Source organism: Urocitellus parryii, chromosome 7 (genome assembly GCF_045843805.1).
Source record: "Urocitellus parryii isolate mUroPar1 chromosome 7, mUroPar1.hap1, whole genome shotgun sequence".
NCBI classification, from domain to species: Eukaryota; Metazoa; Chordata; class Mammalia; order Rodentia; family Sciuridae; genus Urocitellus; species Urocitellus parryii.
In genome coordinates, this window is record NC_135537.1 from 18,088,003 (window position 1) to 18,376,360 (window position 288,358).

A 288,358-nucleotide genomic window follows, 5' to 3' on the forward strand; every position below is an offset into this window, starting at 1 on the left:
AATCTCAAGATGCATATATGATTATCCTGTTTACACAGGGTCAAAACCATCCATACTTAAATAATTTATTAAGTAGAAATACACACGTAGGTGGAAAAACTATTGAGAAAAGCAAGGAAATTCAGGGTTTGTGTTACTTATTGCAGGGACAGAAAGAAATGGGTAAGGATAGGTGGATGGATACAAAACTGTTAGTTCACTATTGGCAGCCCAGGTGTTTGTTTTATTATTATTTAAAGCATTGAAATGTGCCCTATATATTACTTAATTCAGATATCTTAATTTTAATGTCAGACATATTTTCAAAAGTCAGTAAAGTGGAGAAGATAAAGAATAACACAAGTTAGGAGTTAGGAGAAACAAGATAAACCAACCAAACCCAAACCATACAGGTCTTGAGGACTCAGATATGGCTGTGTCTATTCCTCTGGTAGTTGGTCTTTCTCATGGAGGTCCATCCATTTTAGTGTCAAAGGTAACTATGACAAAGACTCAGACTCTCCACTTTTGTTGCTAACCAAGTTCACTGGTTAGAATAGTTGCTTTTTATGCTCGGTGTACTGTTCAGGAACAATTCTGGCTAAAACTCCTTTCTAAAAGAGATGTGGAGACCATAATTAATTTTGCCTCCTCTGATGATCCAAATTTTTATTATACTTGTTGGAAAGATGAGTTTGAATCTGTATCCAAAGCTAATAATAAACTGCATTATATTGAGTAGCTGTTTAACTTACATGGACTAGATTTCTTACTTCTTAGTGGGAATAATAATTCTAAATGCACAGTGCTGTTGTCAAAAAGAACACAAAAGCACAATGTGTGTGTGTGTGTGTGTGTGTGTGTGTGTGACTCATATGAGTGATTTTTTACTTTAGACTTACTATCACATTTTGGAAGGAGACTTCCAGTTTGCTATATGGTTTACCTAAATGTATGTGTGTATGTGTGTGTATGTGTGCTTTTGTGTAAAAGGTATATGTAGTCACAAAAAAGTATAACCAATATAGAGTAACAATTTCAAATTTATCAACAGTAAGAGTTGAAACCCTGTCAATTTCTTCTACTTTGCACATTCTGTTCCATTTCTTTATGTCTCAATGTTTTTGCATCAACCTAGCTGTTTTCAGGCATCTCTGTGCTAGTAAGGACTGTAGAGCATGCTGAATCTCTTAGTTTAAAATTGCTCAGAGCTTAGTCCTCATTCTCTGTCTGTAATTCCTCTGGAGTCTATGTTTACAGTTCACGAAATTTAAGAAGTTCTTTCTGTCTTGGAAACACTCAACAGCATGGCTGCTGCCAATTACTTATCACTGGGGAGTTTGCTGATTTGCATCCTGCTGCATGGCTCTGCTCTCTGTCCTTCTGCATTGCATTTTCATCTGTTAACAATGACCTCTGTATTCTACTTTTGAGCCAAGATGACCAGTTGAAGGTTATATCCATTTCCTTTGGCAAGATGAAAATCTAAGATATATGACTATTGCAGAGCTTCCTGGATACAATCTGAACGCCTGTTAAAACCTGAGGATTTTACTCATAAACATTTTGTATTAATGCTAATGAAATAAGAAGCAAGTACAATTTATACAGGACCAAGGATCCATTTTTTTTTAAATAAAGAAAAGACAAGTTTCGATCCAAGTCTATGAGTTATTCATCACCACTTATCCTGCATATGCACAGGGTTTGGTTGGTACATAGTCTTTTGTAAGGCAGCTAGGTATTCAGTGATCTTGCCTTGAATGGATTAATATATTAACAAATGAATAAACAGACAATATATCAATGACAAAGGTAACATTTTATTCGTCTTTATATGACTCTGAAAACCCAATTATTAATCAAAAACATATGAGTTTCTAGGAATTCTTGTGAAGATAATCTTTAAAATAAACTTTTTATTTTGGAATAGTTTTTGATTTACAGAAAAGTTGCAAAGGTAGTCTAGCTAGTTCCTGTAAACTCTGCACCAGGGTCTCACTTTTGTTACCATCTTACTTTTATTCTCCAACCTTTGTGAAAACAAATGAACCAATATTGTTACTAACTAAAATTTACATCTAATTTGGATTCCCTTTGTTGGAGCTCACGTGGTCCAAGATCCTGCCAAATGGTTCCTCTTCCCAGGTGACATAGATAACTCAGTTTCCAGCCATTGCCATACCAAGCTCTGCTTTGTACTCTACTACAAGAAGATAAGAAAAGTTCTGCAAAGTATGTTGAATGACAAGTACAAAGATTAACAGTCATTTCAGTATCAACTTCATCTTTATGCTTCACATTTATTCAAAATGTTTATTAACTCTATTGAATGTCAGTGGTAATAGTAGCAGAGAATTTGGAAACTGAGGAACCTAAGGTTAAAATCGTTTGTGTGTTTTATCATAACTAGAAAAGAGCCAACTAAAATCCAAATCTAAAACTTTTGACAATACGCTGATACATAGAAAGCACAGATATCTCCTGTCTTTACTTACTGCTTTTCATTTACATTGACCCAAACAGAGGAGATCAAAGGTTTGCAGGTACCAACAACCTTTTCTGTAAATAGTTTTATGTATAATAAGAATTGTAATGCATTCTGCTGTTGCGTATTTAAAAAAATAAAATAAATTAAAAAGAAAAAGAGTTTTGTAGGAAGTTTTTGAGGCTGTGCATGTTACATGTTTAGGGTCAAGACTACTCAATTCTGTCATTGTAGAGCAAAAGCAGCCATAGTGAATACATAAATAAATGTGTACGGCTGTATTTCTATAAAGCTTTATTAATAAAAGCAGGGGTGGGCTGAATTTGAAGCCAGGGCCACATTTTGCCAACTGCAGCTCTAAAAACTGAAAAAAAAAAAACCTATACAATAGCCTGTGACATATTAATAGATGCAGTTGGTGACATGGCCAACTCAAAATCTATTGATTTGTTCATCCCATTTTTATTTGAAACTCACCTTTTTTTTTCTCTTTTAATCCTTACTTCATCATAAAAATAATTGCCTGGCTTTTTAAATCTCCTAACAATATTCTACATCTCATTGTAGCTTATAGTTACTTCTGACCTACCAGGATTGTTCACCTTACTCTAAAAATAAAAAGAAAAGAAGAAAAGTATGCAGATCAAGGTAGTTTGATGCTATACTTAAGGACACAGGAAATTGAACTAAGACAAATATATGACCAGTGAGGCAGTGCTAGTTAAAGTTCTAAAGAGTTAATAGAACACATGTTGAATATTTAAAAAAAAAAAAAAAACAGTGGAGACTGGAGATGTAACTCAGGGTAGGGTGCTTGCTAAGTAAGTGCGAGGCCCTGGGCAATGGGGGTCATTAATCTTAATGTCTTCCCATACTGATCTGTAATGATTTTACCTACCAACACCCTTCATGCCTTTGCTAGTCTATGCCATAATTTAAAAATCACAGTAAATAACACTTTGAAAAAAGTGTTCAAACTTCCCTTTTATTTTTATGTGATTTTTAAAAGTATGTAGATAAAAATCCTGTGTGGTCCTTGTCACACACACCGTATCAACAAAGGATGGAAGAAGCCAAAACTATGTGCTATAAGGGATTTTGGAAAGGCTTTCAGGGCTATATTTGTAAAACTTGCTTCCCTCTCTTATATAATCACAATAAAGAAGTTGGATTAAAATCTTACCTATTTTCACTATTGAACCATACTTAATTTAGATTGTTTGCAAGAATCAGCATATTTACATGTAAATAACATGTGTGTTCAAGTATTTCTATGTCTCTGCACAAACACATAAATGTACAAAAGGACTTTAAAAGGGAGCCAACAATGTGCAGTGCTCCTAACAAGCAAAATAGTCTCATAATGGTTAAGGAACTAGTCAATATTTTCTTTTAAAAGTTTCTTTGGATAATTCACGGGTGTATATAAACTCCTCTATGTATTCCAGTACTTGTTCAAACAACTGAATGGAACTTCTTTAAGACTCTGTCCCAAATTCAGCTCTAAGGGTTTGAATTAAAATTGACCTTAAGTTCTTTTAGCCCTTTCTATCAGAAAGTCTATTTCCCTAACCCTCAACTTAATGCTAGGCTTATGATACACTTGGACGAAGTGACTTTGTACCTCTGAGGAGGGCCTCAGAGGCCCTGTAGCTTCTGCATGTGAATTCTTGGAACACTGAAGCCATGTGGACAGTGGCCAGATGAGAGGCAGCGCCAATCACCAGACATGTGAGTGAAGCCTTCTTGGATCACTGGGCTCCAGTTACACATCCAGGTGATGGCAGCCACATATATGACCCCAAGGGGACCACAGAACAACTACCCAGCTGTGCTCAGCTTACTGAATGTGGGACAGGATCTTAAACATCCTATTTTAAGCCAAACATCTTGAATGGTTTGTTTGCAGCAAATGGTAACTGATAAATGGAGTTAATAGAAATTCACAAAAATAATGTCCATGGAAAATACCTTAATGCTCACAGTTTAGCTACAAACTGATTATGGCAACTCAGCCAATTTTTTTGTTGAACTTTCTTGAGAAAAATACTAAGGACTACAAAGGGGTTGATTATTAAGTAAAAAGTATATATAATAAAACTAAAGAGCACAGTATATTGCTAGACTTTGAGACAAAAAACTGATAACTGAATATTTCTCTTGAGCCCCAGATAGTTCTTTTTCCTTTTCTTCTTTCTAAAATTATTTTCTCACGTTCCCTGCTATCTATCTATCTCTTTATCATCTATTTTTCTATCTTACCTGTTTATGTCTATCTCTAGCTCCATCTAGCTTCCTCTCTCCCTTTATAAAATTCTTTCCCAACTTGATTAACTTAGAGTTCTTAGGGCTAAAAATGGCATCACGTAGTTTACAAATTCACATCTGTCTGTGTCCTTTGTCCCACTCAGCTCTCATTAAGAATTTATGGGCTCCATGATCATGATGTTAAGCGAAATAAGTCAAATGTGGAAAGACTAGTATCACATGTTTTCCTTTCATATGTGGAACCTAGAGCAAGGGAAAAATTCAAGAATATCACAAATGTAGAAAGGAGACTTGGTGTAGAGAAAATGGATTGGGTGGGGGAAAGAGAGGGGGAAAAAGGGGAATGGAATTGATCAACTTATGTTAAATGCATGTACAAATATGATACAATGAAACCCACTACACTAAAATGTGTATTGTTGCTAAACTTTGTAGAATTGATATGCACCTAAAAAGAAGGGAATTCATAGGCTTCATTACAAATTTCTGGGAGAGGGAATGTGACTGCTTCTTTTGTTCTAATGTAATGGAACCAGAGAAGGAAATATGTAGTATAGGCATAGTTGCTCATCCCCTTCCCCTATCCCACATGAACATCCTATGTTGAATGGACACCCTTCTCATAGAAAGTAACAATGTTTTATAGGCTGAGCACATAATGCACATTTGTATCTCCTCAGTCTACCATGTTAGTTATCATATTTTTTCTCATGGTCAATTTCAACCTTGAGGCTTGTCTCTCCCTCCATGAGTGTTAAACTGCTCAGCTGCATAATGGGGAGTGATTCTTGATTTCTCACTGATTGCTACTTCCTCTAGCTAATACACCCCTGGTGAATCCTCTCATGGTCTGGGAGATGTGACAGGACTATTTACTCTCTCACAATACTCCAGAAGCTTTATGCAAGGGAATGATGAAGACAAGAAAAAGTACTATTTTAAAAAAAATAAGCATTCAATTTGGTGAACTTAATCCATTTCCCTGAATATATACACTCCCCGGAATATATAACTGTATTTTTGTGTCTCAGCTTAGATATTTGAGAAATTTTCTTCAAAGAAATATAAAGTGATTATGTATTTAGAATAGGAAAATAAGCTAGACATTTTACTTGAAGGTTGAATATTAAGGACTCACTGTTTTAAAAGATCTCCTTGGACAATTTACAGAAATGCTTACATAAAGATGTTTCTTGATTGCAGTCTGGCTGTCTCTCACTGCCCCTAAAACACTCTTCAACCCCCAGAAGTTCTCTATAAGGGAAGAGCCTTGAAGATTAAACTTCAGTTTTAATGGGATATATAATCCTCACTGTTTCCTAGCCATACCTCTTAAACTATCTGTTAATTCACCTATTAATCAAATACACATGTATTGAAAATTTATTGTGTACCAAGATCACAAGACACAATGGTAAGTAAAGCTACAATGGTAATCAAAATAGACATAATTCCTCTCGTGGCGGACTTACCTTCTAATGAAAGGGAGCATCTTCCCTTTTCTTCCAAAACACTAGTCTCTGCAGTCATGGGTGGGTGTCATACCCACAGATCTTCTTATCAGTGGTCCTTGATGAGTGATCCTCCTGAAATACTTATTTAAATCACTCCAAATATTCCTTAAGACCTCCTCTGACTCCCATTCTTGGGTGTAAAAGAATATGATAGTTTCAGAAAACCCTAAACATAGGCAGTCTCTGAATTAATGATATGTGAATGGGGTGACCTTCTGTTTGTGAATTTGTGTATGTTCACAGGTATGGGTGTTTGTGTGTAGGCACACTGTAAATAATACTGGGAGTTGCAAAACTGATGTTTGTTAAATGCCCAATGTATGTGAAGCAAAGTACTATATGTTTATTTAAACTACACCTAATATGGCTATTCTGATTATGTTATCAAGGTTAACCAAAGAGTAAGTAAATTTCCCTCTTTCACTTTGGCACATGAACAATGCAATTTCTATGTCGAACAGAGAAGATAACATTACAGAAATTCTTGAAGGAAAATATCTTAATAAAAAAAAATTAATTTAAAAGCTCTTCATTGTGAAGCAAATACAATGAAATAATTTAAACCTTAGTTACATTAAAGAGAAATACTTGCAAAAAGTATATCTTAAAAATCTGATGTCTTAAATTATTGTCAACTGTTTTTCTAGAATAATAGGTGAAATTAAAACACCCAATCAAGTGGAAAAATACAAAAAAAAATAGTATCTATGGAAGAATACACATTCAAAAGAAAAACTCTTGAAGGAAAAATTTGACTTTGTGTATTTATTGACCAGAACTAAATTGTTCATGGTCTTGCACAATCCTCTCTCCTTATCTGTAGGAGGAAACTGTTATTGGCTTCTTATCAATACAATATGGTGATTTGGATAGAATGCCATGCCCTAGATTACACTATGATATATAGCACTCCAACTTGCTAGCCAATAGGCTTTAGAGGCTTTTCTGGCTTCACACAATTAAAGGACCATTATGGAAAAGCCCACATGCCCAGGGACTGTGAGCAACTGCAAGGAACTAAGAACAGCCCCCACCGACAACCAGCAAGAAGCTAGGGCCATCAACCCACAGCAACAACAAAACAGATGTCACCAACAATCTGTGTAAACTTGGAAATGGTTCTCCCCAAATGGAAACACACCCAGCTGACACCTGGATCACATCCTTGCTGTGAACCCAGATAAACTATGTCCAGACTCATGAAACAGGAACATTGTTGGGTAGTAAATATGTGTTGTTTTAATGCCTATGTTTTTGGTAATTTGTTATGAACCAATAAATAAGTAACACAATTATTTACTGAGAAATTGAACAGATTTCTCTGTGAGGGAAGGGCAAGTCTCCTAAAATAAAATAGGTTTTCCTAGATGATTATTATTTTTTTCAATTTACACTTTCCAGCTTCATCTTTAATGGCCTGTGTAACTTGCCTGTCTTTTGACTTCCATATGGTTTGGCAACTTAGATCCCATTTATAGATATATCCTTCAGCAACAGATTTGAGTGTCTTTGTTTTCAAAGCCAAAACTCCTGAGATCTTGAGTAACATTTGTAGGAGTATGGCTTATCTGTCAACCAAAATGTCTTTTCTCTGTTGCCATAGATCTGTGCCAAGAAGGTGAAGTTCCCCAAACCTCTCAGGGCTTTGATTGATTTTAATTACAGTGAAATCTATTGATATAAAGCTAAATATTATTTCCAACAGTAACAGTCTTGCCAAGTATGTACAGAAATCTCTAAGAATCTAGGGAAATGTCTTCCCAAAACAAAGCCTTTTGAGTGGACTTATTAAAAAATCATATTTGAGAAGCATACTTCTATTCTCCAGCCCTGTTCATTAGTTTCTCTGAGTGGCACCTCATTCACCTTCTGATATTTTTTTCCTAGTTATGAAGTTCTTCTGTGCTTTTGAGAAGATTAAAAAAAACTCAACAGCAACACCATTATCATTTGATACTAAAACTGCATCAGAAAGATGAAAAAATAAAAATATGTTGGAGGAAATAAAACAAAACAAAAGAAAAAACAATGGTCAGAGGCTATCTTTTCAGTCTCCTTTAGTCATTACAACACCCCCTTGGCCATGACCATGCACCAAATATCTGTCTCCCTTGTTGAAATCACAATAACTAGTAGTCAGTCTAAAGTTTCTTCAATTCTGGTCACGCAATGGAAAATCTTGCAGATGAGGGTTATAGTCTGCTCCAATATGCTATGAGTATTTTGTATTTTCCAGGTACAGCCATAGGAGTTGAAGATAGTTTCATGAAAGATATAACTTCCAAACTCGATTTCAAGTAATGAGTAGGACTAGAGAGAGAAAAGTCTGGGGAGACTACGTGAAGTGAGAATAAGTATTCCTAAAACAATGGAAGGAGAAGGGTATAGTCAAGAAGCTTAGGGTAAGATTGAGGGTTGATTGTCCAAGAACAGACAACCCTGCCCTATACCAATGCAACACTGCAACTGCAAATATTGGAAATAAAGTGAGATCATAGTTGCTTAGAGGGAACTTCCATATGAAGTAAATCTGTCTTTAAATTTACCTTTTCTAGGATGCATTTCATAACATTCCTGAATGATTTAAGAGTCACTCCTCCATCCTCCCGTTATTACATTTTCCATAAGCTGATACAAATGCCAATTTACTTGCCATTCTCCCTTACTGGAGACAGAGATAAGATTTTTTTTTTTAATTATAAAAAGGGCGTGGCTGGGGTTGTAGCTAAGTGGTAGAGCACTTGCCTCGCACACGTGAGGCCCTGAGTTTGATCCTCAGCACCACATAAAAATAAATAAAAAGAAAGATAATTAACAAGGGGGTGGGGAGGGTAGATCCAGGCAGAGAGATAACAGGAAAAGAGGAAGAAAAGAATAATTCCAAATCTATAGTTCAGCTCCTGATTTACTATGGATTGCCAGGCTTTTAAGAAAGCCAATAAAGTATTCTCATCTAAAGAAAACTAGAATTGTAACAGCTATCATTCTCAAAATATAGCTGTGAATACCACAAGAAACATTGAATATGTGAGCGCTTTGTAAAATGTAAAGCTGTCCAAAAGAGACTTGCTATTTCTAGGCTCTTCAGAAAAGTGAGACAATTATAAACAGAATGTTTTTAGAAAACTACATTCTGTGGGAAATATAAGTAGCTCTAGTTCTATGAATAATCATGAAAATGCTATTTGTAAGTTAAAATAATCTGGATAATGAAAACTAGAGTTGCTAAAATAAATGTTCATTTAGCGATATACAAAACTACTGCATAGCCAAATAACAAAGTAGAAAGTCTTCAAATTGTGAAGAAAACTGGTAATATTATATGAACAGATTGCAAAAGACTAGTTTTGAGTGTCCACATAAATTCATGTGCACATCCACGTGTGAACTCACACTTGTGTGTATATATGCAAAAACATATAAACAAATGTAACAAGATAGTAATACTACAGATTACTTCCTTTATTCTCTCATTTACCTTCTCTCTCTCTGTTTTTCTTTTTCTTTTTTTTCTTTCTTTTTTTCTTGGTACCATGGATTGAACACAGGTGTTCTTACCCATTCATCCACATCCTCAGCCCTTTTAAATATTTATTTAGAGACAGGGTGCCCCTGAGTTGCTTAGGGTCTCACTAAGTAGCTGAGGCTGGCTTTGAACTTGCGATCCTCCTGCCTCAGCCTACTGAGCCCCTGGGATTACAGGCATGCGCCACTATGCCCTACTCACTTATCTTATTTTTAATGAACAACTTGTAAATGTCTAGTGAATGCACACATCCTCTCATGCACCATCAGCATCCGTCCATTCAAAACCCACGTTCTTGCTTCAGGAGAGGCTGGGGAAGAAAAACATCTGTGATTTGCTGCTTCTATAGGGAAAGGAAACATTTTCAGAAAACAAGAGGAAGAGGATAGCCATTATGTAAATAATTAATATTCTGTGCCATAAAATATAATAATTGTCCACTAACCATTTTAAGAAAAGAAAATACATCTAGGAGAACATACCCTGGTGGGAGAGAGATGAGAACAGGGTAGCATAGTCTCCATTTCTACTTTGGATTGGCTGCCTGTGATCTCAAATTGACACTCTAGTGTAATGAAGCAGAGGAAAGAGTGTGAAAGAAGTTTTCAGACCTGACTTTCAGCGAACTCTCAGCCCTCAGAGATTGTATGCCTAAAGTGTAGTGCTTATAGTGATTTACTTCTTAGTCGATGCAGAATGAGACCACTTCTGCCTCGGCTATGCTATACTTCCATGAGTGCGGAGCCATATCACCCTGCCCACAGACAGTCAGATATGCTTTCCACATTCATCTCTTCTTGCAAAGTCAATGCCAAGTAAATGCACACATCCACTCGTGCCATCACCTGCCATTGATTCCAAACCCATGGAACTAACAGAGTGTTAACCCCTTTCAAAAACTATCTGGGACAGTTTGAAAGCAAGCAGAACTATAATGTGTTGAGTTATGTGCTATGATTTATTAACTAGTTTATACATCACCACAGCCTAGTGAGGCTGAAAAATTATAATTCCTATTGTATAGATGAGCAAAGCAGACCCAGAAAAGTCAAATAATAAGGAAATGGTTTAGAAGCATTTATACCTGGACACATCTTACTCCAAAGCCAATGCTTTCACCTCTCGCCATGCTGTTCTGTTTCTGAGACCGTTTTAAATGATAAATGATAATTCTCAGTTCATAAGGCTAGGTCTTGTATGCCTTCATGCCTAAATACTGGGATGTAACAAATTAGTACTTGTTTATAGAAAGAAAGAAGAAAGAAAGAAAGAAAGAAAGAAAGAAAGAAAGAAAGAAAGAAAGAAAGAAAGAAAGAAAGAAAGATTGATTCCAAAGTTTTCTGAATAATGTAAATACCCCTCCTCTTAGGAAAAAAAAGACAAAGAGAGAAAGAGAAAGGGGTGAGATAAGGAAAGAGAAAGGGGGAGACCGAGAAAAGTGAGGGAGGGAGGTAGAAAAGAAGAGAAGAAGAACTGCAGAGGATATTTTAGGAGAATAACGATTCAAATATTCAGTAGAAATGGCTGGACGAGTTGAGGCTGCATTATGCTCACTGCTCAACCTTTTCACACATAGATTTGATGGTGGATTCTTCCCATTTTTTAATGGGGTAGACAGTGGGAGGCTGAGGGGGAGGCTGGTGATTGTATTTAATTGTGTTCAAAGAAAGTTACGGAATACTCAGCAGATGTTGGGCTTGCAGCTGGAATCCCATACGAAATGACACTCCACTATCTTGCCTTCCACACCGTGGTGCAAAACAGTGCCCAGTGAATGTCCAGCAGACACTTTGGCAGTGGCTGAGTGAGAAAAGATAACAAATCTTAAGGAAACATGTTGCCTATTATCCCTCATAATGAGAACTGCCAGGGTGTACACTGAGCAGGCCTCTGGCTGCTGGGGGGACACAGTAGATCTTAATGTACCACACAAGGATGTCATTTGCTATCTGGAGCAACAAAAGAGAGGGAGGTCTTGGAATGAGGAAGACCTCCTTCCTTGATACTATAGGTTCCAGAAAGGACAAGTTACAAGGCTGTTTGCTCCCCCAAGCCCTGCAGGCATTCAAAGGAAGTCTGTCCCTGCAATCAGGATGCCTAGCTTTAAAAAGTCAACCCTCTCAGCAGACAGCAGGACTCCATGATGCGTGATGTGATTTGGGCATGTTTCAGATTTACCACGCACGCAGATTCACCTAAGGAGATGACAAGGAAGAAAATCCTAATGACTTAAAATTCACAGCCTCTTCCAGGGGGTCTTCAGTGGTGCCTCCCAAGCAGAATAGCCTGTTTCATATTTTGTAAGGAGAAAAATGATCCCAATCCTATCAAATTGGCCCATCTCAGAGGTTGCCTGGATGTGGTTCTAAACAGGTCACATTTGCTTCATCTCTCCATCTGAAGGCTTTCTTAGAGGAGAGTGCCCTTTGTATAGATCAAGTCAAAATTTCCAGAGAGTCAGTGCCCCAAAGCGACTCTCAGAGGACGAAGAACAGAGTGCATGCACGAATACCTTAGCTTCTCCGTTCTTGGTCGGACAGTGGGATGGAACGTTCTGCATCTCCCAGTGAATCACATGCAAAATTAAACTCCAAACCTTGAAGTGGTCACACGTGTATTTGACATCTATCCGTGGCTTCCCTCCTTTCTCTATCTCCCTTCTTCATTCCTTCACCTTGATTTCTGAAATGACGTCCCAAACAAATTACTTAAATCAAAACCCTCCTCTCGGGATCCTCTTTGTAGAAACCAAGTTCAGGAAGACAGACAGAAGATTTCAGAAATTCTTTCAGTGTTCCCACTTGCACACCTTTGAAGTTCCCTACTTCCCCTTTTCCTTCAATGGAATAAGCAGACAAATCTCAGGGTAATATCTGTGATTCTTCTCTTCATGGTCTTCAGCCAGCTACCAACTGCTGCATGATCTTCATTCTACACAGCTAACCAACTCCAGAGCATTCTTTATCAGTTCACTTACTAAGCCTTACAGTAGAGATTTTCTTCAACCTGAATTCCTTGCTTATTAAGCAGTATATTTCTCACAGACCTTCCTTATGTGACTTTTGACTCCAGAAGGCTCTTCATCTCACTCAGTACTAGAGTGAGAGTCTCTCTCTCTAAGTCTCTACAACTTTTTTTGAGTATCTCTATTTTAAGCTTATGCAGTTTTTACTACTAGACTGTGAATAACTTCTGAGTTAGCACAGTCTTATCTTTATGCTATTTCTATCCCAGATACTTAAGAGATATCCAATCAAACTGTGGCTTAAACAAACAAATGAATAAAGGAATGAAATATCTCAACTTCATTTTCAAAGACAGATATTTCAGAATTTATGCTACTTCCTTCTCCAAAGTCAGTTAAAGTGAAACAGCAGACATTTCCTTTCCACATTATCTGGAAAACCAACATTTTTTTTTTCTTGTGAATAGGTGAAAAACAAAATATTACTATTTACCAGGTGGGATGCTTTGTTGAGAATTTGGCTTATGTCAGTCTTATTTTTCCAATTATTTATTTATTCTGATTTGTTGTACATGAAAGGAGAAAGCATTTTGATTCATAGTACACAAATGGAGCATAATTTTTCATTTCTCTGGTTGTACAAGAAGTAGAGTCACATCAATTCGTGTCTTCATACATGTACTTAGGTCTTTATATGGTTCACGTTTCAAGAGTAACCAACCCTAATTAACACAAAAAAAGGGGTGATATGGAGGTTGAGGTTGGTAAATGGGATCTGGTGAAATAGCACGAAAATTTGGAATCACAGGAACTAAATTTAGTTCCTAATTTTGCCAGAGGTCTCAGTTAAGCCTTAATGTGGTTGACATGTGTGGTGTCCCCCAAAAGCCCATATATGAGACAATGCAAGAGTTTTCAGAAGGGAAGTGATTAACTATGAGAGGCATAACCTAATCAGTGGGTTAATTCTTTGATGAGGATTAACTGGATGGTAACCCTAGGCAGGTCGTATGTGCCTGGTCTGGAGGAGATGGGTTGATGGGGGCCTGCTTTCGGAGTGTAAATGCAGTTGAGATATTTCATTCCTTTATTCGTTTATTTGTTTAAGCCACCGAGTTTGATTGGATATCTCTTAAGTATCTGGGATAGAAATAGCAGAAAGATAAGACGGGGCCAACTCAGAAGTTACTCACAGTCTAGTAGGAATATACACTGGAGAGCAGAACTTTCTCTCTGCTTCCTGACTATCATGGACTGATATCATTCCTCTTCCATGACCTTCCACCATGATGTTCTGCCTCATCTTGGGCTCAGAGCAATAAAATCAGCTGTCTATGGAGTGAACCTCTGAAACTGTGAGCTAAAATAAATGTTTCCTCTTTTAAATTGTTTTGTTGGGTCCTCTGGTCACAGTGATGAAAAAGCTTACTAAAACAAGCCTCCTGATATTTTGGCTTCTGTATCTACAGAAATGAGCATATTATTTAATTTGCAGGTATATTTTGAGGCTCTCTGTGAAACATTAAAGGCAAAATGCACTTTGTAAAATGTTATATTGCTATACATGTGTCTCTCTCCATATGATTATTTACTTATCTATAATTCTTATAATTTTAATGTTCAATAGTACAAGTAACATGGGCCTTCAGAAACACAAACATCACAAAATACAACCTAGAGATAGATACAGGGATTTTTATGAAGCCAAAAATTAGAGAAGGATTTTGCATTTGTGTTAAAGTTCAAATAAATATGTTAATTTAAAAAATTCCCTGGAGATGTGACACTTCCATTACTTGGATGCCTTCACAATTCTGATAGGGAAATTTAGAAAGTGTGTACCTAAATATGTAAAGCCATATGAGAGTATACATTTTTTTCTTCAAAATACGCAAGAAGAAATTGCTTTGATGACGACAGCACAAATGAGTTTTTTTTTTTTTTTTGTTCCAACAAAAGTTGATTCCAGGATTGATACTTGATATCTTCCTTACTCTCACAGAATGATTCAAGTGGTTTCCCAGGGTGTTGCAAAATGCAATGCTTCTGGTTGTGATTATTTCCAGGAAGGGGGAACTGTTCCCCAAGAGAATGTGCCAGTAGTACTCTATGGCATGTGGGATTATGCAACCCCATACACTGACCAGAATGGAATATTTGTCTGCATATTCAGCAGTCATGATTTATGGAGTGCTGTGTGTCATTTGTCTGCTTGAGGTTTAGTGATGCAATGGGATGCAGGCAAACAGAAAGGCTCTCAGGAAGATGCACGTAGGAAAGAGAGAAGCAACAGTATTAGGACATGACCCCAAATGCAAAGGTTTAATGATAAAACAGAACTCAGAAAGCATTCACTATGAGATAAAGGTTGGCGGAAGTGCACACAGACTTACTAAGAGGGTGAGAATCCAGAGCAAGTGATAGGAGTCCAGACTGCTGGTAGGTATCAGGGAATATAGGAGTGGGTAAGACTGTTTCTGGCATTAGACAGAACCAGGGCCACATCTTTAGTACATGCTAACTGGCTTGAAAATAACAAAGCTAGATCTTGGTTTTAGAAAAATGGGACCACAAACAAATTCACCAAAGAAAAATACTGTACAAGGAACAAAACAGGGATCTGACTCTCAAATGTCAGTTACAAATGTAGATCACATCAGAAATAGGGTAAACCTGAGTACACAAAGATTGTATTAATTAGATCATTTCTACCTAAAGCTAGAAAAATCTCTAAGGATGAGAAGTTGGTCAAATATGTAAGTTAAGTGAATGTGGTTCTGATTTGGGAAAGCAATGGTATACTAAAATCTAGGAGAACACATTGTGTTTTATTGCAGTATGATACTAACTGGTCTATCAAATTCTAGAGAATCATCACAACATAAGGCATTTTTCTGTGTCTTCAGAATCATTTTCTCTGAGAAACCTAGTCTTCAGTGTACTGCAAACTTCTAAAATAAAAGGAGAACCTTTAATTTTTTTTGGTAGAGTTTTGGGATTAACACTCTATCAGTGATTTTGCCGTGAAGGCTAAAGTGATGACTTGTTCAAGTTTCACGGTGGAAATTGTACTTTCCCAAATCCATCTACATTTCAGCTGGAAAATAGCTCTGGCTGTCTCAAAACCCAAACATCTGGAAGAAGGTTTGATTTGGCCATCTCCCTGCCTCTTAGGTCTGGACCCTTTCTTAGATAGTAGATTAAAAAAGATGTTTTTGGCTGTCCAAGTTTAATATACTATTTTAACCATCAAAGCTCTGGATAAAATAGACCAAATAAGGTATAAAGACACAAAAATCATTTTTGCTTATTTTATTTAAGCATTCTATATTCACTGCAATGGTAAGACCAATGGAATTGAGAAATTCAGTTAATAAACTGCACGATTTGTTCCTACAAATATCAATCTGACAATTCCTTTATTTGCAACCAAATGTCAGTTGGACGTAATTCGATGACTAATTTGTTCCATGATTGGTCTAAATGGATCTCTTACCTAGATATCATGTAGACATAGGAGATGGAAAGAAGAACTGAGCTTAACATGTTTGCATCTAATCTTGAATTTCATTCTTTTGGGTTTATTTCCAGGGTTTTGTAGAAGGTACTGCTGGGAGAACACTCTCAGTTTGATTCTCTAGTGTCTAACTGTTTACTTACTCAAAACACAATCTCCTTATATGTTCTGGTCCTTGGTTTGTTTCTTCACCTGTTGAATGTAGACGGTAATAACTAGTTGTAGGTTTGCTTTAATGATTACAATCTATATTTATATGAAGACAGGTAAAACAGTAGGTACTCATTATATGGCCGTTATTATTTTATATTACCTACTATAAAGTAGAGATCAGATTGGCACCAAGCAAGAGAACCATTGCCTTAAATGACATGGATTTACAATGCTTAGTCTTTGAAAATCAGTGAAAGGTCTAGGGGACAGTTGACATCAGTAAGAGGAAAATATATTCCACTGGGTACATCTGGAACTCTGTTGTGGGAAAAGCCCATTCCCTTTCTTCCTTGTAAGGACCCCACATAAATGTCAGGCAAATATTATCCCACTGTCCTTTTCCTCAGCTCACATGACAGAAAATCCTTGCTAGAGGTTTCCTGATGGAGTTCCCAAATCTGTGTTTGCCTGTTATCTGCTGGGAAGGAGGTTTAGTAACATCCTCATTGCCTTTGTTCCAGCCACCCTAGAGTTGGTGCTCAAAAGACTAGAATATTGATGTCTATCTCATTCCATCATCTTTTCTATCTCCATTCCCTTCCCTTACCCTCCCACCCCTTTTCCCTATCTAGAGTTCATATAATCCTCCCATAATTCCCCTCCCAATCCCTCTATGAATCAGCCTCCTTATATCAGAGAACACATTTGGCATTTGTTTTTTGGGGAATGGCTAACTTCACTTAGCATTATATTCTCCAACTCCATCCATCCACCTGCAAATGCCATAATTTTATTCTCTTTTATTGCTGAGCAATATTCCATTGCGTATATATACAGTTTCTTTATCTATTCATCCACTGAAGGGCATCTAATTTGGTTGTACAGTTTAGTTATTGTGAAATGTGCTGGTATAAAAATTGATGTGGCTGTGTCCCTGTAGTATGCTGTTTTTAAGTCCTTTGGGTATAGACTGAGGAGTGGGATAGCTGGGTCAAATGGTGTTTCCATTAAAAAAAAAAAAGACTAGAATATTAATGATAGTTTACTATCTCTCATATTCTTTACCTGCAATCAAATTTAACGATCCATCCAGTAGGATAATTTTCCCAAAATCATAGTTACTCATAATGTAAATTATATTTCTAAACAATGATGTACATATTTTAGCTAATAAGAATATTAAATACTAATATAACAATGTATTACATATTTTTATTCTATTATCATATTTTAAATTAATTAATAGGATATTCTTTCTTCTTTATAAATTATCTGAAACTCTAAATTCATGAACTCATTCAAAAGTTATTCTTGAATAACAAATACCCTGTAGGCACTGTGTTGTTATTATTGTTTTCTTTTCTGAGAAACAATAAAGAATAAGACAAATCCTGTCTTCATGGTGCTTAAAATCTACCAAAGGAAATAGAAACTAAACAATGTATCAACCTAATACTGAGTAAAAAATGTTTTTGATTAAATGCAGGAAGTCAGAGGAAAGGAATGTTTTTCTGGTGGAGAGTATATTTGTTTATAGAAATATCTTGGTGACTTCTCTTCGTATGAACAGGCACACCCTCAGTGAGCCATGGTTGAATGACTCTTGAGCCTGGTTGCATATTAGAATAACATAGGTAAATTCTTAAGAAAACAACACCCAAAACACTAAAACTGATGCCTGAGCCACAACCCAGAACTTCTGATTTTATTGCATTGGGACTATTTTAGGCTTACTGGGTGTTTCTAATGATTAGCGAAAAGGAAGAAATTCTTGGCAAAAACATAACAAGAGAAGGAAGCAGAAGAGACAAAAAGAGGTAGAAGACCATGTCAACAGGAAGAAGAGGGAGAGAGTGGGTTGATGCTTAGAGACATCCAGGACTAAGGAGTCCATGTGCTAAGACAGGAAACACCTCCAACTACGCCAACATCACTGCCCCCAATTCAGTAAAGTCTGTACTGCACCAACATGCATTCAGAGTTCATATTCTAAGAGCATCAAGAAGAGCAAAACTGGGTCAGGTAGCAAGATGTAATAAAATAACTTGTAAGCAACCATGGTGGAGATGTGAATACAGGAGTGATCAAGAAAAAATATTTTCTATTAATTGATAAAAACATTTACAATATTATGGATCTCCATGTATGAAGTGAAAATTCAACATATTCATATTTAAATATTATAGAAAATCATGATCCAATCATTCAAAAGGATATGGTCAGGGCCAATTATATGACATTGTAATGTGTGCAGAGGAAAGAAAAATGCTGAGTTCATGTAGCAGGGTGAGCTCAGGAACAGCTTCCTGGGGAAATAATCTGAGACTGGGCAAAAGACTTGCAGTGTGTGTGTGTGTGTGTGTGTGTGTGTGTTTAACAAGGAACTAAGTAAACCCAAAGATGGTGAAACAGAGGAGGACCCACAGAGAGATGAGACAGGAGAATTAGGTAAGTCAGATAATTTGTTAGGTAGAATATATGATGGAAGTTTGGGCCTTGGGAATGCTGAATTTTAACCAGAAAAAGAGGACAATAACAAATAACAGGCAGGGCAAAGCTAGGAGAATATAATATGAAGATTATAAGGAGGTGTCCATGGTTTAGGTATGTACAAACCATGCCTGTGAAAGGAGGCCATAATCTTACACCACACTATTTCCCCCCTATGACTAAACAGACTGGACTAGATTCTTCATGAAAATTCACCTACAGGAAGTGGGTTGAGCATTGGTTAGTTGAAAGGATCAACTCTGGCATGTGACTGGCAGGTACAAGGAACAGGCTAGGGACTGTGAGTCACTTTTCCTATCTTTTTCTTGATCTCTCCAACTGTAAAAGAACAATAATATAACACCTCCAAAGACTTGCAGAAAATAATTGAAGTAATATGTATATTAACTGATCATTCTAGGCCTTATAATAAAGATTATATTAGTACACAATGATATCATGTATCATAATGCAAATTTTTTATTGGTGCCTGAGGAATGTTTAAGTGTTCTGTATAAAGTGAAGCGTGTTGCTTAAGAAACATTGTTATGATGATGCCCAGGATCTCCTGGTTATGGAATATGGGCAGATAGAAATTAGCACAATTTTTTCCTTAAGTATTCTCATTTATTTTTTATTGACTTACTTATTAAGACATTTATTGAACTTATCTTTGGGAGACATAGTCCTATATTGTTGAAGGGACTACTATGATGAATTATAAATTGCTACTTCTCTGAAGGCATTTGTAAACTAAAATACAAAGTATAAAAATATAAAAATCACCAAATGATGAAGTAAAACATTGTTAAATGCCTTAAGAAATCTAACAAGAAACAAAGCTAGATTTTACAGTAAGATAAAGAAGGTGTTTTTCAATTCTGGTAAACTAATGTTCTCTGAAAAATTTACTTCTCAGAAGGTTTTTTCCATTTTGTATACAGCTCCAATGATGGTTCCTCCAATGAGTAAATGATTGAAACAAAATTTGCCTTTGAGACCTAACCAGTAATCCAACTTGTTTTTCTAGAGCAACAATGTGACAAGTTAGTAATGTCATAAGAGGGGTAAGCATAAAATAAGTGGAGGACAGAAAATGCTGTGGAAACTCATACACACTGTAGAAGCAGAGGTGGATCCTTAGCCTTTGTTTAAACTTTGAGTTGTTCTGATCCAAGTCTAGAAATGCGAATGGTTTACCATAGTGTCATCAATCTGAGGTAAGTCTTCTTAGTATAGTTGCTCCCATTGGCAAAGGCATTGTTTTTGGAGTCGCACATTTGACATATGAATCATCAGACTCCCTACATCTGATTCCATGTCTGTGAAGCAAACTTCTGATTAAGATTTGGCTTCCCATGCATATCTGTCTACAGGGACTCAAGGGGCTGATTTTATAGACTTTGAGTATATCCAGTTTTCCTAAAACCATGCAGTAGCTTCTGATTATAATTTGGCATTCTGTTTGTCTTGACTTCATGAAGAAAATAAGTTGGTTACATGAACAACTTAAATGTCTCTGGTTGTGCGATAATGATTTCTCATTGCAAATTCAAAATGTGATATTTCTAAACATCAGCTTCCTATTCTTGGTCCATTTTAATTTGTCATGAGATGGTTCTGTTCTGGTATGATGACAAAATTAGATATATGAGCTGCATCACTGAAAACCCCTCAACACATAGCTCTTTCTTACAGGAATGATAAGCCATCATTCTGCAACTGTAACAAAACCATGATGTTGTCTATGAGAATTTCCTTTCATCTCTAACTTTAGTTTAGTTCTGTCTGGTTCAAGAACTTTTTTAGTCATCCCCAAAATACTAAGAAAAAGCCATTCCATGGGTTGCATATCTGTTAGAGCACAATTCATCATCCTGTAATAAATCAACTTCTAACTACAGTGGTTTAAATAAGACTAAAATAATTATTTCCCTCAGATATCATAGATATCAGATCGGCCATATTACAATGGCAGATCAAGGATGAGGAAGCTGTTTACATTCCACGAGGCCATGCAGGTATCCAGGCCTCTACAGTACTTCTGCTGTCTTCAAAGTGTGACTACATTTCTGAATTCGTGGGGATGTTTCTGCTGTTGCCAGAAAGTGAGAAAAGAGGAAAGAGGAAATTCTGGAAGGAACCAAAGAGTTGCGTGTCATTAAGCTAAAGATTTTGTTCCTACTTAGGACATTAAAAAGAAGTATACTTATAGCATAAGATTTATGTGAAGATTAAATGAGCTCATACATGCACTCATTTTAGCAAAAGGACCTATCTAGTAAGTAATACGTGATTTATTGTTATTATTAAACTTTAGTGAGTTTTAAATTAGGATAATGATAACAGTTATCTTGCTAAGGTGAGAGTCTTAAAAATGAAAATAAATATTAGGTTGTGAAGATTTATTAAGACAGTGCATAATGACATTTATCACAATATTTGGTTATAGGAAGTAAATAAATAACCAAAAAATAATGCTAAAATTAAATAATTTCTTTTTTCTTTTTTTAATGTAAATTGAACTCATTTTCCCCCATAGTTTCATCAGTTGCTTCTTAATTCTATCTTTCAAGATGCATAAACCAAACTCATTCCATCTCCATGTGCCTACAATAAACTGTACATAGAAGAGTCAATAAATATTTAACAGGTCACCTAAAAATAAAATAATAACTATTAATAATCATATTTTGTTTTAGTCTTCGTTTTACATTATCTGATATATGATAGTCTAGTAAAGTTGTTTTTATTATTTATTTGCTAGTTTGTTTTGGTGGGGTTCTGGAAATAAAACCCAAGGCCCTGTGTATACCGAACTACATCCTCAACCTCCTTGTTTTTGTTTTTTAATAGTTTATTTTTAGAGAAGCTTTTGGTTCACAGCAAGATTGAAAAGAAGATACAGAGAGTTCCCACATATCTTCTATTCTAGACATGCCTAGGTGCCCCCATTTCTAACACTTACTGTAGAACACTACATTTATTACATCTATGAACTTTTATTGACAAATCATTATATCCTGAATCTATGGTTTGCAGTAGAGTTCACTATTGCTGTTGTATTATGGGTTTGGACAAATGTATAATGACCTTGTCTCCACCATTATAGCATCACAAAATAGTTTCACTCCCCTAAAAATCCTCTGTGCTCCATCTATTAAACCCTCTTTCTCTCCCAGTCCTTGGCAATTACCAATCTACTTATGATTTCCATAGTTATGCCTTTTTTTTCAGAATCCCCAATAGTTGAAATTATATAGTATGCACACTTTTAGATTATGTTTTTTTTTACTTGGTTGTATACATAGACATTTTCTCCATCTATTTTTTATGGTTTGAGAGCTCCTTTCATTTTAGCACTGAATAATAATCTGTTGTGTGCCTATATCACAAATTATTTAGCCCTTTACCTACTAAATGATGCCTTGGACCCTTCCACATCTTGGCAATTATAAATAAAGCTTCTATAAATATTTGTGTCCAACTTTTTGTGTGAACATGAGTTTTCAACTCCTTTGGGAATGTGCTGAGGAAGGTGATTAATGGGCTGTACATTGAGAGTATGTTTAATATAGTAAGAAGTTGCCAAATTATCTTTCCAAAGAGGCTGCAACCATTTTGCAAGCCTACCAGCAATGAAAAGATTTCTTCTTCCTTCATACCCTTGAAAACATTTGGTGTTGTCAGTGTTCTGGATTTTGGCCACTCTAATAGGTTTCTATAAGAACATATCACAATTGTTTTAATTTGCTTTTCCATGATAACATATGAGGCTGAGGATCTCTTCAAGTCATTTTCTTCTTCATGTATCTATTGAAATTTTTGCTCCATTTTAAAATTGAGCTATTTGGCTTCTTATTGAGTTTTACAAGGTCTTTGTATATTTTGGGTGACAATTCTTTGTCAGAAATGCACGTCTTTTGAAATAGTTTCTCCCATTCTATGCTGACTTTTCATTCCTTAAACAGTGTCCTTTCCAGAACAGGAATTTTTAATTTCAATGAAATCCAACTTATCAGTTCTTTCTTTCATAGATAAGGCTTGTATTTTCATGACCAAACCTAAGATCATCCTGTGATTCTTTTTCCTATATTATATTCTGGCAGTTTTACAGTTTGAAATAGCATACATAGGTCTATTATCTGTTTTGAGTTAACATTTATGAATGGTGTAATGGCTTTATCTAAATTCTTTTTTTATGTGAATGTTCAGTTACTCTATCACTATTTGTTGAAAATGTTACCTTTTCTCCAGTGTATTTTCTTTGCTTCTTTGTTAAAGATCTGTTGATTATGTTTAAGTAGATCTATTTATTGGCTCTCTGTTCTGTTACATTATTCCAACTGTTTATTTTTGAAACAATATTAGACTGTCACTTACTTTAGCTTTATAGTCAATCATGAAGTGAGACAGTGTCAGTTTTCTCAATTTATTTTCCCGTAACATTTTTTGACTATTCCAATCATTTACTTCTTCATATAATCTTTGGAATTAATGTTCTAATATCTGAAAAATAACTTTTTGGGATTTTGATTTGGATTGCATTAAATGTAAAGATAAAGTGAGAAGAACTGACTATGGAGTACTGTTTATCCATGAACATTGGCTATCTCTCCATTTATTTGGCTTTTATATGATTTCTTTCATTAGAGTTTGACAGTTTTTTTTTTTTTTACAGATCTTGTGTCTATTTTTATTTATCATTTGAGGATACTTTATTTTCAGTATCATTATAATGAGAGATTGAACCAAGATAGGAAACCAGGACTACTTGAATATTTCCTTCCAATAGACTTTTCTACAGACCAGGTTAATTTCTTCTCTGTTTCAGGTAACATAATGAAAAGGCACGAGGAACTTCAAATATTTACCTCCAATCTTTTTTCAGCAGTAAATTCTGAGTAGAATAAAACAACAACAACAAAAAAACATAAAAATCATACAAATGGATTAAGGTTATAATTTTAAGTACCAATGAGGATCAATGGAAGATATATTATTTTACATGAAATGATCTCTAGAATCTTTTAGTTCATATAAAAAAATACTGATATTTCTACAGAAACATTAGAGGTTGGATGTTGCAATACAGTTTCATTCAAAGCATTTTCAGATGCAATTTTTTCCAAGTTATAAGATATTAAGAGTTATAAGATATTATGAGTATAGTGGGTCAGAGTTTCAGGCTTGAAAAATTTTTACACAAGGAAATATATTACCTGGAAGTATGATGGCTTAAAAACAAAAAGCAAAATATTTTGCTATTTTAGCAAATGTAAACAAGAACATCATATACTTCAATTTTTCCTGGAATAGAATGAACACAAATCTTGTTGTTCTCCTTCTCCATGGCAAAAACAGTTGCTGATTACCTTTGGAGGATAAAAAGCAGAAATTCACCAAACAGGCAGATCTGCTGAAAGCTCTGGATGAGAGCATCACTCTGGGCATGAAACACACACAGGGGAATACTCTGGCACCATGACCACATGTGGTCACAATAACTACTGTGGGTGAAATCCAAACAATGAAAAAAAAGTTTTTTCAAGATGTAAAATAAAATTCTGCACTGAAATATTGTCTGGCTTCCATAAACAAATTTATTATTTGAAAAATAGCAGAGCTGCATTCCCCTGAATTATGTGAAAATTTGGCCTGGTCTCTCCTTTTCTTTGAATAATTCTTAGTCTTTCCTTTATATTTAATTATTCAGTAAATTGAAGAAAACAAAAAAAATTAGTTTGCAACACTAAGAATATCAATATTATATAATGTATATCATTGTATATCCTCATTTTTTACAAAAAATACAAACAGACTTACAATTCTCTCCAGTCAACTCTGAAACAACCAGAATGGCCAGATTCAATGTAGTAAAATGACAACCAAAAAATAATGTTTTTTAGTAGAAGGTATATTCTAGACATTAATAATAAAGTAAACAACAAAATACAGAAAGATAATTTCAAAGTATTTTAAGCTATGTTGAAAAGAAAATAATGGAATGTAAATAATAAGAGTTACTCTAATTGTATTCATTTTCTATTTTTGCCAAAATAACACCAGAAATATAGTAATCTAAAGCAGCATAAATTTATTGCCTATGCAATCAACCTACTTCTTGCTTGCTGTCTGTGTGTTCTATTCTTCAATTCTTTGCTGAACGGATGCAATGAACCCTGTAGCCTTAGAAGGTAACAGTTACTGATGGGTGGGAATCTCAGCCCTTTGAGGTGACCTCCAGGTCATGCCCTATGACTCCCTTCAGAGACTCTCAAAAAATGACTATTGGCTTTTTCCACATAAATAAAATCTGTTTTGAAGGACTCAGGATCTTGAGCCATTGATCAGGTCAGGACCATCCAGTATAATTGTCCTTTGGATTAAGTTATAGGCAACTGATTAAGGACTTTAACTATATTGACAAACCTCTTGGGCCATATAACATGATTTGTTTTCATGGCAGTAATTTCCCATCATATTTAATGATACCATCCACATTCAGAGGGAAGGTATGAGACTGTGTCATTGTGGGTAATCTGGGAATTCTGACTACCGCAGTGAGGAAAGGGGACATTCACTGGTATGGTTGAAGAAGACTTCCCAGAGAAGTACTATTTTAGTTGAAACTGGATATCTAAAGAACAGCCATTCATATTGCAATTATGGGGAAAAAAATTTAGCAAAAAAAGAAAATGACAGGAAAAGGCTTCTCGCTGTGGGAACGAAGTATGTACTACACAAGTGCAAAGGGTGAAGGGTGCCATGAGGTGGGTATGCAAGAGTTGGATCATGGTGGATCTCATTGGCCATGCAGACTTCAATTTTTAAAATAAATATTAAAGGTGCATTACATGATTCATGATAAATTCAAATTAAAAATTCAGTAGGATACATTAGAAGGGTTAAGCAGTTAAGTGTCATGATCAGATATATATCTTTATAAACATTGGAAACATTTTAAGTTGTTTTTCATAATTCTTTTATATTTGGTTATTAAAATTTTTCACAAAAAAAGAAAATAACATGAAATATAAATTTTGGCTCTTTCAGCAAAATACTTTCCTATCATTCTTGATTTCTACCATAGACTACCCTATTTTTCTCTAGGAAAATAAAGATAGAGAAGAAATACCTGAACATTTAAATTTCAATTTCAGATTAAACTGTTCCCGTGGTGGTTTTTTTTTTCAGATTTTTAAATAGTTTTTCCAGGATGGTTGAACTTTCTAAAAAAAGAGAGAAATCATAAAACATATTGCTTTATTACAAAGTAAGCTCTTATTATGTGCCTTCCAATTGGTTCTACTCATTTACACTGTTTCATCTAATTTTTAAAAATTGGAAAGTAGATATTAAACCTCCATTAGGACCAATAAAACATTTTATCTTGCTGACTAACTTTTCAAAGTAAGAAAATGACAGCCCTGGAACTAACAAACAGATATAATTTGTTAATTTACTTTCTATCAAAAGGAGTAAAAGGAACAGGATTTGCCCTAATTCCAGGGGAAAACAAAAACAGAAAATTGGTTAAAATAAGTGAAACTACAGTATATTGAATGACGTATAATCAAAGACAATGATAACTGAAAATGGAAGACTCAGTGGTGAACCTTATGGTTGCTTCAGATTGTTGATCAGAGAGGTTCCAGGATGTAATGGGGGAGGAGGGAGCCCACTGGAGCTTTGTTGTGTCCCTGAGTTGTGGAGATAAAGTAGGAAGTTCAGGAAAAACAGAAAAGCTATAGTTCACTAAGCAGAATCCCAGACTGGTAACCCAAAGGGAATGTTAGAGATCTTTAAAGGGTCTCTGAGTCCCCAGCTGAATATCCGCCTATGCACATGAGAAAAGAACCCAAGGTTGAGAACCACTGAAAGAATTAGATAAAGACTTTTCCATGGAGAAAAGTCAATCAATTGAAATTGATACAGAATGGACATGGCATAAGTAGATGATGACACTAAAATACATACTATAGCTGGGCGTGGTGATGCACACCTGTAATCCCAGTGCCTTGGGAGGCTGAGGAAGGAGGATTGCAGGCTCAAAGCCAGCCTCAGCCAAGGCGAGGAGCTAAGCAACTCAGTGAGATCCTGTCTCTAAATAAAATACAAAATAGGGCTGGGGATGTGGCTCAAGTGGTCAAGTGCCCTTGAGTTCAATCCCTGGTACCCAGAAATAATTTAAAAAATACATATTTTAACTGTATTCTATATATTCAAGAAGCCAGAGGACATATTGAAAATATTCATAGAGACACATAGTAGACAAAAATTTCATCAAATTGAACTGTTACAGATGAAAACAATAATGTTAATCAAAGAAAATACACTGGATGGGATTAATGGCATATTAGACCTTGCAGAAGAGATTAGTGAATTTGAAGGCACCAACAAAAGGATAAAACTCTAAAAAGTAAAAGATCCATTAATAAAATGTATGTTCTTTTGTTACAATAGAATTAATTTCAAATGCATAAAAATACTGTAAAAATAGATACTGTAAAAATCCCTAAATAATGGAAACACTTCCTTCTAAATGATAATCTATAGGTTGAAAAGAGTTGAAAGGGGGAATTTTGAAATTCAGTATTTTGAATTGAATGTAAATGAAAACACTGATAAATCTCTGGCCAGACTGAAAGCATATAAGAGAGAAAAAAATTAACATTATGATGACAGGAGTGATATCAACACAGATTCCATGACTATAAGGGAATATTATATACAAATTAATGCAAAGGAAATTGACTTCTTAGATGAATTGGAAAATCCTTGAAATACAACAAATACCAAGACTTGTGAAAAGAAAACATAAAACCCTAGATAGCACTATATTTTTAAATTGAAGCTCTTATTTATTTATTTATTTCCACATCTTCATACATGTATTTTGTTCACTCAATGGTGAACTTCCCAGAATGAAAATTCACTACAATATTGAATTATACCAAATATTTAAAGAAACAATACCATTCTCCAAAAATTTCTCCAAAAATTCTCCCCAAATCATTTTATAAAGCTTGTACTTTTTGATATCAAAATCAGAGTAATAAATCAAAAGAAGATTATAAACAATATCCTTAATTAATATATATCTCAAAATTTTTAACAAAACTTTGCTTGTGCAAAGCAAATATATATTTAAATAGACACAAACCAAAATTAAATGGTGTTATCTCAAGAATGTAAGATCAGCTTAATACGTTGACACTCAAGTTCACCAATTTAATTAACTACACAAATAAGTTTATAGATGTGATCATCTCAGTGGGTGCAAGAAAAAAGTGATTTGTTAAAATCCAACATCTATTCTGAAAAAAATTCATCAATCAAGAAATATAAGGCAAACCCCTTAATCTAATTAATGCCTGTGTAGAAATCATGCAGTTAACATTTCAGTTAATGGTATAGATAGATAGATAGATATAGATAGATAGATAGATAGATAGATAGATAGATAGATGATAGATAGATAAAGCAAATAAGTATTTTCCCTTGCAAGTCAGGAATAAGATAGATATCCAGTTGTATCCCTACTATGCAATATGGAGAATAGGTTTCTGCCAGTGCTATAGATACAGTAAAGATAGTGTGTGGACTGTCTGTACATGCAGAGTAAAGAAGTTCAAGTCTTTCCTTCCTGAAGATCCCAGCATACATGGAAATGTGTTCACAACCTTCATCCCCTTTGGAATTTGGAAACCCTGACCTCATCCTAGTCAGTTTTCGTGTGAATAGCCAAGGTCACCATGGAGGAGGAGGCAGGGGTCAGGGTGTACACTAGATGGGACCATGCCAGTAACAAAGCACATGCACTTTCCTGTTTCTAGCAGCATGGTAGCTGCACATCACTTAGTATTTCAAGGATAATTTATCAATTTTCTCTGGTTTTTAAAAAAAGTATCGAGGAATCAGAACAAACGCCTTCAGAAAAAAGAAGCATTTATTAAATTTATTATCTATTGCAAACATCAGTAGATAGATGTTATTCATAAAAGCTTCAGTTGTGTTTCTTCATATCTACCATGTGATACAGGCATTACAATCCGCATTATTTTTTTTTAGCCCCAATATTACAGACAACTTAAGTGGCACAGACAGGATTTGATTCTGGTCCTTTTCAATTTGATCCCCTACCTGCTCATACATAACCATCTCACTTCCATGTCAGTGTTTGCAATCAGCTCTCCCCAGCTAACTTTTAAAATATGTGTTATTACTGCTTCTAATGTAACTGTACCAAAACAGTTTTGAAGCTGAATGAATTAGATAATATATATTAAATCACATATGTTTGGGTTTTGTAATATCCTTTCATTTTTAGCCTGAAACAGAATCCTTGAAGTATAGTATTATTATATTCCCTTGCTATTACAGTACTAAAATTTCTATAAATATCCTTGGTCTGAGCTCTACCTTTAATAATGTAGGAATATGATACAGGGGATATAAATTATAGATTGGGCATAATAACATCATAGAGCACCTCAGGTGGTCTGGTGGATCAAATACAAGATTCAGTGTCAAGAAACCGGAGTCCAACCTTTCTGGAAATGTGATGCTCATTCTCCTCTGTTTTGTTTCTTTTTCTTTTCTTCTTTTCTAACAGTATAAGCCATCTCTTCTGATGACATCCATCTCGACCCTATTGGCTATTTCCTTCACTGCCTCCCCACAAAGTCTACCAGTCAAAACACTGTGAGCTCCTTGTCTGATTTTGCTGCTCATTTCAATTGTCTAGAACATTTGCATTCCCATCTTGGGCCTGTCATTCAGAAAACCTTTAATTGAAAAAAATAAAATGAAAAGGCAACATATATTAGTACATGTTTCTGGGAAGATGCTAAATAAGTTAAGTAAATATTAGTTCTGCTCCCATTCCTTCTGCCTTGAAAAATTTGTTCCATAATCACTCTTGTTACTATTGTGAGATGATGGAGAAAAGAAAGGGAGAGACAACAGAAATCTGCTGTTCATAGACCTGAGTGTTAGTCAGTTTTTCACCAATGTTTTATATATATATATAATATATTTAAAGTTGACTTATATATTATATATATAAATCAACTTCAAATATATAATATATAAGTATATATATATAAATTTATATATATGTATATATATATAAATCAACTTCAAAGAAGGAAAGATTTATTTTATTTTGACTTATGGCTTCAGAGGTTTCAGTCTGAGTCCACCTGGCCTCCCTGCTTGGGGTCTGTGGAAGCACAGTATACACAGTATATCATAGCAGGAGCGCACTGTGAGTAGAGATGCTCGCTTCATGGTGGGCAGGGAGTGAGGAGGGAGGATGGAGATGTGGTTCCACTAGGCCTTTCAAGGGCAAATCTGCATGGTGTCATTCCTTCCACAAGACCTCACCATCTAATGCTTCCATCACCTACCAATAACACAGCAGCCAGTTGACAAAGCCTTTAGCACATGAGACTTTGGGAGACACTGCTGACCCAGATGACAACCAGAATCAGAAATCCAGCTAAGAGAACTGAAAGATACACAGTGGATTTATTAATATGTTATTTGTGTATTAATAAATTTGCAAGCACTTTATCTCTTGTAGAACTTAAAAGGCATCCTGTAAGTTTCTATTATTTAAATTTAACAGGCAAAAGATAAAAGAACTGAAGGCCAAAAAAAAAAAAATTGCTCACATGAATGAAAGACAATGCTGAAATTTGAATTCAAACCTCACTGACTCCAAAAACTCTACTTTATTAATAACAGGACCTTACGCATGTTGCTCTGATCCTCAAATTTCTCTACTGTAAAAGGGAGATGAGTGATGTTCAATCATCACATTTTCAAATGCTTTTCAAGCTGTTATATAGGCTAGACACACGTTACCGATGCAATAGTAAATTAACTGCAGAAACGATGTCTAGCCTAATAGGGTGACAAATATCAAAGTAATTGTACTAAAAGCGACTAACCAGTTCCTACTAAAAACTGATTTGAAATACTTTGGAAAATAAAACTTGATTCGAAGATTATATGTAAGAAGGTGGGGAGGAAGAAGTGGTTGGGGAAAATGCCTCTGAAAAGTGTGCTTTGAGCACACAAGTGAAGGTAGGATGAAGGCTTTTGAAGGACCTAAGTACTGCTAGTGGAGGTGCAGGTGGGTGGGAGGAGGCAATTCTTGGGACAAACTCTTTCTGCCCCACATGGTTGCTCTGTAGTTTAAAGGGAAGTAGAGGCACAGCTGATGGAAGGGCTTCCTAACGGAAAAGCTCAGTGCTCCTGGGAGGGTTAGTGGGAGCTTTGCTGGTTTCTTGTTTTAAAAGACTGTAGCATTTCCCCCAAATGCTTCTTCAAGTTTTAGCATAAAGTGGAATCTTTTCACAGTGTGAAACTATTGGGTTTTAGACTAACTTCTGTTTCAACACGTGCAGGGCTGGAGACAATTCTGTGCAGAGCTTTGCTTAACTCTGGGATGGACACGTGCTTCAAAGCCTTACGTAGGCAGTGTCTTGGCTCTTTCTAAAGGAACTACCCTCAGACTGACACCATGCATCCATTGGATCAGGTTTGGATTTCCATTTGTGCATCTTGACTCAAGAGGGGAGAGCCAGAGAAGCGAAGGCTGTCTCACAGGCTGGAGAACAGCAGAGAATCTGACCCCTGGATGAGGAGGAGGAAGAGAAGGGGAATGTTGTCTGTGAGTGGTGGTGGGGTGGGTAGTGTCAATGCTCCTGCAGTAAAACAAATCCTGCAGCAAAACAAATCTGGGATGAGGGTTTGGGAAGTGACAATAAAAATAGACTAAGGCAAAATTTACACCTGGGTTCTAGACCTCTGATAGACGTGCTCTCTAATAACTGATCCTTGACTTTTCTGACATTGGATTTCCTTGCTTGAGAAATACTGAACTCCCATAGGGACAATGTAAAGATACTAATCAAGGTATGTTTCTGCAACATCAGAGATTTTAAAAAAAAACCAAAAAACTGCTGTAGTCCTAATTTCTTCCCACAACACTTTTCTAATGAGAATGAGAAAACCCACATGGAGAAAGATAAGCATTTCCCTTGGATAACAAAGTTCCATAGTCCCGATGTGACAGAAGCACACCCTAACCCAGGGTCCAGTGCCACAGCCTGAGAGTGGAAAGTGACATAAAAAAGAACTCTTACTATGGAACAAGAATATTTTCAATATGTCCATTAGGACTAAAGATGGAGACACAAGGCAGGAGCTCAGTGGAGCTTGCAAATTCTGTGATCCACCCCTCTACCTTTGATTCTCCTCCTCTCCTAGCTTCTCTATCCCCCAAGCTGACTCCCTCTTCCACCTCCCTACCTGGGCCCATGACTCTCCTCATCTTCTACCCTCACCACATTCCTCTCCTTACTGGCCTATCTTACTGAAATTCCAAAGCCCCTTATTAGAAGGAAGTAGTTGGGGAAAGGCATGTAGTTATTATCAGAGCCTTTGCTTAGTCCAAAAGCCAGCAATCCTACTCAGTGCAGATCTGCATGGAGAAATGTCTAAAGATAAAAAGACCATTATCAAGATCATAGATGCTAGAATTAAGCTTCTGGAATTAAGGGTCATGTGATACAATTGTGCAACTTTCTCATATCACAAAGTCTTTGAAAAGACATGGTACAAATGGGGAACAGGAACTATAGCATTGTACCTAGCAAGCTGGTGAATTTGCATTTCTGCTCTTCGACAGAGTAGGTAATCTTCTTTCAATCACTCATTTATTTACTGATATCTTTCATTCAACAGATCCTAAGGATTATGTGCAATATGGCAAGTAATGTACTGGGAGCTTAAAAATCAAAGACCCTATAAGGGTAGTGCAGACACACTCAGTGACACATGTGCCTCTATCCCCTTATCTCATACTTGTGGCAGACCTCATGCATTGCTGCAGAGATCATCTCAGCATAGAGTAACCAATTCCATTTTTTAGAATTGACGTGATTAGTAAACACTTTTGTCTAAGGTCACTGCAGAAATATGCTGTGCTTCTACCCTGAATGTGGCATTCACAGGATGCCCAATTTCTACTACATGAATGTGAGTATCTAGAAAGGATAACTTCTGCTATAAATCTTATTTATATTCAGTGTCCATAGTGGATTTTTGCCTTTAGTACCCTGTTGCTCACAGTTCCAGTGCTCTTCAAATTGGGAAGTATGTAAATGATTATGAGAAAAGCTGCATAATTATTAAAGATTAGCTTTTTACTCCTCATGGGAAAATTGCGATCTCTTTTCACGGCCAAATTTCTTCAGTGTTAATTTATGGAGCCCACTCTGTGTCAACCATGCCATCAAATACTACAAATATGAAGAAAAGTAGAAAACATTTTTTGCCTTGGTCTATTGGAAGAAACATATATGAAATAAATCCCAATTTCAATAAAGCAATGATAAAAGAATGTTACAAAGAATCTTACAAAGTTCCAGGAGAATCCAGGAGAAAAATGATGCCTTAGGGCATCATAAAATATGTCTGAAAGAGGGTCAGGGGCATGGGAGCTGTATCTGAAAGGTTAAGTGGAGTATACAGAGGCTGAGAAGATAAAATTGAGCTAATAAAAGGAAAAAAAAAACAGGAAAGCTATATGCACTGAGATTTGAAAAGGCAAAAGAAGGTTGATAAATTAGGTTGGACCCAGGATATGAAGAAACTCAAATGTCAGGTTCATGATTCTCTGAATGAAAGAAGAAATATTCTCACTGACTTGCTTATTAACATTATTTCCAGATTGTGGGTTTTCTAGGCTAACTAAATATTTACAGACCTAGGAGCTATTTGATCCTGCCACTAAATGAGGCAATTCATCAACATGGGGAATCTGTCATGACATTCCAGAAGGAAAGGTAAGGGAAGGTAGGAATGGTAAAGGAGAAGGGATGAAGATAGAGAAAAGCCATAGTTAAAAGTAAAGTGGAAAATATAAAGTAAGAAATCTTTTGGGTCCACTGCCAACAAGAGTTAGGAAAGCTGATTTCTTAAGATAAACTGAAGTAAAACAAAATATACTCCATATGTTGAAACTGTATACTTACTTTGAGATAAACAAAAACATGTTTGTTGAATTGCTGCCATAATTAAAAAGAAATTAAAATAAAAAAAGACAAACCATCTGGGGATAGATACACATTTAAACACACATGTGTGTACATGCATACACACACACATGCATGCTCATGCAAATAAAGCAATTCCCAAATTTGAAGATTTTTGAATTAAGTAAACTCACTTATTGCAAAAGTAACATTGTGATTCTTTCCCCTAAAGACCCCATGCTCTAGGTCCATGATGAAGTTATACAGGGTTATTCAGCATTACTCAAATACAAGAAGAACTTTCCAAATCCTGTTCTTTGCTCTGTCTTCTCTGCTTTTTCCCCCTGGATGACACCACTCTTCTACCCACCCTTTAATACCCAGCTCAAATATCACTTGCTCTCAGAGGTATGGCTGGACTCCCTTGGTAGTTAATAGTGGCTTCTGAACTTTATCAATTTCTTAGGGATGCCTAAGCAAGTACCACAGACTATATGGCTTAAAACAATGGTTCAAACTGTTTTGGAGGCTAGAATACTAAAATAAAGGTGTGAGCAGGTTGGTTATTTCTGGGGCCTCTGTTCCATGCTGCTCTCATAGCTTCTGGTGATGGATGGCAATTCTTGGCATTCCTTGAAATAGAGATACATCCCTGCCTCCAACTGCAATTGGTCTTTTCCTTGCCTCTGTATCTTTATATGCCCATCTTCTTATAAGGAAACCAGTCATGTTGGATTAGAGGAATGCGCTAATCCAGCATAAATTTATTTTAACATAGTATATCACATCTGCAATGACCCTGTTTCCAAATTAATGTGCATTCTGACATAATTTGGATAAAGACTTGAAGAGCACAATTGAATCAATAGCAACATGCCTGTAACATAGCTTCTGTTTTAGCAAAGAATTGTCAGATGATTGCCAATCTGTGTGCTTCATTCTGAAAGAAATCACTGAGACATGACATATTACTGGGCTGGCACATACTAGGTGTTGATAATTCAATTTAGAAAATATTAACTATAAGCTTACAAAATTTACTCAGTCTTGGAGACATATGAATATATTGTCTCTAAGACTGAAAAGAGTATATTTTGCAAGTTTCTAGTTAATGTTTTCTCATTTGAATTGAAGATAGCCCAGAGAAAATATGGAAAAAGTATTTCTGACTTAAGCTAAAAGGAGAAGGTTAGGAAACACTTACATCTACTCTTAAGAGAAAATTGGGGCACAGGGTCACCCTAGTATTATTACTCATTTGCCAGATAGAGATTTCTTCCTTTGCGATGGGCAATGAGATAGGAGAGAATTCTTGCCTGCAATACCCTTAGAGGAAAGGAAGCACATGTGAGAAAAGGAGACCCATGTTTGTATGAAATTCTGTCTGAATGGCTAGGTCCTGCTGATACTGTCACTTCTCCTCTGTCCACCTCAATTTATCCTCCAGCAATGAGAATCAGACAAGATGGAGTGATTTTAAAACTTAATGAAACATAAAAATTCTCTCTTCCAAGAGAAATCTTGCCAATCTATATAACAGATCCATGCAAGGCTGCCAGAGATCAGGTGAAGGAAGTGAGCCTGGAGTTCCAGAGGCCACTCCTGAAGAGTTTCCACAGTCTAGGTCTAGGGGAATCTGGAGCACAGATTTAAAATCACTTGGCTATACAAAAGTCTCCACTTGGTATGCAGTCACACAGAGGATCATTGTTATAATTTAGATATGAGGTGTCCCTCAAGAACTCATATGTGAGACAATGCAAGAAGATTCAGAGGAAGAATTATTGGGCTGTGAGAGTCTTAATCCCATCAGTGAATTGGCCCATGAAGGGATTAACTGGGGCAGCTGGAGGCAGGTGGGTGTGGCTGCAGGAAGTGGTTAATTGGGGATGTGGCTGAGGTATATATTTTGTACTGGAGAGTGGATCCTCTCACTCTGTTTCCTGATCCTGCTGTGAGCTGGCTCCCTCTGTCACACTCTTCTGCCATGGTATTCTGCCTCACCTGAGCCCTGAACATTGGAGCTAGCTGTCCATGGATTAAAACCTCTGAAACAGTGAGCTTTCAAATAAACTTTTCCTCCTCTACAATTGTGCTAGTTTGGCTTTTAATTCACAGCAGGAAGAAAGCTGACTAAAATAATTATATGCAAAGATTAAAAAATGAGAAGAGATGAAACAGTTTTTACAAAATAAGGAAATAAGAAAGACGCTGGTGCGGGAAATGGTAAGGCAGAGAAAAATGGTCTCTGAGCTACTCTTTATGGTACACATTCCATTATAAATTAAGGATGTCCATATTTGGGGGCAGGATATTACTATTTTTAACCATACCATAACTACGTAACCACAAAGGTAACTGTCATGAGCAGGGGCAGAGAATGTGGATGATACCATGTAGATTCTAGCTCATGGCCTACAAGGAAAGTGATCTGTCCTACTCGAGTTAGTAATGTCCGAAAACAGCTTTATCACTGTGCTTCTTTGCAAGTTTTGTCGGTTCCATCTTTGATTGATCGTATTTCCCAGGTCACAACAATTTCTTGCAGACTTCTTTACTTTGATGCTTGTAGATCCTTCACTGACAGATCTTACACGGCCTTCAATCCCTATTTGTTTTTTTCTTTCCTTTTTGGTACTAGAAATTGAACTCAGGGGCATTCAACCACTGAGCCACATCCCCAGACCTATTTTGTATTTTCTTTAAAGACAGGGTCTCACTGAATTGAGTTGCTTAGTGCCTCACTTTTTGCTGAGGTTGACTTTGAACTCACGATCCTCCTGCCTCAACCTCCCAAGCTGCTGAGATTACAGGCATGTGGCACTGCGCCCAGCTCAACCCCTGTTCTTCTTTTCAAATAGAAGCTTATCATTCTCCAGGAAACCTCTGAGCACCCAGTCCTATAAGCTTCACCCTCTTCCATATGCCTTTGTGGATCCTCTGCACCTTGGATAAATATGTGTAATTGTACCATCACACTGAATTACAAGCTGTTTCCTCAATTGATGCTTATTTTCAAACTAGTGAATTTTGGGGAATGATCTTATTTGCTTTACTCTCCAGTCCTCATCATTGTGACTGGCATATCATACTTTTTGATAAATGCTTCCAGAATGAATTAGCATATTCATTTCAGTCTATTTCAAACTGTTCTTCAATTTGCATGTAATCTTCAGTATGTATCAAGATGAGAATAGGGATGATTTGAGTAGAATAGAATACTATAGTTAAATCTCTAGAGACTTTATATTCCTGATCCAACATAGTATGAAGGCACAATACAGACAATGGACACTTTTTCACACTTGTCTTGGAAATTAGCCCAAGAGCCAAATGTTTTATTTTAATGGTATGGCTCTTCTCCCATTCCACAATTAGTAAACATTTCAGGTCACACATATACACAATGTTTATTTATATTTACTATGATTCCCTATGAAACTACAGATGTTTGGACCATTTAGGCATTTAAGTAATGTTTGATGAAGTAAAGAAGAAATAAGGAAACACTTGAATAAGATGAGCTAAGATTCTGACATCCATTAGCAAGCTCTCACCGGTTTTCATCTGTCTAATTTAAAATGCAGGCAGGCCCACTTGGAGAGAGGGAATGGAAACATGTGATAAAATACTTGATCTTTCCAATGACTTTGAATTAATCCTTAAAATATAATCACCTATAAGACATTTGCTACTCTGAAGTGGAATGCTGGATTCCTGCTCCAGTTCTGTCCCCATAGTGCTGTCTGAAATTAATTTTTTGGCTTGGTCTTACCTCCATTAATGTATTTATTTGACTGTAAAAAACACAGACTAATTTTTGTGTGGGTTTAATATAGTCCAAACTGATTCTGATATGATTACACACAAAGCTGGATTAGAGTTTGTGTGCATCCCAGACAGGCTTTTAGCTCAGTTTTCTGGCAGACAGGGATTATCTCAGAGTCTCAAATTAAAAAAAAAAAAAAAATCTCTGATAAACTTCCAGAAAAATTGTTGGGGAAAACTCTTCCCTATGCTTAAAGCAATGAACCTTTGAGTCTACATGTATATCCTAACTAAGTAGACACCCACTTTTTGGAAAACAGTTTCATTGAGAATTCTTTGAAAGCGGAGCATATCTTTCAGGGTAGGAGTGGTGTGGGGGTCTGACTCACTACCTCAAATAGTGTATTAAGTATTTCTCCCAATTACCTATTATACTAGCAAATTAAGCTTTCTCCAAATCCTTTCAATCCTCACTCCCTTTGTTTTTATTTCTAGGCCAATGTCAGGGTGACATGCCATGTCTCATCATGCATTTAATTCAGCAGCTTAAAAATCAATCTCTTGCCATTTTCACCATTTTGGCCTCTTACCTGTTAGAGGGGCAGGCCAGGTAGATTTCTATTCACTTTGCAGATAAGGAAATGGAGACTCAGAACTTTTAGTAAAGTCTTGATAATGAAAATAGATCGAATATTATTTTGAACATTAGTGCTTGATTTCTAGTTCAAGGCTAATTGATTCTATAAGTATTTAATGGACATTGAAGAAACAGCTTTGCATAGAGGCATTACAATACCTGAATCCAAACTATATTACTAAGGCATAGTAACAAAAACAGCATGCTACTCAAATAAAAACAGACATGTAGACCAACAAAACAGAATAGAAGAAAAAGAGAAAAACCCACATAGCTGTAGTCATCTGATTCTTGAAAAAGGTGCCAAAAATATACGGTGAAGTAAAGACAGCTTCTTAAATAATGGTGCTGGGAAATCTGGGTATTCATAAGTAGAAGAATGAAACAAGATCTCTACCTCTCATCTTGTACAAAAGTCAGACCAAAATGAATCATTTATATAGGTACAAGACCAGAAGTTTTACAACTGTTAGAAGAAAACATAAGGGAAATATTTTAATATATAGATTCAGGAAACAACTTCCTGAATAAGATTCTAACAGCAAATAATAGCAAGAATCAACAAGTATGATGGCATTAAATCAAAAGTTGCTGTACAACAATGTAAATAATAAACAGTATGAAGAAAGAGCCTATAGAATGAAAGGCAATCTTTGTCAGCAATTCTTTCAACAGAGGATTTATACCCAGAATATATACAGAACAATAACAACAACAAAAACCCCCTCAACACCAAAAGAAAAATTATGGTCAATAAATGGGCAAATGAACTGAATAGACACTTCTCAAAAGAAGAAGTACAAATGGCTAACAATTTTATGAAAAAATGTACATCTTTAGCCATCTGGGAAATGGAATGAAAGCTAGCCTCATTACACTCTAGATGGCAAGCATTGAGAATACAAATAATAATAAATGCTGGTAATGATGTGGGGGAAAAGGAACTCTTACACACCCTTGGTGGGGATGTGAATTAGTACAGCCACTATGGAAATGAGGGTAATGCTTCCTCAAAAAAACTAAAAAGTAGAACTGCCTTGTGACCCAGCATCACCAGTCCTTGGCATTTATCCAAAAGAACTGAAATCAGTATAGTTTAGAGATATATGCATATTCATGTTCACTGAAGTGCAATTCACAATAGCCAGGTTACAGAATCAGGCATCAAGCTAGATGTCCACCAACAGATAAATGGATAAAGGAAATGTAGTATATATATTATACACAATGGAGTTTTATTCAATCATAGGTAAAAATGAAATTGTCATTTGTATGAAAATGGATAGAACTAGAGAACCTCATGCTCAGAAAGAGAACTATCATAAGTGGTCTCTCATATGTGGAAACTCATGAGGGAAAAGAAAATGTATTTCATGAGAGTAGAAGGGAGACCCATAGGACAGAAGAAGAGGAGCAAGGGAGGGAGGAGGGGAAAGCAAGGGAAGTACTTGGGAGTAAGTCGGTCAAATTGTGTTAGATGCTTGCACCAACATGCCACAATGAAACCTATCATTCTGTATAATTAATATGCACCAATGAAAAAGAAACAGATGTGCATGTGTTGGTGAATTTCAATATTTACCGAGGTTTTATTTGCAGATATTGTGCCTGGTATTGGTGTTATGGTCAAAACTAAGACATAACCTCTTCCCTAATGATTTTATAATGGCAATGTTTACTAACTCACTTTAAAAAGCAAACTATCACAACTACCCAATGCCCTTGTACCGTGGACAAATCCTTAGTCTGAGCCTTGTGGGGATAGTGAGCCAGGAACACCCCATTCTCGCAGAAATCTGGGAAAGCCAAGCAGCAGCATCCCTCCACTGAGAACATACCATACACCTAGCATGAGAAGAAACAAAGAGCTGAACCTACCTTGCTGTTCAAGAAAACATTCATACTTTCATCATTTATCATGCCACCTCAGTGAAAACATTCCACTTCAAGAGACCACTTTGACATTTAATTGGTCTTATCAAAAACTGTTTTTTCTCTTCTCTGTTGTTTGTCAGATTCTTCTTGCATTACTCTCCAATGCGCGGTAGCTATTCCCTCTCAGTACTCAGATGGGGGAGAGAAAATATCATTCTTATAGCATATCTATATTTTTTAGCAGTTCTTTATTTTTAGAGCAGTTTTAGATCCACAATAAAATTTTTAGAAAGTTCTAGTTCCCATTTCCACATACCTCACACAGTAGCCCCCACCATCAACACCAGGTAAAAGGTGGTATATGTGATAACCATCAACGGAGCTACATATATATCGCCGGAATCTATGGTTTACGTTAAGGTTCACTCTTGGTGTTATACATTCTATAGGTGTTGACAGATGTATGATGCAATGTATCCACCACTATAATATCACAAAATAGTTCACTGATCTACACATCCCATGGTCTTCCCATCTATACCTGCTTTCCCTCTAATACATGGCAATCCTTAATCTTTTTGCTGTCTCTGTAGTTCTGCTTTTACCAGAATGTCATGTAGTTAAAATCATACAGTCCACAGGATTTACACATTGTTTTCTTCCTTTAGTAATATGCATTTATTTTTCCTCCATGTTTTCTCATGGCTTGGTAGTTCATTCATTTTTAGCACTTACTATTCTAGGGTATGGATGTATCACATTTTGTCTATTCACTGAGATGAATGAGTTCCTCTTACTACTCACGAGAATTTTGTGTCACCAGTGTTTTGGATTTTTGCCATTTTAATAGGCACATGTTGCTATACCATTGCTTTAATTTTTAATTATATAATGGCATATAATGTTAAGCATTTTTTTTTCATTTGTTATCTGTATTTTCAGGGGTGAGGTATCTGTGCAAATATTTTTCTCATTTATTAATTATAGTTTTCATTTTTTATTGCTAAGAGTTACTTATATATTTTGAGCTAAAGTCCTTTATCAGATATATCTTGTAAATATCTTCTCCTACTCTGTGCTTTGTCTTTTCATTCTCTTGAATTCTGGTTTATTTTTATATGTTTTTCTGCATATAGAAAAAAAAGTTTGTTTTAGAAACTTTAGGTAATATAAATAATTTAGAAGTGGGTAATGATGCCTAAAATATCTTTTTAGTGACTATTTTTATTTCTAGTCTGTGACTAATGTAATTCTGGCCTTAAAAGAAACTAAAAATCCTATGCTTCCAGCAGGCCAAGAACATTGGCAGGATAGGGGATCTCCAGCTAAAAAAAAAGATATTATTGTAGTCATAAGTAGGGCCAGGTTAACCCCAGGGAAGTAAACTGGATAATTAGTTATTGGTTCATGTGTCTACAGGTAAGCTGGTAAAGACAATTAGATATTTCTGGCAATGAAAGCCAAAATATTATCCACAAAATATATACAAAGTCTTCAGGTGAAGATTCTATATCCTAATCTTAGAATAATTCCAAGTCTTAGAGTGCCTTCATTAACCACACACTAAGAAGTTCTTTGTGTATTAATCAGCAGCAATTATTGGGTTCATGTAAACAAAGCAAGACAAATAAATCACCAAATAAATCCTACTGATCAGAAAATTGTTAAATTAATTAATGTCAAATGTTTGCCTTAGGGACAAAAACTAAACACAAGCAGAACTAATACCTACCTGGTCCTGTTCTCCTCAGACTCAAAGCATGTGGGCACCTCACATTTCACATCCTAGGTCAGAGAAAGAGACAGGGGGATAGTTACACCCTAAAACAAAACCAAGACAAAGAAAATAAAGGAACAAAAAGTATCATTCTGTTCAATCACTGGACTCCAAAAGAAATACAATGTTGAACCTTTTCTGGTTAATTTCTGTCTCCCTAATGAAAATAGCATTATACTTGTAGATATAATATTTTTAAAATATTTTCTTTTAATTTATTGGAAGAAAATCTTTGTAAAACTTACTAACTTTTCTTCATCTTGTTTGTATTAAAAGTACCTGGCATGGCAGCTCAAATCATGTACTCACAGATATTTATTAAGTATCTTCTCCATACCACACACTGAGTACGAATCTGTGAGAATACACTGTAGCCAAAACATGAGTCATTCTAAATAGACAAAGATGAAAGGTGGTGGCAATCACATCACATGATCAAGGAGCCTCTGTCAGATGAAGCGAAATCTGAGCAGAGATGGAAATAAAATGAGAAAAGGAGACAAGCACAACCTGGAGAGATGCACAGCACAGTGAAGTGAACAGCCAAGTCCCTGAGGAGAGAGCGGGTTTGCCATGTTCAAGGAACAGGCTGGTGGCCAGTGAGGCCAGACCAGAGTGAGGGCAGAGGACAGTAGCAGGAGATGAGGCCAGAGAAGCAGACCATGGCAGATCACAGGGAGCTCTGTAGGTCATGGCCAAGATTTGAGATGTTCTTCAACTGTAATAGGAAGCTGTTGGTATTCAGCAAATATTAGTAATTCATGAAAGCAACCATCTTAGACACATTTTTAAAACTGTTAGTGTTGATAAATATTTTCAGGAATCTAGAATTTCTTAACTCTTGTGCTATTGACATTTTGACCTGGAAAGTCTATTATGGGGATTGTCCTATGCTTTGTAAAATGTTTAACAGCTTCTCTAGCCTCTATCCACTCAGTACCAGTAGCAAACTTTCCCCCATGGCAGTAACCAAAGTGTCTCAGACAATTACAAACTCCTAATTGCCCCATTTGAGAACCATTAATCTAACCCAAACTATTTTATGTATTGCACAACTCAATTTAGTGAAGTTAGTTAAGCCAACAAAGCTATTTTGTTGTTGTTGTTGTTGTTTGGTATTAGAGATTGAACTCAGGGACATTTGACCACTGAGCCACATCCCCAGCCCTATTTTGTATTTTATTTAGAGGACAGGGTCTCACTGAGTTGCTTAGTGCCTCTCTTTTGCTGAGGCTGGCTTTGAACTCACAATCCTCCTGTCTCAGCCTCTCAAGCCACTGGGATTTCAGGTGTGTGCCACCATGCTTGGCAAAGCTGGTTCTGATAATAGAGGTAACTAACATATATTTATGAATAATAATACAAAATATGTTACATAATGCATGTTTTAGGTATTTTATTTGTGCATATCTTATGTACCCATATTTTATATGTGATATAAACAATATCTATATTATAAAAATATGCATTTTATAACATATACACTTCCATTATATATTATTATATATACATATTATAAAATACAAAATATTGAATATATTTTACATTATATTGTGTATCATAGTTTATTCATATTATATCATATATTTTATATGTGATATAATGAAATATACCTTTGTATATTATTATAATTTTATAATACAATATATTATATATAACATATTTTTACACACAGAAAAACAATCTAGTGTTTCCTTTTGATATAGTTACCTTTATTCCCATTTATAGGTAAAGAATTAACTCAGAAAGTTGAAGTGATTTGAAGTCAACTATTGGCCTTGGGTCTCCAAATCACATCTATTCCAGTAATAATTTGTCAGCTTGGGATACGTTTGAGATAACAGTAACTTCAACAGACTGTGAAACAAAAACTTCCATAAACTTTCTATCAAAATGTTATTCAGCACCATTTTAAGGCATACTGAAGAGACTGGGACCGTTGGTCTGCCAACTCCACTTTCATTAGAAAATGAAAAAAGAGTTTAAAGCTAAAGGAATTCTCATTTCTACTTTTCGTTTCTGAAAAAAAAAATATCTTACTCTTTGATATAGTTTGGATCTGAATATCCTCATTTAGACTCATCTGTTAAAGGCTTGGTCCCCAGCCTGTGACACTTAGAATGCAGTGGAACCTGATTGGAGGAAATTAGGGCATAGGAGGTGTGCCCTAGAAGGGGATAATGAGGCCCTGCACCCCTCCTCTCTCTTTCCTTACTGGCTACAATTATAAGAATGGGCCTTTTCTATTATGTACTTTTGCCATGATCTGTTGTGCTATCACAGACACAAAGCAACAAAGCCAAGAAACCATGAACTTAGACATCTTAAAATAAACAAAATGAATCTTCCCTCCTTTCAAGTTGATTATCTCAGGTATTTTGTTATAGTAACAGAAAACTGTCTTTAACTACGACACAAAGCCAGGGTTCTAGGTTTCAACCAGAGGTTGTTTCAAAAATGATGCTCACACACATACACACACACACACACACACACACACATATACACACACACAGACACACACACACAAATTAAAATTTAAAACAAAGAGGAAACTCAAAAAACTCCATTGAAAGAAAGTTCTCAAATTCTCAGTCTCTGAGGTCTTTTTTAGAAGGGCACTGTTTTCTCTTTGTTTTAAATTCACTAGCTACCTTCTTCCTCCCAAACTCACTAGATCTTTGAATTGTTTCAAAAGAGATGATGTATACAAACAAGGCAAAGTGACAGGTAGGGTTAGGATAGAATATTAATAGCATAACCCCAACATATTTTCTCTTCTAGTGTCACTCCAGAGAAACACTTGTTCCTTCATCAAATTATTATTCCTGACACTAGTCACATTTTTAACACTGTCTGGTCTAAAGTTTATGGGTGATTTGGAAGTTTCTCTTGATTGATAACCCATCACAAAAAATAAAATTGAATGCTATGTATAAGCACAAATAGGAACTGAGGAAGAAAAAGGATCATTGTTGAGGATCAACATGAATATTTCAGTTTTTCCTTTGGAGGTCGAGTTCAGAAGGAGCTAAGAGCAATCAACAGATTCAGGATTAGGGCTTTGTTTCTACTGCCTCATTGTGAAATTGTAAGTTGTTTGGAAAAAAAAAAGTATAATGCTTTATGAGACCTTATTTGGGGAAAATTTAAAACAAATGCTATAAAAAGGCAAAATTTTTTCTTACATCAGTAATTTGCATGAAATAGTAGTAGCAGGATTTCCTCAATAGTAATGTGTCTTCTTAGTCATCTGATAATCTGTTAATCCTTGAGTCCTGCTGTTGTGAACATCCTGATGAGTTTAGCTAATTTTGTGTATAGGACATGAGAAAAAGGTAACTTGTTCTTACTTTTGAAATAAATAAGATGATATCGGAGAGAAAAAGGTAGTGAAAGATTCAGAGCTGATGCTGGCCATTCAGGTAGCAGACAGCTCCAGTGACTGACAGGGGCTGGAGAGAACAGAAAGGCCATGTCTTGAACATTCCACCCTTTAATATAATACCCTCCCTTTAATTTCCATAGGGTCTTGTACATTTTTCTCTTTTGAAATTTTTGAAAGCCTGACTGTGATTTTTCGAATGAATGAGAACAGTATGGATAGAAGCCAGATTAAGAAAGGAAGAGGATATGAAATTACAATATACCTTGACATTTAAAGGATTGTGGTTAAAATATTGATTTCTTTCAGTCACGTTAGTATGGCACAGAGGCACCAGTTGATATCTGAGCTCCAACCAATTTATGTGGTACATTTTTATTTATACTATTTATACATTCACTATTACTTATATAGATTATTTTTATTAAATGATTATTTATTTGTGTATTAATTAAGTGCTTACACAAACTATTCTAAGAACTTCACAAATTACTGCTTTTAAATCTTACCTTAACCATCTACACTAAATCCAATTATTATACATTTTTTAGAATTGAGAAAATAGATAACAAAGTTCAATTTCTCAGAGTCTTATATAGATATGAACAGGAGTAAATGTTTGAACACAGAGGTTCATTCATACATTCAGTAAGTACTTATTCAGGTGAGTTAATGTCAGGCAATTGTTGTTCTTGGGCTAAGGATACATTAAGAGAACATTACCAACAAAGATGCTTCCACCATGAAACTGTTATTCTTGAAAGAGACAATAAGCTAATAAATATATGGCATGTCGAATAATGATAGACGTGTGAAGAAAAATAATGAATAGAATAGTGTTAGGGTGTTTAAAGAACAAATAGCCATTTACAGTTCGGTTGATCAGGAAGTTTGCTTAATAAATAACATTTGATCATTGATATATAATATATGTGGAAATACAGTCCAAGAGGACAACTGAGTACAAAGGACCTAAGACATATTTGCAAAACAACAAGGAGACCAGTATAGAGTGAAAAATGGAGATGTGGAGAGAGCAGATACAGGAGGTGAGAGCAGGGATGTAACCAGAGCTGGACTATGGGCCTCTCGTAGATCATTGTAAGGATGCTGAATTTTATCTTGAGATAAGAAGTCATTGTATAGTGTTTATCAAAGTAGTAGCCTCATTCATTATACTTCATCAACTTCACTGCTTTGCAGAAGATGTTGGAATCCTCATAGTTTAGTGGTTCAAGTCACAGTGTCATAGAAGATGCAACAAGAACTGGTTGGATGCTGGTTATATCTTATTGATAGAGATGTCAGGATACATTGATGGATTGGATGTGAACTTTACACATACACACATAAAAGTGGAATTAAATGTAGACCTGAGCTTCTCATAGCACTGAGGTTCCAAATACAGAGTTGAAGACAGCTATATTTGATCTGGGGAGATCAAGAAACTTTGTCTGGAAATGTTGATTTTGAGATCATTATTAGGCATGCCTTCATTTATACTGAGTAGGCAGTTTTATATGTTATGTGCATCAAGAGATCAGCAAAGGGGTTGAGGCATCAGGTATCAATTTGGAGTTGTCAACGTTAGAGATAATAGAAAAGCCATGAGTGTTGTCCCCAAAGAAAGTTTAAATAGAGAAGAAAATCAAAGGTCAAGCCCTGGAAAAATCCAAAGATTAAATATGAGGAGGAACAGTAAAAACAAGCAAAAATAAAAATAAAAATAGATGAAGCATATAATGTAGGACAATGGCAATAATATTGTATCTCTGTAACCAATTATATCTTTGTACCCAAGAGGAGAAAAAATTTAAGGTTATTCCTCCTTCACCCCCGCTAAGATTGAAGGCTATATATGGATAGACACTTCTGTCCCTTTCACGGTGGTATATCTAGAATCTGGCATACGATGGCTACTCCAAACTGATCACTGATTTGACTCCCAAATTCTAGAATTTTTCATAGTATTAGCAAGTGAGCATCATGGCAGGTGACACTAAGGCATTAGCATAATACATCATTCTATTGACTAAATTAAGTACTAACAAAATCTTCTAAAACTAGCTCTCTGGTTTAAAACTAACATTCACACACAATCCTATAACTTGCAATGATAAATAAGGAAAAAAATGAAGCAATGAATCTTGGAAATCAGGCATCTCCATGGTCTGCAGTGTGGGTGGATAGGTGAAAATTTTATAAGCCCAACTATTTGGATAATGACTAATGCAAATCTGAATTTTCTAGCCTGATTTGCTGTTATGGTGCACCCTCTATTAAAGTGATCATGTACAAGTAGTAAGTATGAATTCTCCGAGAGCAATTTGAGTGGAACAACAAATAATTCAGTGAAAATTTGAATGTTGTAACGGAGCATGGATGGGTGTGTTCTTTGTCTCAAGAATTTGAAGAAGGAAACCCATTACTCAAGGGTGAGACCAAAGCAACAAGATTTATAGAATAACAGACAGAAAGCAGAGTTCCTGAAGATGGTGGGGTCCCAAGAGAGGGATGTCAATGGGTGCCTATCTTTTAGGAATTTTTAAAGGCATATCTGACAGGTGATGGTGAGGATTATGTTAGAGAGGGATGCTAGCGTAGACCAATCAAGCTCTTTAAACTTTGATTGTAATAAGCCAATCAAAAGTGCATAACTTCAATCCCTTATCTATATAATTAAGAGAACAGGTCCAACCTTGTGGTTTGGAATGTCTGTTGTAGAGAGGAAGCTCTTTAGGTAAGGGTAAATCTGATGCTTTTGGCTGTTGCTAGGGGTAGATGTAGGGTTAGCTAAGGATGGGCTGCTGTGGTTGAAGCTTCTAGGAATAGTAACAGGTGTTCTAGCTAAGAAGGAGCCATTTCAGTTGAAGCTGTCAGGAGCAGCAAGTAGCAGGAAGTTCTCCAGACCTTATGTCTCCTTCTAAGGTGGCATGAGGTTCTCTTCCCTTTCTTTCCTTCTCTGTCTGCCTATGAGAGGTCTACCTTCCTGGCTCATTTCCTCAATGTGGCTTCTGCTACATGTGCACACAAGCCAAACTTCTCTCTAATTCATCTTGCACAGAAAAAGTGAGTGTGGCTAAACCGGGGCAAGACAGGATCAAGTAGTATTGAATTGAAGGGAAAATTTGAATCCAATGCAAGAGAAAGCCATGGGAAGGAAAGCAGGAAACAAAATTCAAACACGTGGATTTACATAGGGCAGAGAGATGGAGCAATGTTCCCCTGTGTTCCCAATGTCATGGTGTGACCGTGACCTGTTTAGCTTAGGCTGCTAACCCATCCTCTCTATTCCTGTGAGAGTCCTGGAACAGAGGAACCAATGGGTCAGCTCTCTCATTTCCTGAATGGTGGGTGCAGTGCTCTCCAATGATTATTCAATCAGAGCTCCTCTCTGGGCTGGACCAAGCAAGAGCTAGCTAGGGCAGAAGAAAAGGTGAAGAAGAAATAATATGACTAGAGTTTGTTTCCTGCCGCACTGAGTTATTATTCCTGCTAAACAAACAAACAAAAAAACAGGTGAACTAGGCATGGTGGCTCATGCCTGCAATCCCAGAGGCTCAGGAGACTGAGGCAGGAGGACGGAGAGTTCAAAGCCAGACTCAGCAAAAGTGGGGTGCTAAGCAACTCAGTGAGACTCTGTATCTAAATAAAATACAAAATAGAGCTGGGAATGTGACTCAGTGGTTGGGTGTTCCTGAATTCAATCCCTAGTACCCCCCATAAAAGAAAAGAAACAGGTGTTACTTATGCTAAAAGAAGAATTCAACATACAACTCTCTAAGCATTCCAAGCACTTGAGAATGATTTGTTTTATAAAATGACTCATAGCAGGTTCCCATTAAATAACCAGTGGGGAAATAGCCAAAGAAGTTTATTAGATGCTCATAGTAAGCATTTCCCTACATATAAGAAATGAAAGTAAAAATACAATAGTATTAGATGATATTGGCATACAGAATAACCTACTTAATATTCAACTTAACAAAAAAACTACATTTCTGCAATTCAGTCTTTCTCAGCATGGAGTTTTATGGAGAATCAAAAAGAAATTTTGCATGAATAAGAAAATCTGGAAAAAGAATCAGTAGAGCCTGGTGTTTGTGGTTCTGTTTAATTTAAAGCAGTCATTCAAAATAGCACTTTTAGGTTTTTCTTTTTTTCTTTTCTTTTCTTTTCTTTTTCCTGTCCTCGTGTCTGATTTATCCATTAAGGGAACTGCTAATCTAGTCATTTCAAACCCCACCTCTCCATTTCTGAAATAGTATTTCTGAGCTGTTCCTCAACAATGACATGTATGATGGATGTTGATCACATGCCATGCACTGTCTAGCTCCAACATGCCATCTCCCACAGGGGGAGGTCTCTGACTCCCTGCCCTGTTAAAGGAACAACCTTCAATCTGTTCTCATTTAGCCTTAACACCCAGTTTATCCTAATGGGACATTGCATCTGCAAGCAAAGTACCCATATTTTGGCACACAGCAGAATAGCGGCCAAAATGTGTGAGCTCGTGTTCTGCCTGGAATTCTTCACCAAGGTACGATGTATATTCATTTTCTCTTCTTAAAAATGTTGCTTCAATGTTACTGTAACAGTGAAGCTCTTTCCAACTACACCACTTAAAATAACAAATTTCTCTAGAGCTTCCCATCTTACAGTGTTCCTCTTCATCTCTCAACATACTGTGCTTTAGTTAAGTATTATGTTTATCTTTTCTTTTTAAACCCCCATGAAAAGGAAAGTTCCACAAGTGCAGAAACTCTGCTCTGGTTTTCTCTTCATTGTTATTTCTCTGTTCTCTTCATCCATATTTTTCTAGCATCAGACCAGTAGGGAGCACACAATAGGCAGTCCATACACACACAGTGTAAGTGAATAAATGAAAAAATGTCATATTTCTTTTTTATACTCGGAAAAAATAACCGTGCATTTTGGAAAGGGAACACAACCTGTCAGGTGGCCCATGACTAGGTAAGACCTAGTGCAGGACTGGAGCCCCGCCCCTCTGACTCCAAGCACTGTCCTGTCCTTCCTCCTTGGGCCTCCATGCTCTAGGAACACAATTCCTGCGGTGATCATTCTGCTGACTTCCTGGTCCTCTCATCCATTTTCAGAGAACGTCCATTCTTTGAGCTTTGGGTTCTTCATCTCTTCTTTCTTTGTCACCAAATTGGCAAAGCCATCCGTATACTAGTTCATGTATTGTTGGAAACTGCTTTGTTTTTTGTTTTCGTTGATGTTGGTTTGCTTTAATGTTAGGTTTATGAAGTGCAAAACAAGTCAGCCAAATCTATTTTGCATTATTATGGAAATCTCGGCATATTCCTCAGGGAAACAAGATATAAATGCTCTGGTTGTTTTACATGGGGTTTTAATAACCATATGATGACTGGAGTGTCTGCAGGAATTTTCAAAAATAAGCAATGGGGAGTTGGGCTGAGTTAAGAGAGAAGCCATTGAAGCCCCTCTCCCACAATCTTCAATCACAACAAGCTGTGTAATAAACCTAGTATAAACAATTCCAAAATATGATAATTTGTCTTATAAATCTCATAAAAATCAATAAGTTTTAAAATAAAAAAAATTCTTAAGTTTCTAAATCTGTGATGCAAACCACAATTTCTTTTAACCCCGTGGGGTACCAGTTTTGCTTGAAGGATCGTTATCAGCTAAAATAAAACCACATCTTCCTACTCATATCTGTGAAGCTTCTCATGAACTAGTCTAAACCTGGATTGATAAAATGTCAACTGCTTACGAATGAAGTTTCTTTCTCTACCATTAGTGTCTCCTTTTCTGGTGTTAATGATCCTATCTCCCACAGGTAATTTGAAACCACGATTCATTTCCTGCCCTGGGCAACAAAAAGTCCCATGAAGATGCAGACATCTTTGTTTGTTTTGTCTTAAAGGATAAAGTACATTGTGAGACTGACGTTATTGCTCCTGAAAATGTATCTTTAAATGTTCAGTATCACATAGTGTCTGAAAGGATATTTATTAGCTTGAATATTTAAATTAAAGAATTAAGATTGGAATGTATACTTTTACTCATGGTAAACTTATCCGAGTTTTTTCAAAGACTTTTGTAGATGGAGATTTGTCAATCAACACATGACATACAAACTTTTGAATACTACCTCATAACCACTTTCTCCAAGAAACTAAAATAATATTTGCTTGTAGTATGTATGCATGTGGTTTGAAAGTTTGAAAAGTCCAATATCTTGATATATGAGCAGCTTATATAGCTTAGCTTTTGTCATGATATAATTGGTAGCGTGGAAAGCATGGAATTATAAAACAGACATGTGTTTCAATTCCAGCATTAAACTCTTAAACTTTAAGTGGAGATTAGTAATGGTTACTCTAAACTTCTTGCAACTGTGAATAATTACAGAGAGATGATTTTTTCCTAAAGTATAGAGAATAAAACAATTTGGTATGTTTTAAAGCACAAGAGTTTAAATGAAGAGGTTTAGGAGGTAGAATGATTCTGTAGCTTTTTTTTTTTTCTAAAAAGGGAAATATATTTAAATATGTAGCCATGGTTAATGTGAAGCCTATTAGAGAAATCACTTATGTTGCCTATAGTCTGTGTTGAAAACATGTAGTATTGCTAAATACTCATATTGCAGATAAATTACCTAGTGCATTTTAATTTTATGATTTGGCATTGTCTTACCAAAATAGTTTATATTTTTGCCATTTTATATTTATATTTGCTTTTACTATTTATGAAAGATGCTTTCTTCACAAATAAAGCAGTCATAGTTTGTGAGAATGAAACAAGAAAGAGGATCACCCTTGGCCTATGTAAGCTACAAATTATAATGTTAGCCTCTGATAATAGAAAGTAGTTCTAACCAAGTGTTGCAATAATCTGGGGTATGATTTCAAATATAACAATCTAAAAGTTGGCCTCAACTAAAACAGCATACTCTCCAGGCTTATAATAAAAACTAAGATTTGTAGCACGTTAGTCCATTTTAGAGCAAGAAAGCTAACAGTGAATTAGACTGTATAGATGCCAATTAAGATCTATGTGTGCACTGATTGGCTGATTGACTCAGACACCTAAATTTATTGCTTAGCACTCTGACCACAAGTTCATTTTGGTCAATGAGCATTCACTACATATGGCACTGGCTATATATTTGTGGTAGAATTCTAAAGCTAATGGTATCCCAGATGAGTTTACTAAATTGTAGGAGAGATTTTCCAACAAAGAAATAATGTAAACTAGCCTGAGAAATGTACTTTCATAAAGGGTTAACAAGAACATGGTGCAAAAAAAAAACATGATATGTGATTAACTCTCAAAAAGTCAGGGAAAACTTTCTGGAAGAGTCAGATATAATTTAATATATCTATAAGTAAATATACATAGATGCCATATATCTAGCATTTTATGTACATATTTGTACAACATATATTTAAAACACATATTCATACACACAAAAATACTTTGTCTCCCTTGTTTATAAGAGGTAAGTTATAAGAACTCCAGTGAGTTCCTGAATGTATGATGAGTTTGCAACCCTGGAGATTCAATGGTAAAGTTTAATTTATATTTATATTAGACAAAGCAGAAGATTAACAACAGCAACTAATAACAAAACAATTAAACAATGTACTATAAGTAGCAATTGTGTGAATGAGGCCTTTCTTTTAAAATATCTTAACTCCTCTCTATACTGTAGTAATAGTTGGGAACTATTGTTGGCCATGAGTAACTGAAACCCTGGAAATCAAGGTTATGAATATGGATGGGGCTGCTGTGTTTGTGCATACATATCTATAACCTATAAAATCATCTCTGTGAAAAGGCAAAAGGCAGTTTAAAATTTTCCCCCACTGATAAAAATGACAGAAATAGCCATATCTTCTTCTACTGCTCTGTATGAAATTGTTATTGAGCACCCATGAAGTAGAATTAAAGTGATCAGTGCTTTGTGAGGTTTCAGGTAAACTTAAAGGTTAAGAGTGGAGCTAATTTGTCATGCATTCAATGCTTGAAAATTTTAATATTTTAAACATGATTAAGAATAGAAAAAGAAACACTGAAATCAGATTTTTTTCCATGGTTGAGGTTCTTTATAAATTCAGTACCAGCACATTACTATGAGCTTCCTCTGACTTACTTAACTCTGAATAACCTTTATAGTTAAATTTCACAGACTGACAAAATTTAGGCAACTTAGATACACAATCCAGCTCTCCTAGCCTTAACTTAAATTTAAATCTGTTCCCCTTTTCAAAGTCACTCATGAGGAGATGGACAAGAGCTAGACATCTCAAATTCCTGGTGTTTACTTATAAATACAGGAAGTTCATACCTCTTGGAATTAAACCTGACACCTGTCTTCTGTGAGTAAATTCCACAAGTTCACAAAGAACCCAAGCGAAAATACATGAAGGAACATGTACATTGATATGTATCTTACCCAGGAAGGTCCTATGCATTAGAATCTAGAGCTGCTCAGACGTTATGTGAAAAATATCTCTTATTTTTTATTTTTAAAAGATTTTTTTAGTTGTAGATGGACACAAAATATTTATTTTATTTATTTATTTTTATGTGGTGCTGAAGATAGAACCCCATGCCTGATGTGTGCAAGGCAAGTGCTCTTCCACTGAGTTACAACCCCAGCCTGAAATATTTCTTTTTATTGGTTTGTAAAGAAAGGTCTATTAAGCAAATTAATAGTGCAAGGAAGAGTTCTGGAGAGACAAAGAAAGTGACCCTATTCGGGATCAGTGTTGAAGTCCCTTGCTAGGCTAGGATCTATGTTGTTTATTAAATCATTGTTTCTTTTAGACAACTGTCATCATATATTATGTGGCTGTTATCTACAAGGAATGTGAATGCATCAAAGACAAAGTAGTGCCAATATTTATTATCCATACCTACACTCTAAGTTACCTCTACAGCACCATTCATCAAAACCGGCAAGTGAAAGAAAGATTGAGGGGCCTGCTGGTAGGGCAGTTGCTGGGTCGATCCTCCCTCTAACTACCATGAGCCTGAAAGTAAAGCTCTGTGATTGTTCATCTTCTATCTGGATTTCTGTAGCTCAAAATGAGGGTGAGCTGATAAAAGCCTTTTCTGAAAAAGAAACAGGCAGGAATGTAATTGCTGCTTGAGTGCTTTCATATGTTGTTTTATTTATAATTTTTCAACAAACCCAAGAGCTATGTTTGTTTATTTTCATTACATGTATTAATAAATCAGGGCTCAAACAGGTTAAGCAAATAACTCATGACTGAACAGCTAGTTAGAGGAGAAACCTGTCTGTGAATAACCTCTTCGGTCTTTGACATTCCATCATGTTGCTTCAGAGATGCCATCATTAACCAATTAAGGAAGACTGAGAAGGGAGGGCCCTGCACACAGGCCTCCAGCTTAACACTTTGCATATTTTTATCTTATTACAGTGATGTACATATCTGCAAAAAGCTACCTTCCCTATGGGCAGAGGACCTTGCCTTGGTCAAGTTGGTAACCAGGGTGAGCCTGATCTAAATGCAAGAGCCACTGTAAAAGCAGACAGAGTTTTTCCTGGCCAGTAGTTGAAAGAAGTCAGAGTCAGAGCTTGAGGACTTGATTCATTGTTGAGTTGAGGCTGTTAGCAGACAGCCAGTGAGAAGACAGGGACATAACCTAGTGCACTGAACCATACTCCATGCAATAATATTAGCCTCTGATAATAGAAAGTAGCTCTAACCAAGTGTTGCAATAATCTGCAGCATGATCTCAAATATAACAGTCTAAAGGTCAGCCTCAACTAAGACAGCATACTCTCCAGGCTTATAATAAAACTAAGATTTGCAGTACTTTAGTCCATTTAAGAGCAAGAAAGTTAACAGTATGGTTCAACACCTTTTGATTAAATGGACATATTCAGAATTAGAACAATTAACCCAGTAACCTATTTGCAGTTTTCTGGAGGTGATATGTACAGGAAAAGTGATTATATTAACAAACCATATTTAAGTAAAAGAGGAAATACTGCAGATATTATGTAAATTAAACAGAAGATGTCCTCTGAGTGCCATTTAGTCTGTGGGAGTGTGTTAAGTCAGTCTCATATCACTGTGACCCAAAGAGCAATTTAGAGGAGGAAACTTTTATTTTGGCTCACAGTTTCAGAGGTTCAGTCCTCAGTATGCTAATTCCATGGCTCTGAGCCTGAGGTGAGGCAGAACATTACGGCAGAAAGGTATGGGAGAGAAAGAATCTTGAGATGTGACAGCCAGAAAGGAGAGAGAGAGAGAGAGAGAGAGAGAGAGAGAGAGAGAGAGAGAGAGAGAGAGAGAGAGAGGTGGGGGAGAGAGGGAGGAAAAGAATTTGCCAGGGAAAAAATATAAACCTCAAAGATATGTCCCCAGTCACCTACTTATTGCAGTCACACCTTACCTGCTCACAGTTAAAACCCAGTTATTTCATTCAAGTGGATTAATCCACTGATTAGGTTACAGCTCTCATAATCTAATTGAAAGTAGCTTTAAGTGTTGCAATAATCTGGGGCATGATCTCAAAAATAATAGTCAAGACCTCTGAACATTATTGTATTGACTCACACATGAGATTGGGAGGACAACACATATTCAAAACACAACAGGTAGACTGAATCTACAAATGGCTTCCAAGATTGAGCACTCTAATCCCTGTAACCAGTAAATATCATGCAGTGTCTTCTGGTTGTGATGTTATGTGGCATCACTGACCTTCAGATGGGGAGAAGATCTGGGTGGTCCTGATCTAATTGCAAGAGCCACTGTAAAAGCAGAGTTTTCCTTGGCCAGTAGTAGAAAGAAGAAGTCAGAGTCAAAGCTTGAGGACTGGATTCATTGTTGAGTTGAGGCTATTAGCAGACAGCTGGTGAGAAGACAAGGACATAAGTCTCAGGGCTGCAAAGAAATGAGTTCTACCAACAACAGGAATGTGCTTGGAAGAGGACCCCAAACTCCAGATGGAGATGCAGTAAGGGGACACCTGGGCTTCAGACTGTGAGGCCCTGAACAAAGAACCTAGTCACTTATCAGAACTGTGAGCTGATAAATGAGTGTCTGATCATTTGCTTCACAGCAATAGAAAACTGACATGCAGGGCAATAAACTTTGTAAAGTCTGATTCTAAAATAAATAATATTCACTATCCCTTTAATGAAACTATAATGAAACCTTTAAAAAGAAATGTTTGGAGAACAGCCCCATCTGTTTCAAGGGGTTCAGCAGGAAAGAGCTTCATTATCCAATTACATGTTGGCATTATGGAGTCCTGGTTGTTCCACCACAGGATGGTGGATGTGTGCTCTAAGCATCTAATGTATTCAGTGGTCTTTCATCCATAAAGAGGCAAATGCTTTTATTTGAGGGTAGAGAGGATATTTTAATGATCTTTGGAAGATGCCAAGGCCTTTTTTGTGGCCTTATTCAACTTCCCCCAAAACTTGACTCAGACCCTGTCACATTGAGAAAATATATGTGACTTTCTTTTATTCTTTCATGTGTTTTGAGTTTAATAACATATGCTGTTTATATTCGGTTTCTATAGAGTTCTTTTTTGTCTTGTAAACAGTTGCAAAGATTTACCTAGAGCTGTGTGGGTTTTCTCTTTTCTTCTTTATCCACCCACCACCTCCCCCTGCGGAAAGTCTGAATAGCTCTAAGGATTAGCAACAGCTTAACTTCAGTCATGTTTTGTAATAGATAAATGCTGTTATTGTTCCATTTGGCTCTTCGGGATGATATGAAATTAACCAGTTGTCTTATTTTTTCTGTAGTCAGCTCACAGGCCACATCACCCACGGGCTCACAGTCTCCCCTGCTAGTGCTACGCTGAATTCTCAAAACATCCCTAGAAATGAATCCTCAATATGTAATGAGGCCCAAAGGTCAAGAGATTCTTCTTCCAAATGATTGAGATATTTCTGGAAAGGATAATTGACTCCTCTTTCTTAAGGACTTAATATATGACAGATATCTGACTACTCAAATAACATATGATCTTTTGTGGTTATTAATATTCTCATTTTTCAGGTAAGGGTCTGACAGTCAAAGAAGACATAAAAATGTATAGCTACTAACCAGGGAATTAGTACAAAACTTGATCCAAGATAATTGGATTGATTCCACATTGCTGGCACTTAGAGAAGTGTTAAGTCTCATAAATTGCCATACATTTTGTATCCTAGGAAATATTCTGCCCTTGACTTTGACATTTTGAAATCTATTAGATCATGAGAACTTCCTTGATTTTCACATCAAATATATTAACAATACATCTACAGATTCATCTGAAACCTTTTAGACTTCTAACTTGAACCTCCTTCTAGAGACAATAATATTAGAACTAACATTCCTTCATGTTATAGATGAGTGAAGTTCAATGACCTGTTTATGCTTTAAATTAAATAAATTATAAACTTCAGATGCTCATCATACTGGCCACTTTTCAAGGGTTTAGGTGCCACCTGTGATTGGTATACCACATTGGACAGAGTTGACTTGTAAAACACTTCCATGATCATAATGCATTGTTGGACAATATTTCCATAGAGCCACAGATCCACTAGCCAAGCCCTCAGCTATGCATTAGTTATTCAATAGAAATTTTAAAAGAATTAAAATAATGTCATATGAAACCTAATGCCTAGAGAGTCTCAAAGTTCATAGTTTCTTTATGTTACTAAAATCATGTGCTTTTTTTTTTCTTTTGAAATACTGGGAATTGAACTCAGGGGGCACTTGGGCACTGAGCCACATCCCCAGCCCTATTTTGAATTTTATTTAGAGACAGGATCTCACTGAGTTGTTTAGTGTCTCACTTTTGCTGAGGCTGGCTTTGAACTCCTGCTTCAGCCTCTGGAGTTGCTGGGATTACAGGTGTGTGCCACTGTGCCCAGCTAAAATCCTGTTCTAAAAAGTGGTGTTTTCAGAATTTCTTGTAACAGGCCCTAGCCAGGTCTAAAAAGGATACAGTAAAGAAGTCCTCATTAACCTCATTAACACGCTTACCCTTCTTACAGATTTTAATCATTACCCCTTAACTTCAGTAGTGGTAGTCCTTATCATTGCAAATTTTCTTCTTAAGTTCATTAAGTTTTTGTTACAAACTTGAAGTGCATCAGGTACTAAACTAGGAATGCTTGAAATATCAAGATTAATTTGGGCTGAAAGTGGTGGTGCACACATAGAGTCCCAGCAGCTCAGGAGGCTGAGGCAGGAGGATCCCTAGTTCAAAGTCAACCTCAGCTACTTAGTGTGGCCCTAAGCAATTCAGTGAGACCCTGTCTATAAATAAAATACAAAAAAGGGCTGGAGGTGTGGCTCAGTGGACAAGTGCACCTAAGTTCAATCCCTGGTACTACCCACCCCCACCCCCAATTAATAGATTAATTTGGGAATATCATCAAACTAGTCTTTACCTATGCTCTAAATTAATATCTATCTATCTCTTGGGTCTCAGTGCAAATGTTTAAGACCTCTCTGGGTCTCTAGAAACAAGGTTAGTGCTCTGCTTTGTGTACCCTCTCTAACTCACATGTATCCCACTATCACTATCAACCCACTCTACAGACTCATCCATTATCACTTTTAACATGCTCAATTGCCTTTGCTCACCTTTTCAACAATGAAGGACCTTGTGCCTTGACCATCCTTGGATATGCAGCACTTAGAAGAGTCCCTGACATTTGGTAGTAATTTTTTACATTTATTTTGTTCTTAAATAGTTTGTTTTGAGATTGTATAGCAAAAAGTCAGGTTGTTTTGTTTGTTTTGTTTTGTTTCACATTGTATTAGATAGCACATCTACCTCTCAAAATACTATTTCTAACAATAGTTTCAAAGAACATTATGGTTACTATGTGATAAGTACTATTAAAACATATTTTTGTATATTTATATGTTGTACATTGGAATGCAAAAAGTACAATACTGAGATTTTTTTCAGAATATTTTATTCTGCCTGAATTATTGTGCTAAAAATGTGGGCTTTAGAAGCAGAAAACCCAATTTAGTACCTTCTCTGCTTCCAAGTTTCGGTGCGGCATTCATCACATCATTATATCTTCATTCTCTAGGGTCTTCATTTATAAAATGAGTATGAAAATGTCTATCTCACAGGATTTCCAAAATAACAAATCAATGCATGATGAATGTCAAACAGGCAGTAGAAAGCTGAACATGTGTACCAATGTCTTATCTTTTTCCTACATTTAGTAATTATCTTGTAAACAATGTTTGAGAGTTTGCTTTGTTTTTCTTCTTCTTTGGATTCTTTGGTGATCCCTTGGTTTTAATTGATCTCCCCTTTTTTTGGTTAGTATTTTCAGATCTGATCTTTCTTTCCCCTTCACCTTCTCCACCTCATAGCATCCTGGTTGATGACATCCAGAGCAAATTATGCTCTGACCTCTGGCACAAATATGCATCTGTCTTGCACATGTATGACATACTGTTGCCTGTAATTCTTCCTAGTTCATAAGTCTAAATTACTTTTGAAATATATGTGTAATTTTAGATTTTTAGGTTAAAACTGTAAAATTATTTTGGCAGATAATGTGTTTTCAAAAGATCTCTTCTTTGTGAGTATATTAAATAGTTTCATCATATAGTGGATGGATGTTTTGTGTGTCCTTGACCACATAACAAATTAGAAACTGTCACTTCATTGGTGAAAGTTCATCTACTTTCTGGGAAAATGCTTAAAATTCTACATTTTGTTTGTATAGTGTTCATATTGTATTGGTTATAAAGATATTATGATGCCTTGACTTTTGTTTTTACTTTTTTCTTTCTTTAATGAGAAAAGACAGTAAATGTTCATGGGAACTGCTTTCACACCTGTTGCTGTCTCAAAGGTTATGTGTTATATTGATGTACGTGGTGGTCTGAATAGTAGACTCCCATAGATGGTGACACTCTAATCTCTGAAGTCTGTGAGTATGTAACATGACCAAGAGGACTTTGTTTTATTTAAGAATCTTGAAATGTGGAGATTATTTTAGGTTATCTAGGGGACACAGGGGATTATGAGGGTATTGGTAGGAGGAAGGCAGGAGGGAATTCAAGGTGGAGATAACAGGATGGAAGAAAAGGATGGTGGGAGGCAAGTGGCTCTAGAGCTGAAAAAGGCAAACCTTGTCTACTGGAGCCTCCAAAAGAAACAACCTTCCAACACATTGATTTTAGCTTGTGAAACTAATTTGAGATTTCTGACTTTCAGAACTGTGAAATAAACTTGAACTGGTAATTGAGTCATTTAAAGCATTAAGTTTTTGACTATTTATTAGGACTGTGATAAGAAGCTAGCATGATATATTAAAAAGAGGGCTTTAAAAATCATTTCCAAAGTCCAAAACCAGATGAAAACCCCCAAATCATGTTCCTTTAACACCAAGATGAGCTTCTCATAACTTTTGCCAGTTTGCCCAGCTAGACAAATCACTGCACCTGGGCATTTTAACTGGAAAAATTCTTTTCCACAGAGGAAGTAGATACTGGAGACCATTCTGGAATCCAAGTGCTAAACACAATTGCATAATCTCTCTGAGAATTAATATACCAAGAATATATATGTATATATTTATTTTTTAATTGATCATGAACTAACATACAAAGCTTTCCTTTATACCTACATGAAGAATCATTTAAGGAAAACTTCAAAGAAAGTTACTTTGAAAGAATTAATTGTAGACTAATAGACCAAAGAATTGGTCAAACAATTAATTGTAGATTAATAGAGTTGGAAGCATTTACTAAAAGAGGTTGAATGAAATCAGTTTTGAGGGCTGCTGATGGGGGATAAGAAAGACTATTTTATATTTTGAAAATACTCAAAGTGCTCTAGATAATCTTTAAGGCCTATTTTGGGGGTAAGAATTATTTCCTCATAAGTTTTACTGACTTTTCATAAAAGTGTTAGATAAATTTAAATGAAACCAAAATACATTATAAAGAGCTGGCCAGGACTGCCCAGGGTTGAAAATGTGTTTGAAACCTTACATATCGTGTAATGGTTCAATTTGTCTTGGCCTTTTTCACTGACTCTCTTGAGCTTACAAATTAAACTTCCCCACATCTGGGCACAATGCATGATTTCCCAGATTCCTTCCCATTCTAAACTAAACACTGACCAATGCTAAGATGTCATGCGAATTTACATTATATCACACAAAGAAAAAAGAGAGATTAATAACTTGCTAATACACAGTCTTCCAAGGAAACTCCCTCACATCTCTGAGCTAAGGTAGGCAATCCCGTTTGTATTCCATTAAGAACCTCAGCAAGTTGCTACTATCCATCCCTGTGTGCCTATTTAATTCAGAATATCTCTATGGACCTGTCTTTCCCTGAAAGTAAGCTTCTGGTGGCAAAGGCCAAGTCCAAATTATTTTTGTGATGGGCTCTCAGTACCACACAGGAGGCTCTAATATACCTACCATGCCCCCTCCCTGAGCACTCCTGCAAGGTGCTCTAATGATTTCAGGTGGGAATAGGAACATCTCTTCACAAGGATATCAGATGTCTTCTCTAAGTCAAGCAAAACATCCACATCTTAATCTTTAACTTAATCTCGGTACCTCTGCACCAGTGAAGGAATTCTAATGCCAAATTTCCTGCTTTTTTAATTTCAAGTCCATCGAAACCCCCTTATAGGATGTTATGCACCCTTTCCATATGCATAAACGCATATGAAAAGCACATGCTTCCTATCATTGTCTAAGTCTATGGTAGGTTTTCACATTATTATTTAAATTATATTAGACTTGATGTTATATATTATTCAGATTATTATTACTTTCTCAACAAAAATTTTGAATTTCACTTAAGCATCAAGTGTCACCAGTAAAAAGATGGCCATTGCTTTCATGATCACTAAAATAGCATAAGAACATGATTCTGATGTTTTTATAGTATGTGAGACTGCATCTTTGATTTTGCTTGTGGACTCTACCTTTCATAACTAAGCAAGAGGCAAAGAAGGTTTGAAATAAGGGGGAGAGAAAAAAGCAATCATATGTGCTTAGCGTGACTGCCTTTGGAGTCTAGATTTTTCTTAATGGCTGAATCCCAAATAATCATGTATTTGATGAGTTGCCATTTTGGTTCTCTTAGATGTGCCCAAAATATGCCTTTTAAAATGTGATCCAAAGTTTTATGTCTGGGTATTTGACAGTGTTTTTCCTCAACCTACTTTACTTAGTCATTGGATATTATAACAGCCTAATTTCTCTTTGTCAATCCATCCTGTAGCCACCGTAATATGGGAATTTAGGATGTAATGAAAAATTAGCCAGAAGTGTCACTTTGGCTTAGATAGAGAAGCTTGAACATTCCAGTGATATAAACTAGAATCAGAAAACTTAACCTTGGCCTGGGCTGAGCACCAGAATCAACATGCTATTTTAAATGACTCATTTTCAGAGACTCAATTTTTTCATCTTTTGAAGTTAGTGAAAAATGTTCCCAATTCAATCTCTATAACTTGGGATGATGTGAGCTTCTAATATTTTGAAAATAGTCAGTGATTACTCCTCTCCACGATTTGCATGTATTTAGTTATTTGGTCCCATGTGGTTAGGAACAAATATAATCGTACTGACAATGTAGTAAGACCAAATTAAGAAGCACATCCTGATTCCTTTCTCAGGAAGAGCAGAGAAATGATTCTGAAATGATTTTTTCTGAAATGATTCCCTGCATGGCAGGACTGGTGAACCCAGGACCCAGTTCCTTTGTGGCCCATGACATTTTTTGCCCCCAGTGCTGTCTTTCCTCAACCCCAGGTATTCCTCAAAGCCCAGAGGTCTTCTCTGTATGCCAATTTAAAGAAGTCATACTGTCACTCTGGATCACATCACTTTATAAGCTCCTCATAGAATGCATCATTGTGTGAGATCAATTCATTTGTCGTTTTAGTCTTCCTTTAAAATAGAAGTTCAGTAACTATCATTGAATCATTGGTTCCTAGAATAATGTCTGTCATTTAATAGACATTTTTAAAAAGATGGTGAATTTTACTCATTCATTAAGAAGATACTATAACTAAAGTCTAACCACCACATACAAATGACGTCATCTTGAATTACTAGAATATGACAGAGACAACTCCTCCCAAACAGTTTGCTTTAGCTCCTGGCTTTTCTCAGCACAGAGGAATAGGAACACCTTAGTACTTCAGCTACAGCCCACATCCATTGTCTATGACCTAAGCCTTACTCTGAATTTCTCTACATTTACAATCTCAAATGCCTAGATGGCTTTTCCTACCTATTCATCTTTTCCATTTTCTTTTTCTGTTTTCTTTCAACCACTTTCCCTCCGAGTACTCCTGTTCTTCCTTCCCATCAATAGACCTGCCTTTGCTTCTCATCCCATGACCCATGACTTCAACAGTGCTCTTCCCCTGGTCTTCTGATCTTCCTACTCTTCATATCATTTCTAAATAAATTAATCACATATCTTTCAAATATTACCTTAAAATAGTGAACCTCAAATTTATATGACCAATGTCAATCTCTTTCTGGAGTATTTCCAATTAGTTTTAAGACATTCATGCCTAAAGCTAAAACAGGAATATTTTAAGAAATAGCTTATATTTAATTTTCCATTTATTTGGAGTTTGATAGAAAGAGTAAATAATATTTCTATTCCCTATCCATTCAAAAACACTGTAAGGCATAGGAATCAAGTATATAATATATTGTAAAAATACTTTGAATAATATTAAAAAACAAAATTCAGGCATATGCTCACCCACACTAACACAAGACTTTATTCCACAGAGTTTTATTTTCATAGAATGTGTGGCTTGGTGGATTGGGGCTTTGAGAAGGGAAGGGAAGGAGAAGGGAGGTTTGGGGAGGGGAGGGGAAAAGAGAGAGAAGAGAAGAGAAGAGAAGAGAAGAGAAGAGAAGAGGCATTTGTCATACATATGCTGTTTCTTTACAAACTTCCCTAATCAAATAAGTCAAATCCTCTCCAGTAAAAAGGAGTAAATGAGGAGACCAGGCCATTATAGTAGTAGAAATTCCCTTACACTGAAAATGTATTACAAGGGAGAAGAATTTTTCACCAAAATTCACTCTTCTAAAAATGTAATTTGATCAACCCTTTACTTTAAGAAGTATTGACATATCACATACAACTTAGAACAAAAAAAGATTGAAAATGTTAAAATTGATGAAGGAATAATAAAGAATATCAATAATAAACTTCTCACTTGTACATAGTTGCTAACAATCCTTAACATAATAATGAAAATAATTTTAATACCAAAATTTAATCAGAAAAAAAGAAATATCTTAAGGATTTTTATTGTATGTCTTCTCTCAAGTAATGTTATGTAGCACAAGGTTATCATTAGCTCATTGATACTGTAAAACAGACATTTAAAAGCAATGAATATGAATAGCCCTGTTAATATTATACCCATAATGATAATGCACTTCAAATCTAGGACACAGCAATAAGGACGATTCCTCTCCATCATCACTTCATTATTCCCCTGCTTATATTTCTATCTTCCATTTAAAAACTCGATTGCCTGTCATTTACTGGCTGTCTTTTCTCAGCTCCATTCTCCTCCAACCTCCTTTCTCCTGGCTTCCTGTCATATTCCTGCAGCCACTGCAGAGCACATTTGCCACCTCACTTCTTGGAAGTTCTGTGCCCAAATTACACATGGCCTAGCGTTATGATGCTCTTCCTTGAACTTAACCACACTGCCAAGAAAAGCCTTCATGACCTCTATCAACTCTTTTAAATAGTACTCAAAACTATGTCTACTCAGAAAGTGTTGAATCCACTGTTAAATCCACTTAGACTCTCGTATTACAGGAACCACTTGTACAGCTCTATATAAATACTATATGTGGCCTATGGATCCTATTGCTGTTTCCTTGTCAAACAAAATTATGTTTTTTTTCTTCCTCCCTGTCCTTTAGCATATATAATACAGTCTTATTCTTAGTTGCAATGGCTCAGAGTCTGAGCCAGGCTGGTTTTTAATCTTTCCCTTTCTTCTACCTTTGTTCAGCCAGGACAGCTTGAATACCCATTTCTGGAGAAGAATCATGATATAGTCATGTTCTTCCAAAATAAACACCAAGTTCTATGATGGTCTGGGTTATGCCCATTTTATTTCTCGCCACATAACTTGTCAAATCTTGCTCTACACATAAATGCTCAACCAATACTTGCTAAATGGGTATATGAATGTCCTCAGGGTTCAACATCAAATAATTTTTATTGAGAAAATACAGAGATCTGGGTGGTTACAATGGGACTCCCATTGTACCTGTTTGTTCCTAAATTCCTTTACATCATCTGCTCTTTAATCTCAAACATTTTATAACCAAAGACCTGCTCAACTGTCTACTTCTGTGATTCTGCCATGGCAGCCTGACCAGAAGCTTGAACCACTACATGGATTTGGTTCTGCCTTAAGCCTCAGAGAAATGACTGACCATGTTCTACTCTGACTTAATGGTCAGGTTGATAACTATTTACCATACTCAGTATTTATTACTTCATCCACATTCCCCAATGCAGTGATCATTCTGTGGGTGCTATCCATTTACTTATCAAACATATTTCAAATAGATTTTGTACATGAATAAATTGCCAGATAATGCATTAAGAGCCAAGGGATAAAGAGTAAACAAAATAAACATAGCCCTGCTCTCAAGAAGTGGGCATTCATATGAAAAGCAAATAAAAACAAAAATGTAGTTAAATAAACATGCAAGTTTCTGCTCCAGAAAAAAAAAATTCCAAAGTAAAATCAGCTCAGATGAACATCTGACCTCTAGTCCCCATCTCTGGAAGTTGAAGGTGAAGGGATCACACCCATGGAGCACTAAAAGCCAAGGGAGTGAACCCCCAAGCCCACACAAGCATTAAAGAAGTCTGTGGCCTCTACTGATAAAAATATTGTGTGGATTTGCAAAAAAAAAAAAAAAATCAGAGAATACTCCACTAATGTACTTAAATGAGGGGTATGAAGTAAGCCAGGAAAGATGGACTCTAGAAATGTATACTGTAAGTGCTGCAAAAGAATTCTCAAAAATACTTATGTAGGATTTGACTGCAAATATCTGGGCACTAGGAATCATAGCAAACCTGATTATAGTTAATGGGGGAAAAAAGAGAGAAAATCATTCTAAAGGAAGAGGGTAGGACATTGGAGATACTTAATAGCTAAAGATTTTATTCTGTTGAGATAAAGCAGTAGGCGAATATGGTGTCATCATGGGAGGGTGGAGTAGCAATATAGAGTGGTATTATTGAACAGATTTTAGGTGCAGATCATTTAGGTACATGAACTTGGGTAAGTAAACCAGACCTTCTGCTGCTCAGCCACTTCATCTGCAAAATGACCTGAATGTCCACCCCTTAAGTTGTTTTGAGAATTGAAGTATATTGTGTTTGCTTTTATCTAATTTTAGTATAAAAATGATGAATAAGGATTTCATTCTCAGTACTATGAAAAGAACTGTACTAATCAATTGCAAAAAAATAGAGAAAGCCAAGTTAACATGGATTTAAGGAAAGAGACAATGAAAAAGAGACACTGAATAGTACAGTGGTCAAATTAGTAAAGTTGGGCTCCTAGAATCTGCCTAGCATGTGCCAGTGTTGAACCCAGTTCCTGGGTTGAATTCCCAGGACTGAAAAAACAAACAAATAAAAAAGTTAAAGAAAAGAAAAAAGAGACAAAGAAACATTTATATAAGCATACAGTAAAATGGAAAGAGTAAAATAAAGTCAACATAAATATTACAAAACAAACATTTTCATTATTAAAGAATGTCAGATTGAATTAAGGCAAAGCACACCATATATTATTTTAAATAAAAATATAAAGTAAAAAAAAATTAAAGTAATATAATGGAGAAAAAATACTAGGCTAACCAAATAAAGGAAGGATAATAATGTCAGTATTAACCAGAGACAAAATAGAATTCGTGTCCAAAACAGAACAGAATAGATATTAATGATAATTATCCAGGCATATGTAAGATAAGGAAACTGTATGCAACGAACAATATAATAGAACAATAATCAGAACAAAACCTATTTGGAATTTGAAGTATAGTTGATAACAACATAAGAATAGTGTGAGACTCCAAATACACATCAACTACCTGGATATTAAGCGTCACATTCCTGAATAATTCCTTGATCAAAATAAATATAACTGAAATAATAAAAACATCTAGAAAACAATGAAATGCCTCCATTCCAAAACCAGGGGAAGAACACAAGCTGTCCTCAGAAGAAAGCCTGCAGCAACATTGATTAGCATCACTAATCAAATGCTAGAATTTATATTCTAACTTCAGATATTTTCCCTCTCCTTTAAATTTTTCCCTGAATTGTCAAACTTTTTCTTTGTGTTCTTGGTATGGAAAGTAATCTTCATGACTATTTACTATAATCTATATTTGTCTTCAACTTTAACCTTACTCTTTGATTTAGGATTGAACCCAGGAACTGGCACATGACTCTGTTGAGCTATAATGTATATTTTGCTCAACCCTCGCTTTTGTGGTGTGGGTTGCCAGTCAGATACCGCCTTTACTAAAGGCATCATCTTTTGGATAATGTGCACTTTACAGCCTTTCTCAAGGCACCTGAATCTAAGGAGCACCTTTCCTTTCCTCCCTTGTCTCTCTCTCTCTCTTTCTCTCTCTCTTTAATAAAAATAAATTCATTATGTTTATTTATGCTGATAATTTATTTATGTTGATATATTTGTCAAAATAAATACTATCTTAGCCTTCTTTTTTTCTTGTGGTGCTGGGGATTGGACCCAAGGCCTTGGGTATTCCGAAAGGGAAGCACTCTACCATCTGAGCTATATCCGAAGCCCATATCTTTACCCTTTTAAGGTCTGTAGTACTGTCTCCACTTTCTTCCATAATACTACCCACCTGTGTATTCTCTCTTTATTCCTTCATTATTCAACCTAGAAATCTCCCAGTTTTATGGATCTCGCCAGCGACCTGTGCTGATGAGATGAGCTGGGTTCAAAAGAACTAGCTGCAACATGAAACTAAGAAAACACACCACATGGGCAAGAGTTTCTCAGATCCAGGGTGGGACTGCACTGGGACATCAAGGGTCGTTTTCCATGCTGGAAGGCAAGAGAGAGCCAGTGCACCCAGAATCCTTTTATTTATAGGGAGAAGACATTCGATAGAATGTTCTACCCAAATAAAGAGGGGGTTAATGTTTCAAAGGGAGGTTGCCCAATCCCACTGGGAAACGCTCAAGTTCAGAGCTGAAGCTTTTGTGGCATGTGATGCCAATCGGATACCACCTTTACTCATGACTGAGAGGGGATGATGCTTGGCTCCTGGGCAGAACGGCCCCCTACATATGGGGATTTTTAAAAAATGGATTTTTATATTTTGAAGATTATTGATTTTTCTCTCCAATTTTTCTGTATTCAATTTCACTTACATTTTCTCTAATCTTTGTAATTTTCTTTTTTTTCTTAACTTTGGTTTAATTGGCTCTCCTTTTCCTAGTTTTTTTAGACAGAGCTTTAATTACTGATTGAGATCTTTCTTTTTTTTCCTAATGTAAGAATTTTTCAATGTAAATTTCTTTTTATGCATTATAAGAAAATAGCAGAAACTTAGTGTATGTTTTATCTCATTTCATTAAAAATAATTTCTGATTTTCCTTGATCCATGGAATGTTTAGAAATTAGTAATTTAATTTCCAAAGATGTAGCACTTTCCAGTATAAATTTCTGGTATTAATTTTTAATTTACTTACTTTTTGATGAAATTTATGCATTTTAATAATCTTGATAATTCAAAATCTTAGGGGGCATGTTTTATGGCTAAACATATGGTCTGTCTTGGTGAAACTCAGATGAATACTTGAATACTGTTTTAGGAACAGTCTTACATAAATATGTTTATTTTATTGATAGCATTGTTTATATCTTCTTTATATCTGAATTTATCTTTCTCCCATATGATCTGTCAGTTCTTGCTCAGTGTATTTTGAGGCTCTACTACTAGCTGCACTGCCTTTATAATTATCTATCTGACAAAATGATTCTTTTAAATATATTATTTTTTTTTTTTATTTCCTAAGAGACAAGCCGTTCTTAAAGGCTGTGTGTTACTAATATAGTCATTCCAGCCCTCTGGTATTTTGTTTGCATAGTATATATTTCATTAATGTTTTATCTTCCTGGCTGATTATATTTCTATATTTGCAGTGACATTTTTTAGAGTGTTGTTATGGACTGAATGTTTGTTTCTCCCTAAAGTTCACATGCAGAAATCCTAACCCCCTCATTAATGGGAGTAGTCTCATTATTAAGAGGAGGAGCTTGTTCAATTTCTCTCCTCTCTGCCACTTGAGTATGTGATGAGAAGACAGATACCTGCAAAACAGAAAGCAGTCCCTCACTAGACACTGAATCTGCTAGCATCTTGATTGAGGAATTTCAGCTTTCACAAATGTGAGGAATAAATGTTGTTATTAGAGCCACTCACACTGGAAATTTGTTATCGCAGCCTGAACTGATGAGACAGGTGGACATGGTTTTGTCTTCCATCTTTTTTTTTTTTTAACATTTATTCTGACATCCTGGTGTGTGTGTGTGTGTGTGTGTGTGTGTGTGTGTGTGTGTGTGTGTGAGAGAGAGAGAGAGAGAGAGAGAGAGAGAGAGAGAGAGAGAGAGAATATCCAGGCCTATGCATGAGAGGCAAGCACTCTACCAACTGAGCTAAGCTATATCCCCAACCCTAGGCAGCCTCTACTTTTTGGTTGAAATGCTTAGTCTCCTTAAATTAAAAGTGATAAGTAAAACTGGCAGATTTAGACCTATCATTTGCTATATCTTTCTTATTCATCCCATAAGCTTCTTCCCTTCACTTTCCATTTATTCCCTGCTTCATGATGAACATACCTCTGTAGTTTATTTTACTTGTTCTATTGCTTTTTAGCCATTCCTTTGAATTATTTTTAGAAGTTGACTTAGGAATTATCACAATCCTCTCTAAGTTATCTATTATCTATTAGTTATCTATCTGTTATCTATCTAGATTTAATATTAAATTACTACAGGTATTAATATAGAAACTCTGAAAATATAGTTCCATTTACTCCACTATGTTTTTTGCTACCATATGCCATATATTATTTAAAACAAATTAAAGTATTTCATGTTATAATTTTTACTTTACACAATTAAAGTTAAAAGAAGAAACCAATTCATGACTATATTTATACATAAATATAGAAGTCTATGTTTATATAGAGGTTATAAGAATCAACACTGGATATATAATTCTGAGTTGATGGTATTTTTCAGCAACATTTATATTTCATTAAAATTTTTGCCATTGATCTTTTTTCTGAATTATAATTATTCTGTATCTTTCTCTTGCCTTTTCAAGATTGTTTCTATATATTCTATTTTCACAAAGCAAATTATAAGCAAAATTCTGTAGCATTAAATATATATATATATGTATTTTTATTTCTTTCCTCATTAAAAGCCAAGATTTGTCTTTTTCTTTCAGAGCCAAAGATACTTTCATAAGTATAGTATAGTATTGCCATTCATGGACATTTCTGTACAATTGTACAATTTTTGAGTAATCTACATTTCTTAGAGAAAATATAGAGATGTAGTACTTATAGGTTGGAAGTTGGAGTCAGGATTTTTAAAGAACGAAATGAGTGGTAGGTGTTGAAAATAGTGTGGAATCATTAAAGAATTCTTGTGAGAAAAATCTACCATGGATCACCAATGGTGTGCTGATGAAGCTTTGAAAACCAGTTTTTCACAAAACAACAACAAAAGAAAAAAGGAAAAAAGAAAACAAACTTGATTTGTCTCATTGGCTGATTTCAGCAACGTAAATAGTCTCACCATGATTGACACCAACCTACATTGCTGAACATGGAGTTGGAAGAGACCACAGCAGCACCGTGTTAAAGCTTTCCATCATATTCATATAGTCATTATAAGTAGACTCAAGAGCAGAAATGACACTAAGTGATAGTACCAAAAGTGATGAGTTTTGATTATTTACTACTATCATTTCTAATATAACTTATTTTATTGTAAGCATATACCTAGTATTATGTATAATTTTTAATACTTCCTATGTTTAACAATTAGCTCGTAACATTTATAAAAAAAGATAATTCAATGGCAAAATGACTTCTTTTCCTTGCACGATGAAACTATTTGTGCTTCTGTCCCAGCAGGTAAAAGATTTCTGTTAAGGAAACATCCATATGCTAGCTGTCTTCCTGGGATTCTTTGGTTGGATTCTGGAGCTCTGCTGCCACAATCCGCACCCCAGCTGAGAACCTGCACCATTCCCTGAGAGGACTGATGCTGTTTCAGGCTGTTTTGTCTTGCTTATTTGTTTTCAATTTTGCCTCAGTCTCCAGGGCAATGGCACAAGTTGTATAGACCATTACTGAAAGAGATACTCTGACCAGGGAAGGGCCCTTTGGTCAAACTACTTTAAAAATGACTCAAACTCAATGACTCTGATACAAGAAAAATGGTACCCTTTTATACAACTTCAAACCCTCCATGTGGAGGCTGCTGCTAAAAATGTCTTCCTGTTACTCTCTGATTGTGACCTGGAATAGAACTTTCTTACCCAGTTTCCAATATCCAGACAAGGGGTGAAAAGCCAGTTTTCCCTCTTTCTAACAGTCTTTACTCTCTGAGTCCTTCTGATTCCGCTTTGCTTCTTAATGGTGAAATAATGCCTATCTATTTTATTCTTCCTCCCAAAGAAAGGAGAGCATCAGTGCACAGCATTCTCTACTAGTCTAAAAAATATTACTCAGAAATACTTGCTCATAAATTTCCACAATGAACTGCCAGGCTGGACTTTGATATGAGTAGGGGTAGTGATAAGGAGTGTGTTTAAGAAACTCTTTGGGCTGCTTGTATGCTTTAGAGATTCTCTTTAGAATGCAAGTGACTTTAGTACCAGTTGTTTTCATCTTTGGGACCTCAGTCAAAATTTCAGATAACAGGGAAAGGTTTGTTTCATTTCTCTGCTCCTGTATTTTGTGTTTTTGTTTATTTATTTTTTAATGAACCTTTTTAGAATATAGTAAGTGGATGGAAAAGGTTGCTTTAAATAGTCACAGTACTAAAAACCTAGTTATTAATAGTGTTATTTGGATTTGCTGGAAGAAATTTTTAAATTAATTACATAATAAATCATATGGATTTAATAACACTAATGGTAAACATTTATTGAGTGTTTATTATATGCCAGGCACTTTTCTAAGCAGTTTAAATGAATAAACTTATTTAATTGAGAGCAAACATTATTGAGCCAGAAGTATTAGATGAAATGAGGCATCTGTCATTGTTCTATGTAGGAATAAATGTTCCCAAAGGCACTTGAAGAGCCTCCTAGAAATTGGTAAAAGGTAACTGCAGGGAAGACCTCTTGATTACCAACCCTTCTCCTAACAGATCAGATCAGGACTTCTGTACCTTTGGTTAGGTTTTACCCAAGAATTTTGTCTGTGTAAAACGGTTTCAATGGACAGACATTCCTAGATGGACAGACATTTCCCTAGAAATAATACCAGTAGTTTATTTTGTTTTAGTTTTTCTTGTAGGGTCTCTATTCCTGGCTTGGGCCGTTTGTTTCAAGAAGACATCATACCCCCCTTATTCATAATGTTTGTCACCCAAATTAGACTGGATCAGTTTGAGTGCCCTATCTGTTAGAATAAAGGGCATGTGACTGAGCTGGAGAACTGAGTTTAAACTCTTAAGTCCTCTACTGAAATCACTGAGAAATGACATCCCTCTTTCTTCTGTTGACCCAGTTGAGCTGTTGGAAGTTGCCAGGATAACTTATGCTAGCCATCTCATCAAAACAAAAACAGTCTGCCTAAAGTGAAGAGCAAAATGAAAAAAAAAAAATTAAAGAGCTGAGACATAGAGATCAAGCATAGAGATCAAATCTTCGTGATAGTGGTAGATCATTTGGTCCTAGCCATATTCAGACCCAGATTGACCATTTGATTTTCTTTTTCATTTTTGTGAACAATTAAATTCCTCTTTAGCACAAACCACTTTTAAGCAAGGTTGCGTCACTTGCCATTGTAAAAGTGTTGAAGTTTCTGCTGACAGTTTTTTCCTTTCAAACTGCCATTATAGCAGGCACAATTAGCTCTTTGTCTTTCTTCAGGTCATCCACCCTACATCATTGCTTGTACATATTTGACTAGATGTTACATAAATGATTGTTAAAGAAAACCCTGTGCTCTTCATCTTCTCCATGAATTAAATTTCTTGGAACACTTGAGGTAATGTGCACAGAAGGCGAGTCAGAGCTTCTAAACTGTTTTTGGTCCTATATATCATTTTTGTCTTTGCATGCATATCTATTTGGACAGCACATCATTTCATAATTAAAAGTATATCTGAATGTGTCTGTACAACATTAAACATTTGGATGGATACTAAGAGACTGCACATCTGGTTGGAAAGTAAAAGGCAAACCGGAACGTCTGGATAACACCAAATACCCAGATGTTTGACCATTATTTTTTTTTTAAATTTACTCTTGATTTAAACCATCTCCACTGAACTGAATGGAACCAATCAAGTCATTAAAATGTGCCAGGTACCAAGTGAGGGACTCTCCTGTGTATTATTCTTGGAACTCCTATAATAATCCTGCCAAAATGACAGTTACTATTTCTAGTTTTACCATGAAAGAGGTGGAAAGTTAAGTTTATCAAAGATTTATAACTAATAACTGGCAGATCTGAGATCTGAACTCATGTCACCCTCTGGCATGTTGCTGTTCTCAGCACAGCCTCCACGTATAGCCAAGTGCACCATGTCATCTTTAGATATATACATTTTTTTTTTTTAATTTGTAGCACTGGGGGTTGAAACCAGGGCGTCTTTAGCACTTTTTCTTTTATGGAGAGATGGGGTCTCACTAAGTTGCCCAGGCTGGCCTCAAACTCGCAATCCTCTTACCTCAGCCTCTCAAGCAGCAGGGATTCAGATTTTCAGGCTCATCAATCTACCCATCAGGCCTCCCTGATGCAGTGTGACTACATGTTGTTGGTGGTGTGAATTGTTTTTCACTTGTGACCACATAATTTTTGAGTTGTTCATCTGTATGGAGGGTCTTTCTCATCCTTTAGTACTTCCTTCCTTCTAATTTACATGACCTTAGAACCAATATGGTTTTAATTTATTGGATTTCTGTTTTTAGTGTTTGTGGAAAATACATTTGATGCTATTTGATTTGCTTCCACTCACCTATTCCATCATCAGAATAAAGAACAGATACATAAAGCAAAGCAGGCTTTGCCCTAGAACATGACATTGGCACAGGCCTGGTATTTTTCCTAGAATATCTGGGTATTTATGTATGATAGGTATTATTATGCTCTATAATTCTCAGATCATTATTCTTTTTTAATTTTCTGCACTTTTTCCTTGGTGCATTAAAGTTGTACATAATAAAGAGATTTGTTGTTACCTCTTCATGTGTGCACACAATATAACAATTAATTTGCCCAATATCACCCCTCCAGCACTTTCTCCCTCTTTCCCAGCTTTCTACCCTTTGGTCCCTTTGCTCTTCTCATCTCCCTTTGATTCCATTAGATCCTCCATGACTTTCTTCTATTCTGTACTACTGGTCTACGTGTCTGCTTTTATGAGAGTTCCACACAGTTTTTGTTACTACACTGTTGATGGACACCTAGGTTGGTTCCATAGTTTGGCTGTTGTGAATTGCACTGCTATAAACATGGTTACACATCTATCACTGTATTTAATGACTTTAATTCTTCAGGATAAATATCCAGGAGTGGTATAGGTGGGTCATATGATGGTTCCATGCCTAGTCTTTTGAGGAACCTCCATACTGATTTCCATAACTATTCTAATTTTCAATCCAACTAACTGTGTAAAAGTGTTCCTTTTTCTCCACAACCCTCTGCATTTATTATTATTTGTATTTTTGATGACTGCCGTCATGACTGGTGAGATGAAATCTCTGTAGTTTTCATTTGCAGTTTCCTAATTACTAATGATGCTGAATATTTTTCATATATTTGTTGGTCATTTGTATTTCTTTTTCTTTTTTTCTTCTTTTATGCAAGGGTTTCATTATTGTCTTTTCTTCTTTTTTGGAACTGGGGATCAATGTCTTTCTTCTTTGGAGAAGTCTCTATTTTATTTGCTCATTTATTAAGTGGGTTATTTGCTTTTTTTTTTTTTTTGGTTTAAAGAGTTTTGAGTTCTTTATACATTCTAGATATTAATCCTCTGACAGAAGAATACCTAGCAAATATTTTCTCCCATTCTATGGGTTCCTTCTTTAAAATCTTAATTGTTCCCTTGCTGTGCAGAAGTTGTTTTTTTTAATTTGATGCCATTTCATTTGTTAACTTATGACATTATTTCCTGAAATTTCCTATTGAGAAATTTGTTACCTGAGCCTATGTTTTCTTCTTGAGTTGCAAAGTTTCTGGTTTGATTCCTAGGTCTTTGATCCATTTTGAATTGATTTTGTGCAGAGTGAGAGATAAGGGTCTATGTTCATTCTTCTACATATGGATAACCAGTTTTCCCAGTATGTTTATTAAAAGGGCTGTCTTTTCTCCAATGTGTTTTGGGGACAGGAGCAGATAGATGTAGACGTGTGGGTTTTTCTCTGTGTCTTCTATTATGTACTACTGGTTTACATGTCTGCTTGTATGACAGTTCCACACAGTTTTTGTTACTACACTTCTGTAGTATAATTTGAAGTAAGGAATTGTGATGCCTTCAGCATTCCTTCTTTGGGGTTCAATTGCTTTGGCTATTCTATGTCTTTTTTAGGCTTGTTTTTTTTTATTATTTTTTTGGTTCTGAGAAGAATGCATTGGGATTTTGATGGGGATTGTTGCAGTGAATATGTACAATGCTTTTGATAGTATGTTCAATTTAATAATACTAATTCTGCCTTCCATCAACATAGGAGATCGTTCCATCTTTGGAGGTCTTCTTTAATTTCTTTCTTAAGTGTTCTATAGTTTTCATTGTAGTGGTCTTTTACCTCCTTGGTTAACTTTATTTCTATTTTTTTAAAAAAGAATTTATTCCTATATTTTGTGAATGGAATTTTTTTCTTGATTTCTTTTTCAGTAGCTTTATTGTTGGCATATAGTAAAGCTATTAATTTTTGTATATTGATTTTGTAATCTGCTACTTTACCAAATTTATTTATTAGTTTTAACAGTCTTTTGGTGAAGTTTTTTGGAACTTCTGGGAACAGGATCATATCATGTGCAGAGAGATAATGATAATTTGACTTCTTCCTTTCCTAATTTTATCTCTTTTATTTCCTTCTCTTCCCTAATTACTCTGGCTAGAATTTACAGCACTATTTTAAATAAGTGTGGTGAGAGTGAACTTCCTTGAATTTTCCCAGATTTTGAAGGAAATACTTTCAATTTTTCCTCACTTACTTTGAGGATTGGCTTTAGGTTTTTCACATATGGATACATGTTGAGATAGGTTCTTTCTATTTCTGGTTTCTTCAGTGTTTTTTATCATGAATGGGTGCTGAAATTTGTTGAAGGATGCCTCTGCTTCTATTGAGATGACTAAGTGGTTCTTGTCCTTAATTCTATTCATGTGATGAATTCCATTTATTGATTTGCATACATTAAACCATCCTTTTATCTCTGCAATAAAGCTAACTTGGTTATGGTGTACAATCTTCTTAATATGTTGTTGAATAAAATTTACTAATATTTTATTAAGTATTTTCTGCATCTAAGTTCCTCAGGGATATTTCTAATAGTTTTCTTTCCATAATGTGTCCTTATCTACCTTTGATATGTATATAATACTGGTTTCATAGGATGAATTTGTAAGTGTTCCATCCCATTCTATTTCATGGAATAATTTGAGAGGTGTTGCACTAGTTTCTCTTTAAAGTTTGGTAAAATACAGCTGCAAATCCACCTTGACCTAGGCCTTTTTTTTGTTGGAAGACTTATTACTGCTTCTATTTTACTTCAAGTTATTGTTCTTCTTAGTTTTCTATGTCCTCTTGGTTCAGTTTTGGCATATTTGTCCGGAAATGTATCTATTTCTTCTAGGTTTTCCAATTTATTGGATTGTTTTATGGATTTTCAAAATATTCCCTAATGATCCCCTGCATTTCTGAGTTATCTGTGGTGATTTCTGTTTTTTCATCATTAGAGATGATTCTAATGATGATTCTAATGATATGATTTTCATATCTAATGATGAAATTCATCTCTAATGATGAAAAAATAGTACTGGTAAAAGTGCTAGTTCAGCACAGAGGGAGGAAGTACACAGAAAGAAAGACAGATTTGGCATAGAAAAATCCCAAATCAGAAAAGCAGCCTGAATTTAGCTGCTTTTTTGGTTTTCTTTCTTTTTCTTTTGTTTTTTCTCTCTCTGCTAGTTTTGATTTTCTCTCTTTTTCTTTTGGCTAGAATGGCTAAGAGTTCATCAATCTTGTTTATAATTTCCAAGAATCAACTCTTTATTTCATTGACCCTTATATTATTTTTTCTCAAGTTCATTTATTATGGCTCTGATCTTAACTATTTTCTTCCTTCTGCTGATTTTGGAATGGGTTTGTTTTTTTAAAAAAGGTTCATGACATCCATAATTATGTTTTTTGTTTGGGGTCTTTCTGATTTTCTTATGTAGGCAATCACAGCTACAGATTTTCTTCATGAATAGCCTTCATAGTGTCCCAGATGTTTTGAGATGTTATCACTATTCTATTTGAGTCTAAGAATTTTAAAATTTCTTCTTTGATTTCTTCTATTACCCACGCATCATTTGGAAGTGTATTGTTTGATCTCCATGTGTTTATATAGTTTTTGTAGAGTTTATTCATGTTGATTTTGAACTTCATTCCATTATGATATGATAAGATGAAAACTATTATATAAATTTTTTTTGTATTTACTAAGAGTTCTTTACAGCCTAAAGTATTGTATATTTTGGAGAAGGTTCTGTGAGCCACTGAAAAGAATGTGTATTAAGCGGTTGTTGAATGAAATAGTCTATATATGTCTGTTAGGTCCTTTTGATTTATATTAGTTTTTATGTCCAAAGATTCTTAACCAAATTTGTGTCTGGATGATCTATCTAATAGAGAGATTTATTGAAATCACTCAATATTATTGTACTGGGGTCTATCTGTGGCTTTAATGTGAGTAGTGTTCCTTTTATGTACTTAGTTTTACTCATGTTTAGGGCATAAATATTTATTATTGATAAATCTTCTTGTTGGATTTTTCCCTTTACCAAATGAAGTCTTTGTCTCTTTTCATTAATTTTGGCACAAAATATGATTTGACTGTTATGAGACTAGCTACTTCTGCTTGTTTGGGGGCACCATTCACTGAATTTGTAGTCTCACTTGTAGGTTCCTAGGGTTCCTAGTACTTCACAGAATAGTGGAAACAAACAATAGCAATAATCAATGCAGACAATGTACAACATGAAAATAAATACTATGGTATCTACAATGTCAATTTCCACAGAAAACAGAAATAGTCCCTAATCATCCTCTGGATTTCTGAGTTATCTGTGGTGATTTTTGTTTTTTCATCTCTAATCTTATTAGTTTTGGTTTTCTCTCTTTTTCTTTTGGTTAGAGTGACTAAGAGTTTATCAATCTTGTTTATCATTTCAAAGAATCAACTCTTTGTTTCATTGACCCATGGTTGGGCCAACAATTGCCAACAGCAAAAACAATCAATAACCATAAACTATATATGGCATTAAAGCAAACAGCAGGTGTGACAATGTCATCCACAACAGTTATAATTGCAACAGCATAAATGGTAGGGGCAGGAGTTATATAAAGCAACTAGATCTAAACAATGGTACACTTAATTAAGAGAAGTAAAGTCAGACATGATGACACATGCTTGTAATCCCATTGACTAGGAAGATTGAGGCAGAAATATTGCCCAGCTTCAGAAAATTAGTGAGGCCCTAAGTAACTTAGCAAGATCCCGTCAAGAAAGAAAGAAAGAAAGAAAGAAAGAAAGAAAGAAAGAAAGAAAGAAAGAAAGAAAGGAAGGAAGAAAGGAAGGAAGGAAGAAAGAAAAGGGATGGGCTTAGGACTTAGCATCTCCTAGGTTTAATTCCTGATACAAAAAATAAAAAATAAAAAATAAACAGAAAAACAATGCAATAGGAAGGTAGAAAAGAGCTTTCAATTTTGAAAAGTGAACAGAGAGAATTCAGAAAAGATATAGAAGGTGGTGGTTATAAAGAAGGAGGAGAAAAATAGATGTAACAAAGTAAGGGATGAGAAAAAGGTAAAACAATAGAACTTGGCTGCTAGCTGGAGAAGAAAAGAGAGAAAGAGAAATGAGAGAAAGAATCAAATGAAAACAACACAAATAAAACCAATGTACAAATAAAAAACCTTAACAGTCAAAAAAGATAAGAAAATAATTACATTAAAAATGAGAAAAAAAAGAAATATGTAAGATGTGTGTGTGTTCATATACAAATACACACACAAAAAAAAAAGAAAAGAAAGAAAAAGAAAAAGAAACTTTTTTTTTTTTTGTACTAGAGATTGACCTCTGGGGTACTTTACCACTGAGCTACCTCCCCAGACCTTTTTAGTTTTTCTTTTGAGACAAGGTCTCCCTAAATTTCTAAGGGCCTCCCTCAAGGTCTTGAATGTGTGCTCCTACTGTCTCAGCCTCCCAAGTTGCTGGGATTACAGCATGGGTGACACCTAGCTGAAAAAGAAGATTCTTAATGAAAAATGTAGGGATTGTTTCCACTGAGGTGATCAAAACTTGTTCGTGAGAATGGAGTGTTACTGTGTACGCCCGACTCTCCTTTCCATTTCTTCTTGAGTTAGGTACTGAGAACAAGGGCAAGGGCTGTGTGTAACTCCTTCCTTTTTTTGCTTTGCTGTGGAGCTCACGTTGGCAGTGGCCTAAGATTGAAGCTTGTTGAAATCAATCTCATCTCTCCCTCTCACCAGGGTGAGGTAGGATGGGATAGGAATACTGTCAGCTGGAGTTTTGTCATACTCCCCAGGTGGGGCTGTGGCAGAGTTCTATGAGTGGAGTTCCAGCAGGTGGGGTTTAGGTCTCATCAGCCTCAGGTTTTCTTGGGTGTTGTCTGCTCTGCAGAGATTAGATCAATATACCCCTAGGGCCTGGCAGTTGTAGATCTTTGTTGGGGGTCTGGATCTCAGGAGTCTCCCAAGAATTCTACTTGTGGGGCAGGGGAACCAATCCTCCACAGCTCTGCTGCCCAGAAATGCAGCCTTCCCAGGCTTAGTCCCTGAGAGCATTCACACCCAGCTGTTCAGATACCCAACCCACGTCAGTTGGTCCTGTGATTCGCCAGACTCAAAGGAAAAGCCAGTTTCTCTCCCCTTCAGTTTTACAAACTTCTCTGTGTCTGTTTTGCTCCCATTTTACTAGGTACACTCCAGGCCACATGGCAGGCTCTTGCTGGTACAGTGTGGCAGTGTTTGCTATGACCCTTTGGTTTGACAGCAGTAGCTGCAGCATGGCTGCCTCAAGGTGGCTTTGCCTCAGCTCTCTGAGGCCAATTGAGCAACTGTGATTTTCAAACTCTGTGCCCAGTGCAGCCTCTGGGTCAGCTAAATTCAGGCTGCTTTTCTGATTTGGGGTTTTTCTGTGCCAAATCTATCTTTCTTTCTATCTTCTTCCTCCCTCTGTGCTGAACCAGTACTTTTACCAGTGCTGCTGCGACTATCAAAAATGGCTTGATTCCAATGCTGTCTTTCAGCTTTGTTTACTGTACCCACATTTCTGAGTCTCTAAGATACTCAGACTGGCAATATTGAGTTTTTGTGAAATCCCTCTTTCACACACCTTGCTGACCACCACTCCCGCTGCTTGAATCCAGAGCCACCAAGCAACTAGGAATTCAGCCTTCTTCTAGTACATCATCTTGGATTCCCTTGGATTATGTTTTTAAAATCAAGTTAATTTGCTTTATCAAAATAAATCTTTCTCATGAGTGTCAGGAAATTGTGTTTTATTCACACTTTAGGGACCCAAACTTACTGAATTATTCACAGAAGGACACGGTAATATGGAGTTTATGCAATGCAGAAATTTTTGCTAAAAAAGGCCTGTGGTTTTATATCCAGTCTGGTGACATAGAAAAGCATGGTTTTATATCCAGCTAATGACAGAAAATGGTGTTTGGGGAAGAAAAAAAGAAGAAGAAAGAGAATAAGCGGTTTTTGTACTTCCTGTGGTCAGCTGGAGGATTGGTGCTTCACTTTTATGCTGCCCATGAAAACCACTTTCTCCTGACACTTGGACACCACAACCTAAAACTCCCAATGTAAATGTCCATTCCCCAGCTACCCCTGTGCATTGTGAACTTAAATTAATGTCACCTGTGTGGTGATGAATCCAGAGAGGTGTCACTTCTAGCTTCTCTAGTTAAGTAACCAACTTGTATCCATGGACCAGACATTCTCCTCTCAGATAATGTGGCTCATAATTTCTAAGGGCTTCAGTGTTCACATACTGTACACCGATCTCTTACTGCTCTGGGTAAAGAGATCTCACATTGCAGAGCACAAGTTTTACTGTTTTTCTGGGGAGCATGGAATAAGCTATTAAAACTTTGGCAATGATGATGAAAGGGGAAATATATTTCTTTATAAATGACACTCCTGCATTTGTAAACTTTTAGGGTTGAAAAAATTAAAACATTTGTATTTATGATATGTTAATGATAAGAGTCAACATTTATTAACACTTAGTGTTAAGTATCCGGGTAAAATCTTCACCTGTAGTGCTTGGTTGTACAACCAGATTGAGAAAAAAAATATTGTATACAATTTTCTTTTCACAGATGATGAAAGTAAGGCTGGGATAGGTTTGGTAGTTGTTTTAGTCAGCTTTTTTTCTGTTGTTCTTGCTGTGACCAAAAGACCTGACAAGAACAATTTTAAGGAGGAAAAGTTTATTTGAGGTCTCATGTTTTCAGAGGTCTTGGTTCATTGATGGACAACTCTGTTCTTCTGGGCTAAGGTGAAGCAAAACATCATGGTGGAAGTATCTGGCAGAGAAAAGCAGTTCAGAGTGTGAACAATCGAGAGAGAGAGAGAGAGAGAGAGAGAGAGAGAGAGAGATCCCTTCACATAATATAAACCCAAGGTCACACCCTCATCAACCCACCTCCTCCAGCTCTATGTGAAGCAAACTTCCATCTATACCCAAGCTCCTGTGCACAATCCAGTTCACTAACTATAATCAGTCCTTTCCTTCAAAAAATTATCAGACTATTAATAAAAGAGGTTATGAACTTTCATTAAAAATTTAGCTATGACAGTGTTTTAAAGGTTGTCTTTAACAAATTACTTGAAGTGCTTCCCACAAACGTGTTAATACATTGAGATTGGGAAAATATGGACTAGTCCAACACCCAGTTTTTAAGGTGAGGAAACTAAGATGGAGAAAATTCCAGTGACTTACATAAATTTACTTAGCTACATGGTGTCATACTCATAGAAATCTAAAATATAAGTAAATTCTGATTTTGTCTACCACATGGTCCATGGTAGATGTCAATATACATTGAATGTCATTTAATTTATGTGGCTGTATTTTTACTGACAGTTCATGTAATATTTTAGTGAAAGGAATAGTAATCAATATGTGGATACTCTTGGGCCCACATCAGTGAGCTGTGAGATGTAATTATTGATGGTTAGGCAGAAAAAAATGTTTACCTCACATGAGTTTTGAAACTGGATTCAGTGAATGTGATTTGCATTCGGGGCTGGGCTTTACAGTGATTTACCTCTTCTCAGGTGGATTCTGATTGAAGAAAGATTTCAGATTCCTTATGGTTGAAAATGACAATGCAACTTGATTACCTTGGGAGAAACTCAGAGTAGAATAAAATTCAAATTACTATTATAGAAACCATGAATAAGGGTGTTTAGTCAGTTTGGGCTGCCATAATAAAATACCATAGCCTGAATGGTTTAACAGCATGAATTTACTTATCATTCTCTTGGAGGCTGGAAAATAGAAAATTAAGGAGCTGGTAGATTTGGTTTTCAGTAAAATCCTACTTCTTGGCTTGAAGACTTTGAGTTTTCTGTGTCCTTACATGGCAGAGAGAGGAAAGAAGCAAGGTCATTGATGTATCTTCTGATAAGGGCACTAATCCCACTAAGGCATCCCCAATCACATGCTCTCATCTAAACTAGTTACTTCCCAGAGGTCTCATCTCTAAATACTACCACATTGGAGATTGGGACTCAACATCTGAACATGGCAGGCAGAAGGATGAGGAGAGACACAATTAATTCTATAGCCTAAAGGATGATTGCAGAATATATGCATGGCATCCCAGAAAACTACAGGTGACAGATAAAATGTAAGGAAAGTGTGGAGTTACATTTTCCAACTAAAAGAAGATATTGTAGAAATAGGAAGAAATGAAAAATAATGACACATTAAAATGTAAGTAAATTTGATTAACATAGCATTATTTAACAAGAATTGTCATCTACTAAATGCTTATTATACATCATTTTTTTCACAGATTATTTTATTTAAAGCACAGTAGATACTAGTTAAATTTATTGTCATTTTACAAATGAAGAAATTAGCTCCAAATAATGCAACAACATCTTCCAGGACAGTGTAATGCTAAAACCTATTCTATCACTTCTTTCCATGCCATAAATTCACAGTATTCTAAAAAACAGCTTCTTCTTTTTGCTCACATCTCTTCTGCCTATTGATTACCCACACAGAGGGGCTAAGTAAATGTTTATTGAATCCAAGTGTAAAACACCTGCAATATATTCCATTTGTAAGATTGCGAAGAGTGTTAGATGTCATTCGGAGGTATATAACACAAGAAATACAGGAAAAATCTGAGTCTGTCTCAGAGAGACGATAAACCGAATGTATGAATACAAATGAAAAGAACTCAATTTCACTTATCTTTGTGCTGACAATGCTTTCCACTTGACCAGATGGTTAATCAGAAATTTAGTGAATTGTCACTGAATGGGTTAGATTTAACAATATGAAAAGGCTTTCATATAATAAAGTATAGACAAGAGGGAATAAGGATGATACATCTTTTTATAACTTAGCTCTAGTCTCATACATAAGGAGTACTCAAGAAATGTCCAAATGATTAAATAATTTTATTATCTGTCATAAATGAAGATAGAGAAGAACTGAGCAAAATTAAGTGTACTTACTTTGGGTCATGATGAATTGCAATATGAAGAATGAGAGTTCTATATGAAGCCCCATGAGAAATAAGATAGTCTGCAGTCTGTCTCTCTTACATGCTTGCATTCCTAGAGCCCTGATGGATTATTCTACCTCCTCACCCGTGTCCTATGGCCTCAGGTCTTTATACCATCTCCCAGGGATTTTGGATATTTTCACTCACTCCATAGACCCAAGCTAATGCCAGCATTTCCCCCCATGTCTTGCCAACAGGTCCCTATATGATTTGCAGTGTCTTCTGTGTTCATTTAATACATTGTGAGATTCCTCACCAAAATTTCCCTGACACTCTACTTTGTTAATTTAAAATGTGTATGAAACACCTTTCTATGTTCTGCCAAAAAAATGTGAACTTTATAACCAAGAAGTCAGAGATCAGATCATGGTTCCAGCTTTTGTTTTAAATGGTATTCCCCATAAATCCAGCTCTGTGGAAATAAAAAATGACTTAACACTTTGTCTTAGCCCATGTTATTTTCTGAGTATCCAATTACATGGATATTATAACAAGTCAAAGCTTCCTACAATAAGATGGACTTAAAAATAAATTGAAGCATGTGATCTAGGATTTGTTCAGATGTCTCTGAAATATCAATAATACATTGTGAAATGTACTCAATTTCAAACTTCATTTTTAAAAGTTATTTTCACATAAAGAGTACTTCAAATCCAAGGCCCTTTGTGATGTACAAAGCTTTTCCACACATGTTCTTATTAAGTCATCCCACCCACCTTATTAGATAAACAATGCATGTGTTAGAATGCCTTTCTTTTGTTTCTTTGTAGATAAGGATAAGTGAAGCTGAGGTTCAGAGAGGTAGAGGTTTGTCAATGTCCCACAGCTCATAAACAACAGAACTGTTACTCTACCTAGGGCTTTCTGGCTCCAAGTCACACATTCTTTTCCATTATGCCACATATGTCACTGATCCTGTCTGTCTGGTTTGGGGAGGCAGGAACTCAGGAGACCAATTAAAGCCCAATCGGTTTTATCAGTGCACACAATCCAGGAAAGGTGGCAAGGTCTGAAAGTTCCTCTCTTAGGGTACTAAACAGAACTCATGTTTATATGAGCAACAGGGAAAGCTGAGTTCTAAGGTGAGTTGCTCAGCATGATTTACTGAGCCTTGGGATTTCCTAAAAAGCAACTTGCCCAAATCAATCTAACATAAAAATGAAAATGTATTAAAAACCTAACTTCATGCAGACAAGCTTTGACAAATATCACAGCAATGGGTTTTGGGATGTGAAGGGCATAGGCATTTCATCACTTACCCAGTCAGACCTTCTCCTGGCTCCTTAAAACAAAGCTGTGTGAATCATCTGTAAGTACAGTTTGTCCTGGTAGCCTCCGGAATTAGCTCACACATGAGAGCTTTCTTTAGAATGTGAGTTCAGTTCTTCAGTGTTCTTGGCATTCGCCTTTCTACCCTCATAAGACAGCACTTCAATTCTCCTCCTTTTGGCACCATCCTTCTTATTTCTCTTGCATATCATTATGTCCTCAAATGTATGTACACAATATGATTCCAATTTTGTTTTGTTTGTTGGGCCAGTGAACCTGGGTAACCCAAGGCACATGGCCAAGCATCTGGTAACAATAGAATTGACATTACCACAGAAGAACATTGGGAGTCCTGCAGCCATAAGGTAACACGAGGTACATGTAAGCAGTCCTGAGAAATAGATAACTGTGTTTTCTCCTCTGACAGTTGTGTTCCCTGAGTTGACAGGACTAGGTCAAAGATCCCTGATAGCACCCTTTCAATACATTAGGACAAGAGAAGACAGCACTTATTCCTTGCATCTGGTCTGGATTTCAACTTCAATTTATCATTTTTTTCTGAGATTCGTAGAATCACAGACCCCTACAAATTACAAGTACGGTATATCCACTGGGTCACAAGTTTAAAAGCAAAGGGTAGATAACCCATGTATGATGCATCCTCTTGGGCTTCTCAAATTTGCCTTCTCTGTTGGGGTTCTGCGTAGACTGTGGAAGAGTCTCTGAAAGAATATTTTTCCCCTAGATATTCATTCTGCAGGCTCCTTTCCTTCATTTGGGTACCACTGTTCTGTCATTAGGTACTAGTGCAGTTTCAGGGTCCTACTTGGTGCCAAAATATATTTGGTGAATACATGAATGAATAAGATGCTCTCAGTTTTCTCTTGTACCCTGTTCTAAGCCACATTTCATTTCTTGATGTTTGCACTGGCACCTCATTTATAAATTTTGTGCTGCGCAGGCCAATTGCTTAAACTCTCACTATTTCAGTCCTTATATATCAAGTTAGAAGAAGCAGCTCATTTGTCTTTCCTAAGTTATTTAAATGAATTCCTAATTTGATTGACTATTAAATTTTCTCTACAGCTTAGCTTAATTATTTCAGAACTCAAGGTTCACATAAGGCTTTTTTTTTTTTTTGCACTTTTAGTTCTATATGAATTCTTTTGTTTTCAGCAAGTGCTTATGATGAGTGCCTGTTTGATAATATGGGAAGAATATATTTTCCATTTGGAAACTTGTAAACTAAAGCTGACAATTTTGGGGTTTGCTATTCTCAAATGTTCCTTAAGAAAGTTAATTCGGGACTGGGGATGTAACTCAGTGGTAAGGTGCTTTCCTAGCACATACGAGGCCTTGGTTCTCAGCACTGGAGTTAAAAATGATAAAAAGGGAAGAAAGAAAGACAATTCATTTTTTCTCTTTTACATTAAGATGATAATAAGCATCAGCAAGGCCTCAGAGAAAAACACTTAACTGTCTTTAATTGTATCATCTATAGGAAAAAAAAAAAACACTTATTGATCTTAGTATCTTTACAATCTCTTCTTGCCATTCCACTGACAAGTCTACCTTCCAAAAAAAAAAATGTTTTGGATTGAATTTCCTGGCCCAAACATTGTCTCCACTGCTGCCCCCTCCATTGCTCATGGCCACACACCTGGCCTCCCTGAACTTGCCTGAACAGCACGACTGCTCTGGAGGAAGCTCAGCTCACTTCGTAATTATCACACCCTGCACATGGAAGAACCGGGCTTGTTCTCAATTCTTGGGGAAGAAATGAAAATTTATGTCCTTTTCGATGAATTCTCACTATGTGAATCTGTTTACATCAATAGCAGCTGCCTCACAGTTGCTTATATTTCTGTTATAAACAAGTAAAGTGATTTTTTTTTTTTGGCAAAATATTTAAGACCTAAAAGAACATATCCTTCTCGCACTTATCATTCTTTCTTAGAGTCTCTGGTCAGTTCTTGGAGAGTTTGGTAATCAGCATGACTAGAGTGTGTGGGGGGTTGTCCTTTGATAATTTTCCTCTTTGATAATGAATCCTCTCAGGGAATCTGTGGCTGATGCTTTTCAGAATTAGGTATGTCTCAGACCACTGAGTAAACCAGAATGAGCTTTTCTAGCATTTATGCAAAATACTAAATGAAGCTGTATTTTACCACAAATTTCTTTTTCTTTTTTGATTTGATCTTTTCAGAACATACGCCTTATTGAAAGACACGTATTTCTGACTATACAAGTTTTGGCATCATCTATCACATCTACAAAAGCCCAGGGCATTTGACAAGTGTCTTTCTATGTATGATGTGGACACTCTTGATCAGAGTAATAGGAACAATAACAGCCTTCTTAGAGGGATCTGGTATGTGAGAGACATGGTTTTGATAGGATGTGCTATGGATATCCATAGACCTATATTTAGAAACAAGGTGACATATCCTTTCATATCTAAATCTTAATAAATCCAAACTCTATCCTTCCTACTAAGTTCCTATCCTATGGCAATGTCAGATATTTCCCCTCAAAAAAAGTATGTATGCACTGCACAAATTTATTCTATCTTCCATTTGTCTCTAGTTGGTCATTTTTCTTTGAGATAATTCTCTGCATATTACATAAAAAGGATACCCTTTGGTTTATAACCATTAGTTCAAGGCTACAGTGTTTCATTATTTCTTAGGGCAATCTTTTAAAAGTGTAAGTAAATATGTAACTAAGCATATGCATAGTATATTTTATATAAAAAACAAATAGACTAATTAATGAATTAAATAGTAAGCTACTAGGAATGGATATTCCTAAAAATCAGAGACTGAGTCTACCCTCAAAGTGACTTCTAGTCTTCTGATCTTCTGGGATCTGAAGGCAAGCTAACTCCCATTAATTATGACCTTCATCTCTATTCCTTGAGGTCCAAATCGAGTGTCTTCCTACTATAGAGACAGAAGAACATTCTTCCACAGACTGAGGACACAACTCAGTTCTGCGTCCTGGTGAGGCTCCCTCATATCATAACAATGTTGTCCACTTTTTCCAGTGGCAATGTAGTTACAAACAGCATCATGAAGCCAGGAAAAAGAGAGTGCATGTTTCTATGGGTCTTACAATCTACAGGGGAACCATTATCACACATTTCCAAGCCTGAAAACACTATATCTTAACTACTTGTAGGGCACCACATCTTGGCCGTATAGCATCCTAACTTCCTTTTTCATATACTCTGCTCTGAGGATAATCTCCCTCTCAAACTGTCAGAGATCCTTCTTTATCAGGCCATGCTGATTTGCCCTACTCCTAGCCTTCCTAGGAGTAGCCTAGAGGTGAACATACCTGGACTTGAGTGTCCATCACACCTGGGCTTAAGCACATACCTTCCACAACAACCCGTCTCAACTTCAACAGAAACACACATCACCCAGCGACAAGTTCCTCTCTATAAAGTGCCTCCTTGACACCGATCACATCAAAAGTGCATGGAAATCTGTCATTCTGGTACTTTTCAGATGTTTGAAACAAAGCTTAACCAGAAAAGAATCCAAATGATAAAACCTTTGTCAATCAGACAAATAAAAGGTGGAAAACAAATAGGTAAAAATATGCTACTTCCTCTTAGTTTCTGATTTGGAAGGCTTTGTATAAATAAAAAAAGAAAAATCAGTACAATTTGGGAAAATACAAATGATTCAGGAAAACTGCAAAATATTTAGTGGCTGACTGAACTTAACACTCTTTAGAATGGCTTTTACGTGTAGAGAAAACCTCTGTTAAAATTTGAAACAGGACAAATATATTTTTCTATTATCTTAATACAATAATCAAAGATAATATTAATAACTTCAGGTGTGCTAAAAACAGTCCAGAAAATATTTTTATCTAATATAATGCCTAAAAATTATGCAGAGGATTATTGATATTTATCCTGTTTGGGTGGAGGCATGCCCCTGATAAACCAAAATAAATGGGTTTCCTTTCACATTCAGCATACCTACTGAAAGATGTGCTATTGAAACTGAAATTTTTGTTACTAAATATTTTAATATGATTCAAAGTTTTAAAGTATTCCAATAAAACAGACTTCTCAGCAACTTAGTGAGGCCCTATGCAACTTAGTGAGAACTGGTCTCAACATAAAAAGGGGCTAGGAAGAGACAGAAAGATGGCTGAATAGAGAATCACTTCCCTGGTGGCTCTGTGGTGTGAAACCAAGAAAAGGAGACCGGCAGCTTTTCAGCAAGGTGGGTGAGTGAGCAAAAATTATGGGGCACTTTACTGGAATTTAACATTGGATACTTCAAAACGGATCGGGGACTCAGGAGATCAAAATGATAAAAATCAGGAAGAAATCACCGTGCCACAGCCACGGCAGCGGATGGAGGCACAAACCAGAATGGTCCATCCATGAACACAGTAAAGCAATAAGGAAATCAGAGGAACTTCCATCCTCAGGAGGACTGAGACATGTCAGGGTACAGAGTTTAGAGGTCAGAGTCACTGCCCAACTAAAACAGTAAGATTCACTGCACAATATCCTTGTATGGGAAAGAAACTACCAATCTGTCCCAGGAGAGTGCGGTGGACAGTAGAAGGAATCATTTTACAGCCACAGTGTAGAGGCCAGTACCTGGGGGAGCCAATTCCTTCAAAAAACTGAGTTTGGCTCAAAACATGAGATGGGCAAACCAAAGCAATGCAACAGAGAGTGCCTGAGTGACCAGGAGAAAATTGGGCATGGAGAGAGGTTTACACAGGAGAATACAATCCAGCTGTTTGCAGGACAAGCTGGGAGTGGCATGTCTGACTGGGAATTCAAAAGGCACAGGGGTGGGAGAAACTGAGTTTGAAGACTGAATCAGAGACTAGGAATTATAGAGTCCATAAGTGACACAGGGGGCTTCTATACCAAAGGAGTAGAACCCAAAAGAGATCCCTGGGGTGTAGTCTTCCAGCATTGATCAGCAATTGCTGAGCCCTGGAAGTAGACTGATTTAACATCTACAGACCAACTGGCATTCAGCAAAGAGATTGGAACATACCTAAGCCTAAACCCCACCAGGATTAACCCTCTCACATAAGTAACTGCACCCTGAGGATAGAGCAAAATCATACTCCTGACAGCCCACCTCAGTACTGGGAAGAGAGACTGAGAATACTTGAATTGCAATTGAAACAATTGTTCAACTTTTCATTGAGATCTTTTTTCTCTCACATTTGTACCATTTTTGAAACCAATTACTTTTCATGCATCAATTTATTGAGAACTAGGATGACTGATTAGTATATTTCAGTTTTGTTTTGTATTCTTTTTTTACTTTTTTCTATTTTTGAAAAATTTTATGATATATATAGTAATATATATGTAATATATATCTTATATATATGTATATATAATTATATATAAAATATGTATATTATATATATATATATTACACAGGGGAATACTGGTCACAGAAATTGCTCTTGCAAACTGGTCCTGTTTCCAACAATTCTATTTTTCTCTTTTTTCCTACTAACAGCCAACCTCTATTATTCTCTGTTTCACTGTTCCTTTAATTGTTTACTTCTGTCTTCTTCTCCCAATGTCATACCCTAAACCACTTTTCTTCTCTCTTTGTCCACCATTTGAAATTGTAAACCCTTCTACAAACCTACTGATTTTATTGCAGGTAATTAACTGAACATATCGTTTCTGTTTATTGTGACAAAACTGTAGATGTCTTGGTAGGAGCTAATTAGTTTAAGGTTGTATATTGTTTGCATTGTTTGCTGTTATTATTTGTCTTCCCCTTAATAGTGTGGTACTGGAAACCTTCAGAGGCACTATAAGTCTGTGAGATAGAAACCCTACTGCTTCAGATCCACACTGTTAGATAGGTAGACACACAAACAACCTGAAAAAACAAGGAACATATCACCCTGAACAAATCAAGATGCTCCAATAATAGAATCCATTGACACCACAGTGGAAGAAATGTCAGAGAAAGAGTTTAGAATGTGCATAGCTAAACTGATCTATGAGGTAAAGGATGATGTAAGGAGTGAAATCGGAGAAAAAAATTCAGGAGGTGAAGATCACTTCAATAAAGACACAGAGATTTTGGAAAGAAATCAAGCAGAAATCCTTGAAATGGAGAATCAATAAACCAAGTTAAAAATTTAATGGAAAGTGTGACCAACAGACTAGACCACTTGGAACACAGAGGTTCAGGCAATGAAATCAAAATATAAAATATTAAAAATAAAGTTGACCATTGAGAAAAGATGTTAACACAACTTCCAAGAAATATGGAATAATATGAAAAGACTAAATTAAATATTTATTGGAATAGATGAAGATGTGGAAACATAAAACCAAAGAAATACACAATCTTTTCAATGAAATAATATCAGAAAATTTCCTAAACCTAAAGAATGAAGTGAAAAATCGAATACAGGATGTTTACATGTAGTCTGTTTGGGTACAGAATAGAAGATACAGACATAAACCCACTTAAATACAGTTATCACATACTAGACATGATATGAATACAAGAATTGGTAAGACTTTGCGATTTTACTGCTAGGAAGGAAAATGGCCTGAAACTGAGAACCAGAGTTGACTCTAATAATTTCTGCTAGACCCTGTGTTACCTACGGCTTTGCAGGTACACATTCCAAAAAGAAATTAAGTCATTTGGTTTGCAATTTCTGTTTATGAAATCTAAAGCATACTTATTTATAGATGATGTAAGCCAATTGTTCTATTAATGTTGATTTATTTCCTGTTCAAATACCAGGACAAAGGAATTGGAGAGGAATGTCTGATGTTGGCCTTGCCTTTTCACAAGGCAACTCCCTTGCAGGTAGATAGGTAGGTCAGGTAAGAACCAGCGGGTACACCAGCAGATCTCCACTGAGGTATGTAAAATTTTCCCAGACCTCCCTCTCTTTGAAAAGGTGAACATATAATCTTCTGCTATCAAAAAAAAAAAATCACAGAAGGAGTTCTCTGTCCAAGGGGAAAAATACATAAGATTAGTAGATAGGTTTTGCTTTTCTGCTCTGCTTCGATGTCCCTAAATCAAACAGTCATTGGAATGGAGGTCAGCATTTGTGGGACAGGATAATGGGAAATTGGGTTATGGATAAATTTAGTTTCATTTTAATTAAATAGGATCATGTGAGTTTTTAAGCATTACTTATAGGCATAGTTCCTACGAGGTGTCTCATCTGGGATGGGATCTTCATGATGAAGATGTGCAGAGCTAGAAGCTCTACTGCATCATGAACCTGCCCATGATACCAAGCACCAGAGGCAGTTGGGTAATAGGAGCAGAAACCAGTTTTGAGGTGTCCTGATAAAGAAGCTGTCTGTGGTACGTTTCTCAACTCCTCAGATTTGTGAAATTTAGAGAATTTAGCTAATGAAAACATAAGTTCTCCACTCTCAGTTTTTTGTTTTTTATTATAATGCTCATTATTATGAGTTTTTCTTAAAAACCTTGTGAAGTATCTTGTGTAATATAAAATCAGAATACATTTTGTGAGAGTTTGCATATTCTATGCATTCTAATTATACGTTAAAAATTCAATCTCTCATTCAAGAGGCACCCTGATTTTTTTGTTTTCCTTTTTGCTACACAATTTTCTCTTCATAGATATTAAACAGTTATTGAGTTGTGACAGTGTAAAAACATGCATCCAAAATGTAGACAAAATGATCAGAGAGGCAGATTAACCAATTAGTTGATAAAAATTATTGTTCCTTTTCTGGATTTGGTGATGTTCTTGCATTTGTTAGCTCGAAAAAATTTTAATTGATATTTTTCCCTTAGGATAAATACATGTTTGCATTTACATCTAACTTTCTAATTGAAATTGTTTTTCTCAAATGAATGAATAATGGATTTTAAAAAAATCTCAATTTCCTGGGGAAGGATGTAAAAACTCATATAAACAATTATGCTTAAGAAGAATTCTGAAGAATAAGTAGAGAATCTTGGGGTCCAACAGATAAGAACATTAGACTGTAGGTCAAAAGTCATTGAAGGGCCTTTGCTGAACACCCCTTCCCAAAATCCACCACACACCACCTTGCCTTGTTTCTCTCTACTCTGTTGCTATAACCAAATCCTTCTTATGTTTCTATTTTCACTACAGCATAAGCTTCTTGGGGACATGGGTTTGTGCCACCTTGTATCTCAGTAACCCTCGAGCCTGGAACTGTGCAGGCCAGAGAGCGTATAATAAAATTGCTGCTATATAAATACTGAATAAACCAACAGACAAGTACTCCAAAGTGGAGTTTCTTTACATCAATCATTCAGTGAAAGAGAACAGTCATTAAGATATTTGAACACCTCCAAATCTCTAGCTAAGTTTTATTTCTGTATACTGCACTTTCAGAATCCTTTGGCAATGTAGTTTTATTTTCGGTTGTTAAACTCACACACAAAGAAGATTGGTAGAATCTAGAAAGTTAAAAACCCAGATTTTTCATATGTATAAATTACTTTCTCTGCAATCATATTTAGAAAGGCAGAAAAAAAAGTGAGTCCAATGAGACTGAAAAGATACATCTGGCCACCATACTTAAAAGGCATCATCTTGAAAACTGTTAATTTAATTGAAAATTGTGCAGGAATCTTCTTGCAGAGCTCATAAATCCTGGCAGTAATGTTGGTAATCTTTCCAGGAACTTTGAGACAATCTTGGTACTTTTGTGTGTGTGTGTGTGTGTTACTTCTTTTAATCACAATTTTGGGGGGTGAAAATTATGTTTTGTAATCATGAATGAAAGGACCCACAGGGATCTTCTCAGTTTCAGGCAACCCTCCAAGTGTTTCTAAGAGCAGAACAAAGATTTCCCAATTTCAGCTTGGCTGTGCCACTAAACCCTATCTGTCAACATTTTCTCCATCAATTTTTAAGTTGAAAAGGACCTGAGTAGTTCTTGGGTTAGAAATTGATGCATGCTAATTAGTTAATCCCAATGTCCTCCTTGCTAACAGAAGTTCTTTTTGTTCAAGTTAAAATTGTGTTCAGAACTATATTTGTTTTCACATTAACCCTTGCAGCTTGATATCACCTTGTGACATATTCTGGTCAATGATATTTCAAACAAAATCTACTTTTTAAAAACAATTATGTATTACTGATAGAAGAACTAGCACAGCAAACAAAACCACTTTTTTTTTTCTTAATAATGCTGCCCTGAGAATGGGAACAATGTTTGGAGCTGTGACTGCCTTTTTTTGACCATGAGGTGACAATCCAATGATTAGGAATACTGAATGTTCCAGGGTCACTGGCTCTGTGATGGACTGATCATCTCCTGATTTTATAAAAATAAATAAATTTTGTATTTGTTTATTTTACTACCAGTTAGATGTCTGCTATCTGCATCAAAAAGCATTCTAGTTGCAGTTATTAATTCTAATATATTTATTTTCTAAAAGAGAGAGAAATCTGAGACTCAGTGAGAAGAAGAAAAGAATACAGAGCCATAGATACTTTGGGTGAGAAACCCATTACAAGAGTTCCCACCTTTTCCAGATACTCACAAATACTTACTGCAGCCATCAATTTAAATTACTGCAGCCATCAAGTAGGATTATGGGTCTACTTACCTATCTCTCTAAGAGACCCTGCAGGTGGAAAGGCTGACAATTCTACAGGAGTGTCAGAGAGCAACAGCCTGCAATATCTGTTGTGTATAATGACAGTCATTTTTTATATTACATATTTAAGGTAAATTACTATCATTTGCAATAAAATAGTTGCTCATTATTAGGTCAAAGCAATGAATGACGAGTGTCAAATTCTACCATTCATCAAAGCTGTTCCTTGTCCTCAGTTCTCATTGTCCACTCTGTTGGTGCCCCAGCCTCATGTAGTTTTCATGAGATTAAGTGTTGAGCAATGTGGTTGGAGTAATTTGAGTCCTTCCATCTTGATCTCTTACTTTTTTCCTCTTAATATAAGGATCCCAGAGGACTCCAGATTGACTGTGCATCATCTGCGCCTTGTTCTTCTCATCAGTTATTAATTTATGCTAAACTCAGTGAAGTTTACAACTTCTTATATAACTTCTTAGAAAGAAAGAAAGCTTTTCTCTCACTTACTAGTGCTGAAGCCCAGTTCCAGCATTGTGCTCTCTGTCACATTTCCACACATATTACTCACAAACAAATAAATCCTCTTAGTAAAGCATTTGGCATCTTTATCTTCCTTTATGAAAAACGCAACTCTGAGATTTCCAATTACACATATGGAGCAGATGTTCAACATGGCCTAAGTAAGCGGGGAATTCAATACGGTTTTGCAATCATGGGACATACACTGTATCCCTTTTATGATAATGTTTCCTTACAATTCCCTGTTGCAGGACAGCTGTAGCAAGTGCCAGAGTGGCTCTCTTGGCATGTTCTCTCTCTCTTTCTCCTCTCTCTCTCTCTTTCACTTTTCCCACTTTCTCCAGTGCAAGAAAAAAATCTAAAAATGGACATAGGGTGGAAATAAGGCTTTCTGCCTCGTGCCTGAAATGTTAATGCCAATCTGTGACACGTGTCACCATAGAGGGCAGGGAAGTTCAATTATGGCCCACTTTCTGACTCTAAATTTGACTTTAAATACTCCACAGGTTCTCAATAACGTACTTGTTGTCAAGATAGCTTTTTAAAATTAAAATTTAATTTACATTATTGGCACTCATGTCCCCACCTGCAGATGTTCCTTTGGAATAAAAATATTAAGTAATGTATGTGACAAAAAGAAAAAATAAACTCTTTGGTGTGTCTGAGTGAGAGAGAGAGAAAGAGATTTCCAACTGGATGGGATAGTGATATCAATGGGAGAAAACAAATTGGAAATTATATCTCAAATGCATCCACTGGTTTCATTTAATTTTCATAAGCAAAGCTACCATGACAATCTCACATCAACTTCCTATGTCCCCTTGTCCCTCTGTCCATTGTCTCATGCAGCAGCCAGAGAAGCTTTAAATATTGATAATCTTCTGGTTCTTCCCACTCTTAAAATTATTTGGCAAATAGCATTGCATATTTAAAAAAAAGTCAAAATCTTTCACATAATCTGCAGGATTTGATCCTGCCTTCATTTTTATGCCCTCTTTAAGTACAGTCTGTAACACTCAGCCTTTTCCTTTCAATGACACGTTTTCCTCTGCCTCTCTGAGTCCCCACTTCTTTCTCATAAGGACCTTGAGACAACAATGGCCTCATGTGAATAATCCAGGAAAATCTATCTCAAACCTCTAATTTGATCACACCTACAAAGTCCCTTTAACCATTGCAGATCCACATTCACAGGCACTGGACATGAACATATTGGTGGTGTGGGTGTGGCAATTAGTTTACCTATCACATCAAATGCCAAGATACAGGCCACCAGAAGGATTAGAGCATAGAGATCTCATTAATATCCAACCCTGAGAGGCAAGGATAAGCAGGTAGGGCTTTTATACTTAGGCATATTATTTCAGGGAACTTCAAGTAGCCACCAGTAAATATGATAGAATCACAAGGAGAGGGAAAAAGCAGATTTGAGAATCATGTATAAAAATGAACATCAAGGCTAGATGCTATGGTGCATGCCTGTAATCCTAGCAGCTCCGGAGACTGAGGCAGGAGGATCGAGAGTTCAAAGCCAGCTTCCACAAAAGTGAGGCACTAAGCAACTCTGTGAGACCCAGGCTCTAAATAAAATACAAAATAGGCTGGGGATGTGGCTCAGTGGTGAAGTGCCCCCTAGTTCAATCCCTGGTACCAAAAACACAAAACAAAACAAAAGGGATGGGAATGTTGCTCAGTGGTTAAGCACCTCTGTGTTCAATCCCTTGTACCCCCACCCCTATCAAAAGAATGGACATCAATATTATTCAGTTTATGAATTCTGGAAACAGAAGAGAACCTAATAAACTTCCATGGGAATTGTATTGCTACTGAAAAATGAGCAGAGAGTACAAAAAGCCTTGGTCTGTTCAGGGCTTAAAACACCTTTCAAGCTTCACTCTTTCCCTAGTTGGAAGTGGACTTTGGAATTGATATCACCATCAACTAGGGCATGGCCTCAACATCCTGATTGGTCAGAATGGTTTTCTGGAGGATCCTCTGGTCTTCCATAGCACACCCAGTGGAACCTGCCCACCTGTGTGAAACTTTCAATGCTTTCGTTTCCAACATCTGCCACAGCAATTATGGTTATGGTTCTTGCCCTCCTTCTGCAAATTACCTTCTTGGCATGCTGGCACCATCCTCTGGTGTTCTTGCTAGGGGGCTAAATCTGATGTATCAGGAGAATGTTCCCACAGTGGAAAAACTCTCCCTTATTGAACCATAAGTTGCAGCTTCCTTCATCAAAACTCCCTTGGGATCTACTCCCAGCCTCTGCCAGGCCATGCTGGCTGGGTCCTCCAGCTCCTTAGGAAGAGTCTTTTTCTCCCCTAGCAGGCCCAACACTTCTCCTGCAGCCTCATCATGTGAGCTAACCATAGTTACCTGTTGAGGGTGCACATATATTTTCAAGTATATGATTCCGTCTAGATTTCCTTATTTGGAAAGAATACTAAAGATTGGTATGTTGTAGGAGAAATCAGTCCATACCTAGCAGATATAGAGATGTGTACCAACAGAGAGAGAGAGAGAGAGAGAGAGAGAGAGAGAGAGAGAGAGAGAGAGAGAGAGAAAGGGAGGAAAGACAGATGGACAGAAAGAAAAACAGAGAAAGTATGTTCAGCAACTGACAACTCACCTGAAATGATTATATCACATTTTAGGGGACTGGTGTCCTGTGTAAACTAGTGAAGGAAAGAAATCAATGAAATATTATTATTATTATCAATATTATTGCAAAGACTTGATTGGGCATCCAAAAACTAGGAATTGATACCCAATAATTTTAATATATTCTACTCTTGGTAATTTTTTAAAATACTAACACAACACATTCACATTGTTGTTTGTGATCCTTTTTTTTCTCCCATAGACTCAGATAGTTAAATAGATACTTCATCATCAATATTATTTTTCATTTAGAATTTTAATATTTCAGCGTTCTTAAAAATATTAGTAAAATACCACTAATATTTCTGCAAACATTTACAGTGAAATAGGAAGCTACACAAAAATAACTTTTGAATAAATATGACCAGAGATAAAAGTCCTAGGGTCTGATTCCAAGAGTCAAGTAGACCACACAGTAAGCCACAACACAATAGGCATCTGATATGCCAGTGCCTTGGAGGATAAGTCACCTAAGCTTCAATATGACTGGAAATAAGGACACTCTCTTCAGAAAGAAAATTCTCATGTTTCTAAAACTTACTGTTTTTTTTCCCTAAATGAAAGCATATATTCTTTGTTTTTCTTTATATATTTTCTTTTATATTCCTTTAACATACAATCCCCTTTGTGAGTTTGCCTATTATTTCTTAACTCCAAAACTGAATAGAATCTGAGCAATTACAGACCGCCCCCCACCAATCAAACCCTCATATGTTGCAAATTCGAGTTTCAATGAACATGTACTTGGGAAATGAAAGACAGATGGTCTTCTAGTCAGTATCTCCTTTATCTCCTTTCCCAGTCCAGAATCAACTTCACATGTCTTCTCTGTTTTATTCATATCAATAAGCTTGCATCTGTTTCATAAATTTTTTTTCACTTGACTCTTTTTACCAATTCTAATTCTCCAAATGTCTTCTCCATTGAAATCCTTCCTTACTGTTTCCCCCTAAGGACTGTAACACATTTCTCAATTGCTTTCTCACACATTTGTTTCTCCAGACTTTTGTTTAGAATAAAAAGCCTTCTTAACTAGGTCTTTTATTGTAATAAAATAATTCTAACCAACTATTGCACTTTCACATTTCACTGACATCTGGGTTTGGAGCATCTGCCACACAGAAGGTATTGAACAGTCAAGGGAGAAAAAGATGAACCAGCCCCTCCCATCTATCCTCACTTTTTCAAACCTGGGAAATCCAGAAGCATCTCTGGGATTGAAGGGGGAGAGGGAGGGAAAAGGGAGTAGGAAGATGTCCCCTGCTATGGAAACCAAGGACAGATATGACCCTGGAGAGGGAGAAGTTTTACATTTGCAAGTTTTGTCTGAAAATGAAAATGAGACTGACCAGCAGTGGCCAGAAGAGCTAAGATTCATGTGACCCTGTCAATGTCTGAGAAGGGCAAATGGAGAGCGGGTCTGAGAGTTGACTAATTTAGAAAAAAATCAATTTCTTATCTGCACTTAACTCAATATGGTGCTTTTTGATACATAAATTTTATATGAATAAATTTCATAACATTTGAGAAACCAAAAGGGGTCAAAATGCAAAGATCTCAGATGTGTTACATTTAGTGGTGTGACATTAGGCAAATAAAATATTAGAAAAAATTTTTGCTTAAAGAATAAGAATAGTAGATTCTCACTGCTTTCTTGTGAGATTTAAGTGAAAAATAATGCATCAGTCACAACACCTGGTTCACCGAAAGCCCTCCGTCCATCCTGTTTCCCTTGGGACTTCTCATCATTGTGTTTTTTGAGGAGTTCTTGTATACCCAGGAGTTATGCCAGAACAGTGTGAAATTATTTTCTTTCTATGTATGTTGTAAGTCTTTAGGGACATGAGGATGATGCAAATGAGCAAAATAAACAAAAACAATTATGGAACACTAAAATGTGTGGTTTAAACTATAGTCTAGCTGTTTGGGAAATTCAGAGAAAATGAAGCGAAGTGTGAACTAACCCAGTGTATTTCCTAGAAAACAACCCAAAGTTCAAGTCAGCATGAAAGCTTGTTTTTCTTCCTTCTGGCTCTTTTCAATTTGAAACACATCCAAAGCCCTTTTTGAAAAGTAGGAGGCTTACAAAGCAAAGGAGCCAACAGTAGATGTCATTGTATTAGTTTGTTATCCAAGACTCAGGTCCATATTATCCAGAGTCCTACAGAACACCCCTCACTGGTACCCCATTTCAACATTTGCAATGGATTATTTGGAAAACATTGTTGGGGGTAAAGCCACATCTAACAACTCCCATTCCTACAGCATCAGATTTTGCTTTTAATAAAAACAAGATTCAAAGCTTTTGGAGAACAACTTATGGGAATGGGAGTTGTAAATAAAGTATAAGACCTAGTTACAATGAGTTTATAAAGGCAAAACCGCCATGAAATCAACGGTTTGCTTAAGGAATTTAGGTTCAGTTTACCTTGAATTCACAAAATGTTTCATCCTGTTGCATGTGACAGCTGTAAATACATGTGCATATGAAGAAAGAAAATAACAACAGCGGAGTGTTTACAAAGTTTGTGACCCCTGCAGCCCTCCAAAGACAGTCCCTCCTACTCTCTGCCTACAGCACCCACTTCTCTCAACCCAGAAGATTCAATCTTGGGTTAGATTAGTTCTTACTCTTACATGATGCATGCAGAGTCAGAGTAAAAATAGAGAGAGTTGGAGAAAGAGGATGAGGTGGTCTGTGGAAGATCAATTCAGTCTGTGTAAAAATGTAAGAAAGAAAAGAAACAGAGTTGGGGGGTATAGAATAGAAGCTGCTTTGAGTAGAAGAAGAAATGTTGAGTGTAAATGTTGCAAGGAGGGTCAGAAGTGAGAGCATGTCTTGATTGTTGTATATGAGAATGTGGGGAGAAAAGAAAACGAGATATGAGATTGTTATCAAAGTTATGAGTTGCACATGCTTTAATGTCTTACAAGGAACATATGTGATGCTTGGAATTTCTATGGTCCAGTTTTGTGTGTCCTGAAAGTACAATGTTATGGTTTAGAAAAAAGGCATCCCCCCAAAGCTCATGAATGATACAACTGAAGCCTGTGCAAAGAGGAAATGATTTTAGATTAAGAAACTTGTGAACTAATCAATTGATGAATCCACTGATGGATTAACTGAGTGGTTACTGTAGGCAGGTATGATGTAGCTGGAGGAAGTCACCTCATTGGGGGTATGACTTTGGGGTTTATATTTGGTGAGTTCTCTCTCTCTCTCTCTCTCTCTCTCTCTCTCTCTCTCTCTCTCTCTCTCTCCTCTCCCTCTCCCTCTCCCTCTCCCTCTCCCTCTCCCTCTCCCTCTTCCTCTCCCCCCACCAGGTGCCATGTCCTTAGCTTCCTTCCTTGTCCACACACTTTTTCCATCATGTTCCACTTCCACCTTGGTCCCAAAGCTGTGGAGTCAGTTCAACATGCACTGAATCTCTGAAACTGTGAGCCAACATAAACTCTTTTCCTTATCCTTGTTCTGAACATGTCTTTTATTCACAGCAACACAAAAGCATACAATCATACACACAGAGAACATTTGAATCTCTGGGTCATGAGGTATATATGCATGCCGCAATTGCTAGAAAATTATTTTAATATTTTTCCCATAGATAGAAAGTCACATATGTACTTATGAAATCTATAATGGTTAAATCATTTTAGTAAGAGATTGAGTTATAATAATGGGCACTAGATAAACATGGGATCTGGGCATGTAAATGAGGAAAATAAAATCATAAAATTAGGAAGAGAAGGAGAAGGGACAGGAAGTAGTAGAGAGCATGAGATCAGGATTTGGTAAATGAAAAATTGGAATTTTCAGGCAATTTTCAAGGTTCAGAAGAACTTGGAACCAGGAGAAGCAATAGTTTCTCAAACACACAAGGCTTTTAAAACATGAAAATCAATTTGAAAAGAGACTTTGGGGTACCCAATCAGTTCTCCCCTTCTCAGTGACTAAGATTTGTTACGTGGTTGACTCGTCTATAAGCTCCAACCAGGAGCTGAGTTCCATCTAGACACCTTATGCATCAGAACTTGCCGCAGAGATCATATATAATAAATATTGGATGAATAAATGAATCAGCTCCCCTGAAAACCATTGCATCCTTGCCTGGTGGTGACTGTAATAAAGTTGTTTAAGCAACTGGTTCCCTAATCAAGTTTAAGCTGCTGTGCTGATAGACAGTAGCTTGTTCGTGTTTGGAGTCCCACCTGGTACAACAGGTGCTAAATCAATGCATATTGAACTGAGTTGAAAAAAAGAAATATACAGAAGAAAAGCTCTAGCATGGACAGGAAGGGTAAGGCTAAGTGTAGACCAGCTTCGAGGTCAGGCAAGAAAGGAATTGTGAACAGATTCAGGTGCATCTCAGGCTTGCCATGGAAGACCTTGTGAAACAGATACAAAACTCCTACATTTTCTGCCACCAATACCTAAGCTATTGGTCTTTATCTCATACTTTGATCCACAACTTTTAGAGGTTTTATCAGAAGACGGTATCAAGTGCTATAGGAAAAGTACCTGCAGATTCCCTTATTTTAAACTGAAGTTACTTAAATAAGTGTTAATTTGTTGCATAGGAACATCTGGACTCTCAACTTCTTCAACAGGCTGAATGCTTATTCTAATAACACAATCATCTTTGGGAAACTGCCTTCAAAATCTTTGGAAAAGCGTTTTCTTTGTGGGTATGTATTATTTCAAGACAGGCAAAAGTTAACCCTCATCTATAAAAAAAAAAAAAAGTTAACCCTTGCTAATAAATTTGAGTTACTAAGCAAACTAAGGCAGTGTTTTAGAAATAAAATAACAAGTTCTAACGAAATGACTGAAATTTTGGAGCTATTTGTAAGATGGGCCCTGAAATCAATGCCATTAGAAGTCACAAAGATATTTTATCAAGGGAATATTGTGAAACTAAGTACAATGTTTTCCAAGAAGTTGGCACTGGAAATCTACACCACTGTGAATGAGTAGGTCCTGGCATGCTTGTTCAGATAAAAGTCACAGAACTTCAAGAGAATTCTTCTTAACTTTGAAAAATGTCTGAATCATGTGTATTTTTCATTTACCTCTATGTGTTTTCCTCAGGAATGCCAAGAGCCAAGCAAGAGGGAGGGAAACAGGAAAAAGAAATAGACATGGAGAAACTCTCTCAATAGAGAACATAACTCAGGCTTAGGTCAAACAGTTTACGGAGTTTAGTCAATAAAATAACAAATGCAATAATTTTTAGTGGGAGAAAAGTGAACATGAGGAAACCTATCAATTTCCTGTGTGGAGTGCTAGCCTGCTGGGGTCTGTCAGCACTACCAGCATAGCACATCTGTGAAATAAATAGGCATTCATCAAGAGTCTAGACCAGAGAGGGAAAGAAATACAGCTCCGACCCTACCTCCTCTCCCTGGACCTATTAGCTAAGTTGTTTGGACCAACAGTGGAACAGAATCCTATGCTTATGAGAAATCTTATTAGCTCTCCATTTCTTACGTGTGGGTATGAACAGATCCCAAATTATACGCCCTCTGGTACCATTAAGCTCTGCCTAGGTACAGGGAAGATCTCCGCCCTCTCCTGAGCCAGAAAATGTTCCTTCTTTCTAAGTTTATGGGAACCATAAACCAATGTATCAATTACAAAGTGGCAGTATATGGCTGCTTCTTCTATTCTTGAATCATGTTTTATTCATTTAGTCCATTATCAAAACTACATATAAGGACTGCTATGGCACAGGAACTATTTCTTTGCACTGATAATACAAAACAGTAGAGTGGCATGGTCCCTGCCTTCCAGACCAGTATGTGCATCACAGTGGTGATTCGGCACATGTGACATGTGGGCATTTAAAGGGTGGCTCTTCCAAATAAAAATGTGCCAAAAGATTTCTGAAAATTAGTACCAAAAAAGAAACTAAAGTATCTCATTAATGATATATGTTGCTGTCATTTTAAAATAATATATTGGATATGTTGTGTCCAAATATATTATTCAAACTGATTTATCTAAATTATTTTACTTTTATAATATGGCTATTAAGAAAATATACTATTTAATATAATGACCTAAATATGTGGCTCCCATATTTTAATTCCACAGAGTTGCCTTTGAATCCCTAAATCAAGAGAGTAATATAGACACATAATTGTTGATATTTACATCAACATGGCAAGTGTAATGCAAGGATAATAACAAATAGAATATGTTAATTATGATAATAGCAAATGCCTATATTTTTTATTATATGCCAGGTAGATCTAAGATACATAAAACCCTTTGTAACTATTGTGTTATCGTGGTCATTAACGTTCATTCATGTTTTTCAGATAAGCAGACTGAGGCACAGTTGAACATATTCACCAAAGGGGAAAATTTGAACCCACAGAGTGGGTTCTTGCTACTATGCTCTTTACTGTTAAACCATACTTCCTCTTTACTTCTTCACCTGGATGAGGGGCCCTGAGTTGAAATGAAAGTTTGAAAATGAGCTTTTATTATAGCTAATACCTGAGCGGAGATATTAACCACCAATAGACACTAAGCAGATCCATTTCTCTTGTATGTGAAATAAATCAATAGGAATGGGAGGGAGTTTTAGGTATGTTTAGTGTTCTGAGAGAAATGCAGTATTAGAAGAAGAGAAGGGTGAGAAAGGTGAGAAAGAGAAGGGAGAAAAGATGAGAAGATGAAGAAGGAAAAGAAGGGAAAGGGGGAGAAGAGGAGGAGGGAAGAGGGGGAAGAAAAGCCACTCACAGTAGATTTCAATTTGACTGAAAGGGGTAAATTTTTAAGCTTTCTACAGATCTACCCCTTTTTGAATTTAAGACTCAATGAGTATATTATTTTTGTAAGTCCCCCAATTGGTTTTTCCTTCCACGTATAAGGAAATTAATTAGCCTCATCCTGCTTCTATTATTCATAAGAGGATTGTCTATGGAAAATAAAAAGACTTGTACATTGACAAACTGAGCTAAAAACCAGGGCAATAGGATACTTGTCTTCTCAATATATAATATACCCTTATATTTCAGGATTTGGGAAATATTCTGCTAGAGAAACAACTGCTAGTAATACAGAGACAGAATTCTGAATGTTAAAAAAAAAAGGAGAAAGATTAAAAGAGAAAAAAGGCTAAAACATCTATAAAAATGGAGATAAAAATGGGGAGCTAGTTTTCAACTGTGTAATAATTCCCTGATTTCAAGGTAGACATTAGGGTTCAGGTAGGAGGTGGGGTGCATGAGGGGGGAAGGCAAGCGCTTCACCGTGAGCTCCCGGGGTTTGAGGATGCGTGGGGAATCCCTCTGCTTATGGCTCCAGAGATCTGCAGTACCTACGTGAGACAGGTGGCCCCAGATCATCAGCAGGAAAGGGAAAGTCAGACAAGTGGCCAGAAATGATTCTGCAGAAGCCCAGATGAGAGAGCGGAGGGGGAAAGACAGGAACAGAGGCTGTTAGGGTGATGAAATAAGAGGGATGCTGGAGATGCCATGTGCACATGACTCCCCCAGGGAAGGCTTCCAGGAAGGGAGGAGACTGAGTGAGATGTAAAGAATGAGTAGATCCCGGCCTGGCAACGAATCGATATCAAAAGATTTCCAGGCAGTGGGAAACACAGAACAAATGACTCACGGGTAGAATCACACAGCGTGCAGCTGAGGGCTTCAGTGTGACTCAAGTGCAGTCTGGGAGGAGGGGGAGACAGATAAGTGATGAGGTAGGGCAGCTGGATTCCTGGACAGCCTCGTGGGCCTTTTACACATCTTGGATTATATCCTTTGGGTTTGGGTGCTGGAAATCTCTGAAGAGCGTCAGTGAGAGTGTGAACCAGTCTGGTTCATATAAATAAAAAAACATTAATGTTTACCTCATTTATTTGCTTCCAGTTCTTCTTTTCCACTCCATCCAGACCTTCCTATTGGTTATGCATGTTCCTTTGGTACACTCAAAGGACCTTCTGTTTGCAAAACTTGTTAGGACACTTTGGTGTTTACTAGTCCCCCAAATCAAGCTTTTCTATCAACTAAAGCTATTTTATTCGTCACTCAATATAACCCTTATGAAAATCTTCAAATACTTTGGAATATATTTGGTAAAATACTTTCCTCTCTTCTTGGGTAAAATCTAGCAAGTGGTAAGTAAGATAGAAGCCAAGGTTCTTTCTCCATAGTTTCTTAGGACATGAGTCTCCTTTTGCCCCCAAGAGAGAAGAGACCAGGAAAGTGTCTTCAGAGCAGGGGATATGCCTGGTGTCTGTTCCATGTTAATCACGAAGCATTAGTGCAGTGTGTATCAAAAGCTAAGAACAGTAATCAGATTCAGGGAAATGAAGCTGAAGTTCAAATGTTGCCAATGGTTATCCATGTGTCTTTTAGGCAAGACCATTTCCTGCGGCTTTCATTTTTTAGACATAATAATAGAATAATAATACAAGCCAGCATTTATTGCATACTCGTGTGCCAGCAACTATCCTAATTTTAGTGCTTTACACTTTTTATAGTACTTAATCCTTATGGGGAGTCAATATTACCTTCATTTCTAATTTAAATATAAGGACAATGTGACACAGACCGTGAGACTTTCACCCAAAGTCATAGGAAAGCAGTGACATTAGGATTTGAATTCACCAACTCTAATCCAGAATCCACACTTTCAATCACTCTGTACCTATAGAACAGATTATTAGGACTACACTGACGAATAAACAAACTATCTTTGTTGTTTGAATTCAGCGAGGATCTTTGTGCCATTGTTTCTGAGACAAAACCTGCTAAAGGGTGTGTTCTAACATGCAGAGATTCTGGAGTAAAAGTGAGTTCTCATTATTCTTCCATAAAACCAGCTGCTTCTCTTGTCTCTGTAACCACCATTTGGGAAAGACTTCAATATAGCCCTACATTCCTTTTCCCATAGCCCTCAATGTTAAAGAGTTAAAAAGAAATGCAAAGCAGCACCAGCTCTTCTATAGCTGTCTTGGTTTGAGAGCACCTTGGCTTAGGTGTATCACTGGTACTTTGGTGGGTGTGTCTTCTCTCTGTTTTCGAGCATTCCATCTGAAACTGCCTGAGGAGTGAGCTGGGACAAGCATCAAAGTGAATCTCCCGGCCTCAGTTTTCATCTGTTTAACTTCCCCTCTCAAAAATGTATTGACATTTTGGTTGGTTTCTATGCTTTCTATAATGTTCTTCTATTAAGTACATGTTTCTGATATTTTGAAATCTGAAGCCTTTGCTGATCTTGAAGGGAACATCTTTTTCTGGTCCAGCCAGTTCCTAGAGATAGAAAGACAACTTCCTGGAAGAGGGCCTTCATATGAAACTGATCAATCAACTCCTACCACCTCCTTAATTAGGCTCCTATACTTTGGGTCACTTCCCTCTCCCTAACCACCATCTCCAGGAACCAGAAAACCAGAAATAATTTCTATACCCAAGAGCCCACTGAAATTATCCACACTAGTCAATCCTATGTCTGTTTATCTTGTCTTGCCCATTGCTTCCTGTGGAAAACAAAATAAAGACTATTGCTCATAAAAAAAAAAAAAAAGATTCACAGGAACTGTGTGTTCTTGCATATGCGGTCAGACAGATGGGGGGCAGACAATGCGATACAGCCACACCCTCCCAAAGTCCTGAAATAAGCACAACACCTGACCCTTCTTTCCTAACCTTAGGAGAATGTTTAAGTCAAAAAGCATCCCAACCTGTTGTGATGGTGCACACCTGTAATCCCAGCAGCTTGGGAGCCTGAGATGGGAGGATTGTGAGTTCAAAGCCAGCCTCAAGTAATGGCGAGGCACTTAGCAACTCAATGAGACTCTGTCTCCAAATAAAAATACAAAATAGAACTGGGGTGTGGCTCAGAGGTTAAGTGCCCCTGAGTTCAATCCCTGGTACCAAAAAAAAAAAAAATTAAAAAGAATCCCAAATATTTATATCCTTCATATATAATCCTCAAAGGAATTGTCATGTGTCTCCCTTGTATAAGATGGTGTAGGTACAATCAACCCAGTGTGGGTTCAGAACGTTTTCCTTTACTCACCTGTCAAGAGAACTCGGAGGCAGCTTACAGGGAGATGAGAACACATGCATTTAAGATTCATGTTAAATTACAAGAGAAAGTAGTTATAAAATACTATAAATTAAAGGAAAATATTACTCAACTTTGTGCTAATACTGTGCTAAGAAAACAATTTTCCTCTGATAAATACTGAAAATATTTTCAGTGACTATACATTTCATCTTTAATAATTTTCTATCTTTCTCAGTTGAGATTTTCTTCATTTACTTTATAGACATTTTCAATGCCAAAGCAATAGCTAAACAAAAAGTGGATACTTAACTCTGTATTATCTCTTTCCTGGTGCAGTTTTTTACTTAAAAAATGATATCCTAAGTATCTAATGAGAATGAAGAATGAATCTTAACAGTCTAGCTCTATCACCTTTGTAAACCTTCTGCAATCACCTCAATCCCTCAAAACAATGTACATAGATTATAACCTATAAAGCCACATAGAATATCCAAACTATTGCTTATGTATACTTAGCTCTCAGCAAGTGGATACAATGAGGATGATCAAGTGTCTAGACATTCTTCCCCCAAACCCTATAAAGAGCAAGGATCACTCATACTGTAGATGTGAAGAGACTATGGGGCCTAGAGATGTTGACATAATAAAAGCTATCATCATCATCATTATCATCATCATCATCATCATCATCATCATTATGTTCTCTTTTCCAAATATTCATTTATTTAATCTTATATCATACACCAAGGATGGGGATGTAGCCTAATAGTAGAACACTTGACTAGCATGCAGGAAGCACTGAGTTCAATCCCCAGAACCACAAAAGGAGAAGATAAGAATGTTTATACCACATGCCAAACCTGTTGTAAGTGCTCTTTTCAACTTTGGTAAATGGAACTGAAACAAATATTAAAGAAATTGTCTCAATCCACAGGGTCATTAAAGGGCAAAACTGAGCTCTGGACTCAGCTTAAACTTAAGTCCTTCCTCCATACACCAGGTAGCTCATGTGGAGTTGAAGAGCTGATCCCAAGTCACAGGAAGGGCTTCTTCCCCAACACCATACACATACCCAGTGTTCCTTATCTTTGAACTTGTATGTTGCTTAGAATTTTAGAGTTGGAAAAAAACCTGAGAGTTGATTTAACTTCATTTCTTCATTTTCAGATTAGAGATCTTATGTCACAAAAGAAAGTAAAGTCATACAGAAACTCAATGACTATCAAGTTCTGATACAAAACTATCAAGTTCTAATACAAAATCTTCTCTTCACCCTCATCATGTACTACCCAAACTGGGACCCCTTTCATAACCAGTTTTGCAAATGCTTTCTGTTTTTACCCCTTGTTATCTCCACCATAAAGTAGCAAATGGGAAGACAGTACCAAGAAAAGTAAAATTAATTCATGAAATAAAAAATAGTAAATTTAAAAGATTAGTCGGGATACCCATGTAAAGTTTCAGCAATATTATTCACACAAATTTATGAGATAGCAACTATTTATTTACTCATCTACTTCAGCAGATATCTGTTCTTACAAAATCACCTATCCATTCAACATAGGCAATCCATTCCTACTATGTGACAGGTATTAAGCTGAACTTAGACCAAAAGAACTATAGGTGTCTCAATCTGCAAGGTCTTTCATAACTTTGAGCTCATAAAAGAGGCCAGGTGTTTGTTCAATCTATGAATGAACAAGTGAGTGAATACAGAAAGTTCTGCAGATTTATTCATGACTGTGCAAAATATGGGTCATATAATGAGTAACCAAGTCTCTTTGCACTCCTTTTATAAGAGACTTTGATGAAGAGAGCTGGATATAATTTTAATCTTAGAAATATTTTGAAAAATTTATGCATGTAAATTCTAGCCACTACTAACTTGCTTACTGAACTCTGATCCTTCTTGCACTATTAGTATTTTGCACATTAAATTGAAGCATCCTTCTCATGTGGCAAGATACAAAAGTTAAGCAGAAGCATAGAAAAGCCACAAAGACCCCTGAATCCAAGAAGGCAGAAAGAGAGGTATATTCTTTGTTTCCATCAATGAAGTTCCCTGATAATTATAAAAATAAAGAATTTTGGTAGAAAGATTTTTAGGAAAACAAAGAGTAAACCCACAAAATAATTTAGAATTTTTATTATCTAATCTGAACCAAGTTTGGCTGGAACATTCTTCACTCTCTGCTGACCCCCAATCTCCAAACTTTTGTTCCATTTTTTTTTCATCTGACAAGATTAATAACAATATAAATATCAGGTATCATGTGCTGTCTAATGTGCAATCTAATGCACTCTCCATGTAGGATATCTTTACTAATCTTTTAGAAGAACAACATTTTTATACCCACTTGCCAGACAAGGAAGTTAATGTTCAAACAATATAACTGTACCTTTCCCCAGATCACAAAAAGCAAGAATACAACCAAGATTTAATTCTACATAAACTTTTTCTACCTTTAATTTTAGTGTCTCCTACTGTGTTATTTTGTTTCTACATCCCTAACGTATATCCCTGCACATTATGTGTGCTTGTATGTGTGTGTGCACACACACATGAGCACACACTGATACTGTAACAACTCTAAACAGAATAAATGGTAAACTGTTTCTTGTATAAACACATCTAATAAGTTTGATTGCTGTCAGTTCTCCTGTTGAGTTGTGTAAGATTTTTGGCTATCTCACTGCTCAGTGGCTTAGTGTTTCTTCTTCTGTCCTGTACAAGAAGTTTAACCATCTCCATATGTTCAGGAGCACACAGAAAGGGAATTGAGAACAGCTTGATTAGCATAGCCTGGGTGTTGTGTAAACTGCTCTCTTAGAGTGAGATACTTCTCTTTGCATTACCCAGCGTGCGGTCTCTCTACAATTCATCAGTTAGCACCAGGGCTCCTAAATGATGCAGCAATAAATCTTGAGTTTCAATTCCTTTGAGAATGTTTCACTTACTGATACACAATCAAGGAGCATTTATTGAGCACCTGCTGTGTGACTGTAGCAACAGGGGGTGACAAAGAGTTATGAGACTATGCTACTTTCCTCAAGAAATGTAATTCCTGCACAAGGAAAAATAGAAAACTATCAATACATCAATAAAAAGCTCAGTTAAAGTACAAGATTATGGTATAAAATACTAGGGTAAGCTTCATTATTTATGGTCAAATGTAAATCAAAGCCAACAAGTACAAAATAGCGTCCCAGGTGGACTTGGCAGTGAGCTGGTGGTGAGAATTCTCAAAGGAAGGAAGGCTTGGTGGCAGCTGTAAGAGTTGAGATTACATTCAATGAAAAGCAGATGTCAAGAAAGAGAGCATAGAAGGGTTGCTTCCACACACTTAACCTGATTATACAATTTCCCACTTTTTCAAAACAACTAACTCAGAAAATACTAATAATATTGTTTCATTCTTTTTTTAAGGTAGAATTCAAATTTTGAAAGCTATACCAGGAAATATTATTTCATGCCGTGTGCATGCTCAGATCTCAAAAGTAGAGTATTTAATAATTTTAGATCTCACCAGAAAATAATATTTTAGACACTTGAGGGTTGCCACAGAAAAAGTGAGAACATAATTTTCATAACAGCAAAGAAAAGAAGGAATGGAGATTTTTATCGATCTAACAAATGCAGAAAAGGAAAAACAGTATGGACACTGTTTTTTTTTTTTTACTTATTTTGAATTTCTAAGGGAAAAACAGCATCTTAGTATTTAATAATACCATTTATTAATTTTATTATATATCTTTAAAATTTTATCTTTAAAAGCTCTGGAGGATAAGCCTGGGCAATATATCTATGAGTATTAGTGAAACTAGTCTCTGAATGTTTGTTATATCTTATAATAATATTGATTAAAAGTAAAATTTTGAATTTTATTTTTATTTTTTTTGCATTAAGATCTTGTTATGTTGCTTGAGCTTGTCTCAAACTCCTGCGCTCAAGTGATCTTCCACCTTGTCCCCCCATGTTGCTGGGACTACATGCATTTGCCACTTTCCTGGCTCGGAAAATGAAAATTTTAAATGGATAATTTACAAATGTATGCAATTAAAAATCTCCAACATAGATTATATTAAAGGTGCAATTGGTGCAGATGTTCACACTGTTGTAAGGTTCTGACTCAATTTTGCTTTTTCTTGCATCTCCCAAATCCATGCATCAACCTCATATGTAGTCTCACTTCTTGCATAGTAGCCAATAGGAACTTAGCAGCTTTTACTCTCTCACACATATACCACACTGACCAGCCAATGAATGTCCTTTGACTCAATCTTCTAACAGATATCCAGAGATTCATATCTATTATGAATCTATTATTCATATGTATCATTAGAATGTCTCACCCTTCTTCCAGGCCAAGGCAATCACTATGGCCAATAAGTGGATTTCATTGACCTGGTCATATACTCCCCCTGTGATCCAAGAGTAGAGTCAGTCTATCTAGAACTTTATGGATTTTCTTGCAGACAAGAGAAACTATTGAAAAGAGAAAAGGAGGCAAAATGTTTCAGGGAGATCTGTCACTGATATCAACTTCACCATATAAGACTAGATTAATGAGTTCCATAAGTATTAGTGAAAAGTGTCAGGAAAGATATCAGCAATGCCCTGTGTTATTTTAATACTACACATTATTTTATGATGAGCCTTATTTTAAGTGCCACAAAGGCTGAAAGTATGTATTTTTAGCATTTGATTTTTATCTAAACACACTTGATATATTAAGACTATGAAATAACTTAATGTCTTCTTTGCAAAATCTGAATGAGTTTAAGGCTTTCTTTCAGGTCATCTTCAGAGAGTAGCTTGGAAGACTTGTAGCACAGTGGCTAAGCCCACACACTAGAGCAGAACTTCCAGAGTTCAAATCCCAACTTGCCTCCTTTATCAGATCTGTGACCTTGAACAAGTTTCTTAACTTCTCTTTGCCTTAGATGAAAAGAAGGGAGGATGACGGTATCCTCAGCATTCAGTGTTTGCAAGGATGAAGTGGTGCCACCTGGCACAGCACTTTGGACAGTGGGCATATTTATCATATTGCAAGTATTTCATATTAGACTCTAATAAAAGCAGGTCCCATTGGCTTCCGGAATATTGTTTTAAAGTTACAGTCTTTGTTTAAAGTTAAAATCTTTGCATACAGAACGAATTTTTGACATATTAATTTCTCCTCAAACACAACTGCATCAATAGTTACCTGAAGCTTTTAAATCATGGTTGTGCACAAACACATTTAGAAATTCTATTAAAATAAGAAAGTGTATTCTAGTGCAACTCTTGAAAAATATGTACATATGTGAAAGTATATTTTCTAGTAGGAAGCCTTAAAATCCAACAGGCTTCAAAAAGAAAGCTATAATAAGAAAAATCTTGCAATGTACCTTTGATGGTCCAGCGCTTCAATTTAGAGTGTTTCTTGAAAATATAAAACAAGTAGAGCAGTGTCTCTCCTTCCTTTGTGGCCCAGATGATGTCTCAAGAAATCTTTGGAAAGACTTCAGAGATAATCAACCCCCTCCTGCCCCACACCCTCAGAGCAGGGGTCATCAGCTCTGTAAATAAAACCAGAGTCTACTTGACAAGACAATCCAGGTTTTTCAGGAGATTCTCTAATCATTTGCAAGTGTTCCTTCTGGGTTGTTCAGAAAGAAACTCTTCATTGCCCTCAGCTACTGAACTCATAAACTAGTTTCTAGGCCCCTGCGATCATGACTATCTTCCTCTCTAATCAGAGGTAACATGGGTGAGTATTTAGATCATTGACTGATTTTACATAATTTGAATAAATAGCTATTATTTAGACACTGGCAGATTTTAGTAAGTCTCTTCTAAGAGGTGTTTGCATGACTGTGAAATGCCATGTCAGACTTGAGCCACTTGATGTTATCATGTTATTTCCTAATTCTCCACAATCTCTAGATGATGACACTTGTTCCTACAGACATCCATTAATAAAAACTGTCTTTTGGACGTTCACGTCACCTAGGTGAGGTGATGGTACCCAGGACTAAATAAAAATAAAGCACTCAAGATAAACTCAGGGTGGGAAGGAAAGTTGAATTAAATGGATATTATTACCCTATGTACACAAATGACTACACTACTGGTGTGACCATGCACTATGCACAGCCAGAGAAAGGAGAACCTGTGTTCTATTTGTGTACAATGTGTCAAAATGCATTCTACTCTCACATATAACTAATTAGAACAGACTAAAAAAATAAATAACCTCAGACCAGTTTGTGGAAAACTCTTCTTTTTTTCTAAGCTCAAAAAATGACATTCAGTTTATTATTTTCCTGAAACATTTGTAACTCAACATTATCTGAAATCTATAATCTTGTTAATTTAGGAAATGAAAACTTTTAAAATTATGAAGCAGCATATTCCTAATACAACAGCTTAATATGAAAAGTAGGTAAAGGATAAAACAAAGTCCACTCAAGCCTTCTTAATATTTTAACACCCTCCAAAGATAATGATTTTCAAATATCAGAATATCCTTTATAACCCATGAGTACAACTATAAAGACATGTTCATAACTCTAATAAACAGCTCCACTCTCTACTATAGGGTTTCCTTGCACTAATATAGAGGTGCAAAGATGTATCAAATTTAAAATGGGGTTGAACAAATTATTTAAAATCATAAAACAATCATGATTTCCACATAATCCAAAGAAGGATTGAGGGGGGAGTTAAAATGTTTAGACAGGTGGGTGCATAGATGTGTCAGCTTCAAATCTGTGGAACTGATGCTTAGTATTTACTTATTTTTAATATATACCTATATCTTTCTATTCATCTTTAGGGGAAAACTAACATCTATTGAAGGGATTGTGCTAGCCTAAGAGCTATCCTGCCAGCCCTCCCTCTGTGCACCAATGCTTGAGGTCTTCTTTGTAGAATAAAGCTTCATCAGCTCTACCAGGGAGTCCCTGCAGCCCAGAATTTAGGGTGGATTTGAGTCTTCATCTCAACCTCTCTTCAGGATCACACCAATGTCAGAGGCACATATATTTCTTGATTATTAATAGTGGGTCATCTCAAAATGGTCTCATATACACAATCCTACATTTTCCTCCTAAACGTGCATTTTTAAAAAAAATGTTTCTTTTAAAAGATAGCAATTTAATACTATAAAATAAAGGGAGCCCTGTTCCTTTGTCCTATAATTTGTAAAACAGTCCTCCCCACAATATAACTAGTTCTTCACCTTAATAAGATTAAACAGAATAATATTAGAGTCACTCTTTTCTTTTCAAATTTGCCAACACGCTCTTGTTCCTGAACTGATAGAGATTAAAAGATGGGCCGTACTGAGCATTAAAGTCTGATTACATTCTTAACACCAATTTCCTCACCCATAGTAGGAATGCTTTTTTGAGAATTATGTATACAAACAGACATGGAGGCATACAAACATATATGATATTGAAAGATTTTCTGTATACAAACTTAATCATCTTATCTTGGGAAGTTGGTATGTTTTCCTATTAAGTGTAAGTTCTTTTAAAAAGAATTGCTAGCAGACATTCTCTTACTATGAAAAGATGATCATTGAAGCCTAGTAAATTGTTCTTTTTATCAGAACTCTCAATTCTGAGTTATTAGTTTTTCCTTTTAACCATTTGGAGGACACTTTTCCAAGTTTGATAGGGAGGTTTCTATATCTTCACCTTCACTATTGCTACAAAATTTTTCAAGGGATGGTTCATTTAAGAAAAGCATCTGAGGCTTCATTCCAGGGTTGCATTCACTCATTAATGCAAAAGTCATTGATTCTAAGTTTTAAACCAGCTGAGACTTAACTGTACTATCATCCATGGCATATTTCTCCAGCTTCTCTGCCCAGAAATCATGCAAACCTGCCAAATTCCTTGGTGAGACCCAGAGGCATTGCCTATAAATGCATCTCATCTTCTCACTTATTATCCTCCTTGTGAAAGGACTTGAGGTCTTGTGTTAGCGCCTCATCATCACCTCTCCACTCAAGAATCACTCACAAGTTATCTGCATCCTTGCTTGTTTTGGAATTTTCTTACCCCACATACACAAAAGTTGTAATCCCCAGGCTCTATAACTATCCTGGTCTCTACTAGTTCTAGGATTGATTATAATAATTCTGGATCTATCTTAGCATTATTTCTTGTGCCAATAAATTATATTCATACTCCAAAATGCACTAAGACTTTAACTCATTCCAAAGACCCTGATTTTCTAATACTGTCATTTTTAAAAATTTTCTTTTTAGTTGCAGATGGACACAATATCTTTATGTATGTATGTATGTATGTATGTATATATGTATTTAATGTGATGCTGAGGATTGAACCCAGTGCCTCAAATGTGCTAGGCAACCACTCTACCTCAGAGCCACAATCCCAGTGCTAATACTGTCATTCTCATATAACTAGAACTTGCATTTTTTCATCAAGGCACAAGTGTTGTATTATTCCAGTGTGATGAGATTTCTCCTTGAAAAAGAAGTTAGAGTATAACAGCTAATATGCTCTTGGTTGAGTGAGGAGAGCAGTTATTTGAATCAAGGTCTTTTTAACTCTCTTGTGGCTGCATTTGTGCTGGGAACTGCCTGTGCAAAAGTGTAGGTCCAGATGGCCAGTTGCTATGGCTCCAGCTGATAACTCTGAGCCTTTGCTCACCACCAGTTATCAGTTGGAGCCACCAACTACCAGGGATAGAGAATTCTGAGTGTAACAAGATCACCCTATGTCTTGCCAATCCCATGTCCTTCAGATTGCCTGTTTTGCTAAAACTTTCCCACAAATAATCTTTTGATGATAAAACCTATATAATAAACATGTTGAGCTAGCTCTGGGTCACTGTTTCTCAATCAGAGAGCAGTGCCCCAGCGTTATTATCTCTCTGTGTGTCTGTCTGACTTTTCTTTATCCCTCATTGCCCCCTGTTGGGTATCTCCTTAATTAAAGACTGAGGCTGAGAGATGAGTGGGTTGTAGCAGTTGATACCAGCGGAAATTCAAACTTAAACTTCCTAAAAGAGTCAAGGTGTGTTCATCTTTCAGAGGTAGACGACACTAGCTTCAGGTTGGTTAATTTGGGGCTCTACCATATAATCCTATCTGCTTGTGCTTATTCTTTCATCTTCTCTAATTTTTTTAGATTAGAGAAGACTTAGAGCAGCAACAACATAATAAGGTTATTTTTTAATAGTCAAAAAATGGCTTCCAGTACCTGTGTGAGTTCATGTTTCCTTATTATTACATCTCTGTAACATCTTCTTATTCATATTTCACTAGAGAGAGAAGAAAAGGGTGCGTGTGTGTGTGTATGTGTGTGTGTGTGTGTGTGTATGAGAGAGAGAGAGAGAGAGAGAGAGAGAAAGAGAGAGAGAGAGAGAGAGAGAGAGAGAGAGAAGAGAGAGAGAGAGAGAGAGAGAGAGAGAGAGAGAAAGATAGATTAAGAGTGATTCTTCTAAAGACACCATGATAAGTTTTCCCTCTAGAATGACTGGCAATCACAGGTCATAATCCCATCCATACATCAATGTTGTCCAACTGGATTAAACTAATTGGGTTCCACCTTCAGAGCTAGAAAAGGGGAGAATTACTTTGAAGAAAGTATGACTATCTCTGAAAGTAAAGTTGAAGGAACATAGGATAAATGCTGGGTAGGAAATAAGCCCATTCACCTTAGGAAATAAATGAGAAATAACAAGATGCTGTTATGTGTTTTTCATTTTTAATCTGCTCATATCTTATTCATCTTTTAACATTATACCATTGCCCCAAGCTGTGGTTCTAGAACGTTCTAATTTTTTTCTGCACCAAACATAAACTGACCTCTTTCTCAACAATAACATGTACAGAAATGTCAACTTACTTTTTAAATTTTTATTTTCTAAGCATTATTCTGATAAAATAGAACTCTATTCTGCATTTTCACAGGTTGTATTTTTCTTTTGCAAACATTTTTCATGACTATTTAAAAATGTTATCTAAATCTTCTCTTTGATAAATGCCTGAAAGGTTAATGACTTACTCAAGATATTTGAATCTAGTTCATAATAGAGATGGGATTAGAACACAGTTTTCCTTCATTCCTGATCTTGAATACTCCCAGAAGTACCTGGTGATATGCTTGCTGGGCTTTAATGAAAAGGGTTTTATTCTTCTGGTCCTCTCTGCCAAAATCATTTCTTTGTGAAAAATTCCACCCTTTCAGTATCCTCTCCTTTTCAGTACAGAATGGCTTTGGAGGAGTGCCCAGAGTATGCACCACTCTGATGATTCACCAATAGAGAAATGTAGCCTTCAATTTCATGATGCTGTTAACAAACAAAAAGTTTCTGTTTCAATTGAATTTCATTTTTATTACTTATTTAGCATGTTATTGAACCTTGAAGAAGTTCTACTTCTCATTTGCAAACTAAGAATTTGAGATCTAAAATGGCATTATAAGAAGAATCAAGTGAGATTAAAATATGTGAAGGCTTTTGCACATAAAATAGACATTCGGTAATGATAGCACTTAAGTATTGCTTTTCATTGCTGATATCTAAAAATATAATGGAAACTTTAGCCATGATTCCTGAGGACATTGATTTACTTCCCTAATATTCCTACCTATGTTTCTGTGCCTCGACTGTCTTTTCCAAAAAATTGCTTCATCTTTTAAGGAAACATCTCTGTAACTTTTCATTTCCTTCAAGTATAATTTCGTGACTTAAAGGTGCTCAATTTTCTATGACTCTTTTCATCTTTTAATATTTAATTTAGTCATATAATTCATTGTAAAAAATGCTCCTGAGAAGCATAAATGTACATTAAAGTGAGGGTAGAAGAAAGAGGTAAATGCATTTGGTCTGAACAAACTCTGAAGCAGTAGAAGCAATGGGAAGAAATTTTATCTTTAAAACAATCTACAGATACTTTTGATCTCTGTTTTGAAAAATTTACTAAAAATTCATGAGAAATCATTTTAAAGGAAACCCTAGATTAAGTAAATACCTACATAAATTAAGGCCTTTTCCCTTATGTGGTGTAAAGTATTTCTTATAATCAAACTAAGATTCTGAGTCATCCAGATATTTGAAATCAATGTTTAGACACAAATGAAAAATATTTTTGAACATGAAAACAATAATCAATAGGACTTGACAGTAGATTCAATAGTGTGAGAGCTACTGAATCCAGAACTTAAAGAACAGCCTCTTTTGGCAAAGACCACCCAGTGGGAATCCTCTGAGGACCTCTTGCATGGCTGTGAGTGACTCAAGCTTTGTTTCTCAGGTCAATCCATATGGAAAGAACAATCTGTTAAAACATTCTCTCCTCAATCAAAGAAGTTAAAAAATGCATTCAACAAAGTGACTTTGAAGAGTTGGCTCAAGAGAAGAACCTGATGGTATAATCCCAGGTACTGGGAAAGTGTTGTTTATTAGAGTTGATATTTTTCCAGTTGAGCCATACAAGACCAAAGTGGAGGAGATTGTGAGAAAAAGAACTTGGCTGGAGAGCTGGCCAAACAATATAAACTAAGTCAGCATTCAAGTTGGCCCAGACCAAATTCTGATACTCACCTCCCAAGACCAGAAAACCCTCCTTTCCTAGAAACATAATGTCCTTATCTTGTCAAAGGACCCTTAACCAGATAAGGTGGTCTTATGCTTCATGTCTTTGATCCCCACCCCCCCCCCCAAGAAAATAAGGCTTTCCTGTGTCTATCTATCATGGCACTCAGAGATATCTTGCTAAGTAATTATTCAGAAAAACAGTTTGTATAAAAGATTTAATTGCTCATAACAATTTACTACGTACCTTGACACCTAAATAAGTTACAGGTTGTAGAGTATAGATTAATATTCTCATAGTTCTTATCTATATTTTTGTTCAAGTTATTGATAATTCAGTTTCATCCAGAAATTATCTGAAGATGCTTCCTGTAGTATAAACAGAACTTTCACGTAGTATTGTGATCACATTTTAACTTCTCAGCTGCTGAGAGGTTGGCAAATGATGGCCCCAGGTTATTTTCAGCATTATGGAAGCCCTTGAGGGATATTAAAGTCCAGAAACTACTTGGAACTCCCTGTATTCGTTTCATAAATATCCCCACAGAAGTTCTCTGCTATACTCATAAGTAACTTAAAACAAGAATTATAATTTTCTGAGCACCTGCTAATCTCTAGACATTTATCTTACTTTAGATCTTGGTAATTATGGAAATGACCTCAGAGACATTCTTTTTCCTAAGATCAATTAGGCAGAAAGCAATGTAGCCTGAAGTGATATTAGGCTCTATCCAAATCCAAAGCTCATGTTCATTCTACCACAGCCCACCCAGGAGATTTTTGCTTTGATTATACCCTCATAATGACACATCCTTGTCAATAAGTCCAAGAAAGGCCTTCAACTGGCTTTCACATCATGCTGGTATTCCAGGCTAGTCATTAACGTGTCATTGCAGGATGTCTTTGCAAGTCACCTGGGAGTGCTGGTAGCTGCACATGGTTGGAGCTGAAGGTCAGAACAGGAATAAGTAATTTCAATAAGAAAAATTTATGGAAGTGAGCCCCTAGTGCTTAGGGATGAGCTCCAGATGGATAGGGAATTCAGAGTGAACAGAAAAGTGCCATTTAGAAGACAGATACAAACCATCTAGGGTGGAAATAGGAAGTTGAACCAGGGTGGGGTGGAATTGGAGGAGAATCGTATTTATTCAGTTTTTGTTCAATGAAATTCTCTTTTTAATACCAATTAGAATATAAAACCTGCTAAAACAAATCCCATACTGCAGAAGCACCGAACATAATTACAGAATATACATTATACAAACATCATTGTCTTTAGGCATGGAAGGTTAGGTCATTTTTAGTTTTATATTTTTTTGTTTATGCCTTATTAATTGTTGTTACTTTCTACTTTATAATATATCCCGTGTCACTAATTTCTTTATAACATTAATGTGGTAAAAAATTAAAAATCATGTGATAAGAGATAGTCCTAGTATATTTCAGTGTTGCAAACTATGAAAAATTAGTTTCTATTTCTGTTATTTTATTCATAACCTTTATTATACATATATAATTTATATATATATAAATTTTTTTATATATTTATTTATTGTACATTTATATATATTTATTATATATATATATATATAAATTTTCTCCTTTGCCTCCAAAGAAAATGTGAAAGAAAAGCAATGAAAAAAATCAATTAACTAAATGAACTGTAACATCAGTTATGAAATTGTGTAATTAAAGCCGTTAAGGCCTAATGAAACCTCTTTAAAATGATGGCTTTTGTTTAAGCCACCTACAGGGAGATGAACAGGAGTAAAACTTACCAGATGGTCTATTTTAAGACAAAGACTAAAGGCTGATGGGAGATGTTGAATCTCAAGTCAATGGCAAATCTAGATGTTATAGTCAAAGTCACCAAAAATGTGTCTGCCACGTTCTCCCCTCAGACAATAAAGAGAACAGAAGTTCATCTTTACTTTTCATCAAAACTGTTAAAGACTGTTGAAGTGTCTATTTGTCTGATTTGCAATATAAGATTCAGCAGAATTTGAGAGTAAGTAGAAAACGACTTCCGGCAGAGAGGAGAGATACCAAATGGGATAAAAGCCAACTGCCCACAGAAACCACTAAGAGCCAGTGGACTGTGAGTGAGAAGAGGCTGGGCAGAAAAATGGGTGGATCTCTTAATAAGCCAGGAAAGGGTGCTTTTCTTTTCTACCGTTTACAGACAAATGACCTCCAGTGGCTCTCCATAGGAGAATGGAAATATGTAATCTGGAAAAATGGAACTAGAGGGGCTCTTGACTTGAGAAAACACAGATCAAAGAACACAAGACAGAAGATTTCAATGGAAAACTAGAAAATGAAGTCAAAGGACAGAACCTGCCCAGGAGGCCCTGGGTTCCCTTTAAACCTTACTCTCTGGAGACAGGAGTCCCCCTCTCTACAGACGCTAAACTGCCCCACGAAGAAAGGCCTATTAATAACAACATTTGGAAACAGTCTTTTTAAAAATGCCTGTCCACTTTATTGCCTAGTAATTGCTAAATCCTGTCCTTTCAAAAGGTTTCTGCTTTTAAGTTCTCAAAGATGACAAAATTTTGGAGGAGGGTCCTCAATATGAAATATTAAAGAATAACAACAAAAACTCCAAGTCACTAAAAACCACTTAAAACAATAGCTTATATCTCAATCCCATAAAAGAAAATATTATACCCATGAAAGAAGAATGCGATACCACGGGCAAATAAGAACTCTCCTAAAAATTAGTTATGAAATAAAAAATAGAATTTTTTTCAAATAGGTAAAAGGATTGAAAAAAAATCTTGACCAAATGTGCCAGAAAATAGAACAAAAAAGCAGAAGCAGAAGTGGACAATAGGAGAAAAAAGATCCATCCAAGAAGTACCAAACATGCAAATAATGAACATTGAGAAATAGATAAAAGTAACATAAATAAAGTGGGTGTGGTGATGCCTACCTGTAATCCTAGCTGGTAGGGAGGCTGAGGCAGGATGATCCCAAATTTGAGACCATCTTGGTCAATTTAGTGATATCCTGATAAAGGAAAAATAAACGAATTAATAAATAGTAAAATATGCTGTCTTATAATTAAAAGCCATGAATAGCCAAATGGAGAGAGCCCATAACATTGCCAATAAGAACAACAAACTGGAACATTTCAATAACCATAGTTAAGTTTCCAAAGACACATACAAAAGATCTGGAAATCATATTCCACAGATTTTGCATGATAAAATATATATATATAATAATCATATATAATAACCTTATATAATTGACAATGTAAGCCAGGAAATAATGCTTTAGAATTTCTGAGAGGTAATAAATACTTATGTATAATTTTATGTCCATCCACACTACCACCTAGGAGGAAGTGTAGATTAAAAATCTTTTCAGAAAAGTGAAATATAGTAACTATCCCTGAATAGTTTTTCAAGGATCTTCTTGAAGAAATGTCTAGAACATAAGGTCCTAGAAACAAGGAACCAACCCAAAGCTGAATAGAAGTGAAAGTGGGTGGCCAGGACACTGGGGAAGGAAAGTCCCAGCAGTACTGCAGTGTGACCAGCAGATACAAAAACACCTAAAAAACCAATCAGGAGAATAACTGGCAATGTTGACAGTGGGGGGACTCGAGGAAATAACTCCAGCAAAGGGGGACCTGGGAGATTGTGCAGCCGATTTGAAGTGGGGGGATCATTTATTGAGAGTCATTTGCCTAATTTACTAAATACTTTGCAAAATTTAACTGAATGTTCACACAATAAGCAAATGATACAGCAATTCAACAAGAGCAAAGGATAAAAAATGCTATCTTAGAGACTGAATGGTCAGCAAGGAGAAGCAAATGTTCACAAAGTGATTATAACACTAATATGGAACACCAATTTAGCAAACATTTCAAATGTATATGGGTGAAGTGGTAGGAAAGGAGGAAAATTTAAATCCTCATCTTTTAAAAAGGATGTAAGTAGTTAACACATATGAAATATCAACATATAGATATTAATTTGAAATGTAGAACTAGACAAAAAGCAGCTTAGGAAAAGTTTATCTTTGGAGAATAGTCAGAGGCTTGGGGGTCATGATAGTGGTTGGCATAGGGAGTAAAACTTATGCAGGAAACAATTTTTGAAACATTATTTGAATATCTAAGCTCTGTGCATGTATTTCATTGGTGAAAAATGAAATAATTTTATAAAAGCTACTTGATAAACCCCCACATGTAGATGATTATTTTCAAGTTGTATAAATTCACAGAATTATTTATCAATATAAGTGAAGAAGTTAGAGCAATATTTATAGAATGATTTCCTTTTAAAACAAAACAAAAAGACATATGATAGATATGTCACAATATAGATTTCTGCATTGAAAGAAAAGTCTAGATAGTACCTGACTATCAACTGCATTTAGTTCTAGGAAGAAAAAAAAATGGAGTGCCTTTTAAGTTTTTCTTTTTTACATTTGAATTGGAGCTTTAGATTGACTGTGTATTACTGTTGTAGTTGAAATTTTTTGTGGACTTTGTAGAAGTAAAACCAATCCAGTGGCACAGACCATAAGCAGGGAGTTATTTTGTGGTTTTGACACAAAAGGAGGCATTTTGGAATTGTTCTACCATTGTGCTAGGTGACGCTCTGTGTCAAACACGCTCATGTCATGGTGTACCTCCTCTTCAAGTCAATGTGTCTTTATTAAGTGTCCCTGCCTCATGTCTCGGGTCTCTGCTTGGTACTAAGGAGAGAAATGGAGACAAGACCCAATTCTAAGTAGTCCAATGTCAAACAAGAGAACATGTAAACAGACATAATCCTGTATATTATATTCTCTGAAATGGCTTTGGGCAATTGTTAAGATGTAAGCTATTGTTAATAGTAATAAAATCCAGGGCTTATTAAGCACATTCTGTGTAATACCCTTTTAAGTACTTTAGTATCATTATTGTATTTTATACCTCATAATGATCCTTAGAGATGAAAATTTTTATCATCCAATTTTCTAGATCAACTAAGGCTTATAGATGTTGAATAACTTATTACAATAAATACAGGAATCAAAACCTAAATTTTAGCAAAAAAAAATCTTTTGGCTCAAAGACCCATGCACAAGGGATTATATTGTATTGCTCTTTTCAGAATATTTTTAAGTACACAGGAGTTATTTGTTTGTATCTGTGGGAAGCAAAAATTAATTAATTAATTAATTAATAGATACATTGTATATAAGAAAATTTGCTATAGGATCAGTGTTTGTGTCCCTTACCTCTCAAATTGATATGTTAATCTCCTAAACCCCAAGGTGATGGTAATAGAGATGGGAAAGTGGTAAGGTCATGAGGGTGAACTCTCATGAGTAGTTTAGTGCTTTTATAAAAGAAACCTCAGGGAGCTCTCTTACCCCTTTTCTGCCATGTGAAGACACAGCAAGAAGGCAGCTGTCTACAAACCAGGAAGCAGACCCTCACCAGATACTGATCTATTGTACTTGATATTGGATTTTCCCAACCTTTCATAACTGTGAGAATAAATGTTTGCTGTTAAAGCCATGATATTTTTGATACAGTAACTATTATGATTTGAACCTTAACTGTCCCTCTAAATGCTCATGTGTTGCTGGCTTGATCTTTCAGCCACTGATGATCTTGGGAGTGGATGGACACTCTAAGGGGTGGGCAATAGTTAGGTCACTGGGGATGTGCCCACACCCTTGAAGGTGCACTTAACTTCAGCCACTTCCTCTCTCTTTCTCTCAGCTCCCCTGCCACCATGAGGTGAGCATCTTTGCTCCACCACATATTCCTTGCCATGCTGGTTTGCCTTGCTGCAAACCCAAAGTGACAGGGACTGAAAGCTCTGAAACCATTCACCAAAGCAAACCTTTCTTCCTTTTACATTATTTATCTCAGGTACTTTGTCACATTGATGAAAGGCTGATGAACACAATGGCCCAAATACATCAAGACCAAACAAAGATGAAACCTGAGCTTCAAGACAAGCAATGTCCCAGGACAGGACTTTGAATGCAGGTCTTTTGACTCAGTTTTCTTTTCTCCCTGTTACCCAAATCTGCACACCTCAAGGTTTAGCTAACATAACCAGAAACCCCAGTTTCTGTTCCTCCATTTATTATAGCGAAGACTCAAACAATTTCTTTTCCTTTCTAAGCTAAAAGTAAAAAATTTGATTCCATATCCAGAGTTAGACAGCTGATGGAGATCCTTGGCAAAAATGTCCTTGTGACTTCAATGGATGCAGATTTGAAGCTTCTGTACAGCTTGGAAAGGGTCATTTAGAAAGAAAGATTTAATTTAGGCTGTGTAAGGTCTGTGTTTCCTGACCCAACAGATGGGAAAAGGGACAGCAGAGGCATGTCACAGGGGTGAAAAGGAGAACGTAAATAAAGTCACCCACAATGTAATACGGTTCAGGGGAAGAAATGGGGTCAGGCCATTAAAGAGGATGCAGATGACATCATTATGCTTTAACAAGACAGACTGTGACCAGAGGAAGACAGCAATGAAAAGTGGACCGAGATACTGAAAGGCAGTATCTGCACTCCAGGGGGAAAACAAAGCTTTCTAATCGAAACCATATTCCCCGCTCTGGAAATGAAGGCTCAGCTCCTGGACAGTAATGCAGGAGGAGCAAATGAGATTGTATAAATGAGGGAGGCGAACCCAGGATGTTGTAAATACGGTGAGGGGCAGAGAGCTGTGTGCACCCCAAAGTCCACACCTAGAGGGCTTTGAATCAGACCTGAGGGGAAGCAAACTCCAACCTGGATGGACAGTGCTAAAATTCCAAGATTCCGATTCTAAACCTTCAGAAGAATAACAGCCCAGGAAGAGGAAGTCAAATCACAAGGGGAGAAGAGGAACGGGTTAATGTGAAAAGATATTTCAAGTCAGAGTTGCCTGGGAGGGTGATAAACTGCAGCCTGTGGAAATCAACGTGTGCCAAGGGAAACAGTGCTCACGTGAAACTCAAAACCCCTTTGATGTTCTGCCTGGAGAATTGTGTACTTCCTTGCTTTGACCTACAGCCGTGAAAAGAAAAAAAAGTCCCAAGACCTCAGGCTGAGGACCTGAGGGGACTCATGTTGTGTAGAAGCCTTTTCAACTTTCAGTGTTTATTGTGTACAAATGTCACTCTGCTCTTCACACCTGCAGCTCCTCCAGAGTGGCTCTGCAGTGAGAAGAACCTGCTGCTTGGTGTGAAGCACTAAGAGGAGGTTTGAGAAGGTGTTCTGGCAGCAGAGACCTCTTTCTTACTGATGTATGTGATGAGACAAGCCTGGGCAGAATCCGTAACATCATTGGCCAGACCTCTACAGAAGCAATAGATATAAGGTTCTTAGAAGTGGAGCAGTAGTTTAAAACATATTTTTACAGCTATGTCTTCAAAAATAAGTTTATTTTCTTCTTGTTTTTTAATCTGTACTTTCTAGTTATACATGACACTCAACCTTTGTTTTGGGGGGACTGGCTTATTTCGCTGAGCACCATACTTTCCAATTCTGTCAATTTATGGGCAAATGCTATAATTCCATTCTTCTTTATGGTTGAGTAATACTCTGTTGTGTATATATACCACATTTTCTTTATCCACTCATCTGTTGAAGAGTATCTAGATTGGTTCCATAAATTCACTAATGTGAATTGAGCTGCTATAATCATTGATGTGGCTGTGTCACTATAGTATGCTGATTTTAAGTCCTCTGGGTATATACCCAGTGGGATAACTGGTTCAAATGGTGGTTCCATTTCAATTATTCTGAGGAATCTCTATACTGCTTTCCAGAGTGGTTGCACCAATTTTCAGTCCCACCAGCAATGTATGAGTGTACCTTTTCCTCATAGCCTCCTCAACATTGTTGCTTGTATTCTTGATAATTACCATTCTGACTGGAGTGTAGATTCAATTTACATTTCCCTAGTTGCTAGAGATGTTGAGCATTTTTTCATGTATTTTCTGATTGATTGCATTTCTTCTTCTGTGAAGTGTCTGTTCAGTTCCTTAGCCTGTTTATTAACTAGGTTATTTGGGGGTTTTTTGGGTGGTAAGTTTTTTGAGTTCTTTATATCTTGGAGAATAATGCTCTGAGGTGCAGGTGGCAAAGATTTTCTCCCATTCTGTAGGCTCTTTTTTATGTTCTTGATTATTTCCTTTGCTATGGAGAAGCTTTTTGTTTGATTCCAAACCATTTGTTGATTCTTGATTTTACTTCTTGGGCTTTGTGAGTCTTGTTGAGTAATTCCATTCCTAAGTTGACATTGTAAAGATTTGGGGCTACTTTTTCTTCTATTAGGTATAGGGTCTCTGTTCTAGTGCCTGGATCCTTGATCTACTTTGTGTTGAATTTTGTGCAGGATGAGAGATGGGGGTCTGATTTCATTTTGCTACATATGGATTTCTAGTTTTCCCAGCACCATTTGTTGAAGAGGCTGTCTTTTCTCCAGTGTATGTTTTTTGGCACCTTTGTCTAGTGTGAGATAACTCTATTTATGTGGATTTTGACTCTGTTTTTTATGTACTTCCCTACCAGCTGGACAAAAAGCCAAAACGACTAGTTTAGTTTTGGAATCTGCTGTGTTTGGGACCTTGGATATCCCCCAAATGACCGTGAGATACAGGCTTGGTCACCAGCCTGTGGCACTGCTGAGAGGTGGTAGAACCTTTAGGAGATGCAGCCTGAGGTGATTTGGGGCAAGCCTTGAAGAGGCTATTTGGGCCCAGACCGTGCTTTTTGTCTCTGCTGCTCAGCCATCATGATGAGCATCTTACTCTGTCACATGCTCCCACCATGAGGTCCTGTCTCATCACAGGCCCTAAAGCAACACAGTCAACTGAATGGACTGAAACCTCCATATCCATGAGCTCCATTAAACCTTTTCCCTTATTATATTGATTATCTCAAGTATTTTATTACAATAATAGAGTCCTAAGACACAGCCCTACCTGCTCCTATTCTATGGCACGATAACTATGCAAATAAAAACTCTTTTATTTTAAGGGAAAATTGGCATGGGAGGAAATCATCAGAATTGTTTGAGAATTTCTACTGATGGGTTGGAGAGTTTAACAAATCCCTGCTTTTTCATTCATTCCTCCATTTAGTTATTAGTAGAGTTCCTCACGTACACAAGGCATTGTGGTAAGTGCTGGCAGTCCCTGCTCAGTGACATTTTAGCCGGGAAACAGACTCGCAACCAATTGCTTCATTCGAACTGCCCTCTGAGCTATTAGGAAATCACAGATTATCCCATGAGGACATACAACAGGACACATGACCGAGTGGAGGCAGAAAGCTTCAGAAATCTCTACAGAAGAGACCTTTTATCTGAGATTCAAAGATGAGCAGGAATTGTTAAACATACCTAGAGCAAGGAGGAAAACAGCAGTGTATTCGGGTGGAAGGAACAGTTTGTACAGGGACTTCTAGCCTTAAGGAACAGAGAGACCTCATTTTTATAAAATGCAGGAAACCAAGAGCGTGTGGAAAGGAAGAGGGACCTACACAAGCTTATGTTGACACTTGTAGGCCTTGGTGAAGATTTTGGGCTTTAGCCAAAGATCTTTGGTAAGTAATGATATTTTTAAGCAGGGAAGTCCAAAGTTCTGATTGTTCTTTTTTTAAAAAAAAGTATTTTCTTATGTCTCTGGTACTTCTGCTCATAACTTGGGTGAATCCTGTGTTGTGACATGATTTTCTAAGGTGGTTTCCTTGTATCTCCCCCCTGGTTCTCTCTTTCCCAGTCAGATGTATGTAGTGGCAAGCAGGAGTCAGTTTGGTCCCTCTAGCACATCCTGTCCTAGATCTTCATCCAGTGACACCAAGAGGAAATCTAGAAATCGGAAATGGGGGACATACTCTATGGGAAGTTGGGAACACTACTCAAAGGGCTTGTTTAATTCAAGAGACTTAGTTTGCAAGCACCTCACTTCTCTGTGGCCAAATGAACAGAGAAATTGCCTCTTCACAGCTTAGAAGAACAATGGCCAGGGGAAAAATTCATATATGTCTACACATAATCCTATACATGTATAAAATTCTTATGTAAGCAAATATAGTATCATGAGTAGCTATATATCATATATACTCCATTTTTCTTTTGGGGGGGGTAATTGGGATTGAACTCAGGGGCACATGACCACTGAGCCACATCCCCAACCCTGTTTTGTATTTTGTTTAGAGACAGGGTCTTCCTGAGTTACTTAGCACCTCGCTGTTGCTGAGGTTGGCTTTGAATACGTGATCCTCTTGCCTCAGCCTCCAGAGCCACTGAGATTATACTTTGTAGTTTTAAATATATACATTTTATAGAGAGAGATAGAGTTAAAAGGAGTTGCTTACTACTAGAGAAAGAGGACTATTTTACTCTTCATCATATTGTCAAGTGCCTCTAATGGAGCTTATCACAGAGTAAATGATCAGTAAATATATATATTTAATGTGTAGAGAATAAAATCTTTGCTCACCATGCATACCCTTGGACCCTAACCACTACAAGATTTTCCAGCATATTTACCAACAGCCAAAAAGTCAATCCCAGATCACTCTGCAAGAACTCAAAAATCACTGCATATGGGAAAAACAGTCAAGGTGCCTGGCAGCTATCTTAGATATGTGGACAATCTGCAATGCCATTTTAAACTGAGGTCTGAGTCCATGAGCTGGCAGAGTGGTCTAAGTTGGTCTAATTGGAGAAGTGTGACTGAGTGGGCCGCTGAAAGATATCAAATATCATCCACACTAAATTGGCAGCACATCAGAAAGTGCTACTATTAGGATCATTCCTCATCAATGCGGCAAAGTCTTGCCTCTCCATTGGTTTAACTGGCAACACTGCTTTTTCTGAGAATTTTCTATAAATCTTCCAGAAGGGAAAAATATCTCTCATCTGTGCTCTAGACTTTTATGTTTACAGAACCAACAGTACACTTTATTGCAGTGTGCCTTTAAAATGTCAAGCACATTTCCTAGCACAGACTATTTAAAGCTCCCTGATTATAGAAATTGTCTTTTATTGTCTTTTATGACTCATGATCTCCCCACAACAAAAGATGAAGACGATAATACATTATTTTATGGTTAGCATCTCTCCCCCAAAGGATGATAATTTACTGAAAATAGAAGGCCATTTTACCCAGCCTCAAGCAACATTTCTGATACACAGAAGACCCTGGTAAACTCACCTGAATCAAGGAATGGAATTGGATCACAATTCCTAAGAATATGGAATTTGCTATTCCTAAGACTAAGACTTCCCCACTCTCAGACCCACCTGACTAGCTGAATCATCTTCTCTTACCATTCTCTCACTTTCTTCCTAAAACCAAAGTCCTATTTTCATTTTTTTTAATATAAAAGCAACAAGTAAACAATTCACTGCCTGTAGAATTTCAGTCAAGTCATTAACTCAGTTTCTTCGTCTATAAATGCAAATCCTTATTTCTGTCTTCTTAACAGATAGTCCAAATTTGACAGTTGGATTTAGGACCCTTGAGGATGTGAGGCTACATGTGAAAGAAACATTGAACCTCAATTATTAGCACAGCACTCTCTGACAAACTTAATGAGAACTGGATATGGGAAGCACGGATCGATCCCATTTTCAGGTTACTTTGTAGATTCCCCAAATCTGCCCAGATTGAAATTTGTGTTGGTGCTTTCAAGTTCAGAGAGCTGAAGCACTTCAACTCAAAAGGTTTATGAAATTATAGAACTTTCTTATTAAAATGAGCATTAATGATTCTGTCTTGTTCTCTTTTTGTATATAGGGTTAAAGGTAATGTCAGAGTTTAAAGGCTATCTCATCTTACTTTCCATCCGGATTTCAATTGTTTTATATTTAGCTAACAGAACCACTCAACATTATAAATGGAAGTCAAGTAGAAGTGTCCTGGTGGAATCACAGTGACAGGTTCTCCCTTTCTGCATCTTGGGCAAAATCTGAGAATCTTCTCCATATCTCACTGGTCTCAATCAAAGGCAATTTTAAAAGGTTATCCTTCAAACATTCGTGTGAACTTGTCTTCCAGCCTCTGTTTGAACACCCTTAGAGATAAGCAACTTACATTTTACAAAAGTTATTTAATTCAATATCTTTACATGGTATTGACTGTTTAAAAAAGATATTTACTGAATGTTTTTTCTGATAAGTGGATGCTGATCCATAATGTGGAGTGGGTGGGTAGGGAAAAATGAAGGAACTCTGGACTGAGCAGAAGGGAGTAAAATGAGGGGAGAGGATGTGGGAGTTAAGATGGGGGAATGAGTTGGACATTATTACCCTATATACATGTGTGATTACACTACCAGTATGACTCTGTACCATGTATAGCCAGAGGAATGAGAAGTTGTGTTCCATTTGTGTACAATGTGTCAAATGCATTTTACTGTCATGTATAACCAGAACAAATTTTAAAATAATAAGTAAGTAAATAAATAATAAAAATATATTTAAGCTGGGTGTGATGGCACCTGCTGTAATCCTAGTGGCTCTGGAAGCTGAGGCAAGAGGACTACAAGTTTAAAGCCAGCCCCGGGCAACTTAGCAAGGCCTTAGGCAATTTAGTGAGACCCTGTTGCAAAATAAAAAATAAAAAAAAAAGAGCTGGAGATATTGCTCAGTAGTTAAGCACACTCAGGGGTTCAATCCTTGATTTAGCCTGCAACCCGCGCTGGCTTCATGAAAGAAGGTTCAAATCCTGAGAAACCGCCAGGGAGTTTTAAATTAAAGAGACAAGACTCTAATTACCTTTAAAACCAGCTCCACGAGGGCTCCGAGGTTTACTGGAGAGGCTAGTGAGAGAGAGAGAGAACATGCCAGGGAGTGGACTTTTATTGGGGAACAAAAAACTCTGGGGAAAATCCCACCCAATGAAAATTAAGGAGGGCAGCATCCCAAGGTCAGGAGCAAAGATTGGGTCTTCAGGGTAGTGCTCTGCACGGACAAGCTGTCGGACCTGGAGAAGGGTGGGGAAAGCTCTGACACAGCTGTGCCTAAGCACCTCTCACCCAGCCAGGGAGGTAACTCAAATCACGTCCAAGGATGGCTTCCCACACCCTGATACCCTCTACACACACCAAAAGAAAAGATATTTAACACAAAATTTTGATGCAATATCATTCCTTCTAGTTTTGTGCCTGCTTTTATAATCATAATCCTGGGATCATGTAATAGTCTATTAGACGAATTTTAAACAAATCCACTTTGCAGGCTTTGCATCTACTTTCAACTAGCCTCCCCCAGTTCACAGTGCAGGTATGATCCAATTCTAGCATCATATATACCCAGCAATAGCAATTGCTGCAAGAAAAACAAGCCTATTCTGGGCTGATAATCTCTTTCCCTGCCATCAATATAGATACTGATGAAATTGTGTTCTTACTTTCTACTATGGCTGCTAAAATGAGGATGCCAGTTTTCAGGTATCCTGTCACATGAGAAAATCTTTCTGCATGGGAAAGATTTTTATTTTTTATAGTTTCTACTTCAGTATTTGTGACCTGACCTTGGTAATGTTAGCAGATATGTAAATCCCAATAGACATATTTCTTTTTTTTCTAAATTGAATTAGAGATGTATATTTGACATTTAAATGTCCTAACTAATGAGAACAATTATATAATATTTTTGCACATTGTATCCCTTGAAGTATCTAAGCTATAGGTTCCATGTTTAAAAATGTAGATGTAGACACTGTTGCCTGTTGGACTTCCTTTGAAACTTATGGGTCTCATTTCCTCTTTTTCTGTGGGCTCCAAACCACATCTCCTGAACCCTTATGGTGTATGAAATTTCTTTGGCACAAAGAGCCTGTTTTTCTACTCTGTCGTGATGACATGGCTCATTTGATTTGGCTGCAACACAGCAACCTGGGAAAATCTCTCCACTTGAATGCCCTCTAATCACAATGTGTCAGAAGATAATTTCATTAAAGTAGAGAAAGTATGCATGCATAATTTATTATTTTGTCTATAATAAGCCAACCACAGAAACTACAGAACCCTATATTTCTCTACATTCTGTACATTGGAAAAGAAATTTTCCTCAACGTCACTTGTGGATGCTGCTTGAAAAATCATTTTCTATTAAGCATTTCTGTTCTACTTCACCCCCATATGATTCTACTAGCTAATTCTGGAATTTTCTGAGATTCTTTGCTTTCTCTAATTAGTTAAGGACTCCTCAACCCTTCTCGAGAACTTGTGATTTTATGAGAAATCTAGGGTTTCCTGATTTGGCCTGCATAGATATTATAACCTGTGTAGATACAATAAGTAATTGGGCTTTAGGGCCAATCTGATATTGTTTCTTTAATTCTCACATTCTTTCTTGGAAGATGTCACACACCAGTTTCTTTATTGTCACATGTAGTGTCTCTACTTTCAATTAAAGGCTGGAAGAGTCCCTTTGCCAAGGAAAACTGTCATATTTTCCCAGAACCTATAGAGTGTGGCAAACATTTCCTGTTTATTTTCATAAGAAAAAGAGAGAGAAAAATCAAGACCCTTGGGATAGCCACTGTCTAAAACCCCCAACACCAGCAACTATGTGGCTTCTGACTTGAATTTAATCACCCTAGAGGCACCTTAGCTCTATATAAGCTAAATTTTTGTTGCTTATATAAGTTAGGTACCTACACATTAAGAAAAGTGGGAAAGAGAACTAAGATTAACTAACTGTGCACCAAATGCTTGCCATGGATTATTGTGAAGGACTTTTATGACTGATCTGTCTTAGGACTAAACAAGGAAAGCTAAGCAGAAGTGGAAATAGAATACTTAGTGTCGGCTCTAGAACAGCCATCATTAGGAGTTTGAGCAAAAGAAGAACAAGAAGAGATGGACAGTCCAGTAAGGAATCAAAAAAAGCAGAATGTGTTGTCCTGAAAACCAAAAGAAGAAAATGTTTTAGGAAAGAGGGTGTGCCTGTCTATGGTAATTGCTTTTGAGATGTCAAGCAGAATGAGAACAGATGTGAAAAAGATTGTGAGAACACCCAGTAACTTAATCAGATCATTTTCTCTTGGCTGTGAGGGAGGAAAGAGTGATAGGAAAATGTTAGAAAGTGGCATACAAGGAAAGAGAGTAGCACAAATGATTTTTCAAGGAGGGAGACAGAGATTGAGTGTGTTAGCTTCACATTCATGAAGCTGAGGGAAAAAAAATGAATTTGTATTTTCAAATAGGAGCTCATAGAGCATGTTTGTGTGCTGGTGAGATTCGACCAGCTGAAAGGTGAAATTGGTGATGCTGAATCAAATGGGGGGAATGGTAGAGAATTTCCTGAGAAAGTTAAAAGACTAGAGCAGTTAGGGTGCAGTTGGCCTAAAATACAGTGTAACAGGAAGGAAATCAAGGAATTCTGATACAAATTCAGGAGAGCTGGCATACTGAGTGCAAGCAAAAAGAGGAACTGCCTGTCTGTTGGGTTTATTTTGTTAATACAGTATGAAGAAGCACATTTGCTGAGAACTTAAGTGAGGTGGACAGAGAATAAGGAATTCACTGGGTGGTACAGGGACAGTGGGTATTAGTGGAAAGTGACTAGTCCCTGCAATGGAGGGGACAGGCAACCATAAGGAGCTCATGAAATGCCCCTGTGAGGAGAGCAATTGCCTAAGTCACATGCACCATTCTTGACAGTGTGAATGGCAGCTTCAAAGGTAAGTGACATCTTTGCCTGCAGATCACTGTTGAGGACTTCAACATGATCCATTGAAGCTGTGGGTAGCCATTGAAAGCCTTTAAGCGTGGGGTAGTGTGACCATAAATGTATTTTAAAATGATCACTCTGCCTCCAGGGAAGAAGTAAATTGGAGGCGGTACAATGAATGTTGAGAAGCTGGTAGATGGGCTTGAGAGGGATTTCAATATAAAATTGGAAAGACTTGGATGTTTTAAAAACATCCGGTACAAGTAGGATAGAAGAGTAATAGAACAGTATAATATCTTCTAAGAAGGGTCTAGTCAGCCTATCAGATGGGTGATGTTCTCATTCACAGAAGTGGGAACTTCATAAGGCTTGGCTTCAAGAAGAGTAACATAAGTTTGATGTCAGAAATGTTCACTTTCTCCGGTCATTAGTATGTTCAAGAACAGGAGATTGAATAGCTACTGAGATGTCTGAGCACGGAGACTAGCAGGGAGGTCCATGTTGGTACATCAAACAGGCTTTTTTAAGGAATGAATAACAGGTCTGATGATGATTATGAGAATTTTAACAACAGTGATGTTATTATCTGACACTTATTGAGTGATTACAATTTGCAGTATATTTTACATGTTACATTTAATATGTGTCATGGACAGTGCTATTAATAATCACTCGGAGGCAGATTGTCTTTAAATTTAAGAGTATATTCAATCACACCAATCATCAATGTAAACAATTAATGCAAAACGTGTTTGGTGTGCAGGAGCACCCCAACTAGCATACAATGCACACTAATTAAACACTATAAGCGAATCACACAATCCTAATCCATGAGCCCCAAAATACCTCTGATGCCACACAACTTTTCTTAGCTAAAGAACAGATCTTGTCTTTATCTGGTGGTTCTCTCCAGCTGATGGGTGGACGTCAGGGAATGGTGGAGTCAGTCAATGGTTGGACAGCAAGGTGGCCTGTCTCACTGATGTCTTTGAAGCAAAACTCTTCAATGTGGCAGGTCCAGCAATTTAAATACAGTTCCTACTTGGTGGTGTATGTTGGTGACTGTTTACACCAGTGGGAAAGTCAATGTCCATTGGTTATGTCCAGTGAGGTGATGTGATTGCAGCTGGGCATGTCCTTTGTGCATGTCTATGGAGCTGTGCTCCCTATCAGTTGTAACCAGTTATTGCTAAGCATGCCTGTGCCTAGTGCCTCTTACAGCTTTTATCAATTGCAAGCAGACATGACTAAGCAGTTCAATGACTACTGTTCCTTCGGCCATCAACTTAGTGAGTCTCAGCATGTCCCAGCACATCTGTGGCAGATGCTCCTTAAAATATGCATCAAGCTGTAGGAGGCAAAGTACTGTTGTTAGCTCCAATTGCAGATGGAGAAATGTAGGCAGAGAAAGATTAGGTTAATTGACTAAGTCAGTCACATAAATGGAAATTTTGGAGCCAGAATTTGATTGTAAACTATCAGTAAAAATGGAGTCATATATTACTGTTAAATATAGTGATGCACCAGAGAAAATATTACTTCAAGGTAGAGATTTCTTTTTGGTCACAAATCTGCTTGCACATCCCCAATTTATCAAACTCCTAAACAATAATTGTGCACAAACTTGCTTTTAATTTCTCTGAGCGTGTGTTATAAACCACTGATATTTTTAGATTTTTTGATAATTATTTTTATTAGAGAAGTCAAAAGTTAGAATAGACAAATATCAAGTTCAGATAATTAGCATGGTAAAGAATTTAACAACATTTATGTTTCCTACACCAAAAATAGGAAAAAAGAATTGTCATGTTTTAATGCATTCCTAACATACATGTTTGTCATATACACACAAACACACACATTTATTATACATTCATATTTGCAACAAAGTAGAACAATGTATTGATGATAACCTGCATTTTTGGTAATACATTGCAATTATCTTTCAATATTAACATATATATTAAGTATTTGTTCCTGTGGCCATAACAGACAGTCAGCTTCCTCTTGGTATATGTTGATATGATGAGTTTTTATCTCAGAAGTTTTTCTTGTGGGTGGTGATGGGATTGTGGGTGACTGTATGTGTGTGGGGAGGCAGGAAGAGGGTGGATGGCATCTTATGTCAACCTTAGGGTCTAACCACAACCAGAAGTGATTCCCAGAGAGGTCATGCACCTTTATTTTCTTCTCCATTTCCGTTCTGGTTCCGTCCTTTCCCCTTCCCATAACCTCTGACTTCTCTGTTCCCAAAGTCACTGCTCATAGTTTGTAACACTGGTGGCAAAGGAAGGAGGGTGTTTATTATTATTCTCCCTTGGGTTCTCCCTCGTTAGGGTGGGAGATGTGTGGCTTTGTTTTCAGAATTGGGCTTTATGTGTATTTTGCTACATTCTCAAAAGTCCTCTGGACACCCAGGACTGGGAAATGAAAAATGACTATTATTGTTACCCTGCTTTGCCAAGAATCCCAAGCCACCACATGTTTCTGACTTCCAAGCCTCTACCATCTTCCTTTGCTGTCCAGGAGCTGAAGGTCAAGGAGGGCTGTTGATGCCTCTTACAGTGATCACAGAGGTTTGTGAGGTCCCCCCAAAATGGAAATGTATAAATGACTTTAATTCATACATGGGCTTTCTAGTTCTTGCAAAACTTAATCTACCCTAAAGCTGTAAAGGGTATATTAAAAAAAAAAGCCAGGGAGAAAAGTCAGTCATTCTAGCCAAAATGATTTGTTTCTTCAACACCAAATGCTGACATTGGGGAAAAATCCAGGCACTGAGTTCATTTGTTTATTTTTTGGTTCAAATGTTTGTCATGCAGATTCACACTCTGATGGTTCTAATTTTACTTGGTTTTCTTTAAATCCTAATATCAATCCACAAAAACTATTAAGTATCTGTTGTCGAAGGCACCATGCTATGCACTATGGAAGTAGGTGAAGAGTGGCTTAGTGTGATGGGAGAAGAAAGAAAGCAAAAGAAAACTGTCAATCAGAAACCCCAAAGACAGTTTTCACTCCTTCAAATAAAGGGATTGCACACAAACAAGTCACATACCTCTCTAACCTCCCTCGCCCTCTCACAAGACATGAAAAGTGAAGGAGATAATGCACGTTGAGAAACATGGATGCACTCGATGGACACACAGGTGAGAGTAATTGCCATCATTTGAAAACATTTTCTTAACCTTAGAGCACTTACAGTCTATTTGAGGGAATCAGAGATCATATACAAAATTTTAGTTAGAACATAAAAGATAAATGGCAGATTCAAGAGATGTTGCAGAACATTGTGTGATTAATTGCCAAAAAGCAGAGGTTTGAGCAGAAAGGAAACGAGAAACACGTCGAGGGACAAATGAAGACTGCCAGGCCACCATCAGGCTCAGGTGAGCTTTCAGGCCATGAAGACAGGTCAGCACAGGATGATAGGAGCATCACGTTTCCAAATAGACCTCGTCCTATTCCGATAAACAGCTTCCATAAGCAAGAGACATTCTTTACACTTTCAGACCTTTGAATATGAGTGTGGAAGAAGAAATGGCATCATTCAGTAAAAAGAAAAGAAGTCAAGGAATTGGAGAAAATTAAGTTTGATTTTGACTTCTTCTTTCTCATGGAATTAAGGTGGCAGAAGTTGAGTTGGGAATATGCCAAAGACAGGAAGCAGCATGCCTAGAGGCCTTAAAGACAGAAAGGTTTTGAATTCTCAATGAACAAAGAGAAAGCCAACTTTTTTGCAGTTTAGGGGGAAGGGAGCTGCACTAAGAGGAATGAATCCAGCAACCACTCAGGTGACTCACCAAAAAAAAGAAGAAAGAAAGAACAGAAGGAAGGAAGGAAGGAAGGAAGGAAGGAAGGAAGGAAGGAAGGAAGGAAAGAAGGAAGGGATACAGAGGACTTAAAACCCAGACAAGTTGAATTTCTATTTTTGACTCAAGTGGTGCTTCTATTGAGATGAGCATTTCTTTAGTAATATACATTTCCTCTTGTGTGAATGTTAAATAACATAATCCTGTAGCAGATGAACTACATGGGGGTATCTCAAAAGATTTTGAAAAGGCAGTGTTGGTTTTGTACACAATGCCAACTTCTCCATAACCAGAAATGCATGAATCAAGAAGCAAGAGTTACAGATTGTGCTGTTTATTTCAGAATTTCCATTTCTACATTCTAATCACCATTTTAATACATTGTAACAAAATCACTTTACACATTTTTTTTTATTTGGGGGGGGAGGCGGGTACTGGGAATTAAACTCAGGAGCACTCAACCACTGAGCCACATCCCCAGCCCTATTTTGTATTTTATTTAGAGACAGGGTCTCACTGAGTTGCTTAGCACCTCACCATTCCTGAGGCTGGCTTTGAACTTGGATCCTCCTGCCTCAGCCTCCTTATGTACATCTTTTCTAAAAAATAGGATGAGATTATCCCAATCTTCACACACACACACACACACACACACACACACACACACACACACACATCCTGTCTCTGTCTCTGTCTCTCTCTCCTGATCTGTCCTAGAAGTAGTTGGGATATTTCTTGAAATGGCTTAGGATTTGTAATAACAAAGGGAAATTATCTTCCAAGTCATAAGCCTCGTCACTTTTCTTTACTTTTCATTCTCTTCTGTCTTCCAGTGGGAGGCCAGGGGAGGGAATAGGTATATTAAATGAAAAGCTAAAAGGGAACAAAGTGCATGTAGTAGATCATATACAATGTGCTTTCCTGTCATCTTCCAAATATGCCATATTAAATAGCAGTGCACTTGCTGAATAAAAAGAAACTTCATATTAAATGTGTGAGGGCACAAAGAGGATTAGGATGGGGAATAAATGTAAAATATGCAAAAGTCTCCATGCATATGAAACATGTTACCATCGTCAAGGCTCCCTCTTTGAGGCACAAACTTTGCAATTACTGCTGACTGCAATCGTCCAACAGTGTGGAAACCTTAATGCTTAGTAAACTCAGGGAGAGGTGTCCATTATTTTCAGCCCTTTTACTTCCCACCCGTGAAGACTTGCCTTAGGGGTACTAATTTTTTAGTAATTTGGCCAAATGCATCTATCACATACCATGCTCTATGCACATGGTTGAAGGTGCTGCTGACCATGCATGGTACTGTCAGAATCATTGCTGAATTTCTCTGTGCTTGTATTTCTTTTTCCATAAGAAATAATAACAATAACAATACTTATTACATAGGGCAGTGTGAGGATTATGTCAGCTATTATAATAAGAAAATTAGAATAGTTCCAGACATGTAATAAGCACTATTATTACCATTTTTACCGTTATTACACTATGACTAAGAAAAATTCTTGAATGGGGAGCAACTGGGACAACCAAAGACATTTGCAAATATAGACATTTAATAGCTGAGGAAACTGGAACAAAGAGGGGTGAGAGTCTGTCCAAGTTCATTGCATAAGTAACATGAACCCAGGACTCTCAGGTCCCAGACTGATGCTCTCTCTTCTTTATCATTTTTTTTTATATTGGAAAACTTTGTAAGAAAATTGTTTGGGTAGTATTCAGATGCTTAGATATAGATTTAGCTGTTCTTAAAACAGACTAAAATTTGAGGTAAACATTTCTAAATATTTTTGCTCATTTTTTATATACCTGGTCATTAAAACGAATCATCCATAATCTCATAGGGTACAAGTTGTACCATATGATATGCATGAATAGAGAAACACGCCAAGATCCACATAGCTAATCTCCTAACTGGAATTCAAACATTTTTTTCCAATATACCTTCAACATATATTAAAGGAGAAGGAACTAGTCTACTGTTGGAATCTTCTAACCTGTTCACTGTCATCTGGTCAATTGATGAACAGATAAAGCAAATGTGACATAGATATAAAATGGAGTTTTACTCAACCATAAAGAAGGATGGAACTGGAGAACATCACACCAAGTGAAATAAGCCAGTCTCAGAAAGTCAATTTTATATATATATATATATATACATATATATATTTATATACATATATATAAATATATATGTATATAAATATATATATGTATATATATAAATATATAATATTTATATATAATATATATATATTTGCTTTGTATTTATTTTTTAGACAGTTGTGATGAGTTTTGCCACAGAATTCTTTGGCTTTATTTTATCTGAGTTCACTCAGCTTTTTTAGATCTATATGTTATGTCCATGTCTTTTGCCATATTAGGGAATTTTTCAGTCACCATCTCTTCAAGTAACTCATCAGTCCTGCATTCTTTCTCCTCTTTTTCTGGCACATGGGCATGATAAATAGTAGATCTGTTGTGATTGTTTTTGTCATGGTATCTACAGCTGTTTGTTTATTTTGCTATCTTTTCTCTGTGTACAGACTAGTTAGTTTCTAGCATTCTACCTTCAAATTTATTGGTTCTTTCCTGTTTCATATTCATTTCACTATCAAGCCCACTCAATGAGATATTTTATTTTTATTGCATTTGTCAGCTCTATAATTTAATTTAGTGTTTTTTCTTATCTCTTATTTCTTTGGGGAGATATTCTGTTTTTCTTTTCAAAGATAATTTGAAATCGTCCACTGAAGAAGCATTTTTGTGAAGGCTGTTTTAAAATTCTTGTCAAACAGTTCCAACATTCAATTCACTTCAATGTCAGTATTTCTTGTCTTTTCTCATTTCTTGATAAAAAAGAGATTTTTAGTTGGATCCTTGATATGGTGTTAAGATACTCTGAACCTTATTTGCATCACTCAAAAGAAAGCACTAAAAACCTCTTTTCTTCTAGCAGGCAGTTACCTGCTTATACTTAGTTCACAAGTCCTGGCCTACTGCTGTGGGCTGTGGTCTCAATATCAATTTAATTTTCTGAGTCCTTGAAGTGCTATTCTGTTCTTCATGGGGATAGCCGGGCTCTGGCTCCATTTTTACCGGTGCTGCCTTCAGGGGAAGAAAGTACTTTCTTGGTCTCAAATTGCTGGATAGAGGGTAAGGAGGAAAACTCTAGGTCTGAGAAGTTGGAACATTTCCAGGCTCTCTGGTGCTGGTGGAGCTCTTGCTTGATCTAGGTTGGTGCCATCTATGAAAGAGAAAGGGACCTCCCCAAGCTGCCCAGTGGTGTGTGGTAGGGAATTCAGATGCCATTTCCCTTGTTCTTCTTGTCAAGCTGGCCAGCATAGACCATGTGCCCACTTGATCTCTGCTAACTGAGGAAAACACCTGAGCCATCTATTCCCGCTGAGTGAAGACCAGGAGACACCAGCTCTTCTCTCCTCACAACCTTCTACCATTGGATGGAAGATCCAAAGATGTCAGACCACTGTGCTTTTCCTGAAGACCTGGGCTCTCTACTCAGTTCACCTTCTATTTCTGTATCTTTCTGAACTCTGACTCTCCGCAACATTATTTGCATATGGTTTTAGTTGCAGTGAGCAGGGGTGAGCAAGGAGGAGCAGGGAAAATTGAGCCTATGCTACTTCAAGCCAAACTGAAATCTAAAAAATTATTTAATAACATCATTCTTCACTAATAGTAAAATATCATTTTTACAGTTCTTTATAGCATCTGTTATTCTAGGTAGAAATGTGTATTTTGTTGCACCAAAATTCAAATAACTATCCTGGTTTTAAATGTTCTGAAGTTCAGATTTTCTAGCTATTAGGTCCATTTAGTATAGAACAAAGTGAAATTTGGAATCAAACCAATCTCAGATGGTCTTTATTTTTTATATGCTGTGGCCATAATATTTTTGATAAGTCACGTGTCCTTTATGATCCCAGTTGTATTAGCTGAAAAAAAAAGATGTAAAAGCTATCATAAAAGATTATGACTGTGATTGTGATAATTACACAGAATGCCTCATGCAAATCTAGCCTATAGCACATAAGCACTCAAAACACAAACTCTGATTCTTTTGTAATATTGTATCAATATTTTTATTTACAAAAAAAAATAAAGGAGCGATTTCTCTTTCACTAATAATTGAATTTTTCCCAGGAGCTGATATTTTTGCATCACCCAGATAATTGCTTTTTTATATATTCTTAATGCCTTGATGATTTCTCTTGCTGAGGTGTTTTCTTTGTATGTGCTCTGTGTTTTTAGCTTCCTTGAGGCATGTGATGGAAGTTTATAGGCACTGTTATATGATTTCCGTATTGCACCTAGAGGAAAGAGGACCCCATACTGAGGAGTGTGGATAATATCATTCAGGCCTCCAGAGCTCAGGATTTTACATATAGACCATTTCACACTTATCATTCATTCATACACACACAGGCACAAATGTGGTCTAATTCAAATTTGGATGCTTGAAAGAAATTTTCTCTGAAAATCTGTGAATGTCCCCTGTGTGCTAAGAGGGCACCTTTATTTTCTACAGTGTATGTCTCCCAGGTTGCATGCTTTGGGAAGGTAGACCAAGAGCGCCCTGCATTACACTTAATGTTTAATAATGACGAGTTGAAACTTAATCCAAAGTTTTCCAGGCACTTGCCTTCTTTAATACATCTGGGCTTCTATTTTCCTTTTCCTCTGGTCTGTCTCTACAGGAGGAGCTCTTACATAAATAAACTGAAGCATGCATGTGGGAACCAAAAGATCTCCATCAACAACAGAAATTGTCTAAATCCAACCAAGGCAGCCGCAGCACCTGCTGTGCTTGCACTCATGTCTCTCTGGGATGTAAGCAACCAGGAGGTGCATACAGCCAGACCATTGCTATTCTAGCAAGTCCACACTTTCCCCCCAAAATTGCTCATGCTCAGAAATGGCTACCTCAGGCATTCTGATCATCTGCATTTCTGGAAAGAGAAAAAAATATCTCATTAAGTTCTTTGCCTTCATATGTATTTAAATCAACGTTCAGTGAGTCTCTTCTTAGAGGTATTGAACTGTGTTGTTTCCAGTTTTACCAAGAGAAGCAAAGCATCTTTAAAAGGAGTTTATAGGCTGAGATCTATGAACTCAAAGAGACAAAGAAATGAAACTAATATTTACTGACCATCAGAAATCAGTCAGAAACAGTATATTTGTCAAGCTAATTTGCAAAATGAAATCTTGGTAGTGGCACCATGGAATTGGAATGCTATTGTTAGAGATAGGAATGTATTTGTAATTCAATCATCAGGCTGTGGATGACAGTAAATAACTGTACATAAACCTCGAAGTAAAGCCCAAGAGATTTGCAATCTAGGATGTGATAAGGGTATGTTAGAAGGTATAATTCCCATTTTACAGAAGAGGAAATGTGCCTTATGGAATCCCACTTTTAAATTTATCATCTCCCTCATTCATTCATTAAATGTACAATGAATACCTACCCTGTGCTAAGCATTAACTCTGGATGTTAAGAATTGGGTGATGAACCCAATTAACAAAATGTATTTCCCTTATCAAGCTTATATGCCACAGATAAAGACAGATTGAGGATGAGGTAAGTAAGATATAGTAGCCTGAGTGGTGAAGAGAAGCAAAGGAGGAGGGAAGAGAATCTAGCATGGAATAAGACAGAGTGCTGTAGGGAAAGTTTGTGATAAACGGACTGGATGAGGAATGGTTCAGTGAGGAAACAATGCTTTTATGAAGGCCTGGAGGACAGGAAGGAATGAGTCCACATGGATATCTGATGAACAGTAGTTCAGGCAGAAAGAAAACAGGTGAAAAGCTCAAGGCAGGGTGCTCCAGGAATGTGTAAGGAGTAATAAGGAGGCCAAGAAAGTTTGAGTATAGTGAACAGGGAAAGACGAAATTAGGGTAGAGAAAACCAAAGGGGACCCTGAGATCATGCAGGGCCATGTTTAGCCATTGTAAGAACTTTGGCTCTGGCTCTAAAGAAGATGGGTAGCCACTAGAAAGCGGGAGCAACACAGTGGGATGGTCCAGATTGCATTCTGACTGGATGTCTTTGGGTCTTGTAGCAAGAATAGAGTGAAGAACAAGGACAAGAGCAGGAAGTTAGTTAAGAGGGGGTGTGGTGGTGCCCAAGTTCACATGCAATAAGAACAAGAGAGTCAGCACTCAGACCTTGTCCTGTCTGACTTTCTACTGTGCAATACCACCTTCCTGGGCAGATGGTCTGAACAAAAGGTCACCATTAATGAGTGTTCTTAATTTCTGTCATATGTGTGACCAAAACAGAACATTATTTTGAGAACTATGTGCTGAGAGCCACAGCCGAGTTGGAATGGCCCCTGGCATTTTGCCAATAGCATTGGTTGAGAGGCGAGCCATTAAGATGATGCTGGATTGATTTGGTTGTATATTAGACCTTTACTGTCTGCCTTGGCCTGCTACTTTGGAGTTCTCGGGGAGTTCCCATTGAGTTCCGTTGAGCTCTTGTGGGGATTCCTGAAGAGTTCGCATTGGTTGGGGAAGTGCCCAAGGGGGGATTTCCGGTTGGTGGTTGCTGGAGGAGCCTCGTGGTGTTTGGGAGAGTTCCTGGAGAGTGTGTATGGAATGCTATTGGAGTTCAGGCAATAAAGTTTCCTGTTTGTAGATACAAGTGCTTTGTGGCAGCTCGTTGATTTGTGCCCAGCTAGACTGCAGCAACTATGCTATTTTTGAAAATGTTCAGTTTATTTTATGAAAAATAAAATTAGAAAAGCATTTCTAGCAGACCGTTTATAAGAAAGATATTGCATGGATTTAAACTATGTGATTGGTTTTGAATGGTCTCATTTTCAGAAGTTGAACCTTTATTGTGTGTAACCTGAAAAAAAAAATCTTAAAATTTAGAATATTTTTGAGCTTAGCAAAAACCCCAACTGAAATCCTTCTAGAATTTTTTAAGCTCCTTTTTAGGTGATTATCAGCTCAAAAAAAATGGTCCTTCATCTCTTCCACTTAGGTTCCACTTAACAGCAGGAGCATGCTGCCTCATCTTTATGAAAGAAATAAGAATATAAAAGTCTTTGTCTACAATTCAAGTGTTTGATGGATTCTAACCACATTGATTTATTCCTTCTGAAAGCTACTTTCAGGGCAAGGTGATCCAGTACAATTTCCCACTGTCAAAGATGACGGTTCGATCTGAAGTATTGTGCTATTTTTGCCCATTTCTCTATCACATGACTCTGCATTAAAATCTGAGAAAGAAAATAACTATGATTTGTGTATCAGACTTCCTAGAAAAAAATGTGATTTGAAGAGTTTACTTGAAGATCCCCAATAGAACCTGTTTTACTCATTTAATTGGTTTGTGTCAAATGACAGCCAGATTCCTTTATAGGCACTCCTTCAAAGAAAGTCTATGGAACCAATATATTTAGGAGTCTATTTCATGACTTAGATTAACAGATTCCAAAATGAATTGAGAAACCACACCTGTGCAGTCAGAATTTTTCAGAAGGAACCCCAGATTTTGTATTTTTGACAGTACTATCCAAGTAAATCTGATATGCATCCATGTCTGGAAACCTCTGGCAAAAAGGACATGGCCAGGACTCTTTTCATGTTGGCCATTGACAGGTGTCTAGAAAAATGACTCCTTCAAAGCTCAGAAGACCTACATTTGAGAGTTACCAGTTTATCTAATCATGATAGAGATGGCTATGGAACACTGAATCTTAGAGTTGGAAAGAAACCAGGGCAATGTCTTCTGCACCTAATCATTTTATAGAAAAGCTAATCTTTACCTAAATGTCATGAATGCCCCAAGTTCAAACACTCAACTCATTTGAAAGATGAAATTAGGACCATGTTTTACCGGTGATAAATTATCACTCTCTGAGATGGTATCACCTTCATGAACTTCAATTTGTGAATCCCTAAAGTAATAAAATAATTTCCAACCTCCTTCATAGATTTGTTATGAGAACTGTATAGAGAAAATCCATGTGGAAAAGCTATGAAAGTTCACTATGAAACCATAGTAACCTCACTCCTGGATGGTCAAGAATGCAAGGTAACTCACAGAGGAGGAGGATTCCATCTTTTGTGAGCAGACATCATGGAGTCCTGTGATTTAATGAGACAATTGGTACTACAGAATCACTTAGGGTGACAAGAGGTAGAAAGTGGAAAGGCTGATGGGATCATTAAGAAGTACAAAATCAAGGGGCTGGGGTTGTGGCTCAGTGGTAGAACACCTGCCAAACATGTGTGAGGCACTGGGTTCAATCATCAGTACCACATATAAATAAATGAATAAAATAAAAATCCATAACAAATGAAAAAAAATTTAAAATGAAACTAAAAAGAGGTACGAAATCAAGATTTAGGTAAATCACTCATAATGCCCACAGAACAGCCCTAGCTATTTCATTTTCATCAAAAGTTGTATGCTGCTTTACTTTATTCTTACCACATCTTCAAGCACTTATTTAAAGCCAGAAGATGACTGTATAAATCACTTTAGATCAAGGAAAAATGGAGAAAGAATTTCACATGTTGTATGCACTGGAGCATTGTATGAATGGCTCCAGTTTCCAGACTTGTATCACAAAGTCACAAAGGATTGATCTGTATCAAATGTGAAGACTTAAAGACTAGACTGAAAATGATCAGAGATGTCTCTCCTGAGGCTCCGTGAAGCCTCATTCATCCATAGCTTCACTTATTACATATTATTTATTCAGAACTATTCTAGATTATGTGTCTACAACAATGAAGAGGAGACCCAATATCTATCCTGCTCCCCATAATAGTGAACACAGGTATAGACACAATGATAAAGACCTGCACTAGGCAGTGATACTTTAAAAAGAGTTTCTAGTTATTGAGGCCCAACTATACAACTGGGAATGTACTGGGAGCTGAACATGTGTACTTATTACAATAATATTAGGTCCCTGTGTTTAATTTTAATTTCATGATGAAGAAAATGAGACATAGGTAGGTTGATCAACTTGCCTAAGGTCAACAATTGATGAGTACATTTAAACCAGTTATTCATTAGATTTAAACTAATATCAATGACACTGTAGACCACTGGATCAAAAAATCTTTATTTAGAATTTAACTATATTTTTGCATTAAACCATATACAACAAAATTATCAAATTTATCATCTAATTATCACAATGACCCTATGAGAAAGAAGGGTTGAGTTTCTTTGTGTCCTAAGATATGATTCCACCTAAATGAATGAATAAGACATGGAATGGGGTTGAAGAAAACCAGTGCAGATCTACGAGATGTGAACATTAATAGTAGGAAGAAAGAAGGGGGGAAAAAAGAAATGGTCAAGAAGTTAATCTGATCAAGAGGACACTTTCCTTCATAACTATGTTGACACTTTCACTTTCAAAATGCTTAATATAGAAAATAATTCATCAAATTTTTCCTTCTTCAGAGCAGAGCAGTAAAATCCAATTTTTAATTAACCATGTTTTCTTTAAATTATAAGGTAAACTAAAAGGTTATGTAGTTCATTGTTTATAAACCTCGGGGTCTTCCTGCAAACCATGTAATTTTTAAGTTGTTAATAGCTCACAAGAAGAAGATGCAGAAAATAAACCATCAAAAGGAGAGTCACAGAGTCTGCTGGCTAATTTCAGTCTACGGCAATTCTGCCTTGGCCTGTTGTTCTAATTTCTAAAACGATGATGATTTATTAAGTAGCCTTTAATTCTATGAATTCCCTGAATTGTAGAATTCTTTTGAATAGGTGAACTCAGTCATGCATTCATGCAGCACTTAAAGACAGGGACACAGTATGAGAAGTACATGGTTAAATTATTTTTCATTGTGTGAATATCACAGAGTATGCTTATGCAAACTAGGAGGGCTGCAAAATCCCTGGGTGATCCCATTTTCTGGAACTACTGTGATGTCTGCAGTCCATTGTTGACTGAAATGTCTCTTATGTGGCACATTATTGTATCTTGTATTCACGGTGAATAAAAGGTATTTATTTTATTTTATTTTATTACATCTTTTTTTAAAAAAAATCTTACAGCAATCCTGAAATAATTATTCATAATTTTATAGGTGGAAAGTCAGAGTCTCTCACAAGTTTGCATACCTGATACATGGAGAAAACAGCACTAAACTAACACAGATCTTCTGTGTACCCCCTAAGGAATGGGTCCTTCCCATAGGTAGCGACTGGCTGACATTGTAGACCAATGCAAGGCAACTGATGTTTGCTGCAATCACTACAGAGACAGAGCAGACATATTTACTCTCTCAGGAAACTGCAGTCTAGTAGAGGCAAATACACAATTAAATTAGAAGTTAAAATAAGAGTACATTATGAAAGTCGGAGGTTTATATTGGGAGAAGGAGGATAATTTTGTTAAGGGGGGAGGTGTGAATACACATGGTAAGTAGGCTTGGGTATCAGCTTACTAGATGAGTGGGAAAGAGCCTCCAAGATAAAAGTATCAGTGGAGACAAAGTTTAAAAAAAAAAAATGGGAGAGCATTGGTTTTATAAGAGCAACTGTCTGGCTGCAGCTAATGGGGCCTGAAGGAGAACAATGACTTCAATTCTTGAGTTGAAGGAAGCTGTCTAAAGAGTTTGGATCAATTCCAAACAGCATCTCTTTGATGACGATGTTTAGTCCAAAAAGCCAGAAGAACTTTTTGAGAAATTCTTGGACAGGATAATTCAAATGCACTGCCATTCTCTGGAATACGTAGCTGTTCCCACCATAAGTGTGTTCTATGCTCTGAAATTTAGAAAATTGCCTGAAACTTAGAGCATTTTTTGTGGGCTTAGGAATGGGTTGACTGCTTGATCTAATTGGGAATTTATATCCCAGATCCTGCCTCAGAAGCAGCAATCACAGAAGTATCCACTCTTTTCATCCCTACTTGAGACCAAAGTCATTAATTTATCTAATGGATGTTAACACAGTGTTTGATTAATGAAACCAGAGTATAATGATATGAGAAACACATATTAACGAGACTGGTTTTATGTATGGAGTCTGGCTGGAATGTTCTGATATGCTCTCTTCCCTTGCAGAGATGACAGGTAAATTCTACAGGACTGTGTGGAGCCAGGAATGGATATTAGAACCAGAACTTCCTTTGTAAGCACTCCCTGTCTGGCTTCTGATTTAGACCGTTGTGCGACTCCAACCAGACTTTTCCTTATGTCTTAACGAGAATATGGTCACACTTGTCTCTGGTGACCCTTCTACTAGAGATTCTACTGCAGCGTCTAAGGGACGAGACTGAGACTCCACTGCACTTTTGCTAGAAGTATTTGACTACTACCTATTTCCCAACTACCTACCAAATACAGGTAGTCGAATTTGTCCCCAGGCTTGCTAGCTTTCATTTTAACCTAGTAGTACAATTATGCAGAAAATGTCCACCACCCTCACATTTCCTGAATTTACAAAGGAAAAAAAAAAGAAAAGATTAAAAACCCAAGAATTGAGAACAACCAGATTGGCTTAGGAAAATTTGCAGCAATTAGTTTTTGGACCTCCAGGACCAAAGAGTCCTTAGAAATGAGAGACCCTGGAAGACAAGCTAACAGATAATTATTAACCTGCTTTTTCATGCCTTTCCCCAATGACTTTTCTTTTTTGTAGTTAGTCCTGAGGGAAGAGGATCCAAATGAGGCTGAACTGGAAAGGGAATAATTTTCAGTAATAGCTAGTACTTAGAGCGTGTTCTGGGTATGCTGAACACTTCTCTAAACACTTCATATGGATTAACTCATTCAATCTTTAACCCTGTGAACTTGTGTTTTTATTCTATTAAATATAAAAAGAAACTATGGCACCAAGAACTAGGAAGTTTACCTAAGGTTGTGCATCCACAGAACGGCAGAACTGGGATTCCTATCCTAGAGTCTTTACCTTAATCATTCATCCAGTGCTTCACAGGCCTTGAAGCCTGTTCTCTCTACATCCTTTCCCAAGAGGACCCAGTGGGTCAGAACCATAGGAACCAAAGGTCCAATAAAAATAAGATTCCTTTCATTGCAGACATAATACAGCTTTCACAAAGTACTTTATTTCCCATCTTCTGACTCCTCCTTTCTTCACAATAATCCTGGGAAGGAGATAGAGAAGGGACTGCTATCTCTTTTTATAGATGAGGACAAAGACACTTGGGGATTTGAGTAAGTTATTCAATGTCACATGATTGGAAATTGGAGTAAAAATTATAACACTGAGGTGGTGACAACCTCCCAGAATTATCATTAGATGACATCTGCAGCAACCAAGTATTGTTGTCCTCTGAAGGCCAGCTTCACACACCAGATTGTCTTCTCCACATGTTGGTAGTGTTCAGGTGAACTTTCCTGTATGCCATCTTATTGAATCCAAACCTCACAGGCACCACAGGGGGTATATGTGTGCGTGTGTGTATGAGTTTATGAGCGTGTGTGTGAGTGTGGGTGTGTGAGTTAGTGTGAAAGGGTGTGTGTGAGTATATGTGTGTGTATAACTGTGTTAATGTGTGTGTGATACTGAATGTGTGTGTGCATGTGTGAGAGTGTGTGAGTGTATGCAAGTTAACATGTATGACTGACTACGTGTGTAACTATGTAAGCATGTGTGAGAATATATACATGTATGTGGGTATGTGTGTGTGAATGTGGCTGTGTTTGAGTATGACCATGTATGTGTATGAATGTAAGGGTATGTGTCTGTGTATGCGTGTGTGTGTTTATATGTGTATGAGTGTGTGAATGTGTGTGTGTGAATGTATGAATGAATGTGTATGTGAGTGTTTCAATATGTGAGTGCATGTATGTTAGTGTATATGAGTGTGTGAGTGTGTATGTGAGCGTTTGCATATATGCATTAGTGGATATGAGTGTGTGATTATGTGTGTGAGTGTGTGTGAGTGTGCATTAATGTGAGTGTGTGCTGAGTTCCCAGGGGTGTTATCTCTTTCAGCCTCACAGAGGATGAATGCTGCTCCCCTTCCTGCTGAGCTAGACTGTGCGACTGAGACATAGCTCAAATCTTCCAACTCCACATCCAGCAGGAAGTTTGTATTCATGTCCAGACAAAGTCAGTGCAATGATGTTACCAGAGGGATTTATCCTTAAGTGGGTTCTGCCTTTTATCTCTCTCCCTCTCTCCCTTCCCTTGGCCTACTCCCGTCCCTCTTAAAATCACCTATCTTTTTTGCCTCACTGCAACTACTCAGAGCAAGTAGAAAGAAGCCATTAAATATTCTTAGAACAGAAAGCATTTTGTCAAGAGACAAATGTTGTGACTCCTCACCAAGGCAACCAGAACTGATGACGTGAGTGGAGGAATGCTTAGGAGTGTTTAGTCACAGACGGCAATACACAGTACACAGTCAGCGATTAGAGGCAAAGATGGCTTATCCACTGACCCGGTGTCGCCATGTTCCCACCACAACTAGCTTTTGAAACATTAACAGAAATTGAAGTGGCTGATCTAAGAGACTGGTTGGTTGGAGAGGAAATAGTGCACCATATGGTAGAATTTCCTATCATAATAAACTCTTAAAATTAAGGAGAGACTATTATACCTAGGATCTTGGTTTGTTCATCTCTCAAATGGGAAGTTAAAGCAACCAACTTCATAAAAGACTAAGCCAGTTTATGAAGGATTTACCTCACCAACCCAGAGTTTCTGTGATCCAATGATTCCACACAGGCACTGTGGCCTTTGCCTTGGCCTTTGAGTTGAGGATGAGGTGATTTATGATGGAATTTGCATAGGCAAACAAATCCCCAGCTGCAAGCCGCCTGCCCCGCAGCTTCATGGTTCACTTAGGATTAAGATTCTTGGAGCTCCTTCTGGGTGGCTAAAGGCCATGACAGATATACTTTCCCACTTGGTTTCCTGACTGTGGTAGGTATGCCTTCACTTAATGGCATGATGAAGTTTGACTCTTCCCAAGAGGAGTGAACTAAAAGTTATAGGCTGTGAGTGTCATGTTTTCTAGAACTTAATTGCAAGGGGACTTTCTTTGGGGAAAGCATTCCTTTCTTGGCCATGTGAAGTAGCCAGTAGAGGGGTTACAAATGACAGCGATAACACCATGACCAATCTGTTTGGCTTGTAGAGATAATCTGAGAGTTATGGACTTTCTGGAAAAGACTTGATTGACTTCAGAAAGACTTTCTGGTACTATTTCAGAAATAAAGACAGTAGAACTAGCTTCATAGAATGAAAAAAAAATCTCAGAACGGCAAAGGACATAATACTTGATTCACCTATTTAATATTCTTCTCAAACAGCCTGAAGGGTATATTGAAAGCTTCACTGATACAGAACGTATCAAAAGTGAGGGACACTGTTCTACCTTCAAGAATCTCTGATTGCTAGCAAGTTTGTTACACTGACAGATAATTTTTTATCCTAACTTTATCCTTATTTAAGTTGTATAAAACAAGTCAGGTTCCATTGACATGACAGGACTTTATATATATTGAAGATACCTATTTTTATAGCCTATGAGCCATCTTTTTTTTTTGTTCACTACTTTCAGCTGATTGCACTACTCCTTATGTAACATGGAAACATGTTACATATATATATATATATAACTATTTGTTTCTTTTTTTAAAAACAAATTCTTGTGTGTACATCACATCACATCACACACACTCTTGGCTGTGTATGTTTTATAGACAGCTACCTGATGGCAGGAATTCAAGTTCTTACGATTTTTCAAAATGACAGATATGTAGCCAAAGCAAATCAATACACAGAGCAGATTAAGAGTAATGGACAATAAACAGAAATCATGCTGTTGTAAGGATTGGGAAGGAATTTGAAGTCTTCTTGTCAATCTACTGCTTGAGGAGCTCCACCACATTCTGGCCAGTTGGTGAACCAGCCTCCAGGACTGGAGACAAGTGCACTCTGGGCTGTGTGCAGAATCTTTGTAGGCTCCCATTTCGTAGACTACTACCTAAAACACAGCTTACATTGTCTCTTTGAAAATTTTTATTGTGGGAACACAGCTTTCCTCCTTGTCACTCGTAAACTATCATATTATCAACAACTCCAAAATCAGAACATCATGCTAGGAAATTGACCCTTGGCTGATGTTGGTCAGCAGGGTAAATGATTGGCAGCAGTATGTTCAGCACTCAGAAGTTATAGTGGCCTGTCACCACTGGCACTGTGATTTCTGCGGGGGCCACCTCATTATATGGGAAAATGCCCTCAAAGGGTAAGCCTGTTTCTTGTCCTGGCAGACCTGTCACATCTGATGTTACAGGAAACAGCAGCAAGGAATTGTGGCTGAAAGAATTGTAAATTTTGCCTGTGGAGAGTCACCAAGGGCAATTCTTCTGAAAGGGATTATTTGTCAACTGCAGCAAGACTCTTTGTTATTAGAATTTAATTGATATTTGTAACTGGAGAAGAAAGCTGAAAGCAGGATACAAGGCAAGCAATTAAATCTCTTTTATAGAGTGTAGCTAATGAGTTGTCAAAATTGGTAAAGATTGTTCTGTCCCTTCCTCGTTTTATTATAAAGATGTACAGAGCTGACTACTGTCCTGAGGAAATATCAATCACAAGAAAGAAAAGTCGAATAAAATAAGTTTGTGTACCGTTTGTGCAGTAAAATAAAATCAAGAATGAGTAGTAAGGGGACCTAGGATCCAGTACAGATAGCTGACTGTAGCTTTCTTTCTCGATTTTCATTCATTCATTCATTCATTCATTCGTAACTCTGGTATGGATCATATGATCTCATAAACCATCTAAGGGTAGTGTTCTGCCCATATTCATATAATTATATATAGAATAACATGGTACATAAGAATAAAATATATCTGAACCACAGAATCCTAGCATCCCCAGCAATTAGCTGTGGTCTGGTTTAAGTTAAATAACCTCTGTAAGTATCAATGTCCTCTGTTAAGAAAGGAAGAATATGTACATATCTCACATGATTTTTTTCACAGAATTAAATGAGAGAATACATGTAAATTATTTTTAAAAGGCCTTGAAGATAGAAAGTGATCAGTAAATATTGGATATTTTCATTCTATTCCAGCATCTGGTTTTTAAAAATACATCTATGAATCTGGGCCACCAGAGGGCGCTGCACAGCTAACAGCCAGTTTCCTCTTTTAAGCTCTCCAGTTTAAAAATGCTTTAAGCACCTATTTGCTGCTTTAAATCATGAACTGCTTGCTGCCTAGAAGTCTCAGCTCAGGGTGTTTTGTCTCCATGTGCATAGTGAGCCAGTGTCAGTAACTAGGATTACTGCAGTGTCTTCACTCCTGGTTTTCTGTTTCCTAGCATTCTTGAGATTTTCTCATTTCTCAAAAAGATAATCAACTACTCAATTAGAACTTAAAAAGAAGAGGTGCAGACCATAAAAAGAAATGCATAAAACCCTCATATAGATACAGAGGTCAACTGAATAAAAGGGAAAATATTGCATATTCTTGGTTGGGATGACTCAACATAATAAAGATGTCAATTCTCCCTGTGTTAATTGTTCAATGTAATGTGATCCCAATAATAATGTCCCCCTATAACTTCCTGGAAGAAGACAAGTTGGTCATAGCATTAAAGTTGACAGAATAAAGGGGAGGAGGCACTGAAAAAGATTGCCAAACCATGAAAATGCTTTGCTAGTTAAACAAAATTTATAGCAAAAAAATAAACAGGCTATCTCTAAAAGCTGGAAAAATAAAATGAGCTTTTTGTTTATCAAACTGGTCATGTAACCAAATTAAAAAAATAATCATAGAAATTCAAAAAGTGAATGTTTGACTGTGCATCTTTGGTTGTATATCTGAAGGGCAAAAAAAAATACAGCAAAGGAAACTTGTCTTGTGCTGAGCAGAGTCATAATTAATGACAATATGGCAATGCCGTTTTGAAACACGCACACATGTACACACACACATATAAAGCAAATAAGTCAATGAATTAACAATCATAAGAGTCATATTTTTCAGTGAAAGAGAAGAGACATAAAACTGAAACGTTAAAAACATCATCTTTAAAAGAAAGCTTTGGCATGTTTTAAACATAAAATTGACATGCTATGATTACACTTTTTAGAGATCAACTCTAAGGCTGCTGATTAGAAAATACGTGAAGAAAGACAAGTGTGGCTATTATGATGGATGAATGGAGATTGATGGTAATTTTTACTTGCGATGGAGAGAAGTGGACAGGATTCAACCTATGGGATGAGTATGGGAGTAAGTAAAGAAAACAAAGGAAGAAGTAAAATACTGTTAATACTTCAGGCAATAAGACTGTTGCCTTAACAGGGTGGTTGGTAATAGATAAAGCAATGAGTCTCTCTGAATTTACATAACTCTAGATCTAGAATTCTGGATGTGTACAAAATGATGCCAACTACAATTTCAGGCAGAGGTGAGAGTGAGAAATAACTCTTTAAACTCATAGAATTAATATGCATATTTAATCTTCATAATATTTTTAGAGCATTTGGAGACTAGCAACTGTGTATGCTTGTCATTGTGAAGAGCTGGACCTCTTTTAGGTGCATCAGGCTTGTTAAAATATTTCCTGCCTTAGGATTTTGTTCTGCTTATTGTCTTGGCTGAACACATCTGCTTCTTTCCATGATTTGACTCCTATTTGAACAAAGGAATGAAATTGAAAGGTTCAGATAAATAATGCATGAGTCTATAAAGTATGACTAGTCAAATTAGGGCCTTGCTTTGAGAGTATGGGAATTCAATTTTTTTTTCCATTTGTCTTTATTAAGTTGTGAAGAGTCTTCATTTTTAGTGAGAATTCACCTGTGTTACAGAGCATTCATTAAAACAGGAGCAATTGGAATGAGGGGACTAGTGGGTAAAATGTGCTCAAAAAAGAAAAGGAATGGTTGGCAGTGGCCATTTCCAAAGGACTTGAGACTTGGTCCCAACCTGAGGAGCTTCTGGATGTTTTGTTTGTGAGGACAAGCAGCCATCCGCCTTCTTACAAGACAAAGGATTATCCTCAGTCCTCACTGTCACAGCTTCCTGAGGAAATCCCCATCAAACCAAGGACACTACAAGAGAAGACTGAAGTTTCCTATCTCTTTGATACTGTTCACATTTCTGAAGAATTAGGAACTTAAGCAACTGAGGTTTCCTTATTTTACACATTTGGGCATGGTTTGATTGTTATTCCCTAGAAGTTCACGTTCTTTGATTTCTCTGAGAGATGGTGAGCTTTCTTCACTTCCAGCCTCACCTGGTGGTGAGGAAGTAGCACAGGTGGACTTCTTGTCCCCAAGTTGCAATAACTTCTGTCTCTTTTTTTATGCAGGAAAGAATTATTTAAGCGAAGGTCTACATCCAAAAGAAATATCCAAAGTAAAACTTTGGAAATAGCTCAAGGTGTATATAGACACCTTTGCAGATAAGAAGCCTGGAGCATCTGAGGGCTGTTAGAGCAGAACTTTCCCTCACAGCCTGATTAGTTTTCATGTGGCGTGGCACACTGGTCAAAAATTAATGCAACCCTATTCAATTAATCCTTCTAATGTAGATGATAAAGCCATTCGCCACATCACAGGAATACACAATATACCACAGGAGGACCCCTCCTTGGAGGCAAAACAACCAAGTCTGACAATGGTTTTATTTCCCTATAACATAATTTTTTATTAATATTTATTTTTATTAATTTTTTTAGTTGTAGATAAACACAAAACCTTTATTTTATTTATTTAGTTTTATGTGGTGCTGAGGATGGAACACAAGACCTCACATGTGCTAGGTGAGCACTCTACCACTGAGCCACAACTCCAGCCCTAACCATTCTTATTTTTAATTTTTCCCCAATAGATAGGATGAGGCTTGTCATACAACAGGGGCTTCCAAAAACAAAGACTTGTCTTCAAGTCACAAAAGATCTGTTCCTCACTCCAGGACTAGGCATGTTGTGGTAGGATTCATGATGACTCCTGTGCTTGGTTTTATTTCTTCCACTTACCTGTTCCAAGTCTCTTTATCTCACAATGAACTATGCCTGTCATTTAGACACTGATTTGAAACCTCTAAGAAAAGCCTTTGTTGGGCATTATCCAGTTTAATGAACAATCTCTTGTTTTTTAGTAAACAAGGTAGAACTGGCTGGCGCAGAGACACATGTCTGTAATCCCAGAAGCTCAGGAGGCTGAGGCAGGATGATCGCTATTTCAAAGCCAGTCTCAGCAAAAGCAAGGTGCTAAGCAACTCAGTGAGACCCTGTCTCTAAATAAAATACAAAATACAGCTGGGGATGTGGCTCAGTGGTTGAGTGCCCCTGAGTTCAATCCCAGGTACCCAGCCCTACTGCCCCCCCCCCAATAAAACACTAAAATACTAAAGTCAGAGCCATAGAGCATCACCAGAAAACACTTCTATTTGAACGGCCATGGATTCCTCTCCTCCAAATTCATGATTTTCCAATCAGAAACATACTTCTTTTGTTTTCTATTCCTGCTGTTCAAATTTTCCCACTAAGTTCTTAAAAAATACAAATTTATTATCTCATAGTTCTCTAGGTCAGAAGTCTAGGTTTGCTTCACCAGTTTCTCTGTTCTGTGTTTCACAATGTTGAAATCAAGATGTTAATCAGCCTGGCTCTCATTAGGGGCTTGCTGTGGTTGGGTAAGCATTTCCCAATGGCCCATCTGTTGAAGGCTTGGTTGTAAGCCTGTGGGCTCTGGGGAGGTGGTAGAATGTTTAGGAGACAGAGCCTGGTAGAAGGAAGTCAGGCCACTCGTGGGATGCCCTTGAAAAGGATATTGGGACCTTGCCTCTCTTCGTTCTCTCTCCTTGCTTTCTGGCCACTATGAGGTGAGCTGCTTAGCATCTTGCAGTTGCTGAGGCTGGCTTTGAACTCGTGATTCTCCTGTCTTAGCCTACCAAGCCACTGGGATTACAGGCATGTACCACTGCACCCAGCAAACCTGTCCTCTTTTTAATTTGATTTATCATGGATATTTGCTATAGTTACAGAAAGCTGACTGACACCAGGCTCTTGAAAGAACCTCCCTCCAAGCTTATTCAAGTTGCAGGTAAACTCTGATATCTTGTAGTTGTGTGGCTGTGGGCCCCATTTTTATGCTGGATGTTAGCTGAGGGGCTTATTTTCAGCCCTATCTCCAATCCTTGCACATGGACCCCCTACATCTCAGAGCCAGGAACAGTGTCCCAAATCTTGCTCACATTTGGACCTCCTTGACTTCCCATTCACTCTTTTACCTCTTCTGCTACATCTTTCTGACTCATACCATGTTTTTAAGATAAATATGATTAGATTGGGCCAACCTGGATGATCCAGGATAATGCCCTATTTTAAGATACATAACTTCAATCACATCTGCAAAGTGTTTTGCCATGAAAGTATTCATATTTTCTGGGGCCTGGAGCATGGACATCACCTCAGGGAGAGATTTTATTCTACCTTACATATCAAATTGGGAGATAGATGCCCATACACTAACTCCTTTATCAATCATAGACTTCAAGAGTCAGGATGCAAATCTGAATGCTAAAAATATTGAGAGAGGCTGGAGTTTTGGATATAATTTATTTTTAGGCAGAGCTGGAGAGAGGCAGAAATTGAGAGGAAAGAAATTAGGCAGATGCTCAGGATTATGAATTTGACTGGTTTGGTATGAAGATTAGGGTGCCACCCAAGCTCACCTTCAGTGATGCTTGGAATTTGAGTCTGAATAACAAAACCAATAAATAAAAAATGCTGCAAGGGCCAGGGAAACAGGAATACTCCATATCTTGTTTCTAGGGATCACAACCTCCAAATGGTAAGATCATTGTGGGTGATCAACTTGCTTTAGTCATTATCGATACTGGGAAATAGCTGAATTAAAGGTGGGCAGTGGACATGAGAGAATCTAGCTCAGAACATGTGACTACCTGAATAATTTTGGGACAAATTTTTCCCATCTCCTCCACAGCACACCTAGCATCAGCTCTGAGCTCATCATCCCTAGTGAAGTCACACTAAACTTTATTTATTTATTTTTGTGGTGCTGAGGATTGAACCCAGGGCCTTGTGCATGCATGACAAGCACTCCACCAACTGAGTTATATCCCCATCCCACTAAACTTTATTTTAAATAATATAGTTGCTCATTACTAAATTATCTTAAACAGCCTGAAACCTCTTCACCTATCCACCTCCCATGGCTTTGGAGACACACTTTTCCCCAGTTGTCTTAATTTTTATTTGAAGAATTTAAAATCTAGTAATCTAAGGAATATCCTACATCTGAATCTATCTTCACTTTGAAATCCTAATCTAGGTGCTCATACACAGTGAGTTTGACACAGTGAGTTCTAGAGAAATAATAATTGACCAGATGTTAAATCTTTCTCAAAGGGAAACAATCATAATTCTTTCAGCATCAGATCTTCTTTACAGACCAATGTCTAAGGCCAAAGGAGCAGTTCCTTTCTTTTATAAACCTTTTTAGAGGTGCTTAGTAAAGAATTCATAGATCTTTTCATAATGGATTAAACATTCCAACAGATTTCTCTGTGTCCTTTATTGACAATTATGAAGGCTTTCCTGTGCACTTCTCTTATTGCTGATAATAGCATCTTGATTCTTCCTAGGGAAAAATGTTGTCCCTATCCTGAGTCTATGAAGCTAGAGTAAGGCAGACCCTTTCCTGAACTCCAGTGTGAGTATCCGATTTGGACAATAGGAGCTAAATGATTCTCTGCACATTTTTGGAAGTATAAGAAGAACAAGGAAGTTTTCTTTCTGTTGGACCCCAGTTGGATAGAAGGTGAGCTTAGCATTCACTCCCTGAGGGAATCACAACAGAAGATAGGTATAAGCTGAGGCCCAAGGATGGAATTTAAACTCCTAGATCTAGCTAGTCTACCCTTAGAGTTCACAGATTTAAGACAAACAATTTTGTCCTTCAATCAGTTTGAATCAGGTTTCTGTCTCTTTCATTTAAATGTACCCTAATAAATGGTACATCTCCTGATATATTCTATCTGCCTTGTAGTTAGATTATTATATTTACATCTGAATATTCATCTCAGCTACCTGAAGCATTTTGGGAGCAGTGGCCAGCAATATATCATATACACTGTGTATATATTTTAGGAACATATGAGGAGTGGGCTGAGGTTGTGACTCAGTGGCAGAGTGACACATGTGAGGCACTGGGTTTGATCCTCAGCACCACATAAAAATAAATACACAAAATAAAGATATTATGTCCATATATATCTAAAACAAAATTTAAGAAAAGAATGTATGAGGAAAGATTGATGCTTTCCTTCTATTTTTATTCTCAATCATGTTTTTATTTGTTTGTTTGTTTTGTCTTTCATAGTTTCTGTTTTTTTTTTTTTTTTTTTTATCTCTACTGGTATTTCTTACCACGGTGAGATGGGAATGGGAGTGCTAACTGGACCCATAAATAGATGAAGCGATTGTCCACAGTTGTTTAAAACCCATATGATTATCTTCCAGCCCTACTATCACCTTCATTTAACAAGACAACAAAATTAACTCTAAGGAAAATAAAATAGAATGATGATTAGTGAAACCAAATATATCAGCCTAGCTGCAGAAAATTACATGTTAACTCTGTTCAGATAATTGCATTAAAAAGAGAGTTTAGAAAATGTCTGAACAAGTGAAGTCAACATTTCCTGGTTTTTGAAAAGAAGAATTTATCAGGCAGGTGATGCTTAAGACCATTCATACTTTGGCTCAAATACTGAGTGCATTGTCTAATACATGTTCAAACCTTTTTTTTTACTTTGTTCATTACAGATTTACTAAGTGGGATTCTGTAATATATCCTGTGGAGAAAAAGTCTGTGCATACAACCTATTTCACAAAAACATTAATGAGATCCCAGGTTACTGTTACCTTTTGGATAGTCTGCAGAACACAGGTGTCATAGACATCAGCCATTATATAACAAACAGCTCCTGACCAAGAGCCACTGTGGATGAACTTTCAAAAACAAAACCATTTATAATTGGGATTTTAAATTTTAAAGAAAATGAACTCTTTTCCCATCATCAACTCATTAATTAAGACTAAAATTTCTCAAGTGAGCATGTTTTCAATCATCATCTTATATGCCTGTACTCCTGAGGTACCAAACAGTGCCCAGTATTCATTTTTTGCCAGAGCCTTTTGTTTAATAATGGTTTTAGTTTTACATGGGGAAAAGGAATTTGGAGGTATTGACCTCAGGGATTTAAAAAATATCATAATGGTTTTGCATCAAGTGGATAAAATTTCATTTGTGATTTATTTTCATAATAGTACGTATAATCTGACTGCTTAATTCCAAAGTTGATGCAACTAGAAGCTGGAGTTTTACTTATCAGATGGGGGAAAAGGGAGACTCACCCTCTGAAGTATTGTACCAGCTCAGACCATCCCCTACCCCCTTAAAAATCTCTCAAATCCCAGCCAATCAGAGCCCTAGCACTCCGTTTCTGTGTGAGGAATGGCTAGTTAAAATCACCCCAGTCTTCTGTATTACATACACAGTTCTCTTGTCTGCCAACATGAATGGTTGCTATCATTACATCAGCCTCCAGTGCCTTCAATGCATGAATGGCTAGCTTACGATCCAAGAGTGGATGGGTTTTTCTGTCTTTTTCAGAGGCATCTGCCAACCAACAGCAACGGGGAGACAAAGCTATCTTTAAGTATTCTGCTCCACGCCATGAATAGGCAGAGCCTACAAAGCAGCTAGCTCAAGATGAGGCTGGGAGACGTGAAGGGCATCCAGGGGCTTCTGAAAGGCTCCCTCCAGTGAGAGAGCTCTTCTGGCATGTAGCAATGAGAGGAACTGGAAGGGAAAGCAGAGCGGTGTGCACTTGACTTTGAGGGGGAGACTTAACACAGGGAGTGGTAGAAACAACTTGGGAAGTTCTAGGGCAAGGGAGGATGCAATCTGTGAATGGCTCTGCTTACCCAGACTGAGAATCCCTTGATATTCAGGAGGGAATTAACTTGGGAAGTAGAACACATGAGCTCACTTCTGCTTTGAGCACACTTTTCTTTTCCTTAATTCAAACTTAAATGTTATTCCATTATCAAAATAACACCAACTCATTGCAGATAATTAGATGAATTACAGTGTGAAGCAGCAGAAGCCTGTCTATAATTTGAGGGAACAGGGGAATTACTGTTACTGTTTTGGGCACATTTCTTTCTATGGGGAATTACTGTTATTGTTTTAGGCACATTTCTTTCTAGTTTTGTTCCTGTTACTTGCATTTATCTAGATGATATCAGGCCGGAAATATGAAAATACTCTTATTTTATACTTTTTTTGTATCTTACTTTTTTAAAAAGTGTATATTTTTAGCCTTTCCCCACATCATTAGTTCTTTATAAGCATCATTTTAATGGTGATAAAATACTACAAATAATTCATAGAATTGTGTAGATTTTTAAAAAATTTACTTAGTCATGTTTTATCCTCAACCATTAAAAATCATACAAAACATGGCAATAAACATCTTTGCCTCACTCCAGCATAGACAATGTTCTGAACCCCAATTATTTAACATACCCTTATAAGGAGTGTCTGACTTGTTCTTATCCCTAATTGAGACCACTGTGATACCAAGCTGGTAGGGATGTGGGGTTTCTCCATTATATACTTAAAGTGTGTTTGACTAGGAGAAAAGATGAAAAAGGAGAACTAATTCTTCAGCAATAGAAGTATATAGCCTTTGAAGCAATAAATATTCATAGATATGTATACTAAATGCTTTTTTAAAAATAAAATCAGATTTATTCCTTGGTGCCCAAGACTGTAGACACCAAAATACTTTCTTAAAAATTGTTTTGTAATTGTAGATGGACAGAATGCCTTTATTTTAGTTGTTTGTTTTTATGTGGTGCCCCGATGAAACTCTGTGCCTCATGGATGCCAGACAAGCGCTCTGCCACTGAGCTACAGCCCCAGCCCCAAAATACTTTTTAAATATTTAAAATATTTTTCACTAAACAAAGCCAAGATATCAGTCGAGCTACTGCTTCTACTAATTAATGTTATTTGTTTTATTTGGAGTTTTATACACCATATATCAGTGGAAATAAAGAAAATATGGTCAAGAATTCTAGCAATGCCTTTCGTTTCACCAAGTTCTTCATGGAATTCAATACGGTGGCCATTAGGACATGGGCAAAAATTTTGTTATATTTAATCTGTTTTCTCAGTCTTGATACTTTGTTGGTTTTCCCATTTGGGGAGGGAATGTGCCTTATAAAAGTACACTTAACTGATGCAGAGAGAGACGCAAAAGGCCTGGCTCATCCCCATGCACACAGAGTGACCCACTGCTTGGAAATGGAGAATATGACCACAGGAATTTAGTTGAAATACTTCCTACCACCACTAAATCTGAGCTTGCACTTACAGGAAGCGAGGAGAAGGAGGAAGTTCTGGTCAGACCAGCACTGACTCATTTGACAGGTTACTTCCTCATGTACGTTCCTTGTCCAGTCAGAGACCACATTGGCTTCCACAGAGAGATAAGTAAAAGGTGGAGCCCAAATCCTTGACTTAGCAAAAAGAGTGAGTGCTCAGACGTGGCCTCGGGATCTCAAATGGACCAGAGGGAAAAAGAAGTCCAGGCTTCTTATATGTAGCCAAGAGTAAGTTGAAGAAAAAGCTGTCTGCAGATATCCCCACTGAAACCACCACATTTTTCTGATTACGAGATGAGACACTTGTTATCTCCGTCAAAGAGGAGGGTAGGTCCTTGAATTCACATTGAAAATATGAAACAGCCACATCTGGAGGATTTGGGCCTCACCCAAGCTCATATTTACAATCCTCTGGCAACCCAGACCTTCTCTGGAGCCCACATGGAAGCTGTCAGAGCAAACCCACAGAGGATCAGTGACAATAGGCTGGACACGTCCAGGACGCTCCCAGATACATCCCATTGATTACTACAGAGCAACTGGAATGCTGATGTCAAATAATCCGGAAATGAAATACAAATCATTTCAGCCTACAGTTTACCAGAAAAGGATTGACCTCCAAAGACACTCCATAGTCGGTCTGCGGTTAAAAGAAGAGATGGAAAAATGCTAAGGGCTATTTTGTTCCAAACATGGGAACCATTTGCTGATAGAGAACTGACCTACATATCACTTAGAACTGGCCAGTATTTTGAAGAATCCAATGCATCTAGATTCCAAGCCCACAGAGCAGAATGTCAGTCTTCTTTTCCTTTCTCTTCTGGCTCCTCCTCCTCTGCTTATTCCTGGTCTTTTTCAATTCTTTCTCCTCTGCTTCATCTAGTAATTTAGGAAACAAAAAACAAAAACTTCAACCCAGTGGTTTTTCCAGTTGTTTAAAATTTTAAGTAAACAAATAGCCTTAATTTATAGGAAGGCAAAGCATAAAGACCATAATCAAGAACAACCACAACCTGGTGGAACTGGCACTGTTAAATGTATACCCTCTGGTTATAGTGTTGCAAGATAGTTGATGAGACTGGTAAGCTGGTCACATAAATTAACGTAACCAATGTAAAGCAGGTAAACCAAACTTTTTATTTTTATTTTTTCTAATGTGTTAACGTCTTCAAGATCTATAAGAATTGCCCTCCTTTCTTAAGTTATCATTTATTGTGAGGATAAAAGACATAGAACATAAGATTCAAAGTTATAGGTATTATGATTTTTTTTTAAATCTCCAATACTTACTGGAATTGGATATCTTTTCTATGCCATCCACTGTGCTAGAAGCTTTCCAACTGTTGATTTTCAATAGGATATAAAAAAGAACATTCTAACAATAGGCACAGCCTGACCTGGGAACTGTGATCCCAGAAAGTCGTCTGTCATTGGAGCTACTGAAGAAAGGAAGAAAGGCAGTGGGCCAGGTGATTTCTGCACTGATCAGAGATTAAATTGGATGAAGTCTGAGACACCTGCTAATAGAAGTTCTCCTTCTATACCATCAGCACAGAAGGTGAGAACATACTACATAAAGATAGTTAAAAGTGATTTTGAGTAAACAGTCAAGACAGTTTCTAAATGGCCAGCTATTTCCAGTGCCTACACCATTGGTCCACTCACCTTTATGTCTGGTGAGGTCCACTTCTAGACTCTCTCCTTTTAACACTTTCTTCTACAACTTATTCATTCATCAGATATTTGGTTTATATTTGATGCTTTAGTCTGGGGGAAACTTCCATGGGATAGACAGGCAGGTCTCTGCCCCATGAAGCTTATATAATGGGTGTGCCTTTTCGTCTGAATTCCCCCAGCTATTGTGGACTTGAGGGTCACATTGCTAACTCACCTCCCTCAGGTAAACCTTGGTTTGCAAAGGGGACAAGCAGGGGGACTGGGGAGAATATGGTCCATCCAGATCAGGACCAAGCAGTAAAAATGAAGGGCGTAGTCATAGGATGGAAGCACACCAGTATCTCAGGCTCAGTAAATGAGCAGCAAAGAGTTAGAGCCTATGGTGAGGGGAAGAGAGAAATTGTAGAGAAGTCAACAATGTTCTAATATGCTCATGTGAGTCCAGGCTGGCCAAACAGCTACTGAGCATCTCTACTTTCTTCTTCATCTCCTGGAAGCCTCCTAGAATACCAATCTACAAGTCCAAGTTTATGTTCAAACCCAACTGCAGATTAGTTTTTCTCATAGGACTTACGACAGACTTCCTTTTCCATCTCATTGGCAATGCTTCAGGGGCTTTAACATAAGACAAATGAGGATAAGCAACAAGATCCCTGAGACAAAGAAGTTCATGACTGAATCTTGTTCATAATGTCAGTGAAATACCAAATGCTATACTATGAACATACAGATGGTGGGAAGGCATAAGATCAATCTGGGGTGGTTCTCCTTTGTGAGGAATCAGGAGGTTCTAGACATTAAAGATGAAAGAGGAGGAGACCGAGAACGAGAATGAGGGCAGGCGACAAACAGAAGAAAACAAACAAACAAACAAAAAACCCACACACATACTTTTTCTAGGATGTAATTTTTGCAAGATAAGGACAAATTGCTTTAACCCAGACACATGGAAATGCTGTACAAACGCAAGTCTTTGGCACTGTGTAATTGTATCATGTCAGAGGGAATTTTAGAATAGTGGGGTAATATTAAATGTTTGAATGATAAGTTAGTGAATGATGAACAAATGAGTAAATGGTAGACTACCCCTGGTCAAAGATGTGTGTGTATGTGTGTGTGTGTGTGTGTGTGTGTATGCACACACATGAAAATTAATGCCAAAACCTTATTCAGAAGGTCTTCAGACTAAATGGTAATTTTATTACTGGCAATATTTTAAGAAACCTGTATAATGCATGACCTTGGCTACAGCAGACCAAACATTGAAGATTACAATTATTACTTAGTAATACATGGCACAAAGTAATTAATATTTTTACCAGGTGATGTGTTTCATGAGTGATGTGAGTTGGTAGAGAGGAAAGTGTGTAAGCCTCACTCTCTTTGCTAAGAAATAGGTCCAGCTAAATCAGAGTCTTCCATTCTGCATGGTGTATCATCCTCCTCTATTTCCACTTCCAATGCCACGCATCTGCTGAAGTTAGGAAAATATTGTTTTCTATATTCAAAAAATAGCCCTGACAGTTATTAAACAAAAAGCCAAATGAAATTTCCATGAATATAAGGGTAATTGAAAAATGTTTAGATGGTGGTATTTCCTAATAAGAAAAATGGAAGTATTATGAATCATAGAGAGTGATGTCAAAGATGGTGGGAACTGGGGTCTGTAACATGGGTAAGACATATTCCTTCCAAAAACAAGATGATATATTTGTGAAAGTGTTTTAGTAAATGCTTTAGCCCATGCAAATTTTTCTCTGCTCCATATCTAACACTGTGTGGTTTAAAAAATCTTCAAAATTATAAACTATTTTGATTACTTCTTTTGATTCCATTGCCTGAGCATTATATTTGTGCTCACCATGTTGAATAGAAAGAATGTGTAACCAAAAGTTCTAGAGAGACCATATGAAAAACTAAATAAGTAAAAATCATGAGCTAAGATATATGTATTACACATGTGACATCCTTCTTGTGATTCATGCTCAGACATCTCAGGTGTTAAGAAATGGTTTCATTTTTTTTCACTAATGTAGGTTTCTGTTGAGCATTATAGCTAATGAATAGCTTTTGCATGAGAAAATTTAGAATTCAGCCTCTGCTGTCTACTGGCTAATTATGCAAGCTGTGGCCAATGACATCAACTATTCAGGTCTTAATTTTCAGATTTGTTAAATCAGACTAATGGCATATAAATCAGGGTGTTTCTGTGTGGTTTGTGATAATGTAAGTGTATTAAATATAACAATAAGGCAGAAACAGGAAGCTTAAGGCGGATCAAAAAAAAAAAAAAAAGAAAAGAAACATACTTATTCTAGTTAACCAAACTGCAAACTAAGACAAAGTAGAAAAATACCATCAATACATTTATATATGTATATTCAAACTATCTGATTATCATTCTGTCCTCTGACCTTGCTTCTTTTTGCATGGATCTGTGTTCTTTCAATATGTATATCCTTAAAATTAAAAACAAGATTATGGCCATCTCAGCGCAAACATTCTAATAAATTTCATGAATACAGAAGAAATGTTCTTACCATTCAATTGAAGTTAGGAAAATTCTGAGGAAGTAGTGTCATTGGTCTTGCTTGTGTCACATGCGCATTTTGGAACCAATGAGCAGTGGTCAGGTGGATGGAATAGTATGTGGTGTGTACATATGAGAGAATTGTTACCTACAACAAATAAAGGGGAAAGAAGAGAGGTAGCCAAAAGAGAGCAACAAAGTAACTTCCTAATCATCTAAAGTACCTGGTACCGTGTCCACCAAGTACTCAAAAATGATAGTTTTGTAAAATTAATTCATTTGCTTGTATCAGCCAACTAGTTAGCTTAATTTGGGTCTATGGGCCATTGGTGTAGTTCCCTGGTGGTAAACCTGAGAAGGCCCTGAGATAAGAGTTGTAAATGCTCTCATCCACATGGTGTGTTCAACATAGTGCTCCTAGGTTAGAACTTGCCCTGTGGCTGGTGGGCCATTTACAATACCTTTATCTCCAAAAGACAGAACATTTATACTCTGAGATTTCAACACATGGATTGGAAAATGAGAAACTTACAAAGGAAACTAGTGACTCCACTGACCGTTTAATTCAGAGTCAAAATGAACTGCCATGAAATGCTGAGATCATTTTGACACACCCAACAATAATGAAAAAAATCATTCCTACTTCATCATGTACCAGTTGTGTGCCTTGTTTTACATCGTAAATCTAACTATGCCTCAGTTTCCTTGATGATTACAGAGGATAATGATAATACTTTCATTTTAATAAGTATTTTTGTCAATTAAATATTAAGGACTTAAAGGGAAGTTCTGTGGTTATGATTATTGTTGTTTTGGTTATTCATCATATAACCATAATGGCATTTTTTTCTGAATAAGAACTTTCAATATCAATATTTGGGTATTTATGTGTAGAAATGAATTGATTTTGCAGTAAGGTATCAGTTTGTTATTTGCCGTATTTATGGCCTAATATAACTGTCAACATCTGGGTGGGAAAATAAACAGCTAGTGAGTGAAGAGTCCTTCACATCAACCACATGTTGAGGCTGCCTAGGAAAAGTGTTCAGCTCTTTGAATGAAGTCTGTCTGACAAGATGTTTGCCATGATGTAGCCACAGTCTTTTTATACCCTGGGAAAGTCAAAAAGAAAAGCTGAGTGGTTGTTGCAGGGCTAATTTTATCATGTTCCTTTTTTGCTTATTTGTGAAAAAAATACAAATAATAAAATAATAAAACCAACAGATGTTAGTAAATATCTACTTTAAATGTTGCACACCCTTTTCAGATATCCTTTAATCTGAGTCTCAGGCTCAGCTTCTAGGAAATCCAGCTTTAGACTCTTTCAACTACCTGTATCATCAAAGGAATCTACAGAATAATTCAAAGGCATCAATCTAATGCCTTTAAGGACCAATAAATTTCAAAAATGCAGATTCCTAGGAAAGAAGATCCACAAAATTAATAATATGAACATAAGATGATCATAAAAAGCTAGATATAGCTCAAATGTTAGGCATGACATATTCTAATGCATTATTGGACAAAGGCTAGCACTTGCTGTTGCTGCATGCTAATTGCTTGGTTTGATTGATTGGTTTCTTGACAGGTATCCATCATTCATTTCTCCTACTCATTTGAAGGAAATAACTCATTGTCTGACATGCCAGAGGGGTGAGATTTTCTATCTCAAAATGTCTATACTAAAGGTAGCTACATGATTCTCTGTCTCCTCTAGAGTCCAGCACTATGTTACCTAATCAGTCGTTGATCAAGCAGCCCTCTAATCCAGACTCTGAAGCTCAAGTTAGTTGCTAACAAAGGCTTGGTCAGAACTCATACATGATAGTTGCTGTGGGGTTCCTGCAGTGGAGCTAATGATAGTGCCTAGAGATTCCAGCAGCATCTGGAAACAATGGAATAGAGAGACCAGGAGCATCCTGAAGGCATTGCTTCTCCTGTCTGGATTCCATGTTCTTTGGGTTTCTATGCACTCTGCAAGCATACTTCTTCATTTTCTCATCAGTGACATGTGCTTTCTGTTTTTCCCAGTAAAGTCTTTTACAAGTAAAAAGAATGTTGTTGCTATCACCTAAAGCCAGTAAACTTTTCTAATATAATTCTATGGATTTTCATAATGACAAGTTTTACATAACCAAACTAGAAGGTTACAATTATGAAGAAAACCAGAATCATATAGACTAAGTCATCAATAACGTGTTAATTAATTCCATCAACCTTCATTCTGTCTTCTTTTTGCTCTCATGGTTGAAGTGTTCACCTGTTTGAGCACCTGTAATATACTATGCACAGTAGAAATGAGATCATAGAGTTTTACACTTTCCAAACGGTTTAACAAATAAATAAGTATATGTTCACAATTTGGGACAAATAAAGGGCACAATGATGAAGTGTAATACTAGAACCCAGGGAAGGATGCTTAGAGGCAATATTTTTTTTTAAATTCCACGTCATCTGTGACTTGATGAATGGTAAAACTTAGGCAAAGAGAGGGAACAGTAGGACGAAAACCCAAGTGGAAAAGAGATTGGTGTTAGCACCAGCCCAGCAACCCTGGAAAGACCAATGTTGCTGGAATAGAGCCAGCAGAGGATGGTCACAGCAACTTGGGACTAGGGTACTGAGCAGGTGCTGATAGACCTTAAATATTTTTCTTGTGTTTGTGAGACATAAATTCTCTATACAGCTCCCTGAAAGAGCCATTTAAGCAGGCTACTTTGAGTCAGGACTGTAACCTCAAATATAGCTGCATAAATTTGAGTGGACAGAGTGTGTTAACTACAAAAGATGTAAGAGGAAGGAGAAAAACTATAGAGTTTGGGCAGGTGTTGGTATTGGCTCATCAGGAAAGGGAGGGGACACAAGAGAGTTTAGTCAGAGGGCAGAGTCCAGAAGCAGGGCTCCTCCCTTGCACCAGCAAGCTGGGAGGAGGTCTTAAGGAGGAGACCAACTCTGCATGGTGGACTGGACAAGAAATGTAATCTACAGGTCAAAACAAGACCAGAGTCAGAAGAGGGTGACAGGCAAAGCAGGAACGAAGCCAGGGCCTTAGGCAAGGAAGAAATAAAATTCCAGGTGGGTGATGGCTTGCCTAGAGAACTTCCCATTCAAGGGATCTGCCCTGTGTGGTTCACCTCATAGTGCCTGGAAAGGGGTGATATCATCAGAGAGTGAAGTTTACTAATAGAAGGTTGAGCTTCTTCTGTTCCTAAGTTCAGTAATATATTTTGCATCTCCTCCTCCTATACCTTATCTTTTGTCTTATCTCGTCTGATCTTCTGAGCCAAGGTTTTCACAGCAGCAACACACGCACACACAAAAAGAATTGCCGACATATCTTAGGCCATTAACCATTCTGCCAGAAACTAATGAAAACTAGGAACAAAATGTTGGAGAAACCTAAATCTTATTTAAAAAATTAAAGTCTCAATTCTCTTCTTAATTGCACTGTTTGTACCCTGTGAAGGAGATGGGCCATGTTGGGAATTTCAAAGTCTTCATTATCTTTATATCAAAGAGACACAGAGTCATGCAAAGAATAACAAATGTGAAAAAATAAATGAAAGATTCTAGGAAAAAGCATCAGTGAAATAAATAAGTGCATTTGGGGAAAAATAAGAAAATAGGAACTTATCTGTGGATTAAAATTTGAAAACAATAAGAGAAAATAAACACTTATTGAGAACTGAATTAAGAAAAACAATGCTATCAATTGTAAATTGAATGCCACAGAAAAAGTGTTGGCAGTGTGAACTAATTGGATTGTGGAAGCTAATCTCCCATGGGAAGGGGTGGACGTATCATCCAGCATATTAGAGGCAAAACTCTCACTGGCAGGAGTTAGAGTAAAATGACCTAATAGGTCTTTTCCAACTCTGATTTCTATCATTCGGCTATGGAAATCTAGCCAGGAGTTACACAATTAGGCATCCTTGTGGAAAAAATAAGTACTGAATTATCAGACAATACAGATGCATCTCCACCCCCCAAAAACGTAAAAGCAATGATCACACCACCAGTGAAGCCACAGGACCTAGCCCAGAACAGCCCAGAAGAACAATTCTTGATATGGACCACAGGATAAATAGATGCTTTCATTCCTCTAGTTTTCCTAATCCCTAAGTCTGAATGGATGGGGGTGGCAGGTTCTCAGGGGTGCTGGAAGGCAGAGGCTTTGCATAATCTCCCCCTGAAGGTTTGCTCTGTTTGGAAGAGGTTATCCTTTGAAGAGGACTGGATGGGATCCAGCAACATTTTCCTGCTCTCACAATCTTTTGCCCACTTTCCTTCAACCTATTCCTCTTGGCGCGACCCATCTCTGGGAAAATGGGAAAATTATAACAAACCTTAGATCTTTTCTTGGAGAATTGTGAGTAGTGTATTATATCCTAATAGCCTGTTGGCAAATCCAAACCCTATTCAAAGAAAATCCACTTTGAAAACTGAATCTGTAGGGATGTGAGCATTCCTGGGAAAGTATATTTTCTCCTCTTCCTTGTTGTTTTTGTTTTGTTTTCCTTTTATCTGAGGGCTTAAGTTTTCTGGTTTCATTATTTGTTTCAAGACTTCTGTTATTCTGTTTTTTGGAAATAACCACCAGTGTAGACAGAACAGAGTATGTTGTATGGAAAGGCCTGTGACTGTTTTGACTGAAACAAGACTCTCTCTCTCCCGCAGCTTGGCAAACTTAGGGGAAGAATAACTTAAGGGTTTATAGTCCAAGAACCAGCAGCAGTGAGCACCAACCCCAGTTCTGAGGCTTCCTCTCATCCTTGCCTTTATAAATGCCTATTTTGGGATTTTATCTCTGAATCACCAAAGTTAGGCAATCAAGAAAACCTGGCATGGATAGGTCTTGCTTTGTGTATTCTCAAGAGAATGTAACAGCTGCAACCTTTTGGATAAAAAAATGCTCATTTTCTAGCCACAAATGGATTCTTTTAAACTCAGGGAGTCCAGGATAAATTTGTGTTTTAAAGATCACCTCTGTTTGACTTGCTTCTGTTATCCTGTCTAGCTCTGCTTAGTACCGCAGTAGATGCTCAAGAGGAAAAAATTAGATGTAGGACTATTCTGGGTAGCCACAACCCAAAGGAAGGTTTTGTACAAATATTGATAGGCCAATGGAAGGACCAGCATGACAAAAAAGTGTCTTTTCTTTTTCTTCCAGATTCTTTCTCTGAAAGAAGGGGCTATTTTTCACATTTTTTAATATTAGTACATATTTACTCATTTTCACTGACAATTAAAAAATATATATCAGGGATTGAATCCAGAAACACTTAACCACTGAGTCACATCTCCAGTCCTTTCTAATTTTGACAATAAAGAAATAATAATAATGATGGTAAAAATCCCCGCCAGAATTATAGACTTGTGCCACCATACCCGGTTTTTTTAAAAAAATTTATTTACTCCTATTTGTACATATTTAGGGGATACAGTGTGATATTCCAACACTTATGTACGAAGTATAATGATCAGATTAAGGTAGTTGATTTTACTGCTCCCTCAAATATTTACCCTTTCTTTGTGCTAGAAACATTTAAAATTCTCTTTGTCCTTTTGAAATGTACAATTAAAAGTTGTTAGACATAGCTACCTCACTGTGCAATGGAACATTAGAATTTACACCTCCTTCTCCAATGGTATCCTAGTACCCATTAGCCATCCTCCCTAACCACCCTTCCCTGCCTCTGGTATTAACTACTGTTCTCCCATCTACTTGTATGAGATCAATTTTTAGTTTCCACATATAAGTGATAACATGTATTATGGAGATTCCTCAAAAAACTAGAAATAGAACTACCATATGATCCAGCAATTTTGCTACTGGGAACATATCTAAAAAAAAAAAAAAAAAAAAAAAAGGAAACCAGTATGTCAAAGAGATTATCTGCACTCCCTTTTTTATTGTAGCACTATAAATAGTAATGAAGATTTAGAATCAATTTAAGTGTTCATTAACAGTTGAAGGCATAAAGAAAATACAGTATATATACATACATACACATGTATATATACACATGTATTATATTATTCAACCATTAAAAAAAGAAATTCTATTATTTGCAGTAACATGGTTGGAACTGGAGAATATTATAATAAGTTAAATAACTCAGGCCACAAGAAAGAAAAATATCATGTATTCTCATTTGAGAAATATTTTCGAGATGGTATACACCTTAATCCCAGCTACTAAGGAGGCTGAGGCAGAAGGATTGCAAGTTTGAGGCCAGCCTGGGAAATTTAGTAAGACTGTGTCTCAAAATAAAAACTAAAAAATGCTGAAGATGGAACTCAGTGGTAGAGCATCCCTAGGTTCAATCCCCAGTACCAGGAAAAAAAAAATATATATATATATATACACACATATATATATATGTAAAATACATATATATGTATAAATATATATCATATATATGTATGTCTCTTAATTAGCTTGTTTATACTTAAGCAACTAAATGACAATAGCTTAAATTTCTCAATTTCTTCTCCAATTCACTATCAATCCTCCTCTTAATCTGTATATATACATATATACCATTATGTATTTATATATAATAATTTAATTTATATAGAATATGTGTATATGAGCTTAACTTTGGAAAGAAAACATTGAAACAATAAAAAAGACTTTTTAAAAAGAATTAAAAATAAGCTTAGCAATGATATTTTAAAATATGAAAAAAAAAGTTTATGAAGAAATGAACAGAAAGGAAAGTAGGAATAGAGGGAAGGATAGAAGAGATAATTGTTTCTTAAAGCTATTTAATTCTTATTAAAAAAAAAAAGAACACAAAGTTTAGGTGCCAGTTTTATTTCCCCTAGAAAACTGAATAAGCATCTTTCTGCTTTAACTACTGGATAATATACATAAACTAAACATTTTCTCTCTGAGATAATCTCATGTTAGTGATGACTTTTGTTTATATAAGTAAGCTTCCCTGATTATGTCATACCTGCTTCCCAATGCATGATATCTTTTCCTTTTGAAAAATAGAAATTAAATGGATAAAGAATAAGTGTGTGTTACCATTTAAATAGAGTATTATAGACAAGGCTAACCACTTCATGGGGTCTTTACCACCAATATTGCTGATAATGTTTTTTCAGGACATCTTTACCTATTGATTACATACCCTGTCAAGACAGAGGATATAAAGCATTCCTGTAAAACAGGTATATTGACATTATTTGAAGTTATATTTTATGGGACATTTTTGGTTTAATTATAAAATTAAACCTGAGAAAATTTAGGTTTATCACATGAGAAAGCTGGCACAGTAATAATGAAGGGACTTGTAAAATGTGCCATTTATCCAGCTATTATATCAACCAATTTGCAAGGAAATTTAGCAATGGTCACTTCAAGCCCTGCATAATGGTATTTACTTAAAATTTCTTTACAGAAACAAAAAGTCATGATATAATGTCACTATGGCTAGTGATTCATTTATTAAAATTATAGCCATTCATTTCAAGGTGTTATGGAGCCAATTACTATGAATTCATTTAATCATATTTCTCATTCAGTTAAATTATCTTCTTTCTCTTTGCACAGAACAAAGTAATTAAACATAATGGATAAAAAAAAAAAAAGGTGACTTGAGGGAAAATTTGAAAGAAGAGACCCTTCTATCCTTTACCCAACATCCATATAAAACAAGTCAGAGTGTCTTGAAAACATTCATTGGATAAAAGGGGGTTTAATGGCCCTGCAGAAATCATAGTGCAATTTCTATATTCATCCACAGGTTATATTTTTATTACAACCCTGATCACTCTGGCTCTGTCAACACTGGTATCTAATCTGAAAGCTGGTTTTGAAGCAAATCCCTTTGGGAAGCATACTGGTTCTCCAACCCTCTGCTACCCTTAATGCGCTGTCCTGATAGAGATTGGGTCTCCATTTTCCAAGGGGAGTTATCAGTGAATCCAAGTCTGTCTTTTCATTGGATAAGACTGTAAACCTTGGTGGGCTGGGTGGGTCCAAAAAAAAAAAAGAGGATGTTTTCATTTTCCACTGTTTAAACCTCCTGTGAGTAATTCCCCACAGCTGTACATAAACACCCCCTTTCTGAGTGGAGGGGGGGAAGAGGTCTCAGAACAGAACAGTTCTCTCTGTTTATCAAACTAAAACAAATCATGGCAACAGCTCCTTACTTTAACCAAAAGGGAGTCTCCAAGTCCTGTTGTGTTTGCGGGGACCTTAATTGTACTCTGGGGTTTCAGGCTAGAAAAGAATTATCCTGAGTTCTCCTTTAAAGAAGAAAAAGGATGCAAGAAGAAACAAGTTTAAAATTGCTGTGTGTAAACAAACCGGTATTCTTTTGCAGCTATATGAGAGGGTTCAACAATTAAATAGCTATAATTATAACCCCAAACAATGTTTGACTGGGCAGGCTGCCTAATCACTGAAGTCGTATTTACACAGCAGACTAAGCATATTATTGTTAAAATAAATGTTATTGAGAAAACAACTCTGGAGAATACATTTCTGCCTACAGCAAGGTAGTGGTTATTTTCAGAGACACCAAGAAATTCAGTGCCCACCATATAGTGACTGTTGAATGACACCTGTAGGACTGAATAGAAAACATGTAGTCTTGCTTTGCAAATAAATCCTTGCTTCCCATAATTTTAAAGCATCACCATGCAGAAATTTCCAGGTTTTAGATCCATTTATTCTTTCACCTCAATGGTGCAGAGATTGCTGAAGCAAAAACTAAGTGATTTTACAAAGTCATGAATTAGTGGTAGACTGAACTTGCAGACTTCTCTCTATAACCCATCATAGTCCTTATAATTACAGTAATTGATTTCTCTCTCTCTCTCTCTCTCTCTCTCTCTCTCTCTCTCTCTCTGTGTGTGTGTGTGTGTGTGTGTGTGTGTGTGTCTAAGAGAGACAGACAGAAATCTTGAGGCAGAGCACATGGATGTTGGTAAAGTGAGCACAATAGTAAATAACAATCATTTGAAGTATTTGAAGTCATTTGTATGAAGTAGTAATCAATGGCTGCATTGAACTCAGGACATAAATGGATGAATGCCAAGGCTAACTCTGAGTACTTAGATCTATGTAAATTGTGGGAAAAAAACTTCCCCAGATGTTCCTAATATCTGGAAGATTACTTTGCTTAATAAAATGGAAGAAAAAGGAACATCGTCTTACAAACTTTTTTCTTATCTTGTCCAACTATTTCACCCAACTTGTTTAAATACCTTACTTTTTCTACAACAGTGTTCATTGTACTTATCTGATCCTAAGAATTACCATGAGTGTTTCTTAAAATCGATTTCTCTGGACTCTGCCTGGCCTAAAGAACCAGAAGAACATCTGTGGGCAGAGGGGCACACTGATAGAAGTAAGTTTGAAACTTACCCTGTTGAATAATTTCTGGTTCACTGAGGCTATCTGGTTGATTTGTATCACTTTGAGTAATCACTACCTCTTCCCTAGAATAAACTAGATAATTCTAATCCACCAAATTATATCCTGCATCTCTCTTTTGACTCATGACATTTATTTTCTCGTTAACTTTTGACAGCCTCGTAAACTTTTAATGGAAAAGAAGTAAGTTTTAATTTTTTCCACATTTAATCTGCATTTGTTAAGCATTAACTCTTGCTAGACATGGTGTTATGATTTTGATCTGGAAGGTCTCCCAAGGCTGGGTCTCCAAAGCAACAACACTCAGAGGTGGGGCTTTGAGGATGTGATTGGATCATCAGGGCTCTGATCTCACCAGTGGATTAATGTTAATAGCTGAACTGACTATCAGGGAATGGTGAAAACTGTAGGATATGGGAAATGGTTGGAGGAAGTAGGTAACTGGGGGTATGCCCTGGACTTGTCCCCAGTCCTTTCCTATCTTTCTGTCTGCTTCCTGGCTGCCAGGATCTGAGCAGCTTTTCTCTGCCATACCTTTCACCATGATGTTCCACCTCACTTCAGAACCAAAGCAACAGAGCCAGCTGACCATTGACTGAGATCTCTGAAAACATGAGACAAGATAAATCTGTTCTAAGTTGTTTTATCAGGTATTTTGGTCACAGTTATGAAAAGTTGATTAACACACATGGAGTGAGATGGGTAATGGTAAATAAGACATGGCTGCTGCATGATGAAAATTAAGTGATAGTTATGTACAGTGCTACTACTGTGTACTGTCTATAGGGTCTGGTGTACTGCATCTCATTTAATACTGATCAAAGCTCACTTGTTAAACAAGTGAGTTAATTTACACATAAAAGTGAATTCAGACTTAAATATATGACCAAAAATTATAATCCAATGAACTATTTTGGCATTGTCTTATCAAAATAAAAATGATTCTAAAATCAATGATCAAATTGTTAACTAAAAGCTGTTTCTAATTCACAGGTAACAAAGACTTTTCGCTGGTATCCTCACATTCTTTCTTCACATCAACCCACCGAGACGGCAAATACAGGCTTTCTTATAGACAAACAATCTATACTTCCACAAAACTAGTTAGGGTCAGCTCAACTACACTTAACTGAAATTCAGAGCAAAATTGTTGATAATGAAATGCAAGATTCAACAACATACAGTAAACCCACGAGTCAGTTTTGGAAGGTGAAACTATCAGACACTAAGTTCACCACTTACTCCACGGGACCCCATTTTTAGCCACTTAAATACATTGACCCCACTTTCTCCTTTATAAACTAGAGTTGACAACTTCCACAGCTTAAGATTGTTATAAACATGAAGTGAATGCTTTGTGAAACTTTTTATGAGAATGTTGGTTAAGATCCAAACCGGGGGAGATGCCTTCAATGATGAATATATATTTCTGCCAGTGAACAGACACTCCCTGTTAAATGACTAGACGCAGGATGTGCCTAATCGGAAGTGCTGGGATTACACTGGCCATGGTTACATCTAGCTTCATCACTTTCCAGCTATGTGAACTGGCAACTATGTGAACTGCATGGGCCTCAATGGCCTCATCTGTTAAATGGACACTAAAAAATACCATCGATGGCAGGGCACATTGAAAAGGAATGATGGGTACCTATAGGAAGCATTTAAACCAGTGGGTGGTTTTTCTTCTGGTCTATAGATCAGGAGCTGTGACTAGAACACCTCTGAAGGTTTATTTCAAAGAAATATTTGACAAAAAATGCATTGAGCACTTATTACATGCCAGCCACAGACCCGGTTAGAGAGCCTGCATTCTTATCTATTCTGATCTCCCACCTACCCCCAGACCCTTCCCTGGAAATAAAGGAAAAGGGAACTTTCTCCTCCAGGGCCTCAAAGGGCACAACTTGGTAAGTGAAGGTAGGAAAAACACGGGAGGGTCTTATTAGCTGTGGAGGGCTGTGATTAACCCCTGGGACCTCGGAGACCGCCCAGACCAGGCCTCCAACGTGACAGTTCACATGGGTTAGAAGTTCACTTTTCTTAATTGATCCCAGACTCTCTTGTTCTGGACAGTCGTCGTTGGTGGCAGGCTCAGGAAGCAGGCTGCTCAAGGTGTCTCCTTAGATACCCAGGACTGCAGCTTCCTCCTGGGTAACTTAAGAAACTGCTCATTCAAGCTGCCACTGTCTTCCTGGAAATATTGGCTTTTTTTTTTTCCCCCTCATTCATCAAATGACAAATCTAATACATTTACATTTGTCTAATGTGTTTGTCTTAGGATGGTGGAACCAGCAGTTCTGTATTAGTTCTGGGTCTTTTAAAAGGAAGACAACTCTCTCTGGAATTTGGACAAAGCCCTAGATGTGATTAAAATCTATTGAAATAACTTGGAAAACTATCTCTTCTCTATCTCACCAGGTTACAACAGACCTTGAGGTAGGTGAAAGACATTAAATAATACATTTTCTAATTAAATTTTTATTTCCAGATAACTGTATATCCACATAGAATCGGGAGAAGTCATGGAGAGATAGCATATACCCTTTACCTGAAATCCCCAAGTGGAAACAACCTGAAAAAGTGTAGTATAATATTACAATCAGGAATTTGGCATTGATAAAATTCACCGATTTTATTCAGACTGTTTCAGTTTTTACCTGTACTCACTTGTGTATATAATACTACTTTGTGTTTGTGTGCATGGAGTTCTATGCAGTTTTTATCACAGGGGTGGATTCACACATCCACCATTGTGATCAAGATGGAGAATCATCCCACCGGCATCATCCCAGAATTCACCATATTGACCTAATATAAGCCAACCTCCCTTCCCAACTCCCTCTTCAATCTTGCCCTACTCCTAAAACTGCTGATCACACAGTCACTCCAAATTATCTGAAAACATAAAGAAGCATCAGCTGGCATCAGTGTTATTTATGGTAATTTTACTAACAACAATCATAACAATCATGTTTTTTTTTACATCAACCATATTTTTAGACAGTTATAATTTTTTGAAAGTAGATTTTCTGTTTCTGTTTCTTTTTCTTTTCCTTTTTTCTTGATGGGCCCATAAAAGGGAAATGGAATTAAACAGTAGCTGGGGAGAGCCTGAGTTTACTGACAGATTTTCCTAAGGGAAAAGGTTTTGTTTTGACAAACCAGGGAGAGGATTGGAATTTATAAAACAGATCTACTTGCACTTTCTAGAGTTTTTTTTTTTTTTTTTTTTTTTAGCCTTACAAAGATAACCCAGTGTTGTTGTTGTTCTCTCCAAAGAGTGATATAATTATTCAAAGTGTGCTTAATTTGACTCTGGGATCAAAGTTGACATTTTAAGTTCTAGAAGAATCTTCTCACAGTAAATCTGAGTCTGTGTCTCTGGGAAAGAAGATTCAAATAATCTTCTAGATAATTCAGGCAAATTTAACTCATCAAGTAAACAATAATAATCATATTGGGTATGAGACATTTAACTCATGATATATGATGATCTATATTTAAGTAAGTTACATGAAATATTATAACTCACAAGAAAAATCTGAATTAGGTTCATTTCATTTATCCCATTTTATTGATGAGAAAATTGATGCTTGGAAAGATTAAATAACTATCTCAAACCCCCGACCTTAAGTAGTATAGCTGGTATTTAAACCAAGCCTATCCAGCTAAAAAGCTCATCTGCTTTGGAGGGAAAATAATTTACTTTTCCTTTATTTACAATTTTTTAAATTTTAATAAAATTTAAAATAGGATAATAGTTGCAGAAACTGTCCAAGAAAAACCAATATACTTTATCTTAGGTTCCTCAATTGTTAAAAATTCACTGTGTTTAATTTGCATTGGAAATAACTATTTCAGTAATAGTCTTTATAAAGGTATTTTCTCAATTCAAGACCTAAAGTTTTTGTTTTCATGTCTTTTCCATGTTTTTATCAGGTATTTTGGTCCATGTTCTCAGCCACTGAGGAGCAGTTGCTGCAGCATGATCCTAACAAGGGGGTGAATTGGACAATACCACTGCAGGAAGCTCTTCCCACCTCTTCCTACCATAATGGAACTAACTCATGCTTTCCCTTTACCATAACAGATGATGCAACCAGGCATAGCATCCCTTTCTGTAGGCAAGATTTCTTAACTCTATGATATGGACAACCAGTTTTATTTTACCTAAATGTGTATAAAGTCAGGTTTCTGGTAGCTTTTAGAGGCTCAGACCTTCTAAAATGTATCTCAGTTTGTCATGCTTCGTGTAATAATGATAATAATAATAATTAATAATAATAATAATAATAATAAACCTGTGAAGAATGCCTGAGACTATGATGTATTCCGACTTTGAAATAGAAGGATTTGGTTTGGAATCCCAGATCCAGTGTTCTCTGGGAATGTTATATTATCCTATTAACCTTCACTTCTATTTTCTTTTCCCTTTGGTACTGGAAACTGAACCCAAGGGTGCCTTACTACTGAGCTACACCCCTAGTTCTTTCTTAAGTTTTATTTTGAGTCGGGTTCTCATTAAGTTAATGGGTCTTCTTAATTTGCTGAGATGGGCCTCAAATTGTGATCCTCTGGCTGGGCTTGGTGGCGCATGCCTGTAATCCCAGCGGCTCGGGAGGCTGAGGCAGGAGGATCACGAGTTCAAAGCCAGCCTCAGCAATTTAGTGAGGCCCTAAGCAACTCCGTGAAACCCTGTCTCCAAATAAAATACAAAATACGGCTGGGGAGGTGGCTCAGTGATTGAGTGCCCCACCCCCCCCAAAAAGAAAAAAATTGTGATCCTCCTGCCTTAATCTCCAGAGTCACTGGGCACTTCGGAGGTTCTTTGTTACCATTGATAAAATGGATACCTTGTGGACCTTACAATGCTTTTATGTGAGTGAGACCAAAGTGATAGCAAGCAGTGTAATTCCAGGAACCATCAGGCGCTCGCTCGACAAGTATAAATCACGCAGATGAGGCAATGCAAAATGAGAGGAACTTTTGGAAAGCCACCTTCATGTCAGAACTCGGTTTACTCAAGGAGTTCTCTTTATCTCCCCGAGGAAGGAATGACCCTGCATCGTTTCCCTGGCCTTGTCTCTTATCTTAAGGGACTGGGAAATATAGAGTGGGCTGAGAGACTCAGTGTGGAGCATGCGGCTTTCCCATCCATTTCCATGTCGGATTGCCACTAGAATTATGGCTCATTGGCCATCATAGCTGGTGGTTAGGAAGTTGTCTTTTGGGTTGACCACAAGCTGATTTTCTCATTTTGTGGTTTGCTGTGCTTGATCGTGAGCCACATTCATTCCCCGGAAAACTGTCAATAGTCTGTATTTCACTGTGAGTTCTTGCAATCAGTTCCTTCTTCTCACCCTTTCTCACTCTCCCCAAATGGTCTTTAGCTACTACAAGAATAATTATTTAGGGGTTGCTGATTTATTCTGTTTCCTATTAAACAATGATGAAGAAAGCCAGTTGTCTTTGTGTTTATCATGGCTTCCTTTACTCTTTAAGACTTTTATGAAGCCCCCATTTCAATCATGGTTAATTTTATGTGTCAATTTGATTGAGTCACAGGTGTTCAGATATTTTGTCAAACACTTTTTTTAGGGACTTCTGGGGGTGTTTAGTGATGAAATTAACATTTAATATTTAATAAATTTTAGAAAATTAACATTTAATGTTTAATAAATTTAATGGTAGACCAAGTAAAGTAGATTGCCCTTCCTACTGTGGGTGTAACTCATCCAATCAACTGAAAGCCTGAATACAACAAAAATACTGACCCTTCCTCAAGGAAGAGAGGATTATTTATGCCTGACTACCTTGTGCTTTTGAACTTGAACTGAAGCATACACTCTTCTAAGGGCTCAAGTCTACTGGACTTTGAACAGGAGAATAAAACTAGCTCTCCTGGTCTCCTGCTTGCTGAATCATTCTCAAGATTTTGGAAGCTGTCGACCTCTATAATCACATGAGCTAATTCTCCTCTTGGCCCTGTTTCTCTAAAGAACCCTAATACAGGTATTTTTATCTCAGTTAGTTCTCACAATGAACTCTGAGCTGTTACTCTTTTATCTCTCTCAACTTTGAGGATACTATTTTCTTGACTGTAGCACTTACCTAAGATTGCTTATCATAAATGTCCCCTTTGCATAAATGTCTCATCTGTGCATGCAACTGTCTGACTTTAGGGTCTATAACTCTTTGCACAAAGGAAGATAAGTAGACATAGGTGATACTGAATGTCTTCAGTTTTGTAACTCCTGGCATTCACACACCCTGTCAAGCATATCAACTGTGAGGGATTTCTGAGGTATCAAGGACTTTGCTTCCTCAGCAAAAACTATAAAATCAACTCTGAACATTGATTTGCGGCCCACTGACAAAGACAACTGTCCATGTGTTCACTTTGGCAAAGCTGACTTCAATCATCACAATGGTGTGATTTTTTAAATATTTATGATTATTTTAAATTACTTAAGAAATATATAGTTTACATTTTATACAATATTTAGACTCCCAGATAGGACTCTTTTTCAATTCTAACATATTTTGCTTTGCCTGGAACACTCCTGCTTGTCTTCAAAGATTTTAGCATATCTAGGTGCACATCTTGACCACCTAAGTCTAGGATCCACTCACTTTAACATATTTGCTAGGCAATTGATCACCATGGGTACAGCTGTCTTTCTCTGCCTAATTATATTATGAATTCTTTGAGAGCAAAGGTCTTATTGGCTACTTCATGGCATAAAACTGGCCATCTTGGTGCTCAACATAGTGGGTAAAGGAATGTTTTTATTCAACAGTTATCAAGCATACTTGTCATATAGAGTATCTTTAGGTTCCAGTGATATAAAAGAGGCAAAATGAATCAAAATTCAGACACATGTATGTCTGAATACAGACACACACAGAAAAATTGATATGCAATGTATAGACTTGTAGAACATTTTATTGAACACTACTGAAAAGTACTCCTTTTTTTAAGAAAACTACTTGCTGAATAGAACATATTCAATCAGAAAATTTAGCTAAGATTAAATACAAAATTTCAAGAAAGAATGGAGCAGAAATATAGATTTTTATGTAAGTAACATTCACCCAAACCAGTAAATATTGCCAGATTTACAAATAATCAACAACATGTATTCTTTGAATTGTTAGATATTGTAAATGTCTTACTTTATTTCAAAATATGCAGGTTGCTGTAAACAAATTGCAATATATCAATTTTCATGGTTCTATAATAGGGGTACTGTAAGAAGATGAGGAAAATGGGAGTTTATTCTGGAACTTCTGTGATTTGAGGTTAAAGCTTTTGGAAGAAGATATTTAATTGTGCTATTGCTGAGAAAACAAAGACAGAGATTTTGGGAAAAGAAGCTCAATCAGTGAAGACTGGGGTGTGGTATAGGGGCCAGGGAATTATACCATTTCTAGAAAATGAAAGGAAAGAAAGAGTAAGACAGATTGCCAGGGAAATGAAAATTAAAAACAGGCAAATTTTTCAAAGGAGATTGGGGTTTCAGAAAAAGAGAGAAAAATGCAATAAATCAGTAGGCTAGTTATTTTGTTGGGAGTGAAGAGAAACCCCTTTCAAGTTCTCATAAACTGCTTGGGGAAAGTAAGAAGCCTTCCATAAACTTTACTGGAATTGCAGACCTCAAAGACTCAATTGAACATAAAGAAAACTGCAACAGATACCTAAGAGAAGGAACAGTGTCATTAAAACTTCATATCACCAAGAACTATATATTTCTTGACCTAGAAGTTGCACAAGCATTAATATTTGCCATGTAAATAAGCAAACAACTTTATCTATCTCAAGGAATCAGAAATATACCCAATATGGGAACAAATATACTTGAATATATTTAAAATTCACATTTAGAATTAGGTCATCTAGTTCTTCATTATACATTACATCTAAGAGTGTCCGATGAAATAAATAAGTCAGTCACCATATAAGAAATCATTAAGTATTTTTCCAGTTTATTTATGCATTTGCTCAACATTAATTTTCTAATATACAGCAGACCCACAACTTGGCTTAAGAACTCAAGGTGTGTAAGACAGGATTTGTACTGTGTGAAGAAGAGATTCTAGGAGAAAAGATATCTAGTAGATAGATGTATAGACACGTGTAATGAAACAATGCCTGATAAAAAATGAAGGATATTGGTTATATCTGCAGCAAAAGAACATGTCGTGCTACAGGAGATTCTATTTGAGCTGTATTTTAAAGCTTTGTATGTTATAAATTAAATTAAGAGGAAATTGCCAACTCTATGACTATTATCATCTTATCCAGTTATACATAAAAGGGAAATCAACCCAATTATTAGAGGAATATCATACACTTAATGTAACTTAAAAGCACTCCCTTTCTCCAGTCCGAATTACTAGTTCTCTTCTCTCAAATTGTCTTGCACAAATACAGGTTGATCTGACCTGCTAGATGGTCACGTAGACTTGTGTTTCTCGGCTTCCTTTGCAGCTCAACAGAACCCTTGGGAGGTAAGTGGGTGTGGTGATGGCAACCTCCATGTCTCTTTCTTCCTGCGGGATGAAATCTAGGGCAGGGAGTGACCCAGCTTTGACCTGGGTTCCCTGAATGGCCTGTGGAACGGAATGACTCGGTGGATCTTGAGTGTTTACTGACTTCTACATGATTATTTGGGAGAGAAAGAAGAAAGCTCCAATCTTATTTAATCCACTGTGCTTTGAAATTGTTTGTTTGAGCAATTAGCCTATCTCCTGTTTAATACAGACATCTTTTTTTCTTAGTTGTAAAAAATTAAAATTGAGTTTAAAAAGCAAAAACACACACCAAGCTGCAGAAAGCACTCATACCTACAACTGATGTTTAATGCTTTTATAAATAAATGCTCCATTAGTCCATTTCCTTACAATTGATAATAGGAGATTGTGTTTCAGGGTTTGGGAATCAGACAGAATCACATTCAAATGTCAATTCTTATTGTCAACGGTAATATTATTGAGTTAACTCCCTTTGTATATTGGACATTAGGTTCGATAGTAGGTATTTGATTCTATTTAATCTGCAGAAAAACCCAACGAGGTAGTCATTATTCTCACTTTGCATCAAATAACTTGAGGCTTACAGTAGCTCATGAGGTCACACCAGGTCACATACTTAGTTCAGTAGTGGTAAGAAGAGACAAGGCTCAATTCTAAATCATTTCAACCTATACATTACACTGCCTCATCACATTCCTGCTGAGGCCAAGCTCAGGCTCTTTGTCTCTGAACTGTCAATACAGTTTCCCCACTTAGGAGGTTACAGTGAGTGCTTGGAAGTCCACATGTGTCATGTCTTCTCAGATCCTGATACACGGCATGTGCACAATGAATGTTGGGTGCTTTCCCACTTCCTCGGTGGTCTGAGACGAGGATCAATATCTGATTTTTGTATTCTCTTGTATACTATAAAATGCCTGGCAAGAATTAGGTGCTCAGTAAAGATTAGGATAAGTTGGGGGAATAAGGAGTACATGATTGGAAATTGGCAAATTTTTAAAAAGGCAATACTGGCAATTTTTTAAAAAAATATATGTCAATAAGGCCAATGATAATGACCTTAGAATATTATGGGAAATAATAACTGCTTGACGTACAATTTCTCCTTTAGCCCTACTGACAGCTCTGTGAGGTTGCCTTAATAATTTTCCCTGTTTGATAGATATGGCCAACGACCCTCAGATGCTAATTAACACACAGGCTTACAGATATTGAAGTTGGGTAGCTTGTCCAGAGCCCCTCTCCTAACCACTTTCCCATGCCAAGCCAAGAAATGAGGAAGCTAAATGCTAGCCTCAGCTGGGAGTACTGTTCATCTTTGAGCTTCACTCTGCCCTCAAAAGCCCTGCTCTTCCTTGGTCAGTGTGAGGTGGGGGTCTGGAGCCTCCAGGCCCCTCCCAGCTTGACCTCACTGTGTCCCTCAGTAGCCAGGTGGGTCGTAGCTCCGGCTTCTCCCCTCCAGGGAGAGTTCCTGGGTGGCCAAGCGAGGCCTGTGGGCTTGTGCAGCTGCCTTCTGTGTCCCTGTCCAAGCAGCTGGGCACGTGAGCTGCTCCAGCAGGCTGCAGGCAGATTGTGTAAACTTCTGCATCCTCCTGGCAGTTTCGACACTGGCTGGATCCCTTCAGGAAATGAAGGGAGCGCTCCAAGTGAGCTGGACAGGAGCTGCTCCAGGGCAGGAAGCAACAGACTCTTGACCTCCTTGTGTTTCCACTGAGGTCCCTTTCCCGTGCCAATCTGCACATGTCCTCTTTCGCCTGCCACAATGCTCCCGGTACAGTATGTGCTCAGTGAAATTTTACCAAGCAAATGAGTGAGTGAAGGAAGGACTGGATGAAAGACATACGATTCTGTTTGTGATGCACAGGGCTAATAATGAAATGCAAGATTTAATTTGAGGGACTTTGACAAGCTCCTTGCAACCAACAGGTTCCAGCCACCCTCTTCTACCACAGCTCCCCCCTTCCCGTTAACCTCGCCCCCCACCACTCCACACGCTTGGTATTTCCCTCCTCAATTTTCTTCTCCTTACCCATAATATTTACCTCTTTTGTCAGTTGTTGTTTTAAGGCTGTGCTAGGAAAGAACTGATTAATTGATTAAAATGAGATGCAATTCAGATAGGCTTCAGAGCTTGCCCTCCCAGAAAACATGGATAAATTTTAACAATAGTCTTGCAAACAATTTTTTTCACGTTAAAAAAATTGAAGCATAATATTTGCACACTAATGGGGTAAAGTATGATAATTTTATATGTACACACACACACACACACACACACACACACACATATATATATATATAAACACACACACAAAGTATAATGATCAAATTAGGTTAATGGTACTTGCAGTTTCTCAAATACTGATCATTTCTATGTGCTGGGAATTTTTATACTCTTCTAGTTATTTTGAAAATATATCATACATTGGTGGCTGGTAATGACCCTACTGTGGTATAGAAACCAGAACAAATTCCTTCTCTCTGTGTTTTGATGCCCCTTACCTGGCTTCACTCTGTCCCCACCCTCCCACTCGTCCCAGTCTCTACTGACCACTATTCATTTCACTCCGCTCCTCTATGAAGTGATGGTGTTAGTTTCTGCAGATGAGTGAATCCTGGTGGCATTTCTGTGTTGCAGGAAATTCTTATTTCTGCTTCTTTAGGGTACTGGGACCAGATCTTAGAAACATTTTACCAAAGGTAGATTTTAATGACACTTTAAATATTTTGTTTCCTATATTCAAGACCTTTCCTGTTTGGGAAAAAGGAGCATGAATAATGCCCACAGTCTGATGAACTTTATAAATTTAAAAAAACAAACAAATAAAGAAACAAAAACCTGCACAGCTGTGACATTCATGTATCTACACAGACTTGTAACTCCATGAGCTATGCCAAGTTGAAGCATAATTTAAATTATAGGTCAAGTGCATTCTCAAAGATGAATTTCACTAAGAGTAGTCTGCATTTTAACTACTCTCCTTAACTCATATGAACATATATCAAGAATCTTTTGTAATGAAAATAAATTTGGAACAGAACATGAGAATCAAGTCTCTAAAGAGAAAAAGCTGCAAACATTTGTAGCTAAAAGATGTAGCCTGAGCTTGTTGACATTTTATTGCATAGGAAAAATTGAAACAGAATGTTATAATGGTAGAATTAATAACTGCATTTTTTTCCTTTCATTTCTAGATTTGTATAATTATAATCAGAGTGTTCTAGGGTTGTTTTTGTACTGGAGGTTTAACCTGGAAACACTGTACTACTGAGCTATATCTCCAGCCTTTCTTCTTCTTTTTTATTATTATTATTATTTTGAGACAAGATCTCACTAAGATGCTTAGGGCCTTGCTAAGTTGCTGAGGCTGGTCTTGAACTTTCAATCCTCCTTCCTTAGCCTCCCAAGTCACTCGGATTATAGGTGTACATCACTACACCCAGCAGAGTGTTTCTGTTTGGGGAAATTCTAATGTTATCGAATTTAGAAATCACGGATTAAAAACCAAATCCACCACTCTATAATTCGCAGTTATAACCTGCACGATCAGCTGATTCAATCCCTTGAGACTAGGGTCTATGTCGTTTAACAAAAAGGAAAAAAGATGATTGCACAAATGTTTATTAAATGCGTTTTATATGTCAGGCACTCTTCTAGGAATCTCAGAATTAACAAAATGGACAAAGACTTATTCACTTGGAAACAGACAACAAATAATAAGTATGATGAACAGGTCATTATGTATGGTAGGAGGCGCTACAGCTGAGGAGAATGAAAGAACCCATATTACAGGTAAGGGGAGTAGAGACTGCTAGGGAGGAGTCTCAGAACAGAAGTTGCCATTTTAAAATAGGGTGATCTAGGGAGCTTTATTGAGGTGACATTGGAGGAATGGCTTCCAAAATGAGAAAAAGGAAACAAGTGGAGCCAGAGGGGAGTAGCATGAGAAGAGCATTAAATGAGGACAAGGAGGTTAACAAGAGACTAGAAGCTGGAAGTCTTCCAAGTTCATTGTCAGGACTTTGGCTTTTTTTTTTTTTTTTTTTTATGAGTGGGAGCCACTGGAAGTTTTGAGCAAGACAGTAAACATTTATGACTTATATTTTAAAGAAACCATTCTGCTGAATTGAGAATAGACAAGCAAATAAGAACCAAGAGAGAGTTGTTCATGAGGATGGTGTGAGGGCTGTGGATGTTGCTTGGTGATTGAGCACATGGTTAGCATGCACAAGGCCCTGGGTAAAGAGAGAGAGAGAGAAAGAATCATAGATTAGAATATTAACAGTGAAGGTGTTCAACATTCTAGATAGATTATAATAGAATCAAAAAAGAGGGTTCTCACCCGAAAAACCAGAAACAAAATGTGAGCAAAAGAGAAGAATCAAGAAAGATTTTAAGGTCTCAGAAATTGAAAATGTGACATTATCTTCTGAAACATAAATTTTTTATTCACAGTATATGAGGAACATCATTTCATGTCATGTCATACACATAAACACAACTTCATTTTCAATAGGTTCTTAGTGGTCTCTTTCATGGTTACAGCATAATTTACTTAGTCAATGTATGATTGTTTTCTTGTTATTTTTTCCAAATTTTTCTTCTGTAAAGTTTTTAAGTCACACTAAAACATCTAATCTTGCTAATTGTTTATTTTGAACAGGCCAATAATGTAACTTACATCTACACTTAAAGAACTAGTAGTGAATCTTTCAGACATCTATTTAATTAGCAAAGTGAGATGTTTATACACGTTCTTGCTATTTTATTATGATTTTCAAGTTTTCTATGATTAGAAACATGTGTTCAATAATTTTATTTTTTAATGACATTCATTCTGGTTAGAAGTCTGAAAAGAAATAGTAAAACAGAACAATTTTATTTCTATTTTTAAGAGAAACTCTGTGCTCAGAAAATTAAATATAAGACATTTAGAGAGAGAAAGCCATGATTTAAGAAAATATTTATAGTAGAATTCATGAAAATTCTTAAATGATATTATTTACTACATAAATACTATGCTGTACTATGCTATGTTTATGCTGTTTATCACTTATTAAGACAAAATTGTATAAGTCCAATTATAAGTCCATTTATAGAAATGGTAGATTGGATCGGGAAAACTCTATTTTGGATTTTTAGATATTTTTCAAATTATTCAAGAAATATATCCATTTATGTCACCAAACATTTCTACTTATTTAGTTTAGAATTATTTTAAGTATTAAATTATTTACTTAAGGAAGGAAGAGCAAGCAATGTGGTCTCTGACAGGTAGAACACTTCAGACTCAAAATCACTATGAAACACAGTAGTCATGACTGATTCCATTATCAGAAGATGAACAGGAAGATCCTTGTCCAAAAATGGAGCAAACAAAAGGCAGAAGACCAGGTCATGCAAACGTGTTATTGTATACAGTTGTCACAGAGTACTAGAGGTGACACAAGGCCTAAGTGTGCCAGAAGCCTTCTGAACATCAAAAAGATCTAAAAATGTGATTGAATCTCATGTGCAAATAAAGAGACTGATTTAATAACTATTGGCAAAAAGTATGATCAATGAAAACGGTTTGGACAAAACTTCAAATTTAATTGCTGAAACTTTTACTAGAGTGGTTTCATATTTTATATATACATATATACACTTATATATCTTTATATATATTTAAATTTTATGAAGTAGTTTTATATTATAGATTTAATTGCCTTAACTTTTGCAAGAATAGTTGTATATTGCTTTATATTTTTATGATGTAAATTATGTCTGTATATATATGTATATAATAGAAAAATATGATCCAATTCTAGATATTTTAGCTTGATTTTAGAAATAAGCAGAATTGTATTAGAAACCCTTGAAACATAATCAAATTTAGGAGAAAATTTTCCATTGTGACTTCAGATTGAAAAATATAGAATAGTTGAGGGTATTTTCTAATATGAACAGTTTTTCATTCAAAGAATCAAGTATAGGATGAGTGCATGGGTCTCTTTCAGATTGGACCTTGAAATAGTTTCATTCCACACATATCAGGTTAAAAAAAAAAAGTAATATTCAGCAGGGAATAAACATCTTTGAGATAGTTCTTTTAAATGCTTCTTTTAAAATTCTTTTTATTGTATTATGAGTTATATGACAAATAGATGATAAATTAAAAAATTGAAACAGAAGCTTTTGGATGATGTATTTTGGCAAGAAGCAATAACTTTCAACAAAGGATTACAAACATTTTGACTTATGTAATGGCAAATTCACAACAGAGGAGGCTTTTAGCTCAGAATCGAATTATCATTCGGAAATGTACAATTTGAGTCCATCTAGTAGATTCAAATATAATCTTATAATTCAATGAAAGATGTCATGGATAATCTACAATAGATAATTATTACCTAGTCCTATGATATTACAATAGACAGAATTTCATACTGAAAAGAGTAGAGGTTGGGAAGCGAGCAGACCTTGAGTTCAAGTCCACTTGCCAACTTTCTGACCTTGGGTGTGTTTTCTCCCTTCTTCCTATAAAGGCCCCTCTTATGTAAAATAGAAGGAAATTTTATATTGTAAGAAGTCGTGATGATATGAGGCCTAATGCAGAGGTCTAGACAAAAGTGTTCAATAAGTAGTAGCAATTTGGTTGGTGGTTTTACTACTGAAAAAGTTAAATCTTCATCTGAAAATTTAAGAAATCCTTCTCCCAGTAGAAAAAAATAACTAAAAGAAAATTTTCATTATCCTGATGAGAAACTAAATGTTTTAAGAACATAAATGATTTAAGTGGCACATGCCTGTAATTTCAGTGGCTCTGGAGGCTGAGACAGGATTGCAAATTCAAAGCCAGCCCCAGCAAAAGTGAGGCACTAAGCAACTCATTGAGACCCTGTCTCTAAATAAAATACAAAATAGGGCTGGGGGTGTGGCTCAGTGGTAGAGTGTTTCTGAGTTCAATCCCTGGTACCCACCCACCCCCCTCAAAAAAAAAAAAGAATAGAAATAAAATATATCATGGATACAATAAGAAGACTGCATATTCTTCCAAATAAACTAGGCATAAAATTTATTTTAAGAAAAGAAGTGTCAAACAAAGTAGAAGTGAGTTCATTTTGTCCATCTACAACTAAAAATACAATTTAAAAAAACATAAAATATGTCAATTTTCTACACAGAATCCAATAGGAAGAAAAGCTTTATTCATTTTTACTGTAATAAAATATAATAATATTAAGGCTGGGGATATAGTTCAGTGATAGTGTGCTTGCCTAGCATGTGTGAGGCACTAGGTTCAATTTCCAGAATGGGAGAAAAAAAGTTAATGTTGTTTTTAGTTATTTACTGTGAGAAGGAAATAGGAAAGAAGTTGTAAGTGAATAAACTCAAGTTTTGCCAACAAATAAACCAAATGTAATTGGCTTTAGTTTAAAAGTTAGACGAAAGAGAAAATTCTCTATTAAAAATTTTGGTGTTTAGATGGTGAGTAGGATGTGAGCTGGCAAAGTTACCACCTAGTGCCCGATATCAGATGTAGAGCAAAAGTGCTAAATTCAAGTTCAGAGATCTATCTGCCTATGCTGTGCTCAACGGCTTTCCAAAGTAAACAAATGATAGGAGTAAGAAAGCAGGGAAACTTCATACTTACTGCATATCCATCCCTTGCCCTTGACTTCACTGAGTTTGTTAGTTAATAGTAAAATAAATGATGATACTAGAGATGTAAATATAGGTCAAAAAATTACTAAACAGGAAACACTTAAACTTAAAAATTTGAAATTACTTAACAGAAATCAGAGGGTTTGGGGGAATCACTCAAGATAGGAAGTTCTCACAGATTACTCCAGCCTTTATAAATACGGCTGTTAACCTAAAACTCTCCTTCTCCTTCCTGGAAACCCATTGCCTGTAACTCCATGAACACTAGTGGGGTACATGGAGCTTGTTTCACAATATCTACTTGCTTTGTGCTATGTCAATAAAACATCTGGACCGGGGATGAACTTTTATTTTTCTATCCAGCTGGTTGTGCTTTGACTCAGATTCATATTTGATTTGCTCGGAGGAAGTCATTTAACCATAGAGACTGATACTTGCTTCAGTATCACAATGAACCCAGAAGTTTCTAGAGAGCCACTTATCTTGTCACTTCAGGAAAACTATCATGGTGTCATATGGTTAGTCACCGGTCTCATATAACTGTGAATCCAGGAAGACTTACTGTGTGTATGGCTAATTTCACGTGTATTGTTTTCTTTTTCCTTATTTTTATCTTTTCATCACTTGCAAGCATAAATATAGGTTTCATCTTTAGTTTTTAAATTTTTAATTGGAAGATTTGAGCCTGACTTACATGATTACACTCTTAATATATATATATATATAGCTGGGAAGATATATTTCAGAATAATTTCTTAGAACCTGTCATGATGTTCAGAACAATAAATTGTTATTTATGAATTGAAAAACCTCTAGTGTCTTTTCAATCACACTTAATATAAATCCCAATTCTTGATCACTGTCCTCTAAAGATCCAAATGACCTAGCCTCTGTCTTTGTGACTTCATCTCATAGCCTCTCCCTTTCTCTCAATATTCCAAATCAATGGTCTTTATTCAGGTTTTTCAACATGTACAAACCATTTTTGCTCTGAGTCCTTTGATGTCCTCTGCCAAGAATGTTCTTCATGGAGCTTCAATTCATGTAGCTCGACTCTCAGAGAGACCTTCCCTAACTACCCAATGATGGCCTGCCCACTCTTTCTCACATCATCCTATTTCAAACATCTATACAGTAGATATTTTTCTTCTGTACTATCTAAAATATTCCTGTACATAGCAGGTTCCGAATTAATGATTGTTAAATTAATATGTATGTATATGTATTGATAGACATCTGGTACCTATTGATGTTCCTTTGGCAAATGTTATGTCTTTTACCATTGTACATTGTAAAAATTTTCTAAATATATCAAAACTAGATATATTTAAATACCTTCAGTATTGATGAAAATTTGTCAAAAATTATCAATACTTTCTGTGCTAACCAATTATTAGTATTTTTCAAATATCCATTTCATCTTTTTCCATGTCATCCACATTGATTCATTATTTGAAAACACCTTTAGGGAATGTCTTTTTTAAGCAAAACATTCTCTCCAGTCCCAGTTAAAAACAAATTCAGTAAAATCTCTGTTCTTAAATAAGTCACATCTAATAAGAGGGATTAAGATACATACATACAGAATGATAATGTAAGGTAGAAGTACAATGTGTCACAGGGACTTAAGGAAAACTATAGTAGTTGAAAGGAGTTGTGAATTTTTGGTTTTTGTTGTTCTTATCTCTGTTAACTCTTAAAAAATAGATCAAATTTTATTAGTTGATGATGTAAAGAAATGACATTCTCAGGGAAAGAAGAAACATCCACAAAAATAGTAAATAAAAACAGAAAAGGAAACATTTTTAGGAAGCAGCAAGATGGGCCTCAAATAGTTCAAATGCTAAGAATAATGGGAAAGAATACTGGCAGTGTGCATTGGATAAGAGGTTGAGGTTTATTCAGAAGAAAACGGGTTATCCACTGAAGGCTTTTGAGGGGGGAATTAGCCCTATGAAATGTGTTCCGGAAGGTGAGAAGGAGTGTCAGCATGCAAGATGAATTAGATTAGGATTGAAGGCAAAACAAGTTAGCAGAGGAGAATGTCTCCACAGGCAATATGGCTGTTCCAAATGTGGCTCAACTATTCTTGTTCTTCCCAGATAGGGAGAGTCTGTCCCCTCCACTTTAATCTGGACATGGTAGCAATTTCAACCAATGGAATTGAAAGGATCCTGGGAAACTTCCAATACTGGTCATAAAAACTTCACAGCTTCAGCCAGACACTCTGTGTATACTTGTCCTGCAGAAAGCTGAAAATCGAGAAGGAAATCTGGCTTGCCCAAGATCATGCTGGAGAGGCTTTGAAAGGATGATCCCATGGTCAGCACAAGCTGAGATTCCAGGATACTGTTAACCACATAAGGGGACCATTTTGAAAGTCCAGTCAATTGTATGTTTAGATGGCTGGACCCCATTGACATCTCAGTGGTGCTGCATGTAAGATTCCAAGCAAGAACTGCCCGGCTGAGCTCTTTTCAAATACCTGCCTTAAAAAAAAAAAAAAAAGAAAGAAAGAAAAAATCATAAGTAAAATGAAGCATTTATTGTTTTGCACTACTCAATTCTGGAGTAATTTCTAAAATACTGACTGCAAGGATCAACCAGGAAGAAAAAAACGAGTCTTGTATTAAGACGTCATCAATTAGAGTGGTAACAAGAAAAGAGATGTAATTGAAGTGACTAGAAATTATACCTGATCAGATATGGAAAACATGACAAAGGAAGGGATCAAAAATATTGTCATTTTATGTATAAGTATGCCAGTTCCATTAATGAAATATTTCATTCATCTCATCGGATGGCCCTGTTTAATTGTTCACACACTTCAGTGAATCATTTATTTAACAAATGGCTATTATAGAGTATGCAATATGTTAGTGCGAGGCAAGCCAGAAAGACACAGAAAAAAGATACACGTGTCTTATCTACAAAGAGCTTCCAATTCAGAAGTAGAAAAATGGACTGTAAGCTGGTGGCTTAAGTGCCAGGAGATGGTCAGCTGAGCTGCACTGAGGACAGAAGAGATGAGCACATGCTGGGAGGTTCAAAATCAGCAATATCACTTCTGAGATTTTTCTCCTGTGATTTTGACCCATTCCTTTTGTATCGACATCTCTCTAACTCAGTAATTCATCATTCTCACCCATTTGAGCATGCTTTCCAATTTCCTAGTAAATAAATACTTCAGACTCATTTCCTAGCCCAGTACTGAGGCCCTTCTTCTGAATGTGGTTTCTGTAGTCTCCACTGACCTTTGCAGCCTGTAAAACTAAATTGTTTATTGTCTAATACATTGTGCTCGTTATAGTCTCCAAAGTTTTGCTCTGGACACCCCTGCCTGGAATATTCTCTCCTCTTCTCTTCTCAAAGCCCAAATAGTCAGGGTCCAGTGGAAGTCATCTCTTCCTTCTGAAGTGTTTTCCCTTCCTGAATTCCCACAACACTGTGACTAAATTATTCATTGAGCTCTTATATGGTGCTAATATGTAAGGTTTATCTTCCCACCAAATGCTTTCACAGGATAAGGATCAAAACCTACATTTTAAATTCCTCTTCCCTAGGAATTATACTCTGCATCCAATTAGTATTTCATGGTGTTGATGATATTGTTGCTATTAATTTTGCTTCCCGGTATTTCAAATACTGCCTAATTGTCTCAAATAGTTGAAGGTGATCCATCATTTAATATCTTGATAAATGATTTCCCTCTTATTTAAAATTTTAAATTTCTAAAATACTGACTGCAAGGACCAACCAGGAAGAGAATATTTTTTTTTCCAAATCTTTCATTTGTTGCTCTTTATCAGAAATTGGAAAATAGCATTATAATTCCCTATATTATATATGCCATCTGATTCTATGACTCTTGGATATTAGAAAATAGAAATTATGTTATCTGTACCTATTTTTCAAAAATTTAACCCCACAACTTGAAATAAAATTTCAAAAAACAAACATTAATTTAGCTATAATTTCATCATGGAAAAGAACATAAGTGGAATCAATGACTTAGACAAATTTAACTGGGTATGTACTGCTTAATTATGTTGCAATGTATTAAAACTAGAGCTAACAGTGCAATTACCTAGTCATCAATATGTTAAGGAAAATAAGGTAGATAGGTAGAGAAACATGCATTTTCTCAAAGGTCAAGGAAATCCTGACCAATCTGTAGCAAAGGCTAAAGGTCTGGCTGTGGAAATGTTATTTAAAGCTCTCCTGGGAATCAAAAGTAATTGACCCTGATAAAGTTCATGTTGATCAAAATGTTGGTTTATTTTGTGTGTCATCTTAAAAATAATAATAAAAAAATAGACATGTGCCTTCCCACATTCCTATTCTTTATTTGCCACACAGGGACAAAGAGACACAGAACAACCCAGAATGTAACTTTATTTCACTTGATATTTTTTTCATCAGTCCCAAGTTGGCTATGAAAATCTGGTGAAATAAAATGGCAGGGTGTGGTCCCTTTGCCGTTACACATTTTTCAAATTATTTTCTACAGAGTAAACCAGCAGAAGGGAAAGGACATCACTCAAGAGCAAGAGTAAGGAAAGCCTTGTGCTTCTCTACTTTTTCTATCAATCCTATTGTGGCCTGACAGGGAGTTCTGCAAGGGTTGCTAAGGAACTTCTTTCCTGCCTTAAGTGTTTAGGGTCTCACCATGCCCCAGCTTCTGCTTCAGACACGGAGTGAAAGTTCACGTGGAGTGGTTAATATGATCCAGACATCATTGTGATGGTGTCTAACCAGAGCTCAGGCCATTCTCCCATCCATTCTTGCTGTATATTTCACAACTGCAAGCCCGTGGGAGAGGTGGAGTACAAGGGCCTTCAATTTTGTTTCCACCAAATATATTTGAATCTGTTTCTTTACTATCTATCTGGCAATCTGAAAATTTTATCTCCTTTTTCCCCTCAGGAGTAATAAGAACATTTGATGTCATATACAGTGAACAAAGCATCTTTTTTTGAAAAAAAAAAAATCCTATATAAATTAATGCATTTTCAAAGTTTCAAAATAGGTTTAAGTTTTCCAAAGGAGATACGTTTTGTTTTTTTGTTCAATATGCTGCTTGAATTCCATCCAATTGGATGGGGATGCTCTCAACCAGTGTTTGTCAATGATTCTGATCATCATCAACAGAGCAGGGAAATAGAAGTGTTTGGAAACAATTTAGTTGTTGATAACTTTAGGAGCCAGATTGGAATGAATCTTCATCCTTCTCTCAGCATAGAAGTAGGAGAAATGGATGAATAAAACACGGGCCAAGAAAATGAAGAAATGGAAGAGTAAGAGGATGAAGAGAAAAGAAAAGATGAGATGGAAGAAGGACTGAAGAGTAACTATATAGCTTATAACAAAACTTCCTTCCTTGGCATTGAACTACACATGTACAGTGTTAAGTGGGAAGCCACAGAGATCTGAAGGATTCAGGTCACTAGGGCAAAACTAGGTGCATTGAAGGTAGAATATAGATTTGCAAATATAAGCCTTTCAATTTGATTATTTGATATTAGCAAATATTGCCCCATGGATTACAGTTATGACTATTCTCATTAAATTGCTATTAATTGGGGGGAAACACCTTAGCCTCTTATGTATCACAGATGATTTAATCTCTTCTAGATTATTGAATCATCTATCCACCAGAGCAGAGAACTCAGAACTGGGGATTTAATAGTTGTTCTGCAAAGGAATGAAGATGTAATGGTTAGAGTTCTGAAAGAGAGAGAATGACCACATGGCCTCTGGAAGAGACACAAGGAAAGTAAGTGGAAGGAACCAGGAATGGTGTACAAGGAGTACAGGTTCTTCGATGAACCTGAAGTTGAATAGACAACAGATTTCATCTCCTTTATCTCATGCACACTGTGCCTGCCACACAGAGGCCTCTTGGACCCAGGATGAAGGGGTGTGGAAGTAGGAACACTGAGTTCAGCAGGAACTAGGAGATCTTGGTCAGAAGACAGGATTCTGTCAATTACACTCATTTGTATCCCCTTCTGGGTCTGAATTCCACCCATGGCTTGTGCTTGTGCAGACCACCCTGGATTCAGACAACTGCTCCATCCCACCCTTCTGCTACAGAGGCACAGAGAGCTACTCTGCAACTAACTTCCCCTTCTAAGAGCCAGAAACAAGTCTGAGCGCATTTCCCTCTGAGGGGTGATTACTATGGATTCCATCCTGCAGTCACTTGTTTAGGGAAATGAAATTAATTCTAATTGAAAATTCAGAGTGTCCTGGGGAATGCCCGCCCAAGATCTGGGGCCTCCTTCATGTCTCGTATGGACTTTTCAAAACTAGAAGCAGTCTTATTTACTGAAGTGTTATCTCTACATTTTGCTCTTCCACAATTCCAAAGGCAGAATAACCGACCCCCACTCCCCCGCCCCATTACCACCACTGGGGATGCAGAGTGGAAACAAAAGATTTATCTTGGCCAAAGCACTAGGCTGGAATGAGACTTTTTGTCAGAAAGCTGACCTAGGCTTGTTTAGCTAGAGGAAAGGCCTGCAGATCCAGATCGTGTTGTATAGATGAGATCCTGTTGCACAGATGGGAAGATTGCTCATGAAAGGGTAACACTGCATGATTCCTAGAACTGGGAAGTGGCAATGTCAGCATAAGAACCCAATTTTCTGACATCAGGTCCACTGATTCTCCATGGTAATGATAAGATACATAGATATTCCCATGCAGCAGCGATGATGCAACCTGTCTGTGATGAAGGGATGAATGTGTTCCCTCTGGTTTGAGATTTTGTGTGTGTGTGTGTGTGTGTGTGTGTGTGTGTGTGTGTGTATGACACTTAAGCACTGAGCCACATCTTCAGCCCTTTTTAAATTTTTATTTATTTTGAGACATAGTCTCACTGGGTTGCTTACAGCCTCACTAAGGCTGGTTTTGAACCTGCCATACTCATGCCTCAGCCTCCCAAGCCATTGGGATTACAGTCTGGTTTGATTTTCTATGTGATGTCATCTGTGAGTTTTGCTGTCTCTTAGTTGTCTCCTAACAAAATGATGGAGGTAGAGTCAAGAAGAAGTGGCTGCCCCAGAGGTCTTGTTACACCCACATTTTCTTTAGCTCTTATTTATTTTCTTGCAACACAAGCCCAGGCACATGACATCACTGCATTCAATAACAGGGGAAAGGATAGAACCAATGTTGTGAAGCCAGGAACCAGGAGGCAACAGGAATTTCTGGACAGGCTGTACACCAGGACAAGGTTTTTCATCTACCTCCTTCTTACTGTAGTTTGTTCTGTTTTACTTTTTCCCCCTTGATTAAGTGTATAAGAGCTAATGAGGGAAAGAGTAAAAAGCCTCTAAGCTTTTCCATACAAGTCCAGTCTTCTTTATCATAGCAAATCATTTTTTAATGGTTGATCATTCTAATAAAATTCACCTTTTAATTCTGATTTCATGTTAGGATAAGGGATTAAAGCTAAGGAAAAACAGCTTTTCCCATGAAGAGGTCATAGCATAGAAATGTTGGAAGTATATAAATAGATAAAGCCAAATGAATAAATAAAGCAATATGGCAAGGGCTCTAGTGGAAGTCACATGAAGCACAGAGTACCTGGCTTAGAACAGGGAACCGAAGGCAAACGCTGGGATGTCCTGAAAGAGAAGCTAGGTAAGCAGCCAGCAGTTAGTTTTTCAGGAAAGCTGAGAAAGCCAGTGAATAAAGGCATTGCAATGTGAAGTTTTCAAAGTATGCCTTCCCTGTGAAAAGAGTATGGGATTTGAGTCATAAAGCAGCAAGAGCTATGCAGAAACTAGGATTTTTCAGGGACTAATTAGCATGCTCACCTTCCCAACTCTGTGAGTGAAATTCAGGTCATAGAGACATAGGAGTATTTGAGACAATAATAATTAAATGCAATGAAACACACACACATACACACAAACACAAATATGAATCCCTCACTTGTTCTAAGATTGACCTGCAATTTTCACCTCATTTCATAGATAATAATACTGAGGTACAGGAAGATAAAGTAACTCATCTAAAGTAAACCATGGAGGTTTTTTTATTATTTATTTTTAAGTTGTAGTTGGACACAATACCTTTATTTTACCTATTTATTTTTATGTGGTGCTGAGGATCGGACCCAGGGCCTGGCACGTGCTAGGTGAGCACTCTACGGCTGAGCCACAACCCCAGCCCTGTAAATCATGAAGTTTTGATTCAGTCTTGGAATGATGGCACCAATGTCCACATCAAATAAAAATCTACATCCAACTACTATGAAAAAATATATGAGTCACCTGTAGTGCTCACCATTCACAATTTTCAAACTGATAATTTCATTTCCAGACTTTTTATACATTACAGAGAAAAGCTTCAAGTGTGACACGGCGTTCTTCATTTACCCTATGAAAATCACCCTACTCAGTTTGAAGTAGGATGAAATGACACTATTGCCTTACCACTTCAAGCCACCCCCTGTACAGTGGCACAGATCTGCAAATGGGTGACTTGATTCTCAGGCAGGGATGAAAAAGAAAAGCTCTTTAACTAGTGTGAAAAGAGCAACTGCTAAAGAAGGAGAAATGAATGAGATTTCTCAAGTTGCTGTTCGATTGGCTAACCTCCAGCTCAGGATGAAGTGGGCACTTTTCTGAAGACCAGGGGTCGCTCAAACCCAATTGCTTACAACCTACAGGTAAGCCCCCCATCCCCCGGCCTTTTTAAAAAACATGAAATCAATCACTGAATGAAATCCTTGTAAGTTAGGAGCATAAATAGTCCAACCTCATGGCTGTTTGTGATTATAGCTGGCAAAATGAAAGATTGTTCAGTTGATATTAATAGTTAAAACGACAGAGGTGGGGGGGAGAGAGCAAGTTAAGCTCATTTAGTGCTTCCAGAATGAGGAAACCACTTGTGGGGAAGTCCTTGGATCTCAATGGGGATGCCCAAGCCTCTGTTCTATTTGACCTTCAAAGAGTTACCTTCATCTAGAACAGGTGTTGATGAGTGGAAGTGAAAACCCGACTCTGCCTGGTATTTCTCTGCAAAAGAGGAAATGAAATGTCCCTTGGCTTAGTTTACTCTCTGATTCAGTGAGATTTCCTCCATTGAGCATAAAGTACTGCTGAGAATATCTCCTGGAGAAGAGAGCATCTCCTTTCTAAGAGCAAAACCTACTGAATATTAGAAGAAAGCCATTTGTAGCAGCCCTCCCAGGTAGAAATTTCCGAGGTGTGCTTCTGGAGCAGGGCTTGGCAAATTATAGAGCAAGGGCCCTGTGCAGCCCTGGCTATGATGCAGATGATCCATTAACACCAAGAATGGATTTTATGTTTTGTAACTTATTAGAAAATAATCAAAAGAAGAATGATATTTTATTTCAAATTTCAGCATGAATAAATAGAGTTTTTTGGGGACTTTGCCATGCTCATTTGCTTATATATTATCTACAGTTCTTTTGTAATACAATAGCAGTGGACAGTTGTTAGAGAGGGTATGGAGGCTGCAATTCTATAAATTTTTCTTCAATTATTTTTTGTAGTTGTAAATTAACAGAATGCTTTTATTTTATTTATTTTTATAAGTGCTAACATTCGAACCCAGTGCCTTGCACATGGTATGCAAGTGCTCTGCCACTGAGCTACAACCCTGACCCTAAATTATTTATTATTTAGCCCTTTATAGAAAAAGTTTGTTAATTTCTGATTTAGAGCATTAAGAAACAAATCGAGTGAGAATAACTTCATTTCCTAAAACTTAAGCCCATCGGAAGTTGAACACTTCTCAAAGTTCTTTGCAGAAATCCAGTTTAATCTGCATGGGCCTTTGGGAAATCAAAGAGAACCACAGATTTCTGGTGAGTATGATTGAAATAAACTGAAAACTGGCTGGAGTAAATTTACCAGGTTTGGCACACTGCATTAAGTCAAATTAAATTCACCATTGTGCTGCCAAATCACTCCTAATTACTGTACTGAACGATATGAAATCACAGTTTTTGTAGGTCAAAAATAATTAAATGTTGGCAATTTCATATGGCTCATTATTCCATAAGATGGAATCTATACGTTTGTTTTCATATCCATCTTCTAGCCCGGGGTAGTGAAGCATGCCTGTAATCTTAGAGACTTGGAGGGCTGAGGAAAGAGGGGCACAAGTTCAAGGCAAGCCTCAACAATTTAGGAAGACTCTGTCCAAAATAAAAATTTAGAAAGTTCTGGGTATGTAGCTTCGTGGTAGATAGCTCCTGGGTTCATTCCCCCCCACCCATAAAAAAAAGAAAAAAATCATCGTTTCATCAGCTTTCCTCTCTCAGGAACTGTACCTGATTTTGCTTAATTTTCCAGTGTTGAACATAACAAATATATAGTTGACAAACTAGTAATCAAACAGTATTATTAAATTAAATTACAATAATTAAATTATAATTAAAACTATCATTATAAATTATAATTAAAACTATTATAATTAAATTATTATTATTATTATCAAAGTTCCTTATAAATGTTCTATATTATAATAATGTTACAAAACATTTGTAACATTAGAATAATGTTACAAAAAATAGTGACACTTCAAGAAATATAATGCTATGGGATCCTTAGAGTTTTGTATGTCTTTTATGGTGGCACAGGGGACATAATAGGTTACTCATGAGGGAACAGAATTTCAATTTCTGCTTTTGCATTGTTCAGCCGCTAATACATCTAGGCTTAGAACTCTACAATTATTGTGGATTTATCTATTTCAAGCAGAATATTTTCCTCTTTTCGGTGAAAGAAAAACAAAACATTACATCAAGAATCCAAGATGTGTGTGGATGTGTATATATATATATATACACATATATATATATATATACATACATACATATATGGTACATAGCACACATATGATACATAATACACATATACATACATGAGAATCCATACTCATAGTGTATACATACAATAGCTGTGTATAGAAGTTACATGTAGTAAATTCTTTGGGTTAAGCCACATTTACAATTTCCATAAAATAATTACTATTATAAACCTTGATTAAAGCAGTCTTCAGGTACAATGGAAAAACATTTTCTCATTTTTTGACTTTTTTTTTCTAATTTATATGTTCACGGATCTTAACCTTATGAAAGCAAAAGACATGCCTAACTAGCTGACTAGTCATTAATCCTGCAGCATCACTCCTGGGTTACAAACATATGAATACTGAATGTGGACTCAAGGAGAGAGCGAGAATCTGCAGGAGGTCAGATGACAGAAGCAACCCTGAATTCTAACCACAGATCTAGATCTTTTTGAGCAGTTCAGAGTATAATACCTCATGTTCAGCCCAAATCAGAAGAAACATTTTAATAAAAATGAAGTGTGAGATTAGGAAGAAAATAGGTTCAACCTTACAGGAAGCTTAAAAACATAAAAAAAAAAAAAATCTTCAAGACCAGGAGCTGTGGTAGCTTTCCATTTTACATGAAACAGAAACTTCATACTCATTCCCTTGGGTAATTTTATTTAGTATTTTTTAAGGTAACTGTATTTGTTTCCTATGGCTCTTTTTACAAATTACTGCAAATTAGTTACTTAAAACAGCAGAATTTTATTTTCTGCCTGTTCTGGAGTCCAGATGTTTGAAATCAGGGCTTTATCCGGGCCTCAATCCCTTCAGGGGCTCCCAGAAGATCCATTCCCTCCCATTCTGCTTCTAGTGGCTGTCAACATTGCTTGGCTTGTAGCTGCATCCCTCTCTGCTTGGTCTTCCTATTATCTATCCCTCTATGTATCTTTGTCCAATCTCTCTACTTCTTTCTTTTTTTAATTAATTAATTTTTTAAATTAGGTATATATGACAGCAGAATGAATTTTGGTTCATTGTACACACTTGCAGCACAACTTTATATTCTATGGTTGTACATGATGTAGCATTGCACCATAAGTGCAGTCATAAATGATGTCCATCTCATTCCACCATCTTTTCTGCCCCTATGCACCCTCCCTTCTCTCCCTCTCCTTTGCCCAATCAAAGTTTCTCTATTTTTCCCATGCCTCCCTCTCCCTATTATGGATCAGCATCCACTTATCAGAGAGAACATTCTGCCTTTGTTTTTCCTGGATTGTCTAACTTCACTTAGCATTATATTTTCCAACTCCATCCATTTATCTGCAAATGCCATAATTTTATTCTCTTCTAATGCTGACTAATATTCCATTTTGTATATATACCACAGTTTCTTTATCCATTCATCTATTGAAGGGCATCTAGGTTGGTTCCACAGTTTAGCTATTGTGAATTAAGCTGCTATGAACATTGATATGGCTGTGTTACTATAGTATGCTGATTTTAAGTCTTTTGGGTATAGACCAAGGCGTGAGATAGCCGGGTCAAATGGTGGTTCTGTTTCAAGTTTTCTAAGTAATCTCCATACTGCTTTCCACATTGGTGACACCAGTCCTACCAGCAATGTATGAGTGTGCCTTTCCCCCCACATCCTTGCCAACATGTATTGTTGTCTGTATTCTTGATAAGTGCCATTTTGACGGGTGTGAGATGAAATCTTAGAGTAGTTTTGAATTGCATTTCTCTAATTACTAGAGATGTTGAACATTTTTTCATATATTTGTTGATGGTATGTTTATCTTTTTCTGAGAAGTGTCTATAGAGCACTAATCTCCAGGATATATAAAGAACTCAAAAAACTTAACACCAAAAAAAAAAAAAAACAACCCAATCAATAAATGGGTGAAGGAGCTAAACTGACACTTCTCTAATTCTTTCTTATAAAGACTTGAAATGACACTTAGTGTTTACCCAGACACTACTGGATAAGCTCCTCTTTCATGATCCTTAATTCAATTCCTTCTTTTTTCCCACACAATATTAACATTCAGTCTTTTGCTGTATAAGGTGAATCACAGATTCTACCTGATAGGAAGTTAATGTATCTTGTAGGACCATAATTTCCACTTGTTCACAGTAATAACATCATATTAAAATGTACCTCAAAGAATTGCTTGTAAAATTTCTGAAAAATAAAAAAGGAAATAAGGCCAAAATACCCTTGACCTTACTGCTAATTAGATTATTTTACTGTAATGATGGTCTTCTCCAAAAGAGTCATTTTCTTAGGAGGAGAGAAGGTATATTCTGTATTAGTAAATAGATATGCCACATAACATGAAGAAAAGAGCAACCGCTAACAGGACACATCACCAAAGCTGTGATCAAAAAATGAAGAAGGAAAGCTGAATGAATTACCAAAGAAATTTCTGTTATTAATTTTTCAATGTTCTTTTTTAACCCACAAGAAAGATCCAGTAAAGACCTTTTATTTGATTAAAAACAGACTCTAATAAAAGTGAGTTAGGATCACAATGATAATCTATATTCAAGAACATGAATAAAAGGTGCCCTTGAAGGAAGGCTCACATGTGTTCACATTTGATACTGGGAAATAACTTTGTTGGGGAGTGATTGCTACCAGCTGTGAGCATGTATACCACACAATAATACCTCATCTGTGCAGCCACTTGGAAAATTTCTTCCTTGCTTTCTCTCTCTGTCCTTCTCCCATGAGTTTCATAAAATATTGCCAAATTTTTCTCCTCTCATTGAATATTGACTTTTCCAAATCCTTGTAAATAAATAGAAACTTCCATCTTGAAAGGACAGAAAGAAGAAACACTGTTTACTTGTTTCACCGGAAGTATAAGATTGGCAAGATCTTTCCTTATAGACCAGTGTAAAACAAATTATACTGTTTTTCCAATTGCACTGATGAGCTTTTTATCTTCATGACCTGAAACCACCACTAAAATATAAAATATTAAATAAACTATTTGGAATAAGAGGTGCATGGACCTCAATAAAGCATCATTAACCTATAAAGTCTTACCATGAAAGTAATCTGAAATGTCACTCTGCTCATCCTCCTGAATCTCAGGTGACTTCTGGATCATCCCTGGCATGGTAATTCCCTTCCAGAATGTCCGCTGCATCCTTAAGTAGAGAAAGTTTACAAAGTTCTTGGTTCATATATACACAATATTTTTTCTTTTAAATATTAAATATTTCAGTAGAATGATTGTTTAAATAAAATAGTCACCATTTAATTTTTTTAAAAAGACATTAAATGGAAATCATTGCCTTAATGCATTTATAGGCAAATTAAAAAATGTTTACATGATCGGTGTGGACATCACTGTCTTTTTAAAAAAAAATTCCTGATGCAGCTAAATGAAAAAATAATAAAATAAATAGGATTTGGGCAAATCATGTATTATGTTTAAAATAAAACCAGAACAATAACTACAGAATGCTTTGCTGCTGCAAAGAAGCTAAGCAACAAATAGTGAATGCATTGAGACAGAAGGTGAGTAAACTCCCTGCTTGCCCCTCACTTCTCTGTACCACTCAGGTTAAACTGATGCCCATGGCATTTATAATCCCTACATCTGTCTTCACACTCAACACCTTGCATTTTAATCGGATGCCCCTCCCCCAACCCTTTCTTCATCTCAATATAAACATTGTGAGTATGGGCTATATTACCTCATATTATTAAAATCTTAAAACATCACAAAGTAAGATTTGTCTTAAGTAATAAACACTTGTGGAATGAAAGAATGAGAAAATGACGTCACAGAAAGATGGTAAACTAGACTCACACTCAAGCACTCTTGTTTTAGACACCATCTGAGACTCATAAATCCATTCCTTGTTCCCAATGTCCACCCAGTCTCATGCCCCATGAGTAATTTAATTGTGAGAGGTATTGCTTATTGATTGAGCAAGTATTCTGGGATGGCATTTTACACCTATAATCTCTGTAGCAACTTTACCTCTAGAGCAGGTAAGAGTCACTCTCCTCATTTTAGGAATGAGAAATAGACACTTCTGCTCCTAAGAAGTCTTTTTTTTTTTTTTCCAATCTTAAGCACATTTGTATATTCCTTCAAGTTGCTGTTCTTTCCATCATACCACCCTGCCCCGATTTTCTAAAAAGCTTCTAGGGCTTCGCCAGTGAAAACTTTGATGAAATCTGTTGTAATCATATTTGTCATGAAGATCAGCAAAGTTCCAAAGTTCAGTCTCTTTTAGAGGCTTAGAGCTTGATAAGGTAGCTTAGTCTTCTGTTGTAACAGAACACCTGAGGTTGGATAATTTATAAAGAATTGAGGTTTATTTCACTCATGACTTGGGAGGATGGGATGTAGCAGGCTTCTGGTGAGGGTCTTGCACCGTGTCAACTCATGGTGGAAAGCAGAAGAGACAGTGGCAAGTAGCAGAGGAGCATATGCAAGAGAGGTACTGTGTTTGCTAACAACCCACTCTCAATAAGAGCGAGAGCTTCTGCAAGCCCAGGTTAAACATCAGGGTAGAGACCTCATGACCTAATTGCCTCTTTCAGATCCCACCACATTTTGACATTGCTGCACTGGGAATCAAATTTCAACATAAGTTTTGGTGGGGACAAATCTCAACAATGATATTCTCCAAGAAAGATTTCGAGTATCCTAGGCATGGGACCTCCAGTGTCCAAAAGTGCATGGGGAGCCAGAGGGCTTCCTGATTCCAAGCCCCAATAATGACAGAATGGAGAACCCGTTAGTGATAATCAGCGTGGATCAAGAATGGAGAGGCCTTCTAGAATATTCTACTCTGTATCCAAGCATACATGACTTTGCAAAACCCTTGAGGAAAAGATAAAAATAACAGAGACCAAATTTCTGGGTAGGAGCGCTCGTCTGGGTCGCGGACTCGCCATGGCGTGGCACCTGTCTTGGGAGCAGGATTATCACCCTGCGCGGGAGCGCGGAGATGGTGGCTGAGTTCTGGCATCAACAGCATCCTGTATCAGCGCGGCATTTACCCCTCGGAGACCTTCCCCCGGTGATCACCGACCCCGAGCTCATCAAGTTCCTCAGCAGCGTGTTGGAGCAGCTGAAAGTGACTGGCCACCAAACGGTCAGCGTGTCTCTTTGAAGCAGCATTATGCCCCAGATTGGCTGTACCAGGGCTCAGTTCAGAAGCTGGTGGTGGGCATCTCGAACGTGGAAAGTGGGGAGGTCCTTGAAAGGTGGCAATTCGATACTGAGTGTGACAAGACTGCCAAAGACGACAGTGCTCCCAGAGAGAAGTCTCGGAAAGCCATCCAGGATGGCGACAGTGACGTTTCTGCCGCTGTTGGAAGTTTCTTGTTCATTTGATCTACTGATTTATACAGACAAAGACTTGGTGGTACCTGAGAAATGGGAAGAGTCGGACGCAGTTCATTACCAATTCCGAGGATGTCTGTCTTGGTTCGTTTACTTCCACGATCCACAAAGTAAACAGCATGGTGGCCTCCAAAATTCCTGTCAATGACTGAGGGGGTGAGAAGATGCTATACAGTAATTCTCGGTGTGGTTTTTCTGAAACCAGGGCAGCTGCAGTTGATGTGTTGTTTCATGGAGGACTTTTGCTGGTGAGCCAGCCCCATTCTGGATGAACTGTGTGTAACTGTTGTTGATACCTGAGTGGCCTGCCTCAGGGTTGATGTGGAGAGTGCACCGTGCTTTTTTCAGAGCAGCCAGCAGATCCTGTCAGCATGGCAACATGAATTCCTTTGAACATGATCTTGTAGGTGGAAAGTATTTTGCTACAAAGCTAATTACTATTCTCAATTGTTTTGGTCAAGTAATTGACTCAGAATATAGATAGATTTTAGAATATAAAATAATATAGCAAAAGAGCTCTGAATATTCAGAATCTTTGTTTAGATCCTGAAAGTAATGAAAAAATGCTTTATTGGGGTCTCTGTCATTTATTATATTGTATAGTTTCCACATGGGAAAAATGCTATTTGGTGTATATATATATATATATTGAACCCATGAAGCAGGAGATACTAGTGCTGTTTAATTCTTGTAATACAGAACTCTGAAACACTTTCAATGGTTTATAAATCAAGCTTCAAATGATAAAAAAAAATTCTGGGTAGATCAACAAGAGGAGGAGGGTTCAGAATAAAATTTAGTTTGATAAATCTTTAAACAATCCATTGTATCATTTCTCACAGTCCTGGGACTCTGGGAAAATTTCATACCTGGTATCAAATGATGAGACCATCTACCATTTTAATAGTACTGCCCATTAGCCTTCATTTTCTCTTTATGGAAAATAACAAGGGACTACTTTCTTAGTCTCTTTCTATGGAAAAAGACACATAGTAAGTATTTTCATTTTCTATTGTTAAGATAATCGCTTTTCCTAATGACTTCCAAACCTGACTGACATTCACTATTAAGGGGGTGAATGTTTTTATTGTATATGGTGCTGTGTCCTCTCCTGAGATAATCTGATTCACTATTTTCCAAATCCAAATATATTGGCAAAGCAAAGCACACTGAAATCTAACATGAAACATTGATCATTAAAAGCAAGATTGCCCGAATTTCTACTCCATTTCTCTTTAGTTAACAGAATTGACCCATATGCTTGGAGACCTTTTGGCAGATGTCAGGGAAAAGGCATCAGACTGATCAATACTGATTCAGCTTTAAATATGGTTGAAATCCCTTTTATTTTTGCTTAATGGAATGGTTCAGGAATGAGATTATTCCATCAAAGGAAAATTATTTTTATAAAATGGAAAATTGGCAACTTACCCATTGAAGTCTGAAAGAAACTCAGATGTCTACCTTCCCACTGGGAATGAATTCTGACAGCCAGGGAGTAAAGGGGATCTGACCGTTCAAAACAGCCACCTGTTGCTGAGCAAGAGCGGAAGAAGCCAGGGGGGACCTGTACCCCACAAATGAAATCTGAGCAGCCTCTTTTAGAATAGAAGGAAATAGAAATGCAGCCAGCAGGGAGGTGGAGCGAGGGAAATCTGAGCAGGTTTCTTAGCTGTCTTCCACCTGAGGAAGCAGGATTGAATTGGGGAGGCCATAAAACAGGAAGGTTCCCAGCAAGTGCGGATGTGTTAAGGCACATTTGAACTACTAGAATGCCCCCTGAACATTAACTCCTCTGAAACCATTGCTGTATCTGAGGGTATAAAACCAGGCCTCACTGTCCTTCTACAAAATTTTAATACTTAATAAAGTGATATTCTGAAAAAAATTGTAGGAGGGGAAAAATAAAACAGAAGTTTTAAGCACAGAAAAGGGAATATATTCTCCAAGATCCAAACTCTTATTGAAATGACAGATTTTATCTGAGACCAAACTAGGTAACAAAACATAATACTTGCTGGTATTATTATTTTTTTCTCCTCTCTCCTGTGGCTCTGTCCTCTGAAGTGCCAAGAAAAAATGAAATGTTGTAATGTAAACATTTAGAGAGAAATAAAATTGGATTCAGAAAGTGTGGGTTCGTGATTCTCATTTGAATAATGAAGAGTTTCCCATCAACTTAGGAATCTCAAGCATGTCGATAGCTTTATCCCTATTTTATAAATCAAGAACTGAAATTGAGAAATATTAAATACTTTTCCTAAGTATTTAATATTTCTAAGACACTAAGGACATTCGTCAGCAATATGTTAACTATCAACAGCATCGTCTCTCCAAAATACAGCCAAGATTTTGAAGAAAGCTAAAAGAAAACAAAAGAATGAATCTAAGAAGTTACATTACAAGCCTCTAAAAACTTTCAAAGCATTTTTAATCATGTTAGGATGAAATGCTGTCAAACTATTTTTCTCACCTCTGAGACCAGAACCCACTATTTGTAGCCGTTTGGAACCATGTTTGGAGGATTGGGTGATAAAGGAAAGAACACCAGACATAGCACAAATGACAGCTTGCCTCACCACGGGTGCACCACCACTGTACTATCTTTTGGTTGCAAGAGACAGGAAAGCTCATTAAATGCATTTAAATAAAGACAGTGTATTGGTTGTGACTCCATAACACCTAGGGACACCAGGAGCTCAAAATGAGACAAAAGACTCATTTTCTCTTCATTTTATGCTTTTAGATAGTAACTTTCATTACCTCTGCAATCACATTTTCTCTCTATTTCAATAAACACAGAAAGAAAAAGTGCCCTTCTCCTCCTCTACCCTCCCAGAAGAAGAAGTCTCAGTCATTGTTCTTAACTCTAGTTGGCCCTGACACAGATAGGGAACACAGTAGCTAGGGAGTGAATGATAAATATTTAGTTGAAATATATAGACTGAAGTTGCAGGACAGTTGGTTTCTTTTAAAAATTTAGGGTGTTGATAAAAGGAGAGAGGAATAAATGTTGATAAGAAGGAAAAGAAGGAAAATGAAAACTGTAAGTAAAGAGAAAAATCAATTTTTAAAAATGCAAAAATAAATACACTAAAATCCAGCTAAGCTTTTTTTCATTACTTAGGGCTAAGCAGATTTAAATAACTCAACTCACAAGTAGATAGTCCTTAAAAGCATTGCTTCCCCTACATTTAAAAAGTTTAACATTCAAGGTAGAAATTCACAAAGACAGAAATAGTATTAAAGGCAAATGGTGGGCATCTACATATTCTCAACAATATTCTGGATGTCAGGACATCATAACAACCCTATGAAGAAGAATTGAATTGTGACAATTCCCACTTTACAGTGAAGGTCAAGAGAGACACAGTGATTTCCCAGTGAGGTCAGATTATTAACTTGTAAAATTTAAAAGTGTAAGAGAATGTTGATTCCAACTTACAGTATTATTCTGGAAATTTTCCTTTCAAATTCAGTTAAGCATTACAATATACTGCATACAATAGTTTAACTATATTGCCATTTAATACTACTTTTTCAAAACAAAATTAGATTTAAATGGGATAAGTTTTGGCAACCTTAATTCTAAAGCGATCTTTGTATATGATCAAACACTTTGATGATATATTCAGTATGAGAGCTTGCTATCGATTCTATCACATACACTATTTTTGCTCAGCTATTTTGCTTTTGATGTTATTGAACTTCTATCAAGGCATTGTGCAACACACTCATAGTTTCAGGTTTGCAATCTACTCTTCCATCCTTGGGTTTATCTGACATGCAATCCTTATTCAAAGTTTAATTTTCAAAACACATCTGGGTGAATTGTTCTGAAATACCTATTCCTAAATGATAAAATAATAATAATCATGTTTTTATAATTGCTGAATGGGAAAGAAGAGAATTAGTAGCAGCAACAAAGAATTTATTTTTTGTACCAGATAAAATACTGGATGACAAAATATGTTAAGACTTCAAGTTGTCAAATATCCATCCATGCATTACTCACTAGAGATTGGCAGGCATTTTTATTGGGCATTATTAAACAATTCTCTGAATTTTTATGTTCATGGTTAAGTGTCTAATCATACAATACAGAAAACAAAAACAGCAGAAATATTTCACAAAGATCTTTTATTAAACTGAAGAACATTTTTATTTGGCTTTATAATAAATTCTTCGTAACATGGTAATTTTTATGTTCTCTTTTATTTTGGGCTTGTCTGAAACTGATTTATGGAAAATGTCTTTACAGGCATTAAATCCATTATTAAAATAAGAAATTAGATAGATTAGAGATAAATACAAACTTGTAGAAATACGAATGGCAAAAACAGTTTCTGTAACTTGAGCATTTAAGAAGTATGCTGTGCATGACAGTTGGTGTGTTTGAGGGGACGCAGAGAGAGTAATTGCACTGATTTATTTTACTCTAAATTCCCTTCAACTTTCTTCTTTCTGTCCCTGAAATCTGAGTTATGATTTTTTTAATTAACACCTTCACTGTATTTCTCATGTCTCTGTTTTCACAATTATAGTGTATCTTAGTTTTATAATCAAACCTCCAGGAGTCTAGCGGTTCAAAAAAATTATTTTTGTTTCATTGAAAAGTTTAACTCCAGGAATAAACTTCACACTGGAGAAATCAAAATGGCATAGGCTTCCTGTGAATCAATGTTGAATATTCTGAAGGTATCCACTCTGCAAACAGAAGGCAGCAAAAAGGAATCTGGACTCCAGACTCAGAATGCCTGGGTTCAAATTTCATCATATCATTTAATAGCTGTATGACCTTAGAATTTTAACGTTTCAAATTCTTAAGAATCTTAACCAGATGCCAGCTTTGTGAATACCCTATGTCTCACATATTCCACTGAACACAATGCCTAGTACAGTGGGAAAGTTCCATTAATTTTGAATATTATCAAGACTCTTCTTAATATCAATAACTATAACATATCTATTAAGTATCTAGGGCTGGGCTTGTAGCTCAGTGGTAGAGCACTTGCCTAGCATGTGTGAGGCACTGGGTTCTATCCTCAGCACCACAGAAAAAAATGAATGAATAAATGTTTATTAACAACTAAAAAAAATTAAAAAGAACCTATATCAGAAGTTTTGAGAAGATTGTGTGCATCTAAAAAAAAATTGCATAAAATTTCCACAGTGGAAAATGGATTGTTGGAGACTAGGACTAAACAACCAAAACACAGCAAGGATAAGGCAACAGGAGCAACAATTCTTCCATCAAGGCTGGAACATAAAACAGTTGCTCTAGTAGTGTTGGAAAAGACCTCTTCCTCTCAGCCTGGGTTAGGTTGCCCTTCTGTGTGCACACAAGAAAACCTTATTTTTCCTCTATGCATGATAGACTGAGGCTTGGGAAAGAGGTTAAAATTCTGTTCTTGTTATTTACTTGTGTACAACATTGGGGAAACACACACACATTCATGTGCATTGATTTTTAACTTTTGTGTTACACACCTTTTTATCAATATACTTTCCAAGAACAGTATAGAAAGAGAAATATTTATTTTGACTCATAGTTTCAGAGTTTAGTCCATGGTCTGTTGGCTCCAAGGTAGAAGCATCATGATGGTGGAAGGGCATGGTGGATAAAAGCTAGTCTGGTCATGGCAACCACAGGAGAGAGAGAGAGAGAGAGAGAGAGAGAGAGAGAGAGAGAGAGAGAGAGAGAGAGAGAGAAGAGAAGAGAGAGAGAGAGAGAGAGAGAGAGAGAGAGAGAGAGAAGAGAGAGAGAGAGAGAGAGAGAGAGAGAGAGAGAGAGAGAGAGAGGGAGGAAGGGGCTGGAGCCAGATAGCCTCACCAAGGCCATAACCTCTAGTAACCTACTTTCTCCAGCCATGGCCCACCTACCTACAGTTTTCACCGTCTCCCAGGAGTCTATCCAAATTATTAAACAATCAAATGGATTCATCCACTGATAAGATCAAAGCCTTCATGATCCATTGATTTCACAAAAGCCACACTTCTGAACACTTTGGCAAACATTCTAGATCCAAACCATAGAAATTTTTGACAGATACAGTAGGAAAGAGACCATTTTGCACAGTTATTGTCATGATTCAAAATAATCAGAGCTTCAATAGCAACAAAACTATTGTCATCATAAATGAAGGTTAACTGAACTACCAGAAACAACCTGCAAAAAAAGTTATAAATTACAATAAACAGATGGACTGCTAGGAGTTTTCGAAGAACACAAAATTGGGGCTCAACACAAATATTAACTAGATTTCTGAGCAGACAGAATTTTAATTTACCTCTGAATTAGGCTCATCTCTCCTATTTTCCTTGCTGCATTGTTATTTAACAAAATAACTATATATTGTAAGACTCCTCATCTTAAAATCCGTAGAAGATAAATTAAAAATTCAGTCAAAAAGAAGCATCATGAGAATACACATATTTATTTAATTGAATTTATAGATTTAAGAAGTATATTCATTTTTTCAGAATAATTTTTCCATAAATGTATAAAATATACTATTTACCAGTCCTTGATATTTTAAAACAATTATCCAAATTGTGTGATGTTAGATAGGTTATATAGTGACAAATAAATTTGATGTTAACCAAATATCACAAGAAATAAAAAACATAATGCGAAAATAGAGAGTTCTGCATGAATTTTACATTAACCAACTATTCTAAGAAATATATATTATGCAAAGTATCAAACAGTAATAATATTTTAATGAAGCATGATTAAAATTGTAATTTAAATAAGGTTTGTGAAAGTGTCAGCTTCATTAGCTTTGGATCAGCTATTCTTCTTCCTGGACAGTTATTAGCATCACATGTTGCAAACCATATTTAGATCGCTTAATGTAGGCAAACTAAATGTACATGATTTCATTTGGTTCTCATTGTGAACATTAAATAAGTCATTATTCTACACATTTTTAAAATGAAGTTTTCAGATTCAATAACTGATGCAAAGTCACCAATTAGTAAATTGTAATTTCACAGATACAATTCAGGACTTACAAATTTGTGCACTCCTCTACTTTTTTTTTTTTAAAGCAATACAATCTTTGTTAATTACATTTGCCTTTTTTTGTTTGTTTTGGTTTTGGTACCAGGAATTGAATTCAGGGGCACTCAACCACTGAGCCAATCCCCAGCCCTATTTTGTATTTTATTTACATAAAGGGTTTCACTTAGCTACTTAGTGCCTTGCCATTGCTGAGTCTGGCTTCAAACTCTCAATCCTCCTGAGTCTTCTACTTTTGATATACTAATTGCATCTTTTTATAGACTCTGACTTACTGTAGTCAGAATGTTAATGTAAGATTTTTCTAAAATAAAATACTCTTATTTGACCAAAAGAATAAAGTATATTCATTGATTAAATTTTTGATGCAAAGCCATTTCTATGAGTACAGATTAACTGATTAGAAATCTGTATTATCTCTCTCATGAAAGTTATACCCACAGTATATCCTCACGTTCCGCACTGACTTTCTTCAGGATGGAACAAAATCTGTAAAAACTTGTAAATCAACCTGAGTGCCGAGATGTTTTACATAGATTGTTACCTCATTTCCTTCCTATTTTCAATTATATTTTCCATCCTGATTCTACAACATTCTTAATGGAATAGACAATTTTTGCAAAGCACACAGATTGGTTTTCTTAGAATATTTTTTTTTCATTTAGGCTCATAGCTGATGGATTTGATTCATATTCAATTCAATTAAATAAAGACTATAAAGTTAAGTGGACATTTTTGGCTGAGGGACCACCATGCTTGACTCTGGGCAAGCATTTTATTTATCTGATGGGAAAAGAGGTGTGTAGATACACTGGAACAGAATCTGCTGGTCATGAGCTTTCTTATATATGGACTGCAAACTGCATGATTAATTGAGAAAACAGCATCGTTTAATGTGGCAGCTCTATTAAGGGAAGGTTAGTTAAGAATATGTCTACACTTTGTTCAAGTGTATTAAAAGCTGCCATAATTTGAAGGAAGCCAGCATACTTCTTTAGATCATTCTTCTATGGTATAAATATAGTTCATCGTACTTGATTTATACAAAGATGAAAATTTCTGGTCATATTAAATTAATCTTTTATACCTTATCAGCAAAAATGAAACAGAGGATCAGAAGCCATCCTAGAAACTTGCTTTATATTTTCCTTTTTATTTTACTCAGCTTTTTCACTACTGTGTCCAAAAGACCCAACAAAAGCAATATGGGAGGAGGAAATTTTATTTTGGCTTGTAGTTTCAGAGGTCTCATTTCCTAGCTCCAGGCCCAAGGTGATGCGTCACATCATGGCAGAATGACATGGTGGAGGAAAGCAGCTCAGGACACAACTCTAGGCAGCAGAGAGAGCTCCACTAATCAGGGGCAAAATGGAAACCGCAAAATTAGATCCCCAGTGACCCACCTCCTCCAGCCACACCCCACCTGCCTGAAGTTACCACCTCGTTAATTCATTCTCAGTGGCTTACTCCACTGATGAGGTTACATCTCTTATAATCTAATCATTTCACCTCTGAAAATTCTTGTGTTGTCTCACAGGTGAGTTTGGCAGACACCTCATACCTTAACCACACACTTTTATTTGGACATTGACCTGCTTGCATGACAGTGGTTGAGTAGCTCAGTCAGAGAAATGGTTTGTTTTCTACGCCTGTTTTTATTTTTTGTTTCACATCCTCTTTCATAATATTTCCCAATGCTCACACAAAGAAACAGGATTTTCTCCACTGAATTCAAAAGCCTGAGCATGAGTCCTCCCAGTTGCCATGCTATCGACTGGGGTCAAAGCTTATAAGGCAGTGTACCACTAGACACCCACCTTTGAGAACACTATTGATCAACCACCAATTCCATTTTATATTTATGCACGTTTACAATCTATTTCAGTAAATCCTCGAGTTTCATTTATTTTCAGCAATGGAGAGAAAACTTTCATGTTGAGGAAAAGTTCAACAGTAGAGATTTCCTTCTTTAGCCATGAAGAATTTGTAGAGTACAGGGTAGAAAATGTCTTGGTCTCTCAAAAAAGGACCAAGTAACACTAAAACTGAGTATTATTGTTGGTATTATTCCTCAGGAAATTTTGATTTCAAGTATACTCTTATTTTCTTGCCTGACATGGAGAATCCTTTCATCAAACTGGCATTCAAATATGTTCCTTACAATTATAATCTGTAGATAATAATATGAGTGAAAAGTCAGAATTCCCTAAAATTGCTCATGGGTCAGGCAGATCAAAGCCTTTTGTTTTGATGTGAATAAGCTCTATTCATTCAGCTTTTGCAGAATTGACTAACTTGTTTGTTAGTTACTGTTGTGTGCAAGAGCTGACATTACTTCCTCAACATTTACCCGACTTGAGCAGACTGAAAAATCTTTATTCCTGCCATATATATATATGTATATATATATATATACATACATGTTTAGTGGTCCTTAAATAAATCTTTGCATTTACCTGAATGAAGAAGAAAGCAAACTGATAAATGTCAAGTACCAATAAAATGTTAGGAGCAAAGCTAAGCCTTTTTTTTTCTTTTTCATACTGTGTCTTTTCTAGAATAAAGCACTTTTTAAAGACATAGTGGGAAAAAAACTGATCAATAAAAATTTTAGAAAGTATGAAATAAACACTCCCAGTAAAAAGAACATAACTATTTAGCTTAGTACAGCAGCAAAGGCCTAAACTATAAAGTTCTTCAAGGACGAGAACTCTCAGATGGCATAGGGGAGAAGGAAGAAGGGTCATCCAGTAAAAGAGAATATTTTTCAGCAAAGGTCAAATAACACACAAGAAAATTCTCAGTGCTCCTTCTCCCTCCCTCTTGCTCACTTTGTCTTGAGAGTTAGCTTTTTATTATTCGAATTATAGTGTCAAGAAAGAAATCAGCTGAAAGCCAAAGAATTGAATAATAAAATCACAAATTATTTGTGCAATCTATAGTTCTGGTTTAAAGAATAATATCATTACAAAAAAATCAGTTACTAGGGAGTTGCTTAAATAAATTGAGATGGGGTGTAACAGTTAACTCAAACATCTTCAACCAAGCAGGTGAAAAAATAAAAAAACTTTGGTTATTAGGAGACATATGGAATGAGGGAATTAGTGTAAGTGATAGTAAATGCATAAATTAAGGGATAAGTCTTCTATAGAAGATACAGGATTCGATTTTACCAAGAAATAGGAATGTTACCTGTTTTCTGTTTTCTTTTCCTTTTCTAACTGAGGATTCTCTCCTTTGGGACTGATGAGAAAGGTCCGTATAGAGCAGAAAAAGCAAGCTTCTAGGATGTAGCATGTACAGACAGTGAGACAGAGGTGCTTGGGACTAGAAGAAAGCAAGAGACCTGAGCTCAGAGATTGCCGGAGGTTTTATAAACAGAAGTCTGGGAGTAAGATATGTTTATGGAAGCTTTCCCTTTCATCAAGCCAAGATGTAGTACCACAGAAAAGATGCACCTATAAATCCTAAGTGTTGCAATTTTTTTTGAACGACAAACAAATGTTTATCAAACCAGGTTTGGCACTGTTCTCCACACAAAAGACACAGTCATGAGCAAAGCTTGTGTTTTCGTATTTTATTGCATGAGTCAGAAAGAGATGTTTCACAGGTTTAAATAGATAATTAGAAGATGGTGGTCAAGCATGGGAAAAAACCAAACAGGGAAAGCAGGCAGAGCAAAGGAGGTAGGAGTTAGAAGGTGTAAGGGAGAGATTGACTCTGGTATTTGGGGACAGATTCCAATCCCAGGGACCTCCCTTTTGCTTTATGTCTCAGTATTTGGGTAAGTGGACACGAAGGCCTGGTTCTGGCTCCTTTGGCATAAGCTCTACAGTCCCCTGGGAGTCCTCGTGCAGCCCACCTTCTGATCACCATACGAGCCAAGCCAGTCGCCTTTCCTGCTCTCAGGCCACTCTGGACGTATCGGAGAGTTTGAGTATTCAAAAATATATATTAGGGGATTAAGAGCAGATCCCCCACAAGGAAAAAAGTAATATTAAAAAATAATGAACAGAAGCTGGGTGCGGTAGTACATGCCTGTAATCCCCAGCAGCTCAGAAGGCTGAGGCAGGAGGATCGTGAGTTCAAAGCCAGCCTCAGCAAAAAAGCCAGGCACTAAGCAACTCAGTGAGACCCTGTCTTTAAATGAAATACAAAATGGGGCTGGAGATGTGGCTCAGTGGCCTAGTGCCCCTGAGTTCCATTCCTGGTACACCAAAATAATAATAAAATAATAATAATAATAATAATCAGAACCTAATGACCCAAAGAATATCAAGCCTAACATGCATGGAATTAGAATCCCAAAAAGTAAGGAGAAAATACTAAGGGACACAAATATGTCGATGAGAACCATGAGCATAAATCACCTAAACTTGGTGAAAAACAAAGCCAGAGATCCCAGAATCTCAGAGAACCTGAGGTAGGACATACTAAGAAAATCAAAATGAGATAGTTTACTGTCAAACTTCTGAATGGAGAAAGAAAAATTTTAGATCAATAAAAAACAAATAGAGTAAGCATTAGATACAGGGAATAATGATAAGAATACCATGCAAGAAGCCATGAAAATTCATAGAAACAAAGCAACGTTTTAAAGTGCTGAAGGGAAAAAATTTTATCTAGTGAAAATATTGTTCAAAAGTGAGATAAAAATATTTTCAGATAAGTGATAGCTAAGAGAGCTGTCACAAATAGACCCATACCATGATAAAGATCAAAGGAAGTTTTTAGATAAATAAAATTGATACATGTACAAAGGAGAATAATGAATGACATGAGGAAAATAAGAATTGTAAATGCTTGAATAAATATGAAATTATACATACATACACATTTTTTAATTCCTTAATTTCTGAAAAAATCAATTGACAGTTTAAGCAAATAATCATTGAACCAAAGAATTGAACTTACCCTTCACCAAGGACATATACAAGTGGCTAATTAATCACAAGGTGAGTGCTCATTATTAATATTTTTCAGGAAAATTCAAAAGAAAGCCATAATTCAGTATCACTCAATAGCTACGATAGTGGCTAAAATTATAACATCTGACAATTTCAAGTGTTGGCTAATATTTGAGTAGCCGAAACATTTACACATTCCTACTGATCATCAATAATGTTTCAGTTGATTGGAAAAACTGTTTGATATTAAGTACATCTCTACTAAAACCTAGTATTTTCCCTCAGGTGTTTAGCTGAAAGAAATGAAAATATATGAGCACAAAGAGACGCATACAGCGATGTTCATATAAGTGGATTGACACATGTGCCAAATGGAAACAGCCCAGAAGTTTAAACAGACTTGTCCTACAGACACACACGAGGAAGAGCCCTCTCTAATGAAAGGAACGAACCACTGACAACAAACAGAAGTGAACTCTGAAAACTCTTCTGAGCAAAAGAAGTCAGAAACAAAGAAGCATATGTGCATGAACTCACTTAGATGAAGTTTAAGAGCAGGCGGAGATAAACCTTGGCGGTGGAAGTCAGAAGAGCTGCTGCCTTCAGATGGAGTGCAAACTCGCTGGAGATGGGCCTGGGAAAACCTCCTGAGGTGAGGAAATAGCCTGTACTTTTACATCAGTTTGTTTATACCATGTGACCAATAATTGTAAAACCTCATAGCTTAAAGCAACAGTCACATTGTCATGAGATTGTGTTGGTGCACTGGTTTTCTCCTCTGGACAAGCCTGGCTGATGCTTTAGATCTTTCTGCATTCATAGTCATTTGGAGGCTGAATGGCCTCACCCTCTCTTAGGTCTGGGTGTCTGCAGGCTCTGAGCCAAGACACTTTGATTCTCTTCCATGTGGCTTCCCATCCTATGGCAGGCTACCTCACCTCATTCACACGTCATTCTCTGGATTCCACGTGCATCAAGTGGTAATGCGTGTGTTTCCTTTCTTTGCCAATGTCATGTTTGTGACTGTCCCACTGGCAAAACAATTTAATCTGGCCAAGCCCAAGGTTCAAGAATAGAAAAAGAGATCTCATCTTTATTTTTTTTTCTTTGGGGTACTAGGAATTGAATTTAGGGGCACTCAACCACCGAGCCACATCCCCAGCACTAATTTATATTTTATTTAGAGACAGGGTCTCACTGAGTTGCTTAGTGCCTCACCATTGCTGAGGTTGACTTTGAACCCATGATCCTCCTATCTCAGCCTCCTGAGCCCCTGGGATTACAGGCATGTACCACTGTGCCCGGCAAAGATCCCATCTTTTTAAGGAATAAAAAAGTACACAGGAATGAAAAGAACTTACAGTTGTTCTTTCAAACTCCAATCTTGAAAATATTACTTGTGTGGGTGTAACATGTGTTCAAATATATACTTTCAGTGCATTTTTTTGTATAGAAGCTTCATGTAAAAACTCTAAAATTAAAAAAAAGAAAACATATGTAACTTGAGGTGAAAGCACCAATATATTTTATGACTTATCACTTAGCATGCTTTTTTGTAGTGAGAAATAGAAAAATCTGACTCAATCAGATTTAAAATCTAAAGAAGATTCATTACTTTTTAAAAGAAAAGACCATTTGCATTTGCAGGTGTGGTCTGATCAAGGTTCCAGGACCATTGTTTTGCAGGTGCCCTTCATTGTTCTCTGTCTGTCTGAGTAGACAGTTTTCCCAGACTGACATGTTTCATGCTACCAAAAGGGATATAGGCATCTTAGCTCTTACATCTGAATATTGTCCAGAAAAGAAAAAAAAAATGTAAATTTTCTTCATCAACCAAAAAAACAAAAGTCAAGTGTTTCACTCTGATGGGACCCAATTTAGATGGTAAGGCTAGACAGTTAGTGAAACAGGGCTGAGTTGCATGCTCCTCCATGAGCCATTCATTGTGGCAAGGAGGAGAGGACATGAGTAAGACAATGTCAAGTAGGACCTAACACTAAAGGTAGAAGTAAGCTGATTCTTTCCTAACCTCATGGCAGTGACAGTGTTCAAGGGGTAGAGGAGATGCTGGGGAGGAGCCAAATTAACAAAGGAGATGATTTGGGGGTGGGCGGTGATAAATGAGAAAAAATAATCCAAGTTGAATAAACCAAGTAAAAAACTCACAGAAAAACAAATGTGCTTTTTTTTTTTTTTTAAGTTGGGTACAATTCTCATTGGGGGGTGGGGTGTGCTGGGATGTAGCTCAGTGGTAGAGCACATGTGGTTCAATCCTCAGCACTGCAGAGGGGGAGCAAAAGGAAGAGAGAAAAAGTGAAGGTCAGTAAGTTTACTTTTAATCCCTGGAAATATGATTTAATAGGGTAAAATACAAAAAGATCGACGTGGTATATAAGCTGTTATTTTTATTGGTATTTGTGACAGCCACGTGTAACTCTCCAGCTGAGGCTGTCTTCATCCCCTTGCACCTGCCTTGCACCTGTTTGTTTTGCTGTTACTATGGAGATGTTCCAAGGGGAGCATCTGGACTTTGGATTATACTCGCCTGGGGGACGACGCTAACTTGGTTTACTCTCAACCTGTTGGTTTTATTACTGTCCAGTATTTCACATAGACTCCTGCTGCAGTGGAACTACTGTGGGATCTGGAGAGACAGGCTAGGATTATAGAAATCTGCCTAGTGAAGGGAACGGACAATGTTCTTCTCCCAAATAATTAGTTTTAACTTGTGACTCGTTGAGGGAAAATCAGCTGGCAGTGTGTGTTGATGCTCCCACTCTCTCTGGTGTAGGTCTGAGCTTCTACCAGTTGATAATCATCTTTGGGGTTTTAATATTTGCTGCTTGAGAATTGAAACTACTTATGGAAGAATTATTCTAAGCCTTAGCATCTTTATATACTTCCTCGTATGTGGAATTTAAAGACTGAGTAAGCAGAATAGGAGGGACAGCAAGAGCTAAGTCTGTCCTGAGCATTTCCAGAAAAAGGGCAGCAGCACAATGGGGATCCCTTTAGCCAAGATAAACACCATCTGCCTTATAATCCTGTAGAGGCCCCACCTGGGCCTTATCTCAGCAGTTTCAGTAAGTGCAGCAGAGTTTGTATAATGGAGCATTGTTACTTTATCTTAGAAGGACACAAAGACATCAAGGAATTGGGAAGGTGTTGTGTATTTGGAACCAAGTCTTGTCTTGAATATCCACTGTGCCACTTCCTGCTCCTGAGACCCCCAGACAAGTCATTTAGTCTCCTTAAGCCACCATTTTCTCATAAAACACAATCTTTGAAGCAGAGAAAAATCTAAAGTATTCCTTAAGCATGTACTTTAATGTCCAACCACATGACAGATATTGACTGATGCCAAAGATGAAAAGACAGAGTTCCTACCTTTACCTTTATGGGCTTTGCAGAGTCATTGAGGAGGCAAGTCAGGTACTTACATAAGCAAAAGGATGAGCAATACAAAAGCTGACATCAAATTTGCAACCTGGCCAGAGCTGTGAGTAGTAGAATCTGTGAGTCAAGCAGGGCTTCATGGGGGAAAAGCTCATGTTTTCAAAATGTTGGTGAGATTTGGAGGAGTGTCAGTCTTCCGTCAACAATGGAAAATCCATAATCTGCCAGCAAAAGCAACCAGAGCTGCCTGGTCTCCCTCTTACCTGCTCCTGAAGAGCATCGGGAAGCTGGAAATGGCAAGTATGGCAACTGGGTTGGATGGGCCAATTATGAAGCAGATTTGACTCACCAATACTTGCAAGCCATGCATGGGTTTTGCAGCCATAACTACTCAGAGCACAGCCTACTGCACCATCCAAGGGAGGAGTACCAAGGGATCTAGTCATTTAGATGGACAACATGGCACCATTGAATGGATTAATCTTTGTCTCAGAGAAGAATACAAATCCTGAGGGGCAGAGCTGCTCCTGGCCAGGCAGAGTCAGAACCTCATCCATTCCCAACTCTGGTCCTCCCTTGGTCAGTGGTTCCTCTAAGGTTCAGATTTCAAAGGGAAGTTTCACCATAAACAAAAGTAATTTTTTTTTTTTTTTTTTTTTTTTTTTTTTTTTTGCTTCTGGTAATGAAGGGCTTGGCATTGTCTGGGTTTTATTCCTCATCAGTAAAATGAAGACATTGAACTACAGTGTCACTATAAACACCCGCTTCCACTTCCCCACCACATTTTAATTATTTCCCATGTCCTTTTGAACATTTTCTCCTAAATTAATTATTGGCCATTATTAAGACAACCCTTGATTGATGAGCAAATGAGAATCAAATGATTAGAAAAATGAAAGAAGTCACACAAAAAAGAGGACAAATAATTAATGGAGCATGCAGCCTCATGCATAGGGACTTGGAGGTAACACTCAGGGAGTTCTGAAATCTCTTGTGAAAACATGCAAGCCCAGGAGACAATGCTGTCCTCCTGCAAGCCAGCTGACTGCTGAAGTGGTGCATCACCTTGAGGGGCACATGGTAAAAAAAAAAAAAAAAAAAAAAAAAAAAAGTGAAATAAAATCAATAGTAATTACATTGGATGAACCAAGGGACTCAGATCTTTGCATGTAGCTCTTCACTAGATAATATCTCTGTCTTCTTTCACTGCACAAAATAGCTCCCGTCTGCCAAGTACTTTCAACTCCTCAGAAGAAAAGCACTTAAATAAAATATGAGGTGTCACTTTGAGTGGTGAGCTTTGACCTCCAGTCCCAGGGAGTCTGGATTGAAACTCAGGGAACTGGAAACTCATTTGTTTTGCTCCGCAGTTCCTCTCTGGTCATCCGATTTGCTGCTAATCTTGATAGTGTAGATCTGAAAGTGAATCTTTCTTATTTTTACCCAAGAGTCAAAATATGGTTCTTTCAGGATTAAAGCAAGGCACTCTCACCATTGAACCCTTCCAGAGGAAAAAAAAAAACAAGCTGCGACCTGTGAAATGTGCAGCTGATCTTCCTCTCTCTGCTCCCTGCTAGGAATCACTGTGCTCTATCAGAAGCCATTTCCTTTCCCCAGGAGCAGCTCCACTCTTATCTGAGATCTTGATCTTACCCAAACACTCTTACAATAAACCAGACAGCCTGATGTTTGATACCATTAGCCTCTGACCTCTGAAGAACTTCCTTAGAAGGGAGCTCATAATCCAACAGCCTGGATGAAACTTGGTCATCCAGAGACAACACCAAAGCTGAAGGACAGGGCTGGTTTGATTAATTAAAAAGCAAGAAGTTTCTCTATTCAGTAGGGCTGTTGAGGGAAAGAAGAAAGAAACGATGGGAGCCTTTTGAAAAGTCATGCTGTTAAACATTTCCAGCCCAATTCAGCCCAAACTGGCATCCCAACAGGTCTTCTTTGAGGTCGAAAGAGTCAAGGACTACAAATATATTTTAAAATGACAATGAAAAAAAAAAATTTAAACATGTACCAAAACCCCTTAGTAATATGACATTTACATATGTGACTAAGCACAAAGAATTCTCTGTAACATTTAATACTCCATTTTCAAATGTGAAAAGACATTGGGAAAAGTTGTTTAGGTTTCTCCATATCAAACACATTGCAAGACTACATCCAGGTTAGAGAATTTGTTTTGAGCTAACACTACTGCTCTTTTGGTGTTTTCTGTTCAGATTTTCCAATTTAAAGCATGTTTTAAATTCTTAACTAACAACTTGACACATATGTGCACACTGAATTCAGAAAACTAAGAAAGCAAGGTGGGTAAAATGAACACGTTATTACGCTGTCAGGACTACTTTTTAGTTAGATTTTTGTAAATCAATAGAAGATGCAGAAAATAGAATTAGCTGCAGCTAAAACCTTAGCGCCATATGAAATTGAGTGACTTTTATCACTTCCCACAGTAATTATCACAACTGGAACAAGCTGAGAATTGGTGAATTTTATTTTGTTTGGGGGTTGACCTTGCTATTTATTTTACGTTATTCTATAGCCCAAGCATGAAAAGTATCTATATTTTTTGTCACTCTTTCTCTTACTACAAGAATTTCTTTAGAACAAAAGGATTTTTGTTAACAATCAAAATATAGTACAAAGCTTGATAGAAGCACTGTTCTTCCTAAATAATATATTAAGGAAAAAAAAAACTCAATCTCTTTAGCCATCATGGAAATGGAAATAAAAACTACACTGAGGATCCATTTCACCTGAATCCGAATGGCTATTATCAAAAACCCAAAAATAATGAGTGCTAGCAAGGATATGCACAAAAAAGAAAGGCTTAGACACTGTTGGTGGGGACACAACTGGTGCAGTGCCTTTGAAAAATAGTATGGAGGTTCCCAAGAAGCTCAAAATAGAACTACCATGTAATCACCCTCACCACTCCTGGGTGCATAGCTGATGGAAATGAAGTCAGCATACTGCACACCCGCATGTACTGCAGCACTGTGCACAGTGGCTAAGGGATGGACCTGGCCTTGGTGCCTATTAACAGATGAAGGGATAAAGAATGTATGGTGTATATGGTATAACACAATGGAGTATCACCCAGCTGTGAGGAAGGATGACGTCATGCCATGTGTGGGAAAATGGATAGAAATGAAGGTCTTCGTGTTAATTGAAATAAGCCAGACACACACACACAAATAAACCAGATTCATTCTATCTCATATGAGGAAAAGAGGGGGCACTACCTGAAGTAGAGAGGGACTTCAAATGACAGGGAATGTGACTGGGAGGAGGGGAGAGAGGAGGAGACAAGGAGGGCCCAGGAGAAGGTAGACAAGAACAAGGCATGTATGTAAACATCTCCCTGTCACCCAGTACTCTGCACAACTAATAGTGTTAATAATAATAATAATTGAAAACATGATCTTCCTTACTTAGGGGGAAAAAAAAAAAACCTTCCAAAAAGCACCCATCTAGAAACCACATTTCACACACAGGTATTGGGTATCCTGGGCCAACTAGGACAGGTATTGGTGATTTTTAATTTAAAAGCCACTTCAAAAATAGTGAGCACAAGATTGCCTTCCACAAGAAGTGCAAGAGGGGAGAAGCACTACACAAATGAACACATCTATTAATGTCAAAAAATTAAAATAATAACTAAATATAAACTAAGTAAAACAGAATTTAGAATATTTAAAGGGAATTAACAAGATAACCCCAAATTTCAAAAAACTTCAGCAACTCTAGGAAGGGCCATGAACATGAACGACTATTTAAAACCACAGGGAAATTCTAGCACAAACTGAAAAGAAATATTATGGAGCCCAAGGAAAGTAAGAGTATGTTCTGACTGAAAAATTCTACAATATGATCCTCACAGAGTACTACTCCATTATTGTAAGCTCTGTTTCTTTAACCCTTAAAAGACTTTCTAAATTTAAAAAAAAATATATGTAAATTTGTATTTGTTGAATAGTTATTTGTGAAAAAGACAATCTTATTCACAGTGTCTCTCCTAAGAGCTACATAAAAAAAGCTTGTGAAAGGTAAGCTTTATGTTCCTCATTTTACAACTAAGAAAATTAAAGCTAAAGTCACAAATCACTAAGTAAAAGTATTTAACATATAATCCCAGGTCTACTTGGTCTTGGATTTGAGTTTACTGCCCCCTGACCTAATTTCCTACTTAAACACAAACCCACACACAAATAATCACGGTGGAATAGCATTGAGTGCTGAGAGAACCAAGAAAAAGGGACTTAAGAGGACCCTGTGAAAGTATCCAGGATAAAATAGTTAGCTTTCTAACTTCTGAGAGAGTGACTCCTTTATGTCAAATATTTTAATGTCAAATATTATTTAATGTCAAATATATCTATTTATATGACAAGAATATCACATAGTCCAGAATACTCAAAATAATGAAAAGAAAGAAAGCAAGCTAGCTAACTATGCTTGGCAAATAGTATTCCTTTTACTACCACAAAGCTCTCAAGGTAAATATGGAAAAGGGGCTGTCTTTCCCTCCAAGCCACTCTTCCAGAAACAGCACAGAAATGTATTCTACAGAACTCCTCTCATGATCCTCAGTTACATAGGGGTGGAATTTGTAGTGATATCATCCTTAAAATACAGTGAATTGGACATAATCCACCAGGGGCTCTCCTTAGAGATAAGGGAAACCATTGCTTTGAGAGCAGCTGGATCAAGGGTCAGAGAGGGTCCAAGGGGGAGAAATGAAGGGCTTTGGGGGCTTTGAGGAAAGGGAGAATGGAAATGATTTATGCAAATTCATAAACTAAACAAAATATCATCATCAGCAGCAAAGTAAATATAATGTAATAGCTCCCTCCTCCTGCCTCTACTTGTTCTGGGTTACATTTCTGTGACTCTCTTCTATATTCTGGAACAGTCTTATGAAAAAGTATTGAGATACATACGCCTGCAAACACCTACCAGAATGTCTGAAACACAAAAATATAAGAAATTCAAAATATTAAAATTTAAATACATATTGATCAAGTTTCTTTTTTACCTATTGATTTTTATTGTTTCTCTTATAAAACAAAGATATCAATACTCCCACCAATGATTAAATGAGATGACTTACATAAAATGTTGGCAAAGGAAGAATTCGCCAATGGTAGTAGTTATTCTTGGAATGACTTGTTTCTTTTAATTGCTATTATTAACACAACGTATAAAGCAATTACATCAAGATTAGCCCTTTGGCCTTTTGTGAATCTAATTTCTTCAAATGTAGATTACTGTTCCGTTTTCTTGTGGTTCCTAGCTAGCCCTTGGTGGAAAATAAGTTTCTTAAGAGCTTTCGTATTTTTTAAATTAATTCAATGTGACCTTTTAAACACATTCTAAATTATCTGTGAAAATTTCCATCCTTTTCTATCCAGTCCCTGCTCATATTTCATCTTCTCCTAAACCCTTTAGCTGATAAAGTCCTCTGGTGCCTATTCACCTCCCCCTCATCACCCTCCGACTTCCCCCTCTCTGTTCCCACGTTGGTTTCCGCAGTCACTTCAGCACCTTTGACCACTGACAGCCAGCTAATCACTGTCTATTTCTTTGCTGACGGCCAGCTGGCCTTTGGGGAACTTCATGTCACGGTGACATTGAGTCCTTTAGATGTTCACAAGTCAATCTGGAAACTCGGATCCTAAATTGAAAACATATTTCAGCAGAAACGAGATGCAGGGTTTCCTGCACATGTAGGGATAGTTGGAACTCTACATGGTGGCGTCATTATAGGGAAAAGGGAAAACAGATGAATGGATCCCTGCTCTCCCAGGCCATGACCCCAACCCTTCCTTTGGAGGGTTTCCAATTGATTATTTTCCCCTCTTTCTGAGCCTAAGTCCTTTTAGCCTCGACCATTTTGGGGTGGAATAATGAGGAAAACTAATAGGATATGGAGAAAATGTCTCATTAAAGAATAGAGAGAGGAAGTGTATTTTAAAGACCTCTTTTTTCCATGTCCTGGCCCTAATCTTTACATACAGCAATCAGAGTGCCCACCTTCTCCTGAAATTCTGTGCTTTTCAAAGAGCCAATACTTGCTCCCAGGAATTGAGAAGTGCAAGATAGTGCTTACTCTTGTGTTCCCTTAGAATTAAGATTTATGGAATCCTTCATCTTGGAGTGTTATGTGCTGGAATGATTTCCCTTCTATATGTGTTTTAGCCTAATCCCTCTATTTTTAAGAGTATTTGCTATTTTCAGCTTCCCTTATCATAAAGTTATCATAAAGAACAAAGAAAAAGTATAATTACTAAAAATAAGACAGATTTCAAATCAGTACTGAAATAACTGAGAGAATATTCATCTCTTCCATTGAACCTCCCTGGATGATTCTTTAGAAATTGATTCCTGACTTGTATAACACATGGTTTTTCAGTGCTCATTAATAATTATTGAGCTGATTCTATGTTTGGGAAATGCTCCTTGATGTTTTTATCAGTCAGGGTATGATAATTGCTATTAAAACAGAGTTACTAAAGAAGAGTGATTCAGAATAAAACTTGATTTCCCAATCACCAGAGTCTAAGATTCCCCTCCTTGTGGTCATTTGGGGACTATGGTGAAAGCTGTGATATCATCTTCAGGACAAAGCCTCTGCACTTGCTGTGACCAGCATCATTTCCCTCGTCAGGAGGCAGAGTGGAAACGTTCAGAACTAAAATGTTTTTCTTAAGCAAGTGAAGAGGAACACAACTACAGCTCCATTACCGGAGTAAAAGAGATAGCAGATTTTTGTAAACAGCTGGCTGTTTACATAACAGCAGTTCACATGCTATTATCTGATTCTATATTCTGGAACAGTCTTATGAAAAAGTATTGAGATACATAGGCCTGCAAACACCTACCAGAATGTCTGAAACACAAGAATATAAGAAATTCAAAATATTATTTGTAGTTTCTTATTATTATTGTTCCTAAAAGCATGTGATGGCTATGAACAGATGATATTATATAAAATGATTGATATTATATAAAATGTGGTTGAGATGGGATTCTTAGATATTTTTGTTATTGCTATTGTTAATCTTTAAAATGGAAAGACTATGATTTTAAGATTACAAGTAATTTTCTGTTTATCAGAAAGCAGAAGCACATCTATAATGGAGATATCTCCCATAGCTTTATGTTGGCTGGGATAGCAATGGAATAGATTTGATGAGAGTCATGCTGTATCTCTGTGGACTACTTTCTTTACAGAATTCATTATTTTCTATAAATGTCATTACATAGTCCCATGTCTTCCTTTTTTTGTTTGTTTGTTTTTTGCTATTCACAATGAAATGTTTATGTATGTACAGGTCTGAGAATTTTTTTGTCCCACATCCCTGTTCTTGACTTTACTGAATAACAATGATCTTTGACTTAAAATTGTTAATGCCTTGTACTGTCTGAATAAGTTTACTCTATCCTATATTATTTGCAATTCAAGGTATTAAGTAAGCTAATGTCTTAAGGTATGATTCTGGCTGCCAGCAAAGAAGGAGACCTAAGGGCAAGAATGGCATCTCCTAAAGCACATGAAATAGGCTTGAATTAAAAATGATCATAGAATCTCAGTCTCTGGTAATTGTGATGGGGATGACTCCAAACACTTCTCCTGATTTTGGTTTTAACTCAAAAGTGAACCAGCAGAAAGAGTATGAGTAGAATTAAACAAAAATATTTGCCAAACAAATATTTCCTTTTTCTTTTTTCTTGTTTATTTTGCAGTGCTGGGGATTGAACCCAGAGCCTTGACACATGCTAGCCAAGTCCTCTAATACTGAGCTACATCCCCAATCTGCAAACAAGTATGTCAATAATGCCTTAAACCTACGTAATGGCTTATTCTTTAAAAATCTCACATATTTAATTAATTAATGTGATTGATTGATTGATTCAATAAATGTTATTGCACAGCTATGTACTAAACCCTTAACTTGTATGCCAAGGACAAAATAGTATAAAAGACAGACATAAGTCTTTGCCAGACTGGTAAGGCCAAGTTTTAAATAATACTAACAAATACATTAAATGTTTACAACTTTGGATAAATCATAGAAAGGAAATAAACATAGTGGCACTATAAAGAATAACTAGGGAAAAGGTTTACTTTAGAAACAGTTGAAGTCATATCATTTAACAATATATGCCATATTTTTATATCCATTCATCTGTTGAAGGGAATCTAGGTTGGTAAGATGGGATTATGTGCCTTGACCAATGTTACACAAGTAGCTACTGGACAGAGACAGAACTAGACTCAAGCTCCAATCCACAAAGAAGAAAAATATGAATTTTCATGTCTGTATTTAATGATTTGGAAAGTTGCAAGACTTTTGATATCTTTAAATTAGGTGAAAACAAAACTGTATCCTTTGGCTCTATGCTTTGATGAAGTGGGCCTTTGAAGGTTGGATGAAGACCAAATATCCCCCTCTCTCTTCCAGGCAACTAGCAGCAAGCAGATTTGTTGGAAGAATGAACCTGACGAGATATCAATCGATAATGACAGTTTTAGCCATCGCTGCCCATGGCTTTCAGGACTAGCTGGAGTATAATTAGTATAATTGTAGAAGTTTCATTCTCTGTTCAGCACAGCTGTGACTCCAAAGCTACACCTCTGAAATGTCAGGCATGCTCTTAGGAGACCAGACACCAAGCATCTGGTAATCCTCCATGGTCCCTGGAAAAGACCCTGGTTCTGAAGAACATCCCACAACTGCTCATGCAACATAAACCGCTCAGTTGTCCAAATTATTTCTCCAAGATTTTTTTTTTATATTTAATTAAGACATGGTGAGAAGAAAAGTGAAAATTTTCAGTTTCACCTTTCATTTCTTCAGTTCCTGCATCTTGCTTTCCAAGCACCCTTGCACAGAATGCCCAATGTAAGTTTTACCTCCACCATGAAGTTTCCTAATCCTTGACTCAAAGGATCTGCTCCTCTCCTCAATTCTCACATTGCTCAATTTCCTCTTCTTATCATGAACACTAGAGGAGTTGGGGAGACAACCTCTGCTAACAGTAATTGAGCCCTGGTCTGTTCCTACATAATTTTTACAAAACTCGTCTTCAGAGAACATTTTCAAGGTCAGTATTACAAGGATAATCATCAAGCTACTATTTATTGAGCATTTACCATGCAGTTCTAAAATTTACTGGCCTCTTTGTTTATGAACATCACTGCACAGTCCTGAAAAATGTGTTTTATTCTCCCCAAGAGTCTGAGGCTCCAGGGTCACAGGTGACCCATACATTAACACATATGATGCCTTTGTGCAAACTAGAAGAAGAGTGATGGTTAATTTTTTGTGTTAACTTGACTGAGTTAAAGGATGCCCCAGTAGCTGGGAAAGCACTGTTTTTGGATCTATGTGTGAGGGTCTCTCCAGAAGAGAAAAGCATTTGAATCAACAGAAGAGTAAAGAAGATTCATCCTCACTATTGTGGGTGAACATCATCTAATCTGCTGAAGATTCAGAAATTTTGGTCTCAGACTTTGGACAATGGAATTCTCACAGGGCCCAGATTAGTTTCCATGAGAGTGGGTTGTTATTAGTTTGAAGATTTTTAGGCTCTGAGATGTAGGCCAGCACCCTCCCTCCTCACCCTAATTCTTAGGCCTTCAGTCTCAGACTGGGAGTTACGTCATCAGTTCCCTTGGTCCTCAATCCTTTGGGCTCAAGTGAAATTGCACCATTGGTTTTTCTGAGTCTCCAACTTGTTAGATGGCATATCATGGGACTCCTTACCCTCCATTAATGCATAACCAAATTTCAACAAAAATAAACTCTCTTTTCCTCAGATTCAAGGGCCAGGTTTAGGCTTTTATATAATAACAACCCTCTCATGGGAACTGGCCTTGTGAGAACTGCTTTAATCCCTTCTGGGGACAGCACCCCCCGTGACCTAACCACTTTCCATTAGACTCCACTTTTGAAAAATCCCAATATCCCAACGTTACCACTCTGCAAACCCTGGCTTCTAGCACAGAAAATTTTGGGAAGCATGCTCAATCCATATCCAAACCATAGCAGGAGTCTTACTGATAGGTAATTTACTGACTTTCTCTAGAATAAGTTAAAGCTTTGTGGAATATTGGGATAAAATAAATAAGAGAAATAAACGTCTTCTTTCAAGTATTCGTTTATTTCTCTTATTAGCATAGAGACATTTTGGGGTTATGTCTCCCTGAAGGGACCTTATCTTAAACTTTTTGGGCTAAAACTATATAGACTATATGGCTTATAAACAACAGAAATTTATTTTTCAGTTACAGAAGCCAAGTCTAAAATCAAGGCACCTTATGATTCAGTGTCTGGTGGAGACTAGTTTCTTGGTACATAGATGACACCTTCTCACTGTGTGCCCATCTGGATGGGAGGGTGGCCAACTCTGTGCCTATGTCCTAAAGTCACTTACTCCATGAAGGCTCTTGACTTCTTGACCTCTAAAAGACCCCATATGCTGAAACCATTGCGTTGGTGATTAACTTTTAAAATATGAATCTTTTTATAAATCTTTTTTTTGAGGGGGGTTGACATAAATATTTAGACCATAGCATTCTATCTCTGGCATCCAAAACTTTTATTTTTCTTCTCCCATGCTGAATTGGTGTTCAGAGTAGGACTTCAAAGCCCATTCCACCAGTCCCCAGGGGGCTGGGTATAAGTAGCCAAACAGCCACTTCTCCCTAGCACCTGTGTATACCTCTTCTTTCTTCCTCCAGTGCTGTACCAGTGCCAATGTCCTTTTGTCCTTTGGATTCAGCTGTCCCCACTAGGAGTAAAAGCTGGTACAATCAGTCTGTGGCCTCAGCAGAGTCATCTGCAATTGGACCTTCAGTGTTAACTGACCCTCCTTCAACATCTTAAGTCAAACCTCCAGAGGAGAAAATCCCCAGAATTCATGAGACAAACCATGAAACACAACCCAGATGTCTGAGTCTCACTCTTGAAGTTTACCGACCTTTCCCAGACTTCAGACACCTACTCCCTGTGTCCCTTCTGCTTTCCTGAACTCATCCAGAGCTCCCACCCTTTAACTTGGAGATTTCTCCTTGGCGAGCAGAGTGGAAGCTGGCCATAATCACTCCTCCTACTCAGCAGGCTGGAAAACCTGCCAGAGACTTTTAAAGATACAGCACTGCAAATTCCTTCTGCAATCACGACCATCTTGGCAGCTTAGACTTTCAGAAAGGTAGGAAAGAAGTTTAGAGATCCTCTAGCCCAGGCCCTGCTACCTGCTTCTGGACACAGTGGGCCAGAAGGTCAGAGAGGTACTGCCATCTCCTGATACCACTGCCACATTCCTTCCAATCTTTTCCCCCAACCTGAAGCTCAGTCCCCAGGCAACAAATTATTTTATTTATTTACATCCTTCTTACCTGCAAAGAAACTTTTTTCTTTAACGTCTCATTTTATTTTAGCCTTGAATCTATGCTCTGTTTTTTCTTTAAATAACATAGTTAAACATTTCTTTTAAAAGAAAGGAATTTTTAAAACAACAGATATACCCTGGGACTGAAGTCTTGAAATTCGGGGCAGGGGTGGGGGGGCGGGTGGAGAAGAAGAGAGGTGGAATGTATAATATACAAAAGTGGAAACCTTAGAAATGCCCAGACAAGACAGATGGCCTTCCTTTACAACTTTTTAAAATTTGCTCTAGATCTACTAAGTCTGACTGCCCTCCTGACCCTAATCTCAGGATGGCCTGGGCATTGCCCAAAGGCACGCACACAGGGGGCTACAGCGGAGGGTGGGGATGCAAACACTGATGCTCCTAAGTGCAGTTTTGTGGTTCGAGGTCTGCAGACCGGAGACGTGTTTGTTTTGTTTCAGGACTGGGAGTCTTGCACCCCTCCGCCTACTTCAGCCCCAAGTGACTCAGCAGACTCTTCCAGCCAGGCGCAGCCTAAACACTGCCCATTTGGCAGAGAGAGGGGGTGTTCCCCCAATTGCTCAGTGACCTGGCTGCACTGAAAGGAACAGCCAGGGTCCCCTCCCTGGTCGCCTGGGGAACAAAGCAGGGCGCACAGCAGCCTGTGGGCGTCATTGCCTCTGCAACAAGGCTCCCCTGCTTGGACCCTTCCCCTTGGCCACGCACTCCGCCCTCCTACAAAACACAACACGAAGAGCAGTGCTGGCTGGTCAATCTGTTTTCTCCTGGGGAACCCTAATCACAAACAAGGCCATGTGCTCGTGGTACACGGGATCCCTTCATCCGCCCCAGTGACGCAGCTACAGCTGAGGCGGGGTGGGTGCGCAGCTGTGTGAGGCCACACAGCAGCACACTCAGGGTCTGGGTGGGGTGGCAGGTGGACCCCGACTGGAAAGAGGCCACCAATATTCACTCTCAAGGAAGAGTAATCTTTGCAGGCGGTTGATTCAGCCCACAAACATTTGCCAGACACAGGGATGGTACGAGAGAATTGGTTCAATAAAGGACATGGGGATGGGAGGTAAAGAGGCCTCTCCTACTCAGCAGGCTGAAAAACCTGCCAGAGACTTTTAAAGATACCCTCAGCTGCTCTCTGCAGCTTCAGGGTCTAGATGGAAAGGCAAAACAGCCAGAGGAGGATGGGGACTATCCCGCAAGGTGATGAACCCTGGCTCTTAAGTTTGATTTTAAGAGAACACTTTATTCTGGCCCTTCAACAACACCACATGTACATGTGGGAGTTCATGCAAGTGGGACCTTTTATTTGGGAAATCGTTCTCCACTCTGCACAATTAGAAATGTTCCTTCCAGAAGCGGCTCAGGCTTGACTTCTTATGTGCAGTCTTCCTGACTTCCTTCACTGCGCCCTTGGGACAGTAGGCGCCCCTCCTCTGTGTTTCTCCCTTATTCCCCTTGTCACTGCAATGCACTCTGTCCAATGTTCGAGTCTTTGGCTCCTGGTAGCCTAGGACTCCTTGAGAGCAGAGGGCTTCCACTTACCTATCTCAGCCGTCCTTTCTCTAGCAGTGCCTCATGCATAATACCCAACCTTTAAATAGCTGTCAATATGCATCAGTGTCTGTGGGAAGCACCCTCAAGGTGACCCAAAGTGAGTCATGACCGGCTCTCATCCACTCCCCTTGGGTCATGTGGAACCTGTCATTTACTTCTGACCAACAGAATAGGCCAAAGATAATAGATGTCGCCTCTTATTATTCTGTGTGTGCCAATTGCTCTCATTCATGAATACATTCGTATCTAAATCCTTAGTGTGAGCATTTTGTATTAGTTATTGAAGGGTTAAAATGACCAACCATACTTGCATATAAATCTTGTTTTATATATATATATATTTTATCTCTATCAGTTTTTTCATGTACTTTGAGGCTATATCATTAGGTAAATAAAACTTTGGGATAATTTTTTTCTTCCTAGCAAAGTGATTCCTTTACCATTATGAAATCTCTCCCTGCATCTCCAGTAGTAATTTCTCTTTAAAATCTATTTTGCTGATAGCAAAAACCAACTTTAATTTGATCAATTGTTGCATGATACTTGTTTTGTTCTTTTACTTTCAAGCTTTCTGGGTTCTGCAATTTAAGTGTGTTTCTTGTAAGCTGGAGTAAATGGCATTTTAATTCAATTTCATTATGTCATGAAAATACATCTTTAGTTCACTTTGTGTCTAACCTAGTCGGTGAGCTATTCTTCCTATTGGTTTTACATTTGATTCATGGATTCACTGATCCTTTTTGTTGTTGTCTTTTTAAAAGTTTTTAAAAGAGCTTCAAGGGGAGGGGCTGGGTGTGAGTCAGTGGTACAATGCTAATACAGTACTCAAGGCCCTGGGTTTGATCCTAGCACCACAAGAAAGTAAAAAATAAAAGTGTTTGAGGAATTGTTAACTGTTCTTTTCTTATTGAGAATTCTGTTCTCAGTTGCCTCTGGTGGAGAAGCTGTGCGTTTCCCTAAGGTTGAATGCTTATCCAGTTTTCTCTCCATTAGTTTATTAGCTATTTATTCATTAATTATTATCTTAATGTTACCATAGAAATGCTAAATGGATTATTATTAAAGTCTACATCAAATTAGTATTTTTACCTTTTGATCAAATGAAGAGCCCGTAAAAATGTTTAAATCTTGCCAACTTCATTCTCACTTCATTTTATCTTACTTTTGTAATGTATTTTAATTTTATACATATTGTAGACCTCACAAGCCATCTGTCTTGTTTTAAAAATGAATGTTTATTTGAATTTAGTCACATATTAATTCTTATGTATTAACCCTTTTATTTATAAAAACTTAGAGCTTTCCCTTCAATTTTACTCTGCAAAGCCTAATATTAACCAGTGCATTTACATTCCTTACTTCTGATCAGTATCTCTCATATCCCTGTGTTATTATTATCCAATTAGTTACAGCTTGAATTTTTAAACCCACAACTAATCATTAATATTCTTATTACTTTATATAGTCATTTGGGATTTGTATTTATACATACATTTATGACTTTATTTGCTTGCTATTTTTCCTGTCATTTCAGTTTTCTCTGTTTTGTTTTTTTTTTTTTTTTTTTTACTCTGAAGTATTTCCATTAACAGTTCTTTCAGGGTTTGGTAGAAGTAAAAGCTATTTGGCTTTCTGTAGGTGAAAATGTCTCTATTTTCCTCTCAAATTTCAGTGGTCTTTTATCTGGGAAGAGAACTTAGGTTGTCTTATTTATGCTATTGTTTTGAAACCAGTATTTCATTGCTGCAGTTTCTTCAGGCTTCGGTTCTTATTCTTCCTGAGAACTTGGTTCTCAGACCTACTTTCGTCTGCTTGAAGGTACTCTATCCTTTTTTCTAATTGCTTTTAAGATATTTGTGTCAGCTGTTTTTTAGTTTTACCAAAAAAAAAAAAAATGTCTAATTGTGGATTTATTCATACTGATGAACTTGAGACAAATTTGTGAAACTAGGGACTTTTCAAAAAACACTCAGCAATTATCTCTTTAAAAATTCTTTTTCCTCCTCTACATATTCATGATGCCTCTGCTCCTGAGCTCTACTTCTCCATGTTCTTCTTTAGTAACACACACACTCTTATTCTACCCTTCGTAGTTCTAAACATCACTTTCATGTTTTCCATCCCATCATGTCTCTTTTATGATACCTGGAAAATGTCCTTATTTCTACCTACTAGTTTACTAATTCTCTCTTTCACAGTGTCTATTCTGTTTAAGTTATCTACAATAGTTATAATTGGTTTGGGTTTCCTATAGCAGAGAACACACACACACAAAAATATTATAGTGACCTAAAAATATAAGTTTATTGTTTCTTTTACATGAAAGATATCCAGAAGTGTGTAGTCTAAGACTAATATAACAGTTTTATGAAGTTGGAGGAAACTTATCACTGGACTTGTCACAGCATGGTATCTGGAAAGTCACTAGCCAATAAGCTCCGATTACTTGTCAAAGCTTGGTCACATGGCTACACTTACATGGTTTTGCTTACTTGGTTTTTGTTGTTGTTTTATTTTTATTTTTACAGTTTGGCCCATTCTCCAGGAGTCTCATTAGGAAGAAAGAATTAATTTAAAAAAAAAATGGGGATGGGGATTTTTGTTCTAGAAATTTCACTTGGATGTTTCTTGGCTGGTATTGTGCGTTCTTTCTTTCTTTCTTTCTTTCTTTTTTGATATTTTCCTTTTCTATTTTCCTCTTTATGCCTATAATTATTTAAATGTAATGCAATTATTTTGGGTTTTCTGTCCAGTAATTTTACTAGTGGAAGTGATAATAGGGGAGCAAGGAGCTAATCCTGTGCCTGCTGAGTCTCTTAGGATTGGTTATTTCAAAATCTTTATGAAATTTTAGATTGTGGGCACATTGTCCTCAGGGTTTAATCACCTCAACCTGTGCTGGCGAGTAGATTCTTCCACTAGTTCATTTACCTGGGTGTAGACCTTTGTGGATTCTGAATCCAAGTCAAAGTGTCAAGCCCAACCCCCAGTGAGGCATAAGTTGAAGGTTTTCTCTGCCATCCCAGCAGATATCCAAAGTTGGTTACTCCTGTCCTCCAAACCCCCAAAGAAATTGTTGTAGTTGCTAACCCAACAACCTGACTTTTAATCTTGCTTTGTATTAACCCCTGTGGAGGGATGGGTCATACTTTATACTATTGTGAGCTCAGTGGTGCATTAAAAAGAATGTTACATTTTATCCATTATTTATATGTTTTTTATTGGAAGTATTTTTAAGTATCTTATCTGTCATGATTCCTTAACTGCAAGTTGAGAGTTTTCCTTTTAAGATGATATATTATGGGCTGGGAGTGTAACTCAGTGATAGAGTACTCACTTAGCATGTCTAAGGCCCTGGGTTTAATCCCCAGCACTGCACAAAAATCAAATAAAAATAAAAGAAGTATTAACTATGTGAGCTTTTGAAATTCATATCATAAACATTCAAACTCTATGAAAGAAACATTGTACCCTCATCAATATGCAACCATCCTGACAGCCTTAAGTTCCAATCATGGGTCTTAGTCTCCAAAGAACGGCATCCAGTGAGGCAAGTTCTCTATCGGGCTGCAATCCAATTTTGAAGCATCTTAGGATTCCATTCCTGCCATGGCATGTTTCTCCCCCATTCTTCTCTATCCACTGGGCCAACATCTGATTGTAAATTTGGACTATGTTTTTATTTTGGCTATAAGCCTCACATTATCCTTTAGTGGAACTGGAACTTAGGTAGATAATAAAAGTACATATTTTTGTTCCTCCTGTGCATAGTACAGATCTTAACTTTTAATCCAAAGAATGCTGCCTTAGTTCTTCCTTTATCAGTTACAAAACTATGATTTGAGGAACTGGCATTAAAACCCAGAAGGACAATCCCTCTCCGAGAATCTGAATTCTCAGCTAACACATGTTAGTATTGTTCGCCTTAATTTTTTAAATCATACATACATTTGTTACCTTATACCTGTCTCTTAATTTTCCTCTTTGGCCTCTAATATTAGCTTTTGAGAAGATTAGAAGGGAAAGATCTTCTGAATGACTTCTTGAGGGTTTGTGTCTGTGTCAAAGTTAATGTTTTCTTCTACACATTTCCCCCTGTGGTTTCTTACCTAAACGCATAGTATATCACTCAACGTTTTATCCCTGTGACAAATGCTTGAGAAAAACAGCTTCAGGAAAGAAAGATTTATTATTGGTTTGTGAATTCAAAGGTCTCAAAGGCTTCGTTACTTTGGGTCTGAGATGAGGTAGAACATCATGGAGAAAGTGTGTAATGGAAGAAAGCTTGTCAGTTCATGGCAGTTGAGAAAGGGGTGGGGGAGGTGCAGAGAGAGGGAGAGAAGCAGGGCCAGAGACAAGATATAATCCCCAAGGTTATGCCCCCAAGAACCACTCCTTTCACGTAGGTCCCACCTCCTAAAGTGTCCCCAAATAACCTATTCAGATGTGAATCCTTCAATGGATTAACCCGTCTCTGAATATTGCTTCACTGGGAGCCGGATCTTTAACACCTGAGTCCTTGGGAGATCATCTAAAGCCAAATCATACCACAGAGTAGCATTTTTAAAACTTTTTCTTTTTTTTTTTTTTCCTAAAAGCTGCTGGTGCGCTTCTTGCAAAGATTCAATTCTAAGTAAAAAGTTTCAGTCAACTTGCAAACACCAGAGAATAGTCAATTTATAATGGAAATGTTGAGTTCATGGCTAGATTTTGTTTTTTAAAAACCCAACCCTGAGTAACACTAATTATTAAAGCTTACAAAATACTTTGATTTTATTTCTGATTATCTTTTCAGTTTCTCTCTTGCCAGAACATAGTTTATAAAAAGTTTTTCTGAACTCCAAGATGGAAGAAGATCTTGTCAAAACATTCCAGGCGAGGAATCTCAAGAGTTTCATCTACCCTCACCAGCTTTCAGAAAAGAGAGGAGGAAATAGCAGAGTTCGGTGACCTGCCAAATACTGCATGACCACCACATGGCAGAGCTCCCTGTGAGGTCTGGAGTACAGGTGACCTGAGCCCAATCCTGTCTTCCTTCCACTTCCCCACTGTATGTAGCTGTTGTCTTAGCTTTAAATGTTCCTTTTCTGTTTGAGCAAAGGGATGTTCAGGATGCAGATACACAGCACCAGCAAAGCGGTGATGCTTCCTGTCAGTGGCTTGGAAGTATTTGGCATTTATATCTTATTACCAACTTGGTCTCATTTATTCATTCATTCATTCAATGAGAAAGAACTGTTCCACAAACTCAGAACACAAATTCAGTCCCCAGTCATTTTTATTGTTTACACAATAACACAAAAACACAGGTGTCCTGTTGGCATAAAGGAGCTCAACATCTTCCTCTTGAGGTTTGATTGGAATTCCAAGAATTCCAAGGCCATGTATTATCCAAAAAGTGGGATCAAGCATGTTTCTAACCCCACACAACCTGACACAGAACCTCATGCTAATGAGTTCCGGTGCAGTGGAGGCTGAAAAAATGATTAGATAGAGTCCCACCAACAAAGAGGGTCATCTGCTAAAGCAGGTTTCTGAACTGACTGCCATGGCCTTTAGAGAAGGATTCTACTCCTAATACCAAACCCATCCTGGGGGACTCTAGGCAAGTATTTGCAAGGTTGTGACATTATTTGCATTCAAGTTCACTGCACCTCTAAATAAGCAAGCCAAGCTTGGAGGGGCTAGGTCATTTATTTTCGTAAAAAACATTTTTTCATTTGCCTAAATGTGGAGTGTCTACCGTGTTCTAGGAAATCTATTCAGCCATAAGGTTACAATGGTCAGTAACTTAGAGAAGATCTTGTCCCTATGAAGATTATATTTAAGTCTTCAGAATTTGATGCCTTACCTCTTATCACAGGGACTTAAAATAATAGCCTGCTTTTCCCCCAAGTTTTCATAGATTTTGTTTCCAAAACCTCAAAATTCAGCAAATCTTATCACTTCCATCTTCTCTTGTAAACCTGGATAGAGGGCTATCATCTATCCTTCTAAAGGAAGATATTTTCAAACACTATATGAGACTGTGATCTCTATTCCCATTTTGCCCACTACCATACACCAGAACTCACAGTCCTGGGAGAGATGACCTACAGTGATGCAGAAATGCATGTCAGACTGTCTAACTCCCTTCTGCAGAGGCCACCAAAGTAACCCAGGAAACAGACATCCACCCTTCTGGAGCAGAGGGTAAAATTATCCAGAGAGATCGATACATAATTCAAAGGGGATTTCCTGATATGTTCCTACCTAAAACCCATAAATATAATCTCTAGGAAATTAAACAAAAATACAATTTTCAAATGGAAAGGGATGAAATGATGGTTTTCCAGATTTTTAGAGCAGAGAAAACATATAAATGATAGGAGATAAATCAGGCAAATGTGTCTAATTCTGAGGAAACAAACATTTCTTAGGGAAGATGATGCCCTTGCCTCCTACTCTACAGAAACAGAATGGTTCATCTAAATTCAAAAGTTTGCTCACCCAGTTAGTAAGATGGAGTAAGGAGAAGAAACATTACAACCTTTTTAAATTTAATGAATATATATCCATTTATCTAGTTTTTTTGTATGAGTGTACCTTTCTTCCATCCTCATGAACATCTGTTGTTTCTTTATTCTTGATTATTGCCATTCTGATTGGAGTGAGATGAAATCTCATTGTAGTTTTAATTTGCATTTCTTTAATTGCTAGAGATATGGAACAGTTTTTCATACATTTGTTGATCATTTGTATTTCTTCTTCTTTGAAGTGTCTGTTCAAATCCTCATTGATTGGGTTTGTGGTTTTGTTGTTAACTTTTTTGAGTTCTTTATATATCCTGGAGATGAATGCTCTGAAGTGCAGGTAGCAAAGATTTTCTCCCATTCTGTAGGCTCTCTCTTCATGTTATTGATTGTTTCCTTTGCTGTGAAGAAGCTTTTTAGTTTGATACCATCCTATTTATTGATTCCTAATTTTTTCTTCTTTTGTTTTGGGAATCCTGTTGAGGAAGTCAATTCCTAAGCCAACACAATGGAGATTTATGCCTACTTTTGCTTCTAGTTAGCACAGGGTGTCTGTTTTAATGCCTAGGTTCTTGATCCACTTTGTCTTGAATTCTGTGCACCGTGATAGATAGGGGTTTAATTTCATTTTGTTATATTATGGGTTTCCAGTTCTCCCAGCACCATTTGTTGAAGAGGCTATCTTTTCACCAATGTATGCTTTTTGTGCCTTTGTCTACTGTTCATGTGTGTTTGTCTCTGTGACTTCTATTCTGTACCATTGCTATTCATATCTGTTTTGGTGCCAATCACATGCCATTTTAGGTCGAGTATTGTGATGCCTCCTGCTTCACTTTTCTTGCTGAGGATTGCTTTGGCTATTCTAGGTCACTTATTTTTTTAAATGAATTTCATGACTTCTTTTTCTATTTCTATAAGAAATGTCATTGGGATTTTAATGAGATTTGCATTGAATATGTATAGTGTTTTGGTACTATGGCCATTTTGACAATATTAATTCTGCCTACCCAAGATCATGGGAGATCTTTCCACTTTCTAAAGTCTTTTTCAATGTCTTTATTTAGTGTTCTGTAGTTTTCAATGTAGAGGTCTTTTACCTCTGTTGTTACATTTATTCTTAAGTATTTTATTTTTTCTCTGAGGCTGTTGTGAATAGGATAGTTTTCCTAATTTCTCTTTTGGTTGATTTATCACTGATATATAGGAACACGATTGATTTATGGGTGTTAATTTTATATCCTGTTACTTTGCTGAACTCATGTATGCCTTCTAGAAATTTTTCTGGTGTAGTTTTATGGGTATTCTAAATATAGGACCATGAGGTCAGCAAGTAAGGATAGTTTGAGTTTTTCTTTTTCTATTTTTATTTCTTTAATTTCTTTCTTCTGTCTAATTTCTCTGGCTAGGGTTTCCAGGACTATATTCTATAGAAGTGGTAAAAGAGGGCATCTCTACTTGTTTCAGTTTTTAGAAGGAATGATTTCAGTTTTTCTCCATTTTTAATCATGTTGACCTTGTTAGCATATATAGCTTTTACAATGTTGAGATATGTTCCTACTATCCCTAGTTTTTCTACTGTTTTGAACATGAAAGTGTGCTGTATTTTGTCAAACGCCTTTTCTGTGTCTATTGAAATAATTATGATTCTTGTCTATTGATGTGATGAATTATGTTTATTAATTTCCATATGTTGAACCAACCTTGCATCCCTGAAATGAACGACTCTTGATCATGCCTCCAGGAGAAGTGAGCCAGGCCTCAGAGATAGTTGGAATTTTGCTAATGACAGAGTAGTTTCTTCCTCCAAGCCAGTGGGGATTCTCATACCATCCTTCCCAAGATGCAGAGGGGAGAGAGGGTTGGTCTAATCTACTGTCCTGTGTGTGTAGAAAAATCTATATTCCATGAGTAGACGGAGAGGGGAGGGGATCAAAACAGATACATTAAGAGGAGAGTGATGGGCACACCTATAATCCCAGCCACTGGAGACACTGAAGGAAAGAGGATCACAAGTTCAAGGCTAGCCTCAGCAATTTAGTTTTATAAAATTTTATAAAAAATAAAAAATAAAATAAAAAGAACTGGGTGATGTAGCTCAGTGGTATAATGCCCCTGGATTCAATCCCCAGTACTACACAAAAGGGAGGAGGAGGAGGAGGAGGAGGAGAAAGGGGGTCCGGGTGAGGAGGGAGACATAGTAGGAGAGAATGGGTAAAGTAAATAACTGCAAGTGCTCTCCAAGATTTACGACGTTTTTACATGCCTTTTCTCATTTGCCATGCTAGTTCTGTAGTTTTAATATGCAGTGCTTTTATAGAGGAAAATAAATCTCAGAGAGGGTAAGTACTTGGTCCAGGTTGAGGTGGAAGTCAAACACAAAATCTGAATCCCAAATCCTGTTTTGATTTTTTCCTAGAGTACATTTTAAGAATCCGTTTCTTCATGAGATGTTCATTGGCCAGTTTTCTCAGATGCAGGGACACCCATTTTGCTGGGTTTGATATCAAGTGTCCTTCCTAGGAGATTCTGACTTTTCCTTTGAAGAACTGAACCAAGGGATTGTTCTGCCCCTGCTCCCTCTGTCCTGGCTTAGTAGAGCAAGGACAAATCAGGAATGTGTTTAGTCCACCTGAAGCACCAGAGATGAGTTGGCCCCAACACCTAATGGAGGGAGAGAGATTCAGTGCCTGGGTCACTTCCATCTGTGCGACTTTTATTTGAGATCCCAATTCCCAGAACTGATTCCCCGTATTATTAATCATGCCCTGAAATGCCCTACTTACCTCCAAAGTCTCCAATGACTAAGACTTCTGTATCATGCCACAATTTCACCACAACCATGTGGTTTCTATATATCTTATTCACGGTCTCACAGACACAATTTTGTATCTTGGATACAATTCTCACTGTGATTGTGATAGGGGAAAGACAGACGTGAGTGGTGGGAACACAAAGTTAAGGGAATAATTCCATAAAATTGGCTCAATGTGCCGACCCCCACGCGCTTTCTTTTCCAACAAACAATTTACCTTCAGCTGGTTTAAGTGGACAGGATATGACATATTCCTTAGCAAACTACCTGTTGTTAGCAGGAGAAATTCAGGCCTAAATTAGTGTTGATAAGAGGAGCCCAAGTTACACTGAAGGTGGACACCTTTGTGACTCTTTTCACAGACCAGATCTCAGAACCCAGGGACATAAGAAGGATTCCTCCTAAACATAAATCTGTAAGAATCATGGTTAAGAATCCAATTAGAACCAGTCAGTGTGGGCCAAAATGACCTGGGGTTGTCATGGCCAAGGAAATTTGAAAGTCTGATGTCATTCTGCTGTCAGTCAAAAATCAAGAGGTGAACCTGGGTAGGACTTTTTGGAAGTCTCTTCAGGATCCCCAGTAAAACTGGAGTTCAGGAGAGGCATATTGTCTCTCTCTCCAATAAAACTGGAGTTCAGGAGAGACATATTGTCCCTATCCTCTCTGAGAGGAGCCATTCTCTTCCTTGAGCGTGTCCTCTTTCCCCTTCCCTTCACCTTCTGGTTGCCTGTAACTCTGAGCATCAGGTCTGAAATCTTCCTGACTTGATCATAAGAATTGAGGTTTGAAAGGGGGCCTTCACACTGCCTCAGTTTACCAGAAGGCCCCAGCCCTGTAACAAATGGATCCATGATGTCCCTGTATAACCACTTTTCTATTTGGATTTCCCCTAATTGTCAGTGATCAGCTCATTTGCCAATTATCTTGTCAAACGATAAAAGAAAATATTCATGGAAGTGTCCAGTATTGTGCCAAACACTGTACCTGGATTACCTTATTTGCTTCCTAAAAGTGTCCCTGTGAGGATTCTATGTCTAGACCTTGAATGTTTTTTACCTTAAATTAGGAGGGAAGAGAATAAAAGAGTGATTTGTGCTGAAGAAAAAAAAGAAAAGAAAAAGAATCCTTCAGACACAAGTATCATTGATTCCATTTAAACTTGGGCCAACAGGATTCATCTTTAAATCTGTGAAAGCAAAGACATATTCTTGGCAAGAATATTGTATATAATGGAAAATAAAGGCATATGTATCTCAAACCCTTATAATACACTTATATGAACCATAAATCCTTAAATTGCCAATAAAATGAATGCTTGGTAGTAATATGTCCCTTAACCATCCAGGGAAATTAGATAAGAAGTGTGGGAGAAGTTCCTTTGGGACATATTGCTTTAATTTGGCAAAGTGGTGGGAGAGAGGATAGTTAAACAAAAGCAAAGAGTTTTTTTTTTTTTTTTTTTTTTTTGTCTGCTGCAGTAATCATGGAAGTAAAAACTACCAGCAGTGATTTTTAAGACAATTAGAGCCTTTTCATTTTGAAATGCATTGAAGTTCATTACATGATTAGAAAAAGATACAGCCCATTTATTATTATTTATCCACATTAATCATTATGATGAAATGTGTTGCGAACTAACACATGAATTTCATACTTAGACGATTACAGTGTTGCATGGGGTAATGATCTTAAGCAGTGACAGGTAAACTCTTTTCATGATGGCTAAAATTCGTAAGTATTAACTCTCCTCACTGGAGACCAGAGATTCTTGACACAATCACATTTCTACAGACATAGACCAGTAATGTGAAAATGGGATCTATCCATTATTACTTCAATGTTAAAAAGTCTTTATTTTTTTATCTCGTACAAGGGCTTGACATCATCGCTCCTGACAATTATAAATTAAACAGGGGTAGAATCTTGCCTACTCTAGGGAATGCAGATTCCCAGAAATTTCACTGCCCAACCTTAAGAATCTCCAAATAATCAGATATCATTTTAAATATCATTCCTTTTGCAGATGACACTGACAATGATTGTCAGTGGGTCAATGGCTCCAAAAGGGTGGATATTGTTTCTAATTATTCCTCACTATGCCCCATTATCTCACCCAGTACTTGATATTTAACAAAGACTCTGTAAAAAAAATGACTATTCCAGGTCCTAAGATCTGCCACTAATTTCCTGTGTGATTTCATGCAATAAGGAACTGAAACTTAAAAACACTAATATCTTTTCCAACACTGATATTTTACTAGTCACTGAGAGAATGTCCTGGGTGTTCACCAGTTTACTATAATGACTACAAGGAAAATAGTGTTCCTCCCAAAAACACTTGAAGTGAAATAATCCCCATCTTCCTTGTTCAACCAATCCTTGACTTTTCCTCACTCAGTCAACTGCCAAAGGAACACCCATGGCTCATCTTTTATAAAAGGATTCTCAAAATCCAAACCATTGCAGTGCTAACAGTTTCTTGTCCAGAGTAAGAGAACTTCATTTGCTACTGGTCCCACTTTGGCTCTCAGAATTTAGTTTCCATTGCGAATCTTTGTTATTGCATTTAATTAAATAATCCCTCTGCACTTTTTCATGTGTTAACAAAAATCTCTTCTACCACCAGGAGGCAGTGTTGACGTAACTCACAGCTAAAGAAAACTCTGAGTCCAGAGCATCTTGGTGGAAACTGGACTCTGAAAGTTGTATTTCCAAGACTGATTCCAGGTATAAGAGAATATTATATTAACTCTTCTTCACAATAATCACCAACAGTTCTGAAAGAGGGGCATAGTACCAATGGAATCTGTTTTTTAAAACCTGCTTGCAATTAATAATACTATCATTTGAGGGTGTTGTTGAAGTTTAATTTACCTTTTATCCATGCAAAGCAATTCACGTACCATGGATCATTTTTTATGGTTAGCTTTGAATGAATCTTCTACATTTATAAAATTGTGAAAAATGATTGAAGGATAGAGTCCTTTTATTCTTTAGGGAAAACTTTAAATATTTAAGAGGAAAGGAAGTTTTTAAGAAGGGGTGAGCTACTGAAAGAGAGAAGGAGAGAGCACTTCCTTTAATATTGGGCATCATTTCTAGATGTCCTGCGATCTCACAACAACACTATGCAGTAAATATCATCGTTCCTATTTACAAGACAGAAAATTAAAGCTAAAGCTTAATGAAGTTGAAATCGTTATTTAATGTCCAGAATTAAATGATTTAAATTGGGGCCTGTTGATTCAACTGTTACTATCCAAGTCACCCTGCCAATAAAGCAACAGTAACAAGAACAGTAGGTGAACTGGAAAACATAGCAAATTGGGTACACCAGTCCCTCAATTCAGCCCTTGATTGTAGCCTAGAGATTCATCATTCATGAAAACAAGATCACAGTTTAGGGAACAGCCCCAGCCTCTAAGTGCACAAGTCACCCATACAGTGCTTTAAAAAGTTACATGGTTTCTATTACTATAGTCTTATTGATATTGACCTTCTTCACTTTTTTTCTTTGCTGATTTGAAAGACCATACCCGATACTGTCCTTTCTAAATACTAAGAAAATCATCAAAGCCCTGTCTTTCTGGCTTCCAAAGCCTAAACGCCAGGAAGAGAATTCAAAAAGTAATTAGAGTCACAGTGCTCACCACAGGCCTCAAGCCCCCTGTCCTACGCCCCATGGAGTTAGGAAACCCCAGCATGACCAGTTTTGTGAGTTTTATTTCTGTTAGATCTTCTTTGGTCTTTTACTGACCATCACCTATGACTAGGTTACAGGAATAGCAAGTGAAATTGTTGATTTTTTTTAAACTCACAGAATTCTTTTTTTCCCCAAAGTAAAGAAAGGAGTAACATAGTTAAGTGCCAAGATACTTCTCAGATATTCAAATAGAGGAGCAGTTTGCCTTAACCTCAGAATTAAGTAGTAATGTTGTACCCATCGCATGCTTGTGCAATATTAAACAGACTTGACTCTAATTGTTCCCTCCAAATTTTTGTTTGCTACAATAGGTAAAAAAAAAAAATTATCCATGCTTATTACAAGTTAAGAACTCTAGAACTTTTGAAAGATTTGGTGAGCCTGCCAATGATCTATGGAGAAACTAACTGGAGTTGATCTGGAGTGAGCATTTCTACCAAGGAAAGTCGAGAAGCAACCAGGAGACCTTCTGACCAGTTAGAACTTCCCCACTATCACTCTGTGCGCCCTTGAGGCAGGACATGAGGATTCAAAGCTCCTGTTCCTTAGAGAAGGGACTGAGGGATCAGGGGTACACTCAGCCCTGCTGGGAAAGCCTTCACACTCAGCAGGTGAGTGGCCATTTGTAATCACCTCCCCTTTGATTTGGACTGTCTCTGGTGGCAATTTATGGAGGAGAGAACTTGGAGAAAGGAAAGTAAAGGTAACAGCTTTTTGCAGAAAATGGTACAAACACACACACACACATACACACACTCTCACACACCATTTAATGTAATGGCATTTTTTTATTACAAACAATGATTTCAAAATATCTGAAATATATAGTGGTGTCTTAAGACAAGGAAATGAAGTACATTTCATATTCCTCTTGCAAGTTCTTCCCACAGATCTCTCCTCATCTTCACAGTTGTCACAAAAAGCTCTGAAAAAAATAAAAGATTACCATCAACTGTCAAATCTTGTCAGTTCAAAACTGAGGACAATAAAAACCCGAAACAAATGTCTTCTTTGGGGGAAGTTCTGGAGTCATGTGGTTAGCTACCAGTATTGGGGCACTTAAATAGTCAATAAAAATGCCATGATATATTTTTTTTTTCTTCCCAAGATGGTTCATTCTCGTTGCGCAAGATCATTCTAGCCATTGCCAAATAGTCACCACAGTGACTCTAGTTAAAAAGTTCAGGAAGATCGCATTCTGATAAAATGGTTTCCCTGGAATGGAGACCATTGGACACCTAGAATCCTACGGCGAGTTAAAGGCTGTTTGCTGAGAACCTGCTCTGACTGGGCTCCCCTGTCTGTGTTCTGTTCAACGGCTCAGCTTCGCAGCAACTGGTTGGAGCATAATTGGGCGTTTGTATTCCCCAGCTAAGGGGCCAGTGGTGAATGCCGCTTCTAAGCCAAGAGCTGAACCCCACCCTGAGCAAATTTGGCTTTAAAAACAGGCCTTCAAAAAAAAACCTACTTCTCAGTTGCCAAATACTCTAACATAAACAACTATTCTGGTTTTGAAAGAAAGATGGATCAGAACTAGATGAAAGTACTGTTGCTTTTTCACCTTCATTCTAAGCTGTCAATGAACAGGAATAGACCCAGATCAGAAGGTATCCACTGACTAGCTAGCAGAGAGTGAGGTGGTTACAGGGCTGATACAGCATAAAGGAAGGAATCAGATGGTCCTTGGATATCCACTTATTTATGTAGACAGGTATTTATGTCCCTGGAAGAAATTTTAAATTTTTAACAATTTTTAAATTTTAATTCAGAAAACCATTTTTAAAAGTTCTTTAATAATAACCGTTATCCGGCCTAAACATATACTAAATTTCATTCAAAGGAAAAAAAATTGTTAAGTGTTATTTTTAAGCATTTGAAAAGGAAAGAAACACGCCTTTATTGAGGTCAAATTATTTCTTCCATTTTTAAATTTCTTTATTTACTAAACACTTATATAACTCTTACTATGTACCAACCACTATTTTAAACACTCTATAAATGTCAACTTATTTAATCATACAACAACCCTATAAAATATGCACTATTATTATCCCTATTTGAGGAATACTGAATGCAGAGAGGCCAAGTAACTTGCCTGAGGTCACACAGCTACTGGGGGTCATGCAGGGGTTTTAGCCAGTTATTCTGCCAGTAAAGTCTGTGTTCTCGATTTTGCTTCTTCTGTAAGTGCAAATTAATTTAGTCTAAAAAGAATTTTTAAATAAACAAACCAAAATAATTCTTCACAGATGAGAAGCTGAAGTCACAGGTCTTTCTATAACTGGCCTATTTAATTCAAGCTGAATCAAAACAAAATTCAGTAAAGCTTTTATGCCAAATCAGGACAGTGGCACTCACAAAGATATTTCCATATAAAATGTATTTAATTTTTATTTGGAAATGATACCAGCTCTCTTCAAACTCATGAGTTTGCAATTCCTCCACGTGGTGAGTGACATGGTTCTCTGTGGATCACCAGGATGGTCTATCCATCTCTGTTCAATAACTGGTACAGCTCAGTCACTTAGCGCCTGTTACCAAGGAAGATTTACAAAGTGTGTTTGAAAGAGTCAACTCACCTGGCAGCTACCAATTCATTGTAACATGCAGCAAAATTTAGATTGATAATAAAATGTTTTTTATTAGAAACATCCTCAGTGCATCTGCTATATGATATCTTTAAGGGTCTTTCTATTCAAAGTCTTGGCAATTATTATAACACCTATATCATAAAAAAGTTACAATTTTGTAAAGCGATAATGTTATAAAATTTTATGTCTACATATAAAAGCTTGCTGTGACTTGATTTTGAGCTGATAAATAAGAGAATAAAGATCTTAGCAAAGAAACATTGTTATTATAAAGTTGAAGAGTTATAAGGTTATAAAGTTATAACATTTAAAAGTTTGAAGTTTTCCTATTAAAGTTTGCTGAGATTGAAGTTGAATTTCATTTTGAAAGGTGATTGAGTGAGGCAGCGATTACTATTTGTGATTGTAAATTCTCTGGATGTGTGTGTGTGTGTTTGGTCTCTCTTAATTCTCCTTTCAGCTTCAACTTCTGAAGAAGATGGTCTTCATAGAAGACCCACCTCTGCTCCCAAAACACCAAAGACACCTGATGATTCCGTGTCTTTAAAGCTATCGGAGAACTGAAGAGACATCTAGAGGGAAAAGAACTGTTCAGAATGTCTGATGTATTATAGGGTCAAATGTGGGCTTGTCCCAGGGAGCATCCTTTTGCGGGACAGGAAGTTACACAGAGCTGAGGTGCCAAAATTAGAGAGCTAAAGGACATCAGAGAGACTATGACTCTCTTAAGACATGTGCCATGTATGTTAGTCAGATTTTAATCAGTGCAACCAAAATACCCAAGAACAACTTAGAAGAGGAAAATGTTTATTTTTGACTCAAGGTTTCAGAGATCGAGGCCATGTTCGGTAAAATCCGTTGCTCTGGACCCAAACATCATGACCTAAGGGCACAGCACAGAAAAGCTGCTTACCTCATGGCTGCCAGGAAGCTGAAATTGAGATAGTAGGAAGGGACCACAGGGAGGATGTAGCCTTCCAGGGCACCCCCTGTAACCCATGTCCTCCAGTCACCCCCACCCCCCACCCCCGCCACCTGCCTACAATTACTGCCACCCAGTCAGCCCATTCAAAGCAGCATGGACTGATTAGGCTCTCACAATCTGACCGTTTCACCTCGGAACACTTCTGCATTAACACAGAAGCTTTGGGGGTCAACTCATATCTAAACCATAACACTATGGCTTGAAGTTTTAGGGTCAGAAACCCAGAAAGCCTAGCCAAATAGCTCTCAAAGACAGAGAATAAACCCCGATGTCCTCACAGGGCTCAGTAAAAGATCTTCCAGGTTGTGGCCACCAAAGGGCCACACTTTCACCAGAAATGGACTGCTTATCACCAAAACTGCAACTAGCCTAGCCTGATCCAGGTCCATTTATAGTTGAGTCCTATCTCATCACACAGAAATACACACTATCTAGGTGGCTTAGAGAAAGAAAGAAAAGAAAGAAAGAAAGAAAGAAAGAAAGAAAGAAAGAAAGAAAGAAAGAAAGAAAGAAAGAAAGAAAGAAAGAGAAAGAAAGAGAAAGAGAGAAAGAAAGAGAAAGAGAGAAAGAAAGAGAGGTAAAGAAAAGAAAAAAGAAATCTAAAGATGCTACAATTTCTAGTATCTAGTCAAACACTTAGTAAAATAAAAGGTTTATATGATTGATATTCAAAAGGAGAAAAACACATATATTAGATAATCCATACATGATCCACACATTAGAGGTAGTACAAAAATGTTCCAAAGTAATTACTGTAAGTTTAAGACAAGAGAGTAGTTGATTATTAGATTAAAATGTAGAAAAGTCCCAGAAAAATATTTGTAAGTACAGACAATTACAATTTTTAAATACCAAATTAACACTCTTGAAATTAAGAGCTGTATATGTGTACAGGTATATCAGCAAGTGGATCAGTAGGAAACAGGATTATTAATCTCAGAAACAAGTGAAGAGAAAATATATACACCTAAGAGAGAAAGAAACGAAAGAATGGGAAGATAAGCAACGTGGAAGAAATGTATCAGAGGCAGCCTAATGATATAAGACATCTATACAAGGTTACAGGTAAGAAAACAAATAAGAACAAAGTAAGCCGGGCCTGGTGGCACACACCTGCTGTCCCAGCTACTTGGGTAGCTGATTTGAGAGGATCCCTTGATCTCGCAGGATCAAGAACAGCCTGGGCAACGTAATGAGAACCTGTCTCAAAAAAATCAATAAAGTAGAAACAATATTTTAAGAGCTAGTTGCTTGCTATTTTCTAAAATTTATGAAAGAAATCAATTCACTAATTCAGAAAGCTCACTTGACCACAGAAGTGTGTATAAGACACTTAGTCATGTCATAGCTAAACTGTTGACAACTAGGACAAAGAGAAAAGCCAGAGAAAATAGAAAAATTTGTTTCAAACTAACCACAAAAGCACAACAGAACAACAGAAGTAATAAAACCCAGAAGACAATGGATTGACATTTTTTAATACTAAAAGATAATGAGCATGAACTCGTGTACAAATAAGATAAAAACACATTGGATTAACAAAATATGGCAATAATTTGAAACCAACATATTTTCAATGAATTAAGGGTTAAAGAGAGTTTATTAGGTGGAAATATGAAATTAGCCTTAAGAGAAATAAGGAAATTCAGAAAGGAATTAAAAGCAATGGAATAGTTATTATATATGTATATATAAGTGAATATTGATTCCACAAAACAATAATTTTAATACCTTCTTGAGTTAAAAGTGTACAGAGAAGTAAAAGGGATGACAAAATATTGCAAATGGCAAAAAAATATGTAGAGTTTAGAAGATCCAAAGTTGTAGGAATATTGAGAAAATGGTAAAATTAAACTTTTGCATTAGATTGCGATAATTTAAGAATTCTTTGTAGTCATGAATTGAAAATTTGTCATGATATTCATCAACTGTAATAATGTTTACCATACTTTGTATTTTTCCTTTCTATTACATTCATGTCAAAAAATTTATTTATAAAATAAACCATTTTTCTAATTGTCAAATTAAGAATTCATGTTATAATTCCTACATAATCTATAAAAGAATAATAAGAATATTTTTTTTAAAAACAGGGTAATGCACCATAACTGGAACAATTTGATAAACAAAATGAATAATGTTGGATTATATAACTCAAAATATTAAAATAAATACCCATGAGTCCATACTGATAAATACCAATGAGTCCATACTGATATAAATAAATGATTGATATAGCTAAGTATCTCATGGAGAATAAGTTGAAATAAGTTATGTAGGTACTTTGCTCCCAGATAGATAGAATACAGCTCCCCACTCCTCAAGTGTGTGCTGTACATCGTGTCTTCCTTCCAGGGAATGCGATATAGAAAGGGAGAAAATGTACCTTCACAGTAAAGAAGACTGACACTATCTCAACCCCATTTTCAGGGTTAACATGATTAACACTATTATGTAATGAGTACTATTGATTATGTACTCTTGATATGACATAAAAGTGGACTTTACCTCTATTCTCTTTCTCTCTGAAACAGAAAACTCTAATCTAATCATGAGGCAAATAATCAGAGTAGTCCAAGTTGAAAACTATATATTCTTCAAAACTGTTCAGAGTCATGAAAAGTAAGTTCAGTTGGAGTTACTTAAAGCCAAGCTTAGCATAAGTAGTCATGATTATTAAATATAATGAAGTATTCCAAATAGGACCCTGGAATGGAGAAAAGTATATTAAGCAGAGTAAAAGAAATCTAATCAATATGAAATTTAATAAATAATAATCATGTATTATAAAAATATACAACACTGATTGATGTAAGATATTAATAATAAGGATAAGTGAATATAGGGTAAATGAGAATGCTCTGTACCATCTTTGCAACTTTTTTTCTGTAAATCTATAACTTTTCTAAGTTAAAATAAAAACAATAAATAAATAAAATACAATAATCAAGATTTGTCCATTTAAAGGGAAGAAGAGAAAAAATGAATAAACCTATGAATATAAAAAATAGTAAGATAAATTTAAAATCATGTTTATTAGTCAATACATTAACTGCAAATAAAGTAAATATACATGTAAAAAAGGGACTACGATTACCAAAACACAAAGTTTTCTTACTCTAGGCTTCTTACAAGAAGCATTTTAATTTCAAGTATAAAATACTGATGAATATAAAATTACAAAAATAGAAATACCAAACACTAATCCAAAGAAATCTGAGTTGCTATACTAATATCATACAAAGTAGACTCAAAGCAAGAAACATTACTAGAAAAAGAAAGGAATTCAGTGATGGGAGCATTGGCACACACCTATTATCCCAGCAACTCAGGAGGCTGAGGCAGCAGGATTCCAAGTTTGAAGCCAGCCTCAGCAAATTTGCAAGGACCTAATCAACTTAGCAAGATAGAAGCTCAAAATAAAAAAATAAAAAGGGATGGGAATGTGGCTCATTGGTTAAGTACCCCCGGGTTCAATCCCCAATACAAAAAAAAAGTAATAATTAAAAGAAATTTAATAATGATCAAGTGTATATGATGGGTAGAAATACCTCAAAATATTGGACCAAAAAGGGAAAATAGACAAAATCTAATCATGGAAAAAAATTTAAGACGCCACTCTGAATAGTTGGGATAGAGCAAGATGGAATTGTTAGAGTATGTTTCATGTGCAGCAGCATCCCTGGCCTCTTGTTACCAAATGTCCGTAGTCGTCTTATCGTCCATTTATGATAAAAATAATGTCTACAAAATTGCAAAATTACCCCTGTTGATAACAACTCATGACATTTATGTAAAGTACATACATACACATGTATGTGTGTATACTCACATATGAGTGCATTAACACATGTAGATATCTATAGACATACTGAAGAACATGATAAGCAAACTTGACATCATTGACATATTTAGGTAACATTACTGCCAACAGGACAAAATTCATATAAATTTTGAATGCACATGGAACTTGGGTGAGATGAACCTTATGTTCAATCATAAAGAAAGCCTCAACAAACATCACCAAATTAAAATAATTTGGAGTATATTATTTAACCACCAAAATTCAAGCTAGAAATAAATTAAGCCAGTAAAACAATTCTAATTTCCTGGAAACAATACATTTCTAAAAATTCTTCTGTCAAAAAAAATAACCATGTAAATTTTAAAATATCATAATTAAATCATAAATAAGAAAAATCATAAAACAGGCATGGTATGCTTATAAAACAATACACATAGGGAAATACATACCCTATAATATATAATATAATAAATATATAATAGTAGAGTAAGCACTAAAATTTAATGATTGATAAACTTCTTTCCCAAGAAATCAGAAAGAAAAAAATACTAGATAAATTAAAGAAATGCAGAAATAAGAATGGGAATTAATGTAATAAAAGTCAATGTAAAGTAGAGAAAACCAGGAAAGCCTTTCACTGAAAAGATTTATTAAATTTGTAAATCCTTAGTGCAAATGAGTTAGAAAAAACGATAACACACAAAACATCAACACAAGGAAAGAAAAAGGACACATTGCTATTTGGAATGAAGGACCAATATTAACAATTTCATGCTAATGAGCTTAATAATCTGGATTAAATTTACAACTCCCCAAAAGGCATATATTTCTGAGACTGCCATGTATATTAAAATTATTCATTCTGCCACTGAAAATGTTCATAAAAGAAATGAAGAACAGATATCTTTCCTGGTTAATTTCCTGGTTAATTCTTTCCCAAACTTAAGGAAAAAATAAATGAATTTTATACTCAACCTCCCAGAGAGTGGATATGGAACACTTCCTAATGATTTTATAATGTCAGAATAATCTTTATATCAAAATATAACTAAAGAAATATCATAGACTAATCTTTCTCATAAATCTAGATACAAAAGTCCTGAACAAAATATTAATTAATCACACTTGATGAGATATAAATTGTACAATATTTCACATGCAAGTACACTTAGTAGAATGTATAATTTGGAGAGTCTATTCACACACTGAGCATCCTATGCAACTGTGAGAATGAGTGAAAGACCACCACAATAAGAGGAAAAATAAAATATAGAATCAAGAAAAAGTGAACCAGAAGAGAATATATTCTGCATTGTCCATTTATTCAATGTTCATGAACAAAGCTAATCCAACCTAATGACATTTAAGGTCAAGACACAAGTTACCCTGAGGGTGGGGAGTGACCAAAGTGGAGTATGGGTGAGCTTTCTGGGATAGAGGCAGGGTTCTGTTTCTGGATCTGTTTCCTGGATATATTCACATTCTGAACATGTATTTAGCTCTTTTGATTTGTGAACTTTTCAGTGTATATGTCAATGAAAAATTTGTTTTTTTTTTGGTTTTGGGCATAGAACTCACTCTAAGCACACAATCCACCACTGCCCTGCACCCTGAGATCCTGATTGTTTTTCTAATCCTCTTTTTACCCAGCCTCTTCTATTGCAAAGAAGCAGCAAATGTATCTGTGAAATATGGATTTTTTTTTTAGATTTATACTTTAAGTTTCTCTTCTCAAATCCAGCATTAAATTTGCTTAAAGAGTAATTCTCTGCAGTGAGCTGATGTGGGTATGAGTTTGGCTCTGCCACTACCGTTTGACCATTTTTAAGTTGTTCCCCAAGGTCTGTCCTCTTATCTCCTTCCAACTCCCTCGGAAAACTGTTGGTGACGTTGGAATCTAGACAATTGCACAACATTCTTAGTATCAATTCTGGAATGAGAACTTCATGCATCACTAGCTATGTGCACGTATGCTGAGGCAAAATTAATATTCTGGGCGCTGTTTAGTCTATATTTCATTGGCTGGCTGCCTAGAATGACTAAGGAAACTGCCTGAGAAGCTACCCCTTCCCCTCTTTTTTAAAAAAGAAAAGGCAAACTCGGGAATTACTTCTACAGAGAGGAAATTAATAAATGACTTTAAAAATAAACTAAAAGGGCAAAAGGAGTTCCCATGCTAGTAGATTCCTTATTGTTCAAAAAGAAAAGTACTTTATACAGACAGAGCTGTAGTCAGGCCAAATTGTCACCCTGCCTGTTTTAGTAATTGGGGGATGAGACTCACAGGTGCTATTTGTCTCCTCAAATGCAAGTTAATGTACACCTCAGGTATGTTCTACAGCATCTCAATTGATATTGATGACACCGGTGAAGTTATTTAAGACAATTATCTTAAAATCTATGAATATACCTCAGAATTAAATTGAATTCAGGAAGGTATGTGTTTCTGCAAAATATGCAAAATATTTCATGGTAATTTAATTAAGTTTAAGTATTGTGTGTGTTCACATGGGTACTTATATACATGCTGATGTATGCATACTCAATTATTAAATGTGAAGGGAAGGATTAAAATATATATAAATTGTTTTCAACCATTCCAACAACTGAGGGAAAATGGTTCTTTCTGCTGACTTCCTATATAATCATTAGTGACATAAATTTTCTTTTTTTTAGGAAGTGAAATTTTGTATCCCATTTACAATACAACTTCTGGTGGAAGATAATCTTCCTTGGTATTTTGAAAGACACCATCTGTGTTTTGTAGCTTTATATCCTCTGATTATTGTCAATAGTTTGGTCATCTGAGATTTTTACTATCCTTTACCCTAGAAAGGTTTAGGAACTTCTTCCATTGATTCAGTTAGCTTCCAATCTTAGTGTGAACTATTTTCATGACAGGTTCAGTGCAGTAAGTACACAGTTTAAAGGAAGATGGCACATTATCATAATTATAGCAAAATGTAAATGCCCGTTTTATACCAAGTGATACTTAGGTATGCAAACTCCAATGCTGGAATGAATATTATGTTCATACGGAACTTAAACTTATAGACATTAAATATTGCAATGTCCCAGCTTACTGATACAAGATGTTGGATATATCCTGTCGGTGACTATGGTAATGAGATGCCCTCTCACCTGTTGAAGGAGACCAGCTGAGTCCCCATTTGACTTCCTGTGCTCATGCCATGGTTTATTCACCTCTTTGCAAACATCAGAAACTTTGTTCTCTACTAGTTATTCCCTCTGGCTTTCCAGGTGGTTTTCATATCATGTCCACAAGGATCTCTCTTCTTTTCTATCCAGAAACTATCTTACCACTTGTGGCTAAATTTCTGTCCCCTCCACTCGGAAACATCTCTCTGGCCTGCTGCCCATTGAGCTTTTGGCAGAGTCGTCCATCCTCCTTTGTGGCCTTGCAGGTCTCATTGAGAAGCAGCATTATACAACATGGCCTGTGACACAGGCTGCCTGCATTAAAACTCTGGTTCCTCCACTTGCAAAAATTGCAACATCAGATGAGATACACAACCTCTCTTTGCATCAACTTTCTCCTCTAGAACATGGGGCAAATAGTGTCACATATCTAGTTTCTTTAGTGCATTTAATGACATGATATGCAGAAGGCTTAGAATGGTAATGGGTTTATAGTGAATATTATCCTTTACCATTCAATCACGTTGGGCAATAATCCAAGAGCATCCAAATTTGTCGTATGGTAAACTCTGAAAATAATGACACCTAGCATTTAATGATAAAGTGATCATTTATGAAAAGTAAAAATAACGAATTCATTTTATTGGGTTATCCTGAGGATTATGTGCAAGAACTCAGAAGAAGTGCTCATGTCGTGCACATCCCCTTCCATGTGATGCTCATTCACCTCAGATTCTTGATTTTCAAGGGTCAGCCACTCCCCTTATTCCCTGGGGTCTCCACCACTATCCTGCTCACAGGGATCCAGTTGCCTTAGGAATGAAAAGGTTCAAGCCATGCTAATGAGCATAAAGCTGAGGAGAGTTTCCCTTATGGTTGGAGGGAAGGGAGAGGCTGCCTTACGAAGTAGTTAATCCAGACAAGCCAAGACAGGCAGGGGGGAGACAAAACGCTGGTGACACCACTTGAGTCTCTCAATCTAGGATATCAAAGAACTTTGCCGAAGCCTGATCCTTGAGTTTCCCTCTGGCTTCCTATTTGGTGATGATTTTTTTCTCCCACCATTCTCCTACCATGGACATCTGCCATGAGGTCACAGAGTTAAGGGAGGCTCTTGCCTGAGCCAGCGCCATGCTGTTTGGACTTTGAGACTCTAAATAAACTAAACTACAGGTAGGAAGGAAAGAAAGAATAAAAGGGAGGGAGGGAGGGAGGGAAAGAAAGGGGGGGAATGGAGAAAAAAAAAAAGAGAAAGAAAATTCTTGCTGAAACTTGTCAATATATAAGCCAGAAATTTCTCCCTTTTCTAAACAACATTGAACAGGGTTTTCTGTCTCTTACGCTTGCAGAGGACTGCCTAATATAAAGATATATTGATAAAATTATAAAGTTCTCCTTTCTTGATTGCTGAGCCTAGTTATCACAGTTGTCTCCTTTTTTTCCTGCTGCATCCTTACAGTTTGCAGGATACCCATAGATGCAAGACCCCTTCCCTATTCCATGACTTTGCTGAATTACTTAGGGACTCTCTGTTGCTATGTCACCTTCTCCTACCTATCTCCAGGCCTTGCTTGGGTAAGAAGTCATGGTTCACAAAATGCACCAGTAGTGATACAAGCTGGAGGCTGTAGCAGAGTCTCTGCTCTGGATCAAATCGTGCTTTTCATCAGAGCCTTACCCAATTTGAACATTGCATTACTCAATTATAATCATCCAGATATCCTTTCTCTTACCTCCCAATGCCCAGATACTTTAGTAGGTGGTGCAAATTAGGATTCAGTCAATACGGAATAACAGTAGCCAATATTCTAAATTATAGATTGTGAATGTTTTCCTGATGATGCTTAAGCCATAGATAAAGTGGCTAGAATCTGTTCTCAAACCTGAGTGGAAATAAAAAAAAAAAAAAAGAAAAACCATATGCTTGAATCACTTGAATTAGAATTCAATGCTCTGAAGAAGTGATTGCTTACAAAAAATGAACAAGAAAATTCCCTCAGAATAAGGAGATCCAAAATAGAATTTGCTAAATGTCTACTACATCATAGGTTCAAATTCCCACTCCATAGCTTTAAAGCTAAATTCCTTGGAACAAGCTCTGAACATCACATCTACATATCTCTTAGCAGGCCTCTCTGGACTCAGCGCAGAGCATTGCACCTAGAAGGCTTTAATTAGCATGTTTCCTTAATTAGGACATGTTTTCATGAGTCAAGTATGAATGGATGCTTGTAGTGCTTACAGTTTCCAGAAGATTGTATCCCTTTTTCATTTTTTCAGTGAGTCACAAGGCCACCCATTTCCCAAGAAATTTTCCTAATCAAAATTATCCAAGCTGCCAAGAGAATCCCTGACCCACTTTTCTTATTTAACTTATTCTTATGACACAGACATGTAGCCAGAGAGATTCTGCTCAAAAGCATTAGCTTTATCATAAAGCAGATGTGCAGCTGTCTGCTCTCCATATCCAGCTCAGTTTTTAGAAAAGATTATCACATGCATTTATTATACTTGATAAAATATAGTGTATGGTTTGATTCTAATTTAATTGTTGCACAACCCTACTGTATGGGACTCTGATATAACAAAGTAAATTCCTGGCACTTTCTATCACTTGAGACAAAAAAAGAAAAAAAGGTATATGAGAAATAATTCGCTGAATTTTGGCAAAATCATCTTTAACATAACATGACATACACCAAATAGAAAACGATATTGTTTTCCATATTACCCAAATAGCTCACTAATTTTTTTACTCATAAAATCATCATTTTTACAATTTGTGTCTTATGTTTGTATGTACTTCTTTTGTCATTGAGCCCTTAATGTGCTAAAATATACAAAAAAAAAAAAGTACTTTAGAGAGCCTATGAGTTAGTGGTTTCCTAGAGTTGGCTGAGGGAGAGAGGGAGATACTGCATAATGGGGATAAGGTTTCTTTTAGGGGTGATAAATACGTTCTAAATTAGTTTGTGATAGATGCACAGTTTTGGACACACCAAACCCTGTGGACCTGGATACTTTAAATAAGAACAGAAATTGCATTTCAATAAAGCTGTTAATTTTTGTAATTTAACATATGAAATCATTCAGGAACTTAGATTCCATTAGATATTTTTCAAAGTGATGTAACAATTTTTATGTCAATTTTATAAGGTGTTAGATATTACATGTTTCACAACTATGCAAACTTAGGATGAAAATGTTTAGAGGTCAATTTAAAAATATGTGAAGGGGTAATAAACTTTTCCAAAATTCTTTTGAAGGGTGTGCCAACAAAACAGTGTAAACACCATGGATTAGAAGAAGAAAATTGAATTGAATTATTAGTTGTTCACAGGAGCAGCTAGTAAAACTTCCACTAAGGCAACTGCAGTGGACAAGGGAAGGCAAATATTTATTCACTTGTCCATAAATTCATAAAAGTAGGTGCTCAAGAAATGTTTATTAAATAAGCCTGAGAAGGGAGAATGTCTGAGGCAGCTTCACAGTAAATGGCTCATTATTCCACACCTAATAATTGCTACAGGAAGTTATTCCATATTTAGAACAGAAATTTAAAAATGTGTAGATTTTCAAAAAATCATACACTTTTCCCTTTATCAATACAGTTGATCTCTGTGTCTTTACAATCTCTTTTGCTTCCTTCCTTAACAAGTTGCAAAGAGGGCTGTTTAAAAATGACTCTTTTCTTACGGAAGGGATATGGATGAGAAAGGAAAGGGTCTCAAAGGGAAGTGACTAGATCTTTGTCCTGCTTAGATCATTTGTAGCTTGTATGAATCCATCCCCAAATTCTGGGCATCCTATAAGAAGATGATTTTAGAGGAGAGTGAAGAGAGTCTTTTTATTGTGATAACCTCTCCTGTTAGACAGGGATGAGGCAAAAGGAGCCTTCCTCTCCAGATGTAAGACACCAAGAAAGCTCTGTCTTTAAGAAAGAACTTGGTTTAAGAAAGGAATCATTACAGGAAACAGGGGCATGGACATGGCTTTCTTAATGTGCAAATGGGCTTGGCAAACCTCTCACTGAAGTGCTGATGGTTTGCATGTTTGCATGTTTATGGTCATGGATAAAAAACAGCTTTATCATGGGGGCTTTACATAATTTGCATAATGACAGGAAGGATGCTACTTTAGGCAGAATGTGTGGTTAAAAATGGAAGAATCCATGTCCCATTTTTCCCAATCACCCGCTACAGGTTTTTCAAACCCTATTGTTGGAAAGCCATCCCTTGGTTTTTTGAGAGTGAGGCAGGACCTCTCCAAATATCAGCTTTTCAAAACCCTGGGAACCACGATTAAGCATTCCATACCCATTAATATTATGATGTTGGTCAATTAACTACCAACTCCTATCACCAACCACCAAGCTTAAAGCTCAATCTCAGTCCCTGACGATGAGGAATTGGCAGAAGAACCTTATGGAATAAAGTACAGAGAAAACTATTGTTATATAAATTCTCTTTTTAATGAGAATTAAATAAAGAGGGTAAACAATAAGCACTAGAAGACTATTCAGAAACACGCTTTGCCAATTCTTCATCCCCCCTTGAATATCAGCTTCTACAACATGCTCTAGTTTTTCTCATCTACAAAAATCATTCTCCCAGGACACTGTTGTCTTTCTCAGCACTTCATTGGGACTTTCCAGAACAAAATTCCTTGAAAATGTAGTTATAGTGCTCTTTATTCTTCTCTCTCTTGAATCTATCCTATTCAGATGATACAATCCCCACTGTGCCACCAAAATATCCAGTGACCTCCAAAGCACTAAATCTAATCACCGTGATCACTCTTCTCTGCTTTGAAACGTTTTCTAAACATAGCTTTCTAGGACACTACACTCTTGTTTTTCCTCATTAGTGACATATCCTCCCTTCCTCCCTTCTTTCCTTCCTTCTCAGTACTGGAGATTGAAGCCAGGGGTACCCTACCACTGAGCCCAGCCCCAGCCCTTTTGATTTTGAGACAGGGTCTTGTTAAGTTGTTGAGGCTAGCTTTGATTTATGATCCTCCTGCCTCAGCCTCCTGAGTCTCTGGGATTATAGGTCTGTGCCTCCAGCCAGTCTTGCATGTGTTATTGTTGTTGTTGTACCCTTTGTCTTGTAGATCTCTAAACATTGAACACTGTAGGGTTAATCCTAGGATTTTTTTCTTTCTCAATTAAATCCTGCAAGATCCCAATGGTTTGAACTCCATTATTTGCTGACAATCCCTAAATTTCTATGTCCAATTGAAACTCAGTATTTTCAGAACCAAACTTTAATCTCATCTAAATCTGCCCTCATCCATCCTTTCTGTTGCTCAGGCTAAACACCTAGAAGTCATACTGGACTCCTCTTGGACTCTTACATCCTACAACCAATTTTTTTAAAAATCCAAATTGAGCTACAGATTTAGGATAGTAGCTTTCAACATCATGTTAAGTGTTTTCTTTAAACACTTTGGCAATCTCATTCTAAACTGCTTTTGAAAATTTAAAAGATACAGAGTAGCCAAGATTCTTGAAGAACACTGTGGGGAGAATGTTCTCACCACTTATTATGATAGTATTTGTGGGTTAATTTGGCTTGGCTATAGTGCCCAGGTGATCCATCAAACATCGGTATGGATGTTTCCATGAAGGTATGTTTCAAAATATAATTAAGATTTATATCTACAGAGTAAAGCAGATTACCCTCCGTAACACACGTGAGCCTCATCCAATTCATTGAAGGCCTTAAGAGAGAAAAACTGTGGAACCCAAGGACATAGGTATACTGCCTTCAGATTGGAACTGAAGGATCACTCTTCCCCAGGGAAGAAGTATCCAGAGAAATTAATTCACAATAACCATATTAGCTAAAATGTGGGTCTTGTAATATTAACCCTAATTTCTAGCCTGCCAGCCTGCCTTGAAGATTTTGAACTTGTTAGCTCCTATGATTTCTTCAAATAAATCATTTTCTTTCTCTCCTTTCCCTGACTTCCTATTTTTCTGTCTCTCCCTCTTTGTCTCGTTCTCTCTCTCCCTTTCTCTCCCTACACACGCACACACACACACACACATACACACACACATACATACAAACACACAGACACACACACACACACAATTGTTTCTATTTATTGGGGGAATGCTAACTAATCCACATATAAAGACTTATAAATCTATAATGTTTAAGACTGTGGAATTGGTACAGAGAATCATAAATATATAAGACATGAAGTAGATTAGATATTTCAGAAACAAACTGGTATGTGAATGAATACTAACTATGTGACAGAAATAAAGTGATAAGACCATAGGCAAAGAAAGCCTCTTCAGTAAGTGTGTGGGAATAATCACAGTATATATGATTAAAAATGACATGGAATACCCATATCATATCATTAAAAATCAATTTCAGAATAACTTACTACCAAATATAAAAGGCAATCTTATAAAACTGTTAGAAGAAAATATAGAAGACTATCTTTACCATTTTCTGCAGCTGCCAAAAAAATTTACTTAAATGTAAAACTTTTCTACATTAAAATTAAGAGTTTTGATTATAATAAACTTTATAAAGTTAAAAAAGGCAGTAATTAGAAGATATTTGCAGCACAAATAATCAATAAAATTCTCATAAAATGCATAAAGATCTACTATAAATTAATAATAAAAATGTAAGTATTTGAATAGTTTTTATCAACACAAAGATAAGCTGGTGTTCAACTGATGTAACCTTGGCCTAAAACTGTCTCCAGATTTGGATGTTAAATCTTGACCCAAAGCAGCTTCTTTACATAGTAAATTGTACCCAGACTTGATATGTAAACAAATTGTAAACTAACCCAAGTGTATATTCTTACAATCAAACAACTGAGGCTCAGCCAATCACAGGCTGTCAACTAATAAGACCATATCCACATAAGGCAAATGACTTACCATAACATGCTTGTGAGAGGCAAATGCCAACTCTAACCATTCAGGCTGTTTCTGTATATCACTTTCTTTTCTCTTCTACAAATAACCAACACATGTAGAAGGGTCATATATTACAAATTGATCTGAATTTGGAATGTTCTCCAATTCTAGAACATTTTTATTACTAAAAAAAAGTCTATTAAATTTAACTCACCACTGTTGTTTCTTCAGCATAGTAAATAAACATAAAAACAGACCCTCAGCCAGAATCTGAACAATGGAAGTATCCAGAGAAATTAATTCACAACAACCACATTAGCTAAAATTTGGGTCTTGTAATATTAACCCTAGTGAGAGTGTTAAATATTTATAGATATTATATTGTCCTGGTGGAAATATAAATTGGCAAAAACTTTTGAAGTCATTTAATTATAACAAGTAAAATTGAACATTTGTGTATGATATAATCAGCAATTCTGATTATGGATATATATTAATACCTGAAAAATTAATACCTCTTGCAACATGAGACAAGTGCAATGATATTTCTAGAAGCAACATTAAACATATACAAAGGGGAGGGGCACAGTCCAAATGACTACCAATAGCACAAACGGACAAAAAGGAGGAAAAGTTATAGTAGTAAAAAAATAAAAATGACAAACACTTGTATCAAAAATGACAAGTATATGTATCAATATCAAAATTTCTTCTGAAAAAGAAGCAAAGCAAAACTTCTTCATATAATTTATTTGATGTTCAAACATTTGTACAGAACTACATTCAAACTAGGTAAAACTAAAAAGCAGTGGGGATATATTTAAAGATTGCAAAACTATCAAGAAAAGGAAGAAAATAATTAAGAAAATATGATACTTCCTGCCATAAGGATCATCTGGTTTCTTTGGGAAAGAGGCACACAGAGGATTCTGAGGTATTGGCAATGTCATATTTTCTTAAATTACATGAATATTCACTGCATCATAGGTATTTGGTAATATGCAAGCTATACAGGCACTTTGTATTTTCTCTTTTATCTATCAAATATATTTCAGATTGAATCAAATGCAATCAAAAGAGGATTAAAGGAACAAGAAAAACTTAAGGTGGCAAATCCTTCTGACAAAGCAGGACTTAGGATGAAGAAAGTCAGAAGAATATTCATGGAAGAAAGCCAAGGGACAGGCAGAAGCCAGAACTGAATGTCCTGTGTGCTTAGCTGGGGAGCTCGGATTTTGTCCTTGAGATAATACTATTAATTGACTTCCCTAGATGCAGCCTCCTGTTTCATTTTGTCTCACTTGCTGAGATTAAATTATCTTCCTTATCAGTAAAGGTCTCAGATAAACAGTTGACACAGGGATTGGCTAACACAGAGACTCAAAAGGAATAAGATGACTCATGGATTCGAAAAGCCAAGGTGCTACTGCCTCTGGATGCAAGAACAGGTGTACTTCTTTGGGACAAAGGGCTCCCCATTATTGAGAGGGAGACTCAGGGTCTTTCCTGGCTGCTGCTGTAGTCCTGCCTCTGTGGTGCTGCCAAACTTTCACTACTGATGACTGATGTATTGTCACCACCACTGCCATAGGAGTTGCAGCCAAAACCCAGAAAATCATAAGAAAGGGGGAGGGAGGAGAAAGAGAGAAAAATATCATCCTCATTTCCAATCAATTGCCAGTACTTCCTAGACAGTATAGTGTGAAAGCTCCAAACTTCCTTAAAATACATAGCAGAGCACAGAAGAAAAGGAATGGAGTTAAGAGCAAATTAATTAATAATTGGCAAATCTTCCTATAGCAAAGTTCAGATCTCTCCCCAACTCCCACCGCCCTGAGAACTTCTTACTTGACCCAGGTGAAGCTCTCAGCTGCCTGGGCCACTATGTGTCTTCCATTCTCTGTGACATTCATAGCCCCCTGCTGTGCATTTTCTGTCCACTCTACCCTTCCAATCTCCAATCAGATATTTTGGCCCTAACAAGATCTTCCCAGTCTCAAAGCTTATCTTCCTGCTCCTATTCACAGGGTATTTCAGATTGAACTCCTGCACATTCTAATTTAATTAAAAAATCACTACAAATACCACTAAATAAGGTCTATTCCTTTAAGGAGACTAAAACCTGTATATGTGAAGAATGAGAAAACAAAGAAAGAAATTGCAATAAAATGTATTAAGTTTTATGTTAGATGTGTCAGTTGTGATTTGGTTTGGCTGCATTTAAGAGAAGATAAATGCAGATGTTGACAAATGTTGGCATATCTTTTAAAGCATATATTTCTCAGGCAGAAACTTCCTGGCAGTAGAATAGTTCAGTTCTGAGATGCCATCTCCACTAAGCTGCTAGGTATTGAGGCTCCTGTTTTTCTGCTCTCATATTCTTAGCACGTGGCTTCCATCAGCGACATCTCATGGGTCAAGACAGGTCTTAGATACCTCACCAGCACATAATGTAATGGGAAATGTATTAGGGTAATGTGTGTAAGGTTACCCCAAATCAGATTGGATTCTATTAACTAAGTGGAGATTGGATATTGGTTAGCAGGTGGCACTGCTGGACACAAATATAATACATTATGGGCATTCAGATGAGGGGTCAGAAACCCACATTTGGGAAACCAAAGAAGGGTTTCAAGAGGAAATAATTTCTGTACTCCTCCCACTCCTTCTCATCCTGATTTAGAAACATACCCATATATGTCTGTTTCCAACAAATAGAAAGCGGATTCTGCTCTCTTCATATTTATAACCTGTCAAAGGGAAGCTTTTTAATAGCAGATTGTCTATAGTGGATTGAGATGAAGGTGATGAAATTTTTGAACAGGAAAAGGGAAAGGTATGTCATCTTTGCTAAGGTTTACTTGTCTTTGAACTTCAAGAAAAAAAGTCTCGGGTTTTGTTTTATTTATTTATTTTTTTAATCTCAGAGGAAGTCTACATGAATAGTTCTTTGAAACATCTGTAACTTATAACCCTTAAAATTTCTTATTACTAATTGCTGATCCACTTGTTGCTCATCTCATTGAGCAGAGTTTCCTCTTAACCCCATCTGGGCAGTCCCAACAGCTCAGGATTTTAAAGACAGGCCAACTTCAAGATCCTAGGCATTATGTGGGTAAGCAGCAGTGACTCAGGCTGTGGAGATTATGACTTGACATCCTTTCAGAGAGCATGGTTTTTGGAATAGGTATGACTATGAAACCAACATACGAGCACAGGTCATTACAATAACTGATTCCCAGATGAATCACATTATCTATTTCTGGATTTATATCTAAAGTTGAATGTGGCAACTTTGACGGAAAAGAATCTAAAACCCAAATTGAGACAAATCCCTACAATCTGAGGAAATTTAAGAGCAGCTGTTAACACACCTTCTCTTATTTCATTCCATTTGTTATAGCTGGTGTGAGATTATTCACAGAAAGAATGCCTTTGTGAGATGACTACTGGTATACCAAGCAATGAAACCCAAGTTCTAACAGTGACTTCGCTTCCTGTTTGGTTTCATTTTAAATCACTAAGAAATGAGTAGTCTTGGCACTATAGCACATGCCCGTAATCCCAGCAACTTGGGAGGCTGAGGCAGGAGACTGAGGCAAGTTCAAGGTCAGCCTCAATGTATTGAGACCCTTTCTCAAAATACAAAATAAAAAGAGTTGGGCATGTAGCTCAGTGATAGAATGCTCCTGGGTTTAATTCTGAGTACCAAGGGAAGGGAAGGGAAGGCACATGTCAATTATGGCAAAGCTAATGGAAATACGGCTGTTCCATCTAGTACTGAGCCGAGGTCAGGTTGGAAACCTGGTCTAACTTGAACTAGGTGATATCTTGACCCTCTGAAACACCTCTTCCCGTTTTCCAATTCTGAGACAACTTGACAGAGTCATGTCGCCAGCTGCCTCCACTCAACATTTCTGCATTATCAGCTGAGTGTGGAAGAGAGAAAGCAGTCTGTATGCCATCACGTTCTGCTGGGAAAGAGTCATGCTGGAAAACAGATTTCCCGGGATCCCTCAGTGTGCTCTCAAGTGCTCTAAATGAGCATCTTGGAGGTTTCCTTATCTCCTGGGAATGAGAGATAGTTCTCTGCTGTTTCATATGTGATAATCTGCGAGGAAGCTACCAAAGCCCCAAGCTCCAATTCACTGTTTAAAATGATAAGGTCATGTGGTTAAGCACCAGGAAGGAGGAGAAGAGCTGCCCTTGGAAACAGGGAACGCTCTTTTCTGGGAAGCAGAGCTCCAGAAATCACCAGCCCAGAACCCCAAATCCAGAATACCTAGTGGACTGAGGTATTTAGTCCTGTGGGAAATGAAAGATGGCGGCTAAGAGCCAGAGCATCAGAACTGTGATGAACCTTATATTTCTTTTCTATCTTTGTTGGGGGGCAGGGTTCAGAGAATTGAACCCAGAACCTTGCACACAATTATATTTCCAGTCCCCCTTTTTATTTTGTTCTGACACAGGGTCTCACTAAGTTGCCCAGCAGGCCTTGAACTTGCAATTGTTCTGCCTTAGCCTACCAAGTAGCTAGGCATGTACCATCATGTCCAGCATGGACCTTAGGTTTTTTTTTTTTTTTTTTTTAAACCAGGTATTGAACCCAAGAGTGCTTAACCACTCAGCTAACATCCCCAGTTCATTTTTTGTTTTGTTCTGTTTTGAGACAGGGTCTCACTAGGTTGCTTACAGCCTTGCTAAATTGCTGAGGCTGGCTTTGAACCTGCAATCCTCATACATCAGCCTCCTGAGCCACTGGGAGGGATCAAAGGCATATGCCACCATGCCTGGCTGGACTTAGATTTTGAATCCAACATTCTTGTGTTACAGATGATAAAACCAAGAAACAGAGACACAAAGACAGGATTTTAAATCTAGTTCCAATACTGTATCACAAGGCATTTGTGATTTGTTCACAAGTGGAGCCATAGCTAGGAATCTGACATCTATTTCAGTAAATCCAGTAGTTTATTGCAACCTATAGTAAAAAATAAGGCTACACATTAACCACAACATAATTTATTTATTTTTACATGGAATTACATTAATTCAATGTGCTCCACTAATTTCTCATGTAAAAAGAAACCAGAGTCTAATAATGCAAAATGTCCTAATGGAAAGAGTCTAGATTTAAACCTGGGTATAGTAATCTTCAGTAATTGGACAAGTCACTTAAAATCTCCAAGTCAGAGCTTTGTCATCTATAAAACAAGAGAACTGTCACCTTGCAGGGTTGATGAAAGGATTCCAGATGATGTATGGCAAGGATCAATTTTCTGGTTGACATTGTTTATGTTCAGTAAATAGGAATTATTATCAATGTTATTATTATTAAACATCAGAAAGACAAATTGCCAGCTTTAAAATGAGAAGGTAACTTATTAAAATAATTTTTGTACAACCTTTTCAGAGAAATAGTTTTTGTGTTAAAAAAAAATTCTAACTTGTCTACCTTATCTACATTCAAATCTTAATTCAAGCTCTTGAATCCCCCAAGAAAGTGTCCCCTCGCCTCCTTCGTCCTGAATTACACCATGTTCTTGGATGTACTTGCAATCCACATACATTTGTTGTGTTCTGAATGTTTCTGGGGTTACCATGGTTTCTAATACTCATTTCTAATCTGCAGTGGAATGTTTGAACTGAGCAGTTACCAGTTAAAGGGAGGGAAGAGGCACGGGCATGTCAGACTTTGCAGCTTCATATAATATGGTCACAAATCACAGTCAAGCCTTCTGTTTCCCTTATCTATAAAATAGGATCATTATACTTCCTTTGCAAATTTGTGGTGACAATGACATGGACTAAGACCTGTGAAAGCACGCAGCTTGCAATGTACAAGATATTCCATCATAAATGCTATAATCATACCAGCCAGGTTAGCTCACCCTTTCCTTGACATCTTTAACTCTTTCTTCTGGTCTCTTTCCAGACAGTTCTCTGTCCTCTCCTTTTAACCACTTAATTAAATGTAGCTATAGAAAAGAGCAAGGGAGATTTAAGAAAGTGGATTTTTCTTTTCTTTTCTTTTTCATTAAAAGTCTTTTATTTTATAGAGAGTAATTTATGGACAAAAGAAAAATGCACAGGTAAGTATTAAATACTATGAATTTTTCAGAAATTGAAACAATAATTAAATTTCAAAGTGAAACAAAGAATTTTTTAAGTTCTGCAGTGAACTCCCATTACATTAGATTCTGCAGTGAACTCCCATTACATTGTAGAAGTCTTGGTTTTGAAATGAAATGTATTTAGCATTGAGCTTAAAGTTGAAAATAACTTTTCAGTTTTATAAACTGACTACACTCAAGCAAGACACACTAAGTTTATGAAATATCTATTTTGTTATTACCTGACATTTTAAATGCATGGCAAACATTACTCATGATGCTCAGATCTGTACAGTTTTCTATTCAGAAAAATTTGAGAAGTGTATGAGACAATAGAAAAAAATCAATACAGTTCAAATGATACAATTTTTCCAATAACTTACTTATATTCATTTCCTATGGTTTCTTTAACAAATTGCTACAACTCACTGGGCTTTTCTTACTTGCTTTTTTATTCTTTATAATTCCATCTAAACTGCTGAAATCTTTTGATGAGCAAGAATTTCCAGAGAGGATGGGCTGTGTCAGTCTTAGTCACTTATGTAACTGAAGTGCTGAGTAAAGAGCCTGATACACAGTAGAGCATGAGATCAATATGTACCAAGATTTAAGTACTTGGCTTTAGCATCAATTTTTCTTGCTACCTTTGGCCTTCAGGAAAGCTATTTAAATTTCAGTTCTGTTTGCTTATCTGAAAAACGAAGATAACAACAGAAGTAAATCTTTAATTTATACTGAGGATTGCTGAATGAGATTTATGGGAGGTCATTGTTTTGGACTGACTTTATCCACTGGGTTCCAACAGAACAGACCAAACCAAACTGGAATCACTCATGCTGTTTCCACAGCACCCAAGTGAAAGTAAGTTGATTATCCAACCTGAGAAATCAGAAGAGAGATGATAGCCAAATTCCCTAACAGGCTACTTCTAGCCAGCATGAATAAGAAAGTTCCATCTGCTTCTGAACTTGTAAGAAAAGCAACCTGAAGTACCCTGATGTCACTCAATCTAATATTTATATTATGCTTTTCTCTTGTTCCTGCTCAAGCTACCTTATAAAAGCTATCTTTTACCATGCCCATCAGAGTGACCTAAGTCCTTAAATGAGACTCTACCCAATGCATGAATCATTAATAAAAGTCAATTTGATATGAAAACTAAATTTATTGTACTTTTGGTTTTTAGAGTTATCAAATGTAAAATGCTTAGCATATAATAAATAGTAAATATTATCTATTTATTATTAAAACATCAAGTGAAGGTAAAATAGTTGAGAGAAAGGGCACAGGTAATTCAATATTATTTACACTATAGGCCAAGCATTAGAGGGTCCACTAGGTAAGGCCTGGCCCACTAACCCTCCTACAAAAGGGTATTCTAGAAAAACAACCCTCTCTTGTCCCCCTAAGGTGTTGTCCTTCATGTTGAAGCTACAATGCCTCTGACTCATGTACTTCATTGTATTGTGAATTTCTTCCCCAGTCTTTAGAAATCCTATCCCCCTTTCAAGATACAAACTGAATTCAGAAGATCACCATGCTGTCTTCAGCCACCTGCCTCCACATCCCCATGCTTCTAAGAATAAGAGGTCACTTGTCTCCTCATCTTCTGCTGCCCTTTGGCAACCTGTTCACACCTCCCTCACAGCACAACAGAGAATTGCTTGATGGCTTCCGTGGCTTATCTCTGTTAGATTAGGAACTTCCTGTGCAGAGTCCTCTCCACTGCTTATCTCCCTATCTAGGAAACCAGCAGGCCTAGGCTGCAGTCCATGAGATCCTATCAGATTGAGTTAGTCAAAATTGATGGGAGTTTGCAAAATCATTTGCCTTTGCTGCTTCTTTGTTAATTTGGTGGTGCAACTGGGTGTGGTGGTGCATGCCTATAATCCTAGTGACTCAGGCAACTGCAGCAGGAGGATTACAAGTTCAAGGCCAGCCTCAGCAATTTATGGAGACTCTGTCTCAAAAATAAAATAAAATAAAAAAGGACTGAGGGTGTACTTCAGTGGTAGAGTACTCTTGAGTTTAATCTCAGTGCCAAAACAAATAAATAAATAAAACAAAATATTGGCGATTTATTCTAATTACTTCTTACTGGAATTGAACTGTCAGTTTAGTTTCTTGAAATATGCAGTTTCAACAGCACAGGATTGAGTGGGGTGGAGCTGCCTTAAAAGTGATTAAAAGGGATTTAAAAGCAGTATTGTAGAGACACGCAAATCAGTACTATGAATCCACATGGCCTATTCTCACACTTTTATAAAGTTTCTGTCCCTTTCTGCAGCCCTCCTAATGAATTGAACAGTTGGTTGTGGCATAATCAACAAACTGACCAGAATGGGTATTAACTCTAGTAACTGTGGATGCATCTAATATTGGAAGTGTCAGTGAAGCAAATTTAGCCTGACACATAGCCTTAGTTTTGAAACCAAGCAGAAGGAAAAGAAGCCTGCAATTGTGAACATGTGCTTCGGTTTATGTGCCCTTAATGTTTCTAAAGAGCTTTTAATAATTTTTTTTTGTAAAAATAATACTTAAAATACTTAATGATAAAAAAAAGTCTTATGAAAAAGGCCCTTCCACTCCATTTCTGAAAAGTATTTGCACCTGAAAAGTATAGCATGGTGTTCTGAAATTATATATCAATTCATATAAAACACATTTTACATTGAGAAAATTATGAATAACATTGTATAAATAATTGTACATGAATTCATAACATTTTAAAAGTGCCACAGCTAAACATTTCTTTCTAATGTTAAAAAAAACACACACACACTAAGTTTCTGCTGTATTATGAACTCTACCAGTCTGCAATGATATAAAGGTTAAGAATAGGCATCCTGCTCCTTATTCTGACTTTCTCTAGAAGAAACCAAGGAAGCCAAGAGGATTAAAAGTATAGAACAACTGACAGCCAAAAGAATTGGATACTGAAAGCAAATAAAGATCTTCGTCTTTCTTAAACTCCATCTAACCAAAACATTCTATTAATATTGGCACTTTCAAAGCTAAATTATTCTAATTGCAAAAGGAGTTTGTAGTCTTACCCTCATTATACAATTGTCCAATTTGGAGCTCACATTGCCTGCAGTTCATCAATGAGCAGGACAGAGATCTCTGTCTTTTTGAGTCTTCTGCCCTGGATCAGTGACTTCAGCAAGCAATTTTTTTCTGACTCAACTGGCCTTCCTCTTTGCCTTCAACTGGAATTGTATTTATCCTTCAAGAGCCAGTTCAAATGTTACCTCTTCTGTTTTTTCTTTCCTTCTTTCTTTCTTTTCCTTCTTGCTCCATATATTCCCAGAAGAATTCATTGCTGTATTGCTCTAGCTTTAATGTTTCTACTGTGCTCTACTTTGCTGAATTCCTTCATTATCCACTTCATAACTTGACTATTGTATGCCTCCTTTTAGGATGCATCTATTATTTGGCACCTATATCTAGTATAAGCTAAAAAACTTATAAAATTTTAGTTTTATAAAACTTCAAAAATTTTAGTTTAAAAAAATCAAATAATTATATACTAATGTATTTATTATTCATTCTCTAAATGTGAAATTTGGGCAATTTTGTGGGACCATATTAATATGTGGATCATTAGAAGGTAATGTTCTGGGACTCTGGTCTACTGAGGAGCCAGCAGACCTAGACTTTGGGTCTTGCATCATTTGTGCAACCCAGAGGAAGTTGCTTAGGGTCTAGACCTTCCTTTCTTTAGCTTCTTTCTTTTTTCCAAAATGTTAATTTGGGCTATATAAACTCTAAAATTCTTTTCAGTTCCAAAATGCTATGAGTTTGTAATATCAACTAAACTAAATACCCAGTACTTTTTCCCCTTAATAAATTAAGAATGTCATACTGAGAGTTTAAGCAATGTTAATGCAATTAAAAAACAAAGCCTGGTATTTCAGAGGGTGGGCTCTCCAATCAGAATTCCTGGGTTTGAATCTTCTCTCCAGTGCTTGTTTGCCCTGGGATTTTTGGAAAGTCATCGAAATTTGTGTGCCTTTGTTTCCTGATTTATTCAATGGAGACAATAAAGCTTGTCTATGTCATACGGTTAATATGAAGATTAAATTAATAATATGCAAAGTTTTAATAGCAGTGCCCACCTCATAAAAGATATTAAATGCCAGCTCTCATCTTACTGCAGTATCCCATGCCAGTTAACAAGACAGAGGGTCCTGGTACCAAGTCTCCTGGTCATACAACCAGTGCTTTTAAAATTGTACCATAAGCTATCTAATATGGTGCTTATAGTAATTATCCACATAAACATATTCAGAGAGACTGAGCTGGCTATGTGTTCAGTACTGTGCTAAGCTCCTTCCTGTTGAGTTCTCTCTGTAAGTTATTATAGCTCAATACCTATCTGCAATTTCGGAATCAAATACTGAAAGTATTTCATGGTTTATTGGATGTCTTGAGCTTTTTTAGAGTCAAAAACAGACTTGACATGAGGCTATTTATATCCTTTATTCCATTTAGTGTGAACATTTATCTGATTTATGACATGATTATTATTGGATTTTATAATGGAATACTATCCCAAATCTCCTGAGAATGTTAAAATACATTAATAAATTGTGAGATAATATCCAGTGTTTCTATAACCTTCTTAGCATGCAAAACTTCAAAAATTTCTTAGAATAATGGAAATGTTTCATAACTGAATTGTGATGAAACTATGCAACTCCAATTTTACTAAAAATTGTGGACTGTATGCTGAAAACAGGTGAACGTTATGGTACGTAAATCATACATCAATAAACGTATCTTCAAAAATCTTAGAAAAAATAATACATATATAGCCAATAAATTTTGCCAAGCATGGTAATGCATATCTGTAATCCCAGAGGTTCAGGAAGCCAAGACTGGAAGACAGCAAGTTTAAAACCAGCCTCAGAAATTTAGTGAGGCTCTAAGCAACTTAGTGAGACCCTGTCTCAAAATAAAATTTCAAAAAAAGGACTAAAAGTGTGGCTCAGTTGTAAAGCAGCCCTGGGATCAATCCCTCTGTACAAACAACATCAATAACAAAAACATAGGCCTGTAACATCTCCAGTTTAATAACTCCAACTGACTAATATTTTGTGTTTAGCTTGAAACAGGGCTTAGCAGGTAAAGATAAACTTGAGTCACACTCTTAAAGGATTTGAGTTTATAATGATCTATAAGGAATAGTTCTATAATTTTCACCAAAGAGAGAGGAAATGACAGAAATAGACAAGTAATAAAATGAATTCATAAAAAATTAATAAAATTGAAGAAAAAGTCCAAATACTATTTCCTTTTTAATTTTTAATTTTTCCTGAGTTATTCCACTACAACATAATTACTTTTCTTCCTCTGAGCTCCCAAAGAAGTTTATGTCTTTGGAATGAATTAATTCTTCCTAATCATCTGTATCTATTATACAGAATAGTAAGCCCCTAGGGAGCAGAGACAGTTTGTATTCGTTTTTGCATTACTCATGGTGCATAAAAAGTGCCTAAGTAAAAATTTAATAAATAACTGTGTATATGTGTGTGTATACTATAATATAAAAATTTAATAAATAACTGTATATATATATATATATATATAAATGTAGATACATATATAACTATATGTAACTATAGATATATATATCTGTATATACATATATATATATATAACTATATATTAAACAATTTTCTCAATAAAACTTTGTACGTAAAAATGTTATTCTTTTATATTATATAACATATCTGATCCCAAGAGTTTTGACTAAAGGATTATAGGTCATTATTATAACACCATGTTTCCGAAGTCAAAACCAAAGGTCAGAAATGTTAATCTACTTGTTCAAAACGAAACAGCTGTCAAACAATGAAGCTGATATTCCAAACTAGGTTTGGCAGACTTAGAACTCAAACTGCATCTGCTTTGTCTGAAGATATTTTCAATTGTGGGTATAGTATCAAGAAAAAGTAGAGGCTGGGGTTGTGGCTCAGCAGTAGGGCACTCACCTTGCATGGGTGAGACCCTGGGTTCCATCCTCAGCACCACATAAAAATAAGTAAGTGAAATAAAGGTATTGTGCCCAACTACAACTAAAAAATAATTATTACAAAAAAGAAAAAGTAATCTCAGTTTTTTAAGAAAAGAATCCCTTGCAATATATCAGTCAGTGTTACAGAAATATAAAACTTTTCTAATAGAGTTGGAAATGCTCATTATTTGGGAGACTGGAAGATTCATTGATCTTCTTTCTTCTCTCAAGAACTAACCTACTCTACAGAATACTCAAAACTATTGCATCTTAATTCTTTATTTTTTTTTTCCCTTTGGGCTACCCTTTTCTAACTGTATGATGTGAGCTAAATTCAACAATTAGAAGAGATAAGCTAATAAAGAAATGCACAAAAACAGACAAGCTTATCACTAATTGGGTTTTCTCTTTTTATACAATTGTTTTGCAGTGCTGGGGATCAAATGCAGAGCTCATGCATTCTGGGCAGGCATTCTGCCACTGAGCCACATCCCAGCCCTTTGTACAGCTATTTAATAAATTATCTTCCAGAACTCATCTTCCCATGATGCAGGTGGGTCCTTTGCCACAATGTAAGGCCACAGGATGAACAATCGGATTTGAAAATCAATAAATACAGTCCAGATCTTTTTCCTGGGAAAGATCAAATGTTTTGAGTTTAACTTCCTCTCTATCCCTAAAAACATTTCAGAAGGAAAAGACTGATGGATTCCTCATTGGTCCCTTTTCCTTTGTATGTTTTGCTAGTTTTTTTTTTTTTTTTTTTTAAGCAGGCTGAGAAAAGTTGTTGTTCATTATTGAAGCTCAGAACGTAGTCAGATCCCTTTGAAGTTTAATACAGCATCTGTTCTGCTGTCCAAAGAGAGTAGAAAATTAACATCTTCATCACATGGGTTTCAATGTCAAGCTATTGCCACCCAGAAGGTGCAGGTGCAAGGATATAGTTAGCTTTGTTGTATAAAGCATATTCATATGTGAGTGGTGTGTGTGGGACCACTCACATAAAATAAGAACTAGATCTAATAAAATGCATACTTTAAATATAAGTTGAAAACACATTGATATTAAGCTAAAATTAGTCTTCAGATTGATTTTTCTGTGACCTGTCAAAACAATTTAGAATTTAGTCAATACTGAACTCAGTCCAGTTTTGAAAAACTCAAAACTTTCTAAGGGTCTACTAAACTTTTCTGATTTAGCTAATTGAAAGGTATGACTTTCAAAGTGAGAAATCTAATTCTAGCAGCCTGTATAAAGGGTACTTCTATCTCTTCTCCTCAATCAAGATTTTGAAAGTTAAATAAGAGTATTATAAAAATAATGACCAATATCATATTTTATAATGACATATGCTCTAATTTGTCAGTCTATAAATGTACATCTGTGACATTGATAGGGACAGAGATGAGGCATATGACTACTCATTAATGCCATTAGGCTGTGATAAGCCTTTTCCATAGTGCAACTTCTGTAATTTTCAGTTTTGCTTCCTTAGAGTGAGGTGAGAACTTAGGAATACCTGAAATGCCATCTCAGTGCAGAAGATTTCAATTTTTAAAAAGTTTCTCATTGATAGTATTTCAAATTAAATTAGATTTTATAGATTCATTAATTCCCCACACATTATATTTTGCAAATCTATGTAGAATTCACTAAAGCAAGGAATCACAGTAACTCTCAAGCATAGAGTCAACTTCTACTTCTAGGAAGATAGAATACACATAATTTTTCCAATTTCTCTCTCTAAATAAAAGCCTTGGAAATTATGTGTAAGCAGGCTTTGAAACATAGAGAAAAGAAGGCAGATGGAATAGTGACCTTGGGATCAGAGGACTGACACAGTGAGTTTCCTAGGATTTCCTTTTTGCCTTATAAGTCTCAGACATGGAAGTGAAAAAGCCGGCCACCCAGAAATGCTGACAAGCTCAGTCAACAAGAAAGCCCTGTCAAAGCCTCCTCTCTTCAGCCAGAGGATCAGGGAAGGGACAGCCTAGTAAGACTGGAAACTTTTAGATAAGAACTGCTCTACTCCAGCCAAACACTGCAGGACAAACTGGGGCAGCACCCCATTCATGCAAAGGTCCCATTGGGAGCCTAGATTTCCCACCACATCCGGTTGTAACCAGGTGCCCCAAGTCCCACAGTCTCCTGCCAGGGTGATGTCAAAGACTCAACCAGAAACCAGTACTGCCTGTCTGCTGTAATGAAAACTCAGTCCCCTGAAGTACCAATGGAGAGGATTTAGGGATCCCAGAGCTTCACATCCAGCACTGTTCCTGCTCCATTCTGGGATGATGCCAGTGAGGCCCAGTGAAACATAAGACCTTTACCACTGCCCAGGGGGGAAAAGGCTGGATACCCTTCCCTACTCACGATGTCCACCCGTGTCCATAGTTTTGACTACTCCAGCCAACACAATTTTTTCATATTTCATTAAGAATTATTTTTGCATTGCTGATCGCTTTTTATCTTTATATGAATATATGTATTTGTTTATTATCTTTTGTTCCATTATTCTTTTGTTCTTTTACTTTGTTTTTCCTTTGATGGAGGACTAGTGAAATTTTTGTCTCTGTATTGTTTTGGTGTTTGTTTCTCCTATTACTCTTTCTCTCCTTTCTTCTCTCACTAATAGCCAAATCCTCTTGTTCTCTCTTTTTCCTTGTTCCTTTTATTTTTTTTTCTTTTTCTTTATGAACTTCACTTGATATTGCTCTTCTGCTTTCTTCCCTGTCACCTTTTGAATACTCTAAACTTTCTTTTGACTTTTTACTCCATTGTCTTTTTTTCTTAAGGAAATATAGATTTTTTACCATCTTCCATAAGTATTTAATTTATACAGTTTCTGTCCCTACCACTTATGTTGCAGTTATTAGTTCAGTGAATGTCACTGTTGACTTATTGTTGTTGCTATTGTTAATTGCTGATGCCACCATTCCTGGTTTTGAGGGATTTGGGGTTGTAAACACCCCTGGTATTTTTTTATGCTATTTACTGATCACTGCTATTGCTGTTCTTTATTTCCATCTTTTCTGTGAGGTGTTTTGAATTTAGTGTGACACTGTGAGTTCACAGAGTAGCTATTCAGCTACGAAGATTCACACCCAACCTATCTAAGAGACAGGCAACCTTGTTCCATACACAACCTAAACCCATTCAAACTTTAGCAATACTTTAACACAACAAATAGGTGAAAAACAAAAACAAAAACAAAAACTCCAACTGATGACTAATCCCAAGCACAAATGTCTATGGAGGGACCTCAAGTACCTTTGATCAACATCTTCTCCAGCAGCAAAAGCAGGAAGAATTAATAAACTGACTGCAGACCCTCCACTTGCAAGAGGCTTCATTGTAGATTGCTCCCATATCCTTTTAGAACATACAGAGTTGTCAAGTTTAGAAGGGCAATCACAGAGTATATACACAATATATTCTACTGTAGATAACGCAACTGTCTGACCTGCTAGAAAAACCACAGTCTTGTAAGATCTACAGAGAAAATGGGATCCTCAAGCTTCGATACAATAAACAACATATAAAAATACACTAAATATCACAAAATAACTAGCAGGGGAATTACACTACAAAAACTCAGAAATGTATTCAACATTTCACCACAACCCAATATCCTAAAATACTATGAGAGAAGGCTCTGCCGTAAAAAGGTCCTTCTATTAAAAGAGAGGGAACATCCATTTCAACAGATGCACAAGTCTCAACATAGGGATACAAGTAATATGGAAAAAAAATAGGTAATATAACAGCTCCTTTAAGGTTCATAATTCACAAACAACAGATTCCAAAGATATTGACATAGATGAAATAATGGATAAATAATTCAAAAGAATGATTATTTAAAAATTAATGAATTTTCAAGAGAACACAGAGAAAGAACTGAAAGAATTAAGAAAGTCAGTTTAGCATAAGGATAAGAAAATTAATAAAGAAAGAGAGATTGTAAAAGAGCAAAATGAAAATCCACAGTGGCTGCCCTTGAATACACAGACTGCATTGAAGAAAGGAAAATAGATAACCATGACCAGAATAAACAAGAATTCTGGGACAACATTTAGAGACCAAATTTAAGAATTATTAAAATTGAAGAGGGATTCGAGATACAAGCTCATGACACAGATAATCTTTTCAGGAAAATAATAAGAGAAAAAAATTCAAATTTTATTCTGTATGGTAGCTATTTTAATTATAACATGTCATGGATTTTCAGATATAGAAGTCATTCAAAATTCCAAATAGACAAGGTGAAAAAAACGAGCCTCTCCATCATATAATTAAAATAGCTAATTTACACGACAAGTTAAGAATTTTAAAAGTCTCAAGAATAAAACACCAAATCACCTTTAGAAGTAATTCAATCATAATTATTTATGATTTCTCAACAGAAACTATAAATTCCTTGAAATACAAAACTGTCGCACAAGATCGCTATATCCAACAAAGCTGTCCTTTATAATAGATGAAGAAATGAAAATCTTTTAGAAAAAGCGAAAAGAATTCCTGACTAGTAAGCTGGCACTACGTAAGAAAACATATAGGGAAATACTACACCATGAAGAAATTAAAAACAAACTCCAGAGCTCACAAGTGGAAAAATATCATTAGATGAGGAGAGAAGGAAATGAAACACAAACATTACAAATAAATAAAAATTCCAGGAAATGACAAAAATCTCTCTGCAATGACATTGAATATAAACTATTTCAACACCTCAATTGAGATATAGATGGGCAGAATGGATTTAAAAGACTCAACTCTATGTTTTTTTTTTTTTTTCAAATGATTCACTTCCAAAGACAATAGCAAGCTGAAAGTGTGAAAGTGAAAGGATGGAAAATGATACTACATGCACATGGAGCCCACAAACAAAGGAGAGTAGTTACTCTGAAACCTGACAAAGCAGACTTCAAACCAAAATTAATCAGAAGAGACAAAGATGGTCACTTCATACTAGCAAAGGGAAAAATCCAACAAGAAGATGTGATGGTGTAAATATGTATGACTCGTAAATATATGTCATGCAGTGTAATTAATTAACACAACTCAACTCAGATAGACCTAAAAACAATAATATTGATTGATTTCAATACAACCCTCTCACTGAAAGGTCAATCAGACATAAACAGAGTTGATTTTTCAGACCTGAAAGATAAATTGTAAATCAAATTGATCTAACAAACATCAGTAGAAAATTACATGTAATGGCAGTTGAACTCACTTTCTTCTTTGCTGCCCATGGAAGCTTCCACAAAAGATACCACATTTTAGGCCAGAAAACAAGTCTTAGCAAATATAAAAACAATCAATAAAACCCTTTGCATATTATCAAATCATAATGGAATGAAATTAGAAATCAACAGCAAGGAATACTATAGAAACCACATAAACACATGGAAATTGAACAATATAATTTTGAATGATGGATGAGATAAGTAAACAAATCAGGAAAGAGATTTAAAAATTCTTAGGATTAAACTAGAGGGGAGACACTACATATCAGAATCTCTGGTACACCAATGAAGGTAGTTGGAAAAAGAAAGTTTTTACCTATGAGTGCCTACATTTAAAAAAATTATAAAAATCCCAAATAAATAAACTGATGGTGCATTTCAAGGCCCTCAAGGAATATGATTTATCCTATTTCAAAACTAATAAAAGGAAGGAAATAATTAAAGTCAGAGCCAAAATTTATCAGAGAATTTTAAAAAATATAAAGAATCAATATAATGAAATTTTTGATAAAATAAAACATCCTTTCTTTTTTTTAAAGATAAAACATACCTGACAAATTTTTGGTCAAACTAACCAAAAGAAAGAACAGAAAGACACAAATTAATAAAATTAGAGCTGAAAAAGGAGATATTTCCACAGACATGACAAAAATGGGGAGGATCATTGAGGGCTATTTTGAAAACTTATATTCCTATAAATTGAAAAGTCTAGAAAAAGTAGACAAACTTCTAGACTTAATAAAGTTGAACCAAGATGATACAGAAAACCTAGCCAGACATGCCCAAAACATATGCACTTCCAAATTTGAAACAAGAGGATATAGAAAACCTAAGGAGACCAAAATAAAGGCAATGAGGTTGAAACAGTAATAAACAGCCTTTCAACAAAGAAAAGCCCAGGA

At 36.7% G+C, this 288,358-nt stretch overlaps 1 pseudogene; it reads left to right on the forward strand.

Annotated features, from left to right (window-relative positions):
• The first annotated feature begins 202,677 nt into the window (after positions 1-202,677).
• LOC113195235 (mitotic spindle assembly checkpoint protein MAD2A pseudogene) lies at positions 202,678-211,454 on the forward strand (annotated as a pseudogene).
• The last annotated feature ends 76,904 nt before the right edge of the window (positions 211,455-288,358 follow it).